Source organism: Schistocerca gregaria, chromosome 1 (genome assembly GCF_023897955.1).
Source record: "Schistocerca gregaria isolate iqSchGreg1 chromosome 1, iqSchGreg1.2, whole genome shotgun sequence".
Lineage (NCBI taxonomy): Eukaryota > Metazoa > Arthropoda > Insecta > Orthoptera > Acrididae > Schistocerca > Schistocerca gregaria.
This window is the reverse complement of record NC_064920.1, coordinates 399,902,549-400,190,906: the sequence shown is the minus strand read 5'-3', so window position 1 is coordinate 400,190,906 and position 288,358 is coordinate 399,902,549. Positions and strand designations below refer to the sequence as shown.

At 42.2% G+C, this 288,358-nt stretch overlaps 1 protein-coding gene across 1 annotated transcript; it reads left to right on the top strand.

Moving 5' to 3' along the window:
- Positions 1–52,265: 52,265 nt before the first annotated feature.
- Positions 52,266–287,579, top strand: LOC126350317 (uncharacterized). Its single transcript, XM_050002508.1, has 3 exons — positions 52,266–52,330; positions 52,905–53,241; positions 284,793–287,579. Exons 1-3 carry the CDS (start codon positions 52,266–52,268, stop codon positions 284,961–284,963), a joined length of 573 nt encoding a protein of 190 aa, XP_049858465.1. The 3' UTR covers positions 284,964–287,579.
- Positions 287,580–288,358: the final 779 nt, after the last annotated feature.

Genomic DNA, 288,358 nt, shown 5'->3' with positions numbered 1-288,358 from the left:
CTCTTAACAGATACCCCTCCGTTGTGGTTGCACCTACGGTACGGCTATCTGTATCGCTGAGGCACGCAAGCTTCCCCACCAACGGCAAGGTCCATGGTTCATGGGGGGGGGGGATGTTTTACATATGAAGGATCAATGAGGCGATCCGCAGTCATCCCGTACCAGAATGTCAATTTTGGCCAACTTTGTGACTTTTAAGTTGTCATTCGTGGATTTGTTTCTGCTCAATAATGGCAGTTGTGTCGACTGACGAATCTCCCAACGTGAAATACTGATTATCGCTCGAAATAATGTTCTCGAAGAAATTCAGCGAATCGTTATGCCATAATAGAATAATTTCCCCGCACTTCATCTGCCTGTCTCAGTCCTCCAACGATAATTTCTGAACATAATGGGGTTTCCAAATCAGAGCTTTTTTAACACAATACCACTCTTACGAGCTGCCTGGCATGTTGATTCACTGTCGCTACGTTTCCTGGAGATCGCGACACCGAAGGTCGTCCTCGTATTGGTTTAACCACAACTGCCTGTTTCAGTTATCGTTAGCTTGGTGTGAGAATTCCTAGTGGTTTTAGCATAAAGTACGACATTAGGGCCATGAACACCCCCAATTATCGATGAAAATAGGGGTAAAGATGGCCACACTTCAAACCGTGAAGCTACCTGGGGGCGCTCTTGTAATCTCAACTTTCCTGCTCTCTCGTCGTTTACCATAAGAAGATGCTACAGTCAGTCAAGCCCCACTGAGACTCTACCTCCCCCCCCCCCCCCCCCAACCACTATTTTCATGTTCTAAACGTGAATGGTGCGCGGGAAGAACGCATTTTGATAAACATTCGTATGAGCAGAAATCTCCATAATTTTGCTTTCATGATTTTTCTTGAAACACACGCAGAAATAACAAATATATTCCAGAATGAGATTTTCACTGTGCAGCGGAGTGTGCGCTGATACGAAACTTCGTGGCAGATTAAAACTGTGTGCCCGCCCGAGCCTCGAACTCGGGACCTTTACCTTCCGCTGGCAAGTGCTTTACCATCTGAGTTACCGAAGCACAACTCACTCCCGGTACTCACAGCTTTACTTCTGCCAGTATCTCGTCTCCTACCTTCCAAACTTTACAGAAGCTCTCCTGCGAACCTTGCAGAACTAGCACTCCTGAAAGAAAGGATAGTGCAGAGACATGGCTTAGCCACAGCCTGGGGGATGTTTCCAGAATGAGATTTTCACTCTGCAGCGGAGTGTGCGCTGATACGAAACTTCCTGGCAGATTAAAACTGTGTGCCCCACCGAGACTCGAACTCGGGACCAGGAAGTAACAAATATATTATTTGACTCTTCTAGGAACGTTTGCTTGCAGAATTTTGACAGTAAACCACACCACAATACACAACGCTTCGCTCGTTGCATCTGCCAATGGAACTTAACGAACATCTCAAGACACTTCCACGCTTCATAAATGAGGTTTCAACCAAACGCGCTGCCCTTCCTTGGATCTTCTCTCCTTCTTCCACTATCCCTTCCTGGTACTGGTCCCAGACTGGCGTGCAATATTCAAGAACCGATCGAACGGGAGTTTTGTATTCATGACTGGACTGCACTTAGTGAAGATTATTTCAGTGAATCCCAGTTTTATAGCTGTCTTTCTTGTCATTAGTGTTATGTAGTAGATCAACTTTAAATCGGTCAGCGTGCGTAGTCGTATATTTACTTAACGTGTGTGACTGGTTTCATAATTGTTCGGCAAGTGTGTTATTAAAACAATAAACTGGAGCCAAGATCGCAGGAATTCTTTCTATTCCATGATTACCGGTTTCGGCGAAACTAAAGCCGCCATCATCGGATCTTAGGACACATACAGACTACAACAACAAGGCAAACAATGGTGATATTAATAGTTGCCTATAATACACAGGCCTTACAAAACTGTCGTAAGTAGCACATAGGCGCCCAAGAGAGATGACATAATAAATGTTGTAGTACCTAGCTAGCGCTTGTGTGTGATGGAGACACTTAACATTTATAATGTCATCTCTCTTGGACGTCTATGTGCTACTTACGACAATTTTGTAAGGCCTGCGTGTTACAGTCAACTATTAATATCACCATTGTTTGCCTTGATGTTGTAACCTGTGTGTGTCCAAAGATCCGATGATGGCGGTTTCAGTTTCGCCGAAACCGGTAATCATGGAATAAAAGGAATTCCTGCGATCTTGGCCACCAGTTTATTAACCATCTAGATCGCTCCCACATGAGCACAGTGTGCTCCCTACAAAATTGTGTTATTATACAATAACAGCTCTTTCCGCCTGTTTATCCTCCGTACGTTAGACTTGTTCAAGCTGAAAGCCAGCTGCCAATCCGTGCACCAAGTGTCGACCCTTTACAGGTCTTTCTGCAGTTACGTACAAGTAGCTAGCGTTGCTGTTCCACTGTATTTAACATCGTCCGAAACCAACCTCATGTAGCATCTGACGTCGTCATTCGTTTCAATTGTGCGTAGTTATGCTCCTATAACACTCCCTTGATGTATGCCGAGGTTACGGCTACATCTGAACATTTCTCCCCCTTAAGAATGAGATGCTCTGTACTGAGAAAAAGATGAAATTTCAACGAAAGTATTTTTTCTTGCAAGCCTCACAAAGGTAGAGGCATTAGAACATCTGAAAATGGAGACGCGAAGGCTGTTTGAAGATGTAAGAGGGCGTGCAGAAACGCCTCTGAATTTTTTGTGAGAAAACCCTTAAAGCTTTTTGAATGAAAGAAACATTATTAACATTCTAAATCTTTATTCTTCATGTCTACATATTTATTTCTCAACATAGTCACCCTGGCGAAGAACACATTCCTCTGATCGACATTTCAGTTTGTCGATACCATTAGTGTAGACTGACTTTCTTGGCATAGCCACATCCTCAGCTCTGCTTGTTCTACTTCATCACTTTCAAAATGAAGGGGTTCTGTGAGTTCTGTATACAAATGAAAACCGTATGGGCCCAAGTTAGGGCTGTATGGAGGATGGTCAATGACAGTGCGTGGTGTGGCATTGTCTTGCTGAAGGACAGGGAGCTCCAAGTGTGGCCTGTACGTGTGAGGACGGTATAGGAACTCAGGTGGGCATCCGGGGTATGTATCCTTCACGTAAAATGAGAAATGCTAGGATTTAGAAAGAAATTGTTTTTTTCCCCAAGAACTACTACTGAGGGTACAATATTCACGAAAACTGGCCACGGCCGCGGAGTGAACTGCACGGAAAGAGCAAGCCGCCCTCAGTAGGCAGGAATGGTGCACACCTCCAGTGGGCGGCACGCTAAGTGGCCGCTACCTCGCCGATCCTCTTGCGTACCTGACGTGGTGGCAGTTAGCCCTCCCATTGGCGGGATTATGGCAGAAAGTTGGCGTCTGCCATTCAGCCATACCGTAGTGGAGCCCCTAGCTCAGCGTAATAGCTTGGGAGCCGGTCGCAAGTATTGCAGAGTAGTTTACGTAACTGGTCACGCCACCGTCTGACGCTAAGGAGAATGATGGAAGTAGAATATAATAAAACTTCTTACCATTACTACCCGTTACCATGTATAGACGAACTCTTCGAATTCGAAACTCGATTACAGCACGCTGTTCCTCCCGCACTGATATACACGTAGTTACGTTACACACCGCTATGTCACTCGCTGCAATTCTCAGCGTTCTAGCGGCAGAGGGCTGTAAGTAAAAGTAGTAAAAGTTCTATAATAGGAACTGACAGCAAATCAAAGAAAGGCGATGAGACGGGTGTTACGATTAACCAAAACAAAAACAAAAAAATTGGGAAACGGGGCCAAAATTAGTTGGTTACTGTCGAGTTGCAATTTACAGTTTCTTTATTGATTACTTCAACCATTAAAAGTCATTTCTTTGCCACTTGGCCAGGAACAGATCCAAAAATATAGCAGGCATGAGTGCCTTTTCAAAGCAATTTACTTTACAGTTAACGACCAAGCCATTTTACTTAAAACCGGCTTTGATAAAACATTTGATTACAAATCAAAATTTTCCAAGTATTGAAATTAAAACCTTGCTTTACCATTAATAGCCAAGCCATTTTACTTAAAACACACTTTGATAAAGCATTTAATAACAAAATTAAAAACTTTCCAAGTAATGAAACAAAAACACCAATTTGCATACAATTTCGCTACCGAACATGTAGGGAGCCACTTCTTTTAAATTTTGCCACAACAAGATATTAAGAGGGAGGCAGAACTAGCATTTTCAAAGAATGCCAAGCAGATTAAAACAATCAAAGTAAAGTCACAGCCATTCACCTTTTACAATAACTAACAATTTTAAAGCCACGTCATTTTAAAAAACCCACCAATGAAAGGCAAACTTAACCTTTTTAAACAGTGGCCAAAAACAAAGTAAAATACAACCATTTAATATTTTACAATAACTAACAACTTGAATACCATATCCTGCCACCGAAATGTCCTAGGATAGAAATAATTAACCGACCGGGTGTAATGGCGGCCACAATTGTCTCCAGAAGGATGCTCAGGCTAGAAGCGGACTAACAGACCCACAACACCTCACATTCAGCAATCACATCGGCCTCACGCGAGGCCAGCGGAGGAGGAGGAATCAAATCAGGAACCATAATCCCTGCCCAAAAATTAACTTCCTCCCAGGGAGTACTAATATGAAGTCAAAAGATCACTGTCTATAAATACACCGGCGAGAGGGACAGGAAACCCGAACGCAGGAGGCCACTAGACTGAAAAAATGTAATCTAGAACAATAATCCCTGTCCAAGAATACGCTTCCTACCGGGCGGTACTAATAAGAAGCGGAAAACATCACTGTCTATAAATATACCGGCAACAGGGACAGGGAACCCAAACGCAGGAGGCCACAAGGCAGAAAAGACACTGGTTGTAGAAACCAAAAGTCTTCAATTAACATCTAAACCTTTAACCAACTTAACTTGCAGTTTATCAGAGAAACAGCAGGTGAACTCGGATGCAAAGGTTCCTCACACCCGACCGTGTCCACGTCGCCAGCGTACCCAACAGGGCACAGTCACGCAGCCACGCGCTCTGTCACCGGAGCCCTCGTCTTCCCTGCACCCACGGCAGCGAAATACCACTCCTCAGGTTACGCAGTTACTAGTCCATCATTCTCGCCTCCAGACGGAAAATTTAAAGACATCCGTTGCCGCTCACACCAAGTAGTGACTCGCAACCTCAGCCGTGGCCCCCGGGCCTTCACAGCAAGAGCGTACAGCCTTTTCCCGTCAACTCGTCCCACAGGTCTCGCATCGCCAGGATAGACCACGCGGCTTCTCGAAACAACAGCCAACTCCCTACTGCCACGCCACGCCGCGGTCTCTTTGTGCGACATTCTCTAATTCCCGATTTTAAAAACCGACCGACCGACTCGTCACCGCTAGGCAACCAACCGGCCATCCCCCTAAAGATCTTATTCCCTTACACAAGGCTAACAGGAAGCAACGACTCGAAGATCGGTAAGACCAGACACGCCGCCAGAGGGGAATATCAACAGAATCGTACGCGACATAACTATAAATATGAAAGAATCAGTTAACGATGGAACTTGCATTTGGTGGTAACATACAACGGGAACTCCATACTCAACGGCTGCCAAGCCAAGACTGAGCGCCTCAGCGCGGAGTTCGAATGTTTGCACACAGCGCGTGAAGCAGTCTTCATATCAGTGTGGCTAACTGCCACACAAACAGAGTTCTGTACTTATAAAAAAAAGGATACCTTACTTTTCAGATGACCCTCGTACTGACGGCAATGATCACTTTATACAGCATTATGTACTGCGTACAGGGGAGGAACGGATCGAAGACGACGATTTGTCGTGTTGTATGACAGCACACCATTATCGTAAACAGCATGTCTGAATCAATGGTTTCTGAACAATAATTTTTGGTCGGGATGAGTTGGAACGTCTAGTTTGCTCTAGTCTCCAATATTCAGCATTTTCTCTGATTTTGGCTCTTGGGGAAAAAATGGGCTGCCATTCCTCCATAAACAAGCAGTGATCCCTGCAGAGATCACGCCATCATAAAGGCGAAGGATTGACGCATCCCATGTTAAGGACCACTGACAGATTTTCGGACACTTTTGATCAGACAGAGTAGATTATATCTACAGAGACAAGTTACACCCTTCAGAAGATGTCGCTGATTTTGGAAAGTAGAAAAATCGCACAAAAATGGTTCAAATGGCTCTGAGTGCTATGGGACTTAACATAGGAGATTATCAGTCCCCTAGAACTTAGAACTACTTAAACCTAACTAACCTAAGGACATCACACACATCCATGCCCGAGGCAGGATTCGAACCTGCAACCGTAGCAGTCGCACGGTTCCGGACTGCGCGTCTAGAACCGCGAGACCACCGCGGCCGGCGAAAGTGTCTAGGAAGAGCACAAATACAACGACAAAATTAAAATAAAAAAGGGAAATCAAGCAATGAAATTCTATAATCTTGTATAAAAAATAACACATGAGGAATGGCGCAAGAAAGATATGAGAAGCAAACTTGAACAGACAAAGAGGGCATTTCACATTAAGAACAACTATTGTAGTATCAAACACAGGAAGCAATATGAGAAAGTAATTTCGGAGAATGTGTGTTTGTTGCACAACAGCGTGTGGACGAAGAGAATAGACATGTTTGAATTGTGGTACTACAAAATTATACATAGTATTAAGGTGACTAATGAGGAGGTCCTTCTTAATATTTGCTAGGAAAGAAATAAGAAGAAAGCACGAACTAGGGTAATGGACGGGGGACATTAGATACGTTAAGAGATGAGGGAATAGATTCCATGGTGCTATTAGACGGCACTGATGATATCAAGGAATTCACAATCAAAGAATTAATTTTATATTGTTTGGCACAGCTGTGGACTATCAGCAATGTCTGCTCCTCCAGACATGCATGCATGTGTGAAGGAAAAGACATTGCAAAATAGACAGCCAAAAAGATGCTAATAAAGTAATCCCATTTTGCCTGTTGTGGGAATCCTTGTAATGTTGGGAGTATTAGGGCTTATAGACAGTGTGGCAGATGAAGGTATGGGTCAGTCTGGAGAGAAGGTGCGAATCTCTGAAGCGTGAGTCTGCCTTCGGCAGCATAGTGGCACAAACGTCTCGTTTATGTCCACATCATGCACAGTGTTGCTTACGTGATTCAGCAGTCTCAGTATGCTACATTTTCTTGGGAGGTGAATGGCTTATATCTACCGCAAATGGACAAAGAAGATCAACTTTTCGGCTGATTATGGGCGACCGAATGTACTTAAAATCGAACAGTTTATCAGAGATGAAGCAGAGATTGATTATAACGATCTTGTTGGCGTCCATCTGTCTATAACAAGCAGTGTGGTGTATGTCAAACTGATTAACAAGGAAGTATGTGATAGGATTCTATGTGGAACTGGAAGTGGTCTTACATTCCCTCACTCTAATGGACACATCGGTGACATAACTGTGGAACATGCAGAACTTGGACTGCATACAGTCTGTGTATTTGAGCCTCCTTTTGAGGTCTCTTCTGAGATGGTGGTATCTGCATTCTGAACATATGGGGAGGTATTAGCCATTCAGCTGAAAAGTTAGCTAAATTTACCACATACCCAGTTGCTAAGAGATTACAACGGATATGTACCGAGCTAACTAAAGATGTACCGTCCTATTCATACATTGGCAGATGCCGTGCCATTATAGTGATGCTTACCTTCAAAGCAGACCACTTAATTTCGATTACGTGTTGGGTCCTGTATGACGTTATTACTGTGAGTGATAGGCCTCGTGCTGAATGTCCAAAATTAAAGCAACAAACCGCTGTTTCCCCGTTCTGTATCTAAGCCAGACTATAATCATACCAACTGAACATGGCCGTTCGATCGTGTTTTGCACGGAAGATGGAATTCCGGTCAACGGACAACCACGCCAGCTGTGTCGTCAGGGCACCCATCAACCGGGGTAGTGTGTGCTAGATAGTCATCCATCCACAGTCGCTGTTTATACAGTCACAGCCGGTGTAGTATGGCACATAGAAGACGCCTGCCACACTCTCTGCAGTGGGGAGGCGTAGGAGGAATGGAAGCAGGACAGTCGCAAAACTGATGTGACCCGATGGCCTCAAGTGAATCGTTCTGTTGTTTCTCGGATGTGGCGACTGTTTCCAGAGACCGAAACTATATCCTAAAGACCAGGGCAGATCCGACTATGTTTGATATCAGAAAGAGGAGACCTATTTGGCTGTAAGGGTACAACAGTAGCGCCTTAGTACTGCACAGCAATTGGCCTCTGACCCAGGAGCATCCACTTGACTTGTATCGAGGGAAACAGCGTACAGAAGACTCCGGCAGAGTGGCCTTTATTGTCGGAGACTTGCTGCATGTCTACCTCTGACGCGTCTTTGCAGAACAGAACTTCTAGAGTGGAGTCGTCAACAAGTCACCTGGCCGATCAAACAGTGGGCCAACGTTCTTTTCACTAATGAGTCCCGAATTTGTCTGGAGAGTGAGTCTCGACGAATTCGCATCTGGAGGGAACGTGGAATACGACTTCGGGACCCAAAAATTGTGGAAAGAGATCGATATCGAGAAGGATCCACAATGATGTGGTCAAGGGATTATGCTGACCACTCGAACAGCTCTCCATGAAATTGTACGGGTGAGATCTTGGGATCTCATGCGCGGTTGTTGGGAGATGATGTGGGCCCAGATTTCGTACTAATGGACAATAATGTCCGACCACATAGAGTGCGGGTGGTTAATGTTTTCTAGGAAACAGAAGATGTAGCACACATGACGTGGCTTGCTCGCTCTTCCGATTTGAATCTCATACAGCATGTCTGGGATGCACTATGCAGACGGATTTTGCATCACATCAGTATCCATCAACCACTCCTCGACAACTGCGAGCAGTTCTGCAGGAAGAATGGGCGTTATTGCCTCAAAATGAGATTGATGACATCATCCACAGCGTGCCCAGTCATTGACAGGCCTGTATTGCTGCAAGAGATGGTCACAACCCTTACTGAGCACAATTATCACTTGTCAGAATGTGTGTGCAAATCCGCTAAGTTGTAAAAAACGAAGAACGATTTTGTCTACCATTATACATATTATAGTTGCTTAAGTTCTCTGTTTTTTACATTGTTTATACTTTAATGTCATCTGATTATACTGTTTTGAGGCGAAATAAACGCAACCTTGCAAAATTTCCGTTTGTTGCTTTACTTTTGGGCACCAGTGTACTAGCAGTGTCTTTTGCACCAGCGACCATGTCAGCCGTGTCGGAGACGATTATACCTATTCATATTCCTTGGTCACTGCTGGGCTGCCACAGTGTGTTCACAGCTATACGCCAAGTGTCGGCTTTTGATATGTGCTCAGTCTTGCAAGTGACAAGGTGGGGGTGGAGGGGTGGGGGTGGGTTGATTGGAGGTACTGGCCAGTTCTCGAGGTGCATATTTTGTAGCACTGTGCTAATTCTTAAACACATATAACGTATCTTTGGTTGGAAATCTGTAGACCTCAGAATTTTGCTATGATGTGGTAATTCTTATACATACAGTATCTTTGCTTGGAAACCGGTTAAACTGCTGTGCTTGTAGCTTTTGCTACGATGTCGTTAATTTTTTGGAATATGTTGTGATATCTTATTTGTACCAACAGGGGACCGTTTTCGTTTTTTAGTAAATACATCTCTCTCTCTCTCTCTCTCTCTCCCTCTCTCTCTCTGTCTGTCTGTCTGTCTGTCTGTCTGTCTCTCTCTCACTCACTCACACACACACACACACACACACACACACACATACACACACACGCACACTATTATTGTAGGTATGGCTTAACAATGATAAATAAAATTTTCACGACATTCTGCATTGTGATGACATTGTGACATGACGAGACGTGACTTCACGTGACGTAGGAAAATAATATGACTCGATGCCACATGACATAAGGAGATGGGGGGCAAAATTCGTGTAACTGGATTACATATGTAAATAAGAAAGTTGTGGCAAATACAAAAACATTCGTAAAATTAGCACAAATTTTAATTCATTACTTCAGCTTCTACAGTTATCGAAGACAAAGTTGAGACTCAATAACATATCTCCAGACAATTGCTTACATCAGAGCAATAGAGTATCTACACCTGAGGTACAGGCAGAATATCCTCATTACGTACAACGCTGGGGAGCATCACACTGAAGAGCCTGGGCAATAGTCACCATTGAAGAAGGAAAAAATTAGAAATAGGCCGAGGTGTGAATTGAAGTTTGTATTACAGAGGTCATTGGACTACGGTATCCCATGTTAGTGGTGTGGTGGAGAGCATAACTGCCTAGTAAGCAAGAGACCAGTGTTCAAGTTCCAGGTTTGGCATACATTTTAAAACATTACTTTATCTTCCAGCTTTATTGAGGATAAAGGTGACATGCAATATCTCTACAAAAAACATACTTACATCAGAGCAATTTACATATCTGCCTTGGTGATGTCTTTGCTGGTCCCTCGAATCACAAAAATCGTGTAATACTTAAGGCAATTTTTTATTTACAAATGCTCACACAACAGACTTCGAGTGAGCTTGCTTAATGTCATGACAATAACATTAATTCGTTATTCACCAATAGCCACACTCCGATCCTCTCCCTACTGTGCACAACTCCAGAATGACGTCATCCACTCAAGCACTTCAGCAAGATGAGGAGGATGAAAGGTTGCTTGTATCTTATTGGTCCGGGGAGAGATTGAGGGGAAACTTGATCAGTTGTCAGTGGTTTCCCAGGGAGAGAGAGGTCTGGGAGATGAGTTTCATTATAGGTATCCCAAGTGTGTAACCACACACCAAAAGCGTAACCTGATACCGCCCTTTCATCAGTGGATTAAACCAGATATAATCGGCTATAACTGGAGTGTGGGTAGAGCTCACCCTGATTATCTACTAACATGTTTGAAAGAAACATATTCCCTGAAAGAGCCAACAGTGATACACGTTAGGAAAAAAATAGATATTCTGAAGGCAACAAAAGTTGAAACTCTAAAGAGGGCAGCAGAAAACACACTGATCAAAAGTATACTGATAAAAAGTATATAAACAGCCTTATCTAATGGGCATTTGACCACCAGAAGACACAAGAGGTAGCTCCGCCTGTATAAACCGAGGCTGTGAGTGTTGTGGTAACAGTAGAGAGGCGATAACATCCGATTGGGCCATCAGGAGAGCCCTGAGATTTCCAACGTGGAATAATGATTGGATGTCTTCTGAGTAACAAATCCATGATTTCAACCATTATAAAACTGCCCAGGTCGTGTGTTGGTGATGTGACTGTGAAGTAGGAAAGCCAAGTGACAGCCACGACTATATCAAGACAAGGCAGAAAACAAATGACGGACAGGGACCGTCGAGGTTTGCGGACGTTGGTCGTAAATAAAATCTGTGAAAGAACCACTAGTGAATTCAAACGTGCTAGCAACACAATGAACACGTAGGAACTTAAAAAGAATTAGGTGCAATTTTCGAGCAGCTCCTTATAAACCACAGATTTCTGTAATCAGTGCTAACTGTCGCTCCAGATGGTGTAAACAGAGCCGCGACTGGACTGCAGGGACTTTGAGTGATGAACCACGCTACAAGCTGTGGCTGTCCGATGGAAAGCTTTGGGTGTGGCGAATGCCTGGAGAACGCTATCTGCCATCATGTGTAGCGCCAACAGCGAAGTACGGGAAAGGTGGTGTTACGATATGGGGGTGGTTTCCGTGGTTAGGGTGTGGTCCTCTTATTTCGCTTGAGAAAACGCTTAATACGAGGGTAATCCCAAAAGTAAGGTCTCCTACTTTTTACCTGTTTATTTCTACAATGGTTCACATCAGTTTACAGCTTGAACATTTAGCTATTTTTCGACTTAGTCACCATTTCTGTCGATGCATTTTTGTAGACGCTGTGGCAGTTTTTTTATGTCCATGTCATACCAGCTCGCCGCCATGCTGTTCAGAAAGCTCTTCTTTCACCTCGTCGTCGGAGCTGAACCGCTTTCCGGCCAAATGTTATTTTAACCTGTGGAACAGATGATAGTCACTGGGCGCCAAGTCAGGACTATAGGGTGGGTGGGTGATTACGTTCTACTGAAACTGTTGCAGGAGAGCAACGGTTTTCCGAGCGATGTGTGGGCGAGCGTTGTCATGAAGAATGTGTACGGCCTTGCTCAACATTCCTCTTCTCCAGTTCTGAATTGCCCATTTGAGTTTTTTCAGAGTCTCACAGTACCTGTCGGCGTTAATTATGGTTCCAGTGGGCATATAGTTGACCAACAATATTCCTTTCCGATCCCAAAAAACGGTTGTCATGACTATGCCGGCAGACTGTGTTTATTTGAGTTTCCGCGGCTTTGGCGAAGATGGATGCCGCCACGGGCGTGATTGTTGCTTGGTCTCAGGTGTAAAGTGGTATGCCCAGGTTTCGTCACCCGTGACAATTGAGTCCAGAAAGTTGTCCTGTTCGGCTGCAAGGCGGTGAAGAAATGCGCGGGAAGTATCAACTCGTTGCCGCATGTGGTCCTCAGTCAGCATGCGTGGCACCCATCTTGCGCATACCTTCCGGTAGTTCAGTATTTCTGTTAAAATTCTGTGAGCAGTGCTTCGGGAAACCTCAGGAATCAACGTGCAGAGATCACCCATGGTGATCCACCGATCTTCACGCATGCTTTGCTCAACCTTCAATACTGTCTCCTCAGAAATTGACGGTCTCCCGCTCCTTTGTTCGTCGTGAATTTCGGTCCGACCAGCTGCAAACTCTCTACACCTCTTACGAACATTTTTGACATCCATGCACGACTCACCACACACTTCCGTCAATTAGCGATGGATTTCAATAGGTGCAATGCCCTTTGCATTCAAAAACCGCATAACTGCGCGCAACTTGCATTTGGTGGTAACATACAACGGGAACTCCATACTCAACGGCTGCCAAGCCAAGACTGAGCGCCTCAGCGCGGAGTTCGAATGTTTGCACACAGCGCGTGAAGCAGTCTTCATAACAGTGTGGCTAACTGCCACACAAACAGAGTTCTGTACTTATAAAAAAAAAAGGATACCTTACTTTTCGGATGACCCTCGTACTGACGGCAATGATCACTTTATACAGCATTATGTCCTGCGTACAGGGGAGGAACGGATCGAAGACGACGATTTGTCGTGTCGTATGACAGCACACCATTATCGTAAACAGCATGTCTGAATCAATGATTTGTGAACAATAATTTTTGGTCGGGATGAGTTGGAACGTCTAGTTTGCTCTAATCTCCAATATTCAGCGTTTTCTCTGATTTTGGCTCTTGGGGAAAAAATGGGCTGCCATTCCTCCATAAACAAGCAGTGATCCCTGCAGAGTTCACGTCATCATAAAGGCGAAGGATTGACGCATCCCATGTTAAGGACCACTGACAGATTTCCGGACACTTTTGATCAGACAGAGTAGATTATATCTACAGAGACAAGTTACACCCTTCAGAAGATGTCGCTGATTTTGGAAAGTAGAAAAATCGCACAAAAAAAGTTCAAATGGCTCTGAGTGCTATGGGACTTAACATCGGAGATTATCAGTCGTCTAGAACTTAGAACTACTTAAACCTAACTAACCTACGGACATGACACACATCCATGCCCGAGGCAGGATTTGAAACCGCGACCAGAGCGGTCGCGCGGGTCCAGACTGAAGCGCCTAGAACCGCTCGGCCACACTGGTCGGCAAAATTGCACATAAATAAAAATAAAGGTTTAGAACACAACCTTAAGTTGTGTATGTACGAAGGTTTAAAGAATAATATGCTACAAAATTTTCACCGTGAGGATCAAGTCAACGTCATTTTATACTGATCAAGTCAACGTCATTTTACCCTATTTCTCTCATTTTCCTGTCGTGTAACGATTCCGCCGGTAGAACATTTGACTTTTACCGACGGTTTAAGTCTCTCGCCACGACATTCGGTACTTTATCTGTAGGACACGGTGCAAATGCGACATAAGCTGTCGTTTAAAGTACAGCCGCCAGAGATGTTTCCTCAGCAAACACGACATGTATGCTTTTCACATCGTTAGAAGTACCACTGAGCAGTCTCCCTGTGCTTTTATTAAGGACGAGACTCCGTGGCACACCTCCGGTTCTTAAATGCTTTTGTCAGATAAGAGCCTCAATGTATGAGGAGACACACAACTGATGAATCCGTGACAATGACTGAAGCTCAGGAACAAAGTGTTTGTAACAAGGTGGAGCCAAAAATTCCATAACATGGAGCTATTCTTTTTTCTCACCTTTATTCTACTATATGACTTCTTTTCATTCATTTCGTTCTTGGTGTGGATCTCAGGAAGGATCTATGATAGATTATACTGATTATCGCTTCCATGTATAATATAAAAAAGTAGCAAATTTTAATGGGGTGCAATCAAGTACATCTAAAGCGATAAAAATCATATAGAAATAGTTTTCATAGATACATTTCGTGCCTTTGGCTGCACATGTCTGCATTACTGTACGAATTAACAGAGAAGGAATGTTGTCCTGCTATTACTGATGATTTAATGGTAATGACGTTTGTGAAATTGACGGTCAATAGATTCTTCCCTCTCCGTTCGCCCCTGAAGTGTGCTGAAAAGCGACCGCTACGGTCGCAGGTTCGAATCCTGCCTCGGGCATGGATGTGTGTGATGTCCTTAGGTTAGTTAGGTTTAAGTAGTTCTAAGTTCTAGGGGGCTGATGAACTCAGACGCTAAGTTCCATAGTGCTCAGAGCCATTTTGTGCTGAAAACGATTAGGTATGCATTTAGATGAAGTGAGGCGTTCAGTGGTTAAGGCACTGGACTTACTTTTCGGAGGAGTGGGTATAAAATCAACCTAGGCACCCATATTTAGGTTATCCATTGATTTCCCTAAATAGCGAAGGTAAATGCCGGCATAGTTGCCTAGAAAAAGACCACGGAATATTATACGTTATACCAGTGTCTAGTCTGAGCTTGTGCCCTGTCTCTAATTACCTGAATGACGACAGGAAGATAAAGCCCAACCTACCTTCCTTCTGTCTGAAAGGCTTATTTCGTAATACATCCTCCATTTGTACTCAAAAAACTGTAATTTTCATTTACACTTTTTAGGTTTAAACATCGACGTATCGCAATTACCTATCGACAACGAAATTTCTAAAAACATTACATTCGCACTGAACGATAACATTGTACTCTAATAGCTGTCACCGCCTGGTGTAAACATATTTTTATTTCTTTGTTATTATGCACAGTTTTGGCTGTCAAGCCGTTTTCGAAGATTTGTGTATTATAACCCACCAAAGTGGACATACGTGGCTTAGAGTTCAAAAACGTATGATAAATATTCAATCCTGATCAGCAAGTAATGTTTACGCTATAACTGGCCACTAAAATACTTAACTGAAACAATTCATTATTACCCACAGGATACTACAACATGCTATAATTTAAGTAACAATTAACTCTGGAAGGTTGCCCTGTTAGCATGCAAGATAACCTGCAGCGTGTAACCTAACCGGTACATCAGAAACAAGGTACACCAGTTTCTGTGGAACTAAAACAGTATAATCACTGGAGGTAAGTGAGAACAGAATTAGCAAACCATCAGCTTACAGCACGTCATGGGAGCGCTACCTTTCTAGGCACATGCTAAATAGTGTACTTGTGGGACTCACAATAAGGTAACTTGTCCAACATGTGAGAAATCACGGTCACAACTGTCCCCACAACACCAGCGAGCCTCACATTCTAAGCTCCTAGTCTGTACTACGACCGGAAGGACACGAGGATATCTCTATTAATGACGCCCGTTGCCCCTCGGATTCAGCAGTCAACAACACTACTCGGCTCACAGCAAAGTACTATTGTCACCGCCCGCAGGCGCGATATAACACCGTTTTCAACAAATGGTGTAAACACCATCTCTGCTCAGTGACTCAGTGAACCGCAGTGATACCAACCTTATTACCAAAACAAAAATCGTGCCGCCATTGACATAACCTGAAATGAAAACTGGATCAATAGCGTTGGGTTCTCTTCATCGACAATTGAAGTATTTGCCTGAGGCTTGTTGATCGTTGTGGAAGGTGGCCAGATAGCGTAAAGCCCAATGTATTCAGCAGAGAAATGTGGTGATTTTTGGAAGTCATCAGTCATCATAAGATAAAAATCAACAAAAGTAAAACAAAAGTAATGTTGTACAGCCTACTCATACTGTATTAAAAGAGGCGGTACTGAGAACTAATGGGTGGGAAAATAGCAGACAATGGTCAAAGTAGAGAAGTTATAAACTAGAGTCCGGGAAAAGCAAAATAACCATTTATAAAAAAAGGACATATATTAACAATGAATAAGAATTTAAGTAATATTTTATTTAAATTTCTGTTACAGTTGCGTGTACTTTATACTGCCAACTAGTTTCGAACGTAGCCGTTCATTTTCAAACCAGAACTGCAGTAACAGTGCTTATCAAAGCAAAACTCCACCTGCACCACAAATGCCTAGCGAAGGAAAATTGCACCGACACTGATAAGCACTTACAGTACAGGTCTCGTCTGATAATGAACGGTTCCGTAGTAGCGTAGATTTGCTTGAGTGTAAAATTCTCAAGTGAGGCGACCAGTTTATTGTAACGAAACCTGACAGTACTGAAATTCTTCAGCAAAAAAGTCAGCCATCGCCAGAGAGAGCAACACATCACTTAGATGGTGGGTATGTAGCCTTAATACCGCACCTCTGTTGGGCTTGGTATGACCACATTGTGCGCTCAGTTAAAGTGTAAGTACTGTAACGTAACAGGCTAAATTGGGTCATTTAGAGTACCCGTTACAGCAGACTTCGTAGTATGCGATACACGCTTAAACAGAGGTGGGTAGTATATAAGGACACCTAATTAATAAGGTCACTTAGTGCAACAGTGTGAAGTAGTTGTAACGAAACTGTTAAACTGTATCACAGACCAATTAATGTATGTTCTTAATCAGGTATACTAATGTACAGATTGGATAAGTCATTATAAATTTAATATGAATTTCGGGATGTTTTGAAGAGAACTAACAAGTTCTGGAATCAGGGAAAATAGTGTATAAATGTTAGTAACCTTTTTCATTCAGTTTTGTAATTATAATTCAATTAGTAAAATTCATTGTTTACCATAACGCAGATTAACTGTGTAAACCATTAATTTTGGAAAAGTTTAACATTTTTGTACCTTTACAAGTCAGGACAACATATTCTTACGGAAATCACCAACTAAAAATTTGTAATTAAACTCGTAATTAATGTTTGTGGAATATTCTATAGAGAAATTCAGTGCAATGTCCACACATTTCGAAAACTAGAGAATATTCATTTAAACGGGAGACATAACCTGATTCAGAAAGGCAATTTGTATCATAAATAATGTTAGAAGAACGATATGTTAATTTTTTATAACATAAGTTAAAAATTTTGTGATGTACGTAGTTATTCCGCATTTTAGCCTTCAAATGTTGTAAAAAATTTTCAACTTTTGAATTGTAATTTTGATGTTGTAGAAATACTACCAGCTCAAAATTGTTTCATAAAATCGCATAATTAATAAAATTACGTAAAGGTGTTTGAGAATGTTCTGGACTGAATAATAGGAGCCCGCATCTCGTGGTCGTTCGGTAGCGTTCTCGCTTCACACGCCCGGGTTCGATTCCCGGCGGGGTCAGGGATTTTCTTTGCCTCGTGATGGCTGGGTGTTGTGTGACGTCCTTAGGTTAGTTAGTTTTAAGTAGTTCTAAGTTCTAGAAGACTGATGACCATAGATGTTAAGTCCCATAGTGCTCAGAGCCATTTGAATTTGAACCATTTGAATAATAGGAACTTAGTTGTTAACTGTATATATGTTTCAACATTGCACTTGTGAAAGATCGTTCATTTCGGAAACATGCATTATCATTTGTACTCGTTTTAATTTCTACTAAAACTCTGTAATGTCAGTTTTTGTTGGATTTACTTATTAAATTTGTAACATCAAACATGAAATAACATAATAATGTCAAAGAACGTAATTGTGAAAAGATGTGTAAGTACACCTGGTCCAAGGCCTTCGGGTTGTGCGGGGGGCGGTTGGAGTACTACCTGGTGTTTTACGGTGCCTGAAAAGTCGTGACAAATAAGTGTTGTCAGCAGATTAATTGGTGTACGTCTGGTACTGACCCAAGACTTTCTGCAGCGAAGTTATCACCTCCAAAAATGTAAAACATGGTACGATCAGCTTTACTATGTTAAACCTGAATTGATAGGATTGCTACGTTAGATTTGATGAATGGAACTGGTATGAGAAGTTACGTTAGATTTGACGTTGGAGCTGGGCTGCTGGACCTGGTTAGGTTTTAGTATGTTACTAACAAATACCTGAGACAGTTTTCAGCAGCCCCCATCAGTCAATACAATTTAGCGGCGTCTGTATCCGACGGGGTCGAAGCCCGACAGCATCATGGATCAGAGACGAATGACAGCACCATTCGCAATAATTTCTTGCACGAAATAAGCGCAAGAAATGTCAAAACAATTGGCATCTAATCTCAGGGCCGAAATTCGCTATGAGCAATGACAAATTAATGATTCAGTGCGATGCATGCTCTGTCAGTATGTCTGTGCGTAACGAACTGGCCGGCGGGTGTGGCCTAGCGGTTCTAGGCGCTTCAGTCTGGAACCGCGGTACCGTTACGGTCGCAGGTTCGAATCCTTCCTCGGCATGGATGTGTGTGATGTCCTTAGGTTAGTTAGGTTTAAGTAGTTCTAAGTTCTATGGGACACATGACCTCAGATGTTAAGTCCCATAGTGCTCAGAGGGATTTGAACCATTTTTTTGCAATGAACTGCCGACTTCACTGTCTCAGCTAAAGCAATCTGAGACTGTGCTAATTAGTATATAAACATGTAAATATCCACACCAGGAGAATTTTTTTTACATTTCCTCAGTTGGCAAAAATGGAAACGGAACCTATATAAGATAATTTTGTTGTCCGGTTGTCTGTCCGTCTGTTAAGACACGTTTTTTCTCAGGAAGAGGTGGAGGCGTAAAACTGTAATTTATGTCAAATACTAAGATCAATGTTCCCTTGACGGTTTTTAAAAATTTAAACTTCTGTCTCAATGCATTAAAAAGATACGGCCATTTGTGTAATGTATTTTGATCTGTCTACATCAATTTGTACAGAGCCCTCAGAGCGCATAACTGCTCTCACTTGTTCAGTGTATTATAACACAGTAAAGTAATTTTTTACACTGAAGCGCCAAAGAAACTGGTATAGACATGCGTATTCAGATACACAGATATGTAAACAGGCGGAATACGGCGCTGCGGTCGGCAACGCCCATATGCGACAGCAAGTGTCTGGCGCAGTTGTTGATCGATTACTGCTGCTATAATGGTAGGTTATCAACAGGTAAGTGAGTCTGAACATGGTGTAAACTCGGCGCACGAGCGACGGACACAGCATCTCCGAGGTAGCGATTAAGTACGGATTTTACCGAACGACCATTCACGAGTATATCGTAAATACCAGGAATCCGGTAAAACATCAAATCTCCAACATCGCTGAAGCCGGAAAAAGATCCTCTAAGAAGACTGAAGAGAATCGTTCAACGTGACAGAAGAGCAACTCTTAAGCAAATTGCTGCAGATTTCATTGCTCAGCTATCAAGTGTCAGCGTGCGAATCATTCAAAGAAACATAATCAATAAGGGCTTTCGAAGCCGAAGCCCCACTGGTTTACCCTTCATGACCGCACGACACATAGATTCATGCTTCGCTTGGACCCGTTAACGGCTTTCGAAGCCGAAGCCCCACTGGTTTACCCTTCATGACCGCACGACACATAGATTCATGCTTCGCTTGGACCCGTTAACAACGACATTGGACTGTTGATGACTGGAAACATGTTGCCTGGTCGGATGAGTTTCGTTTCAAATAGCATCGAGAGGATGGTCGTGTACTATTACAGAGACAACCCCATGAAGCCGTGGACTCTGCATGTCAGCAGGGGACTGTTAATGGTGGTGCAGGCTCTGGAATTGAGTGGGGCTTGTGCAGTTGGAGTGATATGGGACCCTGAAGCGTCTAGATACGATTCTGACAGGCGACACACACGTAAGCATCCTGTCTGATCACCTGCATCCATTCATGTCCATTGTGCACTCCGACGGACTTGGACAATTCCAGCAAAACAATGCGACACCCCACACATCCAGAATTGCTACAGAGTGGCTCAGGGAACACTCTTCTGAGTTTAAACACTCCCGCTGGCCACCAAACTCCCCAGACATGAACATTATTGAGCACATCTGAGATGCCTTGCAACTTTCTGTTCGGAAGATATATCCACCCCCTCGTACTCTTACGGCTTTGTGGACAACCCTGCAGTATTCATGATGTCAATTACCTACAGGATGGAGAAAGAGGATGACCTATGTGAGGAATATCTATCCTACTGTAACCCTGGATGATGCCCACCAAGAAAATTGTATGCTAGTAGAAGCAGCAAACATAAATATAATTGCAGACTATTTTAAACCGCACACAAATGCTGTAGAAATAATTGACGAAATAGTCACACTCATCAGACAATGCGACAGCAAACTCACCATTATTGCAGGCGATCCCAGCTGCAGAATAGACACGGGGAACTATTAAAGAAAATTAGTCATTGAAACCCTATAAGAAGTTGGTTTCAACCTACTGAACCATTGATATCACATTAACAAGAGGAGAAATAGAAGGAAGTATTCAACCGATGTGGCATGACTCCACTACTCCTATTTGAAAGCACGTTCCAATGAAAATAAAAATAAATATTGTCACGTCACCACCAGCAAGAAAGACCCACCAAATCACACAAAGAGAAATTGATATAGGGAAAGTAACAAACCAGCAAGAACAATTAACACAAATGGAAACTTTAATAGAGGGAGGAGACCTTGAAAAAGCAACAGACCAAATAGAAGACCTCCTAAAAAATTCAGTGATACAAACAAACCCAAAAACAAGGACGGCAAAAAGATGGTGCGATCTGAATGCTACAGCAAAAGGGACACTGTTCTAAGAACTCTCCACAGATTAAGAAACCAGCACGACGGGGAAACATACAAACTGCACGCAGAAGAAAGGAGAATCTACAAGAAACTAATAGAAGAAAGAGAGGCAAAAAGAGAAGCGGATGAAGCAGAGAAAGACCCATACACAGCAGAAAGACCAAGAAAACTGGCTCATACACCAAATACAGACATGAAGGAATGGGAAGACCACTTCAGTAAGATACTGAACAAACGAGGAATCAAAAAACCCCAAAGAAAGAGAAACAACATCAAACTAAGAAAAAGACAATATATGGGAACCTCTAAATAAAGAAGATGTAAAAGAAGTAATAAAAGCACTGAAGAACAAGAAAGCAGCAGGACCCGATAATATACACAATGAAGATATAAAACATGCAAAAAAGGCCTCCAACACGTATGGATCAAACTATTTAACAAATGCCTGGAACTTGGAAGAATTCCTACACAATGGAAACACTCGTCAATAAAAGTTCTCTACAAAGGTAGAGGAGAGCCAACGGACACAAACAAGTACAGAGGCACAGCTCTGGAAAAAGCTCAGTTCAAGATGTTTTCGAAGATAATTACACAAAAAATCAAAGCCTCTGTGGACAGTCATCTTCCAGAACGACAAATGGGTTTCAGATCTGGAAGATCAACACTTACGGCAGTCAGGCTTCTTCTAAACAACATCGACGAAGCGCTACAAAGGAAACAAATGTTCTACACAGTGTTCGTAGACTTTTCCAATGCCTTTGACCTACTGGAAAGAGATCTCATAGTCCGAAAACTGGAAAACACAATGAGAGAAGATAGCGTATGGGCAAGAATAATCAAGTCAATCCTCGAATACATCACAATATCAAACAACTTCTCTTTTTCGAACCTCGTTCTGCAATCTAACTAAGTCTTACAGGGTAACCCAATGAGCCCTTTGCTGTACATTCTTGCCACTGAATAAGTACTCCAAATTGGAGAAAATGAAGAAGATGTATATGTTTATGCATACGCTGAAGACATAGCCGTAGGTTCATCAGATATACAGAAGCTGCAGAAAATCATTGAGAAAATAGACAAATGGTGCAGTGAACTCAAGCTAAACTTAAACATAACAAAGACAGCATCAGAGGACAAAAAATAAAAATCTCATCAGACTTTAAATACCTAGGGGTGACATTGTAACCAACAGCCAACTTCACAAAACATACAACAGAACGTGCAGCCCAAGCAATAATAGCTCAGACAGGACATCAAACACATCCGCCTACTCAGTCTAGAAGCAGCCATGTAATTATTCAACTAAAACATCTTGCCAATCCTGAGCTATGGGATGGAGGTTATATGGGACCACCTGACAGAAATAAATCTAGAAACACTAGGAAAGGCAAAATCGACTTATCTAAAAACAGCACTAGGTCTCTCAAAGACAAGGTCTAAATTAGTGTACCTGCTAGCGAGAGAGACATTCCTAATTGAAGACATCAAACTTCGATATATGATTCAACACACCAGGGCTTCCAGAAAGCAACTGAAGATCACGGAGGACAAACGAGAAAAAATATGGCCGGAGTTCTACTGCACCGAAACAATGACGAACCGCTCATGGAGAGCATCAAACTCCGAGCTGCGACATGTCGTAACTAGACTTTCTATTCACGGCTTTCATCATTGAATCTGCAAAAACAAAGCTTATCACTACCAAACCACAACATGTGTATGTGAACTGTGTAGCGAAGGCTGTGAACGATATCACAAAGAACTGTGCAGTAAAAGAGTGATATCGATAAATGAATATGCAAAAATGTAAAATGTACATGTAAATGTAAAATGTTAAGCAAATTAACTGTACATGGCTATCTGGCAGCAATTTATTAAATAAAAAAATTATCTCCAGCACTACTTCAGACGTTACTCGATTCCATGCCACGTCCTCTAGCGGCACTTCTACGCGCTAGCGGGGGCCCTACACAATATTAGGTAGTGTACCAGTTTCTTTGGCTCTTCATTGTAGTTTAATACGATTTTTTTCTTTCCTTTCCGTTCGCACATGTATCCTGTTGTCCCACACTCTTTTGAGTTCTCTGTATGAATGGCAGTTTAGATCATCACAGTCAGACTTTCTGCTGCGCTCCAGGAGCAACCGCTAGCAGAGGGAGACAAGCAGACTCTCCCAGAGTTTGCAAAATAGATTATACACGGTGTTCAGACGAGAGATCTGCTGGGGAGGTTTCAGAGGTAGTTACAGCAGTTGAAACCGTTGTGAAGTTCAACTGTCTGCAACCGAGACACTAGCGGCTTCGTAGCCCACCTGAATTTCGGCTGTCTTGATAGTTGTTCATCATTAACTCTGATTAAATCACACCTAGTAAATCAGCAGTTGACGTTCTTGAGTTGGCGGGGTCTACTGTCGGATAGCGTCGCCTCCGTTGCATCATACTTCGGTGACGTGACTCGCCGCGTTCATTAGAAGCTACCTGAGACTGATAGACGGATGTAACGTGTCCATAATCAGTCCCCTCCGTCTTTCCGCCCCATCTCCAGGCACCGCCCTCAAGTGTTCTGTTTTCGGTTGAAGCCTGTCGATCGCGTCCTGTTTGCGGTCCGTACTTGTTTGGGTCGCAGATGGAGTGGGAAGGCAGAGAGCAAAAATTACGGTCAAGATCCATCCGACAGCCTCAGGTAGCATCTGACGAGCGGGGTGAGTCACGTTACCGAATTACAGTGTAAGGAAGACGACGATATGCGGCAGTCCACACGATAATTCAAGAACGTCGGGAAACGGCAGAGTAAGCCTCAATATTTACACTCAACAGTTGTCAAAATTCCTCTTTTTAGTCCTGATTCCCGACTACTTCGTTTTCTAGAGGTAGTGTGAGTACTATGAAGCATCCATAAAACTCGAATCCAAGACATGCACAAGACGGTCTTTTCTCTCTAGTGCGACTGAATTTTGTCAAAGTTTCATCTAGCTCGATAGATAAGTTTTAATCAGCACCTCGACAAAATGAAATTTATTTCGTGCAGGTGCGTCTCTATACTCGTGGTATATACTGAAATCATCGCATCACAGTACCGTAGCACTTATAAAAGTGAAAACGATATCGGCGCAGCCTACTGATATACTGGAGTACCCTGCGGTGACAGTTTTCCTGCATTTGAATGGGAGCAACGCTTTAACAATCCCTGCTGAGTTGCTGGTAGTGTATTTGGCAACAGCATATTGATAGTGTCTAGGTGATGCAGACGCAGTCACTTTGTTGAAACATGTCTGAATGACGAAGAGCAAAGTAACAGACTGTCTAACTGATAAAAATCGAGAATTTCAACAAAAGCGAAGACCGCAATGAAGAAAGACCATGGTATCACAATGGAGGTGATAGCGGATCAGTTTACAGCATCTTGCACTACATTCTAACAACGGAAGTCGCCATCCGTTGGATTCCCCGACTACTCACTCGCATTCAAAAAGCCAAACGAACAGAGGCGGCAGTGGAAATATTGCAGCTATCTCAGACAACAGCAGATGACTTCTTTGGCCGCTTCATCGCTAGTGATTTTTTCTGGGTGTATTTTTATGACTATGAGACAAAGCAAGAAGTGGGACCATTTGAGCACACCACCGCTGAAAAAGGTGAAGACACAATCAAGGTTAAGCTGAGCGTTTTTTTTTTTTTTGTGTGTGTAGTGCCACGGTGTGCTGTTGCAAAATTATGCTTGTAAGTGGAAAAGCGTCACAGGAGCGTATTAACGACTTCCAGTGTTACGGGAGGAGGTCAAAACTGTGAGTCGCTCCAGTCTGTCCAAGGAGGTGCCTTTTATCCACGATATTGCCCCAGTTCATCCTCTGCAGCACATCATAACACACTCACACTTGCTGCTTGTATCAGGTATCACATTTTGTCCCAAACCCATATCCATCGCGATACTCTTCTCACATGAGACCCATTAATGTCTTCCTTTCTCCTCGGTTGAAGAAATCACTGCATGATGGACCTTTCGGAAATGATTTCGTACCTGGAAACGTGAGAATGTAGAGAAGGAGTAATACCAAGTTTAATAGTTGCAACTTTTTTGAGACGGCAAGCAAAGATGCGGAAGATGACAGATGGAGAGAGTGTGTAGAGTGTTTATACAAGGGAAGTTAAGTTGAAGTCAATGTTATAGAAACGGAACAGAGTGTAGGTGAAAATAGATACAGGATATAACAGTGCGAGAAGAATTCGACGGAGCATTGAAAGACCTAAGTCAAAACAACGCCCAGGGATTCGATAAAATTCCGTCAGAGCTTATGCTTTGGAGAGGCAACCATAACAAACGTATACCACCTAGCGTGCAAAATCTATGAGACAGGAGAAATAACCCCAGACTTCAATGAGAATATAATAATTCCAATTCCAACGAAAGCCGGTGATAAAAATGTGATTATTATCGAATTATCAGTTTACCAAATCGTGGTTGCAAAATACTAACACAAATTATTACAGAAAATAGGAAAAAAACATAAATTATTAGAGAAAATGGAAAAAGTGGTAAAAGTTGACTTCGAAGAAATGTAGGAACGTGTGAGGCAGTATTGAGCCAACGACTTTTCATTGAAGATAAGTTAAGAAAAGGTAAACCTACGTTTATAGCTTTCGTAGGTTTGGAAAAAGCTTGTAACAATGTGACTGGAACACACACTGAAACTCTGAAGATAGCGGGGGTAAAATTCAGGGGACGAAGGCTATTTACAACTTGTACACAAACAAGGTGGCATTTATAAGAGTCGAAGGGCTTGAAATGGAAGCGGTAGTTCGGAAGGAAATGAGGCAGGGTTGTTGTCTGCCCCCTATGTTATTCAGTCTGTATAATGAGCAAGCAGCTTAGGAAACTAACGGAAAATATGGACAAAGAATTAAAGTTCAGGGAGAAGCATGACGATAATACTGTAATTCTGCCAGAGACAGCAAAGGACTTGGAAGAGCAGTTGAACGGAATGGACAGTGTCTTGATAGGAAAATATAATATGAATATAAGCAAAACCAAAACAAGTGCAATGCTTTGCAGTAGACGTAAATCAGTCGATGCTGAGGGAATTAGATTAGGAAATGAGACACTGAAAGTAGTAGATGAGTTCTGATATTTGGGCAATAAAACAACTGATGTTGTCTGAAGTAGAGATGATATAAAATGTTGGTTGGCAAAGGCAAGAAAAGCGTCCAAGAAGAAGAGAAATTTGTTAAGATAGAGTAAAGATTTAAGTGTTAGGAATTCTTTTTTGTAGGTATTTGTCTTGTATGTAGCCTTGTACGGAAGGAAATGTCTACGGCAAACAGTTTAGACAAGAAGAGAATAGATGCTTCTGAAATATTGTGCTACGAAGAGTGCTGAAGGTTAGATAGACAAATCGTGCTACAATGGGGAGGCAATGAATAAGAAAATTAATTTGTAGCGTAACATGGATAAAGGAAGAAATCTTTTCGTCGGACGCATTCTGAGACATCAAAGGATGGGAAGTTTAGTATTGGAGGGATGTGCCGGGGGAGAAATGTGTAGAGGGAGACCAAGAGATGAATACAGGAAGCAGGTTCAGAAGGATGTAGGTTGCATTAATTATTCATAGATGATGATGCCTGCACAGGATAGAGGAGCGTGGTGCTAGCTGCATCAAACTAGTCTTGATACTGACGACCACAACAACACAAACAACAACCATTCCAACTTTATGAGTACCGCTCGTAAATGCTTAGCGATCCTTCCGCTAGCGAAGTATTGTCGCCCTGTTGCAGGGCTGGACCCGCAAGACAAGACGCCGTGTCCACCTGGGCCTCCCGCTCCTGCCCCCTCTCCCCTCCCCACCCCCTTCCTCGACGCTGCTTCGCTCGATAGCCGCCACCCTCGCAGCCCCCTGCGGCCGACGCCTCCGCGGTCTCCCTCGCACTTGACGCTCCGATCAATCCCGACAAGGAGCCACAGCAGGAGCCCAAGACGCGCTCCCCCTCTTCCATCCCCCTGCTCTTCCCTCAGCCTCACCACCAGAAGGGAAGGGTTCTCATGTCCGCCCCGAAACTTGTGTAATGAAGCGCCAGCTCACTGCGTCCGCACAGCATTCTGAGTTGTCTGAGATCCGCTCCTATTAGACACAATAGCGTAACAGTATTACTACAAGAAGCAAAGAACTGTAATGTAATTTAAACAGTTGCGTGATGACAGTCTCACTCCGCATAAATGAAATCACCTTTGGTTCAGTAGCATGTCATTCATTATAAGCTTTAGTAACAGCTATGATCACGATTTTGTGGACTGTAAATTCCTAATGATACAAATGATTTTACTGTCAACCTATTCTTGTAGGACGCCTAGAGCATGTCGGCCAGTTTTATAGGAGTGTCTTCTCTACTTACAGCACGTCGTTCCCAGATCTCCTTGAAGTCTTCATTGGGGTTACGACCCGATCAAAATCTATCGCACGTGTGAGTGCTTTAATTATCGTCGTTAACATACTGCGGCGACCTGAGAATTTCCTCTGTGTATATCCACAAAAAAAAAAAAAAATAGGCCAGAAATGGACTTAAGTGATTGCTGTAATAGTGTCCCAGGTGGACAGAGTTTACCCTGGCACCTACAGCGTTGTATCATCGTGACATTAAACCTCGCCGGCCCCTGTGGCCGAGCGGTGCTAGGCGCATCAGTCTGGAACCGCGCTGCTGTAACGGTCGCAGGTTCGAATCATGCCTCGGGCATGGATGTGTGTGATGTCCTTAGGTTAGTTAGGTTTAAGTAGTTCTAAGTCTAAGGGATTGATGACCTCAGACGTTAAGTCCCATAGTATTCAGAGCCATTAAACCTCAACGTATGTGGATTCAAACCTGCTGTACGATAGTTGGTTTCTTTCATGACGAAGGAAATGGAGGAAATTGTAGAAAGCTAGGATTTTTCTTTTGTCAATACATGGTGCCTCAAACTTTGGCCCACAGCCGTTTATATGGAGATAGGGAACCAATGGTCGAAAAGGTATATTTATTGTGTTATGAACATACACAGCGAGCGCTTCATCATACCAACGTAGCTCAGAGTAATTGTTCAAAGTGAGGACCGCCACTCTCAATGGATGCACGGCAACTGCGCAGGCAGTTTTGCTGCACCCTCTCAAAGATCACGATTATCTACTGTACCGGAAGACAGGCCAGCGTGGACCCTGGCAAGCAGGTCTTTATACGTTTCGACGGCGGTTTCATGTACCAACGTCTTTAAGCAATCCCAGAGGAAAAAGTTCAGAGGTGTGAGATACGGAGATAGCGCTAGTCATGGGGCAGGAGCTTCCTTTCCAATTCAGCGATGAGGGTACGTGTTGTTAAGACCCTTGCGATCGTTAACATCGAAATGGCTTGGTGCACGGTCGTGTTGAAACCACACCATTTCGCGAACAACAACAACTGTGGTCGTCACATGGCACATGTGCTATGAGCTAATTGTGTGGTCAGGTTGTACTCTGTCTATCACGAAAATTACCCGACAGGAAGAAGATGGTGGGATATTCAAATGATTAGTTTTTCAGAGCATTCACACAAGGTTGGCGTCGGTGGCGATACCTACAACGTGCTGACATGAGGAAAGTTTCCAACCGATTTCTCATACACGAACAGCAGTTGACCGGCTTTGCCTGGTCAAACGTCGTGATGACTCGTGTAAGGAAGAGAAGTGGGTACCATCACGTTTCCGATTTTGATAAAGGTCGGATTGTAGCCTATCGCGATTGCGGGTTATCGTATCGCGACATTGCTGCTCGCGTTGGTCGAGATTCAATTACTGTTAGCAGAATATGGAATTGCTGGGTTGAGGAGGGTAATACGGAACGCCGTGCGGGATCCCAACGGCATCGTATCAGTAGCAGTCGAGATGACAGGCATCTTATCCGCACGGCTGAAACGGATCGTGCAGCCACGTCTCGATCCCTGAATCTACAGATGGGGACGTTTGCAAGACAACAACCATCTGCACGAACAGTTCGACGACGTTTGCAGCAGAGTGGACTATCAGCTCGGAGACCATGGCTGCGGTTACCCTCGACGCTACGTCACAGACAGGAGCACCTGCGATAGTGTACTCAACGACGAACCTGGATGCATGAATGACAAAATGTCATTTTTTCGGACGAATCCAGGTTCTGTTTAGAGCATCATGATGGTCGCAGCAGTGTTTGGCGACATCGCGGTGAACGCACACTGGAAGCGTGTATTTGTCATCGCCATACTGGCTTATCACGCGGCATGATGGTTTGGGGTGCAATTGGTTAAACGTCTCGGTCACCTCTTATTCGCACTGACGCACTTTGCCAGTGCACGTTACATTTCAGATTTGTTACGACCCGTGGCTCTACCTTTCATTTGATGCCTTTGAAACCCTACATTTCAGCAGGATAATGCACGACCGCACGTTGCAGGTCCGGTGTGGGCCTTTTGGATACAGAAAATGTTCGACTGCTGGCCTGGCCAGCACATTCTCCAGATCTCTCACCAATTGAAAACGTCTGGTCAATGGTGGCCGGGCAATTAGCTCGTCACAATGCGCCAGTCACTACTCCTGATGAACTGTGGTATCGTGTTGAAGCTGCATGGGCAGCCGTACCTGTACACGCCATCCAAGCTCTGTTTGACTCAATGCCCAGGCATATCAAGGCCGTTATACGGCCAGAGGTGGTTGTTCTGTACTGATTTCTCAAGATCTATGCACCCAAATTGCGTGAACGTTTAATCACATGTGAGTTCTAGTATAATACATTTGTCCAATGAATACCGGTTTACCATCTGCATTTCTTCTTGGTGTAGCAATTTTAATGGCCAGTAATGTATTTGGCGACATAAGCTTTTACATGCTAATCGACAGCCAGATAGGTACAATTTTCGAACGTAACAGTACTAGAACAATGGTGTAAATAGCTACGCCGATGTCGCATCCAGCGGTGGTGTGTATCAGAGGGTCGACTGGACTAGGCGCAGTTCCAGGTGCAGGGCGACAGGCTGGCGGCAGGGACAGGGTGTCAGCAGGGCAGCTGCGTGCGTGCGTGCGTGGCCGCAGCGCTAATTGCGGCCTGATCGATGCGGCGCTGCGTCGCGTAGCAGCGGGCTGCGAGCGCGCGCGCGGGGGTCGAACCGGGGCCCGCAGCTCGGCAGCCCTGTCGCACGAGCAGTGCGGCCGCGGACGCAAGGCCGGCTGGGCCGGGCCGCGACCGGTCTGGAGCCGGCTGGATGCTGGCCGCGCCGCGCGGGACGTCCCGCGCCCGGCCTCCGGGTCACCGTCTGGGACTGGTCCCATTCCCACACGGGACATCTTCGGGTCAGCGGCGGGGTCAGCGCTTCTGCGTCCGATCTCCCGGTGCGGGAAGTGACTGGAGCCAGTAATCCTTGCAAGTGCGTCGCGGCCAGTCGGTGCGGCTGCTCCAGAGGGGCTCGTCCTACACGACGGGGACAACCGCAGCATCCACCTCGTACACAGCGCGAACATGTCGATGGCTGCAACTACCAACGTTATCGGGATATATCTCGCCATTTTCCTGAGGGTGACTAGAGCGGGCGTATCGGCAGCGACAACTGCACACCCTCTGGAATGCGTCCAGAGGTACAGCACTTCATTTTCACGTCCAGCGCTCCTCCGGGCTGGTGTGGCAGTAGTCATCGCCGGTCGAAAGCTGCTGCAGTTCCGGAGTTCCACGAGCGCTGGGAGTAAGAGTAGCAACGGAGTAGGTATCTGCACTGAGCATCGTTACCTTGGCACTACCGAAATCTGTCTGAAACAAGTACATTACATCGGCTGTACTTTGCTCAAAAAGTTTGCCTACTTTATCGATATAAGGTGCTATTTCTTCGACTCATTGATACCATTCTTAATGTGTGTGTTCAATAATCTTTGTAAGCCGCTTAGTAAGATATTACGGACGTCGTGAATTCTGACGAACGATAGGCCGGTGACATGTAGAAAATTTGTAGCTACCGATTGCAACTGAAATATTAGTGTTGCTTTCGATCGCATGTACGAAGAACATATAAAACTATTTTACTGCAGTTTTCCCGGATATCTTAACTTTCTCAGTTATTTCGGCGAGCCGGCCGGTGTGGCCGTGCGGTTCTAGGTGCTTCACTCTGGAACCGCGTGACCACTACGGTCGCAAGTTCGAATCCTGCCTCGGGAATGGATGTGTGTGCTGTCCTTAGGTTAGTTACGTTTAAGTAGTTTTAAGTTCTAGGGGGCTGATGACCACAGATGTTAAGTCCCGTAGTGCTCAGAGCCATTTGAACCATTTTTTTATCTCGGCGAACATCAGTCATCTCTTGGAACAAGTTCACCAGCATTTCGCAGTTGATATTAAGCAGTGAAAATATGTGGATTTCTGGATAATTAGCTTCGTTGTTTTGCCGAAACCTTTCGATAAGAATCATATCGTCCGTCTTGTATTGCACTCGTCATTTCTGCATTAGAAGGAAATCCAAAATTACAAAGGTTTCTCTGTAATTTCTCCTTACAGCACGACCGAAACATGTCCACACTTACCTGAATCTTTACCTGATTTTATTTTTCCTTGTTTGATGTAGTTGATGTATAGGAAATAAAGTCATGTTCCTCTTCATTTCTCCAAGTTTGTCGATGAATAGATTTGCGTACGTGCTATCGTTAATGAAACAGTGCCAGGCAGTGGTTACTTCACCGACACATTTCTTAGATGGGTGGGTTCAATTTCCAGTCCTGTTATCCTTGAGTTTTCAATGCATCTTTGTAAAACACTTTAGGTGGACTGGCTCTTCAAGCTTTGTAACTATCCTTTTGTCGGATAACTATCTTCAAGGGTCTGAAAGTTCATGTCTATGGACATTTCCGTGACGCTCGCTCTTGTGTCACACAAACCTGTGATTTCGCTAAATCGCTGAAGACGGATGCCAGGTTGATTCCTTTCAAAGGGGACAACGGACTTCCTGCCGTGTCCTTCCATAGCACGACCTTGTGCTCCATCTCCAAGACTTCGTCGGCGGTGGGATGTTACTCTTTAATCTCCTTTCTTCGTTCCATAATGACAACATTGTCGTAGCCGGCCGCTGTGGCCGAGCAGTTCTGGGCGCTTCAGTCCAGAACTGCGCTCTTGCTACGGACGCAGGTTCGAATCCTGCCTCAGGCATGGATGTGTGTGATACCATGACGTTAGTTAGGTTTAAGTAGTTCTAAGTCTAGGGGACTGATGACCTCAGATGTTGAGTCCGATATTGCTCTGAGGCATTCGAACCATTTGAACCATTGTCGTCAAAAAGTTTACTTAACACTTACTTCTTAATGAAATATACTAATGTGGTTACTATTACAGGTTACGGTTGTGATTTAATTTGCCATCAGCTTTTACATAATTAAACAAAGATCACGAGCTAGGAATGCACACTGATGGGAAATGCAACCGCCTTGTTTAAGTAACCATTCCGTCATTCACACAGGTGGTTTAGAAAACCGCGGTAACCTAAATCAGTACGGCCCAATAGGGAAATAAATGTCGTTCGTCTTGAAACTGGGTTCAGTGTTTAAGAGCTGAGCTAAATGTACCGGTTCTTCTTTTCAGCCAATATCATACGCACCGAGCAGTGGCGCAGTAATCGCGCATTCGACAAGGGCGACCACCCAGATTCACGTTCTTATGTGGTTGTACTAAATAAAAAAAAAATGGCTCTAAGCACTATGGGACTTAACATATGAGGTCATCAGTCCCCTAGACTTAGAACCACGGTTCCAAACTGAAGCGCCTAGAACCGCTCGTCCAGAGCGGCCGACTCTACTGAATCAGTTACGGTGAATCTCGAGACGATTGAAAAGAGCAAGGTCGATTTCCCTAGCCACCCTTGCCCTATCCGGGCATGTACACTGCATGTAACGATCTTATTATCCAAGACAATTTCGTCATTATCCGTTCTAGCGCATGCTGTGCATAGAAATGTTTACACGTTTCGGTTGATCGTTACATCATCTACCTTTGCTGGCCTTTCTCCAGTACCTTCACAGATGGGTTTGTTAATATTGGATTTGGCAATGTGAGGGTTAATGGATGTCCTGATGCCCTTCTTTCAAACCCCGCCCCCCTCCCCTCCGCCCCTCCACCGGGTCAGGAGCTGTGTAATCCAGTTCTTTGCTCCGTAATGTTATTCCATGTAAAAGCATGCGAACGTTTTCTAGATGCTTGCGAATCTAGGTGCGGGACGATATGAGTACCAGCCCGGTGTTGACCTAGTCGGATGTGGTAAACTGCCTAAAAACAATATCTCGACTGTCCGGCACACCGGAACTCGTCATTGTTCCGTCGGACGCGCTTTCCCGAATCCTGGAAGCGGTGTGATAACGAGGGCGGCTGTTTGGCCAGTTCGTTAGTCTCTACACCGCCAGTGTGGATGAGCAGAGGTCGTTTCGCTCTCTTTCTCTGCCGTCTTCTTCAGTCCTGAGATATTTCGCTGTTGTGGCGTGGGAAGCGGGGTGCAGCGGTAAGTTGCCGCGCACAGCCCAGTAGAGAGGCCAGCCGGCCGGCAGCTGCCATTGGCAGAGCGCAGCAGAGGCTACGGCTGGGTATCGGCGAGGCGCTGCTCGGTATGCCGCGGGCGTCGCGGCCCGCCGCTACGTGACGCCACGGGAGTTGCGCAGCTCCTCACAAAGCCCACGGTGCGCCGGACTCGCGACGAGAATTGCAGAGGCGCGCCGAATAGCGATGCCCGCCCCCCAAGTTGGCCAGCCTGCCCGCCGCCTGATTATACTCGCCTGAGAGGCGGCCGTCCCAATGACGTGCAAAACGCTCCTCTCTTACACCCAATTCACATGTCTCCCCCGTTCTTATACATAGGCATGCTACTGAACCGTGTACATCAATTTTTACTTTCTGCAGCAGTATCGTAACTACACCGTTTAAGTAACGTTGTCGATAGTGGTCCAGCTGTGGTGTAAGGCTTCTGTTCCTACGGGACAGCAAACCAACGAAATAGCAGAAATACTGAGGCTGCACCGACACAAAATTTATCTTGAAGCTTCCCAGCAGATATGCTGGACCGGAACTCGAACCGGGAAACGTACCTTTAGCGGGCAATGCTCTTACCGAACGAGGTATCCAGGCATCATAACCCCACCCGTCTCTCCTCACAGCTTTAAGTCTTTCGTACTTCCAAATCCTCTCGGCTAAGCCTAAGTCATTTGTTAATAATATTCCTTGTTTCAGGTGTGCTAGTCTTGCAAGATATGCAGAAAATTTTTTGTTAATTTTGGGATGCAGGAGAGAGTTAATGGCGGAAATAATGCGGCGAGGAGAAATCGTCAGCCGATGCTTGGGCAGCGCAGCCGCTAAGGGCATCACCCGCGAATGGCGAGGTTCCGAAGTCGAATGCCTGTCAGATACACAGTTTTCATATGCTGGGAACTTTCAGAATAGCGCAGAATCCGAGGAGGAGAGAAATATTCCTAATGAAAGCCCATCTTATACATATAAAGTACGAAGCAGTGCTTAGCATTCTAGATATGTGAACGAATCGTTCGTAATCACCTTTTAATACTGCTCCTATAACGAGGCAACTACGATCAGACCACTAGGTAGATGTCAACGAGTATCTGAAAGCCTGCGGCCAGCCGATGTGGCCGAGCGGTACTGGGACCGCGCGACCGCTACCGTCGCAGGTTTGAATCCTGCCTCGGGCATGGATGTGTGTGTGATGTCCTCAGGTTAGTTAGGTATAAGTAGTTCTAAGTTCTAGGGGACTGATGATCTCAGATGCTAAGTCCCGTAGTGCTCAGAGCCATTTGAACCATTTTTAAAAGACTGCGTTCTGTAGTTCCGAAGGAATCAGTCCACGGAGTGGACGACGATACACAACCGTGGAGACCGTAAATCTGAATATGTTCCTTCTGATTACGAATTAACAGCTTCACTCACTGTACCATTTCCTTTTTGCACAGCCTCCGTGAACGTTTAAGTGGTAAAAATTTTAATATCGTCCCGATTTGAACTCTAGCAAATGTAGGTCGATTGTAATTATTTAGCCACTTGCCTGAAATTGCAGAGAAGGTGAAAATGAGATGTAAATGTCAGGCATTAGTCTGCTTGTTTTCTAATCTTTTGCTGAAGATATACTCTGATATACAAGGGCATTGGTAATAATGATGATTCTTGTGATATGCAAGTATGCCACGCCAGAAGCGAAATTCATTGCTATAGTCCCGTGCAATATCATTTCCAGTGCAATGGTGGAAAAACAGTTGCGAACTCTGCAAGATAGTTTGTACATCAATGAATTGACTAAACATTCAATAAAACTTTTTCATTTATCCTTCGTATTTGCTACCGTTATTTAAATAATTCTCGGCACTACTTAGCTGCGGTCAAGGAAATATGTATTAATGCAAAGAGAAATGAATCGTATGCTCCATGACTTTCACACACTTTTTCTGCCCTGCAGGTGACGAGGCGATACGTGTGGGTGATGTAGCAGAAGAGTAGCGGACGCTGCAGCTCTAAGGCGCGTCCAGTGCTGGGGAGAAGCTGTGCAGATAATGCTGGCTCCACAAGGCCAGAAACTAAGGTACGGCGGCTAGCCTTGGCTGCAGATTTATCTAAATTGATGACAGAATGATAGAAACTTTTTGTCAGTCGTGTGCTCTGTGATTAGGATAGGGAATTTTCTGTTATTCATTGGTATCCTACAAGTTTCCTTGGTTTTATTACGTCAGTTTTAATGTATATTTAATATTTTATCGCATTCAGTGGAAGCAATGACGGATGTAGATGTGTAGTAGCTTCCTTGACGTTTTCAGCTCCTTGTTCCACCACGGGACTAAAGTTCTTTTCTAATCAACATGGCCCAGTAAGAGGGGAGGCACAGATGTTGGTGTCACCAAAACCATGTTTTTGAACCACGCTTTAAGGAAGTTACTAGTTTAAGTGTAGACGGAAACAAAGACTTCTTTAGCACCATTTATTCGTATGAACGTAGTAAATCAATTTATATAACAGAGCTGTCAATCGATGCGGAGTAACTATGCGAACACTAAAAGAAATTGATTATTAGTCTCTTAAATTCGCTGAGTAATTCCATGCAATAGTAATGGCACCACTCGTACTACTCACTGGCGCGTCTCACAGTATAGCAAGTTGTACTCATTGTGACAGGGAGTCGTATATGTCACGAATAGCTCAAAAGGCAGTGCCTTATACCTTCGCGGCTACTATGAAATAAGGATGCTCTGGACGCTACTTCTCAGAGCAGACTAGTTGTACGAGGGCGGAAAAGGAAATCGGCCGTCACCATATTCAGGCAAGGAGCTCAGCGTTGGGCTGAGGCGATTTATGGGTAAACCACTAAAACGCAGATCACTTTGAGAGGTCGGTAATTTGTAGAACGGTAGTCCTACCGAATATAAAGCTAGTGAATTTACCTTCGTGCCGCATCTTGAGAGAGGGGTATTGGTTTGGCCGACGGATGTGATCAGACTCCCAGTGACGCTATTCAGTATATTAAGAAATCTCTGCTAACAAATTCTTATCGCGAAACTCTTATATTTGCCAGAAAACAATGCTTTCCTAAGCTAAGGTCCTATGATTATTTACTTCTTATAAATACATTGTCTTTTAAGTAGAGCAGTATGAGCTATATAGTAACAGGTCACTGAAACTTGCAAAATTCCGCTTTTAGCCTCATTCCGGCCCACAGTTTAAACCCGCCAGCAGGTTTCAGAAACAGCACGAACTGCACTGCAGGGTGAAAGATTCACTGTGGTACCACAACATCGTTTCACCCATCTCTAACTACTTCGTCGCGACGGGACGTTAAACGCTAGACGCCCTTCAGTGTTACCTCAGCGATCACATATATTCTCCCACACTGTACAGTGGAAATACTAAAGAACACGACAGTCTTCGTAACAAATAATTCACGCAAAGACGCCCCGGTAGCCTGCGCTCTGTGTTATATTCGCCATTTCGTAGGAGACTTATTGTGCGTCACGATTTTAACTGATCAACATCAGATTTTGCACAGTGAAGCTAATATACATTTTCTGGAAGTATCTGCATAGCTTCAAGAAACTTTGATGGCAAATATTTGGTGGGTACAATGGACAACTTATGAAGAAGTAATGAATACACAATTCAGTAAGAACTTCCCATACTAGGTTTATCACCACTTGTGCAAATTACGAACTGGTCTTCAAAGGCCGACAATAGAAATTGACTTCAGTCGCTTAGCAAAGATGCCAATAGTCTCGCTGGTACATAACCTCGATGACAATGTAATTCTGTCAGAGACGCCAAAGGACATGCAAGAGGAACTGAATGGAATGGTTAGTGTCTTGAAAAGATGTTGTAAGATTAACGGCAACAACGGTATAACAACAGTAATGGAATGTAGTCGAGTTAAATAAGGTGATGCTGATAGAGTTGGACTAGTGAGTGAGACATTCAAAGTACTAGATGAGTTTTGTTGCTGGCCGGTGTGGCCGAGAGGTTCTAGGCGCTACAGTCTGGAACCGCGCGACCGCTACGGTCGCAGGTTCGAATCCTGCCTCGAGCATGGATGTGTGTGATGTCCTTAGATTAGTTAGGTTTAAGTAGTTCTACGTTGTAGGGGACTGATGGATGACCTCAGAAGTTAAGTTCCATAGTGCTCAGAACCATTTGAACTAGATGAGTTTTGCTGTTTGGACGGTACCGTAACTTACATGACTGGAGAGGATATAAAATGCAGACTGGCAACAACAAGAACTGCGTTACTGAAAAAGAGAAATTTGAAGGTTTAGGGAATCAATTTTGAAGGCACTTGTCCGGGCTGTAGCCTTGTACGGAAGTGAAACGTGGACGATAAGCAATTGAAACAACAGGAGACTATAAGTTTTAGAAATGTGGTATTACGGGAAAATGCTGCAAATTAGATGGGTAGGTACAATAACGGATGAGGAGGTAGTGAATGGAAGCGGGGAGTAAGGAAATGTGCGGCCCAACTTGACTAAAAGAAGAGCTCAGTTGCTGCGACACATTCTTAGGTATAAAGTAATCATCAATTTGGTACTGCAAGGAAATGTATGGAGTAAAAACTGCAGAGGGAGTCAAGGCATGAATACGGCAGACAGGTTCAAATTGATGAAGTTTGCAATAGTTATTTAGAGATGCAGAGGGTAACCAGCGTGTAAAGTTGCATCAAATCAGTCTGCGGACTGGGGAATATTCTAACAACAAATTTGTAAGACATCACGGCAGCAAAAACTTATCGCAATAAAAGCTCGTTCCGAAGTATGAGATGAAAAGAAAGTTTCTTTCGCCACTAACGCCATGTTTCCATTATTTAGACCATCCTCCGTGCATCCTAAGAGAAAACCGAAAGTGTTTTGTTTCGTGGGATGGGGCGACCTGCGGGCCGGGAGGAGGGGGCGGCGGTCTGGCTCGGTAACGGTGCCGTTTATCAGCGCCGACCCGGGGGGCCCAGAGAGGCGAATCGGAATTCCCAGCAGGGCGGGGAGGGATTTGAACCGGGCAGCATTACCGGCCACCGCCGCCGCCGCCGCTGAATTATTCAGCAGCGGGTGTGCAGGCGGGGGCGGCGGGCTGCTGCAGGGCGCCGCTCAGTTAAGTACCAAGTTGGCCGCCCCCGCCGCCGGCACCTGCGCAGCTCTTGGGTCTCGAACTCGGACCCGCCGCCGCGCTGTGCCGCCCTCCGGCCGAGGCGCTTCCCTCCGCGTGAGTCACTTGCCGCCCCCGCAGCGCCCCCCCCCCCCCCGCGCCATCCAACTACCTCACTCCCCCCCCCCCCCCCCCCCCCGCGCCGGCCACGCTTCGCGGTATACATCTTATTTCAGTCCTCCTCTCCCCATCTTCGGCTTCTCCTCCTGCGGCGCGCTCCCTCCGTTTCCCCTCTCCCCGCTCCACCACTACCCGCTTCCCGAGGCGTCGCTCTCTGTCTTTGTCGCCCGCTTACTCTCCGTCCTCCGCTGCTGGTCTGCGCGTCTACTTACCACGCTATCTCTCTCTCTGTCGTCTCGCGCTTACTCCTTTCATCCCATCTGTTTTTTATGGTTTTGTTTGCTCCCACAAGTAGTCTAATTTTATATTACGTCTCGCATTCTCCTATCTGATTCTTCGGTGAATTCCCTTTCGTCTTCAGGAAGTGTGTACGGCCTTAATGAAAGTGCTTTAAAGAGTTTTATTCTTTCTGGTTCATCGCTCCACCACGGTAGAACACATTTTCATTTGCCGTTACATAACAGCCCACGGTGTTTTACTTTCCTAGAATAACTTTTGGGGCTTTCTTACGGCCCAGTACAGCAGTTTCATACTAGATTCGCCGGTCGCGAATGCCCGGAGGTGGAAGGGAGGAAGTTAGGAAGATAGTGTTTAACGATCCGTCGACATCGAAGTCGTTAGAGGCGGAAAACAAGCTGGGATGATTACAGAGATAGGGAAGGTAATCGGCGGTGCCCTTTCAAAGGAAACTCTCAGCATCTGTCTGGATTGATTTAGGGAAATCACGGAAAACGTAAATCTGCATGTCGACGCCGGGGTTTGAACCGTCGTCTGCCCGACTTCGAATCAAGCGGGCTAACCACTTCACCACCTGGCTCGTTCGCCAGCCCGATACGACAGCCAGTCAGTGAGTGTAGTCTTCGATGGGTTTAATCAGCATTCTGCTACGTACTTTTCCGAGACGCCTCTGTACGCGGCAGACATCAGCAAAGGAATTCTCAGTTTGTCATTTTGTAGCGGCAAACGACTGAATGACGTTCAGCATCCTGAAGCTGTCATTTTAATATCCTCTAGTCTTCTCCAACCCTCATTCTTATAGAAACAATACAGCACATTGAAAAATAGGACACATGTATTAGCAGACTGAATAGTTCCACTAACAAAGAGGCGTTATCGGATCCTTCAGCTAAAAAGAACATTGTCCGCAAATGTCCAAATTATATTTACGACTCGCCACTTGTTTTCACCAGTCTGGAGGTGCCGATATTTCACTTTCCTTTGGTGTAGCTATTTTATATTACTATTCCGCTTCAGGCTTTAAGAGAAGGAGTGACTATTTTAGCCTATATCTTCTCCACCGAGAGGACAATAATTATTGAATGACTTTCGATGCATCTTCAAAGGTTAACAGAATTTTTGTGATGTTAATGTTATCCGTAGAAGAATATTGGAGTTATTACTCACGAAACCGATATAATACGATTCCTAAGACGCAGCAATGTTGCAGTAACACGTTTGTGAAACTATGACATTGAAGGACGAAAACGGTGCAGAACTCAAAAAAGAAGCATTTAAAGTAAAGAAAAGGAGGTGATATATTATGTAATGTCGAAGCGCAGTTCTCGGGATAACTTTCAGAGGTATTGCCTGAGAGTGCCATACGAAGAATCCATTGCTTCCGTTCATGTGTTACTGAACTGCCGATTATCTTCACGTATGTGAATTTAAAGTATCGCGTAGGTGATACACATAGCTCATAGAGGAGAACTACTGGAAGCAGCGTTTACATAGTGATGTTTTGGTAACTGTTAGCAAATACGAAGCTGACGCAGCTCCGCTGGTCAGCTCGTGGCAACCGCATAATCTACCAGACAGGAGTCGTCGCTCTTGTGGACGTGTATTCTGGGCCTGTTGTAGCCAATTAAGTTGCCAGCCAGTCTTACTGAACGTGGAACGTTTTCAACATTCCAAATTGCGCCTGACGTGATCAAAAGAGTTGACGATTTGTGTAGCTCTGGTAAGAATGCAATAAGCACTATACAGTAAAATATAAAGCGAATACATGTGTTACAGGAGGTTCCGTAAATACTCAAAAACTGTTTTGTATTTTTCGTTGTATGCTCTCTAGTATCGTTGTATCAGCCATAATTCTACTGTGTGTATGTCGGAAAATGATAAGCATATCTTTAACTTCTCTTTTATAACCATCAGCGTCTCGTGGACGTCTAGCGGTTAGATTCTTAACGGCCGCTGTGGCCGAGCGGTTCTAGGCGCTTCAGTCAGGAGCCGCGCTGCTGCTGCGATCGGAGGTTCGAATCCTGCCTCCAGCATGGATGTGTGTGCTGTCTTTAGGGTAGTTAGGTTTAAGTAGTTCTAAGTTTAGGGAACTGATCACCTCAGACGTTGGGTCTCATAGTGCTTAGAGTCATTTAAACCATTTTTTTCCTTGTTTGAGTCCATATTACCCTGTACCAAAACATGGGAGGCAAAGAGCTTTCAGTGGAATATATTTGTTTCACAGTGTCGAGGGAAAGTGCTCATAGCTATTAAGATACGCATTTTGGGATCATCTTTACTACACTTTTTTGCTTCGAATGATCGTTCCTCTCGTATTTGTCAATACTGACCATTCATCCTGGGATGCCCTTTGCCCCAATCAAAGTAGCTGATGTATTTTTGGAAGCCTGGTGTTTCATTTAATTTAGTGAATGCATATGCTTCTAATACTAACGATAGTGAACAGAGCAATGAGTTTCGTCATGAAGTTACATCATTACATGTGGAACATTTGGAAATTTTGCTTAGAGAAGGGCTAGAAGCGAAACAATCACAAGTGTGAGGTAACCAAGATTCCTCTGGGCGGAGAACTAGCTTTCAGTAAAGGAAATCAACTGCCGCGAGAGCTGCAACGCGTGAGGAGAATTTGTGGATAATTCCTTTGATCGGGCAGTGCCGATTTTCTTCCCTACCCTTCTCTATAACGGGATTGTCTCTAAACATCTCGTTGTTGATGAGACACTAAAGCTTACTCTTTCAAAGGTGCAGTCTGCCAGAGTACTTACTTTTTGTTGCGGTAAAGTGCACTCCACTCTTCCAATGAATGTTAGTATAGAAAATACCGAAGAGCATCGTGAATCGGAGTACACGTGAAACTATACGTCATTCTATTACTGGTTCAAAAGTGGTTCAAATGGTCTGAGCACTATGGGACTTAACGTCTGAGATCATCAGTCCCCTAGACTTAGAACTACTTAAACCTAACTAGCGTAAAGGCAGCACATACATCCATGCCCGAGGCAGGATTCGAACCTGCGACCGTAGCGGTCGCGCGGTTCCAGACTGTAGCGCCTAGAATCGCACGGCCAGTCTGGCAGGCTGGTTCAAAAATGGTTGAAATGGGACTTAACATCTGAGGTCATCAGTCCCCTACACTTAGAACTACTTAAACCTAACCTAATCTAAAGACAGCACACACATCCTTGCCCGAGGCAGGATTCGAACCTGCGACCGTAGCAGCCGCGTGGTTCCGGAATGAAGCGCCTAGAACCGTTGGTAAATACGGGCTCTAAAATGCTTCAGCTATGAGCACTTGTTCGGTAGAAAAGAAGTGTTTCACAGAAGCGAAAAGAAACGAGTGCTCACAGCTGTTAAGGTATGCAGAACCCATTTTTACTGGACTTTTTTTACCTGGAGTTACCGTTTCTCTTATATCTCTGAATATTGACCATTCTTCTTGGGACACCGGACACCCTGTATAGTAACGAGAGACTGAGCACTTACGAGCAGAAAAATGAAAGATTAGTAACAGCGCTCCGGAAGTGAAAGATGAAGAGATCGATTATTTGTTCTGTGATCGGAACGACAAATAATCACAGCAGCCCAAAAGCCAACCTATGATGAAGCACTCTCGTGCTTCCCAGGGGAGCCGTAGGCGCTGCTGTGGAAGACGGGCGGAACGCGCCAAGTCGGCGCTGCCTGATGATCCCCGCGCATGCGCAGCGCTGAGCGACTGTCTTGTGTTTATGAAGCGCGGTTGCGGCTGCGTGGGGCGCGCCACGCCGTCCGATAATTGCATTACAGCCAAGGATACGGCGTGGCGTGGCGCGACCGCCGGCAACGTAATTCCAGATACGGGCGCACATAAATTGCGTCCCGGGGCCATCTCTGGCCGCCGGCACTTGCATGGCAAACACTTTTTTGTGCTCTGCTTGGCGGGAGCGGAGAGATGGCCGGACGACAGGTTCGCGCCTGGACCGGCCGCGCAGGTCCATTTTCTCACGGCCCGAGATGTGTAGCAGGGCTGCTGCGACCGGTGCTCCGGAACCGGTCCGCTCTGTCCAGTGGTCCACAAAGAGCGGGGAAGACGTTCCTGGAACTGCAGCTGCGCAGCAGCGTGTGGCACACAGAGATGCGACTCGTTATGAGATACACTTCCGTTTGCTCTGACCTGGCGAGTAGCCGAAAACAGACCTCATTAGAGACGGAGCACAAGCTCAAGTTCGCAGCCAGGTACTTTTCAAAGCAAAACAAAAGATTTAGGGAAACCAGGGATGTGATGGGCAAACATGAATCAGGCGCACTACGAATGTAGTGGTGTGGACATGTTGGAAATGTGGGTCTCACGGGGAGCGTGCAAAGGATAAGACCCTGCAGGCGCACCTTCCTCTATGCCCTCGGTGGCTCACATGGATGCCGCGCGGTAGCTCAGTGTGTTCGGTCAGAGGGTTATCTGCCCTTTATAATAAAAAAACTGAGTTAATCGATCAACAACGAGCTTAAACGGATGTCTTACGACGTCTGCCCCGAGCAGATTCAAAGAACAATAAAAGCGAACAAAATGAGATAAAAAATATGGGTAGAGCGTCTGCCATGTAAGTAGGAGGTCCTGAGTTCGAGTCCCGGTCGGGGCACACATTTTCAACATGTCCCCACTGATGTATATCAACGCCTGTTTGCAGCTAGGGTGTCGATTTAATTATCATTTCAAGCCAAGGAAAACGTAAATGTCTGGACAGGCACCTGAGTCTAGTGCCTTAACGCTGCGTCATCTAGACTGGATGGGAAAGTGCCATTTTAAAGAGACGGGCTACATAGTGCCATTAAAAAGAGAAAAATGTCACCGAGATGAGGGGGATATTCACGTTGACTCTGAATCAATCGAAGAAAGAGATTTGCTTATTTATTAACACTACGGAGAGACTTACCATCTCGGTAACTATGGCAGTTCGTTTGCTCCTAAAAAGTAGAAACAAAGCCACCAACATGGTCTATGGTCTTTTTGTGCAGCTTTTCTCAGATTTTATCCTCCCTTTGTTTGCATAGTTGCTGTTAGTTAGAAACACATATGATGCACAACGTAAGTTTTGGAAAGGGATGCCAAATGGTACTACGTTGTAAGAAGAAAGTAATATATAGGAAAGATTTAGACAGAAACAGGTGTCTGCATACCAGGCTATTTCATTTGGGAGGACTTCGGTAAACACGTCAAGCCCGTATAGCCTGAGAGCACTAGAGAAGAGCGTCCCCCGACTGACTGCTCTAATATTAGACACAACAAATTGCGTTACTTTCTCTAATTATGTACAAAATGTTACAGGAATTTCAAAATATTCTAAATTTCCATGCCTGAGCAGTTATCTCTGGTTTCTATGCTGGCTATGAACGACAGACTTATCACGCTTACTGTGGCATTGTGTTTTTCGGATCCAAGAAATACTTTGCTCCGGTTGACGCTCCAGTAATTTTATTTTTTTAATAAGTGATCTTTTACTGTACAGTAAATATAATTCACTAACGAATTGCTGATTTGAATATTATTAACACTAAAGATATGCTTCAGTAATGTTCTTATAGAAACTGTACGCTGATTGTTTGGATAACGTCATACAAGATAATTCTTAGAATTAGATGCGAATCGGGTTAAAGCTACTGCGCACATACGTCACGTGATAAGCATTTTTTTTGTTGATGCGTCATTCTTGGAGTCCCACGCAATAGCGTCTAACATTGTCGCCTGTAACTGCGTGTGTAGTAAATGCGGACGTCATCGCACATCTGACTACGATAAACGGATCGGCTGATGTGAACGAGAGTGAAGAACTCTCGTCATCTGAGCAACAAAAGAGTGAGAAACGCAGATAGGAGTTGCAGTGTTTTGAAATGCTAATACTTTTCCGTCGAACGTTGATAGCGGTACAGTAGCCTACAATGAGGATTCACCTGCTATATACGTATGAGAGAAACGTTTATAACCGATGCTTTTAGAAGTACTTGACTGATTAACGGGATCTGAAACTGACTGGAAAGATACCTCGTCAGATACTTTAAGCTGGGGTACATGTTGAATACCAGCGAGACGACTTACAATTTTGCCATACCTGAGATCTAGGACGTTGGCCTATTAACTGCACTGCATTGTTCTTATACCCATTTTTTACGGACGCTTCTGTCTAAGCTGGTGTGTGGTCAACGTTTCCACCTCTCTCTCTTTCTCCCCTGCGTGTATCTCGTCGTAACTATGGGTAGTTGAAATGGCTCTAAGCGCTATTGGACTTAACTTCTGAGGTCATCAGTCCTCTAGACTTAGAACTACTTAAACCCAACTAACCTAAAGACATCACACACATCAATGCCCGAGGCAGGATTCGAACCTGCGACCGTAGCAGTCGCACGGTTCCGGACTGCGCGCCTAGAACCGCGAGACCAACACGGCCGGCTTGCTTAGTTGTGCTCCACAAAAATGCGAGAAAATGGCTGGTTACAAGAGCTCTTACCACTGGTGTTTTTGTGGGCAGGGTGGAAGTGATGCTTAGGACCATAAAGTTAGCTAATACTATGGCAACTCAACGAACATGAAGTGCTGTTGTGCTATGTGTCTCTAAAAAATACTACTTTCGGTGAATGACTGAAAGCTTTTGGGTGCAGTTTCAGAGTTTACGGTGGCTCATTTGGGGATTGTGCATCTATACAATCTGTTGTCGTCTTACTATAGCGTTGAAAGCTATCCGCGTCTAGGCAATAACGCCGGGCTGTAGCTAAGAGACGCGAGACTGTCCCATCGATATATTCACAATGACTTTCGTGGTTAATCTCGGCACTAAACAAATAGTTTAGTCGAGCACACTTCAGGACTACGCTAGCGTCTTTATGCACCTCAGTGTCCACCTGTAATTTGCTATCAACCGCACTTCTGAGATGCAACAGGTGTCTAGTATTTTAAAAATAATAGTAATAAAATATGTGAAAATACTTTAATAAAATCATATTAATAATTTGTTTATATGAGTCCTTAGTACATCGCTTTAGCATAACTTCAATGAAACTGCATTTCAGAGAAAGAATTTGTACGAAAAATTGAGAAGTACATGTATCATGTAACTGATTGACTACATCATAATTATACGGCACAAAAGTGCATTCACCACTGTTTCGCTTAGCTCTACGATTGCGAACCCAATTCCAGCAGACTAGAGATGTGCGAGCGTGTAGACAGGGGATACTGTTTCTTTCGGCCGCTTCTTCCTACGTTCCGAAAGTCAGTCTTCCTGTTTCTATATTACTAGCGGAAAGTCTTTCCTTTTCGTAGTTCCTAACTAAACTTCGTATAATACACTCACGAATCGTGTCTGATTTGTTGTTGGGCAGCCTTTCACTGATAGCCTTTTCCCATAAGGGATGTTTCCTGCAGCCGGAAAGGCCGCAAGCCCATCATCGTGAGCTAGCCTTGAGACAAACAGCCGAAAAGTATTTTGTGTTAAACGCCGGGTGTAATTTTCCGAGACTACTTTCCCGTCTGGAAGTTAGCAGCGAAATATGGAAATTAGTACGTATAAAAATATGAACGCATTTGGTAAAATGTTCTTTGGCGGGCGGGAGGACTGAGGTTGTAGCCCGCGTGACACTCCTGCCCCTTTTCGAATCTGCGTGTACTATGTATTGAAAGATTACGCCCAGCATTTTCTTGGAGTGACTCAAATAAATCACGGAAAATGTTCAGTAAAAGCCTCTCGCTGAACATTCCTCTTGAATGTTATTCTGGCGTCTCGTTCCACTGCGCCAGCCCGCTAGGGTGCAGATATTGATCCCAAGCCGGGGACAGCGTCCCTCAATTAGCGCCCAGAAATCAGATGTTTCATTCCCAAGCTATAGGACGAACAGCGCGTGACACGAGCGCAACAATGCTCTAGCGACATCGCGAGTAGAAGCGCGGGCAGGCTGTGTTATCGCAGGAGAAGGCGCATCATTTATGGCGCATCGTCAGTTTTTGTCTCAAAGAAGTTTGTTGGCCGCAAAGGCTGCGAACTAATGCTGCTGAAGGGAAACTTTACTCGGGTAAGCGACCCACCCCCTCCTCGAGCGACCCACGGTCTGCCACCGAAATCGTCGCCACCGCGTGGAAAACTCGTGGCGCGCAAAAAGCCGTGCCGCAGTGCGCAGGCGGGCGCGCATGCGCAGAGCGCGCGCGGTCCGCTGGGAGACGGAGCCGCCTCGACCAACTTTGCGCCACGGCGGCGGCGGCGCCGACCAAATTTTCGAGGGAACTCGCAATTACCGGCAGCTGCCAGGGGGAAGACCGGCTCTCCGGCGGGAGTGCCGCGGACGGGGGAAAGAAAAAACTTCCAACTTGTGTTTAGAGTTTTCCTCGTGTAATTTATCTTGCGCAGGGAAAGGGATAATCTTTACTGAAATGGATGTCGGGAGGGAGGGAGGGAGGGGGGGGGGGGGCGCTTTTCGCGGCTGGTGGGAGGTGCCGGGGACGGGGCTGAAGCGGGCGGCGTCCTGTCTATCGCCAACTTCAGAACTTCCACACATATTTTACTTCACGCCTGTTTAGAAAGGCGAGGGAAGGCCCAGGCCGCGCGCCGCGCGCGCCAGCTGCTGCGGAGGGGATAAGAATGAAACAGAGCGCGCGCAAATCGCATTTGTCCCCCCCGCTTCCTTCTGTTTGGTTTAATTACGCGTCTCCTTAACAGGTGGGAGCAGCAGTCGCTCCGAATATTAATTGCGGGAGGGACAGCAACTTTCTGTTCCTCCCCCCCCCCCCCCCCCCCCCCGACGTACTTACTTTGCGAATCGATTGTTGTGATTATGTTGCAGCAAGGACAGTACACGGTTGTTCTTGTCGGTGTGACAGTGCTGGTTTCACGGTCAGATGGCGATACCTCGTTTTCAAATTTCATTATAAGTACTATTCTACTGTTTTATGGGTATCTTGTAATAAACAGTCGACTTCTGCAACTCAAAGTGTGAATCCTATAGTACCTGGAACTAAAGTAGAAACCTCTTACTTAGCTGCTGTTTCTTTTCGCAAAGGTACCTACGACTGCCTCCAATACATACAATCAGGAATTAATAATAAGTATTTACGACGTAACAAGAGTTCACTGATAAGCCCTAGTCCATATATTTGCGTCAATAAAACGAGTAAGGCTCTGAGCACTATGGCACTTAACATCTGAGGTCATCACTCCGCTAGAACTTAGAACTACTTAAACCTAACTAACCTAAAGACATCACACACATCCATGCTCGAGGCAGGATTAGAACCTGCGACCGTGGCAGTCCTGCGGTTCCGAACTGCTGCGCCTAGAACCACACGGCCACCGCGGCCGGCTTCAACATTACATTCTTAGAAGTTTCTTCCTGATATAATGGCCGGTGTTTGATACTAGCAGACTTCTCTTGCTGATTTTCTTTTCACGTCGTCCTTGATTCGTGCATCAAGCGTTGTTTTGGCCAGGATAACACAATCCCGTTAGCTGAGTCTATTTCGCGGTCCCCATTTCTGCTATTCCTCATTACTTTCGTCTGTTTTCGGTGTACTCCCAGCACATATTATGTATTGACTACATTGTTCATTGCTCCCAACAGGCCCTTCCTGTTCTTCACTTTCACTGAGGATACCAATGTGGACATCGATTCTTATCACTGATACCTCTCAGCATCCTTTTATTTCTGCCGTTGCTTCTTCGCTGTGTAGATTGAACAAAACACTACAGCCTTGTCTTACATCCTTCGTAATGTGACCACTTCGTTCTTGCACGTAAATTGTCTGTCCTTCCTTAAACCCTCTGACTATTTTTCTCAGAATTTCGAATATCATGCATCGTTTTACATAGTCAACTCTTTTCCAAGTCGACAAATCCTATGAATATGTGCCGTTTTTCCTAACTATTCCTTTCATTATCGATTTGAACATCATAACTGGCGCTATGGTGACCTCACCTTTCCGAAAAACGGACCTGATCGTCATCTAACAGATCTTAAATGTTATTTCATTATTAGTTAAATGTATAAGGGTAACTGAGACTATTTTCACCATTCTGATTCTTACATTTTATGTCCGTTGTTTTCTGACTGGCTCCTGAACGTGAGAGGATAATAATGAAAAATCGGAGACCAAAAGAGGCCAGATAACCGTACTTTCGAGAAGTTATACAGGCAGTTTATTTTAAAGAGCAGATTTTCTTATTTGTGATAGTCGGTAGTAGGGTGTACGTTTAGACATATAAAACAGCATAAAAAATGTATTAAAATACGTCAGAACTCGAATTGGTATGTCAAGCGCAAATCATTTCAGTGGAAACATTTACTAATCATCTAGTTTCTGGCGACTTGAAACTAACTCGCCAGCTGTTGCGTTGCACCGTGTGTAATCACTGCATAATTTACTATAACTAAGCGTTATGTTTTATTGTGCATGCACAGTTTCCATCAGCTGCCATTCTATAATAAAATCACTTGTATTATTTCGGCGTATTGGGTAATGCGTTAACGCAAATTGGCAAATACCTATATTACGAAGTTGCTACTAGGAACATACGAAAGATTTCCAGTTCCGCTGGCCATTACATCAACTATGTCGTGTCAGCCCTTTGCAGCTCATGTGTATCCTCCTTGTGAAATGCACACAGTACGAAGCATCTAAACGTACATTTTGGACGCAGATTTCAGATATGCAAAGATTTTTTTTACTAATTTACTGCCCACATCATTGTGACTATAGATTGTAAGACCTGAAAATGCGGGGAAAAATACAATGAAATAGTATTACGTCTATTACAGGCAGCATCTGTTTAACTTCAATTTATCCGTTACCATCAGTCGAACAGTACTTATTAACTGACTTATAAATAAACCGGAAACTTAGGTATTGTTGTTTTGTGTTGATGTTTTTATTCTGCTCCTAGGAGTCGAAACTAAATTCCTGAGTGTCTACCCTGTCCGTTCACCCGTGCCATAAGCGAAGAATAGAGTGACCTTAAACTAAGATAGAGTTAGTGTGCTGTAGAATCTACCCATTCTTCCACTCGAAGAAGGGGATCATACAGTACATTTAAATTGGCAGTCAGCGAACTTGTGTAGTAAATAAGGCTATTATGATATTTTATGTACTTACCTATAGAATGTCAGGCATCCAAATGTAGCTTTCGCTATTGCAGTGATCTGGAGGGCATGGTCGTGGTCGACGCAATGGTCCATCATATCCATCCGGTCGTAGGGAAGCCTACACTTTCACGCAGAAAGCTTACAAGCTCGCAAGAACTGTATAACAAGGTACGTATCATCGAACTTATGTTACTACCAGTATGGTTAATTAATTTAATACCGAAGACACTAATCACACAGCTTATCGTGAAATTGAAGGAAACAGTCCGATGGAGGCTTAAGATGTCCAAGACTGAACTGGAGTAATGTCAGTAAACTGCAGACACGCTGATACGGTGTGAACTGCGAAGCACTATGTACCAGCGTCAAAAGAACGAGTCATAAACATATTTCAGGGTTTTCTTCTCTCTTTATCATATTTTTGCGACAGTCTGCCGTTGGCAGTACAATAAGAGAAAGCGTCACATATTTCTTTTAAAAATGCCGACTGAAATCCTAAAAATACAACTAGATCATCATTACTGTTAGGCGGTCTCCATTGTCTTTTTTTGAGATACCCAATGTACTCAAAGAATACCCGATATTTTATATTAAGATTTAATGCTTTGTGTGAGTTAAGTTTTGATGTATACAAGGAGTAAACCACAACGGTTTACAACGTGTTATAGTGGTGTAGGTGAAGTCTAATCGAGTTGATCAGTCACATTATGTCTACATTTCTGCCGGCCGAAGTAGCCGAGTGGTTCTAGGCGCTCCACTGTCGAATCGCGCGACCGCTGTGGTCGCAGGTTCGAATCATGCCTCGGGCATGGATGTGTGTGATGTCCTTAGGTTAGTTAGGTTTAAGTAGTTAGAAGTTCTAGGGGACTGATGACCTCAGAAGTTAAGTCCCATAGTACTCAGAGCCATTTGAATCATATCTACATTTGTAAAACGTATGACTTTTGGTAGGATATAATGGGAGTTTTGAAGCTACAATATGAAACAGGGTAAATAAGGAACTGAATAAATGTGTGATTGTTGCCTAGCAGGCATGCGTAATTTCAGTACGTAGTTGCGATGTGTATTTGAATTGCACGTGTAACGCTGTGAACTGACAGAGCTGTCCCTCCTCTCTGGAAAAAAATAATCTGCGCGTACCGACTCTCGTCCTACCCACACCAAGGCTGACATTCAGACTCATATTGGAAAAAGGTAGAACGTATATACTAGTAGCAAACGAACCCAGAGACATTTATCAAGAAATCTGAAAAGTATTTTGTCATTACTACTGTGTTTTTACGATGTACCCTGCTAAAAACGCAGGCACTGCACAAAGGTAGCTCATACCAAGACAAAGCCGCGGCAGTAGTCGAAAGTCTGTCAGTGGGCGTGAATCGCAGTAATTGTGCGAGTACGTGACATAGACACACGGTGATACATGGAAGTTTGAGCCGCTCCTGGAGGTCTGCTCGGATTCCCACGTAAAGCTGGGGACCAGGGTTCGAGTCGTGGTATATTGTGCAGCTAGATACTGATCATATTCGCAACTGCGAATACATTTCTTATACTTCCTCAACCCCCGCCCCCCCCCCCCCCTCCCACGTTCCTAACCCCCACCGACGTCTCACCAGGACATATCATGTGTACGATCTTGCATCACATGCTGGCAATCAGCTGACGCGGCGTAAAAACTGGGTCAGTGGGCCAGCCGTTCTGTGCGATGTCCCCCAGACAGGGACTGCGGCGTCGTGTCGCTTTGAGCACTTGCGCGGCGCTACGGTGGGAGGCTGCTAGGTGTGGTAAGAAGCGTGGCCCGTGGCGCGCCTCTGATTAATCCATTTCCGTTTAATTATCCGCGGCCAGCGACGGCTGTTTTGCCGGCGGAACACTTGGCTGTCATTAGCAAGATGCGCCGCCTTGAGCCCGGCGTTTCTTACCGGCCTTCCCTCCCACCGGACCGCATTTCGCGCCGCGCTGTAAATCAAGTTTTAGCACTACATTACTGCGAAGCAGGAGGAAGGAAGTCTGGCGAGCGCGAATGCACAATGGGAAGAAGGCGGCGGCGGCGGCGGCGGTGGTGGTGGAGGAGGACGTGGCAACAGCGCCGGGCGGATTTTGCTGGTCTAAGAAATATTCACTCCCCCCATTTCTCCTGGTTATACCTCCATCGCACGCCCTCGCACCGATAAAATTTTCTTGCGGGAGAACTGTCATCTCCTCCTTCTTCTTCTTTTCCTCCTTTTGTTTTATAATACGCGCTCGCGTCTTGGCGTCGCGTAGGTGGCGAGCGAAGGGGTAGCGGCGGCTGCCGAAACGCTATGCAACGCTCGCCGCCATTGGCCGGCTGGCCGGCGGGTGGGCGTAGCCGGCGCAGTTCGAGGGACAGAGGAGGGGAAATTGCGTCACTGGCAGCTCTCCGGGCTGCCTCTAAAAATTCCCCCTCCCTCCCGCGGCCAACAGCCAGAATTCCCCCCCACGCGCTCGAAAAATCTCCCCTTTTTCTCCCCGATCCCCACCCCGCGTGGAGCGCTCCACGCTGCCGTAATGGCAGGACATGGCGAGGAGATAAAATTGAAAAAAAAGGGGCGAAAAATTGGCGAAACAGAGGGAAAAAGGAAAAAGGCGCGTAAAAACTTGCGCATTGAAGGTATCGGCGGCGGCGTTTTTACGCACCCAGTCGGGCGGCGGAGCGCGCGCCGTCCCGTGCGCCGGTGGCGCCCGCTTTTTCCACCCCTTTTTTCCGGCGGCAGGTGTGGGCGGCCCGACTGGAGGGCGGCCGCGGGGGTGTGGGGGCGGCGCGGGGGTGCCCGGCGCGCCGCCGCGCGGCTGAAAAATGTAAAAAGCTCCGTCGAGCCGCGGCCGCCGTCCGAAGCGCAAGCCACCAGGGAATGAGGCGCCGTCTCCCGCTTTTTGAAAAGCGCACGGCCAGCGCACCGCACTGCGGCCGTTTCTTCCGCATTCGGCGCGGCCTGACGTCGCCGGAGAGCCGGCCTCCGCGGCGCGACTCCCGCAAGGTAAGCCACGACGTGCGCGCCGCCAGCCCGTGCTCCAGAGCCGGGGCCGCTTCGCCCCGTAGCTGCCGTAGTCCGCCCGCTGCGACCGACGTCTTGCTCCGCGGCCCTGCGCTCTCCTTAGTCGCGAGACGCCGCAGCCCCGCAGGGCGAGGCAAGATGGCCGCCGTCTGCAGCGGGCAGTGTCTTGGATCGATACGGCGCGCCCGGCCGGCTCCCCCTTGCGGAAATGCGAAGGAGAGGCGCAAGGCGAGGCAAGGAAATGCGAGCGCTGCCGAGGTGGCGGGCCTTCTTCTTCTCCATCTGCAGATTTGTGCCGTAAGGGGGTGCCGGGAGAGGGGAGGGAGGGGCGGGGGGAGGCAGGCGTCGGTATTGATCCGCACGTCGTCACACTTGGGAGGAAGAGGGCGGAAGGGAGTGGGAGGGGGGGGGGGGGGGAGTCTTTTCTTGGTAACCCCGCCATGACACTTCTTGGAGGAAGCTGTGTACATCGATCCCTTGCATTCATATTTAGCAACGTTACAACTTACGAGGCTTTCTCTCCGCAACTAACCAACTTCCTTATTTTTCTTGAGACTCTGAGAATTTCTCAATTTGCAAAGTCTTGCTTACATACGGAATTTATTTCGCTTATAGGTGCAGGTAATCTTCTTTCTGTTTATTCACCGATTTAATTCCGTATTCACTTCACATTCTGTCCACGTCATGTTATCCTGGAAGATCTCTACACTGTCGTATTGATGCGTGTTTCTTTTTTCGTGAGCCTTTTTGCTTTCCGTAAATGGCGAGACTATCACTTCCGCTCATATTTCTTTCCTTTCCCGAAACACGTATTTTAAGTTCATTTTCAGTAGTCCTCCAGATACTGCAGTTCTTTTCTGTGATTGCAAGGAAAATTTATCTTCAAATTTCTTATTATTTATTATATCCTATTTGTTGTTCTTTCTTATTAGTTACTCCTTATTAATTTTTTCTAAACTTGTTCATGGACTAAATGCATAATTTTCATTTATTTGCTGACTTGTGTGTAAATTGGTTACATATATACATACACCTTGTTAGGATTTTCGGTGCCACATGATATTTTTGTGTTAAATATTTTCTTCTTAAATATAGAATTATTTAGAATGTTGCAATTATATGCCTTGCAACGATGCAATTCTGTCCCTATGCTTACGGAAACGATTTTTGGTCGCTACAACGGCAATTACATTCGTGTACTCAGGGTTTATTTTTAGTAAAACAGTATTTCTATCGCTCAAAGATTACTTGTGGAATTACATAAAGTTAGGATTTTAAGTATTTTAAAATGTAAACATCTCCAGCGCATTTTCATCAATATTTTTACCTTCACACAGTACCACAGCTATGTATTTTTACAATAATTAACAGATGGCAACGCAGCTAACCAAACGTAATCTAATTTGCCCTTAGTTCCTCTGCTGGGCTCTTTATTTGTTTACGATTTTTTTCTTAAAGTTAAATAACGCAAATCGGAATTTTAGATATAGGTTCCATATTCTCGCTACCACTTTATTGTTGAAAGATACCTCTACATCTTGTAAGAATGTGAACGAGAGTGGCACACATCTTTGACCTGTTCCAAATCTCCAACTAAAGTAATCTGATACCTCAAAAGAACAGCAGAAACGCATTCAATTCTAGTTGAGTTTTCGTTGCTACTCGTGTAACTGACAAGTTGTGAGTGCCTTGCAACGTTGTACCATGTGGTGTAAGAGGCGTAGGGATATGTAAATAGAACAGTCATAAATATTTCGCTTTAGGCGCATTTTAGCGACATCAATTTTTTTCTCTGTAAAATGGGAGCATGTTCTGTCTATTATTTATTGATTAAATTTCTTAGAGAAGAAATAAGCTTTTCGCGTACCTTATGAGAAAATAACTAACTATTCGGGTACTCTCGATAAGAAGTGCAAGACACGGCCACTGCGGAAACCGGTATATCTGGTCTGCTACCGGAACAGGATTCTCACTCGCATTTCCCTTTACGGCCTGTGGCGCTCAATCCGTTACTAAATATACTTTACAAAGTATTGCCAGCCATACAAATTTTCCACTGCTAAAATACTAACTTAAATGTTCTTACTTAAGAATAAGATGTGAAAATGAAGAGTTATTCATGGGGGGAGCGCTGCCTACGCAGTTGTGTGTGTCTGTGTGTATACATGTGGGCACCTTACTGCGCATGCGCCGTAGCTGCGTAGTGCGATGCGCATGCGTGGCATCTGTTTTTAATTGTGTGCTATCCTTTCTTCCCAGTTTTTCACCAATTTCAGAAAGAAGAAACTGCTCTTCACACAAAAGACATTCTTTTTCAGGACAGAAGTAATTAAGACACCGTAAAGCTCACTCATTAACATGTGCAGACATAAACATACCTCACATCTTCTCATCATTTAAGTCTATTCTTTGATAGCTGAGCCATTACGGAAGCACCACTCAGAAATAGAACTGTACAGAACTCGCACCTTCCTTTTTAGGGGATTTCTTGTAGCGTTAAAAAATATAGCAACTTGACCAATATCCCCATTAAACTAACCAGATTTGGGAGGTCTGCGTTTTTCGAAATCCACTGTAAGTGAGTCCCAGAAAGGTTTCATTGTACTGATCGCAGCCCCTGCCGCCCTTTTCTAATCCGGGCTTGTGGTCGGTTTTATAATGATCTCGTTGGCGATGAGAAGTCCAAAACTGATTTTTTTTTCGCCTTCGGACATCCTGTTGCGCAATAAAGCGAAGCTATCCGTTACAAATTTCTGAGACCATTTCTCAGTGAAGTGAAACTTTGGGAAGTATGTAAAGAGAATGCTTATGCAACGGAGAAGGGCAAAGCTGGACCTTACCAAACGGGTTCTGAGCATGCGCACAACAGCATGACACTATCGGCAGACTGGTTGGGGGCAGTAAGCTACAGGTAGTTCCACTACTGCTTTTCCTGAGTGAATGAAGGCTCCCTCAGTGACGTAACATGTGTGGAAAGCTTCAACTAACCTGCACCGAACCGAACCACTACTTCGTTCTCCCCACTTGGGTGAAGGAACTGTTAATGTAAATGCTTCAAGAAGTCAGTTTTTCATGGTGATACTGAAATCAGAAGATCGAAATGCCCCTCCTGTTACATCGAAGAATGAAAGCGATCTGGTTTTAAAAATATTTCCAAACGACTCTGTCCAAAATTGCAGGACGATTTCTGTTTTGGTCTTATTTTCAATCTCTTCCACCACATCGACTGGCTTAGAAGGAAATTTATCAAATTACCTGCCATGCGTGTCTGATTACTAGGAATAACCTGACAGTCAGACGAGATCCATTTATCGAATGACACTGGATATACAGTTTATTTGAATTTTTATGCACTGTGCGCATTATTATTCCAAGTACTGCATCGCTCGTCTGTCTGTCTCCTTTTTAGACTAAGAGACTTCGGATTAGAAGCTGAGGTCAACGAAAGGTGTAGGCACACTCGGTCCGCATATTTTAAAACAGTCAACGACTCAGCATCGTAACTTTCATATTGTATGACACACCATCGGTATCTTCCTCAGGACGCCTTTGTCATTCGCTTCGCACCTGGCGGTTTATAGGCTGTATTCCAGACACATAAAAGTGAAATTTCTGTGATTTATTTGGGTCTTAACCCCTGAAAGCCTGAATTATACTGTTTCAACATTCTGTGACCATGGCAAGGCAGTGGATAAACCACCAAATTGGGAATGGCCAGGAACTGAATCCCAACTCCACGCTGGTTATCCAGAACTAGATTGTCTGTCGTTTCCTAAAATCACTGAGAGTATGCTGCGACAAAAGCCTCTTTCTTTTACAGATTACCTACATTACCCCTCTGTTACTGGCACTGCGGATGGGGTATTCTACTCTACCAACTACATCTATTACTAGAATTGGGAGTTTTAAGATATTAGCTTGACAATTAAATAGAGAGGTCGGGTATAAAGAGAAAAAAAATCTTCAGTCAGAATGAGTATAAACCTGGAGCACCATGCAAAAAAAAAAAAAAAAAACTGCAAGTTCCATCTCGTCAGTGCAGCAATAATTTGAGATACAAAGCAGCCAACGCGAACATATGAGAGACCTAGCTCAAAAATAAGCAGTAAAATGTAAAGTGCCTACACAATGAGCTGTGTAGCCAATTAATCAGATTATCGTACCGTCTCAGGCAGTAAATAAAGAATATCGAAGACACTTTAATAATGGGAGTCGTTGCTTGGCTGCAATCAGTCACAATATTCTGCATTGTGAAGTTATGAAACAACTGATTGGTACACATATAAAATACGCAACAGAACTTACATCAGCAACAGAAAAATTATGAGTGAATGGTTTGCAGTTGCTTTTCAGCTTTCGTATCTGACGTGAAAATCTGTTATCGTAGCTTAATATGTTTGTAGTAAGATTTTATTAGCTGCTTTCTTCATTCCTTTTAGATCACAACTTCTATGGGATGGTGAAAGAAGCACCAAAAAGAATCTACGCTGAGTTAATCAAACTTTCTTTTGATTTCTCTCTACGGAAAAGCCTAGATTCGCAAATGAAAATAAGAATTAACCCTTGAATCACATTGATTTCTCGGAGTCTGGAACAATCAGATTGACTGTTGTCTAGTTAGTGGAATGGTCTGTAAAGCAGCAATAGCAGAAATGGAGGAATCCAACACAGACCCGGCTGGATGCCAAGTATGAAAAAGATTCTGATCTAATCCATGCTCTGAATCAGCTACCCGAGCCAGATTTGCTAGGGTTCTTTCGACGTTTTATATATTCATATTAGGTTGATACCCTTTTCATGCCTCACGAACATAGTTTGCGAACAATTAAAATGATCTAAATAGAGGATATCGTAGATGAAGGCAACGTCCATGTTCAGTGTTGGTCAGTGGGATAATTAGTGAGGAATAACATTCGAATACAGAAGACATTGTCACAGTTAAAGGTAACCAACAATATCGAATTAAAGCGGACGCCGTTAAGTAACAAACACATAGGTAAAATGAAAGGTGTTTGGACATGTTAGGTAGGGTTGTCTTCACATTACAACTTACGGCTTTTTCTCGACCTCTCTACTATACTGATATAGCTACTGCTTAAAACATTGTTACACAGTTATTGAAATTTTCGAGCAACCAGCAAAAGTATGTGTGTAGCTTGCTAAGCATCTCACTACTAAAACCAAATCAGCCAATAACAAACAACATTACACCATTAACAAACCTTCTGAAAATTTGTTTTTTCATACTTCCTCTCAGTGACATTTATATCAACCAAAACATTGAGTCAATAATATATTTTGGGAATAAAATTTCTTCTTTTCACTGCTTTATTGAATGGGTGGCATTGTAAACAGCAACCATAGCAGCGACAGAGGTTTACAAGCTGTGAAATATATATACCTGCAGATATTCCACTGTGCATTAAATATCATCTGTATGCTAATAAATATTTATTTACCCGCAATGTTTCAATTGATAGCAATGGTGACTTTTCTTTACAGATTTAAATGCAAGTATCTGCACATAAACTGCTACCATTGATCCGAGTATTTAATTTCTTTTGGATAACCTAATTCTGTAAATATCTACTGGCTAATTTTCGATGGAAATCAATTGACTGGACTGAACTATTTAAAGTAAATAACTGAATATTTAAATAGTGAATTATTTGGTTGGAATAGTTTAGGCAAAACAGTTGATCTCCCACAGCAACTTATTCAGGGTATTTTTGTCTGAACTAAGTACTCCAGAAGAAAATAAATACTGAAAGCACAGATGACAGTATGTCTGTAGATGTTTACATTTGAATCTGTAAAGAAAATACACATTCTAGAAGACGCATTGTCCTATTCTGGAGCTGTAAAATGAGACCGAAAGCCTACAGTGCTGTTTCCAAGGATCGTAGCTAAATTTATTCATGAATCCTGAAGCTACTGGTGCGACGGACTAGTGCAATGTACAAAAAAGGCTTAAGACTAGCAATACTAGTCACAAACAGACCTTCGCAAAATTTTCAGGTATTATTACGTGACCCTTGGATCTACCCTTGTATCCTTTCAGCCGCTAGTGGAAGTAGTGAAACTGATACCCTTGGTCGCAATTTCTGTTGTTGTTTGGAACCTTACGGACAGCTTGAACTACCGCTTCCGTCGATTCTGTGACAATCTTGAACTCAGCGTTTCGTTTGTCTGCTCTATGGGCTGGATTACTGTGGATCGCTTTGAACATGTCTGGCGTGCTCTTCATTCAAGGTACAGTTAATGGATAGGCGGAGCATGCGAGGCAAGAACGCGAGGAGTTTGCAAGGTAGAAAAATACTTCAGTAAGGCTAACAAACAGTTATGTGAAGTACTCTACACACCTGACATCGGGTCACGTGTATTGGTGTAATGGGGAATGAACGTCCCTGTAAATAAGAAAAATAATTCAGAACTAAATGTTAGTTAACTGTAGAATGTGCGAGGGAGGATTTAGATTCACTCTTACTTGTTAAAGGTAGTGCCGCAATCATATCTTAAATTTCTAATGCATTACATATCTGCAAGACAGTCTCGATACCAATGGTAGCGGCGTACTCTCTGCCATGGAAATCTCAGCTATGTCTAATAAAATACACGCACATAAAGTCAGGATGAGACAGTCTCTGCATGAATATAAGTGTCACAGGCGAAGTAATTTTTCATTATCGTTCCATCAATTTCAGAGTGGCAGGTGTGAACAAAACTTCTTACATCAATGCCTTACACGTGTTTCCTCGAGGAGTTCTTGAAACAAAGTAATAGATCTAATGATTGCAAACGTGCCTGAACTAAAATCAATTTTTTTACAGGTATGATTCATGGTCTAAAAATCTAAAACACAATCACAGATCGCTAGTATTGAGCATAAAGTTGAGAAATGTAGAAAACATACCTGCTATCGAGGTTGAATAGACGATGGACAGCAACAAACAGCAAACAGTACTGCTACGATAGCAGAGAGAGTTGCATATAAACATTAAAGGAAATAACTGATGATAAATAAAAGCTGAATGAAGTCGAAGTGTGTGTAAGGACTGCAATTAGACAAACTTTAAAAGTATTCAGAAACAAGATCTTACCTCACGAGTTGTCAGAAATGCTAAAAAATGTCGGATGTGAGTAAAATCAGTGTGTGGACCGTAGTGGTCTATTCATGTTCGTGATGACACCAAAACCAAAGGTGATAAACTGAAGACAGATACATTATAGGTTATCATCCACGGCTGTTTCACAGAAAAAACACTAGCGTTTACGACCGTTGCTTGGATACGAAAATGAGTCTGGGACTGAAAAACAAAGGAAGCCCTTTGAATCTAATGGGATACCAGTCATATTAGGACCTACGTGTCGAATATGCGGCATCGAATATGCGGGTCAGCAGACACTACATCAATCAAAAATCTGTTGCACGTCGCTGGAGCAACTGGGTATCTGTTTGATTGTAATGCGCTTTGGTTTTCCCAGCATTTGAAAACTATCGCAAACAAATGCGCTGAACACAGGCCTAGGGAACTGTCGATCTGTTACAGAATTAAGGAACATATTTCGATAAATAAATCCCACGCCTGGGTTCCCGGGTACGATTCCCGGCGGGTCAGGGATTTTCTCTTCCTCGTGATGACTGGGTGTTGTGTGATGTCCTTAGGTTAGTTAGGTTTAAGTAGTTCTAAGTTCTAGGGGACTAATGACCATAGATGTCAAGTCCCATAGTACTCAGAGCTATTTGAACCAATATATTTCGAGCTCATGCATGAATACAGTTTTGGAGCCTGAAAAACTACTCTATGGGAACCAACATTCACTCACCAACTTCTGATGTAGTGACACAGTTTGCCACTTTCGGTTACGATACCACGAAGACCATAGCCAATAGTAATGTCTTTCTTGAATCTCCGGGGGATTTCGATACAGTTTCGGATAGATGTGCAGGAAACAAAATACGTGATTAGGCCAAATGTGAATAATTATGCGATTTAATTGAAGGCTTAGTAGCAGGCAGAAGTCAGAACACTTGGTAACGAGTAGGTATCGTCAGAAGCGAAAGAACGCCCTATGTACACTACCTGATCAAAAGTATCTGGACATCCCTATATAATGCGGAATTTACCACTGTATGTTACTAAAAGTGAACCCGCTAGTATAAAATATGCCGGGGAGTACTGGATTGTCAATAGAGAAGCAGTAACGAACAGCAGAATGGGTCGGTCACGAGAGCGTCAGAGGACTGTTCACTGGACGTCACCTGAGGGACAAATCTATCAGGGACATTTCAATCCTTCTACAGCTTTTCCAGTCAGCTGTTGGTTACATGAGTGAGAAACAGAAACGTGAGGAAACAATCACAGTTAAACCATGACCATGCGAACGTCATGTAGCGCTTATGATGGACAGGGACCGTCTAGCTTTGCGAAGGGTGGTAGAAATAGCCTGAAATCAGGGAAGGAATCACGAGTGAGTTCCATGGTGCTATCATCGATCCAGCTAGCACAATGACTGTGTCTAGGTGTTTAAAGGGGTGGGGTCAAATGGTCGAGCAGCGAATCAAAAGCCACGCATTTTTGTAGCCAGTGCTAAGCGAAGTTTGAGACGTTGAAACTAGCGGCGGCACTGAACAGTGGATGACTAAAAACGAGTGATTCAGAGTGATGAATCACGCTGTATCCTGTGGCGACTGTCACTCAAGGTAATCCAACGAGTTTGGCTTAAACGGACATAAAGAACCTATACGGTTTTTCTACACGATCGACGATCAATCACTGCGGTCAGTCACAAATGCTCAAATGTGTGTGAAATCTTATGGGAGTTAACTGCTAAGGTCATCAGTCCCTAAGGTTACACACTATTTAACCTAAATTATCCTAAGGATAAACACATACACCCATGCCCGAGGGAGGACTCGAACCTCCGCGGTCAAAAAAATGGTTCAAATGCCTCTGAGCACTATGGGACTTAACAGCTGTGGTCATCAGTCCCTTAGAACTTAGAACTACTTAAACCTAACTAACCTAAAGACATCACACACATCCATGCCCGAGGCAGGATTCGAACCTGCGACCGTAGCAGTCGCGCGGTTCCGGACTGCGCGCCTAGAGCCGCGAGACCACAGCGGCCGGCCCTCCGCGGTCAGTGACAGTCTTTGAGTATATATAAGTAGCTGTATGGATCGATACAGACTATATAATCAAAAGTATCTGGGCACCTGGCTGAAAATGATTTACACGTTAGTGGCGCCCTCTATCGGTAATGCTCGAATTCAATATGGTGTTGGCCACCCTTGGCCTTGATGACAGCTTCCACTCTCGCAGGCAAACGTTCAATCAGGACCTGGAAGGTTTCTTGGGGACTGGCAGACCAATCATCACGGAGTGCTACATTGAGGAGAGGTTTCGATGTCGGTCGGTGAGGCCTGGCACGAAGTCGGCGTTCCAAAACATTCCGAAGGTGTTCTGTAGGTTTCAGGGCAGGACTCTGTGCTGGCCAGTCCATTACGGGGATGTTATTGTCGTGTAACTGCTCCGCCACAGGCCGTGCATTATGAACAGGTGCTCGATCGTGTTGATAGATGCTGTCGCCATCGTCAAATTGCTCTTCAGCTGTGGGAAGCAAGAAGGTGCTTAAAACATCAGTGTAGACCTGTGCTGTGACAGTGCCACGAAAAACAACAAGGGGTGCAAGCCGCCTCCATGAAAAATACGACCACACCATAACACCACCGCCTCTGAATTTTACTGTCGGCACTACACACGATGATAGATGTCGTTCACCGGGCATTCGCCATAACCACACCCTGTCATCGGATCGCCGCATTGTGTACCGTGATTCGTCACTCCACACAGCGTTTTCCACTGTTCAATCGTCCAATGTTCACGCTCCTTACACTATGCGAGGCGTCGTTTGGCAGTTACCGCCGTGACATGTGGACGTTCGACCATGAAATCCAAGATTTGTCATCTCCCTCCTAACTGGCATAGTACTTGCAGTGAATCATGATGCACTTTGGAATTCCTGTGAGACGGTCTGGGTAGACGTCTGTCTAATACACATTACGACCCTCTTCAACTGTCGGCGGTCTCTGTCAGTCAACAGACGAGGTCGGCCTGTACGCTTTTGTGTTGTACGTGTCCCTTCACATTCCCACGTCACTATCACATCGGAAATAGTGAGTCTAGGGATGTTTATGAGTGTGGAAACCTCGCGTACAGACGTATGACACAAGTGGCACCCAATCACCTGATCACGTTCGAAGTCCGGGAGTTCCGCGGAGCGTCCCATTTGGTCTCTCATGATGTCTAATGACTACTGAGGTAGCTGATATGGAGTACCTGGCAATAGATGGGAGCACAATGTACTTATATTTTTGCGGGTGTCCGGATACTTTTGATCACATAGTGTAGGCCTGAGATAGAATAATATAACCGTGGGATGAGAGTACGTGCTTCATGACTGATAAACACAGCGATTATTATCTGGGGCGAGAAATACTTCATTGTATCACATCTTAGTGATTTTTGAAGATGATGTGACAAATAATTTTGACTTTGGCCAGCGACATAGGCAAATGCTACAATTCTTATGGTTAGTTGTTTCAGAAATTGAAATTTTGTTGAGGGAAAAGTGTGACTGTTATCGTTTGAGATTTTAGCCTTATAGTTTTGGTATTTACTGTTCCATAAAATTTAACCATTACGCTTGGTTTCTTTACCTTTCTAATTTCCACATGGAGCCCCATGCCAAGAAAGGAAGTAGTAATACTATGGTTGTGCTAAAGGAGTAGATATGTTTGAATTTAATATTGTCCTCAATTAGAAGATTGATAAATATCTACTTAGTAATTCAGAAATACAACTAAATGTAGAGATAGCATCTGTAAGTCATATAGTTGAGAAATGAGACTGAATAAAACCACAGATGGAAATACAACATTAAGAAATATCGGAAAAGTGTGTTTGTGGTTATTTCACACAACTACTTAGTGATTAATGGCATTCCTGTTTTCAAAACATGATATTGAAAAAGAACTGAATACCATCAGAACAAAAAATAAGATTCAAGATGAGGAAAGTTTTTGAAGCGCCTAATTACAAGAATGAGTAACGACGGGTTAGCTCTGAAAATCAGAAGCTATAATCTGAGAGTCAGTGTAATACAAGAATGAGCAATGATGATAACGACAAAAGTGTGCAAATGCCTGGACAAATAAAACAATCGATAGGTTGTTATACACAGATCTGCCTATAATCTAGCGAAGACGCTCACCTAGTATTTCATAAAGGCAGGAGTAAAACTGCGTCTGTGTGACGAAAATATATTCGCTCAAAAGCATAAAGAGAGATGTTCTATGGGCATCGTAAAAGAACGACACACCAAATTAAATTGTTTGGTTCAGTTGTCACTGCATCGAAGGGTAGGTTTAATGTTCCTTAGTTCATAGCACTTTAACTGCTCGAGAAGCAGAAAACAGAGATCGGCAGAAATAAGCCAGCCAAGTAATGGAGAAACTTACCAAAACCAAGATGATAAAGTGAATTATTGCATACCTCCAGTGGTATCTAAATCCAGGAACTATTGTGAATTTGTGGATATAAACATTTATATAATACAAGATTTCACTTCCACTGCGTTTTCCTGTAGGACTAACTAACTGTTGTTGTTGCCTGCAGAGGTGTAAATTGTTAAGGAGATAGTATATAGAGAATTCAAGTATTTTCACGCCGTACTTCATGCAAGATGACTGAAATAGTACGAAGCAGTCTAAGGAAAAAAGGCTTCTACATCAAAGCAAACAGACTGAATAGTTTATTCAAATGGTTCAAATGGCTCTGAGCACTATGGGACTTAACATCTGTGGTCATCAGTCCCCTAGAACTTAGAAGTAATTAAACCTAACTAACCTAAGGACATCACACACATCCATGCCCGAGGCAGAATTCGAACCTGCGACCTTAGCAGTCGCGCGGTTCCGGACTGAGCGCCTGAAGAATACTTTATTGGTTACCAATATTTCTTCCTTTTTTCTGTAGGAAGAACTTAGATATAAGGAGCGCGTCCCATCACTTCCTTGCACAATTCCGAGTATCATTGAAATGTCGAAATTTGGGCTATAGGCAGCACGGAACAAGGTAATGACTCAGTTGATTCAGTATCACACCAACACTTACTAACGAAACTACGATCATAAGGAGAGTCAAACAAAATTTGTTACTTGACTGAGGATTTCTTGGTACAGAGAACCTAGCACATTATCTGGAGGGTCATCGACAGATGAAGAAGCAGCTTTAGCCGGACCCCAGGGAAGTTTGCTGTTGATGGTGTACATCAACGAAGTGGCAACCAGTTGCATTAGACTCCGCAGATGATGCAGTTGTCAATAATGAAGTAGGGCTACTGACTGAAAGAAGCTGCACAAATATTCTTTAGGCTCTTGACACTGTTTCATGACGGTGTGAAGATTGGCTAGTGGCTTTAAATGTACAGAAATGCAAAACTATGCACCAAAAATAAGCAAAAGCGTAGTACCAATGACTAACCGGATCAATGTTGGAAACAGTCAAGTCATACAAAAAACTGGGTGTAATCTTCTATAGTGATCTGAAACGGAAGGATCACATACGCTAAGTTGTAGGTAGAGCAGATGGCAGACATCGATGTATTGGTAGGATACGGGGAAACAACGATTGGTATACAAGCGATATCGCTTACAAAATATTAGTGCGACCGATCGTATACTACTGGTCAATTGCGTGGGACTCGCATCAACTAGGGCTAACATCGGGGATTTAACGTAGACTGTACAAAGAATGGTGGCACAATTGGTCATAGTTCTGTTTGCCATGTGGGAGAGCATCACAGAAATAGTAGCAAATCTGCACTGGCAGATCTTGAGAACAGACACCAACTACCCCGGGAAAGTCTACTGTCGGAGTTTTCAAAACGAAATGAGGAATATAGAAATGTACTGCAATCTCCTATGCATTGGTCCCTACGGGACCAAGAGGAGAGGTTACAGCACTCACAGAGACATTTAACCACTCATTCTTTCCACATTCCTTACGCGAATGGAATTGGAATGAACCTTAAAACGCGGTATAATGGGAAGTACCCTCTGCCATGCACTTCACAATGATTTAAAGATTTCTAATGGCGACGTACAAGTATGGAAACAAGATTGTAATCACACCATCGCTCTTAAGAGGGTTGCATAGAAGATTTTGCTGAATTAGAATACTTGGTAGTAGCTTCTGCAAATACTATGGAATGTTCATTTGAAGACAGCTATATTATTTTAAGCATAAATTTTAATATTCTGTAGAACTTGTGGAAGGGAATGACATGTTTTTACTCGAAAGAGTAGTTACTCAGTCAATAAGTATACCTACCTTTAGATGTACCCAAAATTCAGACATGGCTAGGGCATTGGCAGGTTTATGATATTAATAACTAATATTCAACAATTGCAGAAAATATGTTGCAAATAATTGTTTTAAATTATTGTTTGTGAAATCTTAGGAATCGGGGCTTATTATGAAAACTTTTCTCTCTCTTAAAACGAGTAATTTCGGATATTTACATCTCAGATAATCTTGGTAGCACAAAACGATAAGGAAGTGGTTGCTGATAATTATCTACAACTTATACAAGAGTTATGCAACTTATACTACAGTTATAAGAGTCGAAAGAGATGAAAGGGAAGCCGCAGTTGAGAAGGAAGTGAGACAGGATTTAGTATCTCTCTGACACTATTCAATCTGCACATTAAGCAAGCTGTGAATGAAATAAAGGAGAAATTGGAAAGGGAATTAAAGTTCATGGAGAAGAAATAAAAACTTTAAGGTTTACCCTGACATCGTAATTCCTGCAGAGACGGCAGTGGGCTTGGGAGAGCAGTTTAACGTGATAGACATTGTCCTGAAAAGAGGTAAGATGCTTACTAACAAAAGTAAAAAAAGGGAAATGGAACGTATTCCAATTAAATCGGTCGATACTGATGGAATTAGGTTAGGAAACTAGACACTAAAAGTGGCTAATGAGTTTGGTAGCTGGGCCGAAGTTGAGAGAATACGTATAAAATACAAATTGCTGGTAGCAAGAAAGTATATCTGTAAAAGAGAAATTTGTTAACACTTAATATCAATTTGATTGTTTGGACCTCTTTTCAGGAGGTGTTTGTCTGGAGTGTAGGCTTGTATGGAAATGAAACATGGACGATAAACAGTTCAGCCAAGAAGAGAATAGAAGCATTTGAAATGTGATACTACAGTAGAGTGCTGGAGATTGGATGGGTGGATCGAATAACAACTGAATAGGTATTGAATCGAATTGGGGGAAAAAGAAATTTGGCTATAAGAAGGAATCGGAGTTTTAAATTTGGTATTGACAGGAAGTGACGAGTGTAAAAATTGAAGAGGGTTACCAAGACTTGGAATATTGTAAGTAGCTTCAATGGATGTAGGTAGAGATAGATACTCAGAGATGAAAGCCACAAAGACAACAGTTATTTCAGTTTACTGTCAGAATATGTAATACAGGTGACAGTATACTTAACCACTTTTGATGTTCATTTACTGTTTGTAAGACAATCACTGAACGCTGTAAAAGCTAAAATTCTCATCTTTATTAAATAATTGTAATGAAAAATAATTATTTTAATTGCTTCATTTCCACTATTTCTTCTTAAGAGAGACGATTTGTCTGTTTCGTTTCAGACAGTTGAAGACTGACAGAAAGCACATTCTTTGTACAACAACCGAAAAATTTTTGTAGGTCTCTTCGCTGGCGCACGTAGCTCACACGTCACAACGCTCTGGTACTGTGCAAGCAAGCTATGAAAACCGTTTCCGAAGCTCTTAAAGTTATAAACCATAACCGCTTTGAATTTCGTTTCCACACTGAGCAACAGACTTCAAGCTACATCTTTTCAAACGTATAGGTAAAAAATATTTCTAGAGTTCTTCTAAGAATGTCATTTCAATTTGTTCAAGTCTCTAATAGCAATTTCCACTCGACACTTCAGTAATTTATACTTGGCCAGAAATTACGTTGATCACGCTGCAATATACGTGGAAGTAGTTTTCAAACAGGGTACACCGCTGCAGTTGAACAAATAGTGAAATTGACGCCAGTTATGTTAACATGAACCGTGCTATTCTATATGCTCACTAAAATTCTTATTCGGTTGTTTCTATTAGTTACAGCGCATTTTATCAACTGTGAAGCATATGTCTTACAATGATATTGCTGCCATACGAATTAGAGACTGCTCTTTATATGATGTACTGTAGTACATTATGAACAATTCTGGGGATAATATCCTAGCCAACTACCCCACAATCCGACTGCATTCAAGTGTTTCCGATCTCATGGTACTTGGGAAGGGAAGCACCTACATTTGTCTGCAACCTGTCGCCTTCTTCAGACCTAAAATTATTACTGAAATTGCTTTAGTTTCCCACAACCCTCCGAAAAGTCTCGAAAACTGATAGTACCTTTCAGTCACATCAGTCCTTACGTTGTAAGTACTGGTTATCTGTTTCACTGTTGCCTCCATATTTCTGCCCGGAAAGGAACACTGTACTTATATTTTTTAGGTTGCTAAGTTCATACTCGCAGGATCTTTTCAAAACAGCTTCCAAGTATGTAAGAGATACAGGTACACTGCGTCTTTGTTTAATCATAATTCATCTAAAATCAGCACTCTCACACATACGCGATATTATTTATCCCATATCAGAATTTGGCAACGCATTATAAAGTAAAACAAATTCCCGGATGCGCATTCTCAGTGAACAAGCTGCTGCGTCGCAAAGTAAATTAAATAAATCCTATAAACAACATTGCATGAGTGAAAATATTTCGAGAACCGAGATCCTAGTTTGTAAGAGAAATGTCGTATTCGAGATTTCTTACAAGACAGACGTATAGAAAAAAAGTTCTAGAATCTTAAATGTCGGTCACTGAGCATACCTCGCATTTGTGAAGAAACGAAATCCGCTACATATGACTGAGAGATACTTTTTCCCCCGTTAAGAATGGCGATTTTGCTCCAACTTACATTCACCACTGATAATGTTGATAAAAAAAAAAAACGTTCAAACGTGTGTGAAATCTTATGAGACTTAACTGATAAGGTCATCAGTCCCTAAGCTTACACACTACTGAACCTAAACTATCCTAAGGAGAAACACACACACCCATGCCCGAGGGAGGATTCGAACCTCCGTCGGGACCAGCTGAAAATGTTGAATCATAGCAGAAACTGTTTCGCAGAAGCTTGTCATTTTTGAGGCGAAAGGAAACCAATTACACAAACATTATACTGAAACCGCTGGTGGTAGCCATTAATCTGTCAATCTCTGTCAAGGTAACCTTCCCTACGGGTACCTTTACCCTGGCAGGAAGGTAACTGACAAATTCACGGAAAGTATTTGAAGACAATATTAAAGTCTTACGTTGAAAAACCACACATGCACATTCTGCAGATTAAACTGTTGAAGCTGTTCAAAACCATTTGACAAGGAAAAATTCTGCCCTTCCGTGTTTCTAAGCGGCCATTGGTTTGTACATTCTTCAATAAGTGGAAGGCAGTTATAAAATAACACCAACATCCTATCCAATATAAAACTTCAGAAAGAAAGTAAATTTTTTTGATCAGAAATGATTCATAAACTGCTACACATTTCCTTCCATTATCTGTTCAATCCCTGACACACCAAACAATTATTTGCTCCTGTAATTCTTTGAAAAACTGTGTACGTAATATTCTCAAGATATTGCAATAATCAGTCCTGTTTAAAAATTTCAAACAAAGCTTGAAGGACAAAGCTGTCGTCTTGAAAGCACAGATGAGGTGGTATTCTACACACTACATGCATATTTGTACCTGGAAAGGGAATATAATGTTTAAAAATATAGCAAACAACTCCGTACGGCACAAAAGCAATACTCTTCATCGGAATAGGCCTATACTCCTTCAGTTCAAAACTTGTAAATTATTGAGTCTCAGTTAGATAACAAGCGAAATATCTGCAACTGCAGACTCGTTATATAGTGGATGAAGCATCTACGTTCATCAGGTCACAGATCGGCAAGTAAACTGCATGATGGTACGTTGCGGGATAGCGAAGTCTGTAGTTTTAATGAAAACAGAAGCAAAATTATAACAAGCAAAGGGTTTTTTCAAGACTGTGTGTATGGATTGGCACTAAGAAGATGTAATACAGAGTAAGGCATTAAGATGAATTTGCATGAGTTTTAAATTACTCTTGAAGAATATGAAATTTTCATGAGTTTCGAATTACTCTTGAAGAATATAAAAACAATTCGTGAAGCTTCCTAGAAAAATTGCACAATGACTCCAACTCCGAACTGTCATGACCTATGCTCCCAGAAATCGTTTCAATAAGCATATAACGATTTCTGACATGTGTAGTGTAACCACAGATTACAACACAAGACATGATGACAATGAAGAGTCTTGAAACATATTTCTGGATCTGTTTACCAGCAGCATAGAATAAAATACTTTTCTGCTTCAAGTTCTGAACCATTCTTGAAAGAACTCTGACGCTATTTTTATTGTATAAACTGGGTGCAATTTTTTTCCGTTCTGTTCACAATAAGTTTTTAAATTGATTACCAGTAGTTTTACCGGCCACCATAATTTTTTTCCTTCCTTTTGATGAATGTTGATCCTGATATTGTTATACAGTTCGTATGTAGCAGTACATATGTCATTTAGCTAGAAAATAAAATGTTCTTACAACTGCAATTATTTAATTTTTTATGGCGGTATTCCATACAGTTTGGATTGGCCCGGGAAACGCTTAATCTTCTCTTACTATTCATACTGCTCCTCTTGATGGTGTCACTTCTTAGTTCATTCTACAATATTAAGCAGTGATAGCCAAATATCACTGAGATAACTTGACAAGGAGATTGGTATTTTGCACAGACGTTTCCGTATTTATAATCTTACTACAAACGCGCCCAATGTGGAAAATCAGGTAAAACGTACTTTGACTACAATTGATCAGTTCCGAGTGAGTCATACTACACCTAAAGACTGTACAAAACACGAAAATAATTTCCACGTCGAATTTAAATCCTTATCTAACGGAATAGCGTTGCGTATCTTTTTGCTACAACTATTTTACGTATGGAGTTATTGTCGTGGTCTTAAGTGCGACGACTGCTCTGTTGCAGCTCTACACGATAGTTTGTCTGGAGTAAGTCACCTCATTTGAGAGTAACGGCTCCAACTTAGGCCCATTTGAACCTGCTTGCTCTTCTTTCTCTTTTTTCGCCTCTCCAAAATTTTAGTTTCCCACACTTCCTTCCACTACCAAACTAACTATTCGTTGATGCCTCACGATGAACCCTGTAAGCCTACCCCTTCTTTTAGCCAATTTGTCCCACGTAGTTATTTTCTCCCCATTCAGTGCAGTGCCTCTTCCTTAACTACGAGATCTACCTATCCAATTATTCTTTAACGTCTCCCATTTTCCTCTTGTCTGTGTTATTTATCTATTACGTTCCACTTGCTCATAAGGCTAAACTCCAGACAAACGTATTCAAAAAAATGTTTTCTCACATTTAAATTTACATTCATTGTTAACAAATTTCATTTTATGGAAAAAAATCATTGTACTGTTGCATGTATGTATTTTATATACTTTTTTCTTCGACGATCGACAGCGATTTTGCTAAGTAAAATACAAATCTTGCACTTTTAGTGTCTCGTTCCCTAATAAAATTTCTTCAACTTCGCCTGTCTCAATTTAACTCCATTCCTCTACCATTGTTTTTCTTTTGTCGGCTTAAATCTTATAACCTCTATTCAAAACATATGCCATTCCATACAACTGATCTTGCAACTGCTTAGCCGTCTCTGATAGGATTACAATGCTTCGACAAACCTTAAAGTTGTTATTGCCTCTCCCTGACCTTTGAGTAAGATAGGATACAGAAAAGATATAAAAATAAAAGAACAAATTAACAGTAATTGTACATTTCTTTCGTGCTAGTAATTAAATTAATATACACAGCAGATATTCATGAAAATAATTTGGAAGCGGTCTCATACTTTTTATTTCTGGAAATGACTTCTTCGTTTGAAGTGTTGGAACAAAAATTTCACAGCTTGTTAAAAAGTCGTAGCTGAGACAGTTTGGCCTTTAGTATTACGAACTTGTTTAAGCGAATGTCTGGAGTCTGTAATTAGAAATCCCAACTGGTACCACTTGCGATTATTTTTGTAAAAAGAATGCCATTATTATTGGATATCTGTTTTCCTTTGACAAACATCCAAATGCATATGCGCAAACTTATGGCCTACAGAACCAAAATTCTTTTCACCGGTTTCTTCAAAGTAGAGACTTGATGCATACTGACGACGCATAAACAGATCTACGTATTCATTCGTGCATTTTACAATTTAAGTGGTTCGTTTCTGTGGAGGCAACACTAACACACTATGACTTCTGCAGCTGCGGAGCAGTAAAGCTGGTTGAGTCAAACATATATTGTTCTTTCAGCCACGTCTAATGAATACGTCTGACACGGTTTGCATAGCTACAACAGAATTCATTAAAGAAAGATTTTCAGATTTCATGTTCCTTTTAACACCATTTAAATTTGTTTTAAATTAGTTATGCGTAATCACGTGAAATCATCTGTATCAGGTTGTTTTCATCGCAAGAACACAACTTTTATACTCAGAACACACGTATCTTGAGCCCGGTATGTTTCGAACGTTACCTTGCTATGAAGCGCGACGATTAGGGCTTAATGTTTTTACCATTCTTTGGGAGTTCGGAGTGTGACGCTTCCTAGAATATGATCAAATAATTTTTATTCAGCGCGGGCGGCAAATTTTGAGCAGTAACTGTCAACCTGTTGATGTTAACCATCGGGGAAGAGAATTTGTTGAAGTTATGTCTGTGTGCAACGTAAAGCAGTTTGCAAGAACTGCTTGGTTCAGAAATGTACTGCCAATGCTCACTTTAATCACGTCATTCTTGAAATAACACTCTCAACCACAAGCAATGAGCATTTATCTGATGCGAACTCCGTAAGTCATAGTTGCCGTACACAATTTAAGAAACTTGCACAGTGCTTTACCCTAATATAGTCTGTGATATTGTGACCTATCCCTTATTTTTATCCCAGATAATCGTTTTGATATGTCTGAAACGCATAGCTGAAGTTCTGGCCTACACTTTCACAACAATATATTACGACCGCTTCGTGTTTGACTGACATCTCTGTATTTCATGGGCGCTCTAACAGTGGATAACGCTCGCCTGTTACTGAGTGGGTGTAACGTATTTGCTATTAATGTTGGGATAAGACTGGACAAAGAAACAGAGAGGCGTGTCGGCTGTACGGCACGCGCGCATCGGTCTGCGCAAGCCGGCATCCGAGGCCTCGGCCGCCGCCATCTCGACTGCGCAAACTGCGGGCCTCCCAATGGCGCGACAACGCGCCTAACAGAGCCGCCAGCTGTTACAGCAACTGTTACGTACAATGCTTGCACGCAAAATTCAACTTCTTCGAATTATGAATGACCTAGCAGTCTCTCTGAACAAGCGAACAACAAGCTGTTGAAAAGAAATTAAATTGAGAAATTAAAAAAAAAATAGTCTGTCAAAAGAACTACAGTTTCGAACTAGAATATTGAAACATGATGATGAAAATTGAGGAATCATACTTCTTTCAAAACAGCAAAAGGATCTAAAGTACAGTTTCAAACGTGAAAAGATTAGCGCAAGACAAGGAACGATAGATGACAACTACACACGATTCGAAAGGCTGGTGATGTAAAAGGGAATAAATGAGAACCTTTCAAGACAGTTGACAATCTAATGTTAGACAACTTTCAACGTTTTCAGTACTTTAATTTCGGAAGTGTTGCCCCTCTGCGCATACCAAAATAGATTATTTGGAACTTCCCTATAACTCTCTAAATATAAACGACTTTGACTAAATTATTACGATTGTCGTACCTGTGACATCAATTTGCAGCTACTTCCCAATTCCCTACTCTAATGCATTCAGTGCAAGCTTTATAAATTTACGAAGTGTAATCCTTATAATGACTGCGCTCAAAACTGATATTTATGGACGGTAACTGGATGTGGTTTTAAACTGTATTGCTGCTGTTGTAACGGTACTCCACATGGGCCGTAGAAGTCCGTGTTAAGGCCGTGTTAACGCGATTTTCATACGAAACACTTACTGTAGGTCTACTATTTAGGACTCAAACTACAATCTTGACGTACGTTTTAAAGAAGATAATGCTTCAAAATACTTTAACTAGCAATCTGTCACTAAATTGTTTCCGAATTCCAATCGCTGGCAGTAAAACAGCCATTGCGAAGTGAGTGCGTGGTATTCGAAGTTACAAACGTACCCAAAAATAAGAACGCTTTCATATTCACGCTTCAAGCAGTAGGAAAAGTGAAGCACAATGACTGAAAAACGTTTTGAAATTTGTTTTGCAAATACAAAAATAAGAACGCTTTCATATTCACACTTCAGGCAGTAGGAAAAGTGAAGCACAATGACTGAAAAACGTTTTGAAATTTGTTTTGCAAATACAACGGCCTTTTCTTGCTGCAACTTAATTTATTTTTCCCAGACGCGTTTTGCCTTTTTCTTACTCTAAGGCATCTTCAGTGGGATAGTTTGTTGGCATCTGTGTTCCCTTGCAGCTGGTCCAGAGGACGCACTACCACTTTATTTCCGAAACATAAGCACAATTTTGCATTATGAATCTTTTCTTTCACACTGCTCGTCGTGTTTCACCTTCTTCTTGCGGTGCACTATTGTTCTTTTGCCACAAGGTACAGCTATTTGTTCGAACACTGTGCTTTTAACAACGTAAATATTGTTACAGGAGGAAACACATAATGAAGGGACAATATTTACGTTGTTAAAAGCGCAGTGTTGGAACTAATAGCTGTACCGTGTGGCGAAAGAACAACAGCACATCACAAAGAAAAAGGTGAAACATTGTGAACTTGTGAAAGAGAAGGTTCGGAATACAAAATTCTGCTTATGTTTCGGAAATAAAGTGGTAGTGTGACCTCCAGACCAGGTGGAAGGAAACGGATATGCCAAAAACTAAATTACTGAAGATGCGTTGGAGTAAGAGAAAGGCGAAACTAAATCAAGTTTCAGCATGAAGAGGCGGTTTTATTTACAAAACAAGTATTTCTGTGCTTGCTTCGGAGGATGGCAACCTAAACAAACGTGTTTTGAAAGTTGTCTTGTAGACACAATAAAATAAAAGTCTGAATAACTATTTATATGTCACACCATTTCGATTATCAGTTTGATGTGCAACACAAATGTAATCCAATGGTGTCAATTCGTTATCAGTTAATGACTCTACTTCTTGCAGACGTAAGAGGACTGTAAATAAATGGGAATTATACATTCCTGCACTTACAACAACATTGTACCACCGAAAGTTTGCCAAAATCACTGGTTCTATACGGAGAGAGGGAAAAGCACGGCTCTATAAATCTGTAAGCCAGGTTACCAGTCGTGACCAGAAGTTCACATTCGCTACTGCAGTTTTCTTTTATTAGCAACTGTTTCACTGCTTAGCCTCACCATGGACTTTTTGCCGCCTTTGCGGAAGCGTAATTGTTATTCTGTCTCACAGCCCCTGTTTCATTACTGTCTTTGAAGCGCAGTCTATTCTGCCTGTATCGCTATATTACCCATTAAACAGAAATTAGGTTGTCGTGAACTTATGTTTTGGAAAATAAAAAATCGTTTCATTTCCTCACTTTAAGCTCGTTTTCCTTCTTACAGGTCCGCAGATTTTACAAGGTGATATGACTGGTATTAATTAAAAAAAAAAAAAAAGGTTCAAATGGCTCTGAGCACTATGGGACTTAACAGCTGTGGTCATCAGTCCCCTAGAACTTAGAACTACTTAAACGTAACTAACCTAAGGACATCACACACATCCATGATCGAGGCAGGATTCGAACCTGCGACCGTAGTAGTCGCACGGTTCCGGACTGCGCGCCTAGAACCGCGATACCACCGTGGCCGGCCAGGCATTAATTTAAACACCGACTATCTGTTTCACTTACTTTCAAGGGATGCTATTACATTAATCTTTTGCGACCAGCACTTAAGTTCGTATGTTAAGAAAAACACAAAGAACTGACAGAACGCCCCTACAATGAGTAACTACTCCATCGAGGCGAAAACTGTTACAAGCACAAGAGCCTATCGTTTATTATAATGCCTGAAACAGAACATTATTAGTAAGTAGCACTAATTCTCGTGCGATGAAACGTTGTAATAAGCACTAGAATGCCAGTTAATACGAAAGTATCACAATAAAGAACGAGTAAGTACAGAACAACTGTAATATCCTTGCAAGGGATATTCTGCAGTTCTACAGACGATCCCCCACTCCCCCATTTCACTGCTCCTGTTTAGGTTTCCGTCGAGTGGCAGTTGTTAGAAGGCATGTGTTATTGTTGAATGTTATTCGCTTACTTGCACTTTAACATTCTATTAAACGGGTTGTTTTTTCCGAAAAGTCGCAGGTTGAGTCGGTGCAGTTTAAAAATATCCTGCTGCCCTAAATCCAGAAGTTACAGCGCTCTTTACTCAGTAATTAATGTCGGCAATTGCGTTTCCCTCTTGAAATCCTGAGCTTAGATTTACATGAATGAAAAGTTTATACGCCTATTGCACTGTTCTTGGACGAGATAAGATTAAAACACTAAATTCAAAAAACTGGTGCGCTTCTAAAAATTTTAGAACACTTTTAAACTGAATATGTTAATGTTAGAAAGTGAAGAAGTCTTATTCTCATAAAAGATAATATTAAAAATTAAGAAAACAGTACCAATGGAATGTGAAAGTATAGCTCGTTGCCGAATGCAGTCGCAGTGTTCTATAGAAAAAAAATGTCGCTGGTTGCTGAGATGGAATAAACACTTACTCAATATTGCAGGGTATATTAGCATATTACAGCAGTTCGAAAATTACTTAAAACGAACAGAAATTGCCTTTGTTTAAGCCATGCAGACACTACAATAAACAGCTTTCTTTTAGCAGGTGTTGCCACCTCCTGGGAAGATGCAGATACGAAAACAAATGATGCACTGAACGCACATGGTGTAAGGTATACGCTACAGTCAGACACAGAGTGTTTATTCCATGAGTTGGAAAAACAAAATTGGATGTAGCATTTATGCTACGTACTGTCTGAGGGGATTGTAGGAAGTACTGAGATAGACTGCTTTCCTCTGTGGCGGGTACAATCGACAATGTAGCGACATTTGACTGGAGAGACAGCAACGCGCCTGGAGATGGTGCGGCTACACGCGGCTTCGGCACTCGGCCGCCCCAGGCGACGTGCGGGCCAAACGCACGTCCGAGCCGCCGCACCCCTTTCTCGGAAGCCCGCACCTTCGCTCAATGTTCTGTCTCCTCTGTACAGTCTTCGCTGTCTCAGTCTTATAGACATAAAAGCGTCTGACGTGACTGTTGGCAACTCAAGTATCTCGTTATTGTTGCCATTTTGATGTTTACAATAACAATGTGAACTATAAATGACTACCAATTCGGAATAGCGTTTTCGGCTTGATGAAGCACTAGTACTCGGCTGAGCCCTTTTCCATCCTACGGCAGTCCTTGAGGCGAACCTTCGTTGCAATTTATGTTATGTATCTTCAGTAGGCAAATGAAGATCGTATTAAATTCGTGTCTACGATTTCGAGTTAGGCCTCTTCCTTTAATTTTGAAGAGATTATAATGGCTGGTCTCTGAAAAAAATAAAAGAACCATTTGTCATCGTCAGAGACCGGATTTTTGTGTACTTTGCAGATTCCTTTCCTTAGCATGTGAAAATTGTAAATTTTGACGAATCATGTTGGCAGCGTTGATATATTTAATGTTATCGTTCCATATACTTTCACATTTCACTATAACTGCATGTTTTTACATATTACAACTTTATTCTGCACATAATTACACGTTGTTGCTTTTTTAACCTCGGTAGGAGGCTCCCTCAAAAAAACTATCCGAATCCGACATGTCTCAAAAGTAGATTTTTTTATGTTCAGGATTTAAAACCCATGATGTCAAGATTGCACATGAAATCTTCTTTATCTGGACTGATTACTAGTTTCGGCTAACAATCTAGCCATCTTCAGATCTAAAATATAAAACAGATTTTTTTCTCATGTGAACATAATACAACAGCTTACTGAAATGCAGATGACATGGCATAATTGAAAACAGCTTTTCGTCGTTCGTGTAACCGAACGACAGTCGATAAACTGGAAATATACGTCAATATAGAGAAGAGGCATTGTTATGTAGTCTGTTATTAATTCGTGTAAATACTCTTGAACCCTGCTACAATGTTATCTGCAGTCCTGTGAGCTGTTTTTTGTTGCTGATATGATATATATCCGGTTTTTTTTATCTCAGATCGACAAATGGGTAGATTCCTAGCCAAAACAAGTAATAATGAATCAAAATAAAGAAGATTTCATGTGTGATCTTAATTTCATGACTCTTTAAAATTAGTACAGCCATTAGATTCTTGTTTATTTGCAGTGTTACATTTACACTTACAAAATCATGATTTCGGCTTCGAAGTGCCATTATCAAGTGTTTTAGGTGTTATAAATTGCCTAAGATGGCTATACGACAGTATATCTTAGTCAATTTATACCACTTAAAACACTTGATAATGGCAATTTGCAGCCGAAATGATGATTTTGTAAGTGTAAATGTAACAGTGCAAATAAACAAGAATCTAATCGCTGTACTAGATTTTAAAGAAATATATTATGACTGTGGCTCCGCATTATGAAAAAATTATTAATTTCATGGGTTTTCAATCCCTAACAGAAATAAAAAAAATTTACAATAGATAGCTTACGTCCTGGTTGACAATGTCGACAAACGTATTAAAAGTTGAAGACAGGGAGTGCCTTATCTCCAAAAACCACAGTCTACTGCAATAAAACGAACTTAATTTCATTTAGAGTTGGATTATGAGGGACGTGCTTCTGCTTACCATACTAATATTTGGAATTTCAGTCCACAATTGTAAAGCAGATAGAACAAAATTGTGGGTAGCACTGCAGCAACAATTAATGTGTGTAGTGAAATACGTCGCGTGCAGACGATATTGCCAGCTGGGCCATTAAATAACTAGCGGCCCAAGGTGTTCCAACTACTAGCGACTTCTATCGATCCAGAATTTGGAAATGCGTGCGTGCGCCTTTACAATTTTGCCAAAGTGTTCTTCTTAAAAGCTCACTACTGATTGCGTTCATCATGCCTCCTCTCGCACTGAAATTATCATTTAAACTAACATCATGGTTTAGTAATTGTTGAGAACCTCACACCAAGACTGACTGATACAGAGGGTGGACAAAAATATGGAAACACCAGAACACGACATGTTACCATTACGTTACCACGACACGTTACGTTGTAACAAAAACGTTGGCGTTCAAAACAACTTCCAGTCACTCGGAATCGATAAGTACAGGTCGTGTAAGATGTTCACGGGTGTCTTGTATCATTCTTCCAGCAAAACAGTGGGAATTTCACGTAACGATGATGACGGAGGTGGATAGCGTTCACACACCTTTCCCTCCAGACCAAACCACAAAGGCTCAACAGTATTGAGATCTGGTAATGATGATGGCCGAGGGAGATGCGACAGTTCATCCTGTTGCTCACAAAACCAGTCTTGGACGATGTGAGCTGTGAGAATAGGAACCCTGCCGCTTTGGAGGACAGCGTTACCACTGGGGAAGAAGCACTGTACCACGGGACAGACTCGATCAGCCGAAATGGTCAAATAATCCCTGACAATATAGCGATCTTACGGAGTAACCGTACGGCCCACAGACGAGATGTCTTACTGACTGGGTTCGCTAGTGCAGCATCTAGCTACGCAATGACTTGTGCTGTTGTCGTCCCCTTATTTTCGTTACAATCCTCTTCGTCCGCGTTGTGGCTCAGTGAGTGATGTCTATCCGCTTTTCCTGTATGCGGCACGAATCTTCAGTACGGTGCATTTATATTCAAGAATGCATTTTTTACTGTTTTCCCATATTTTTGTCCAGCCCCTGTAGCGGAGGTGATACTGGGCTAAACGCAGTGAATAAGTTTGACACTGAAGGTAAGAAATCCAAAGTACTCTACTTTTGCCGCTATATGCAATATCCTCAATGATGGCGAATAGCTACAGTGGACATTTCTTCAACAACATTTAATTTCTTAAAATTTGATCCATCAGCGTTGTGTGATGTGGTGAGGTAGTTTTCGACCTATAAAAATCTCTTTCCTCTCGGTGACATTGTATGATGCTAGAGAATTTTGAGAAATAAGTTACCTGGTTGTTCACTGCGATTTAAAATTTATAGTACTGTAACACCAGGCAGTTTGAGTGAAGAAGGAAATTTTAGATAACAGATGTGACAGGATATAATTTTCAGCTTTTCGTGTTTATGATTTGTTGCGATCCATAGTAAGATAAGGTAGAAGCATGTTGAGTAATCCAAAGTTGATTTCAGTTGAAATCTGTGACACCCCTCGGAAATATTGTAAAACAGTAAGAAGGTGTAATGAATCCTGCTTTCCAGCATTTCGTACGTTACTGCAACCAGCTCCATATGTGTGTGAATTATGCAGTTCAGCAGAAAGATGTAGCAATATCTGTGTAAGGGACTCCGAAAATGACAACAGACTAATACATTACCATCGATAATTATAAAACTCAGTAACATTTATACAGGTCTGTTGAAAATACCTGCATGATCGGTTTTAGAAACACATGGTCCTCATGGAGCTATGTTTGAGAACATGTGATATGCACGCAAGTTTATTTAAGGCATCAAACAATGAAGAATTCTTCGATTGTATGTATAATAGCCGACAAGCGCGGCGTTACCCGGGTATCCACTTTCGCAATTTTCTATTGGAAACGAAACCTTGTATGTGCTTCTGCAGTAGAATCGGTATGACATGACCCCGGACCGTTACCGTACGCTGGGCACAGCTGCTTCACTTGTCTACAATGCGATTTTACAAACGTCTCTATGGTAACGCCTCTTCATATCTCAGTAGATGGGTTTTGTTTTCGCCTGCAGTCGTTCGCACTTCTCAGTTGAAAGCTGTCAAAAGCGCTGCCAGGTGCCAAGGATTTCCCTGTGTTAACTCGATTGTGCAAGTGTGATAGTAGTAAAGAATAAATGTTTGGAAACTTCATTCATAATGTGGCATTTTTTCACGCATCTCATTGTTTATGACGTCATAGCCCTTGAACTATGTGTCGTACTTTGATATTTTTGTGTAGGTATATTCAGCGGCATATGTGGATACCGTCTGCTAAATATATTGCGAATAGAGTTAGTAGCAAAGAAGTAATAAATTTAAATGTCGTGCACAATACAGCAGTTTTTCACGCATCTCAATATTTACGACGTCATCTCCCCTGAACTATGGTGTGTAGGTGGTTATTACTCCTAGAACCATTGTTGCCTGACTGTAATGAATAGGTAAGTGTACCAAATTTGGTTGAAATCGGTCCATTAGTTTAGGAGCAGATGTGGAACAAACATACATATATCAAACTATATAATATGTACGTGTGTTTTGCAAAAAAAAAAATAAAAAAAAATAAATAAATTATTTACAGTGTTTGTCGAATTTTATTTCTCCCCGAGACAGTAGTAAAGGATTATGAGCAACGAAGAAAACAACTTGAAACTCTTCGTATATTCGTAAAGGCAGTAATATACACAATCGCACATGTGCAGCAGACGCTGAGCGGCAGATCTCTATAGAAGAAACGCCACCTGGTGGGCTGAACGCAGCAGAACATCAGCGAACAGCGGCACTCTCTGCCGGAGGCGTAGAGGCAGGACAGAGGCTGCGTGAAGGGAACAGGGCGGGGCAGGGCAGCGGCGTGTTCTATCGGAAAGAAATTAAAGCGCGCCGCTCGCCGGAATATTACTTTCCCCGCATTCAACAGGTTGCCCTCACCTTGTGTGGGAAAAAAAGCGGCCACGGCGCGAGTTTTCCTGCGCGGGGCGCGCGCGCCGGCGGCCACACACGTACACCGCAGGCGCGATCGTTAAGAGCCCGCAGCACCACGCTCTTCCACGTGGCCCCACAAAAAGGCACGAGTCGCATTCCTCAAGGTATTCCGTCTCCACTCGCCGGCCATACCACTTGCTCTAACCTTACATCTTAACTGCAGCGCCATGAACGAAATTACGTGTCCCTTTATTTCAAACTGCTTACTACGTCATAGACGGAATTAATTTTATGTTATTTAAGTCCGCCTCCGTATCTGAGCGATCAGCGCGGCTGATAGCTATGAAGAAGATCTGGGTACGTTTCGCGGTGCTGCTAGGGGCTTTTCGTTGGTGAGACCAACTAAGGAGCTATCCGACCGATTAGTTGCCGTTCCAAGGTTTAAGAACTCATAGCATACGCCCTAAACCGCATCCAATGACGCCATTGGCATAGGATGACATGGCGGTCGGTCGTCCTACTGACCCGTCTAGGGCAGGAACAATAAAGTTTACCATACTTTTGCTGGATGTTTGTAACTTAATTATACAAAAGTAATGTTTAATTCTGAAAAGGGTAAACAGCTTACAGAATTTTTTGATGGAGCACTGAATTCAACATAACTTTTAGGTCAATTCCCACCTAGCACTGCTAGTTCCCGACATTACCGCCTGGTGGCATGCGCAAATGAGTTATTCCAACAGTCATCATGCAGTCGCGGCTCCGGCCCTTGTAGCTGAGTGGTCAGCGCGACGGAATGTCATACCTGACGGCCCGTGTTCGATTCCCGGCTTGGTCGGAGATTTTCTCCGCTCAGGGACTGGGTGTTGTGTTGTCCTTATCATCACCACTTCATCCCCATCGACACGCAAGTCGCCGAAGTGGCGTCAACTCGAAAGACTTGCGCCAGGCGAACGGTCTACTCGACGGGAGGCCCCAGTCACACGGCAAGCAAGCAATGGAGTCGCATAACGGTGTAGAGCGTGTTCAATGTTTTTCGTCGTTTCATGACTGCAAACCCCCTGCGGTACTACAGTTCAGAGACAATTCAGGACTGCATAACGTAAGTCACCACCTCAGAGACAAGGTGGTATTAACTGTTATAATCGTTTCACCGAAACTGGCTGTGGTTCACACAGGACGCTGAATCGAGGTCTGCCAACAGTCACTGACGCAGCAACTGAACAAGTTCGGCAGTCTGACGTACGTAGTTCGCACATTCAATTGTAAGCTGGCACGTCTCGTTGATTTTCAGCGACTACGAATGTAACACTGCCAGATTTGTTCAATTGCTGCTTCAGAGACTGTTGGCCGACCTCAACCTGCGTTCCTACATGAAACATTTACACCAATTGATAACAGTTTGTCTTTGAGGTGGTGGCTTGTGACATTTAGTCCTGAATTGCCTCTCAGCTGTAGTAGCGGATTTGGAGTCATGAAGCCTGCGGACGCCCTGCACCATTATACGCCTCCACAATGACTGTTGGACTAACTCATTCGTGCATGCCACCTAGCGCGAGCGCCGGGAATTAACAGAGTTAGGCGCGAATGGAAGTCGAAGATACAGTGCATTCCGTGCTGTATTAGGCCTTACTGTACGTGATTTACCCTTTTCACAATTAAAGGTTACTCTTGTATAAATAACTTACAAACACCCTGTACTGAAATGAAGTTCCATTGAAGCGCATGTGATCAAGTTTTCTGGCAACAGACAAGGAAACTGTTTCCTCGGAAGAACAAAATAATAACTTATTTATTTATCACGTTCTGTGGGTCCATGCTGGCCAGGGCAAACGAGTCGTTACTCAATTTACAGGATGTTGAACAATGAATGTTGATACAAAATTACAAATTTAATAAAAAACAAGAAATTGTTACGAAGAAATGTACGGACAGACGCCACGTCACAGAGGAGTGTTTCCAACTGCGAGGAACTCTTGCCCAAGCTTTCATCTTAGGTTTTAATACTTGAGTTTATTACGGGGTATATGTACAGAGGTAGCAGAGGTATGATTCCGTGAAACATGAACAATGGCCTGTACGGAGTTTGCCAATTGACACCAAACATCTGCCTGATCGTTCTTTTCTCGCTAAGAATGTTTTGATGAGTGCCCACACTTGCCCCAAAATGTGATACATTGGACAGAATGCGGTGAAAGCAAGCAAAGTAAACAAATCTTCGCATTTAGTTGTCAGAATCGTTTGCTGTCTTCCATACGAGCCTGTATGGAAGTCTGATATCCTTTTAGGTTACAATCCGCGTCTTCCTGTCAGCTTCCTGAATTATCGTCGACGCATTGCCTCTTCACTGCTTAAGTCACCTGCACCGTCCGATTTTGTTGTAAGAATGTACAAATACTTCTGCTAAATACTATAGAGCTAAAGAATATAGAACTCACTTATTTGTACTTTAAAACTGGGCACAATGTTAGTTGAAACTGTAAGAAGCGCAGGACGCTCTCCACGAATCAGTCAGATCGTTAGTACTGTCATTTATTGAAAAAAATAAAGATACAACTTTCTATGTGGAAAATTTATTACACTGTTACAAATATTGAAAACTTCTTTTCATTTACTTTAGACACACGCACGAAATATCTTTTTGTTTATTTTCAGTAAAGCTTTAATTTCTCCTTTTGCATTTCCAATCAGTGATTTTGACGTATTATACACTGACTACTAATTCCTTAAGACACAATCAAAGATAAGTCCTGTGATTGTATATAAAGGACATAAAAACATGTATACTACCATTTATAATACACTTAACGTTCAACTCGAAGTGAAATTAGTGCTAACCCCGAAACTATTTCTGCTGTCAAGTATCCCATAAAGCGAGTAACAAGTACAGAAAAACAGGAGCTTTGATAAATCAAGAAAGCGATATAGACAAAAACTTGGCTTCTTCGGTTAGAAATTCACATTTCGCATTAATAATGGTCGTCACAGCAACGCAAAATCATTCTTCATTAAAATGTGATGTACGTTATTTTAAAAGTCATACCACTATCGGTTCTGTAAGTTATTTACCACTATGATGTCTTTTCCGCTTACTACGACAGTAGTAAAAAGATGTGGCATTTTATTCATATTACCCGTTCGATCAGACATCAGTGCATGAAGTTTATTTTTGCTTAGCTGGCCATTACTCAGCGAATCAGCTGTTAACAAACACATGACACGAAAGCTTTTAAGGATCAACAAATTGTCAGTATGAACGTGCTTGAAGGTTAATAATCATCTGCTCATATTTGCCGAATTGGATATGTTCGTATCTGACAATAAAGACAAAGTATCGTCTTGGATAGTTCAATGAATGGGAAGAGGATGTGGCACGGGGTTTTAGTCGAAACTCTCACAGCATTCGCATTGAGAAAACCCTACGAAACCAAATTCAGGACAGCTGAACGGGATTTAAAGTCTAGTCTTCCTAAATATGAGTCCACTCTCTAGCCACTGCGCCACGTCGCTCTTTACAACTCTCATTAGACAGAGAGTATTTCATTTTACTTTGGTTTTGAAGCTGTGTACAATCCATATGATCGTGAAACTTGTTTGTTAGTTACTAGAGTTTGGATCAAAGTTAATTTCTTTCAAAGTGAATTTTAAGTGCTATTAACCGCTATGCTACATTGCCCTTTTTTTCTAACTTAGGCTAATTTTCTAGCTTTCAGTGCCACCAGAAGCACCGAAGAGTTTTGATTAGCTGTACGTGTACCATATCTCACTACGGGTGTCGTTATAAATATATCTGGCGTTAGTAGTTCGCAGTGTAATTCTTAGCGCGGAGGAGTACAAACGCTGTAAGAAGGGTTGTACTACTTCCTAATGTGTCTGCCTTAAGGGGAATTTGGTCCCATTGTTATGAATTCTGTTAAATTCCGCCGTCTTTGGCGCCAGGCAGGGGTGTAATTTCGCACAAGGCACAACCCCTTGGCCCGAGTGGAGGAAGTCCCCGCGGCTGACTGCTGTATGAGAAGCCAACCAGGGGGCAGGCGACACAGCACGTTATGTTCCCCGTGCCCTGCTCCTTGGATTTATAGCCACACCGTCAACAGCCGCTGCGCGCTCAACTAATTAGAAGCCGTTATTAACGCAATGGCAATATACTGCAGCGCGGATTTCATGCATAACTCAATTACTGCCGCTGTATTACTTCTCCACCAGTACTATAACAGCACTCATTCCTCTCAACCGTATCTTTATGTCATTTTATTTACTTAATCTCGCATAATGCAGACTATCAGAACCTACTGCAATGGCAAAGGGTAGTTGCGCAGTCTATTGATGCCGGCAGGAGACAGCAAGTTTTCTCACGTTACTAAAGAGCAATCTGTATGCTTTACACGAGGGAGCGAGTTTGTTACAAAATGTGTTGAGGGGAGAGAGGGCATGGCTCCAAATATAATGCCCGTAGACTATGCTTCCATGCCCTTATTTGGCAGGCGAACTATGACAGAATTTATATCATACTTCTATGGTAAGGAGTAAAAAGATCACGACATTCAAAGCACAAAAATACATTAAATGTTTCAAAAAATGAGTATTTTTAGATTCTGAAATACTTTGTTACATGGGAACGAGCTGTGAGTAAATAGTGCAAGGCATTCAATAGAATGAACAATAATCTTTGTGCTCTTACATTCAGTTCAAAATGGCTCTGAGCACTATCTGAGGTCATCAGTCGCCTAGAACTTAGAACTACTTAAACCTAACTAACCTAAGGACATCACACACATCCATGCCCGAGGCAGGATTCGAACCTGTGACCATAGCGGTCGTGCGGTTCCAGACTGAAGCACCTAAACCGTTCAGCCACACCGGCCGGCTTACATTCAGTGTTTGGCACTGGAGCTAACCTGTCTTTAGTCCGTCTTGGTAGCAGCTCAGTCAACGAGGCATATAGGTTAGCGAAGAGGCAGGGCTTCGATTGCTGGCGGGATCCCAGATTTTCTCCGCTCGAGGACTGGGTGTTGTGTTGTCCTTACGTCCATATCGTCACAAGTGACGCTCCACAGGTGAGATGGCTGTATGGGCATGTACCGAAGGCCGTTAAACTGAAAACAAACTTATATTTAATTACCACACTGCTACTATTCCTGATTTGTAGGTATTCCGAGCAGTTTCGTAACTGACCCTTTAATAATCTATACTGGAACATGGTTTCCTTTACTAGTAAAGGAAGAAACTTTTGAGTTAGGAGCTCAAGTTGATGGAGAAGAAATAAAAACTTTGAGGTCTGTCGATGGCATTGTAATTCAGTCAGACAGCAAAGTATTTGCGACAGCAGTTGAACGGAATGGACAATGTCTTGAAAAGAGGATATAAGGTGAACATCAACAAAAGAAAAAGAAAGATAATGGATTGTAGTCAGATTAAATGAGGTGACGCTAAGGGAATTAGATTAGGAAATGAGACACTTAAAGTAGAAGATGAGTTTTGCTATTGGGCAGCAAAAAACTGATGATGCCCGAAGTGGAGAGGACATAAAATGTAGACTGGCAATGACGAAAAAAGCATTTCTGAAGAAGAGAATTTGTTAACGTCGAATATAAATTTAAGTGTTAGGAAGTCTTGTCGGAATGTTTTTGTCTGGGGTGTAGCCACGTATGGAAGTGAAACATCGACGATAAGTGGTTTTGATAAAAAGGAAATAGAAGCTTTCGAAATGTGGTGCTGCAGAACAATGTTGAAGATTAGATGGTGGAAGCAGCAAAATTGTTGCACAGTCTGCATCGAATAACGGGTCTCTAAGGATAATAGGGTTTTACAGAACCGTATCTCTTTTCTACCGAGGATTCCCATTTAACTTACCTTAATATCTTTACTACACTTTCATATGGGCTGTTCGGATCCTAACAAGTGTCTGGGATTGCCTTCTATATCTGTGACCTGTTCCACCTTGAAACACAAGAGAAGTTCTCTAGATAGGTCACAAAACATGTAGTTGTCCTTAATCATCGTAAAAGTACTGCCCTCTTCAAGAATCATTACAAATATATCTAAGCCTCCCCTTTGCTTTAATTTGGCACTGATTCTTCCCATTCCTTTCAATCCACTTGTATCACTCCTTGATACTTAAATCATGTGGCAGACTCCAGAAGTTTCTTTCATTTGTACAGGAAAATATCCATTTTTAAATAAATTTGGTATTCAGTAACCTAAGAGAAAATACTTTCTAAAGTCATTCTGCTTTTACATATGATCATCCAAAAACCCTTCTTTCCCAAGGATGACAGCATTGCCTCTGACTAACATAGAGTGCTACTAATTTACGAGATAAGTCATTTACATACATTGAAAAATTCAGGAGCACAGTTACGCTTCCCTGGGTCAATTCTAATGTTACTTTTGTTTCAAATGAATGTTTTCTGCCTAGTAATAACATGTTGGGCTACATGTGCCAAAACATCCATTTTTGACTCAGCAACATATTTTAATTATTGTCTTCGTTATCGATCAAAATGTGGGACTCTCATGAACGAGTTACGATGATCTAGGGAGATTATATCTCTGTGTAATATATGCAAGATATAGTCACTGAAAAGTGATATTTGTAGTGTGCGTACGGGTGGCGTTTTGTGAACATGAGATGACTCTTTTGCGGGAAACATTCATAAACCATAAACGTCACAAAGCAGGATCTTATATGGAACCCAGCATCAGTCGGTTGTTAGGGATATCGGTTCGTAACACTGCAGAAAAGTTGAAACGTTATTTATAAACTAACGTTAAACATATACTTGAGGGATACTCGAAGATGCAATATCAATTATCACTGTCTCGAGGTCTTCTGTAGCTTTTATTTGGGAAACAATGAGTGGGTGTACTAATTTAGGTTCCTTAAAGTAGTCCGGGCCAGCTTTCAGTAGATGAATGAGTGGGTGACCGCATGTCGACAATATCCGTGGAATGCCGGCTGGTCAGTAAGCATAAAGAGCCTTTTCCGTATGCGTACGTCCTCAGTCTTTAATGACTCGAACGTCGAAGGTATTACACTCTTATTTTTTTTGGTGTTGCGTAGCTACGATCATCGAAATAAAAACACATACAAGGAATATATATATATATATATATATATATATATATATATATATATATATATTCCCATTACGCTGAGAATGTGGGTGTCACGCGAAGCGTTCAAGAGATAAATCCCTGCAGTCGCATTATCCTCTGTGCCTTCTGTGGCTCAGATGGAGAGAGCGTCTGCCATATAAGCAGGAGATCACGGGTTCGAGTCCCGGTCGGGGCACACACTTTTAACTGTCCTCGTTGACGTATATCAACGCCTGTCGACAGCTTAGGGTTTTGATTTAATTATCACATACAACGAAGGTTATATTGCCACGATATTCTTGTGTAAAACATTCTAGGATTTCTTACCCTGTAAAATCTCTGTTAAATATCGAACTTTCAACAATTACCAGCATCATCTCCTCATGCTTCTGACGAAGACGGTGCTCTTAATCACCTAAATTTTGAGGTTTTACTCGGAATTGACATTACAAGAACTCTGAGAATCTCTGTTCATGAAATCACGGAATTCACCAACTATCTTCGTGAATGGTTGTTTTCACGTCTTTTTCTGTCGAACTGGAATACGCAGACAACTTAAACACTGCCCAGATTAGCCGAGCGAGGTGGCGTAGTGGTTAGACGCTGGACTCGGATTCGGGAGGACGACGGTTTAATCCCGCGTCCGGCCATCATGATTTAGGTTTTCCGTGATTTGCCTAAATCGCTGCAGGCAAATGCCGGGATGGTTCCTTTGAAAGGGCACGGCCGACTTCCTTGCCCGTCCTTCCCTAATCCGATGAGACCGATGACCTCGCTGTCTAGTCTCCTTCCCCAAAACAACCCAACCCCAACTGCCCAGATTTTAGTGAACAAGGCACAGGTTTGCCTGTTAAATACAGTGATACAGAAAATGTTTGATGACAGCTTTAAATCTCAAAATAACCTCACACGAAACGGAGAGGAGCAGTCACCGCCGTCGCCGTTGTCACGTGGAAAGTTAAAGAACGAATGGCCTCGAGTTGACTTCCCGTTTGCCGAAGCTCGTAGGAGCTCCGCTCGCGAAATGCAATTTATCAGGAATTTCTATTTAGCGCACGGGGACGAAATTTGCATGGCGTGTCTTACAACCGGAATAACAGAATGATATGCATGCTAATGAGCCGGGATGCCTCCGTATAGAACGGAACAGAACAGGTAGTGAGAAGGCTGTTGGGCGGAGGGGCGCGGGGGAGACGGAGGAATTTATGGGGGTGCCGCGGGGGCGGCGGGGGCGGGGGGTTGGATGGGGGGAGGCGCCGGCAGGCGGCAGCACGTGCGCCGGGGCGCCATTCCTCAGCGCGCCGCCAGGAAGCGAAGCCGGCGCGGCGGGCCGGCCGCCTTGTGAAGATGATGTAGCGTCCGCCCCCGCACGCCGGAGAAGAAAGTAAATTGGATTCTCCAGGAACCGGGCGCAGTGCATCACGGCGCGGCGCGGCTCGCCGCTGGAATAGTAATACGGCGCTGGCGGCTCTTTGTCCGCCAGGGCGGGCCTAATTGAGCGCGCAGCGCCGGTGCAGGCCTCTGGCGGAACCTTTTGAAAATTACCGACGCCGCGGCGCCCGCAATAGCGAGGAGGGCGACGCCGCCCCCACGCCTGCGCGCCGACTAATCCGGGGCGGCGTCTGCCGGCCTCCTTGCGCTCAGGCGGCCACTGTCTGAAGTGCCTCCCGAAACTTTGGCGGCGTGTCCAGCAAGGGTGGACCGCTGACGACTCGATTAACGAACCCGCACTCTCTACGAAAACAAACTGCGGGATCCCTGTTGTACCCGCAGGTCAACTACTATTAACAAGCTATGAAAAGCAAACAATGTGAGTGACGTGTCCTTCCTTGGAGAATTGTGTTTTGTGGGAGTTGGGCCGTGGTACAAGGCTTCTTTCCGTGACTTACGTTTTGTAATGCTGCAGATGTCGTCATACGTTATGAAAGCTCAAGTAGCAGTTTCACACTTGAACAAGCCCAGCAAGCCGTACTGTTCATACGTCTCCTCGCAGACATCAGACCGATGCTTAAGATGGCTGAGTCGCGTCGATGTAAGGTATAGAGCTTTAGTACGCAAGAGCTGTCGCAGAATCGTTATCACCTCTGATGATACCTCTCTCTGAATTAAGACTTAGACCCCAGCCTAAAGCCCATAAAACAAAATACCCAGTTGACACAAACACCGGCCATAAAGGCCTGTTTTGTGCGATCGGTTCATCTACGGCTGCATGATTACTTTCCGATTCACAATTAACTGCTTTGTAGAGGGTTCATGGAATCACCTTCAGCTATTTCTCTACCGTTGCACTGTCGAACGGCGGGGAGATGAAATGAGGGCTTAAATATTTCCTTGCGAGCTGTGATTTCTCTTATTTTCTTATGGTGATCATTTCTCGCTATGTAGGTGAGCACCAACAGAATATTTTCTCGATAGGAGGAGAAAGTTGGTTAGTGGAATTTCATGAGATGATGGTGTTGCAATGGAAAGCACCTTTGCCGGCCGGTGTGGCGGTTCTAGGCCCTTCAGTCGCAGGTTCGAATCCTGCCTCGGGCATGCATGTGCGTGATGTTCTTAGGTTACTTACGTTTCAGTAGTTCTAAGTTCTAGGGGACGGGTGACCTCAGATGTTAAGTCCCCTAGTGGTCAGAGCCATTGGAACCATTTTTTTAAAAAGCACCTTTGTTTTCGAATTCACGTATCATATCCATGCACTGTCTCCTCTATTTCTCAATAAATGAAGACGACGTGCCAATCTTTGCACTTTTTAGACGTCTTCTGTCAGTCCCGTCGAATGTGGATCCCACACCACACAATAATACTCCATAAGAGGGTGGACAACCGTCGTGTCACCCGGCCGGTGTGGCCGAGCGGTTATAGGCGCTACAGTCTAGAGCTGCGCGACCGCAACGGTCGTAGGTTCGAATCCTGCATCAGGCTTGGATGTGTGTGATGTTCCTAGGTTAGTTAGGTTTAAGTAGTTCTATGTTCTAGGAGACTGATGACCTCAGAAGTTAAGTCCCATTTCGCTCAGATGCATTTGAACCGTGGTGTCACCAGTTTTTTTTAGTAGCACAGTGATGGTTTGGGTGTGAATCTCTGTTTAATGGAGGAGACGCAATACCTTAAGGACACTGAATGACGAGTGCATGGAAGGAGATGAGGAATAGTATACACGCACATAAAATTCTAATGCAAACCCCCATAGCACCTGAAAGTGGGAACCAATTTTTGAAACGAGTCGTGATACAGTATGGGAAAACGTAACAGGTTCATTACATTATTATTTAAATCACTAACGCCATAGTTTCCCGGTTTCGAAAAACAAAGTTTATGATGGCGAAAGGTAAGGAGTAAATACAAATGAGTCACTTAAGAATAACACCATTTTTATTTGGTGGACGACATCAAGGTATCAAAACGATTTATGTCGAATGAAAAACAGTCAGCATCACTTTTCCTTTTTTAATTCATGATGACTAGTTTCTGTCACACAAGCACATCATGTAACATAAGACTTACTTTTATTTAATTCTTACCACTACTGACAAACTGCAGTTTTCAGTAGTAGATCTGAGAATGATCTGCTAGCCAGATGGAAACCGGTCATCATTAATTAAAGATAATACAGTGGCAGAAAAGCTATGGAAGATAGAGCGTTGAAAATCACTAGGAAGAAACCTGATAACTTGTGCATAGGAGGAGGCCAAATGGAAGAAACAGACCAGTTGAATGGACAGAACTTGAAGAAAAAATTCGATAGTTTAAACTACTTTAATCAATAGACGACAATTCAGACGTATTAAAAGACTGTAGAATGGTTGTATGAACTGAAATAGCCGTCATGTGTTTTTCACGATAAAAGAATAAGTCTGTACACTAAAACAATGATTTATAAGCTAGCAGTAAGGTCTGCAATGCTGCATGGAGCAGAGCCGCGGGCCCCAACTAAGGAACATTGCAATTCAATGTATGTGGCTGAAATGAGAAGGTTAAGAATAATCTGTGGCGTCGCCAGATTCCATAGGATCAAAAATAAGAGAATTAGTGGCAGCATTTAAATGGCATGTTGGCAACAGAATAGTAGAAATGGTAGTGGAAGGTGACAGTTGTAGTGGAAGATCTAGAAGAAGATGGATGAACTGTGTACATGATGGACCCACGTTGCAGACTGTACTTTAATAACTTAAATTTAAAAAAATATTCCGAACCCGCGACTGTTTTTAACTAGTTTGCTGCGTCAGATATTAAGGAAGATGGCTGATTAGCAGAAGTTGAAAGCACGAAAGCAAGTATTAAGAAAGAGTGTATAAAACGCCAATGACGCTTTTCGATACTTTTATTACAGTAACGTACGTGTCTGTTCAAGACGTGTGATGTGTATCTAAGTAAAATTAATATTACGACGATGAAATATTTACGTATGAAAATAACGCTGACGTGCAAAACTGTAACAGTACCAATGGCGACCTAGAATCTCTGGAGTTAGAGAACATAAAAACGTTCGAAAACGAAATTACTTTATAGGTTTTTATATGCTGCCTTAACAATGAAATTGCGTGCATTGCGTTTTACATAACCGTGGAAATAAGGAATATATATTAGTGGTTAGATGCAACTCGATTTATAAAAGATGTAATAATTTCCGGGTATTTGTTACGTTGGAGAAAAACCTTTGTACAGAGGAAAGTCTGAATAAATAAATAAATAAATTTACATCTCACTGTCCACCTCACTTCCTCTTTATTTAGATACGTTCCCTGTAGGAGATAACATGGAACTATGACTACTATCTTTAAAATATTGCATGTACTGTTCAGATTCAAGCAGCACAAAACAAGTATATTTATTTAACTCGCCTTTTCATAAACTCACATGCACAGAGGCACCACAAATTTTATCGTAGAGTTCGTCTGCTGGTGTAGAGTGACTCAAATTGGTGCATCGGGAATCGTTGTAATGTAGTTAATACCAATGCACGATATATTGTTACAACATGAACGACTTGTGTAACATTTCTCTTTGTTCGTTACTTCCATTTCGACAAAATTTGAACTATACTGCTTATCATTTTCCTTTCTTTATTAATTTTACGTATTTGTGACAGTTTATTTTCTTCATTATATATAAAGCTTTTGCATTGTGTGTATATTTAGTATCGGGTGTACCATATGTAATAGCGAAGACTCACACAGGTGAAAGCATACGGTAATAGGAGCACAAATGTTTCAGTGAACAGGGCTCCGAGCCGATTGCAAGACAACTGTGGATTCCTGGTTACGAGTCGCCATTGACATGATTACGAAATTTGTGATGATTGGTACAAATGTGTTTGAAATTTAAAAGATAAACTGCCAGTCTGTTTGTACTCAAACTTTGTCTGTGTGAACCTTGGCACGAACTACAATGCTGCTTCAGCAACTGAAAAAATAAGATTTTAGGGATTACTCCTATCTATTAAAGAGGGTACAGCACGTTTCAGTCTTGCATTTGGATCCAATTATTGTTAATATCGTAAATATTAACAATTCTGTACAATTCGCAGGTCCAATTTTTCAAAGGTAGTGCTGTACTGTTCATACTGTTCACCTCTGAGGCAGAACCTACCAGTGGACTGAGCTCAGGTGATCTTGTAGGCCAATGTATAAGCCCTGCAAAGCCTGTCCATCTCAGACCATACTGGAGGGTTAGATACCCTCTTCGAACACTGAATGTGCCGCGGGCCCAGCATATGTGTACTAGTTTTTCAGTCATTTGGCTCATAGAATAGTTGGATGTCCTCTTGAGGACCTGGTCATCGGGGCTCAGTTCAAAGCAGAACTCGTCGCTGAAGATAATTCTACTCCAGTCAATGAGATTTCAGGCTGAAGACGTGTCTGGAGGCTTCTCGGACAGCGGCGCAGACAGCAACATGACCGTCGTCCGTCATGCGGTCCAGCAACCAAGGGTGGTGGCCAGGAGTGCCATTTCCTTTCATGCAGGACCCATTTGGTTTTCATCCGCAGCACCCTTACACCACAGTGTTATGTGGGCAGTATTCGACGCTCAGTTTTGTTGCCCTTTAAGGCAAGCTTTCCTGGGCTTACGTTTCAGTAAGATAGTGCCCAGACGCACAAGGCGAGAGTATCTACTGATCGTCTGCCTGGTCGCCAAACCTTGTCCAGCAATGATGCCGGATCTCTCTCCATCTAAGAACGTTTGGATCAATAAGGGAAGGACCCCCCAACCACCTCGGGACTTTGACGATCTAATGCGCCTTTTGGACAGAACTGGACAAAATATCCATCAGGAGAACATCCAGCAAACCTACACTACTGGCCTTTCAAACTGCTGCACGAAGAAGAAATGCAGATGACAAACGGGTATTCATTGGACAAATATATTATACTAGAACTGACATGTGATTACCATTTTCACGCAGTTTGGGTGCATACATCCTGAGAAATCAGTACCCAGCACAACCACTTCTGACCGTAATAACGGCCTTGATACGCCTGGGCATAAAGTCAAACAGAGCTTGCATGGCGTGTACAGTTACAGCTGCCCATGCAGCTTCAACACGATACCACAGTGCATCAAGTGTAGTGACTGGCGTAATGTGACGAGCCAGTTGCTCGGCCACCATTGACCAGACGTTTTCAATTGGTGAGAGGTTTGGAGAATAAGCTGGCTACGACAGCAGTCGAACTTTTTCTGTATTCCGAAAGGCCCATACAGGACCTGCAACATGCGGTCGTGCCTTATCCTGCTGAAATGTAGGGTTTCGCAGGGATCGCATGAAGGGTAGAGCCATCGGTCGTAACACATCTGAAATGTAACGTCCACTGTTCAAAGTGCCGTCAATGCGAACAAGAGGTGACCGAGACGTGTAACTAGTGGCACCCCATACCGTCACGCTGGTTGACACGCCAGTATGGCGATGACGAATACACGCTTCCAATGTGCCATCGCCGCGATGTCGCCAAACACGGATGCGACCATCATGATGCTGTAAACAGAACCTGGATTCATCCCAAAAAATTACGTTTTGCCATTCGTGCACCCAGGATTGTCGTTGAGTACACCATCGCAGGCGCTCCTGTCTGTGATGCAGCGTCAAGGGTAACCGCAGCTATGGTCTCCGAGCTGATAGTCGATGCTGCTGCAAACGTCGTCGAACTGTTAGTGCAGGTGGTTGTTGTCTTGCAAACTTCCCAAGCTGTTGACTTAGGAGTCGATACGTGGCTGCACGGTTGGCTACAGCCATGCGTATAAGATGCCTGTCATCTCGACTGCTGGTGATACAAGGCCGTTGGAATCCAGCACGGCGTTTGTATTACCCTCCTGAACCCACCGATTTCATATTCTGCTAACATTCATTGGACCTCGACCAACGTGAGCGGCAATGTCGCGATACGATAAACCGCAATCGCGATAGACAACAATCCGCCCTTTATCAAAGTCGGAAACGTCATGGTTCGCATTTATTCATCTTACACGAGGTACCGCAACAACGTTTCACCAGGAAACGCCGGTCAACTGCTGTTTGTGTATGGAAACTTTCCTCATGTCAGCACGTTGTAAGTGTCGCCACCGGTGCTAACCTTGTGTGAATGCTCTGAAAAGCTAATCATTTGCATATCAGAGCATCTTCTTCCTGTCGGTTAAATTTCGCGTCAGTAGCACGTCATCTTCGTGACGTAGCAATTTTAATGGCCAGTAGTGTATAATCAATGGCAAGCCGAATAACCTCTTCCGTAAGGGCCAGAGGTGGAACAATGCATTATTGACCTGCCCAGTTTGGGAAGATCTTTCTCTTGAATAAATCATCTAATGTTTGACAAACTGTGATTATTTTTTGTCTTTACATGTACAGTCGTGGACAAAACGAGTGAGACCCCTCCCCTTTTCATTATGCTGATCCGTACAGCTTGAAAGTCTGCTACACAGCATAACAGGCAAGGCGACGAAGTGCTACCAACATACTATGCACAGGCGTGAAATTGACAAACTATCCGAATTTTCTCAGACTGTTTTCAATCATGTGTATGAGTATATTAATGCCGATTAGTGTGTTAAACACAACAAGTAAATATAAGATGTAAATGAAAGAAGAAAAGCTAATTAGTATAAACTGTACTATTAAACATGAATTTCAACTTATCGAGATAATATATCTGTTATAGTAAGACAAAGTACCCCAGATAGTTACGAATTAGCAGAACATTATGCGCATTCGGCCGCGAAACGGTCTGTGTCAACGTTCAGACCAGTCATTCTGGATTACTGTTGCTGACCTGCCATGAAAGTGTGCATATTTCGGAATGCGTGAGGATTCATAACGAAATTCAGTTAAAAATCATTCAGTGCCACACATAAGTCAAATTGGTTGAAGCGGAAAAAGTAATCAGTAACAAGTATAAAATTCTACAAGATCTTCGTATTTACGTCCACAGGGCGCCGGTACAGAATAAAGGTAGCTATAAAACGTATTGGGGGTGCGAGAATTTCCTAAAATTGCTTTACTGACAATCTCCATCGAGATTAGAACCAAAAACAAACCAGACCTGCCTTGCAGTAGCAAACACCTTTCACTACGCTACCAGACAACCCAAGCAAACATCGCTCTATTATTACCCCAGACTTGAATAAGCCGTTAATTTCGCAGTGAAAATGGCAAAATGATCTGCAATTTCTCTTGCATAGAGCTTTCTGGACTCAAAAACAAGAATTTTCCACCTTTATGTCACCGCGTATGTGACAACCATTCAGAATGTGTATCGAAATAACAAAATACTGTTATTAAGCGAGTAAATTTAGTAGGATAATTCTGTACCACCCCAGGAAATAAACAGCTACATAGCTGCCAAACGTATTCTACAATGTTTTGAATTCTCCATTAGACTCGTCACAGCCCGAAAGCGTTCATTAGCCGAAGTGTTTTTAAGCTACCTAGCAAAGGGAATGCATGCACTTCTACAACGCGGTGACATTAATACTGGGATCTGAATTATCACGTGTATAGGCAAATTGATTTTATTTGCATTCCTGTAAACGTGATTTGGATCGAAAGCATATCTAAGAGTAATATGCTGATGTATCGACTGAAACTAGAACATTTCCAATAAAGAGTAGGTGGAATTATTTATGCGGCCCTTATCTTCAGTAACTGTAACAGCTGTTTTCGTTTTAGGATTCAGCATTAATGTAGTCATACACATGACTGAAAACAGTCTGAGAAAATTCGGATAGTTTGTCAGTTTCACGCCTGTGCATAGTATGTTGGTAGCGCTTCGTCGCCTTGCGTGTTATGCTGTGTAGCAGACTTTCAAGCTGTACGGATCAGCATAACGAAAAGGCGAGGGGTCTTGGTCATTTTGTCCACGACTGTACATCACCTCCACCAATTTTCGTGCTATTCGAATAATTCCTTCGTCAAGCGCTTTCTTGTTTTATAGTGTACATTCGTACAAACAAAGTCTGTATTTCAAACTGAGGCCAGTATGGCTTGTAATCATACATTCACAGTTACCTTACAAACAACTCGTTTGCGGATGCCTGTTTACTGGTACCTTCTTGCTCCTATTATGGTACATGCCCACCCCTTTCTGTTTTCACTGTTAATTATAATACACTCTCGTTTCCCCATTTTAGCGAGTAAACGTCTGTCCTCGGGAACCTCTTTAAGTCTTTTCTTAGTAGATGACAGCTTCGGAATGTTTTAAAGGCGTTTTAATGCCCAAGCACTCAACTGACACACATCTGCGCTTTGTATGCGCTCGCGGCGCGCTTAATGCGAGTTTTACGAGCCTCGCCTTGGGAGGCGCCGGCGACGTCTGCGTCTTGGGCGCGAGCCGCCCCACGACCGCCGGCGGCATTGTGTGCGGCGTGGGCGGCCGGCCTCGCAGCGACAATAGGGCCAATCACTTGTGCCCCTAACGAGGTCCATTACACAAGCGTAATTGTTGTGCCCGTCTGCCGCACCAGTGGCTCAGAATTAACGCCAATTACCCATCATTACGGCATTTTCCGTTACTATCGCTATTCATGGCCGGGGTGCTGTGCCCATCCTCAGATACTTTCCTCCTTGCCGAAGACGCGTTTCACTGAGATGAATGGAAATTTGGCAGAGAAGGACGAGAGTGTATATCGAAGTAAGCAATTACGACTGAGTTGTTATTCATTCATTTATAGCGGAAACCAGTTCGAGGTACAGTGAATTTCAAGTTACCTCCGGCTGGCATCTGACGAATAAAAAATCTGGAGAAATCGCAGAAGAAATCGATTGTGACATTTCTTCACCTTTAATCTAAAATTACAACAACATGGCCAAAAGCAAAATATCAGTCTGACTTCTGTTCAAAAAATAATTTTTTCAAAGATGCAAATTGTGTTTCGAGCCCACCAGGCTCATCATAAGTTGGTTATGTCAGATTTTCTTTAAGTAATTGTATGCACTTTTTACCTGGTCCTATTACAGAAAGATATAATTATGTTACAAAGGTAAGAATTTATGTTACTTCAGCGGGTTTCTGTCTCTAGTACTGTTTGCCCAGAAGTAAGGGAAAAATAATTCGCCTCGCACAGCAATGAGTCGTGGTAAGTAACTATGACACAAACCCGTTAATACGGTGTTTTTCGTGTAATAAAGGTTATTTCTCGGTTAGGTTTAAACGTTAATTACTTTTTACTATCTTTGGGTTTATCAGACGGCGTTATTGTAAGATTTTTTTGTTTACGTCAAGTTTATTTGAAATGTATAATTGCTTATTTGTTTTGTTTGTTTTTGCACTGACTTTCTAAGCACCTCACCAGAAAAAACTACAATGAATGAGTGATCATATGGTGTTATTGGCCTGGAGACACTGTCTGGGGTTGCGTGTAAAATTATTGCACTGCATTGTCAATAAAATTTTCCGACGTCCCGGCCACTGTTGCGAACCCCGTCTGGGGGTGTCCGGTCTATCCGACACCTCTTCGGTGACTTGCGTATCGGCAAAAATGAAATCAAATGACTAGGATTACATAAACAACCAGCCCCCAAGCGAAGACAATGTACGAAGCGCTCGCGAACCGAACTCGGAATTCCGTGGTACAGAGGCAGCGACACTAACTACTAGACCATGAGCTTCGGACTGGAGGCGACAGACAAACATGGATAAAAAATTAATATACTTTTTATATTACACCTGCGTTAACTTCTGTTTCTCATGAGTACTTTCTATGCCGGTTACACACACTTTCTCGATAAGAATAGGAAATACATATATATATATATAATACTAATTTCTGACAAATGACCCAAAGTCAGTACTAGATATACTGATCACCGCGTCAAAAATCTCTTACGCTCTGTGCAGTGTTGTTACAACCGAATTCGATGTTCAAATGCATCATTTACTAAACTACTGGGTAGTAGTCGCGTTAATCTAGAAAGACAAAGATATCCTTCAGGCCACAAAACAGAAACACAGCGAATAGGAGACGTGATATAATTTCTAGAAAAATACCTCATTCAGCACTGGATGCCGGTCTAGTAGAGAATTTTGCGTTTGGATTGAACTGTTTTTCGTGTCATAGGTGGAAGCAACATATTAGGATGATAATTCTTCTGTGCACAATATTGTGTTTAGGAAAAGGATTCGACATCTTATGAAAGGTTGAATGAGACACTTAGGCAGCAGTATAACATAAGTATGAAGGGTGTTCATAAGCCAAACTATGAAACAACACTGTGGGTATAACTGAAGTGTTTATTTAAAAGTAATCACCAGAGGCGTGAGCACACGTATGCCACTTTTATTCAAGCCGAAGGGTTACCGTTCCCCAGAATTCCTGAGGCTGTGACAGGAGTCAGTCCTCTAATGTGTCCTTCAGTTCGTCGTCAGAGTTGAAGCGCTTCCCTTTGAGATGCTGTTTAGCGGAGCAAACACGTGGAAGTTGCAGATCAATATGTCCGGACTGCAGCCTAGGTCTTTGCTCTTGATGGACTTGGTTACGCCACAGAGTGTCTCATAGTACACGTCCCAGTTAATGGGTTTTCCATGCTCGAGGTATTCGGCGATTATGGGACCCCAGGCGTCGTAAAAGGCGCCGAGCGTCTCTTGCATCCTGATGGCACATCTTTGAATTTTGTAGAGGGCGGTAACACATGTGCACAACCACGCTGGACACCACTCACACATACTTGGATGTCTCACTATGTTATCTCAAATCGAAGCGGCATATGTAAGTTTCATTCGGTTTGATAGTTAGGCCTTTTTGCCCCTTTTCATTTGAACTCTCCGTATACTATGAAAGTGATACAGCACGGAATGTACATGGAAGCATGATTACTGTTTAGCCTGACTTACACCACAAGGTCACCAGAGAAGGAGCAGTCAACACTTGACTCAGTGTTTATATACTCTGCCCAACCATAAGATTCCTTAATAAAGGTAAAGAATCTGAATTTACAAGTTTACGATTCAAACTTCACGGCAACCTGTTGCTACGTAATCAAACGTATTACAACTGTAAATTAAAAGAGGTTGAAAAAAAAAAGATCAGCCATCCAGTTGCAAACCAAAGGATATTTAGCTGTTGACCTAGATTTTGATATTTACAAAAATATCTTCTCCAGAAGGAGCGGGCCTTGTTATTTCACATGGTGGTAAATTATATTAGTTGAAACAGAGCGGCTCTTGTCATATACAAAATTGAATTAAAAACCAGAAACATCACATGCCATAGCTGACAGCAGCCACATTATACATGGCGTACGCCAGAATAAATGTACGGATGTATTCGCCCATTGGTAAACGCTCTTCTCTAAATGTTTCGGGTTTTTATACCAATTTTATGTATGACAAGAGCAGCTTGGCTTCAGCATAATGTAATTTACCACCATGTAATGCAACAAGGTCCCCTCCTTCCGAAGAAGATATTTTTATAAATATCGAAACCTACGTCAAGAGCTAAATAAACCTTAGGTTTGCAACTGGTTGGCTGATTTTCTCAACTTCTTCAAATTTATAAAGTTGCTAAATCGCAGCCACGTTTACAATTCTGACCATAAATTAAAGTTATAGGAATATTAAAAACAGTATCCGTTTATGGACAAACGTTCGCTAGATTACAGATTACGACAAGAAAGTCTGAATTCAGCTGAAACCCGATGACAGGAGCGGAAGAGTAAATGGTAGGGTACAGGTGGCATCGAAATACTGGCTGCCGCAATCCGTGCTAAAGCTATTTTCATTGTGATACTGGTGGTTCCAGTAAAAACAAAATAAAATATTTGTATTCGGGCTCTACGTTCAAGCGTGGCCCAGGCTTTGAAAACTTAGAGTTATGGCTCTTCTTTCGAGGTTGTAATTTCTACGTACTGAAACGCCATAGTGTTGAGAATCCTATAGAGAGATTCACGTAAACATGTATCCCCTTCTGACATACTTAACGACCAAACAAAGTTACCAAACCGAATATATCTGAAAAACTTCCACACTCTACTTATCAAACCACTTACTAGGCACAATCAAGAAATAACATAATCTAATATAAACCCAACAAATGCACGTAATAATATACAACACAAAAATCTTAATTCTATCTTTGTTATATTGTAAATGTATGAATTACTGATTTGTATAAATGTATTACGTTAGTTTATTATCTTCAAGACTGCCTAAGTAACCAAAAAATTGTATACATCCTACTTAGAATACTTCTATCACCCAAATCAATGTTTAGTAAACAGTAGCTTATCTAGAACCTAAAAACTTTCGTACAATATAACTCTGTCCATAGATAAACTGCTTGTATGTGAACAAAAACTGTCAATCGACAACATGACGGATAACGCAGTGCGCCTGCGTAAAATACATGACAAAAAGTGTTTGTGCTGTTACAAAAAAAGAAGAGAAGGCAAGAAAAAACAAGGAGAGGAGAATGTAATTAAAATGAACAACAGATAGTGCGTAACTTTAAACTCGCGAAATTGAAGTAAATGATTGGAATCGTTGCTTTTGCACAGGCCAGATGCAGCTTCCAAACTGCTGTCGATATTGTACCACTGTAGAAACTGAAGATACACGTAATTTGCCAGCTGAAGATGGGTGCAAACCCGAAACGCATATTGGCATAAATAAAACGCATTAAAAAAAGTGGCTGGTCGCTGTATTTTTATAGTAAAATACGTATAGAGAGAGTAGTCGAGAGGTAAGGACAGCCCTGAGCTAACGTACCTGGGTTAATCACAAAACGGTGTAACCGACAGCAAGTCAACCGCCATGCTGGTTCACGTACTTCATAGCGAGTTCCCCGTTTGGGATGCAGGCTAAAACAAATAAGGTAGTGCATATTTCGGCACCACTTCATCTCTCCATTTTAGAATCGCTGCAAAAGAATGCTGAGTAATTATTCTGGTGAGGTGCTATCTTAAAAGGTAGTGAGTACGAGTTGAGCAGGCGCAGCGGTAGTAATAAGTGAAGTGCGTGCTGATTAGACGGAATTAGAGCGACGTGGTGGGGCGGCGAGGACGCCCCGCGCCTGTGCCATTTCCCAATCGGTGAGCCGCACGCACGTTACACAGACAGGCAGACGGCGCGCCCCCCTGGGACCTGCGGCTGAGTGATTAATGCCCAGCAGAGTAGTACCTGGTTCGAGTCCCGCCGGGGCCGGTGGGCACTAGCTCCTCATTAGGAATTGCCCCGGGGAGCGCGCGTGTGTGCCGAATAAATCCTCAGGCTGCCGCCGGACCGGCTAACACGGCCGGCGAGAGGGAAGCGTTTTAAGAGTGCGCAGAGCCGGGCCGCACGGCGCGAAGGAAGCAACAAGTGGCCAGTTTGGGCTTTTATCACGGCGACGCTGGCGCCGCCGCAGCTTTATTAAAAACCCTATCGCCTCGCCTCGACTTGCCTCCGTGCGGTTTAAAGAGAACAGGTTGTTAACCCGCGCTGCGGACAAGATGACTCCAGCGGTGTGGCATTTCCACTCGAATCCGAAAACGCTCCCATATGTAGTCCAGGTTGTTGCAGCTGATTCTGTGGCTCCTTGATAACTCAAATTTCTCGAAAGAATTCGAAATTCGTCACTGGGGTAACATTCTTCCATGGTTATCGCTGACAAAACGGTTAGGTTGGGATATTTTACTATAAAAATACAGCGACCAGCCACTTTTTTAAATGCGTTTATTTATGCCAATATGCGTTTCGGGTTTGCACCCATCTTCAGCTGGCAAATCACATGTATCTTCAGTTTCTACAGTGGTAGAATATCGACAGCAGTTTGGATGCTGCAGCTGGCCTGTGCAAAAGCAACGATTCCAATTATTTACTTCAATTTCGCGAGTTTTAAATTACGCACTATAAGTTGTTAATTTTACTTACATTCTCCTCTCCTTGTTTTTTGTTGGCCTTTCCTCTTTCTTGTAACAGCACAAACACTTTTTTTTGGTCACGTATTTTACGGGCGCACTGCGTTATCCGCCATGTCGACTGGCAGTTTTTTTTTTTTTTTTTTTTTTTTTTTAGACAAGCTGTTTATCTATGGACAGATTTACATTTTACGAAATTTTTGAGGTACTACTTAAGCTGCTGTTTACTAAACATTGCCATGGGTATTCTAAGTACGATGTATACTAAGTTTTTTTTTTTTACTTAGGCAGTATTGAAGATAATAACTAACATAACACGTTTATACAAAGCAGTAATTCATACATTTACAAATATCAAAGATATTTTATGTTGTATTTTATTACATGCATTTGTTGGGCTTATATTAAATTATGTTATTTCTTGACTGTGCTTAGTAAGTGGTTTGATAAGTAGATTGTGGACGTCTTTCAGAAATATTCGGTTTGGTAACTCTTTTTGGTCGTTAAGTATGTCAGAAGGGGATGCATGTTTATGGGACATACGATGGCACTTCAGTTCTACCCTATTCCATCGTCCCAACGTATTTGCGGTACAAAGTTTTAGAATTCTGAATTATTTCCTGCTCAAGGGCGTTAAAGACTACACACTCAACAACTGAGTCAGTGCACTGTTGTAGCTTCGAAACGGTGCTCGAAGGGAACAACTGAAGCTTTACGTTATCCTGATGAGGTGGGTTATTGTTAACTGCGCAGATGGACATAAGAAATAGGATTTGCTTCTCTTCTATATCGACTCACTGAATTCTGTTATTACAGGCACATTTTTGTGGGAACACAGGAGATAATGTCATACCACTGAAACTTCTAAGATTAGCAGACTGCGCTAGCGAAAGAGATTTTAGTTTCTGAGAATCTTCCATCTTGTCTGCACATTGTTACGCTCTCTTTGCTATGCTTTCCACCAAGAAATTTTTGTCTTTTTAAATGTTATAGCACTGTCGGGAGAACATTTGAGAAACAGTCCCGTGTGGTCAGTATGGAATATCTCGCGTTGAACGCAATTTACCAACAGGCTTCCCGGTTCATTTTTCCATTCCGAACAAAGTCTCTTACTAACGCTCGCGCTTTCTCCACAAAACTTCTTAAAGGCAATATTTTGTCTCTTTTTAAAGTCAGCGAACCACTCTCCACTAGAGGCGAACCCCTCAGTGACGAGACTAACAACGAATGACTTCTCTTTTTCTTGAAGCATATAACCTTCGTCAAGTATCTCACCGGAGCCATTTCAGTAAGCATTCTTACAGACGCGGAAATTCTCTTTGTCGCGTACGCTCCCCCCCCCCCCCCCCCCCCCCTCCATATGATACGTGTTCAACAATCCGATCTTTCTGTTTCAAGAATATCGACAGCGTATGAGCCAAATGTCAAAAGTTCCCGCTACATACATTTTTCTTACTCCACAATGAGTGACAGGACACTTACAAAATGCAACAGTTATACTTAGGAGACTGCCTACACCACGCTTGTCCGTCCTCTTTTAGAAAACTGTTACGCGGTGTAGGATCATTACCAGATAGAACTGACGGAGTACATGGAAAAAAGTTCAAAGAAGGACAGCACGTTTTGTATTATCGCGTAATATGGGAGAGAATGTCACTGAAATGATACAGGATTTGGGCTGGACATCAGTAAAAGAAAGATGTTTATCGTTGCGATGGAATCTTCTCACGAAATTCCAATCATCAACTTTCTCCTCTGAATGCGACAATATGTTGTTGATACCGACCTACATAAGGAGAAACGATCACCACGATAAAATAAGGGAAATCAGAGCTCGCACGAAGATATATATAGGTGTTCATTCTTTCCGCGCGCTATACGAGATTGGAATAATATAGAATTGTAAAGGTGGTTCGATGAACCCTCTGCCAGGCACTTAAATGTGATATGCAGAGTATCCATGTAGATGTAGATGAAATAACGTGCTTCTTTTCCGCGAAAAACTAAAACTCTTATATCCTGGAAATCAGTTTTGCACCTGATTTATCTTCTAGAAAACAATATGCCCTGTTAAATAAACAAAGATCAATTGAGGAGTTGAAAGACGAACTATGTTCGAATCAGTTGTCTAAGTAATTCAAATTACCTATTGTCAAAATCTAGCTTCTAATTGCGTTTCTAGGCATCCTGTTACGACAATCACTTTCATTTATCAAGTGTACCAAAGATTTCTTCGATTTACCGAAGTTTTCTCAAGGTGCTGGACAGCTATTTCAGTTTATCTAGAAACTCGACTTATCGACGTTCGAATGAGTAAGATGCGACTGCATACACACACAAATACAGCCGACTTCACGTACCATCAGACCGGTGTTCCAGAGTGGTAAGACACTGAACCCGCATTCCGGAAGAAGGCGACTGAAATATCCTCTTGTGGCAGACCAACTTTATATTTTCCGTGGTTTCCCTAAACCGCTTAAAGCAAATGAGGGGATGGTTCTTTTGAAAATAATACGACCGATTAATTTCCCCATTCTTCCCCAATTCTAGCTTTGTTTTTAATGACATCATGAAGGAATGCCAAATCGTAATCTTCGTTTTTTCTCGTATGTATTGGATGATGACTGCTCTGTGTAGCTACTAGACTCAAAGAAAACAAGATATGCGCTTGAGTGCGTTTAATATTTAAAAAAATCCCATTTAGACATCACATGTTAGTAACGGATAGGACTGATTCAGCTCAACTTACTCCACGGCTCTTATGCCCTTCCTTCACTCTCAACCCTCTCCATATTCTTAATTTATTGTATTGTTTATTGTTTATCTTCGTGGTTCTCTAACCATTTGCATTAATGCGAAACATCAATTTCAGTGGTGGTGCATAGTTCACATTATTTCAGGCTTTTAGTTTCATTACTGTAGCGGTATTGGTTAACATATAACGGTAAACCCAGAACTTAAGTTAGAAAAAATTTGGGTTAAATAGATTCTAGACAAATAGTGATAACAGGGGCTTCACAGTTCTCGATATTAACAGAACTTCAGTACCAATAAAGACATTTACGTGTGCCTGTCTACACAGAATGTATTAAGAATGCTTTTACAATAGGGGCAGATGTCACATTCAAACGCAATTTGTAGCACATGCAAACAAGGAAAACAGTCTATTTACACTTTTGTCTGAAAAATCCTTTGCTTTTGTGTTGTTGTTTACAGAATATTTTACAAAGCTCCGAACTCAGAAACTCGTAATCAATGTTGAAGACGCACTCCACTTCAATTAAGCACACGTGCTCTCGTCCGATCATTCCATTCAAATACTGCCAGACCGTCTCGAATGATTTCGCAGTCTTCCACGCTACACCGATGAAAAGTTTGTAGACTACAAATAAATCCTGCATAGACGAATTGTTTTTGGCGGCCACGTAGATTCCAAAATAATTCTGCAGGTCATAGTATTAGTGCTTCCGTACCAATCTATTTGCCATAGTAGAGACCATCCACGAACAACATAAACGAAATGAGCTGAAACCGCAACAGGCATAAACGACAGGCTGCTTCTTATTTTCGCTATAGTTCTGGACAACAGATCCCAATAAAGACCTTTAAAATGTGTTGCCAGAACACATGGGCCTTTCAGACACTCGCATTCAGCACCAACGCACATAGTAATTTTAAACAGATTCTGCTTTCTGTTCTCCATTACGCGACGAAGAGTTTCGTAGTCATGCATATTTTAGTAGCGAAAATGTATTCTTCCATCTTTTACAGATGATGTAATTCGATCCATTTTATTTCAAATCCTTGTGAATTACTCCACACTTCGTATGTCCGAAAATCTCTTCGTTTTGAGATGTTGCAGTTCTCTTTCTCTTTGCAGAGTCACAGTGGATAATTAGATTCTGTAACGCGATTACACTGCGACGTTGTTTTACGTAGTGAAAAGTTTCACATTATACCGCGAGTACGTCACAGCATAATATTTAATGACATGCTTCTTATCTTCTGTGTGTATTACCTAATTTAAGACGATGATTCTCATTTATATACAAGTTCTGATACTCTATCACCGCACCTTACTGCAATCGTTTTAGAGAAGAAAAGCAGAAACTTCCGAATGTGCCTTCATTACGTAGCAGTTCACCACCGTATTTTGTTGGTTATTAAAACGTATTTATAAAATAAGTGTCCCTAGATGACGAATAAAATAATTTACAGTGTTTCTAGACAACCAAACATTTCAGTTACAGTAGCAACTTGTCAAAATTTTTCAGATTACACCACGTCTAAATGAATTGGGAGATGGAACTGCGGCGCCAACCGGTTCTGAGCAGCATTGTTCAACATAAAGGTTTACGAAGGAATCCTAATGGCCTCAAATCTGAGAATTCATGCTCCACAGCGCAGATGCCTGCGAGAGCGGAGAGCGGAAGCCATTCTGAAGACAACTGTCGCCATTGCGGACTGTTACTTGAGAACATATATGTTCGGTTCCTAAACGGAATCAAATGCTGTTCAGAAAAATATTTGAATAATTTCTCTAGTAAATTCGAGAGAATTTTGGGATGATTTGAAGAAAAAAGCTTAAGAACACGAGTTTCTTATGAAATTTTCAGCTCTGCTGAAAGGATTAATTATTTCCTGAAACTTGAAAATGTTTTAACTGAACCGTATGTCCCACCAAATGAAAATAAAAGTTTTGTTACTCATTCATCTCATTGTCTTTCAAATATGTTAAATAATGTTGCTCCATACTTCCTTACATACTTTACGATTTCTAAATAATTCTCATTCTACAGATAAAACATAAATATCTGTATGATATCGCACCAGATATAACTGATAAAGAGCTGTAGTAAAACAAATGATAAAAATGAAACATTCAATAGGTGTTTGTCAACACTCACAAGCTATGTCACTGAATATTATAAACATCCTTTGTAACACGCAACAGGCAAATCATAGCCTGTTTCCTGCACTAAGAGTAAATTTAGGTACTGGTATTTCGCAATGCAGTTCATATATTTCGGAACAACAGGTAAACAATTAATACAAATTTTCCACTGTTGCACTTATAGTTAAAATAAACAATCTTGCGGTTGTAAGCTGAAGAAATAGAAGAAAGTGTTACGAGAGACTATGGGCTTGGTAGTAGCGGTGAGGGAGGAGAAAGACTAATTCGATTCCGCAATAATTTTCAAGTAGTAATAGCTGATACTCTGTTCAAGAATCACAAGAGGAGGAGATATAATGGGAGAAGGCCCGGAGACACGGGAAGATTCCAGCTTGCTTACGTCATGGTTAGAGATTGCCAAATCAGATATTGGATTGAATGGCTACTCAGGAGCAGATAGAGACACAAATAACAATTTAGGAGCGTATATACACACAGAACACAATTTAGTAATAATGAATGGTAGACTGAAGTTTAACAGAATCTTCCGGTACAGTCAGTGTGGAAAAAGGTGGGATACTGAAGTACTGAGGAATGATAAGAGGCATTTGAAGTTTGCTAAGCAAGCAAAATAATCCATGACGGACGAAACCATGAGAAATAAAAATCAGACGATAAGAGGCAAAGAGAGCATTCATGGCTAAATAAACTCTTCCAGTATCCCACATAGAGCTTAATATGAGGAATAAATCTCTGAAAATGTACGAATGGAACACAGAATTGTATGGTAGTGAACCATGGATTGTGGGAAAACCGGAACACAACAGAATCTAAAATATCGTGCTGTAGAAGAAAAATTAGGTGGACTGACAAAGTAAGAAATAAGGAGGTTTCTCGAAGAATCGGCAAAGGAAGGAGCACATAGAAAACACTGACCAGAAGAAGGGACATGATGACAGGAAATGTGTTAATACATCTAGGAACAACTTCTTAGTACTTGCTGGAGCTGTAGACGGTAAAGACTGAAGAAGAAGATGACAAAGTTTGTGATATATACAGCAAATAATTGAGGATGTATGTTGCAAGTGCTAATCTGAGATGAAAAGTTCGGCACAGAAAAGGAATTCGTGGCGGACCGCATCAATTCAGTCAGAAGATGGACGGCACAAAGCAAATGGTTCAGATAGTGCGATAAGGAATATTTCAGTAGACAATTCAGCTAAAGAGTAGTGGACATGTCTAAAAAGGGCAGTCATACATGTTGAACAAAGAAACATAGGTACGAAGCAGTAAATGCGAAGAAATCTTGGATAACAAAAGAAATACTTCAACCGATCAACGAAAAAGTAAAGTACAAAAATGTTCAGGGAAAAGCAGCGTTATACATACAGGAATGAAGTGGTCCAAAAGTGCAGAGTAGCCTTTTAGAACATTTATTAACTAACCAAGTAGTGAAATAAAAATTAAATACAAACTAAAATTTCAGCATTTCTTTGAACCATCAATCATATGATTCCTTCATAATTAGTGTTTAAGTACACAGCACATTACTTGAATTAACGTTGTAATCCTCCCTGGTCATCTGCGTCCACCGCTAAAGTGCAAGTGCAAGCGGGCACCTAAGTTGTACACAATGTTACGGTCTACTGACACAACCGGAATGCGGCTGACACAATTAATACAAGTGGTATCACAACAGACTGATCTGAAAGGGAAAGTACATTAAAAACTGATCACATGAACATTCAATGACAACTCCGTTTGCTTATAGTAACGGTACTTTCCTCTTTAACACTCGTACCTTAAAAAACGAGATTATAGACCCCTTAGTTAAGAATCACAGTATAACACTGTAAAGCTGAAATGCGACCACTGAACCAGATACCACTGAAAAAATCAGTAACTCAAAACGTAATCTATACTAACGGCTACAACAGTTAAAACAGTCACGACAATCACATAACACAATCTTAAGAAGTAGTTTGGTTAAAATAACAGTCTAGATAGCAATGATATTACGATCGTAGCTAGAACAGCCGATGAGCTGCCAGCACCAGTCACAGGGGGCTCACATCTGAAATTAAAGTCGACACTGGTCATAATAAATAAATAATATTCCTATATAGACTGTTATTTTAACCAAATTGAAGCAGCAGACCCCTGTTCTCCTACCGACAGTATTGTCTAAATTGATGCAATTTTGCATATGATGACATGGTTGGTGACCGTGGCTGTTATCGTAAGACAAATGTTGATGGCGTTGAGACAGCAACCAGCCACAAATTTATTTTCAGTTCCTTTATTCAAAGGGTACCGTACCCGGGTTCGAATCGTTATGATTCATTTTCAGACGGTTTTCATGCTTTCATTACAACATTCGAAACAGAGATTTCGAACACCAGGCAATCGAGTGAAGGCAGGTTTGCCACAGCGACGTTACATCGCATGAATCTCACTCGAGAAAGAAAGATCGTTAACGTTGCTGAAGGTCTCACGCAATAGTAATTGCACGCCATACAACGCATAACGCATCCCTTTTCCAAAAACTAGCATTTGCAGTTCATTATGAATGAAGATACATTACAGAAATTTCACCGAAAAGAATTTCAAGTATTTTTTCGTTAACTTATTGTATCTTTCTTCTGTTTTAATTCATTCAATAGACATATTATTGGTAGGCGAATAAGGACAACATTATTTCAACATACATTAGAAAGCATTCGTGCAGAAATATTCTACGGACATGGACAGGTAAATAAGAAAAAAAAAATTGGTCTTAGAATAGGGGCACAAAAGTGTGAAGCAGTGATGCTAACCAATGTGCCATCGCTTCGGTTTGGCTGTTTACTCGTTAAAAGTCTCGATAACTTTGACCATCGTTTTCTCTATAACAGTCGATTACCTAGGGATAAATCGAGACACGTGTTCGCTTATTTCGACCCCTCTTGAAATGAGCCAAGTTTCTGGGAAATCGTGTTATGGCGTTTGCGGCGTTCTCCCCGTCACAGATTTCCTACGTAAGCAGACGTTTACGGCGCCGGTCGTGTTGTGTGTAACGGACGGTGGTAAGCGCCGCAAACCTCGGCGTGATGTGCCGGCCTCCCACGCCGTGTTAAAACAGCGTGCAGGGCAGACGCAGAGGCAGAGCCGCTATTCAGCGGCGGCAGTGATTAATCGGCCAGGGAGGCGCGAGCCGCAGGCCGCAGGCCGCTGCAGCGGCAGGAGCAGAGCCACCGGAGTCCAGCCCAGGCGGCAGCTGGCGGCGCGACCGGTCCTGCAGAGCCTCTGCTGCGGCTGCAGCTGCCGCTGCGCGCCCAGCCACCGACCCCTCGCACCTCACCCTGCTGACCGCTGCCATTCTGCCACTGTTGGCATCCCTATCTGGCGTCTGCGAGGATGCTCACCTTCCACGTTACTGTCGTATTTCTCAGACCATTACATACATTATCTGATCAAAAGTATCCTATTTAATTCCAAATTGACCACTAGATGTCACGATAGGCGGATAACAGCAAAATTGGTTGGTCAGGGGAACGCAGTGACTTCCAAAGCGGATTAGTTATTGGCTGTCACATCACTAAAAAATCCATAAGGGACGTTTCAAGCCTTCTAAAGTTGCCAAAGTCGACTGTTGGTGAGGAGTTTGTGAAGTGAAAACGCGTAGGAACAACCACTGACAAACCAAGACCAAGCAGACATCATGTACCGATGGAGAGGGACCGTCGAGCTTTGCGGAGAATGGATGTCAAAAACCTACATCAGGTCAACGGGAGGCCTCAGTCGTGAGTTCCACAGTGCTAGCAGCAGTCCAGCTAGCACAGTGACTATGCTTAGGGAGTTAAACAGCACGAGGTGCAGTGGTCGAGCTACTCCTCGTGTGCCAAGCATTTCTGCAATCAGTGCTAACTGACGCTTGAAATGCTGTAAAGAGAGACAAACATTCTACAGTGGATGACTGGAAACCAGTTACACTACTGGCCATTAAAATTGCTACACAAAGAAGAAATGCAGATCATAAACCGGTATTCATTGGACAAATATATTATACTAGAACTGACATGTGATTACATTTTCACGCAATTTGGGTGCATAGACCCTGAGAAATCAGTACCCAGGAGAACCACCTCTGGCCGTAATAACGGCCTTGATGCGCCTGGGCATTGAGTCAAACAGAGCTTGCATGGCGTGTACAGTTACAGCTGCCCATGCAGCTTCAACACGATGCCACAGTTCATCAAGTATAGTGACTGGCGTAATGTGACGAGCCAGTTGCTCGTCCACCATTGACCAAACGTTTTCAGTTCGTGAGAGATCTGGAGAATGTGCTGGCCAGAGCAGCAGTCGAACATTTTCTGTATCCAGAAACGCCCGTACAGGACCTGCAACATGCGGTCGTGCATTATCCTGCTGAAATGTAGGGTTTCGCAAGGATCGAATGAAGGGTACAGCCACGGGTCGTAACACATCTAAAATGTAACGTCCACTGTTCAAAGTGCCGTCAATGCGAACTAGAGGTGACCGAGACGTGCAACCAATGGCACCCCATACCATCACGCCGGGTGATACGCCAGTATGGCGATGACGAATACACACTTCCAATGTGCGGTCACCGCGATGTCGCCAAAAACGGACGCGGCCATCATGATGCTGTAAACAGAACCTCGATTTATCCGAAAAAATGACGTTTTGCCATTCGTGCACCCACGTTCGTCGTTGAATACACCATCGCAGGTGCTCCTGTCTGTGATGCAGCGTCAAGGGTAACGGCAGCCATCATCTCCGAGCTGATAGTCCATGCTGCTGGAAACGTTGTCGATCTGTTCGTCCAGATGGTTGTTGTCTTGCAAACGTCCCCACCTGTTAACTCAGGGATCCAGACGTGGCTGCACCATCCGTTACAGCCATGCAGGTAAGATGCCTGTCATCTCGACTGCTTGTGATACGAGGCCGTTGGGATCCAGCACGGCACTCTGTATTACCCTCCTTAACCCACCGTTTCCATATTCTGCTAACAGTCATTGGATCTCGACCAACGCGAGCAGCGATGTCGCGATACGATAAACCGCAATCGCGATAGGCAACAATCCGACCTTTATCAAAGTCGGAAACGTGATGGTATGCATTTCTCCTCCTTACACGAGGCATCACAACAACGTTTCACCAGGCAACAACGGTCAACTGTTGTTTGTATATGGGAAATCGGTTGGAAACTCTCCTCATGTCAGCACGTTGTAGGTGTCGCCACCGGCACTATCGTTGTGTGATTGCTCTGAAAAGCTAATCATTTGCATATCAGAGCATCTTCTTCCTGTCGGTAAAAATTTCGCGTCTGTAGCACTTCATTTTTGTGGTGTTGTAATTTTAATTGCCAGTAGTGTATTTGGAGTGATGAATTGCACTGTACCCTGTGCCAATCCCATGAAAGTGTTTGGGTTGGAGAATGCCTGGAGAACATTCTTGTCGTCATGTGTACTGCCAACAGTGAAGAAGGTTAAGCCTAAATACCTGTCACATCAGACAGAAAGCTGACATCCCTTTAACACCTTTCCAACACAGCTGAGAAAGCTACGAACACCAGTGAAGCTTGTGAAGAAACTTGCTGGTACTACATGGGGAGCAAATACATCAGTTCGCGGCAGAATATGCTCTACAGCAGAATAATGGACACCACTTTGGTTCCGCAGCACGCGTGTGAGTAAAGCTGATGTTCACGTGAATGAAGCAACGAAAACCATTAGTGGCAGAGTCAACTCTAGCACAGTCACCTCTACACTTACCAGTACTTCCGAACATCTCTATTGCCCACTTCCGTCGAAATGCGGCTCTCTACAGCGTTCGCCAGCCAGCAGCAAAGGGTACAGCTGTCAGTCACATATGTCGTCAAGGATTCGGTCACTGCGTGACCATAACAAAACATTTGATGTATCACAGTAAGGTGACATGCATGCCTTATTAAATGTAGAGATGCATAAGCTTTATATCTACGTCAGTCATAAATACATACCAGTAAATGTAAGTTAACACATTAAAAACACTTTTATATGCACTTGGTAACAACTGGTCATGTCAGAGGCTGAGTGCACACTAAGCCCATACTTACAATTACAATACAACACATTCGGCTTCAGTGTACGTCATAATAAACTACAGCGCCCTGCTTACATACGTGATACATTGACAAATGTATTAACTGTAGTTTACAGTTCGTAAGTTTTATCATTTTATTTATTATTTTATGTTTTCTAAAACTTTTGTACATAAAATAAAAAAGATCGCTGTAACTAAACCCAGTGACCAATATTCTATGTTTTCTAAAACTTTTGTACATAAAAAAAAGAACGTTGTAACTAAACCCAGTGACCAATATTCTATAGTTACACAAGATGGTAACTGTGTGGACTGAACAGTGGCGTCAGTTACTGCTGCACATTTTACAACTCAACATAGCTTAAAAATGGTAAACATCGTGTTCAAATACCAAAGTCAATAAAATTTGTTTTAGAATCCTGCAATATACTAAGTACAGTTAAAGGTATTGGAACAGACATGGATGGTGCTACAAGTCATCCTACTATCAGCAGTACGTCGAATCTTTCTGCTTTAAAATGTCCGCTCTTGTGAGTTTCGTAGACATATACATTATAATTTACACAGTCTGGTGTCAAACCTTATAAACTGTCAACTATATCCTGTAATAATATGGGAAATGCATTACATTTGTCTCCAGAAAAATTATGCTCAAATGCCATCTGGGAGGAGTGTAATCATAAATAGATTTTGACTCTCAGATCAGTGCGTCCCTTGCGATCGGTATATACAACCAGAATCCCTATGATTTTCAAACCATTCTCAAAACTGGAGCTTCTTGTGGCCACCTATACATTAAGCTGTGTTACACGAGACGACGCATGATTCCAAAAGATTTCAATCTCCTGCAACAATCTATGCTTCTTCCCTCGTCGGATAGATAGAGCATTCACATATGTAAGGAGAAAATTTATCCAAGCTTACATATAATAAGGGATGGACATTACCTTACTGTAACTGGTCCTTCACATGATTTTTAGCACAGAAGATGGCCGCAGGGTGTCCGAAATAGGATTGTTTTTGTGATTGTATGTGGTTCCCTTATTGTACTTAAGAAAATGCTAATTGCGGGAGAATGTGAACGCATCTTACAGAATAGTGTACTATGTACAGTAGAGGAACATTTGGAAACCACTCATTGATTGTGTGGGCGAACAGCCTTGCCGCAGTTGTAACACCAGTTCGTGTCAGATCACCAAATTTAAGCGATATCGGGCTTGGCTAACACTTCAATGGGTGACCGCTCCGGTCTGCCGATAGTTGTAAGCAAACGGAGCGGATGTAGTCTTTGTGAGGGCAATTGAGGAGCTTCTTGACGGAGGAGGAGCGGCTCTGGTCACGAAAGCTGACAACTGTCGGGAGAGTGGTGTGCTGACCACACGCCCTCTATATCCGCATCCAGTGACGCCTAAATACTGAGGGTGACATGACGGTCGGTCGGCACAGACGGGCCTTCCAAGACCCGTTGATGATATCAGCATGAAAACGTACGTTGTCATACAGCTGCATCTGAGAGGCGATGGTTTGCGGACAATAACTTTCCCTAAAACGACTGGCGAGCCTAGAGGAACGACTTTAAACCAATAGAACACTTTCTCGATGAGTTACAATGTCGACTTCGCTCCAGACTCCAGCAACCAATATCATTTACCTCCTCTGATTTGGCCCCTTGAAGAAGAATTGGCTGCCGTGTCTCAACAGACATTCAGACACCTCATTCAAAATGTCCCTAGTACAGCATTCAAAATGTCCCAAGCACAGTTCAAGACGTCATACACGCGAACCGTGGACACACGCTATATTAATGTCCACTAATAGGTGTTCGTTGGTTCTGATCATAGAGTATACTTTTAGATCGCGCACAGCCGTATCTCAGCCGTGACAGAGGGCAAACCGCTGAGTTGTTGCCATCACGTACAATGCTCTCTAGAGTCAATAGTTACAGTTTTTTGAGTTATAGTTGAGGCCAAGCATTGCTTCTACCAACTGTCGTACGTGTTGTATTAGTATTACATATGCAGAAGTGCCGTTAACGTAATTTTCCCGAAATGCCTAAAATTAATACGACAGTTGCCGTTTTCAGATTTGGCCACCTAAAACGGTAACAAACAGGATGAAACACAGTACTGCCAGTTCTTTCTTTTTGCAAATGACAGAACATTGGCAAAAGTACCATTTCGTTTTCTGACGATTGCTCAACAGTATTAGTGCAATCTTTTAGTACGTTTTTCATAAGAAATGATTTCCAATTCTATCCATAACACAGAAAATGAGTATTTATGTTTTATGATTTTGGCTTAGTGCAATAAAGATACTTCCAGTTGCCTACTCAAAGGTAACGCACTGTTCTGTTGCATTCTTGTATTCTTGACCGTGGGTGGCCACTAAAATGCGTTTCAAAGCTTTGTATCTCGCTATAGTGGTTGAAGTTACAAATAACATTTCAGTACTGAACACCAGTCTGGCGGCCAATTTCTCCTGCTGAAAACGCAGTGGCAGTGCATGCAGGGTCTAAGGTTGGAATGACCATTCTAGGCATACCAACTAACTGAACGGTGTACCCTCATAAAACTGATTTTGGCAGTTTTTGCATTAATCTCGACATCAAAGACTGTCATAACAACAGTTACTGATCACAAATAATTAGGATCTGAATTGACAATTGAAATTTTGTGCCCCGACCAGGAGTCTAATCTCGCCAGGTGTCGCTTTATCTTTACGCTACCTTAGCCCACAAATCCCGTCCCTTTCAACGGTCCTATTCCCGTGTTGGGAGAACCGCTGTGTTTAAATGTTCAGCGTGAAGAAGGACACACAGAGGCACTGACAATACCACTCTTATACCCTACACGTATAAATGATCTGGCGGATAGAGTAAGAAGCAGTCTGAATTGTTTGATGAGGACGCTTAAGCGTACGGGAAAGTGTCGTCATTGAGTGACTGTAGGAAGAAACAGACTGAATCAGACGGAATATCTATTTGACTTGTTGCAAATATTAAGAAACATAAGTCAGTATAGATGAATAGGAAAAACCATCCCGTAATATTCGAATACAGTATTAGAGTGAGCTGTTTACACAGTCACTTCGGTGAAGTATCTAGGCGCACCGTTGGGTAGCAGTATGAAATGGAACGAGCTAAGTTTGTTACTGGTAGGTTTGATCAAAAGCGAGTACTGCGGAGCTCGTTCCTAAACTCAAATGAGAATGACGAGGTTCTTTTCGCGAAATCCTATTGAGAAAATTTATAGAAAAATGATTTGCGGCTCACTGCAGAACGATTCTACTGCTGGCAACGTACATTTTGCAAAAGGACCTCCAAGACAAGATAAATTATGGTTCGTACGGAAGCTTGTTTGCAGTCGCTTTCCTATAGCGCCACTTACGAGTGGAACTGGAATGAGAATGACTAGCAGCGGTATAAGGTACCCTCCGCCATGCACGTGGTGGTTTGTGGACTAAGTATGTAGTTGTAGACTCGGAGCTTAGGCGTTCTTGGACAGCTTAATGGTACGCCCGTTGCTCCTGTAAAACAATACGTATAAATGATGAAAGCCGCCATAAGGGCACTAAAATAAGTCAGTGGTGACAGAAGAAGGTTTGAGGCTAACTAGGACTCAAACCCAGATTTTCCGCTTTACGCATGCGGTATCCTTAATTATCACGTACTGAATCATATGCAGGATAGGTACTCACTACTGACAAAAACACATTTACAATTATTAATTTCATATATATTCATCAAAATTCTATTATTACTACAGGTAATTGTATCAGTTTCAGACCGTGAACAATTAGCTCATTCTTCTTGTACAAAGGGACAAAGATAATAATCCAGAATGAGATTTTCACTCTGCAGCGGAGTGTGCGCTGATATGAAACTTCCTGGCAGATTAAAACTGTGTGCCCGACCGAGACTCGAACTCGGGACCTTCGCCTTTCGCGGGCAAGTGCTCTACCAATTGAGCTATCGAAGCACGACACGCGGCCGGTACTCACAGTTTTACTTCTGCCAGTATCTCGTCTCCTACCTTCCAAACTTTACAGAAGCCCTCCCGCGAACCTTGCAGAACTAGCACTCCTGAAAGAAAGGATATAGTGGAGACATGGCTTAGCCACAGCCTGGGGGGTAGAGCACTTGCCCGCGAAAGGCAAAGGTCCCGAGTTCGAGTCTCGGTCGTTCACACAGTTTTAATCTGCCAGGAAGTTTCAAAGATAATAATAATTGCGATTCTAAGAGCGCAGATAGCGCTTCTCCATTGTTGAGTATCGACGACTGAGTTATACTCCTTTTTAGAGGAGGCTATGCCATAGCTTCCCACATAATCTTCTGCAGCGTAGCTGAAACAACCTTGACAACATGTGGGCGGACATATACTGCCATTGAATGATGCCGTCCGTCAACATTCTTGGGCGTTTGGACTTGATGACGCACTTCAGTTTTTGCGAAGTGTCCTCCGCGTACCGCAGTAAGTTAGTTGCGACACCTTGCTGCAGTAGGTCAATGGAGCAGAAGGCCCTTGCAGGTCGTAATGACTTTTCCGGAGCGTGCGTGCATGTTGTTTCGAGTACGCTGCAGAACTTTCTTTGAGAAGCCCTTACACGTTCTCCATAAAACCCTGATCTTTACATATTTTTGGAGCCCTGAAGAAATATATTCGTGACCCCCCCTCCCCACAATTTGCTTCGGACGAAGATGTGCACGAATGGCGTCTTTCGAGGTGCCGTTGGTAACCGCATAAATCCAGCATTGCGCAATACACATTGGTATATGTCTATGGCTCAGCACGAGTACCTCGAAAATAATACGAGCTGCGTTCCGATGGCAACAAGGCGGCGTTCAGACATGTGGTGTATGTACAGATTGTCGCACTCAAATCTCTCTGATTTCAAAGACCCAGGAAAAAAACCACAGTAGATACGACAACGAAAAATGCACCACACTCTAGAGCATCTCAAATAATTTATTCCTTTATCATCAAAACACCTTTGCATGTGAACAATTTGTAGCGGGAAGAATATAGAGTCTATATTCAATTTCTTGCCAAGTTCTTTGTAACAACTGCTCTGTTATTGTTACAATCGCATTAGCGATACGATGTCGCAACGTAGCAGTATCGTTCACTATGGTTGCATAAGCGCGGTACTTCACGAATCCCCACATGAACAAATGAAGCGGCGTAGTGTCGGGTAAACGTGGTGGCCTAAGCAATGGGTCCTCCTCATCCGATCCAACGACTGGGAAATTTCCTATCCAGGAATTTGCGAACAGCCGCTGACCAATGTGGCGGAGCTCCATCTCGTTGAAAAATGATGTGGGGTTGCAAATCTTGTATCTAAGGGTACACAAACTGCTCCAACAAGTCCGGATACAGTGATCCATTCACTGTTTGTTCCGCAAAGAAGAACGGTCCAACAATACTGCCGTGCATTAGCCCGCACCAGGCGTTTAGGTTAGGGCTATCACGAACATGCTCAATGACAACGTGCGGATTTTGCGAACCCCAAATCCGAACATTATGCCTATTAACCCTTCCTGATAGATAAAAGGTTGCCTCATCTGAGAATAAACATCTTTCCAGGAAGCTAGCATCCGTATCAACGCAGCATATCCGCAGCAAATCGTTGTGGGCGTGGTTTGTCCCTCGGCTTCAGGTGTTGCAGAATTTGCACTTCGTAAGCACACATACGAAGACGCTGGTAAATTACACGATGCAATGTTGATCGAGGTTGCCTAGATGCTTGACGAATTGACTTACATGGGCTTCTGCGAAACGTTTGTCTGATGCCCTCCACTGTCGCACCTGTAATTCTGTAATGTGCACCGCCAGAATGTTTCAGAACACTTCCTGTTGCCAGAAACTTCCTACAACATTCCTTAATTGCTCTCACATCAGGTATATCACATTCACACACACGACGATAATTTCTTTGCACAGTAATCGGCGATTTTGTTTCTGCAAACCACACTACAACTTGCACGCGCTGCTGTGGAGCCACCATTTTCACTTCATGCGACCTTTATGCACTCTGGAGACGATACTTGGCACTTCTGACACCGGAATATAATTTTTTGTAGATGCTCTACAATGTGGAGCACTTTTCATTGTCGTATCTACTTTGGTTTTTCTCTCCTGGATCCTTGAAATCAGGAAGGTATGACTGGGACACCATGTATTACCGTGTGGGGAGTTTTAAGAGGGACGAAATGGGTCCCACAATACATCTGCCGGCGTTTCCCACTGGTAATGTTAGAATTTAGAACACATCCTGTGCACCATTTAATTCATCTGTAGCATCCTGCAGATGGCTTTTACCTTTTACACTGCGCAACAAAATTAAAGAATCGCTCTCGGTGTCACCCACACACCTTTCTGAGCACATTAAAAATGTACCAGTCAGAAACTTCGACTCCAATGCAGCCACGAGGCTACTCTAGCGCTCATTCGACACCAACAGGTGAAGTTTGCCTACTTCAGGCGCTAGAACAGCCGCACCGAGAGCCAGGTTGCTGCTTGGTGCTGTTGCTGGCGTGTAATGCGGTATGGAAAGAACACCGATGAGCCAAAACGTTATGACTACCTGTTAATAGCGTGTTGTTCCACTTTTCAAACGCAGTGCAACAGAGATTCTGCTTGGCATGGATTCTAGAAGTCCTTGACAAGATTCCAGAAGTATGTAGCACCTAATATCGACGCACAAGTCAAGCAATTCCTGCAAATTATGGGATGGCGGTTTAATTGCACGCATCTGCCACCTGAGTGGGGTTCCAGTGGGTACAGATAAGGCACATTTTTTTGGGTAAGACCACGGATAGTTATACTGCTAGAAGATGTATTCGCTGTAGGGGAGACTTCAAGCATGAAGCGATGTAGATGGTCCGCAGTTATGTTCATGTAGTTCACCGCTCTTATGCCTTCAATTACCTCCTCAAATTCCATGGAAGCCCAACTCAATATACCCTACAGCATAATTATGCACTCATCGGCCTGCATCTGTGTCACGGTGCCTGTTTCATGCAGCCATTCCCCTGGATGACTGCGTCTAAGGACTCAGCCAGAGACCTCGTGCAACAAGAAATGCCATCCATTCGGTAGACGACACGTTTGTATTGATCCACGGTGAAAACTCCGTGATGCTGTGTCCACTACAATCATAGCTGACAATATCCTTGGGCCAACATAAGAACACGTAGGGGTCGTGTGATATGGAGCTCCACGTTCGACCATGGTCTCTGAGCGGTATGTGCCGACACACTAGTGCCTTCACCAGCAGTGTACTCTGTCGTCAGAACTTTGTGGTAAGTTCCTATGGGACCAAACAACTGTTGTCATTGGTCCCTAGGCCTACACACTACTTAGTCTAACTTAAACTAACTTACGCTAAGGACACAGACACAACCATGCTCAAGGGAGGACTCGAACCTCCGACGGGGAGAGCCGAGCGAACCGTGACAAGACAAGCCCCACGCGGCTCTGTCTTCAGATCTGTCACAAATCGCTGCTTGTTTTGGATTATACAACAGGGGATCCTCTGACGTCTACATTTTGTGATGAGAGGTGGTCTTCCAGTACCATAGGGCCTATTTGTTATTTCACCATCCTTCAATCGTTTTCTATAAGTGATCATGATTATAGTACCCCAGCCGGCCGCGGTGGTCTAGCGGTTCTAGGCGCTCAGTCCGGAGCCGCGTGACTGCTACGGTCGCAGGTTCAAATCCTGCCTCGGGCATGGATGTGTGTGATGTTCTTAGGTTAGTTAGGTTTAAGTAGTTCTAAGTTCTAGGGGACTTATGACCTCAGCAGTTGAGTCCCATAGTGCTCAGACCCATTTGCACCATTTGAACCATAGTACACCAACAGGCGACCAGCTTTTCCGTTTTAGATGTTCTCGTTTCCACCCGCAGCGTCACAACAATCTGCCCTTTGTCAAAACCGCTTATATCAGTGGATCTCCGCCTTTGCGGCCCGTATCTTAGCTACAATGACTGCCCGTTCGTCTCTCTTACGCTTACGTTCTATCCTTACTGCATCAAATGCCTGTAACATTACCTGGAGGCATTCAACCTCGCGGTGGTCAGGAATCATAACGTTTTGGTTCGTTAATGTATATAAACCGACCAGAGACGAATGGGGAATCACTCTAGCGACGATACGACTCGTAGTTGGGGAAATCCACTTGTATATCAGAGTATGACAAAGGGCCGATTTTATGGCCCGCGCAACTGTGGAAGAGACGTGTACTATGTTTTGAAATAGCGAAGCTTGTCGGCTGTTAGCGGGCTATTGTCTCGCGTCGCTATGTAAAGTGGTTGAAGGACTGTGAGACCATGAGTAGTCGACAAGGTTTGGACGTTCACACCTCAACACAAAACGAGGAGGTCGGAAGGTTACCCACTCCAGCAGGATAGGTGGCCGTCTGTGGTGGATCTACGACGGAGTGCTGTGCTGATGCATGCTAATTTTGTAGCACACCGTTTAGCGCACATCGTTGAAAATGGAGCTATGCAGCAGATGACACCACATGTTGGCTCAACGAAGTCGTCCGTTACGATTGTAGTGCACACAGTTTAATCGAGATTATACAATTTCTCAATGGAAACGTGTCATCTGATCGGACAAATCAAATATCTCTTTACACTATGCCGACTGTCCTATTCAGATATCGTCCGGCTTTCAGCCAGCAGGAGTTGTATTATGCTATGGGAGACCTCCACTGGAAAATCCATGGGGCTTGTGGTAGTAGTCAAAGACACAATGGCAACTGTGTACTATGTGAACATTATTAATGGGCACTTCTACGTTCCTTCCTACTTATATGCCTTCTCCGTGCCCGTGTCACAAAATCAAGGCTCTGTTACAATAGACGGTGGTGCATGATAGTGAGAAGTATGTCTGGCCCAGTCTGTACTTAAATCCAAGATGGCGGCCACTTAGCGCTACCAAACTACTTTGAAAACATGATGTCACAAGTTTCGTCCGTTTGTCAATGACATCATATATTTTCTTGCAAAGTCGGCAGAGGTTGAAAGCACCAGACATTAAAACGAAACCCATCACTTCGCAGTAATTTTCTGGGTATTAAAAGGAAACAAAGTCACAGCGCAGCCTTAGAGTAACCGTCTTTGTGATGTTCAAAAGAATCCAAATGATATGAAACCTTTAGATCATGTTTAAAAGTGTTAATCAACAAAGTTACGAGAAGAGTGAAACCTGCAGTATTTCCATGTATGTGTGAGCTTCACAGCCAGCGCGTTTCGTCACAGGGTTATTTGGTAAGCGTGATGACGTTACGGAGATGTATAACAAACTCATGTGGCAGACTCTGCAAGAGAGGCGCTCTGCATCGCGGTGTAGCTTGCTGTCCAGGTTTCGAGAGGGTGCACTTCTGGATGCGGTATCGAATATATTGCTTCCTCCTACTTATACCTCCCGAGGCGATCACGAATGTAAAATTAGAGAGATTCGAGCGCGCACGGAGGCTTTCCGGCAGTCGTTCTTACCGCGAACCATACGTGAGTGGAACAGGAAAGGGAGGTAATGACAGTGGCACGTAAAGTGCCCTCCGCCACACACCGTTGGGTGGCTTGCGGAGTATAAATGTAGATGTAGAGACGGACTCTCGCTGGTAGAAGCTCAGACCGGTGATTGCCGCAGCGAGACAAAGGCTGGGACACGGAGGCAGGCAACGTGGTCGATGGGTGAACTGGCCGAGAGGAGGACGGCGGCGAATTGTTGCGGTGCGGTTGGCCGGCTGCGCCCTGATGGATGAGATCGCTCAGGACCCGAGCCGCCGCCACCTGCACGCCGTCGCTATCCGCGCCAGTAACAAGTTCATCCTCCCTATTATGGACTTCAGCATCAATCAAGCTCCTGTACGCCCATAGGTATGGAAGTATAGTGGGAGACACTCTTACGTTACGTAGAACACAGCTCCTAAATTCCTTACTCGAAGCTGGAAATCGGTACTGGAGGAAATTTATTTTACCCATTCGCTAAAGGAGATTGTGAGGAAACGCCATCTCAAAAAAATATATGTGTACTAGTCTTATGACTTTCGAATATACAGTTTGTGTTTCTTTCATTGGAGACTTCCTTCTCGGTACTCATTTGGTCACAGAAAACCGCTTTGTAGAGCGCAGGGGAGGGAAATGTAAGAATGCGAGCTTACAAGGAAACTTGACAACCACACCTGACATTTTACGACCAGAAAAGCACACTTGGGATATGTCAGCCCCAGCAATCGACCCCCGAATAAATTTGGACCATAATTCAGGTCGTATGCAGTTCTGACCTACTGAAATCATAGTCTTTAAACTTTCGCCCACAGTGGTTGTTTGTCACTCGCTCCGTCCCATTGCAGACGTCCAATGACCGAGTGCTAACGAGGAGAACACGACAAGTGCCACAACCCGATTTTGCAGAAACTTCGATCAGTGGAAGAGGATCAAAATAAGCTTATCTGTAGGACTCGGCCGTTTCTGAATACTACGATTATCATAGTTTTCGAGGTATTTTATGTGCCTTCTACCGCGCAGTACCGGAAGATGATGGGGTGGCACAGTGATGCCTCGCTTTCGAATATCGATAATTATTTATATTTCTGTTTCTCATCCATACACCATTCTCTGTAGAAATTACTACATCAATGTTTTTCAGTGTATATTGATATAGCGTTGTCCTTCTGCGTCTACTAATTGTATGTCAGATGAATCAAAATTCAATAGAAATTGAGAAAATTATCGAAATTGTTTTTGGTGAAATTTCTACAGTGTGTCTTGATTCATAATCAACTGCTAGCGCAAGTGTTCGGAAAGGTGATGATCGAAGGGTACAGTCACTGAATTTTGGCCCCTATTTTAACTGCACCAAAGTTGTGATTCTTCCTGCACATCGGTCAGGGGCCTGAAGATGGCGTAATGTAGCGCCAAAACTGGTTTCTCAATAAAGTAACAACTGGAAATTTAGACGGCTGAAGGTATTTTGATTCAGAATTTTGTATATTCAACTGCCGAGGTCTTGCAACCATATGTATATACACAGACTTACAGACATATGATTAAATAATTCACTTGAAAAAAGAAAAGCATATCTTAAAAATGTGATAGTATAAATTTTTGAGCAACTGGAAGTAGCATCACCATTTCTCTCTAAAATTAACAAAATTATAAAAATTCTGAAAAACTAAGGCTCATATGTTGTTATTTTAACTTAAATCCTTAATGAGATATGTAATGCATCTCTGGGACAAGGAATTTTTCCGAGCAGATTAAAATATGTCGTTGTTGCAGCTCTTTATAAGAAAGTTAACAAGATAAATTTAAATAAATATTATCCAGTTTCTGTACATATGTCTTTTTCCAAAACGTTGAAAAGTAATGCACTGAAGAGTGGTCTGAAATTTGAGTAGAAACAATTTACTTAGTGAATCACAGATTGAATGCCAGAAGTATTGTTCGACTGAGGATGCTGTTGATACATTCGCTCACCAAATTTTATCATCCCTAAACAACCAAAGTCACCAGTTAGTGTTTTTTGTTATTTGTACAGAGCGTTTGATTACATTAATCATGTTACCCTCTCTTTACAAAACGTAAGTTTTATGGAATAGATGGCTAAAACGCAGCTGGCTTGAAAAAACAACAGAACGCAAAAAGTTATGTTCCATAACTCAAACAAAGGTGGAAAGGGAGAAAGATTTTAGTGACTTGGGAGAAGGCACGAAGGAAGTACCACGAGGTCCAAATTTGGGTCCGCTCCTATTTATTATACTGTATACTGATAAGGTAAGGAATGAGGAGGTTCTACGCAGAATCGGAGAGAAAAGGAATATATGGAAAACACTGATAAGGACAAGTGTCAGGATGATAGAACATCTGTTAAGACATAAGGGAAGGACTTCCGCGGTACTAGAGGGAGCTGTATAGGGCGAAAACTGTATAGGAAAACAGATATTGGAATACATCCAGCAAATAACTGAGGAAGTAGGTTGCAAGTGCTACTGTGGGATGAAGTGGTTAGCACAGGAGAGGAATTCGTGGCGGGCGGCGTCAAACCTGTCAGAAGAATGGTTCAAATGGCTCTGAGCACTATGGCACTTAACTTCTGAAGTCATCACCCCTAGAACTTAGAACTACTAAAATCTACCTAACCTAAGGACATCACACACATCCATGCCCGAGGCAGGATTCGAACCTGCGACCGTAGCGGTCGCGCGATTCCAGACTGTAGCGCCTAGAACCACTCGGCCACTCCGCCCGACAGTCAGAAGATTGATGACGAAAAATAAAAATAAAAAATGTGAATAACCTTCCGCTTAACATTCATCAGAACTGGTACATTTTGCAAACGATATCAATGCTACAAAAATGTCTAGTATGGATTGTTAATGATTTTTTTAACAATTATAAAGTGGTTCTCTAAAACAGACTGTCTCAAAATTTTGAGGAAACACACTATATTTAGTTCTGTACAACTAATAGAGTCATACCAAAACCTAATGTAAATGGCTGATTTCGATTGCATTGGACAGTGCTAGAGAACGTAGTCTGTCTAAAAAGGTGATTTGTTACAAAATATTCGTAGAGGATACTAATAGAGGATATCGATCATACATAAAGAATGACTGCACAAAATGCATTAAGTCTGCACCATGGCAGGACGTCACGGAGATGCTGAAGGAACTGAACTGGGAAATGTTCGTAAACAGGCGCAAAATAACCTGTGCAAGCCTATTTATAAAATTCCTAGAACGAACACTAAGTGATGGATCTAGGATTATACTACCATCTACATATCACACACACAGGGATCCCGGAGACACGTTCAAACTAATTACAATGCACACAGTGCAGTTTAAGCAACCATTCTTCACGTGCTCGGTACATGAATGGAATGGAAATGCAAATAACAGCAGCTTGAAAGAAGCAGCTAGAAGCAGGGGCGGGAGGCAGGGAACACCTACTAAGAAACCTGAGTCATTGACGTCGGATTTTAGCTGATTTAGCAGCCTATACAAGGAATATCAGCTGTCGAATGCTTCGTAAACATGTGTGTCAATCTGTGAAAGAACCTGTGTTAGTTTACTTCGTGTCTAGGTCTTGGCCAATGTTGCAAGTACCAAATTTTAACGAAAAGATAGATGTCTAACTACGGGCTTCATTAACCTGGACGTCACTTAGGCACACGACGTCCTCGCGAGGAGGGTAACCCTCGCATGTTCGCCCAGTCTAATATACCTCGCTGGACAAATACCTGTTACTTACTGTTATCCGATTTATATTGTTTTACAGACTAATCAATTGTTCTATCGTATGCACCTTCCCTCTTTGATAGAGTACAATTGTTTTAGTTACAAAATTACACCAACAATTTATGTAGTAATTATAATAGGTACAAATTTAGATTTACATGAAGTAAGATCTCACACTACTAACATTGTCCCCCCGTACTTTTGCCTCGTCATCTTAAAGTTAAACTACTTTCTCGGTTTATAATCGTAATGTTTTTTGCGTGGTTTCCTTCAAATTTATCTAATGTACACCGTAAATATTCTCGATTATGTTTCAGTTTCACTCTTAATGACATTTACTCTTTCTTGCACCTTAGTCTCCATGTGTAATATGTTTTTCAAAGCTGCTCACCAGTGATTTAAATAATGAAGCAGTAACGCTTCTACATGCATAACACGACGCCTTTCATGAACATACACTCATTTTAAGTGATTTAAAGAGTTTACATTGGTGTTCTATGCGACGTATCCATGCACGCTGTTCTGCTTCTGTCGCATTCTAATCTTCTTTTTACGGTTTTAAGATAAGCGTAAGAGAAGCAAATGTCATTGGTGTTCGTGAGGGCTTACACGGAGTTAGTTAGATGCGCACGTTGGTTTGTCCAAAGTCAATACTTCACCTGACCGCATCACACAATATACAGGATGTTCAGCAATTCCTATAAAGACTTCTGCGGGTTGTAGAGAGGACTTAACAAACAAAATCTGGTAAGGAAGCCACAACCGAAAATGTACCATTTTGGTATAAAATAAGTTTGAAGATCGAATCGCTTTCTAATTCCCACTTCAAGGTGCGGCGGGTAGTGGCAGAGATGCAGAACAGATTTATCGGGAACGTTTAACGGATCACGTTTATCCACCACATACCATTTTCATCCGACTACAACAACGGCTGCGAGGAACTGGTGCGTTCATAACTGAAGGGTTCATGTTTGTGCGTCATGTACGCGCGCCAGGGTCTGTGAACGGTAGGTATGAAAGCTTGTATCGCAGTTAGACCTTGTACAACCAACATCGCAATCGGCACCTGGAGCAGCTCCTGCAGAACACACATGTCTGAGCTTATTTGTCTTCTCTGTACGCGGACCATGGAGCAAGAAATTTGAAACTGATTTCAAACTTAATTTACAGCCAAACTTCACATTCCGCGCATACATTCCTTTTCAAGACACCGTCTACTATGTCCCCGCTACAATTTTTAGAAGTCTGTAATAGTTATTGTGAAACGCTCTGTACATTTTTAAATAGGCACTGTAAACATTTTTTCCGAAGAGTCATGATGTATACTTTTCGACAGTGTGTGTGACTGATCAGAAAAACACTTCTTTGCTACTATGTTTCGCTTGCTTGTTCCCCGAAATTCTGGGAGAACTACCGGATATCAGTGGCATGCTGCCACTATATTTCGGCGCAGCTCTTTGGTCAGGTTCTGATGTATATTGGCTAAGGTCTACCCACTATGTGTCACCCCTTAGTTTGATACAGAATTCGGATACTATCAGACTGGGTCTATGAGAGACCGGTTTTATGGACAACAGATTAACAATGTCAAGGTAATGCTGCAACTGGCTGAGAGAGCAATTCTGTTCGTTAATACATTTTGAAAGGGTTCTGTGTCTGTAGTCTGAGCGAGCTTGCTCAAAATTTTACAGCATAACATTAGAATAGACATTTACAAGCAAAAATACAAAATCTGAAGTAAAATTAATGATGGATGTCTCTGATATAACTGAAAAGAAAAGAAAGGGAAAAGGGAACGTTCGGAACACAGCTGGATTATTGAATTGAAGAGTTCCCAGCAAACAGAACGCAACATGTCATTCTCAAAGGAGAGTCTTGAGGCGTGAATGTTATGTCGGGCGAATCCCGAGTCAGTGTTATAGGTTCATTACTTTTCACAGCATACATGAATGACATGATGGACAACGTCGGAAGTTCCACGAGCCTTTCCGCGGATTATGCTGCTGTACAGAGAGAAGTAATTTGTAGCGAACTACAGGAAGGCTTGCAGAAGGTCAACACTTGGTGTAGGGAGTGCCGATTGATTCTTAACGTAAACAAGTTTGACGTATTGCATATGCATAGACAGACAGAGTCACTGTTGTACGAGTACACGATTGCAGAACCATAACTAGTCGCAATTGCTGTCATGAAATATCGAAGAGTACGCACATGGAACAATTTAAAGTGGAACGTCTACATAAAACTAATGGCAGGAAATTCAGGTTCCAAGCAGATTCATTGGAAGAAGTCTCAGTAAATTTAGTCCCTCAATAAAGGATGTAGCTTACAAAGTCATCGTTCAACCTGTACTTGAATACTGCTCTTTGCCATGGGCTTTGTATCAGATAGTATTGTTAGGGGAAATACAGAAGATCCAAATAAGAGCAGCGCATTTCATTACTGATTCATTTAATATGCACAAAAGAGTCACGGAAATGATCAGCCAATACCAGTTATAGAAGCACGAGAGAGGTATACTGCATGACGGTGTGGTTTACTGTTTAAGTTCCGAAAATGTACATTGCCAAAAGAGTCAAAACATACATTGCTCCCTCCTACTTATATCTCGCTTAAAGTCCATGAAGATAGAATTAAATATATTCTAGCGTACACGAAGAAATGCCGGCAGTCGTTCTTCCCGCGAACCATTCCAGACTGTAATACGAATGAGAGGAGGTGGAAGTGGTACACAAAGTACCGTCTGCTACATACCACAACATGGTTTCCGGAGTGTAGATGTAGAAACACAGGTGCTAGATAACACGACATTTTGCAAGTTATTTTAATGCGAACCTGAAAATTAACAGGACAATGTACGACTGAAGGGGACATAATTTAACACCAGGCATGGGATGCAGGTTTGTTGGGAAAAAGAATAAATATAAAACTGTCTGCTAACCAATTGCAGACAGTTAAATATTTTTAGCTGACAGTGATACACTGTATCAAAGAGATAGGAGTATTTAAACAACTGTAATTTATATACAGCTGCTGCGAAAAAGTCCATTACACGAAACGAGAAATATTTAAAGACAGTGACAGAAATGAAACTTGTTACAATTCTCTGACCGGACTCCACCAACTTAATAGTAACGTATATTTGTTCCTGTGGGATAAGTTGATTAAAGTTTCATTGGTGTGCGAACTTATCTACAGCACAGGAAAAAGCCATTCTTAAAAGAAGAGGAATGTTATGGGAACAAGATGGCTGCTGGAGTGTCTAACGTTAATGGAACCTTTCAGCTGGGGTCGCAGTACGGTATCGCTACAGGGCACGCATGTACAGCTTAATGCCATAGTTCTGACTTTGATAAAGGTCGAACCAGTGTGAGAGACATGGTATCATCATACCGACAGATCACAGACACAGTTGGCAATGACTGCAGAAAGAGTCGTTACAGGACGAAATGAGGGCAACAGTGTGGCGACAGGAGTAGGCACAGGTCCTTCCAGAAGGACTACATCACGAGGAGCTAGTTCGACTGGCTCTGAAAGTTGGGAAGAAGTTACAGGCACAGTGACTGTACGAACTGCTGTGAGCAGATTAATAGGGTGAGATCTCGAGCTGCCATGCGTCGTTTTCACCAATTAGAGCAGACACTTGTTTGATGTAGAATCCGAGTCTACTGCGATACTTAATAGGGTTCTACAGTACTCAGTGATTCCATTTGCAGCTGTCAGATCGAAGCTAACGTGTCTGAAGTCGATCTGGTGGAAGGCCGCAAGAAGCAGCGATTCTAGTGAACCATTCCTACCCAACTACCCAACTCCTGGAAGATGGTGGAGCGAGAGGGCCGACTGATTTGTGAACTGTTGAAGAGAACCTGAAACAGAGGTGGTGCAATGTCTGTATGTGACAGTATCTGTGTATTTCGATGCGAAAGTCCTTCAACATGCATGCATGCTGCAGTGTCTGTATTTGAAATGCACATCTGCAGGGTATCTGCATCGAACTATATACACTGTGAAATACACTGCGCTAACTGTAGTTTATTATACTGAGTGAAGAGTTTGACAGAGCACTGAAAGACCTGAGTCGAAACAAGGCCCCCGGAGTAGACAACATTCCATTGGAACTACTGACGGCCTTGGGAGAGTCAGTCCTGACAAAACTCTACCATCTGGTGAGCAAGATGTATGAAATAGGCGAAATACCCTCAGACTTCAAAAAGAATATAATAATTCCAATCCCAAAGAAAGCAGGTGTTGACAGATGTGAAGATTACTAAACAATCAGTTTAATAAGCCACAGTTGCAAAATACTAACACCAATTCTTTACAGACGAATGGAAAAACTAGTAGAAGCCTACCTCGGGGAAGATCAATTTGGATTCCGTAGAAATAATGGAACACGTGAGGCAATACTGACCTCACGACTTATCTTAGAAGAAAGATTAAGGAAAGGCAAACCTACATTTCTAGCATTTGTAGACTTAGAGAAAGCTTTTGACAATGTTGACTGGAATACTCTCTTTCAAATTCTAAAGGTGGCAGGGGTAAAATAGAGGGAGCGAAAGGCTATTTACAATTTGTACAGAAACCAGATGGCAGTTATAAGAGTCGAGGGACATGAAAGGGAAGCAGTGGTTGGGAAGGGAGTGAGACAGGGTTGTAGACTCTCCCCGATGTTATTCAATCTGTATATTGAGCAAGCAGTGAAGGAAACAAAAGAAAAATTTGGAGTAGGTATTAAAATCCATGGAGAAGAAATAAAAACTTTCAGGTTCGCCAATGACATTGTCTCTATCAGAGACAGCAAAGGACTTGGAAGAGCAGTTGAATGGAATGGACAGTGTCTTGAGAGGAGTATATAAGATGAACATCAACAAAAGCAAAACGAGGATAATGGAATGTAGTTGAATTAAGTCGGGTGATGCTGAGGGAATTAGATTAGGAAATGAGACACTTAAAGTAGTAAAGAAGTTTTGCTATTTGGGAAGCAAAATAACTTATGATGGTCGAAGTAGAGAGGATATAAAATGTAGACTGGCAATGGCAAGGAAAGCGTTTCTGAAGAAGAGATATTTGTTAACATTGAGTATAGATCTAAGTGTCAGGAAGTCTTTCCTGAAAGTATTTGTACGGAGTGTAGCCATGTATGGAATTGAAACATGGACGATAAATAGTTTGGACAACAAGAGAATAGAAGCTTTCTAAATGCGGTGCTACAGAAGAATGCTGAAGATTAGATGGGTAGATCACATAACTAATGAGGAAGTATTGAATAGTATTGGGGAGAAGAGAAGTGGCACAACTTGACCAGAAGAAGGGATCGGTTGGTAGAACATGTTCTGAGGCATCAAAGGATCACCAATTTAGTATTGGAGGGCAGCGTAGAGGGTAAAAATCGTAGAGGGAGACCAAGAGATGAATACACTAAGCAGATTCAGAAGGATGTAGGTTGCAGTAGGTACTGGGAGATGAAGAAGCTTGACAGGATAGAGTAGCATGGAGAGCTGCATCAAACCAGTCTCAGGACTGAAGACCACAACAACAACAACAACAACAACTGTACTTCATGCTAAAGCAAGGCAAACTGCGGAGAAATGCATTGTCTCTCCTTATGCGAGAATCACAGGAACAGTGTGCGACCGGTCTGTGTGGCCGAGCGGTTCTAGGCGCTTCAGTCTGGAACCGCGCAACCGCTACTCTCGCAGGTTCGAATCCTGCCTCGGGCATGGATGTGTGTGATGTCCTTAGGTTAGTTAGGTTTAAGTAGTTCTAAGTTATAGTGGACTGATGACCTCCGATGTTAAGTCCCATAGTGCTCAGAGCCATTTGAACCATTTGAACAGTGTGCGTGCATTGTGGAACGTAGGGACTGCGACGTATGAAGGTTTGTCTCGATCCGGGAGTGGTGCGCTGATAGTCGAAGTGGTTAATACGACCGCTCTCGATAAGCGCAAACTCTGGTTACGAGTCCCGGTCTGGCTCAAATTTTCCTGTGTCTATAGAACATCATAAAGCTAACGTAATGCCGTATTCGCAAATTTCGAGTACATTTCAGAGTTCAGTACCTACATTCTCGCCATTATATGGCAAGAATGTAAAGCTTGTCACCCTTCATGACCAATATATCAAATGGCATATTCCATCAAGACAATGCAACGGCCCACCCCAAAACGCCTTTTGGAATATATTATCAATGACGGTCAGGTACAGTTCCCTGATCTGTCAGTCACGGAAGGCAATGAGAAACGTATACTTTCATTCCGGCTTCCAGACAGCATTCTTCCTGAAACGACACAGCTTGCTTTTCAGGCGGGAAACTGCTTAAGATGACATTCGGAAGCTGCTTACTTCCATGCACAGCAAACAAAAGAGTGTATTCACTGCACGTAGGAAATCTTTTGCCCCTACCGTTCTTTCTATAGCTCGAAGAAGCACTTACGGAACTAATAGAAAGCTTCAGCAATGCGATTGAGGGTGAAAGGATATGGAAGATAAGATTTAGTGGTGACATTGCTGCCCTGAGTGAATGTGAATGCAATGAACAGTCTAATAATCACACACTATGGAATGTGAGTAAGCCGAAGAAAGACGGAAGTAATGAGAAGTAGGTGCAATGTAACTAGCGGTAAACTTAATATCAAAATGATTGACCAAGGAGAGGATGAAGTAAAGGACGATTAAATAACAAGTGACGGATGAAACAAGGAAGATATAAAACCAAAATAACACAGAGAAAGTGGAATTTCCTGACCAAAATAAGTGTACTAGTATCAATTTGAGGAACATATTTCTGAAAATGTACAATGAGTATTCAAACGCAACAACCAGACGGGTTGAAGTTTGCATATGCCGTTTTCGGATAACGTAGTGAGACATCCTGTTGTTGTTGTTGTGGTCTCTAGTCCTGAGACTGGTTTGATGCAGCTCTCCATGCTACTCTATCCTGTGCAAGCTTCTTCGTCTCCCAATATGTACTGCAGCCTGCATACTTCTGAATCTGTTTAGTGTATTCATCTCTTGGTTTCCCTCTACGATTTTTACCCTCCACGCTGCCCTCCAATACTAAATTGGTGATCCCTTGATGCCTCAGAACATGCCCTACCAACCGATCCCTTCTTCTTGTCAAGTTGTGCCACAAACTCCTCTTCTCCCCAATCCTGTTCAGTACTTCCTCATTAGTTACGTGATCTACCCATCTAATCTTCAGAATTCTTCTGTAGCACCACATCTAGGGGAGCGAATTTAGTGTCAGGTGTCGTTGTGCGCATGTGCTGGCACATGGTACAGGAGAAAAGGAGGAAGTTGTGTGTTCCGTCAGTGTGAGGATATCGTGACGTTGACATTGCAAGATTTGTCGTTTGATAAGCATCGAGGTAATATTTGATTTCTGACTGCGAAATGGGTTAATCCGGCCGCTATTCATCGACGACTCGTGGCCTTATACGGAGGAGACAGTGTGTCAGAGAAGTCAGCGAGACAATGGAGTGCCCGTTTTCATGATGGTCGGGAGATTGAGTGATGACCGGCAACTAGGCAAGGCAAACACGACAACTACGGCCGAACTCTTCGACAAGGTGAACGAGATAGTGAGAAGTGTTCGGTGTGTCACAATGCGGGTGTTGGCAGTGATGGTGGAGGCCAGTATAGAAACAGTGTGGACAACAGTGCACGACAGGTGTCTCCTGGAAGGTGGGCGCGTGGTGGGGTCCGAGGAAGCGCAGTGAACCGCAAAAGAAACTGCGTATGGGGCTAGAACTGCAGTACCAATTCCGGTATCATGAAGACCCCGCTTTTCTGGAGCGGATCGTCACCAGTGAGAAGAGCTGGTGCCATCACGTCGAGCCAGTGAGAAAGCGGGACAGCATGCATGAGACATACCTCCACCTAAAATGCTGAATGCTGTGCCCTCAGCAGGCAACGAGATGCTAAACGTCTTTCTGGACGTCTGAGGTTCGGTACGTTCGGTACATTTGGAATTCCCGTGCAAGGAAAAACTATTAACACTGGCGTGTACTGCGAGACACTCGGTAGCCTACGCAAGTCCATCAAGAGCAAGACTGCCGGGGCTGCTCAAAGAGGGAACGATTCTGCTCCACAATAAGGCGCATCCACATGCCTCAGTGGTCAAACTCAGTATAAACGCCAAGTTCAAGAATTAACAGTTTGAGCATCTTCCTTACAACCCGGACATGTCGCCTTGCGACTTCCATGTGTTTAGTCCTTTAACAAAATTATCTCAAAGGAAAACACTTCCACGAGGATGGCGAGCTGAAAGATACTGGCTCCTGTCACAATCACAGCAGTTCCGGTCCCAGAAAATCCTTCTGGGCCTCGCAGGATTAGCCGAACAGTCTAAGGTGCTGCAGTCATGGATTGTGCGGCTGGTCCCGGCGGAGGTTCGAGTCCTCCCTGGGGTATGGGTGTTTTTGAAACTTCCTGGCAGACTAAAACTGTGTGCCAGACCGAGACTCGAACTCGGGACCTTTTCCTTTCGCGTGCAAGGTTCGCAGGAGAGCTTCTGTAAAGTTTGGAAGGTAGGACACGAGATACTGGCAGAAATAAAGCTGTGAGGACGGGGCGTGAGTCGTGCTTGGGTAGCTCAGTTGGTGTCGGCACGGTAGCTCAGCGTGTCCGGTCAGAGGGTTAGCTTACCTCTGTAATAAAAAAACTGAGTTAATCGATCAACTATGAACTTAACCGGATATCTTACGACGTCCGCCCCGAGCAGATGAAACGAACACAAGCGAACAAAATGAAATTAAAAAAAAGGTTGGTAGAGCACTTGCCAGCGAAAGGCAAAGGTCCGGAGTTCGACTCTCGGTCCAGCACACAGTTTTAATCTGCCAGGAAGTTTCATAGCAGCGCACACTCCGCTGCAGAGTTAAAATCTCATTATGGGTGTGTGTGTTTGTCCTTAGGGTAATTTAGGTTAAGTGGTGTGTAAGCTTAGGGACTGATGAACTTAGCAGTTAAGTCCCATAAGATTTCACACACATATGAACATTTTTTGAATCCTTCTGGTCGTGGTTCTGTGGGACCAAACTGCTGATGTCGTCGGTCCCTACGCTTACACGCTACTTAATCTAACTTAAATTAACCTACGCTAAGAACAAGACACAGACTCATGTCCGAGGGAGGACTCGAAACTACGTCCGGGGGGTCAGACGAACCATGGCAAGATACCAAGACCGTGCGGCTACCCCGCGCGGCCTCGTCGTAAAACATATGGGTAGTTGCGATCAGTCATCTGGTGATTTCTTTTGTATAAAGACTTTAATTATACTCACAGCTCTGTTTCGTACCTTTTCTTTTGGATATTCTTCACACGTTTAGAGCACATCATATTAAGGATATGAATCATGGACTTTTGGATGAAACCGGGAAAGCTGAATACGTCTGATATGTGGTGCTGCACAAGGATTGAAAAAGTAAGGAAGGAGAAGATTCTCAGATAACTCAATAACGAGAGGAATGTCAGGAAAACACTGACAAAAGGCAGGGACAGACTGACATGATACTTGTTGAGACGTCCAAGGGTAACTTGTGGGCGCACGGTTAGAGGCGCCATGTCATTACCTGCGCGGCCCCTCGCGCCGGAGGTCGAGTCCTCCCTCGGGCATGGGTGTGTGTGTGTTGTTCTTAACATAGGTTAGTTTAAGTAGTGTGTAAGTTTTGGGGCCGATGACCTCTGCAGTTTGGTCCCTGAAGAACTCACACACATTTGATAACTTCCGTGATAGTAATACCTGTATGTGAAGACAGAGACTGGAGTATATCCAACAATCAGCTGTGGACGTTGGGTGCGGGTGCTACATGGAGATGAAGAAGATAGGATAGTAATACGTCAGAGCAGTGATGGGAAAAATGGAGGAACACATCTAATACTGATATTTATGATTGACATTAGTTGCCGGCCGAAGTGGCCGAGCGGTTCTAGGCGCTACAGTCTGGAACCGCGCTACCGCTACGGTCATAGGTTCGAATCCTGCCTCGGGCATGGATGTGTGTGATGTTCTTAGGTTAGTTAGGTTTAAGTAGTTCTAGGTTCTAGGGGATTGATGACTTCAGCAGCAAGTCCAATAATGCTCAGAGTCATTTGAACCATTTTTTTTGACATCAGTTAAAAATAGAATTACAGTCTAATCGTTCAATACCCATCATTAACCTCATCAAAATTTGATGACTATTGGACTGGTGCTTCATCCTTTAACAGTTTACATTTCCGTCGGTGTATACATCTGAAAATGCCTTAACAGTTTACGTTACCATCAGTGTATACACGTGCAAGTGCAAAACTAAATTCAGGTGTTGGGCAAAAATGAGAAATGCACGTTTGAACATAAATGCAGATACTAGCAAGGCCTGCACGTTGGGCTGTTGTATCTGACCACGAACGGCACCAGTGCGATGTCCTCAGCACTTTGCAAGTGCCAGTCATGGTCAGAACAGTGTTAGATGTAGTTCCGAGTGCATTATGTTGGCTCTACTTGAATGTGAACGAGGGAAAATTATTGGTGCTCGTACGTTTAACCCTTCCGTAACGAAGGTAGCCAAAGTGTCCTACGTTTCAAGAGGCAACGTTATCATTGCATACAGGTGAAACGTATAAGCATAATGCACTAGGTCCCGATGCAAACGAAAGTGTGCGTCGAGTGATCGTGGCAGACGGTCAGTGAAGAGGCCGGTCGCAAAAAGTAAAAGGGCGGCTGCTGCAAAATTAGCTGTGGAACTGAAGGTCGCACTCGTAAAGAGCAACAGGAGATCAACTCCATAAGCAGGGTATTGCAGAGCGATCTGGAATCCCAAAACTACGCATCAGTGACGCAACAGGAGAATTTGGTGTAATGGAACATGAAATATGAGACAATGGAAGTATGTCATCTGGTTCTACGAGCTTTGCTTGACATTGTTCCCAACTTCTGGCCAAGTTTACTTCATAAGAGTACAACATTTTTTGGGTGCAATGACGATTTGGGCAGCCATATCGAGGCATTCCATGGGTTCTGTGGTTACACTGAAAGGTCGCATTACTGCCAAGGATTATGTGGCGATTTTCGCTGATCAGGTCCATCTCATGGTACAATATTGGTTCACAGTGGTGATGCTATGTTCGAAGATGACGGGGCTGTTCCACAAAGCTAGTACGGTCTGGACTGGTTTTGTGAGCTCGAGGATGAATTTTCACATCTACCCTGGTCACCACAGTCATCAGATCTCGATGGTGCACTTTGGAGAGAAGGGTGCGTGATCACTAACCACCTCCGTCATCCTTACCTGAACTTGCGGTAGTTTTTCTAGGTAGAACGGTACAAGATTCGACTGAGAAGCAGTAAGCAATGTAACACTTTTTTTTCTAAGGGCTGGTTGACATTATTCAGGATTCCAATACGCCTTATTATTCCTCACTCTTCTGGCTACAAAAGAATCTCCGTTACATTACTGGGAGGGCCTGTATGATTGCATGGCATTGCTCTACTTGTCTATTCGGAGCCAGCACCTTGCTGCATCAATAACCTCCCCATCATCACGTATTGCTTCCCATGGAGACCATCCTCCACTGAGCGAAACAGATGGAGATCTGAAGATGCGAGATCCGGGTTGTAAGGTGGATGAGGAAAATGAATCCAAAGAAGTTTTGTGAGCTCCTCTCGGATGCGGAGACTTGTATCAGGCCTTGATACTTTTGTGAGACGAACACTCGGAAGCCGTTTCTTCAGTTTGCTAAGGGGCGAGGTCGTGAAGTGGTTAACACACTGGACTCACATTCGGGAGGACGACGGTTCAAACCCATGTCCGGCCATCCATATATAGGTTTTCCGCGATTTCCTTTCAAAGCGTACGGCCGATTTCTTCCGTACCTTTGACACAATCCAAGCTTGTATGACGTCTCTAACAACCTCGACGTCGACTGGACATTAAACCCAATGTTCCTTCCTTATCTCTGAGAGTAGCAAAAACCAAATTAGAGTTGGTCGCCTGTGACAGTGTCCGACAACAGTCACGATCAGCCACATACCACGCAAGCAATTCCGGACATATGGTTTTCCATTGCTCTTTATGGTGTTGTTAGGCGACGAGGAATCCAGCGGTCACACATCTTTCAGTACCCCAACTGGTGGACGAGTGTGTCAGCTTTACAAAACAGGGACGTCCAGTTGAGCTATGATGTATCTGATTGTGATTAGTCGATCACCTCTTATGAGAGCGTCCGCGCGCTACAATACTGCAGCAGTCACACCTGTGTGCCGGGGGCCGACAGTAGGGAGATCGGATAGGTTTGAGTGACCTCGTTGCGATGATGACAGATGATTCGCCCTACTACTCACCGTGCTTTTGTTCACTACAGGCGCTTTTGAACATGTACGATGCTCTGACTTCCCTCAAAAAGGTACTGAATTTATCCACTCCGAGAGGACAGGAAACTGTTTTGAATGACAACAGGTTTTCTACAGTGTATTATCTATGGTAATATGTGGTGTTTTTTGTGTTTCCATATTTTAGTCCACCCTATACACACTCTGAAAAATTAGAGATGATATTTAGCCACAAAACTGATTCATTAAAACAATGAAGAAGAAGAAGGAAACTATTACAGCTGCCCCTAAACCAATTTACGGTGGTTTTTTGACGACTGCAGATAGAAGGAGAGCGTCGTGAAGGATGTCGCCCCCTTTGTGACTCGGCGGAGAAATGCAAATACAGGCGGGCTGTGGCTGCCGCGCTCCCGGCTGTCGGCGGACAAGTGCCGGCGACCGCAGCGGCGTTTTTTGCCGGCTCGTTGTGCCTCCGCTCCGTAATAAAGGAGCCGGCTCTGCATTATGGCGGCGCAGGCCGCTCTCAGACAATGAGCATTGTGCCGGTATTTATACGCAACATTTGTGCGGCGCGCGCCGCTAGCGAGGCGCGATTTACAACGGGGAGGGTGCCGGCCTCCAAAAACTCGCCTCCTCTTCCGGCCCAGGGGGTTCCTTCCAGCGCCGCCCTCGCCTTTTCCTCCCACGCCACATCCGCGACAGCTCGCCAGAATTAGTGAACTCGACGAAATGTATTAATCGCGGCGGCGGTCCCCGGGCACGGCGCAGCCTGCTGCGTGATGAGCATTCTTTTCGACTCTCCGGAGGACAATTTGGAAGTTCCTCCTCTCGCTGGAGCCACAGCTCACACAGTACCCGCCGCCGTACATTTCAGAGTTAGTCGTAGTCGGGAGAAGAATTCGCGGTGGGCGCTCGTGATGTTGGTCAGCAGCATTTGCGACACATTATCAAAGCAGTGGTTCGTGCGTATCACCAAAAGCTTCTCGGCGCAGCTCAACTGGCATCTGTCTGACGCGGAAGGTTTCTGTTTTGAACAACGTCAAGAATAATGGAATGTAGTCGTGTTATATTAGGTAATGCTGAGGGAATCAGATTAGAAAACGAGATACTTAAAGGGGGTAGGAAGTCAAACGGGCCGGCTTGGAGCAGGAGAGGCACCACAGGATATTTTAATTTCCACTGTCTATACTTTTACAAGTAAATTCATAAAACTTTGTCAGCATGACCAGGAAGGATTCAGGATTCACACTCGTAACAGCGGAAGTTCAAAAACATAACAAAATAATTTTTTTACATGTGAAATTTCATCATTTTTTCACTTACTATTGGCTGTCTCCAGTGCTGTATGGTTACCGCGAAGCGGCATGCTAATCCTCAATTTCTTCTACACGAACGATCTCCCTGTTGCATTTTCAGGTGCTGACGGTTAGCTGAAGATTTTGAAGGACCATTTTCACGTTCACTCATATGGGGATTTTCCCATTCTTATGATGAAGAAATGGGGTTATTGGAAAAAAATTTCTGGCTACTATTGGTTGGCCGTTATCATTAAATACAAAGAAAAACACATGGAGCCCGAGAGGGGAGGTGTGTATAACCATATAACTCTAATTCCCGCAGACGTGGCATTCCGTTCATTTTGGATTCCTCTAGTACCGTGGCTGCGCATTTACTTCACTGATGGCTGGAAGCCACGGAGGTAGAAGCCTAAATCCGTCTTGTTTGTTGAAGTTACATTCATTTCTGAATATCTCAGTCGCTACTATTGATTAACTCCCATAAACGGTTTCCTTCGCTAGCACACGCACGTTGTAGAAATAGGTTAGTTGGTATCAGTTCTCATGATATTTCGGTATCGCACATTTCACACTTTGTCTTAACCGTTAGTGGCGTTCGTGTTCTTTAATAAGTTCTTCTACAGTCCTTTCCGTTTCACGTATCTACACTTTACCACAGCCACAAGTTGTTCTATAGATATCGCTTCTTGACACTGTTGAACTAATCACGAACACCCGAAGAACCTGAAAAGGATCCTTGACTAGGGATCTGAACGTTAATCGTGTAGATGAAACTGAAGAATAACGTGACGCGGCCTAACATCCTAAAAGGTTTTCTCTTCGAATTATTGTTTGGCTTGTTTATGTATGTTATTTCTGTGCAACACTATTCTGCTAACAGGATACCAAAGTGTCACTTCCGCGATACTGCTCCTAGCAAATGTTCACAATTTTTTCCGTTCCAATGTGGTAACATACATATTTAGCTTTCGTATAGGAGTCATTGTTGTATTTTGTGAACTTTTTCGTCGCATTATTGTACAAGGATCTTATTATTATCAACCAAATGAACAGAAGGCAGGTTACACTTTAACGTTACGGCCCACGGAAATGGACAAAAAAAGAAAAGATTATGATAGTCAACTGGCTGAAGAAACCGTCTTGGAATTGAAGTAATTTAGCGAAAGCTTAACAAACATATAAGAGAATTATTGGACAAGAAATTGAGCCCCATTCATCCGAAATACGGATATACTGTGTCAACCACTCTCTCGGGCTTTCGCCAATGTCAATAGCGAGTCATCCACTCTATACACCGTCCAGTCACACTGATGTGGACACCTGTCAAAATCTTGAATGACCACCTTCTGCATCGTGGACCGTCTAGGCTACGAGATGTGCTGGAAGAGGGTCAACGAAGTTCTGGAAAGTACCGACAGAGATGTAGAGCCGTGCCGTCTCCAGATGCGCTATTTCCCGATTGAGCATCCTTAGAACAAACAGTGGCATCGAGGTCGCCCTCAGGTTCTCCATTGGGATGGCCAAGGAGTACATTAAGTTCATACTCGTGCTCTTTGAGACACGCACGTATACTGCGAGCTGCGTTCACGTTGAATTGTCCTGCTGACAGATGCCATCGTATCGAGATAAGAAAAGGAAAGAAAAAGAAAACTGCATGTAGGGATGAACATGATCGCCAAGCGTAGATAAATAGTCGGGTCGAACCACTGCGCCTTCCAGAATGACGAAATCATCCAGGGAATGCCGCAAAACATTCCCCAGAGCATAACGCTCCCTTCTACGGCTTAAACCTTTCCGACGATTGTTGAGGGAGTTTGCCTTCAAACGTTTCATGCCGTGCGCGCCAACGGAATTCTGTAAATAGAGCATAAAACGTGATTCGGCTGGAAGAGCCACTGTCGCACTCAGAGGACGTCCTACTGAGGTATTGCCTTGAAAATTCCAGCCTTCGTCGCCGATGAACAGCAGTCATCATGGGTGCAAGAACACGGTGCCTGCTACAGAGGACGATAACCAGCAACATTCGCTGAACGGTCGCTAAGGAGACCATGTCGGTAGCCCCTTGATTCATCTGGGCGGTCACTCGCTCAACAGTTGCATGTCTATTCGCCAGTACACATCTCCCCTGCCGTCATTCACTCCTGTCATCTATGACTCGTGTTGCACCACAGTTGTCTCGGCACCGGTTTTGAATAGCGCCAGTTTGACATGCACGGTATACGAGGGCTATTCGGAAAGTAAGGAACGGTAGGTTCAAATGGCTCTAAGAAATATGGGATTTAACATCTGAGGTCATTAGTCCCGTAGACGTAGAACTACTTAAACCTAACTAACCTAAAGACATCACACACATCCATGCCCGAGGCAGCATTCGAACCTGCGACCGTAGCAGCGGCGCGGCTCCGGACTGAAGCGCATAGAACAGCTCGGCTACAGTGGCCAGCGAACGATGGATCGCGAAATGGAAACCACAGTGAAAATCAAAACTGTTTTATTTGCAACAGTTAGCTACAACTTCTAGCAACTTATCTCCATAGTTGCCAATCCGACTTAGACGTTTGTCGTAGCGTTGTACCAATTTTCCAACACCTTCGTTATAGAAGGCAGCCGTCAGTGCTCTCTACCAATTCTCTACGCTGGCCGACAGCTCGTTGTCTGTGCCAAAATGTTGTTGTCGTAGCCAGCGGTTCATGTGAGCAGAGATGAAACTCAGAGGGAGATAATTACGGGCTGTCTTGTGGGTAATCAAACATTTCCAATTGAAAACGATACAGGAGCATCTTCATAGCCCCTGCAGAATGTGGCTGAGAATTGTCTTGAGGAAGAAAACGCACGACAGTTATGTAATGTTGGCTGCCTAGCTTCAGCCCAAATTTCTCACCAGACCCTCGTACTTGGCGGGAGATACTATTGTTCTAGGTAGCCTTATGTGCTCCCTGTGTGCTCAGAACTAAAAGAAACGACGTAACGCGATCGACGGGCGTACTAGAGACACTGCCCAACACACCTGTGCAAAACTTCAACGGATTTTCACTATGGTTTCCATTTCGCGACTGATCGTTCCATACTTTCAGAATAGCCCTCGTACATTAACGACAGCAACACTGGACAACTTCAAAACTTCGGTAATTATTCTATCGTTGGCAATGTTCATGCCCCTTTGGACGTCAGCTAAATCGGGCATCGTGACTGCACTGTTGTCTGCATTCTCCCTTTACGTTTCGTTTACTCTCTACTGCTGGTGCTGCCACCTGTTGTCTATGAGTGGTAATTGCATACTGACGTCGAACTTAGGCGGTGGTCACGACTGGAGCGTGTGTTAAACAGCACATGTCAGAGGGTGATATATTTCATTTACCTGCCTCCTTAGTTAAGTGTCTGCGTATATGGCCACCATGTGGAGAACCCGGGTTCGATTACTGGTACTGCCAAGGATTTTTCATTGGAGGGAAGACGGGTACTACGTACACTTATCCTCGTGAAGTCAACTGAGGAGCTACTTGAACGAGTAGCAGCGGCTCCATGGTCTGGACAGTACAAAACTGCCGGGAGAGCGGGGTGCTGACTACTTCCCCCTCCATACTGCATCCGCATGACAGAGGGTGACACGGCTGCCAGCAGACATCCATTAGGCCTCCACAGCCTGGACGAGGAGCTAGTTATACATTCTATTTCTTTTTTCCGCTTTCTCATCTACATCTCCCTTCATTAATAGCATTTTGTCTTCCCATTAAATGCTCTCTGCTCATTGATCCATTACTACTTTTTTTTATTCCCTTGATAGTTTCGTGATCAGAGTCTGTGCAGCCTTACAAATTAATTAAAAGGCATGGAGTTGCGACACTTACGTTTTGTACTTCTGGCATTATAGTCGCTACCACTAGCTGCTACTACCGTCGAGTTATTTATAATCGAATTTATCTCTGTGCCTTACTACCTGTTCTCTTGAACATAGATTCGGTACCATTTCTCCCCAACGTCACACTTATCAAGATCCCTCTGTCAACTATCGTTCTGAAAGTGCGACAACGAAGTGATAAAGACAGAAATTTCTCTCAGATTCTCACCGAAAATTCTGAAGCTGCTACTTTAGGCGGCGAGAAGAATCGTCCGCATGGAAGACTCTTGCGTCTCACAAATAAGGCTCCGCACTGTAGAGTCTACGAGAATCAACTACTTACCAAGCTCTAAACAAAATAAGCAAAAGTAAGTAAAACGAGGCGTGTTTTTAAGTAAGTATCGTTTTGAAATTAAAAAAGACGTGCTAACATATCTCAATAATTTTAATTTTACATGAAAGCCTGTGCCTTAATCTACATTTCTACATAATTTCCGTCAATACTGAGGCACTTGTCATAACGTTGTACCTCCTCATAGAAGTCTGCCGCCTGACCTGTTAACCACTGCATCACCATTGTTTTGACTTCGTCATCGCCTTGAAGACGCTGACCGCCCAGGTGTTTCTTCAAGTGCAGGAACAGGGATGCAAGAAAGAGGCTGTACGGAGGATGATGTAGAGTTTCCCATTGAAAAGATGTGATGAGATCTTTGGTCTGATTCGCCACATGCGGACGGGCATTGTCTTGCAGCAAAACGATGCCCTTGCTCAACTTCCATGGACTGTAGGTTTGATTCTGGTGTGACGTAGGCCACCCATGTTTGATAGCCCGTAACAATTTGGCTTAAGAAATCATCACCGTCGTTGTGGTAGCGCTCAAGGAAAGTCAATGCACTCTCTAAACGTGTGGTTTTGTGCGCATCCATCAACATTTTCGGTAACCAACGTGCGCACAATATTCGGTAATTCAAGTGCTCAGTCACAATGCCATACAAAACACTACGAGTAACATTAGGAAAGTCATCCAGCAGGGAGGAAGCCGTAAAGCGTCTCTTTTCTGTCACCTTATTGTCCATTTGCTGCACCAAATTTTCATTAACGACCGAAGGACGCCCACTCCGTTGTTCATCATGCACATTTGTGCGGCCATCTTTAAATGCTCTCACCCACTTTCTTACCATTCCATCACTCATAATGTTTTCTCCGTAAACTGCAGAGATCTCACTATGAATATCGATCGCTTTTAGGCCTTTAGCACTAAGAAATCTTATAACAGCCCTTACTTCACAGTCAGAGGGACTACGATTATCGGAGGCATCTTCAACACTCAGTACACAACGTAAACAAGGAAGAATCAGCCTGAAATGGCGTCAGTGCGTAGATTCAGATACACGCTTTCATGTAAAAATAAAATTACTGAGATATCTTAGCATTTCTTTTTTTAATTTCGAAACGGTACTTACTTAAGAAACACGCCTCGTAATACAGGTGCAGTTACCTCCCAGGAAAAACGATGTTCTAAGCGAGTGACATACTCAAACGGTACAGATAACAGTGCAAGTGGTGTCACATATATTTTGAAACCAAATTTTCTCTTACGGAGGCTTTCCTCGGCTCAGTTGAGGGATCTGTATTACGAAGATTGTACTGTATTGGGTAGGAACAATTATATTTTCGATTTATTAGTGGTGACTGACCAGTACATATAGAAAATTAAGTAATGGTGGGAGACCAGATTACTTATCACTAATCCAAAGTATGAAATCTTTGGCGTGGAAAGACTGCATTGTCCTTATGATGACTGTAGAATTCATACCTGCATATGTGATTCGTTGGGAGAGCTCAAATATCCGGATAACAACATCACGTCACTGGCTGAACTGTACACAGTAACGTTATCTCTCTCTTTGAAAGCACCCACAGCACCGAGTGAGGCGTACTAATTACTATTATGAAGCACTGTAATCGTGTTTGGGAGCAACGGTGTTGTAATCCACTTTTGGCCCTAGAGATTTAAGATTATCCTGCATAAGTGTTGGACTGGGTACTTTGAAGTAGAGATAGTAAAAGTGTCTCTCCTAGGCTTAACGTACGCCGGGCACGTGTTCTACATCTCGTGCCGTCGTGGTCTTAAAGGGCGAGGAGTCCATGTATGCCCGTGGTTCAGTGCCCAATCCTGCCTGCTGCTAATACTGACCTGATCCAGAACGGATAGGCAAAGGCTCATTAGGATGGTCAGCTTCGAAGTTCACCACAAAATCTCATTTCAACCTAACTGTTGGACACTGAATAGGAATATGTCTCTTTCTCCAAGGAACCATTCGTAACTTAACGCTAACGACACTGGCGAAAAATATTAATACACTCCTGGAAATTGAAATAAGAACACCGTGAATTCATTGTCCCAGGAAGGGGAAACTTTATTGACACATTCCTGGGGTCAGATACATCACATGATCACACTGACAGAACCACAGGCACATAGACACAGGCAACAGAGCATGCACAATGTCGGCACTAGTGCAGTGTATATCCACCTTTCGCAGCAATGCAGGCTGCTATTCTCCCATGGAGACGATCGTAGAGATGCTGGATGTAGTCCTGTGGAACAGCTTGCCATGCCATTTCCACCTGGCGCCTCAGTTGGACAAGCGTTCGTGCTGGACGTGCAGACCGCGTGAGACGACGCTTCATCCAGTCCCAAACATGCTCAATGGGGGACAGATCCGGAGATCTTGCTGGCCAGGGTAGTTGACTTACACCTTCTAGAGCACTTTGGGTGGCACGGGATACATGCGGACGTGCATTGTCCTGTTGGAACAGCAAGTTCCCTTGCCGGTCTAGGAATGGTAGAACGATGGGTTCGATGACGGTTTGGATGCACCGTGCACTATTCAGTGTCCCCTCGACGATCACCAGAGGTGTACGGCCAGTGTAGGAGATCGCTCCCCACACCATGATGCCGTGCGTTGGCCCTGTGTGCCTCGGTCGTATGCAGTCCTGATTGTGGCGCTCACCTGCACGGCGCCAAACACGCATACGACCATCATTGGCACCAAGGCAGAAGCGACTCTCATCGCTGAAGACGACACGTCTCCATTCGTCCCTCCATTCACGCCTGTCGCGACACCACTGGAGGCGGGCTGCACGATGTTGGGGCGTGAGCGGAAGACGGCCTAACGGTGTGCGGGACCGTAGCCCAGCTTCATAGAGACGGTTGCGAATGGTCCTCGCCGATACCCCAGGAGCAACAGTGTCCCTAATTTGCTGGGAAGTGGCGGTGCGGTCCCCTACGGCACTGCGTAGGATCCTACGGTCTTGGCGTGCATCCGTGCGTCGCTGCGGTCCGGTCCCAGGTCGACGGGCACGTGCACCTTCCGCCGACCACTGGCGACAACATCGATGTACTGTGGAGACCTCTCGCCCCACGTGTTGAGCAATTCGGCGGTACGTCCACCCGGCCTCCCGCATGTCCACTATACACCCTCGCTCAAAGTCCGTCAACTGCACATACGGTTCACGTCCACGCTGTCGCGGCATGCTACCAGTGTTAAAGACTGCGATGGAGCTCCGTATGCCACGGCAAACTGGCTGACACTGACGGCGGCGGTGCACAAATGCTGCGCAGCTAGCGCCATTCGACGGCCAACACCGCGGTTCCTGGTGTGTCCGCTGTGCCGTGCGTGTGATCATTGCTTGTACAGCCCTCTCGCAGTGTCCGGAGCAAGTATGGTGGGTCTGACACACCGGTGTCAATGTGTTCTTTTTTCCATTTCCAGGAGTGTAGCTCCATGAACATACTTCTATGCCGATTTTGGATTTGTGTCTGATTACTTTGATATTAAAATGCATTAACTATCCGAAAGGAGGCATACTTTGTGTTAGTTCGTTACTGAATAGTCAAAATACCATTGCATATTGTACCTTAAATCATTCGTAGTGTTTACATGCGAAGCACGAAACACAACACATAAGAAGAAAACAGTTAATTATAACGTAGTGTATTAACTGATCAACCTGCACACAACAAGCAGCACCCGACAGTGGGAAACTGTGCCATGTTGCTTCGTTATGGGGTGTTATAGACGACTGCTAAATTGCACCTCCTAATAAAGCTAGAAATGTACGAGGTTTCTTTGTCCGGGAAAAAGCTAAATCGAATAACGAGTGTGATTTATCCGCCACAAAGTCTACCACCTTGTCATCATCACTCTGTACACATTACATGATCGCTTAGTTTTCCGGATGTGAGATGTTTGTCAGTGATGAAACGAGATTAAAATATAATCTGGTGACACCTTAACGAATCGCAGGAAGGTAAAATTCATTATAAAACCAAAGTAATAAAATAAATGCTACGTAGAATGATGTTTTCGGTTTTCCTGCATTTCCTATCAAGTGAGGCAAATATGCATAACAGTGACGCTTCCATTCAACTAAGATATCAGTAGCTTCTTCTCGACTTTGAGAATTGTCCTACTGCAGTTCCTCTAAACTCTGTTTATCCTCCAGTGCGTCAGGATCATCCGTCTAAGACAGGGTTCTTACAACGTTTATAGGCAAAGTGCTTGAACTGTACTGTTGCGTCGATTCGTTATTAGTAGAGGCCGGTATAAGATGCGCCCGTAGTTCACTGAAAAGGCGGTAGTCACCGAGATGCTCGCTTCCGACAACTTCCTGCTTGTGCTGTGTAAGGTTCACGTTCCATGCAAGTTGGGAGCCACGAGAGTATCAAAAATTCAGCGCGAAATATACGACGATCTTCGTCTTATCGCAGGGACAAGTGCACTCTATACATCACAGCCGACGAACGAGTCACAGCCTCCACGGTGTTCCGATGATCAATTAATTTAAGAGGACAGCCCACAGCTTTAGAGACGCGTACTGTAGAAACCACAGGTCCCTGCTCCAAGTGTGAACGCTTTATGCTACTCCCGGTCGGGCTGTCTCCTGAATGTATACTGTCACGATGGTCTACGTGATTCTATAGAAGGAGTAATCAAGTTGACGAAAAAGTCGTTAGATAGCCCTGTGGTCCAAACACGATACACCTGAGTTGACTGGAATCGTAACTGTCAATTGCAATAGACAAACATGGACAGCTGGTTCAGTCGTCTTCAACAGAGACATATGCAAGTACGGCGATTCAAGATGTTCATCGTAGGAAATCTGGCTTCTACATGCATTGCACCGGCGAGATCCAAACCTCTACAGGAGACACCTTTTTTTATTGAAGTAGTGTGATACATTTAACAAAAGAATTACGATAGTAAATTGTCTCTTCTAGAGGCATTGTTCGCTTTTCATTTAGTTTTTCTAATCTTCCACTAACTTTCGGGATGTGTGGAGACTGTTTTGTATCTAACACGTCACTGAACCCATTACATGCCTCTAGGTAACCTACATGATTTTCCTTAACTCTCCGTGAATCTTTGATGTCATGGACCTCCGGAACGGAAAAAAGATGGCAGTTTAACGTGTAATCGATTATGAAGTCATTGGAGATGGAGCACTGGTTCATGAAGCGGTCGTGCCCCACTGAAGAAACAACCAAGAACATAGGATTTAGGGAAATCACGGAAAACCATTAACAGATTGACTTACAAAATGTAAGACAGATGTGTCTTAATACGGCTGTCTTAACAACTGCGATCGATCGACCTCTGCTCACATTCCAAGGAATGGAACAATCTTTCCAACCACGAAATACTAAGTTTCTCTCGTCAAAGATGAAGTACGCAGTAATGTGAGTGGTTTAGATGTACTCCTCAGTGAAATAGGTCCATTAATTCAGTATTATCTAATATGCGAAAGTTGGAACTTAAATAGTGGCAACTATTTATTCACAACCGATACAAAAGAGTTACATGTTTGCACCTGTTACTGTCCTTCAAAGTAGTCACCAGCTTTGTGTAGAACCCGTTACCAGCGATGTGGATGGCGTAGTATAACGTTAGCAGAGCCTGGAGCGGTGAGAATGGAGAGCTCTAAAGTCATGGTGATTCTGGTGTGCGACTGTGATGGTGTTATCCTAACGCATTACGTTCCTTCACAGCTGACCGTCAATGTACCGTATTACTGTTCGTTTTTGGAGCATCACCTGCTGCCAGCTTTGCGAAAGAAGCGGCAACACTTTCTGCGCAACCCACGCATCATTTTTTGCGCAAGCTGTGGCTGCTCTGTTTGGTCAATGGGACTGGGAAGTACTGTACCATCCACCATGCTCCCAGGACTTAAGTCCTCGTGACTTTGATTTGAATCCGAAGATGAAGGAACCACTTCGCGGCATTCGCTTCAGAACAGTTCCAGAGATTCGACAGGCAGTAGACCGCTCCATTCGCACCATCAACAGAACAGGCTCTGCTAACGGTATACTACTCCTTCCACATGCTGGAACGGGTTCTACACAACGCTGGTGAATAATTTCAAGGTCAGTAACAGGTGCAAACATGCAACTCTTTTGTATCGCTTGTGAATAAGCAGTTGCCACTATTTGAGTTACAAACCCTTTTAGTAAACTTTTTTACTGACTTCAGTTTTCTTCTTTTAGTCTTGTTTACATAATGAGTGGTTATCTTCAGTTAAAACCACGACAGGGCATTCACCATACAGTAGCGCAAGTGGACAGTAACAGAAACACTAAAAAAAGACAAACGGAGTGTCAGGTTTTTTCAACGTTCAACGTAACTGCGGAGTTATAATTCCTATTGTTGTTTATGGTGATGTTGTAGTAATCAGAGAGAACTGCACTGTTACCCTGTTAGCTGGTTATTTATGCTTTTAAAACTCGTAACTTCCCCATCGGCCACGACATTTGCCAACAGTTTACTTGTCCGTACCATAAAGTGACGATCGATACGGACTTTGAGGGGAATGTGTCGCTGAATTTCTGGTACTGTTGTCGGTCCAAAATTGCAGAGAATATGAGCCTTGTGCAGCACAGCTTGGGAGTTATAGACAACCAGCGCAGAGCTGATTACCAGCTTTCCCGAAAACTAAGGCATCGCCTCCCCCGGCTTCTACTAAAGACAAGTAGAATCGTTGCAACAATGCAGTTCATGAATCACCTGTGAAACGTGAAGCATCCAATAATGTTGGACAAATACAGCAGTTAATGAATCATCTGTGAAACTTGAAGCATTCATTATTGTTGGACAAATACAAAATTGGATAAATGATTCTGGTGTATTGGTGGATAAAGAGAGTTTCCAGGAAGACACAGCACGACGTCGTTTATACATTGGCACCAGATTGCTATGGTATTACTTATACCCTAACGGGAAAAAACCACACCACGCAGGACTTATCTGAATGGGATGGAAATTGGTCCAGCCCATACTGGACCTATGTGAGTACCTGAACTTAAATTAAAACCACCGGGTACTTCGTGAGACAGGTGGAAAATACGTCACCATTTGTCTGGTAATTTTAGTGTGAACTCTGCTATAGTTAACACTATATTATTGGTTCGTACAGCCTATATGGACGGCAAAATGTGATGATATAACTCAGGGGAGGGTAGATACAAGGCCTCATAAGGAGCGCACGTACAGCGCCCGGCGATAAGATCTCTTTCTTGTTTGCGAGTGTGGCTCGCCTTAGCATAGTAGTTTCTCGATAATTAACGTACCCGGCCACCGCAGCAGATCTCGGAGGCCACCACTTGCTCGGCAGGTCATACTGTAGGCACAGGTAACGGCAGGTCGCACTTAGAACGGCCTTGGGGCGCTTAGCGCTGCAGGCAGATGTGGTCGCGTAACACGTACTGTTTACGGCCGCCACGTGCGCCAGCGTGCTGCTGAAGATGGCTCGGGAGGCGCCAGGGGTCTGCACTCGCCGGGCACTCGGCGATTCACGCAGCCGTGCGCCTGAGTTACCGACCAGAACTCCAGGGGCTGCGGTCCGTAAAAATGTGCCCGCTGGGGACCCGGCTGTCCAACTGCGCTGTCTTACTTTCTCTGTGTACCATTTCCAAGGACCACAGACAACACGAATGCGCAACTTTTATGAAGTTGTTACCTCCGTTTAAAGAGAAAAGTTAGCAAATTTATTACTCATGTGCACCACTTCTCTGACTGCATTCGAAAACGAAAAACTAGTTTCTTATAAGCGAGTGAGTATTTGTACGCTGCTTTTACTGAGCAAGGGCGCAGTCCTTGATTCACTGCCCCATATTACTTCTTTGTGGGATGATGCAAACGCCAATTACACTGCGCCTACTTGTAAGGGTGGACATGTGCGTGGTTTCTCTGTCTGATCAAAGCTAAAAATGGCTTTAAGCACTATGGGACTTAATACCTGAGGTCATCAGTCCCCTAGACTTAGAACTACTTAAACCCAAGGACATCACACACATCCATGCCCGAAGCAGGATTCGAAACTACAAACGTAGCAGCAACGCGGTTCCGGGCTACATAGGTAGGTATGATCATCAAAATAAAATAAGAGAAATCAGAGCTGTAACAGAAAGATTTAGGTGTTCGTTTTTCCCGCGTGCTGTTCGGGAGTGGAATGGTAGGTAGATAGTATGATTGTGGTTCGATGAACCCTCTGCCAAGCACTTAAATGTGAATTGCAGAGTAATCATGTAGATGTAGATGTAGATGTAGACTGAACCGCCTAGAACCTCTCGGCAACAACGGCTGGCTGAGAAAGGTAAATCATTTCCCAAACGCGGACCACATGTTCCAATACTACTCTGTGTACATTACTTTTTTAAGTTCCTAGAGTTTTCCAAACAAGAAACGAGAATAAACCAGAAGTTAGTACGAGGAGCACTCTAGTATCAGGGACTTATTTCCAGTAGATGAATACTGATTATGCCTATGCTCCTTTACTGAAGCAGCTCTTTATCTTGCCTCGCAAGAGCTGAGTAACCCACGTACCAGACCTCTCTACCTAAGAAAATATTCTGAGGGGGTACCGGAAATCGAACCTGGATGTTTTGGCACCAAAGATAGGATCGCAAACCACATTTCTCTTAGAATGTCGAATCCAAACACCTTCAGCTGTCTAAATTTCTTGTTGTTATTTTATTTAAGCAACCTGTTTCAGCGTTACGTTACACCACCGTTTTTATTTCCATTTTTATTTCTATTTTTTTATTGGACATCCCATCTCTCCTTGTAGCCCATTCACTCGCCTGTCTTGATAGTCTTCTTCGGCTAGCTTCAAAAGCTTGTCGTATATTTCAAGAAAGATTAAATAAAGGCGAAAGTAAAACTGTGCAACGGACACGGAAGAAACTCTGGGATAGTTACACTTACCATTCAGCTTCGGAGTAACGAATCTTAATAAGGCGACATTTTTTACCAAGGAAGTCTAGGACAATTAAAAGCAACATTCAGCGCGTTGTTTAGTTTATAATAGTCATACAGTTCAGGATTTCACGACCGGTTCTTGCGTCCTTGCTGAATTTTGTTTTATGGACATTAGTCCGTGGTCTAAGACTTTGCCTAGTATTTCGTCTCCTAATGCTGGACGTATCATCAGAGGCTGGAAATACTCAGAAAGCAGTTTGATGTTGCAAATAATCCCGACAAGTAGAACTTTGTGTACAGTGTAACACAAACAAGCGACCTATCACGAAAAGAATTATCTGAATGGTACGGAAAGCGGTAGACGTAATATACATGTACAGACAGTTTCAGAAAACCTGGATGCTTTATTCATAGAAAGAGCTTCGGCCTGGAATCTCACTGGCTCGTGTAGAACTGTCTTTAGCATTGAGTCCCGCTGTGAACTGATAATAGTTCTCCATGTATTTGGCAACTTTCGGTCGGTCACCGCCTCTACTGCATCTCGTATTTGCACCGTAAGATTTCTCGTGTCAGGAAATGCTGAACCGAACGTTTTTTCGGTAGATGTAACATACACGTACAGGCAAACAAACGATTACAGTTCCAGAAAAACTGGATGCTTTATTCAAGAGAATTTCACTGACTAAAGTAGAACTGCATTAGGCGTTGAGTCTCGCTTAGATCTGAGCCCCGATGATCCAGACATGTCTGGAGACGTCCAAGACTGAGATGGGATACCAACGTGACTGTTGCCCGCCATTCGCCCGACAACCAGGAATGATGGTTTGGAATGCCCTTCGGTTATCATACACGGCAATCTAACAGCTCAGCGGTACGTCGCCGATGTTCAGCGCCCCGTTTTGTTGTCCTTAATGGCAAGCCATCCCCGGTTTAATATTTCAGCAAGATAATGCCCGCCTGCATACGGCGATAGTTTCTACTGCTCATCTTCGAGCTTTCCTATCCCTGCCTTGATCAGAAAGGTCGCCGGATGTCTCCCCAGTTGAAAAAGATTGGGGCATTATGGTCAGGGCCCTCCAACGTGCTCGGGATTTTGACGATCTAACGCGCCAGTAGGACAGAATTTGGCGTGATAACCCTCAGAAGGGTAATGGATTAGGAAGGGGACGTGGACAGAAAAGGTCAAACAAGTGTGAGAGGCATAATGTCGATGTTAATATTAACTGCCTCTTACACAGTTAATTCAATATCAGCACCGGAGACGTCCACAGGATGCTGTACAGCGCCAGATTTACACCCGGTGAACAAAATTGGAACTACTTTTCTCCAGCGGAAATCGGTTCCGCATTAACGCAAGCTTCGCTGTCATACGATAATTACAGCCCACACTGAGCCTCTGCGAGTAGCTGCACTTAAATTATAACCAACCAGTACCTTCAGACTTCTTCGCACAAGGACTGGATGAAATTAGTTTTGAGCTGAAAAAGGAAATTTAGACATTTGTTTTAACACCGTTCCTAATATCCCAGCGATATGGAAACCGATTCAAAGAGTGGCGGCGATAGTAGCTGTTTAGCAGGTAACTAGTCCGCTACAGTATATAAATACTCACACCATCGACTGAATCGGCAGTTCGTTTCTTATTGTTGCAGTTTCAATATGCCAATCGTCAAATACAGGGTGAGCAGAAACTCTCATTGATAACAGACATTTATTTCTAAGGTACTTTGCTACATACAGCTATGCGATTTGTTGCTGATGCTCACTTAACTCATTAATATTTTGTATGGATATACATCCACACGTCCTCCGTTTGTTGCTCGTAGAACGTCTACGCGACACAAAATTTTTCTTCATGTCTTTGGCAACATTTCTTCCGTCACCATCTCTGCAGCAGCTCTTATTTGCAGCTTAAGTGTCTCCACACCACGAAATGCCAAATGGAACATTTTATCCTTTACATAGCCCCCCAAGGGACTATGTCTGGTGAACGTAGTGCCATGATGTTGAACCGTCCTTACCAATCCATCTGTACACAGATGTTTCTTCCAAGATCTGGCGAACAAATACCCCCATTGTTTGGGGTGTATCGTCTTGTTGAAACACCATCTCTGGTTGAAATTCCCGTAACTGAGGTGTAACGTGGAGCAATAAAAATTTTCATGAGCTAAGTAACCATTTGTAAATAAACTGCATAGGCGTGTGACATAACAAACTTAATTACGCTATCTTTTGCAAAAAACTGCATAGCTGTATCGAGCATAGTTCCTTAGAAATAATCTTTTGTAATCAGGGAGAGACGTTACACTCATCACGTATGCTGATTTGCCTTGTTTTCTGGACCTGGACTTTGGTTTGGTACTCAGTGTTTGTGTTGTGCATAAGACGATTTTCGCTTTATTTTTTGCTAAGGATTTGAGCTCAAGTTACTTGCAGTCGTAACGTTCGCTCCCACTGTCTTTATAGCGATAAATTTCGAAATCTTCAGTAACACATACACACACATACAATACACGTAATTTTAATTTTTGTCTCGGTTTTTATTGGGTGTCCATTAAATACGGGAACTGATAACCAACTTCTGTTCATTCAGATTGGGAATTGGCTGTGAAGAAGCGCGAATATATACTGGTTCGAACCTAAAACAGCCCGTTCTACTGTTTGGAATGGAGAATAAAACGCGAAAGAAGGCGTCAATTTAGGTTTCCACATGGTACGCGGTTCCGGTAGTAGTATGCATAGTTAGTATGAGAGTTATGACGCACAACTGAGTGTCTGTCTAAAATCTTTCTCTCTCTTTCCTTTCGCTATTACTGTTCTTTATTAGTATCTATCTTTGCATTATTGACCTTATCGTGGTGGAAACACAGTAGACATTGACCCTTTCTGTGTTTATTATTTGCTGCTGCACGGCGTATTTCTTGTCGTCACAAGATCTATCATATTACGAAGGGGCTAATCGTGATTCGTTTGCATAATATTCTGTAGTTGTTTCTGTGTGATTTCATTTGTAACTCTTTGTGTCTAAAATTCATGAGATGGAAAACAGAAACATATCCTCAATAAGCGAAGTCGAGCATAAGAAATGGCTAAGAAGCCCGAACTCTAGTAATTTTATAGCAACAGAACAGTTGTTAACTAGAAGTGTACTTTAGAACGGGGCTGGCTGATCTCCCTAATTTGCAAGCTAAAGCGATAAGGTTTATGTTTACACCTGTAAAAGTACCGACTTATATAAACCGCAAGTTTTCGGTACTGTCGAGTCTTCTACCCGTTACAAAATCTTCATTTATCGTTACTAATCACATTTGTCTGCAGACACACTATTTCTGGGCAAATGCCTGAAAAAAATTCTAGGTTTCGGTCCCCAGTATTTTCGAAAATTTTTACTTATCACTTACTGCTTCTTTCACTTCTTCCAGTCTTCAGATAACAGCTTTACCCTCTACATGCAGTTTCCAATGACGCGTGGTTTTGGACTGAAGCGTCTAGTACCGCTCGAGCTCTGCATGCAGTACACCTTATAACTTAATATATCAGTACAGTTATTACTACGGCTATTGGTAAGTGACAACACTGATAGATGGAGAACAGACGAAAACACGTCATGTTTCATTTCACAGTCCTTGAGGTAAGGAGTAGTATTTGATGGTTTTTGTAGGATAGCTTATTTGCAGTAACAAAATTCTGTTTCCTATTTTTATCTATCACTTCTTACTTCTTTCACCCATTCTGGTCTTTTGTCGACAGCTTGAACCTCTATAGGCAGTACCCTTCATAATTTAAAATATCAATATGATATATGCTGAAGTGTACTATGACCTCAGCTGACTAGCTTTCCAATATCTCTCGTTTTCACTTTTTTCAGAAGCAAAGGCCGCCTGTAAAAATTACTATTGTATTTAAAAAACGCATCAATGAAACCACCAAGTTTAACTTTCATACTCATCGCTTAATTGTCTATTGTTTTCATCCAAGATTTCTCGCTATTTGTGTATGCTGCGTATCTTATTTGTTGAATCAAACAGGTAGAGCTACATCAAAACCTGTAATTTTAAAACCATATTATCATTACTCATCAGTACTGAAGATGTTTACAGGACACAGCAAAGAAATGAGCTGCAAGTTTCTAATAATTCTTTCTCATATGAAATGCATACGTTATTCTACACTACTGGAAATTGAAATAAGAACACCGTGAATGCATTGTCCCAGGAAGGGGAAACTTTATTGACACATTCCTGGGGTCAGATACATCACATGATCACACTGACAGAACCACAGGCACATAGACACAGGCAACAGAGCATGCACAATGTCGGCACTAGTACAGTGTATATCCACCTTTCGCAGCGATGCAGGCTGCTATTCTCCCATGGAGACGATCGTAGGGATGCTGGATGTAGTCCTGTGGAACGGCTTGCCATGCCATTTCCACCTGGCGCCTCTGTTGGACCAGCGTTCGTGCTGGACGTGCAGACAGCGTGAGACGACGCTTCATCCAGTCCCAAACATGCTCAATGGGGGACAGATCCGGAGATCTTGCTGGCCAGGGTAGTTGACTTACACCTTCTAGAGCACGTTGGGTGGCACGGGATACATGCGGACGTGCATTGTCCTGTTGGAACAGCAAGTTCCCTTGCCGGTCTAGGAATGGTAGAACGATGGGTTCGATGACGGTTTGGATGTACCGTGCACTATTCAGTGTCCCCTCGACGATCACCAGAGGTGTACGGCCAGTGTAGGAGATCGCTCCCCACACCATGATGCCGGGTGTTGGACCTGTGTGCCTCGGTCGTATGCAGTCCTGATTGTAGCGCTCACCTGAACGGCGCCAAACACGCATACGACCATCATTGGCACCAAGGTAGAAGCGACTCTCATCGCTGAAGACGACACGTCTCCATTCGTCCCTCCATTCACGCCTGTCGCGACACCACTGGAGGCGGGCTGCACAATGTTGGGGCGTGAGCGGAAGACGGCCTAACGGTGTGCGGGACCGTAGCCCAGCTTCATAGAGACGGTTGCGAATGGTCCTCGCCGATACCCCAGGAGCAACAGTGTCCCTAATTTGCTGGGAAGTGGCGGTGCGGTCCCCTACGGCACTGCGTAGGATCCTACGGTCTTGGCGTGCATCCGTGCGTCGCTGCGGTCCGGTCCCAGGTCGACGGGCATGTGCACATTCCGCCGACCACTGGGGACAACATCGATGTACTGTGGAGACCTCACGCCCCACGTGTTGAGCAATTCGGCGGTACGTCCACCCGGCCTCCCGCATGCCCACTATACGCCCTCGCTCAAAGTCCGTCAACTGCACATACGGTTCACGTCCACGCTGTCGCGGCATGCTACCAGTGTTAAAGACTGCGATGGAGCTCCGTATGCCACGGCAAAATGGCTGACACTGACGGCGGCGGTGCACAAATGCTGCGCAGCTAGCGCCATTCGACGGCCAACACCGCGGTTCCTGCTGTGTCCGCTGTGCCATGCGTGTGATCATTGCTTGTACAGCCCTCTCGCAGTGTCCGGAGCAAGTATAGTGGGTCTGGCACACCGGTGTCAATGTGTTCTTTTTTACATTTCCAGGAGTGTATATTACGACCTCTGCTAGATTGCCAGGTGAGCACGTAGAGATAAAGAACTCACAGTAGTAAGAAAATTGTATCAGAAGTAACAGAACTGAATTTCAAGATATGTCAAATATCCTTTTATCCTTTGTCTACCGACGAATAAAGCTACTACTTGTTCGTTACTACGTGTCGCTATCGATTCGCCCGAGAGAGGTATATGGCCGTGTGCCTTGTAATTCCCCGTTACCGACTCAGGGCCATATCAAGGATAATGTAATGGGGTACGTATTCGTTACTCTAAGCAGTTATCGAAAAGTACCGACTTGACCCTTGTTCGGTGAGACCACTGTGTGCTCTGTCGTTGCTCATTAGTCAATCATCGCATTGAGACTAACTGGTGGATTACGAATTACTTAAGACACAAATCTGCGCGTAACGATACGTTTCAGCCGGCCTAGTTACAACACACGAGCATGTCGCTGTATGTAATAACGCTTTTTCTGAGTTTATCAACTGAGAGCAAACGTCTATTTGTTAACGCTTTATGTCTAAGTTTACATACCTTCTGGTACATAGCCTGATGTCACACGCTGTGTGCAGTAGGCTCTCCAGAAATATTTTCAAACGTAGTGCATGTAGTTAAGGAATTGTGTTACGGGTGATTAGGTATTCGGGAACCAGCTGAGGAGGAAAAGAGTTGTATTGTATTTCGAGATGCGTTAGGCGTCAACAGCATTTTTGAAAAAGCTTTCCCGATATTCCTCTGAAGTGTTATGCAGAAACTGTAGAAAACCAAAGTCGTTACGTTCCGGCGGGAATAGGAGTAACACGTCACCTGAATATTAATTCAGGAAGTGGAATGAAATGATCGTATGCCACTATTGGCCTGGAGGTCCCATTCGGGGTTCGGGCGCCAAGTGCAAGTCTTATTTCATGCGGCGCCACATTGGGCGACTTGCAGCCGATGATGAGGTGAAACGGTGATGAGCACAACAGAACACCCAGTCCACTAGCGGAGAAAATCTCCAACCCGGCTGGGAATGGAACCTGGGGCCAGTGCATGGGAGGCAATCACGTTACCACTCTGCTAAGCAGGCGGACATTCAGTACGTTAAGTACTGGGTAAGTAATTGGTGACAAGCATGGGAAAGGAACCTTCGGAGGCAATACACTTCGGATTTCATCTGTTTTCAGGCGCTAATATTGACTGAGCTGCGAGACGTTTGCGCGCTGCTGGCTGGTATTCAGTATGCTGGAGTGGGCACTGTTGCGGAGTGAGGAACTATGTGTTGCATTCCGGGGCTTACAGTGGCAGCGTAGTTCCGTGTTCGAGAGCCGTCCAGTGCACTGTGCGTTCTCCACGGCTACCTCTATTAATTCGACCCCTAGCGCACTTGGAGAGATATTCACCCACCTAGCTAACAGGTCACTGACCACTGTCAGATAGCTATGGGGAATTCGTCCACCCGTATTGAGCTGCACACCATCAGTATTGATGCTTTGTACACTGATCTACAATACTTAGGGACGGAAGTGACTTTCGCACGACGTGTGACATAGATCGACGAAACGTAGCCCATAGATAGAAACAACTGCTACAGTATAGTACAATAAATAGATAACTGAAATACATATGCAATGGGACTGAGAGAAATGAGACTTTTATTAAAAGACACAATTATACTGTAGTCTCTGCGAATTATGATGCTCCTACTGATGTTAAGAAAGGTGGAACATGTTTCCTAACAGTGTACGTGGTCACTGTGGACGGCAGTGTACGTGCTCCCTTGCTGGCCACAAGATTGGTTACGAGTTCTTGTGGACAGGTGTTCCTGGTCTCCGCCAGTGCGGTAGAGAATTGCAGGATGGTCGTCAGCACATGTAGACGTGCTACAATACTCCGTAACACATCTCACCGTTGCTTGTCATACAAACTGAAAAGGCAGTATTTTAATCAGACCATGAGGTGATCACACATACATAAAACTGTTATTGAAATGGACTCCGCTCGCGGTGGCATACGCTCATGCAATAGATTTCATTCATCATTCTCCGACTAAGCGACTGCTGTTTCAGCTGACTCCGATGTTGACATGCATTAAATTCTGAATGTTCATACCCTATCCAGTCATAACATTAATGCGTTGGAATCAAGATGCTTGCAAATGCTGATTCTGTTCGAGACTAATGCTCGACAGAGAGCATTTTAAATGTATCGGCTTCTTATAAAGGCCAGAGCTGGTGAGGAAATACACTCATGCTCATAAATTAAGGATAACTGCAGAATGTGGTGGCACACAACGTGGCACTCCACAAAACTGGTGCTGATAGCATAGGCACATTGGGAACACACACGACACAGATCACAGTATTGGTCATAAGTTGAGAAAACCGTCCCGAAACACATGTGCTACAAAGCGCCACTGTTTCCTGCGCATGTACCCCGACTTTAAATGGGATGTGACCGCCTTACACACGTACACAGGCCGCACAACGGGCTGACATACTCAGGATCAGGTGGTCGAGCAACTCGTCGGGTATAGCCTCCCATTCTCGTACCAGTGCCTGTCGGAGCTCCGGAAGTGTCGTAGGGGTTTGAAGACGAGCAGCGATACGTCGACCGAGAGCATTCCAGACTTACTCGACGGCGTTTAGGTCTGGAGAACAGGCAGGTCACTTAATTGGCCTGATATCTTCAGTCTCAAGGTACTCCTCCACAGGGGCAGCTCCGTGAGGCTGTTCTTTATCATCCATCAGGAGGAAGGTGGGACCCACTGCACCCCTGAAAAGGTGGACATGCTGGTGCAAAATGATATCCCGATACGCCGGACCTGTTACAGTTCCTCTGTCAAAGACATGCAGGGGCTTACGTGCACCAATCATAATCCCACCCCACACCATCAAATCACGACTTCCATACAGGTTGCTTTCAAGGACATTAAGGGGTTGGTATCTGGTTCCTGGTTCACGCCAGATGAAAACCCGGCGAGATAAACTGTTCACAGCATGCCTGGACTTGTCCGTGACCAAAACTTGGGACCACTGTTCCAATGACCATATACTGTGTTCTTGACACCAGGTTATACGGGTTCTCCTGTGACCAGGGATCAGTGGAATGTATCTTTCAGGTCTCCGGTTGAATAAACCATGTCTGTTCCGTCGTCTGTAAACTGTGTGTCTGGAGACCTGGAGACAACTGTTCCAGTGGCTGCGGTATGGTCCCGAGCAAAGCTACCTGCAGTACTCCGTGGCCGTCTGTAGGCACTGATGGTCAGATATCGGTCCTATTGTGGTGTTGTTCACTGTGGACGTTCATACTGTAGCGCCTGGACGCGTTTCCTGTCTGCTGGAATCGTTGCCATACTCTGGAGATCACACTTTGTGGCACACGCAGGGCCCGTGCTACGACCTGCTGTGTTTGACCAGCCTCCAGTCGCCCTAGTGTTCTACCCATCGTAATGGCTTCAGTGTGTGTCCTTAGAGCCATTTTCAACATACAGTCACAATTAGCACATCTGAAAACGTCTGCACACTTACTCGCTGCACCGTACTCTGACATGCACCAACACACCTCTGCGTATGTGGACTGCTGCCAGCGCCATTGTGCGACGACCGCAGCTGAAATGCATCGCATGATCATACCCCGAGGTGATTTAAACCTGAAATCTCCCCACCAGAGAGTTTTTTCACCATGTATCAGCATTATCTTTAATTTATGAGCATGAATGTAGTTTGGGGCGTTTCTGAAGATTTAATAGCGTTTTCCAGCTCAACACTGGAAAAGCAAGGGGGAACGAGGGAAAACAAGGAAAACACATGCTATCAGTACCCCCTTCTCAAAATGTCAACCAAACAAAGGAAAAGTCGTATTTCTTTTCTGATGTTCACCAGGCTTTGCACTCAACAGCATCTGAGAGCACTGCAGTACCACATGAGGTGGCGCCATGGCTACGGACAAGCATTCGGTAGGAACGCACCTTAAGTTCCCCTTCCGGCCTTACAGATTTAGGTATTCCCAAACTTCAGGCGAATGCTCGGATGCTTCCTTTGAAAAAGATAACTATTTAGTTTCCCATTCTTTTCTATGCACAATTTTCAGCTCCAGTAACTATGTCGTCGACGGCGTATTGCACCCTGAGGAGGACAGGTACTCGTATAAGCGCCCAGAATGTCGGCTGTATGCGTTAACCGGCACGGTGGAAAGGTATGAGGATTATGGGTGAATATACGGACCTTCACGCCTTTTCAGGAAGAACTACAATTATGCAAATCTGTATGAATGACATCATTGATACTTCCGGTATTAAGCTCTAAACACATACCACCACACAAAAGCTTGTATGGCCGCATCTTTTTCTGTGATGTTGGTGGATGAGAAAAGTCTTCTTCTGCTCACGAAATCAAAATATACTTTGCCATCAGCTCGTAGGATAAACTATAATTTATCTGCCAAGAAAATGTTACTCTATTGCTCTGCAAAAGAGTTTACTTATTGGCAAGTATCTATGTACTTTCGTTTCTGTGACGACGAGAGAGCAAGACAAGAAGAGCTGATGTCATCGAATAGATACTAGATTCATGAAGCACAAAGAACTCGGTTGTATAATCCTTCCACTGGCTGCAGCAACAGCGGACATAATGGGTTAAGGCTACGTCCTGCTACTTCAAGGACATACATGCAAATATTGTACATCGTCGCCCATTACAGGTCCTTGGTTGAAGCCTGTGGCTTTCGAGCCTGTGATTACAACTCGTTACCACGGCAATACGCAGTTTATAAGGAATTCTTCACTTCTGTTTGCGTTTGAATACTCTTCAAGCTGACAGTGATCTCCTTTTGGTGTTGTAAATGTTGCCTCGAAATAATTACACCAATTGTCGTGGAGAAAGCTACTACCCTTTTATCAAACATAGAGATGTTTGCCATGTCCAAACCTCACGAACGGACGGTAATGCCATTGATTTGCCCGTGACACTTAGAAGAGACACGGCTGCAGTAATAAAAACTCTTATTTCGCGAATAATTAGTTTAAGTTTTCCAAAATTACTGCTGTTTTGCGATTTATTGTGTCAGTGAAAAGTAACGACGTAGAACTTTTGACACGTTAAACTAAACGAAACTTCGTCCGAACAGGCCTTGGTAGGCTCACCGGAACCGGCCGGCTGCCGTGTCATCCTCAGCCCACTGGCCTCGTGGATACGGATGAGGAGGGGCATGTGGTCAGCACACCGCTTTCCCAGCCGTATGTCAGTTTACGAGGCCGGAGCCGCTACTTCTCAATGAGCTTCTCAGTTTGCCTCACAAGGGCAACAGCGCTCAGCAAATCGGATGGTCACCCATCCAAGTGCTAACCCATCCCGACATCGCTTAACTTCGGTAATCTGACGGTGTTACCACTGCGGCAAGGCCGTTGACACTCTACTTATAACAAATACGAAACATTCTTGAAGAACAGTGACACGTGTCGGAAGGCGAATGCAGTACGGTATTACGTATTTCTGCCAAATGTAAAGACGAGATAGATATAATAACACGACATATAAACAACTAGTTGGAAATTAATAAATATGCTGGAGCCTGTTGACGTAGATCTCCTAGCCATGCACAGAAAATGACGCTGCAAGGCTCTAGGTCAGAATGACTATGGCGCCAAATGGGGCTAGCTCACAACACGAGGCAGTTCAAAGAACGGGAGAAGACAGTGTGTGTCAATAAGAGAGTGAGGTACATTGCACTGTTCTTCATTACAATATGACCCGAAGACAACGTTTGGATGACTCCACATAGGGAAGACTCAACGGGAAATGGAAGAGAGTTGCCAATGAGGCTTCGGTATTGCTCACAGCATTGTTCTCGTTCGTTGGGAGCGTTCCAAACCACAGTCGCTGCTGTCCGAAGGAGAGGAGGTGGCCAGCCACGGTCATCTACAGCTAATTGTGGACGACTAGTGCATTTTCGAACGTGCCGGCCGCGGTGGTCGATCGGTTCTAGGCGATTTAGCCCGGATTCGCGCGACTGCTACAGTCGCAGGTTTGAATCCTGCCTCGGGCATGGATGTGTGTGATGTCCTTAGGTTACTTAGGTTTCAGTAGTTCTATGTTCTAGGGGACTGATGACCTCAGATGTTAAGTCCCATAGTGCTCAGAGCCATTTAAACCATTGTCGAACGTTGTCATTTTGGTGGTCCAGGTGTTATTGCTTTGGGGGTGGGAATATTGTTGCATGGACGTACTGACCTCCAGATCTTTGAGTACGGTACACTGAACTGTCAACGTTATTATGACAATGTACTCTTTCCCCAAGTACGGCTGTTAAGAGGTTCATTCTGCTCTGACTCCTTTTTTAAGGATGAAAACACACGGCAGCATTGAACAGCGCAGGTGGTGGAGCTTTTGGAACGAGAGATATTCGGCGAATAGGCTGGCTGCGAGTTCCTCAGTATGAAATCGCATCGGGAACGTGTGGGATGCACTGAAGAGGTGTATTGCAGCACGTTCACATTTACTAATGTCCGTACAGCAGTTGTCAACCGTGCTGGTGGACGAATGGAACGCCCTACCATAATACATTCTTACCAACATTGCTGCCAACATGGGAGCACAATGCAGAGCATGCACTGCTATCCTTGGTGATAACACACCCTATTAAGACCCATGTGCCGCTTTTTGTAATATCCAGGGGATCATCATAAATCGGCATGATTTAAGAGCAATTCTTGTCTTTGAAAGTGTCATTTCTGTTCGTACTTATTTCGGTTACTTATTGTAGTACACAGTAGCAGTTAGTTCTATGAATGTTCCAAATTTCATAAAGTAATATTCTTGGCAGTAATACACCATACGGAAGTTACTTTCGTCCTTAAGTCTTGCACACCAGGGTAAATATCTGTCTGACAATAGACCGTAACTCTTAAAAAGATTGCGACGATGAAATACGCTTGCGTTTGCTGCAGCTGTCTCCATACAAAAGGAAAATACTGCTGTTGCTCCTTTTCGAAGTCAGTAACTTTCTCTATTCTCGGTAACTACAATGGAAACAAACTGGGGAAGCAGATGACTCTTTAGGCAGAGTTCTCTCCACTGTGCTGTTATTATGGTGCTTACAATCTCCTGCAGGGAGTTGTCTTCCAAGTTCTCAACAGAGAAGCCATTAAAATCTGGTTCAAATCGCGCTGAGCACTATGAGACTTAACATCTGAGGTCATCCGTCCCCTAGAACTTAGAACTACTTAAACCTAACTAACGTAAGGACATCACACACATCCATGCCCGAGGCAGGATTCGAACCTGCGACCGCAGCAGTCGCACGGCTCCGGGCTGAAGCGCCTAGAACCGCTCGACCAATGCGGCCGGCGCTTAAAATCTGGAGTGTGAAAGAATTAGTTAAACCACAGCGTAACTTGGTCATTTTATACGCTGCATAGCAAAAAAATTAAAGCATCCAAAAAACGTGGTCGGATGTCAATGTAATTTCGTACACGTACACGCCATCGGCAGATTCTCAATTATGGGAGCTGGACTGCGTTGTGACAGGTACAACAATCACCAGAGTGAATTATTGTTGTTACCAGGACTGGAAAGGAACACGAACAGCGTCAGTTGTCGAGTGATTACTGTGAATGAGACGGAGGCGACGTGCACTCATAAGGGATAGCATTTTCAGCACCTGATAAGAGTTTCATAGGAGCCTCATTGTGGGTCTCCATTTGGCCGGCTGGTTGAATCGCACAGTATCAACATTTGTGGGGAATTTTGTTGTGACAGTGCCCTGACGCTGGGCTGCATGGGAACGTGAGGACAGATACTATCATCCACAAGGTTCTGGTCGACCACTATATGGAACGTTGGCCGTATTGCCCTCCAAGCGCCTTATAATCCTTTCACTCTGAACCTGACATTCGAGAACAAGTAATGTACTCCCTGCAAATTCTGTGTCACTCTGCGCCACTGGTCAGAGACCAGGAACATTCTGCCGTTATCACAACACAGTCGGCTGCATTTGGGGTTGTTTTATGACCAGGAAGCATGGACTGCTGATGAATGGTATCGCATCGTGTTCAGTAATGAGTCACCTTTGTATGCTATCCTGAATGACCTCTTCGCTGAGAATGGCAGCTACGTGAGGTGCTATACTTCCGATACTTTCTAGGGGCACAGCGGTGTTACTCCTGGCGTCAGGATGAGGGGAACCATCCGGTATGATTTCAGGTCACGGGCGATAGTATTTGAGGGAACCCTGATGGCAGAAGATATGTCACAGACATCCTGCATCTTCACGCGCTATTTTTCATGTGACGGTATTGCGGTGCCATTTTCCAACAGGACAATGCCCGTCCAGAGACGGCACGTATCTGCGTGATGCTCAGGTACTCCTATGGTCAGTATAACCTCCAGATTTGTCCCTGATAGAACATAAGTGATCCAGCGAGGACGTCGACACAATCCCAGTCCCAGTATCCAATATATCAAGGATCGTTTACAACAGTTGCGACATTACACAACTCTTCCTAATCGAATAGTAGCATGTTTCCAAGCCAGAGGCGGTGAAACTTCATTCTGGTGAGAGACCTCATACTGCCAAGTTCTTTTTTAAAATTGAATCGATTTTGTAATCACTGAAATATCATCACATCCACTCTCAACCTATGAACTTACATTTCAGTTAATTTAGGGAGATCCGCTTCAGTTGTACTAATTATTTATTCAAACCACGATTGGTTTTGGGGTTTTAAAATCCTATCTTCAGAAGTACGAAATTACTGTATCTGATAACACATAACATGCGGTCGGGTCAGTCAGTGCAAGAGCTCCGGTCACTGCAAGTTGGCGGAAACTGTTTGCCGCCGGGCAGCCGCACGGTAGAAATGCCAGCTACTGCCAAAAGTACATAGTAGCTGGCGTTCCTAACGCGTGGGTGCCCGGCGGCAAACAGTTTCCGCCAACTTGCAGTGACTGAAGCTCTTGCACTAACTGGCCCGACCGCATGTTATTTGTTGCCAAATACTATAATTTCGTACACCTGAAGATTGGGTTTTACAACCACGAAGCCAGTCGTGGCCTGAATAAATAATGAGTACAACTGAATCGGATCTCTCTAAATTGATCATCATGTATCTCTGCTGCGGACGTCCTACGTGCCAAATCTCGTGCAACTTTCATTTCGTTTCCTCCTTTCCTTCCGAATGCTTCACTTGTTTTGTCAGTCAGTGTAATTTGAAAGGCAAAACATGTTTCTAGAAGACATGATCCGATTGTCAAGTTCTACAAACAAAACAACATGCGTTATTTTACATATTAACATATACTTTTTGGATAATTATCAATAATGTTCATGTACAATATACTACCTGATCAAAAGTATCTGGACATCTGTTAGTGATATTTAGTGTATGGGGTGTGTTCGTGCTTCACCTTTATGACGGCTTGAGTTCTGCTTGGGACACTTAGTCTTTATGTTTGTGGAGAAATGGCAGCCGGTTTTTTTTTTTTTTTTTTTCAGGAGCCGAAACCAGAGAGGGCATTAAAATGTGACACTGGGGTCTGGAGCGAAGTCTACTTTCTGACACTTCCCAAAGCTGTTCCGCTGGACGCAGTCCTGGACTCTCGCCATGCCAGTCCATTTAAGGAATGTTATTGTCCACTTAAAATTGTGCCACAGACTATGCTTCATGACAGGTCATTGTCGAGGTAATATATACAGTCATACTCTCCGAACTGTTCCTCTACTGCATGTTGCACACAATGCTGGAAAATGTGTTCAGATTCTTCAGCATTTGGCGTTTTCTTAAGCGCAATAAAGGAACCACACCCTGACTACGTAAAACACTCCCAAACCGTAACACCAGTTCCTCCGTACTTCACTGTTGGCACTGCACACGTCAGGTAAAGTTCCCCAGTAATCTACCAGCCCTTCCATCCTATTACCGTAGGTCATAGCGTGATTCATCATCCCAAATCACTTGCTTCCACTCATCCACTGTCCAATGGTGTCACTCTTTACACCTTCTTAAGTATAGCTTAGCTCTGACTAAAGAAATGTGTGGCTTATTAGGAACTGCTTGACCTGTGTATCACATTATTTTATCTCCATATGCTACGCCCAGTAATTGAGCCGGTTGGACTTTGGAGCCCACGAGTGATTTGTTCTATGAATCATGATTTACTACAACAACCCTCCACAATGCTCGACGTTCCCTCTTACTTCTGCCTGGTCTTGGTTTGACAATGGTTGTTTCTTCGCACTTCCATTTCAGAATGATATGACCAATACTCGACTTAGGCTGGTTTTTGGCAGGGTTGAAATATCCCTGATGGATGTGTTACTCAGGTGACATCCAGAGACTAGGCCATGTTCGAAGACACTGACCTCTCGTTACCGACCCACTCTGCTGTTATTGCTTCTCTACTGAGAACACAATACCAGCCGCCTCATTTTATTCTGACGGGTCCCCTTCTGGTGACATCTAGTGAATAGTTCCGTATTACACAGGGGTGTCTGCACAATTTTGATCAGATAGTCTGTGTACCTTTACAGTATTGCGGTCTTAGGTGTTCTCAAAAATTTGCAAGCTGCTAAAATACGCTGTCGGTTGTATACAATACTTGTTACATGTAAGATGATATAGCGATCCGTATTACTGTTATCACTTAACAGTATTCTAAATCTCCATCTACACACATACTCCGCAACCCACCATACGGTGCGTGACGGAGGGTACCTCGTACCACAACTAGCATCTTCTCTCCCTGTTCCACTCCCAAACAGAATGAGGGAAAAATGACTGCCTGTACACATCTGTAAGAGCCCTAATCTCTCTTATCTTATCTTTGTGGTCTTTCCGCGAAATATAAGTTGGCGGCAGTAAAATTGTACTGCAGTCAGCCTCAAATGCAGGTTCTCTAAATTTCCTCAGTAGCGATTCACGAAAAGAACGCCTCCTTTCCTCCACAGACTCCCACCCGAGTTCCGGAAGCATTTGCGTAACAGTCGCGTGATGATCAAACCTACGAGTAACAAATCTAGCAGCCCGCCTTTGAATTGCTTCTATGCCCTCCCTCAATCCGACCTGACAGGGATCCCAAACGCTCGAGCAGTACTTAAGAATAGGCCGTATTAGTGCATTATAAGCGGTCTCCTTTACAGATGAACCACATCTTCACAAAATTACACCAATGAACCGAAGACGACTGTCCGCCTTTCCCACCACTGCCATTACATGCTTGTCTCACTTCATATCGCTCTGCAATGTTACGCCCAAATATTTAATCGCATGTCTGTGTCAAGCGCTACACTACTAATGGAGTATTCAAACATTACGGGATTCTTTTTCTTATTCATCTGCATTAATTTACATTTATCTATATTTAGAGTTAGCTGCCATTTTTTACACCAATCGCAAAGCCTGTCCAAGTCATCTTGTATCCTCCTACAGTCACTCAACGACGACACCTTCCCGTGTATCACAGCATCATCAGCAAACAGCCGCGCATTGCTATCCACCCGATCCAAAATATCATTTATGTGGATAGAAAACAACAGCGGACCTACCACACTTCCCTGGAGCACTCCTGATGATATCCTCACCTCCGATGAACACTCTCTTCGCATCTATCGAGATCGGAAAGAAGATTACATATCATCAAATATACAATGCCAGAAAAAGTTAGTACACATAGAAACACAATGTCGATTTTAATGCGATGACGGCATTTGCCACCTAGAGGATAGTAAATGAACTGATAACGGTTTCAGCGTCATCTGCCAACAGATAGAGTATTGGCTTAGTTACCAGAGTGCCATCTGTGCCTATCTTTTAATACAGAATGCTCACAGCCAGAACCCTCAATATGGTACAAACGCGTGAAGCAAGCAGGCAACCAAGCCACGGAGAAGCAGTCGTGCTTTCTACAGACATCTGAGCGAGTTTATAAGGGGCCAAACTGTGGCCTTCCGAGTGGTAGAATGGCCCTTTCGGTGAATTCCCAGACAATTTTCCTGTGGTGCGTCAATTGTGCAAATATACGTCGTCCGAACGAGCAAACAAGGTCGTCCACACTCGAGCCATGTGTGTCGGGCGAGTCTTGGCTGTCCGGACCTCACTGCAACTCCATCCCGACTCAGCTCCATGTCCGTTCGCAACTCGGAGACACGGCGCCCCGTGATCACTGGCTCGGACCCAACCGTGCAGAGGTAACACTTGCCCATTGGCCACCCGACATCTCTGCACAAGGAAGGTACCGACCCATGTCCGGCAAGATGACCAACTGACGAGGCCCAGAAACGGTCAAAAGACCAACCAACGGTCGTTCCCGCTCCAGTCTTCTTCCGTCGGACAGTGTAGGTGTCGCCAGCAGACGGAGAGTACTGGCTGTTCGGACCTCACTGACGCCGCGTCCCGACTGAACTCCCACAGATGACGACCCGGAAATACTAGCGGCCGCTCCAGAGATAGTACGACAGTGCACTTAGCGAAAAGCGCTGCTCCTGCCACTCACTGGTAAGCAAACCAGCAAATTAGTGACGCCAGTAAATCGATTAAAAGAAAAATAAATAAAAAAACTGGGCGACAGATCCATAAAGAAAAGATGACGAGCAATAAACGGCACGAATGCGAGTCGCTCACGGTTCAGCCATACTGCTTTGATGATGAACGATGGGACTTTCTAGCATCACCTGATGATGCATTTTAAGAGTGCGGAATCGGCCGTGACCTTTCAATAAAGGACTTTAACAACCTGTCCGGAAGACCTTTTATTCAAAATCGCTAGCTGTAGCTTATTAGTTCTGATTCTGATGGGGCTTCAGCTGTTAAACTGAACCCGCCCCACTATGTGCTGGCTTCAAGCATCGGAACCCTTACCACGAACGCTGTAACCATAGCCACCAAGCGATCTGCGCAGGTAGGGCAGAGATATTTTGTACGTCCTGTGCTATCACAAGATTCTTGGGACATGATGTGAGATTAAGAGGGGGGGAAGAGGATCGTTTAATGTCCTGTAGTCGACGAGGTCACCAGAGAAGTGGCACACGCTCGAAATGGGAAATGAAATCAACTATGTCCTTTCGAAGGACCGACATTACTATTTATTTCGGTAATTATGAAGAATGCTTACATCCGACATATATCGAAGGTGCGACTGTCATGGAGCTAGATATCAACTGTTAGAATCGCCGCCGGCCGAAGTGGCCGAGCGGTTCTAGGCGCCACAAAATGGTTCAAATGGCTCTGACCACAATGGACTTAACTTCTTTGGTCATCAGTCCCCTAGTACTTAGATATACTTAAACCTAATGAACCAAAGGACATCACACACATCCATGCCCGAGGCAGGATGCGAACCTGCGACCGTAGCGGTCGCGCGGTTCCAGACTGTAGTGCCTACAACCGCTCGGTCACACCGGCCGGCCTTAGGTTAGTTAGGTTTACGTAGTTTAAAGTTCTAGGGGACTGATGACCCCAGTAGTTAAGTCCCATAGTAATCAGAGCCATTTTTGAGAAACGCCACGGAATGTGCGTCGAAGCTAGCGACTTTTCCAACACGACGTGTAACTAATATCTATGTTAATATCAAAATACAATGACAAATGCGTCGATCTGATATATTTCCAAACAGATACGGCTTTTATAATTTCGGAAGTATTTTTATTACTTCTACAAAATATGGTAGCGTAGTTAACTCTGAAAGACGTCCCTATCTACGTTTGATATAAGCTTCAGTACTCCATGCATACAATTAAGACGAAACGGATGTCATGCGAGGAAAGCACCATTTAAAATGATGTGTTTAAAATGATTTTTTAAAATTAAATAGTGAGGTTAGGTAGGTGGATGGATGAAGGTAAGTGGATAAAACATTAAGAACAGAACCAAGACTGTACATATCACTTCTTCTCGATTCAGTCGCAGCTATAAGTCATGATTTTCGAGGATGCGGCTAGGCAGGTACCTAATTACACAGTCTTAATTGCCCTAATTGAATAGCGCCGCAGTCTTGCTTCTCCTCTGAATGTGTTATTACCGTTGACAATAAAACTTACCCTCTTATCTTTATCCATCCTCCCATGACTTAAAAGCAAATAAAAATAAATCATTTGAAAGAGCGATCATCTGAAATGGAAACTGTTTGGCAGGTTCTACACAAAATGAATATCGTTCATTTTCTGTCATGGTACTTGTCACCGCAGTAAGCAAAGTCGATACCTGACGCACCTTCGATACACATCGCTTGGATGCGTTCTACAAATTACCTCTACTTCAAGTGAATTAGGGAGATCAGAGAAAAGTTATGGCTAGATGTTCGGAAAAAGTTTTGAACCAATGCCTTCCAAATATGAGTCCGATGTCTTCACTACGCCATCTTGCTCAGCCGGGTAGGCGCAACCATCATGCTGGAAGGGCTTGCCGTGCTTCACTACGTCCGCCTGTTGTGCTGTTGTGGAAGAGGTCACATCAAGAATAGGGGCCTACGCTCTCGTCTCAGAATGCTGCTAAACGTTTGGGTGTTCGTGCATACACGGCAACACAGATAGAACAGCCACTCTTAACAGTTGCCCCTGGCTTTGCGGACGGGCGACCTAGGAAAGTGAAGCTCCTGCGACATGAGCCCGCCTCCTTGGCAGGCCGCTGATAATTGCGGCCCGTTGTTGGCGCAGCCGGTAATAACAGAGCGCCGGCCCTGTAACTAGCACCTTGATTGCAAACTGCCACCGTGGCGCGCTAACAACTTCATCCGGGCCGCCTCCGCCTCTGCCGCCGCCTCTGCCGCCACTACTGCAGCTCCAGCCAGCACAGCGGCGCCAAAAACCGCCGGACTAGCGGCTGGCCGCTCGTTTTAAACTCTGCTGCCTCTGCAGATGTGATTATGACAACTGCGACTGTTGTCCTTGTGTGCTCCTGCTCAGTTTTCTAACTTCTGCTTGTGGGAGGATGGGCCGCGAGGCGATCCAGTTATAGCTGTGAGAAGCTGTGTATCATCTCTGATCCACCTGGCGTGGCTACTGTTTTAACTATGGCATTGTGTGGATGGTAACGCGCAGACAAATATTGTCCTTCCTTGTAATTCGCGTAGTCTTTGCCTTTCGAACACCTCAGTTATATCCTTGTTGCCACTTACACGGAGGGAAGTAACATGGAATTAAAAGATCGTGTACGGGAAGAACAGAGTCAATTTTTTTGTATATATATATTTATAGGGTGTTACAAAAAGTCACGGCCAAACTTTCAGGAAACATTCCTCACACACAAATAAAGAAAAGATGTTATGTGGACATGTGTCCGGAAACGCTTAATTTCCATGTTAGAGCTCATTTTAGTTTCGTTCTTCCACTTACGCTCAATGGAACACGATATCATGATTTCATACGGGATACTCTACCTGTGCTGCTGGAACATGTGCCTTTACAAGTCCAACACAACATGTGGTTCATGCACGATGGAGCTCCTGCACATTTCAGTCGAAGTGTTCGTACGCTTCTCAGCAACAGATTCAGTGACCGATGGATTGGTAGAGGCGGACCAATTCCATGGCCTACATGCTCTCCTGACCTCAACCCTCTTGACTTTCATTTATTGGGGCATTTGAAACATCTTGTCTAAGCAACCCCGGTACCAAATGTAGAGACTCTTCGTGCTCGTATTGTGGACGGCCGTGATACAATAGCCGGCAGCAGTGACCGAGCGGTTCTAGGCACTGCAGTCGGGAAACGCGCGTCCACTACGGTCGCAGGTTCGAATCCTGCCTCGGGCATGGATGTGTGTGATGTCCTTAGGTTCGTTAGGTTTAAGTAGTTCTAAGTTCTAGGGGACTGATGACCACAGAAGTTAAGTCCCATAGTGCTCAGAGCCATTTTGTTTGTGATACAATACGTCATTCTCCAGGGCTGCTTCAGGGCATCAGGGATTCCATGCGACGGAGGGTGGATGCATGTATCCTCGCTAACGGAGGACATTTTGAACATTTTCTGTAACGAAGTGTTTGAAGTCACGCTGGTACGTTCTGTTGCTGTGTGTTTCCATTCCATGATTAATGTGATTTGAAGAGAAGTAATAAAATGAGCTCCAACATGGAAAGTAAGCGCTTCCGGACACATGTCCACATAACATATTTTCTTTCTTAGTGTTCAGATTCCGTAAAACACTTTAATACAAAATACTGAACTTCGGGTAACATCCATGTCCGCATGAGAGACGATGTGCAATGGATACAATAGCGCAACGTAATGATAACCATTTATTACTTTGAACAATAATGTAAGGTCACAACTGCTCAAATGGCTCTGAGCACTATGGGACTCAACTGCTGTGGTCATCAGTCACCTAGAACTTAGAACTACTCAAACCTAACTAACCTAAGGACATCACACACACCCATGCCCGAGGCAGCATTCGAACCTGCAACCGTAGCAGTAGCAGTCGCGCGGTTCTGGACTGCGCGCCTAGAACCGCTAGACCACCGCGGCCGGCGGTCACAACTGTAATTATTTTTGCACTGAACGGTAGTAAAATAGCACACTACATTAACTATGAAGTTCAGTACACATTTCTGACTAACAACATTAGCTCGCTCTTTGATATGAACTACGACGATGTTACTATCGAAATGGGCAATCAAAGAATGGGTCGAGCTGCACTGTGCTCTGCAGTAAGCAGTCTGGCGTTAGCAGGCTTCCAGCAGTGGCGTACCGAAATTCTTGGCAGAATGCATTCGTTGACGTCTCTTATTTGAGACATAGACTGTTTTTTCGTTCTGTCGTGAGCTACCGACCTTCAGATAGAGTCTCAACTCTTCGAACGACAGATTCTTTTCTCTCAGATCTCTGCACCATCGTCTTGCAGTGCTGGCACGTGAAAAGTGGTGGTGGTGGTGGGGGGGATGAGATCTGAATGCGGACGTAGATGAGGTGACGGCCAATGGCAGCTTACTGACCATACCACGGTGTCCACCGTGAAATTGTCCGATGACTTTAGTCGCAAAAACAGGCCATAGGGTGCACACCCACGTCCAGTGACGAGGACCTTGTGATTGGGAGGTAATCAAGGTACTTCAAGGGCATTGTGGTGGCTGGCGGAAGGAGGCGTCTCCACAGACATCGGCTCTGGCTGCAGTGACTTCGGTGGTAGCGGTGCGACCTCGATCTCCAATGACACTATTCTGTACGACGGTGAACGCGATAAGTAGAAAGGGGGAGATAAATGCGGCGGCGGGCTCCAGCTGCCTACTCGTTTTGTGAGCAAAAATTCTGCAGAAAAACTGCTGACAGGAGAACGCTGCACCTTATTCTGGTGACTCACTTGCAGCCCAGGGGAAAGAACGACCCAGTATTTGTGTGATGACATAATGCTTCCTATGCTGCTTCTTGCCAGAAGCTTTGAAGAATACTTTCTCCTGCGATTGAAACTCTGTGTGACATGGAGGAACGAATTTTTCTCCGAGGCAGCCACAGAAGATGCAAAAGGGTAGACGACCATTTAATAATTCTGCTGGTGGCTTTGCCATCACGTGGAAGGGAGTGGTGGGAGGAAAGAAAAATCTTTAAGGCTTGCTCCCATGTCTGGGAGAGGGGAGATTTCTCAATGTTACTTTTGAGCACTCGAAAAAATCGTACAACTTCAACACTAGATTGAGGATAAAACGGAGCAATAGTGATACACTGTACGCCATTTTCAGCACAGAACTGTTGAAAATTCAAGACGGATGTGGTTCCTAAAAGAAGTGGTGCGGCGGAACCGACTGAAGATAAGCACAAGCATTGGAGTGAGAGGTCATTTGCAGAATTTGGGCGTCCAGGTGTTGGCAAGTACAATGACGTTGGACAAGTTGCTTTGCGTGAACTAGGCCCCAGTGACTTTGGTGTAAGAGTGACAAAACTTCCCGCTGGAGGAAGTGAGGAGTCACAATCTGTGCAGTGTCATTCTCTGAATATAGCAGAAGAGCACCTGACCATGTAGACATCATGTTAAGATGTGGAAAGCAGCGATGCACCATTTGGCGGGGAATGCCTTCCAAACCACGTGGCCATCCACTACGCATGTATTTCAGAAATAGCCAAAGCACAGTTTCTCCAGCTACACATCGAAAGTCAAGAGGAAGATTTTGAATGATTCTAAAATCTTGAATGTCAATTTGGTAAAACAATATCTCAGACAAATCAAACGCTGTGTGGGTACTGACTGTAACTGAGACAAAAAATCAGCACTGAATGTTGTGCAGTGCACTTGTATGACAACTCGTACTGATGATTAGACAACAGAGCCCAATGTTGCAATTTTTGTGCTGTCCATGGAGGGACAGGTTTGGAAAGGTTGAACAAAGCCGTTAAAGGCGGATGATGTGCAGTCAAATAGAAATTCTGATCGCACAAGTATTGGTGAAACTTGGGAGGTCCCTAGACAATGGCGAGTCCCTACAACTGCACTGCACTTGGTAGAGAATTTTCGAGGCAGCCCTATCAGGTGAACCAATTCTATGGGAGACCACAGCTCCAATCCCACAAGAAGTTGCATCCATGACTAACACAACAGACTTAGCTGAATCAAAATGACTTAGACCACGGCGACTTAAAAATGTGTCCTTAAACTGCTGAAATGCTTCCTGACATTCTTGGCACAACGCAAAGAGAGCACCCTTCCGATGCAGCTGATTCAGTGGAGGAGCAATCTGTACAGTGTTTACAGTAAACTTAACGGTATGTCAGGTGAGAACTGATGATCAAATATTGCTTGGACTGCTCGCTCAATGGTAACTGTAAACATGGCTCTGGAAAGAGTCTGCCGTGTCCCAATCAGTACATTAATTCCTCGAGTCGTGGAAGAGAAAGAGAATCCATGACAGTTTGTGGGTTTACCGTGGCTTTGACATTAGCACAAAGATGTAAACCTCCTGACGACTTCTTGATTACTGTCATGGAGGATATCCAGTGGCTTGCAGAAACAGGATATGTCACCACTTTGAAACCTGCTGATGTTTAGCCTGGAGAAGGGCTAGCATGATGAAATCGCAGCTGCGTATTTTCATCAAGAGTAATGTTCACTTTAAAATCTTTATTTCTTCCTAAATCTGGTTCAAACAGTTCATCGAACAAGTCATGAACATAATTAGAAGACACTGAAACAGCGAATTGTAACAGGCTGCTTTTTATGTTCATGTTTAACAGAATACACGACTCTAAACCCAAAATGTTTCTAGAACACATCACAAGGAATGAAACACACCTCATAAAATAATGAAAAGTTGCTGGCCAACTGAATATTTCATGTATTGATATTTTGCGCATGTTATAAGCGGACAGAGTAGAAGTAGGCTTTCGTAGCAGTGGGCTACCGATCATATGATAGGTGTCTTTGTTGATTAGGGACAGGCGAAGCCGCGCGGGAGTAGCCGAGCGGTCTGGCGCTGCAGTCACGGACTGTGCGGCTGGGCCCGGCGGAGGTTCGAGTCCTCCCTCGGGCATGGGTGTGCGTGTTTGTCCTTAGGATAATTTAGGTTAAGTAGTGTGTAAGCTTAGGGACTGATGACCTTAGCAGTTAAGTCCCATAAGATTTCACACACATTTGAACATTTTGGACAGGCGCATCTGTGTCTAATTTAAATTTGACTGTCTTTTGAGCAACTCTTAAACCGGACAAGAAGTTTATTTTTCTGTCTGTGGACTACAGCAGAAGGCTTCTACAAAGCGGAAAAGCGAGACTTTATTTGCCTCTCTCACACCGGTTTGACCATGACAACATGCACTTGCTGAGAACTACGCTGTAATTATACAGTAGATTGGCGCCCGAAATGGGACCATTGCAAACAGACGGTCAGGATATGACCTCTCTTATCACACTTGAAGAACTGTGCATAATGATAAGGACATGTTTTCTATAATGAGTAGAAAAACTCTGTGGACGAGACTTCCTCATTTTATTCTCAAATACAACTTGTTTATAATGTGACCGAAAGGTTTTACCTTTACCTTTAATCTGGGTCCTGTATTCTTTCACATTAACATTATCTTTAGAATGAGTGCCCTGTGCATTACGAACAAGAAATAGACGGAGTAAGTCCATAATACGTTGATAGTCTATAAAGGACAGAACTGTTTTCACGTTCGAGTCTGACAGTTTTTGGATGGCAGCGAACATTCGTGCATCTGTCACGTTAAGCGTGATTCCATCACGTAGCTTAACATCACCATAATTTTGTCCGCAAGAATACTTGAGCCCGCAATGTCTTGTTAGCACTTAAAGTTCAGCAATCCATTGTTTAAATGACTTTTTCGGGTGCTTCTTGACGTGAAAAAATTTAAATCTCGTCACAACGAAGTCTTTGCCTTGTAATGCTCCTCGATTTTCGTAATGAGTTACACTTGACACCTACCGGACCAGATTCAGGAAACATTTTCTGACGCAGACGATAGACGTCGGTTCTGACAGTGGACAGAAAGACTGCATGTCGCTATCCCATTAATACTGCACGTGGAGAAGAATGCTTGTACTTGAGTGCGATGTTTGGATCAATTTTCTTTCTTGCATTTAAAATGACAAAACTTGAGCGCAGTAATCGGCTGTGGTGCTGCTTGTTACGATAGTGAGTTCGTCGTTTGTTGAAAACTGAACAGCAGAAGCCCAATATGCTGCGCCTGAAACTTACAGCTTCGTTTAGTTCACATGGGGCTCAGACACGGCTAAACACGATTAGAAACAAGGATACAATACACAGAAATATTATTGGCGCTGTAATAAGCGGAACATCACGCGCATCCGAACAGGCATGTGAGGACAGAGGTCTAATCAAGAGTATTCGAACCTCGGTAACACATAGATCAGCCAGAACATTATGACCACTGACCTGTCGATATAAGGCCGATCATGCGATAGCAGCGTCGCCTGTCAAGGAATAACTACTAATCGGACACACGCCCAACGCTTGTAGTATCAGTTAGCGTGCTGTCCGATTGTAGAATGGGTAATGTGCACGATGTATCTGAGCTTGACTGAGGGCAGATTTTGATGGCCCGGAGATTGTGGTGTCCTCAACACATGACGAATCCGAGGTAAAGACGTGTCCGGCCGTCGTGGTTTGGGCGGCCAGACTGGTAGAGCAGCGAACTGTGGCGTTACTAACATCAGACTTTGATGCTGGACAGAGTAAAAGTGTGTCTGAGATGACAGTGCACGGAACACTCCTAATGATGGGCCTCCGCAGACTACGGCCCATGCATGTGTCCACGTTAAAACCACGATACCGGGAACTGCCACTGAAATGTACCCATCACTATCGGCACTGGACGCTGGTGCAGTCAAAGAGTGTTACATGGCGTGATGAACGCTGGTTGCTGACCACGTACACCCCTTCATGCCGATCATGTTTCCCGGCGGCAGTGACATTTTTCAACAAGATAATGCTCAATGTCACAACGCCAGGAGCGTGTTGGAGTGATATGAGGAACACAGTGGCGGCTTGCAATTGATGTGCTGGCCCCCCAACTCCCAAGATCTGAACCAGGTCGAACACAACTAGGATGTGACTGAACGTGGCATCAAAGCTCATCGCCCCCCCCCCTCCCCACCGTGGAATAAACGGGAATTTGGTGACTTGTTTGTAGAGATGTGATGCTCACACCCTCCAGCGACCTACCAAGGCGATAACGCGTCGCCGCTGTTGTGCCAAAGGTGATCATGCCGGCTATTAGGTACGTGGTAATCTCAATGTTCTGGCAGATGTGAGAACATAATCGTCGCCAGGAAGCCTAGATAATAGTTCAATACGTTTGACGTCCGGAGGGGGCCGAGTGTGTGCTACATCACAAAAGAATTAGTCTAGTTTCAATCAAATAGCAGGCCGCTGTGGCCTAGCTGTTTTAGGCGCTTCAGTCTCGAACCGCGAGACCGCTACGGTCGCAGGTTCGAATCCTGCCTCGGGCATGGATGTGTGTGATGTCCTTAGGTTAGTTACGTTTAAGTAGTTCTAAGTTCTAGTGGACTGATGACCTCCGATGTTAAGCCCCATAGTGCACAGAGCCACATTTCAATCAAACACTTTAATACAAAATATTTAACTTCGAGTACCATCAATGTCCATAAAGGACGCTATACAACTTATTTCCTATCATTGAGATCATAGTTCGTAGTAATTCAAGGAAAGTCATCAAGTAAAACTGAAGTGATTTCTGGCGTTCCCCAACGTAGTATTATAGGCACTTCGCTATTCTTTATCTATATAAACAATTTGGGAGACAATCTGAGCAGCCGTCTTGGGTTGTTTACAGGTGACGCTGTCGTTTATCGACTAAAAAAGTCGTCATAAGACCAAAACAAGTTGCAAAACGATTTAGAAGGGATATCTGAATGGTGAGAAAATTGGCAATGGACCCTAAATAACGAAAAGTGTGAGGTCATCCACATGAGTTCTAAAAGGAATTCGTTAAACTTCGGTTACACGATAAATCAGTCTAATCTAAAAGCCGTAAATTCAACTAAATACCTAGGTATTACAATTAGGAACAACTTAAATTGGAAGGAACGCATAGAAAATGTTGTGGTAAGGCTAACCAAAGACTGCATTTTACTGGCAGGACACTTAGAAAATGTAACAGATCTACTAAGGAGACTGTCTGCACTACGCTTGTCCGTCCCCTTTTAGAACACTGCTTCGCGGTGCGGGATCCTTACCAGATAGGACTGACGGAGTACATCGAAAAAGTTCAAAGAAGGGCAGTACGTTTTGTACTATAGCGAAATATTGGAGAGGGTGTCACAGAAATGATACTTGATTTGGGCTGGACATCATTAAAAGAAAGGCGTTTTTCGTTGCGATGGAATCTTCTCACGAAATTCTAATCTCCAGCTTTCTCCTCCGAATGCGAAAATATGTGTCATCCCATACCACTGGTCGGAGACTAGAAGGAGTCGGACTGGGAAATTACCGTCCCGTGCGCTGGCTGCCGTTAACACTGCACCACAAATGGCGTTGTTTGGAATAGTGCCGCGACTGGGAAGCATGGACTGCTGATAACTGCGTCACATTGTGTTCAGTGACGAACGGCGGGTCGGTACAACCCAGGATGACCATCTTTGGCAAGTACTGTGGCCACCTGGGCAGACATTCCATTCTTCTAATGTTTTGGAGAGGCACGGTGGTGTTAGTTGTAGCGCCACGGTACGGGGACCCATCGACTATGACTTTATGTCACGTCTGGTAGTGACTGAGGAAACTACACTATGTGATCAAGAGTATCCCGAAACCCCAAGAAACATACGTTTTTCGTATTGGTGCATTGTGCTGCCACCTACTCCCAGGTACTCCATATCAGCGACCCCAGTAGTCATTAGACACCGTGAGAGAGCAGAATGGGGCGCTCCACAGAGCTCACGGACTTCGAACGTGATCAGATGATTGGGTGTCAATTGTGTCATACATTTGTACGCAAGATTTCCACACTCCTAAGCACTCCTAAGTCCACTGTTTCCGATGTGCTAGTGAAGTGGAAATGTGAAGGGACACTTACAGCTCATAAGAGTACAGGCTGACTTCGTCTGTTGACTGACAGAGACTCCAACAGTTGAAGAGTCGTAATGTGTAATAGGTTGACATCTGTCCAGACCATCACACAGGAATTCCAAACTGTATCTGGATCCACAGCAAGTATTGTGACAGTTAGGCGGGAGGTGAGGAAACTTGGAATTCATGGTCGGACGGCTGCTCATAAGCCACACATCACACCGATAAATGTTAAACGACGTCTCGCTTGGTGCAAGGAACTTAAACATTGGTCGACTGAACAGTGGAAAGAAATTGTGTGGCATGGCGAATCACGGTGCACAATGCGGCTCTCCGATGGCAGAGTTTGGGTATGGCGAATGCCCGGTAAACGTCATCTGTCAGCGTGTGTAGTGCAAGCAGTAAAATTCAGAGGTGCTGGTGTTATGGTGTGGTTATGTTTTTCATGGAGGGGGCTTGTACCCCTTGTTGTTTTGCGAGGCACTATCACAGCACAGGCCTACATTGATGTTTTAAGCACCTTATTGCTTCCCACTGTCGAAGACCAATTTGGGGATGGCGATTGCATCTTACATCACGACCGAGCATCTGTTTATAATGCACGGTCTGTGGCGGAGTGGGTCCCTGTGATGGACTGGTCTGCTCAGAGTCCTGACCTGAATCTATAGAACAACTTTGGGATGTTGTGGAACGCTGACTTCGTTCCAGGCCTCAAGGACCCACATCGATACCTCTCCTGAGTGCAGCACTCCGTGAAGAATGGGCTACCATTCGCCAAGAAACCTTCCAGCACCTGATTGAACGTATGCCTGCGAGACTGGAAGCTGTCATAAACGCTAAGAGTCGGTCAACATCAATTGAGTTTCAGCATTACCTATGGAGGGCGCCACGAACTTGTAAGTCATTGTCAGCAATGTGTCCGAATACATTTAATCACATAGTGTATGATGCCGCGACGATACGTCATGTACATGTACATAGACCCTGTGTTACGCGTCTTGTAAATATGGCTCGAGTTTGTAATGATCGAAATAACATTAGGTAGCCTCTCAGTACGTGAAACTTCTTTTCAATTACTCTTCACCTTCTGGATGCTGCGTTTTCTTTTTTTCTTTTCTTTTCTTTTTTTTTTTTTTTTGCAGATACTGTACTATTTAGTGGCTAGTCCGGTTATTGGTATCTACAAATAAAATATGGACCTTCTTGAAACAGCCACGATGGCATATGGTATAAAGTTTAACCAGTGTTCTGTGTCTCTTAGGTACAGACCAGCACAAGATACTTCCATTATTACAAAACTGTGAAACCTGTGAAACCTGATACTCTTTCTCCATTATGCCCTTTACGTTGGCGCTGCCCACCTAAATATGAGTAAAGTAACAAAAGTTAACCAAGATCGTAGTCAATGTTGAGCTCAGAGTGCGCCCGTTGCGGTCTACATCTGGGAAGTGAGTTGGCTCTGCAGAAGGAAGAGAGCGTACCGCAGACCACAGGAGAAGCGATGCGCTGCAGAAAGTAGGTATTTATTTTGAGACTTTAGTTGGGTGTACGGTAACCACGAGCTACCGGGCCGGCGTGATAAACGTGCGCGGGTGGTGTGGGAGGGCGCTGTTGTCTCATTACCTGCGGGGCAGCCTGCGCTGCCCGGTAGGCGGCCTGCCGCATCTGCTTACGTGACTTCATTATACAGGAGCGGCGAGACCGCCTCTCCCCAGCCCAGGCCTATACTCCGGGCTGTTCTTGCCCTTACGAAATTACAGTCGCCATGCCCACACACTCTTCCTGAAACAACAGTCAATTCTCTGATTTAAAAATGGGGACGTCTAAGATACTCTTAAGACAGTCAGTCTTAAGAGATATTACTACCAAGATCTTTACATAAATCATGCTACAGATTTTTTTTTTTTCAAATGGCTCTAAGCACTATGGTACTTAAGTGCTGTGGTCATCAGTCTCCTAGAATTTAGAACTGCTAAAACCTAACTAACTTAAGGACATCACACAAATCCACGCCCGAGGCAGGATTCGAACCTTCGAACGTAGCGGTCGCGCGGTTCCAGACTGTAGCGCCTAGAACTGCTCGGCTACTACGGCCAGCAATTTATTTATTTATTTTTTACTGCCGTTCTTGTAAGGGATGTTTGTTTTCACTTGAGACAAGTAAATAGGTCGAAAACGCGGCAACTACGAAAAAAATGTTCTATGTCAAAAGTTAATGCTAGTAAATGGGACATTCGTCTGTACTACAACTATTCACTTTCGACCCATCCCAAGCCTTTGAACCTTGACTTTGCTGAGTGAGGAATGTGCATTAATCCCTGAACTTCCTTCTGTCTGGTTTGTAAAAATAGCTTAAAGGAGCAGAAGCTACACTGTGCCGCCAGATTTGAACCTCCGGATAGCACATTTTCCCAATTTTTTTGTCGTTGTTGCCTACAGTAACAAGAGGTATACGTCTGTATTCTTCTTTTCATTAGCTGCAAAACGCATGTAGAGAGGGTGCACAATTTCTTAAACAACTATCATAGTAGCTTCTAAACCCAGTCTCGTTGAAAAGTTATGAGTATTGTCCTCTCAACGAATTACTTACCTCTTTGAGGACTATAGAGTAATGAACTTCCTTTCGATATATTGAATCGTTTATGAAATACTAGCTGCGGTTCCCGGTTTCGCTCAGGGAATTGATATGAGGTCGTGTGGTAGTTGAAATAAAAGGATTGAATTTAAATCATAAAAGGTAAAGTATTTGTATTGAAAAGTATTCTAACTATTTACAATACTTGTGAAAGTATAAGAGGTACTTTACACACTTACTTACTTCTACGTGGCTTTGGACTTAGTGACCATACACCTGCTCCACACTCCTCTTCCGTCGTTCCCGATTGCGAGCTTCCTGTCCCTCTCGCCCGCTCCTTGCCACATGTCCTCGGTGTCCTTGTCAATATTGCCCTATATAAGAGTATAAGAGGTAACATATTTTATTAAAAACATATCCTATTTACAATACTTGTTTATAAGCAGTATTTTTAATTTTGTTATCCAAGGTATGCATGTTCAAATGTTTCAAATTTGCTACGTGTAGTTGACCGTGAGAGAAGCAGGAATCTTTGAGGATGACGCCGCAATATTTTAAAATTTTGTTCATGCGCTTTGTTAACCGTAACACTGTAAGCTAATTTGATTGGAAACTACAGTCTTTTAAGTTGGAATGACGCTCAAGTAGAGATCAGTGGTATTCTGGGGATAAATAGTGTGTCTGGTCCCGGCGGAGGTTCGAGTCCTTCCTCGGGCATGGATGTATGTGTTTGTCCTTAGGATAATTTAGGTTAAGCAGTGTGTAAGGGACTGATGACCTTAGCAGTTAAGTCCCATAAGATTCCACACACATTTGAACATTTGATAAATAGTGTGTGTTCTTTGTACTTTCCAGTTATAAGTTTGGCTTCGATGTAGTTATTCGATAGCTATTTGCCCGTCATCCTTGTTCCTTTACATAGTTTTAGTGAGTTGAAATTTCTGAGTAGTGTGATCGGAGATTCAATTTCAAGTCGAAGGTCATTTACTGGCAATCCTGGTACTCGCAAAGCGCTCAGAAATTTTTTAGGGAAGTTCACACTTTCTTCAACGTTTACCGTCACGTCGATCGATTTGTATATTCTCCCTTCACCAGGTATTTTCTTTTGAATATCAAACTTTATATCGTCGACAATATTATTTTTAGATGCTAAAATTGCCCCCTCAAATACCCAATCCGTTTTTTTATAGTTGTGAACAATGTCTGGATAAATTAGGTCGATGAGTTCCTTTTCAGCAGTGGCTGTGTAGCAGAAATCTGTTTTGAGTTTAATGAGGCCGGTCGTCTGGTCAGTAGGATATGTGCCTTTACCTATTTGTAAAAATTGTTGAACAAAATATGCTGTGGTTTCATCTTTCGATAGTTCAACTCTTATATTTTTTGTTAGTCGCAATATATATATTTGTGGCAAGTGATGTGATTTTTTTGTCTGCATTGTTCTCGTCTGCTGGTGTTGACTTAGGATAACTGGAAGTGTTTGTCAAAAATCTCCTGAGAGTACGAGTAGAGCTCCTCCCATTACTTTGAGTTTCCTCACAAGTCTTGTAATGTTCTGTCAAATGCTCGGAATCATATTTTATGGATCTTTGTGCACTCGTCTCAGAAGATAATTTTTGTTTGCTTTAGAAGTTTACGCCGTTCATATGCTCTTGAGATTTTACACAACCGGAATTATTCTTCGGCTATATCCAACGGTAGTTGTACGGCGAAATGGGCAGTTTCTCCTCCTTCCGTAAGTGTGTCTAGAGTAATGGATGATGCCAGTGAAAGTGCGATCCGTTGTTTAGCACGTATTTCCACCAGCAATAGATTTACTAGAAACGTTTTGCAGGTGCCGCCTGGTGCTTCCAAGTAAATAATTCCGCCAGAATTGTTGTCGATCAGGTCCATGATAACTATGTAAATTTCCTTTTGATTGTCACTGAGGAGATTTGTTGTGAGCAATGTATTGATGTAGTTCCTTGATGATAATTTCGAAGGTTAGCACACTGATAGCATCTTTGCGTGGTGCTTACATCCCAAGTTGTACTAAGGTCTGGTTGTTTGTTGCTAAATCTTTATCCTCTAGGGCCGGCCGTTGTGGCCAAGCTTCACTCTGGAACCGCGCTACTGCTACGGTTGCAGGTTCGAATCCTGCCTCGGGCATGGATGTGTGTGATGTCCTTAGGTTAGTTAGGTTTAAGTAGTTCTAAGTTCTAGGGGACTGATGACCTTAGATGTTAAGTCCCATAATGCTCAGAGCCATTTGAACCATTTTATCCTCTAGGCAAATGAGCATTGTCTAAAACATAAATCAAATCAATTTTTTAGAAACAGATACACTAAACACACATTGCACTCTTTTCACACTTTATTTTCGATTTCACTGCACCACTTTGACAACTCACACTTCACTATTAGTTTTTATTCGCTCACAGAACTACTTTTCCGGTTTCTCCCTTCGTCACGGATAAAAAAAAGAAACTGACGTTCCAACCCACGACGGGTCTGACTTTATTTACCCCCACCAATGAGTAGTCATAACAGTGGTGAATTTCAGAACATAGCAAAAAAGCTTCGAATGGTTCACAATATTCGAGAAACTTCCACATTATTCGAGACTGTTCTGGAATGTTCAACAATGATCTGGGATGTTTCGGGAGGTTCCTGAATATTCTGGAACCTTCCTGAATGTTCCAGACTATTCCCAAACATTCCAGAACATCCCAGATCATTTTGGAATATTCCGGAACATTCTGAACGTTGTGGAATGCTCTCGAACACTCTCGAATGTTCTGGATTGTTCTCGAATACTTTCCAATGTTCTGGAACGTTCTAGAAATTTCTAGGGGCCGAAATTTCGCAGACCTTGTATCTTCGAAAGCACGCCATTAGGCTAAAAATGCGAACCTCCTTCATAGATGGGATATTAGAGGGCTACCACAACATACAACTCCCTTGATCGTACCGGGACTCGTTTCTGGGCTTCAGCGGCACGCACATTGTTCATTTACTTTTATGATATATATTAACATATTGATTAGGAACAATATGCATATACAGGGTGTCCCACGAGAAATCGTCAGAATTCGGGGATATGTGAGGAACTATAGTTTGAAGCAAAAAACTTTGTATATAGACATAGCCCCAATTCGGAGAGGTTTCCGAGGTAGAACACATTTAATGTATATAGATATTTATTGTCTGTACTATTCACTATGTTGTCATCGTTCACAATGCACCACAATAGCGTAGAGAAGGTCGAGACGAACAGCTTGATATAAAACATTTGTGGTCCACCACGTCTAGATATTTTCACAAATTGGCCCACAAAATCTACTTAAGCTACGTCGTATGCGTTTCATGCGAGATTTTAACCATTCTCTTGCTCCCTTCGAGCAAACCATCAGTCCTGCAGAAAGAAATAAATAGGACGTTCTTTGTAGGAAATGTTACGTAATTTAATTTTACATATCGACAAGTTTTCGATAGACGCAGCAGTTTTCGAGTTATTCAAGAAAAACGTACAAAAGTAACATTAAATGTATTCTGTTTTGGAAATAATTCGGCATAGTGCTTATTTCCGTATGAAGCGTTGTGATTCAAAGGAGCGTTCCTGTCACTTCCCTGAATACTGACCGTTCGTCCTGGGACACGCTGTATAATTTTTACCCAGTTCTGAAACTCGCGAACTGTGGTAAGGTGGTAACTGAAATTTATTAACAGAAATAAAAATTAATATTGTACAGAAGGCACGGCTGTTGTCACTTACTGTTTACTTTATTAAAAATGCACGTTGTTGTGTAATATTGTCGAACGTCACTGTATATGGTTTCGAATATGACAAAAGGTTTTAAATAAACTGTCACTTTATTTTGAGATCTTTATCTCTGTAAAGAGCATTATCTCATTATCCATAAAAGCCACGAGCAATGTTACATATACTCCTAACATGCGATAGCAGTAGGTTGTCATATCAGACAATTTCCACAGTACAGACATGCTTGCAAATTTACCGAGGAGCACGCCTGAGTAACAGCAGTGAAAATGGTTCTCCAGGAAGAACCTGCTACTTTTTCACTTTTGTGAAGATGGCATTTGTTCTTTCAGACATGTCCGAAAGAACAGATGCGATCTTCATATCGTTAAAGCTAAACGGGTGATGACCTTCTTCAGTATGGATGCACACGAATTGCCTGACCTTCTATGGAACTCGGTGGATTGTCTTGGATATAGTGGCAGGAGCACTACGAATGTAGTGTGTGGACTATAAGTTGAGAATGTGGGTCTCACGGGGACCGTATCGGTGATAAGTCCCTGCAGCTGCAGTATCCTTTGTGCCCTCGGCGGGTCAGATGCCGGCACGGTTGCTCAGCGTATTCGGTCAGAGCGTTACCTATCCTCTGTAATAAAAGAAAAACTCAGTGAACGGATCAACGAAGAACCTAAACGGGTGTCATTGGACGTCCGCCCCGAACAAATTCCACGAACAATGTAGAACAAAATGAGATCAACAACAAAAACAAAAGATGGATATCGCTTCTACCATGTAAACAGGAGGTCCTGAGTTCGAGACCCTGTCAGGGCACACATTTTCAACTGTTCCCGTTGATGTATATCAATGCCCGTTAGCAGCTAATGGTATTAATTGTAATTTCATTTTTCACTTTCGGTTAGACATCACATGATGGAACTTCACGGTGCCCTTGCTCGCCCGTCTTGCTCGTACAGGCACTGGATATTCCTCCTTCCTGTAACTCTCTCCATGATCGTGAAATGACATCCAACTGCTCACTACGACATCCAATCTCCATTTAGCAATCTAAGAATAACCTACCATATAGATCAAATGTTTCCGAATTTCCCTACCACAGATTTAATAAGTGCGGTCTCCCATGAAAGGATAGTTTTTCAGGAACTTAGACATTCCTTTACTTTACATACGTAGCTGCCCTGCAGCAGATTTTGTTCTACAGCATTATGATAAAAATCAACATGGATTCTGTAAAGGGAGATCTTGTGAAAAACAACTCACTCTGTTGGTCTATGAAACCAAGAGCAAGGTTGACAAAGGCGCAGTGGTTGATGCCACGTTCATTGACTTCCGGGAGGCATTCGACAGAGTTCCGCCCCTTTGTTTACTGAACAATATACGAACTTACCGAGTATCGGAGCAGATTCTTGTGCACTGTTCTGCAGTGAGGGCCACTTACCAGATATGATAAATGAAAGAGAGGGAGTGGCAGATTGAGGGAGAAAGTGAAAGATAGAAAGAGAGAGTTAAATCAACGAAGAGCGACACGGGTTGTCATGGGATACTAGAGCTAACGAACATGCTCAACAACCTCAACAAGCTTCAGTCGCAGATGCTACAAGAAAAGCGTTGGGTACCACGGAGAGGTTCAGTTTTGAAATTCAAATAGCGTACGCTCGACGAAGAGTCCAGCAATGTATTACTTCCTTCCATGTACGTCTCGTAAAAAGGCCAAATTGAGAAAATCAGGGACATTAAAACTTTTAACGAAGTGTGTGGTCTGTTCTCAAAATGCATTACTCGCGAATTAATCAGGAAAGGGGAGAAATGATAGTCTGCTAGCAGTTCCCTCCGCCATACACCATAAGGTGGCACCGAACGAGGTGGCACAGTGGTTACTACACTGGATTCGCGTTCGGGAGGACGAAGGTTCAAACCAGCGTCCGCCCATCCAGATTTAGGTTTCCCTTGATTTCCCTAAATGGCTAGAGGCAAATACCGGGATGGTTTCTTACAAAGGACACAGCCGATTTCCTTCCCTGTCCTTGATGCAATCCTAATGACCTCGATGTCGCCGGGATATTAAAACCAAACTTCTTTCCTTCTTAATGTGGCTAAGGAGTATGGGTGAATATATAGAGGTAGTGCATTTCGTATTGGGGAATATTACGATGGGGAAAAAAAAGGAAGTATCAAGAATTTTTGCTACCTGTGATCCACTTTATAAAGAGAAGTAAAATCAGATGACGAATTTAATAAAAGAATTGGTAAGGGCTCATTCGTCACTGAGATGTTCAAAACCAAACTATTGATAGAATGCAAAGATATTCAAGTCAATATTAGAGAATGTAGTCTTGTATGGGGCAGAGGCCTTGTAACTTCTGAGTGAAACTGAAACTACTGAGTGAAACTGCTGTCTCTTTACTTATTTCTATCATTTCGACACTGACTTACACAATTTTCCCTGCCAAAGACAACTCAAACTAAACCTATTCATTTATTACCCACAATACACAAGCTCAACGCAATCCGATTGCTGTACAGTCACAATATGGCTTCAAATAATCAACACATAAGAATGGCCCTGAATTGCAAGAAATTCTAAAAATTATCCATACTCTTTCATAAGTCACTTACCTCACAGAAAATCTTCACAACACGAGCCACAGATATTTCATCAAGCAGCAACTACATCTAGCTAAATAAAAATATTCTAACTACTATAGACTCTAACTATTAGGAGGCATATGGTTAACAAAAGAAAGATTTTTATTGAAGAGCAAACAATGCATTTAGAAGATTTTACCTTATTCATGTGACATCATATAGCTGTCAATAATTCCACTACCGAAACCTTACCAACTACATCTATCGTCATTTTAAAATGTATGTCCCACCAACACTGAGTCTCCACTAAGACATCATGTCCAAACCGTTCACTTTCTGCTCGCTAACTGCTAGTCCGTCCAACCACAGAGTCTCTCGCCAAGGGCGCAGAGCGGTGTCAGCGACTTGTATGTCTATAGCGCTGACAACACACAAACAGACTACTTACAGCCTATATAACTAGTCAGTAACACATTAGCACGGTGGACTTTTGGGGAAGATCAGCATAAATTTCAGAAGAAGGCAAAGTAAGGAGCAATGTAGTGTTAAAGAAAATGCATGCAAGTGAAAGAAGAAATACATTACGTGTTGGAAAGAAGGAAATTATAATGATTTGGAGATGTAAGAATGGAGCAAAGAAGAATACCAAAATGCATGCTCGGAACTGAAAGAAGAATGACAAGGGACTAAGGCAGCGGTATCCAGTTTGGATCCATAAGTTGTGTGGATCCTGTCCTACCGCGGAACCAGCCCGTTTCGAAAACACGGACGTCTGTTTCTGTTTTTAATTTGTATTATGAACCTACCTTTGTAAACGGCGCTGTTGTCCAGCTTTTAATTATAAGTTGCTCTGCATGTCATTCTCCTCAATGACCGGCCCGGCTTGCACTCTGGGTTGTAATACTGCGTTTTCTAATTTAGATAGCGAACTTATATTTTTACTTCACAATCTTATCATTGTTCTACAGTGAAAAGTGCACTGATGTTAACTTAGCACTGTTGTGGCCAATGCTGGATGTCTGGTGTTCGTCTCTCAGTGTTTTTATTTTGCATTAAGAACTTATGTTTGTACATCGAACTCTTTTTATTGTTCTACTGTGGAAAAGTCAGTTACGTTAATATGGTACTTTTGTACCTACTGTTGGCTGTATGATCTTTGATGCTCGAAGCCAAAAATAATAAAGAAGAGGAAAAGAGAAGGAGCCATGACGACTTGTCTCCAAAGCGTACAGTCAGTAGCTCGTGGTCTCGCGGTCGCGTTCTCGCTTCTCGAGCACGGGTCCCGGGTTCGATTCCCGACGGGGTCAGGGATTTCCACCTGCCTCGACATGACTGGGTTTTTGTATTGTCCTCATCATTTAATCATAATTCCTGAAAGCGACGAGATTGGTCTGAGCACAGGCAGGGAATTTGCACGGGCGCTGATAAACGCTTAGTTGAGCGCCCCAAAAACCAAACATCATCATCATAATCCAAAGTGTAGAGCTGATAATGAGAAGACTTGGGAAAAGAAGAGGTTACACAAAACTGAAATACACGAAGGAACATCTTGAAGAGACACTATAAAACACTTGTGTGCTAATACGTTAAAATTTCTGAGTTATTGTTAAGTCGAAGGAAAAAAAATCTCTTTGTTGAGGAAATATCAGCAAATAATATTAATGAAAATGTCTAGGGATTTTCGAAAGGATACATAAAAAAACGAACATTTTCTGTTGTACATGTTACTGAGTACTGGGGGTTGCTCGCGGTACATTGGATTTCCACCTGCCATAAACGAAGAATATTAATGGCTGCACTCTCATAATTAACTTTCCAGTGAGAATGAAGTGGAGTCGACGGAGTTCATCCTCAGTAAAACATCTTCATCCACAATGGTCAACGGGTGACGGTGGGGGATGTGGGGTGCGGGTTGGCTAGATGCGTCACAGCTCGATCGAAGGAAGCGTTTCGCGGACCGGCGACGCCCGACACTTGATTGAGCAACAATTTTCCGTGTGTCGCTTAGGCGCGACAACAGGGCAATTGGGGGCGATAAGTGAGTTAATGGCGGCGCGAGGGGCCGACCGCGGCGCCGGGCCCCGGGGCCCATCAAGTCGCACTTCCGCCCCCGCCGCCGCCGCCGCCTCCGCCTCCTCCCTGCCCTGGCGCTGCCGCCGCCTCCCTGCACCTGCCACCGCTGTTTCATCTCAGGCGCTTCCAAATGTATTTCTGTGGAAGCTGAATTTCTCTCTGTCTCTCGTCGTCGATAGCAACTGATTCGTGAAACTTGTGTTTTAACTCGCTCGTTTTCTTTCACGATTCTATGTTTAGTCAACTGCTGATCACGTATTAGCGAGTAGATTTGACATTCACATGTAATGTCGTTCTTAACAGTCAGTGAATCTTTGAGACAGCAGAGAAAATGTGTCAGTGCTACGATGACTGTGTATACTGAGGTAGTAAATTATCTGTTTCTGATATTTACAGCCCGTGATTGGTTTTTCGCCAAGAAAAGTAACCAGCATTTTATTAGGAAATAATTATTGTTTATCTCGTTTAACATATGCTGCGCGTTTTGCGATAACTTATCAACGTAGTAGCCGCATTAATACAACGCAGATTGACAAAAATTAAAGCCAGAGAAACATGCCGATGATCTCTAATAGGAATTTTCTTCCTAGTATTAAGGAAGTAGAAGTTCTTCATTCTAATACACATCTACGTCCATCATGTGAGTTCAGATTTTTATATTTAACTAGCGTCACCTGTGGTCGAAATTCGACCAATTATTCGCACTGATACAGTTCTTTGATTTAGGTTTAATTCACAACTAATATAAATTTTACGATTATATTTAACTGAGCGATCATTTGGAATGAACGCTTGATACAGTGCTTTGCGAAATAAAACTTGTGTTAACGACTGGCAAATTAACTGACTGTTCCCTTGTGACATCCAATGTGAATGCCATTGTATTACGTAAAGTAACCTCAGATACTAAATATTTTGCATTACAAAATCTACGCTCTCTATTCATCAAACCGCAATTATAACTCTAAAAATTATATGGAATTAGGTTCAGTGCAAATGTGAATGTACCTTTCAAAACAACAACAGAATTATTAGTATCAATGTCCACATTATTGCTGTTATTTCGTATACGAAAAAGTTTTGATTCTCTACCTCTCTGTTATTCAGTCCAATCCACTAGTCTTCTTATTCGAGGCACAGTCTAAAACAAATAAGTAAGGGAAGTCGTTAAGGCGGTTTTCCATCTGCCTCGGCGAATGCGTGGTGGTTCGCCTTATTCCGCCTCAGTTACACTAGATCCGCGATTGCTGCGCAAACATTTTCTCCACGTATGCGTACATCGTAATTACTCTACCAAGCAAACATTGGGGTTACATTCGTCCGGTGTGAGAAGTTGTCCACTGGGGGGTGTCCACTGGGGGCCGAACTGCATAGTAACCCTGGGTTCGATGTGGGGCGGCGGTGGATTGCTGTAACCTGATGTGGGGTTGAGAACCACTGAGCGTTTCTAGGTCCCCAGTTCCACACAATACAATAAAAAAGGGAATTCGTAGCTATTCAAAACGAAAAAATCCAAATTTAGGGACTTACCTCAAATTTTGTGGTAACGGCAGCAAATAATTCTTAGACAAAAGTAAGCGACAAAATGACACCCATAAAAGCGTTATACACAGTATATTTGGCACCCAAAGACTTTGTTACTACGATGTTCTGTTTTACTCTGCTGAAAACATCAAGGGCCAGCAGTCATGGCATTGTATGCGTGTGTTACAGCAAGTGAACGACTCGCCACATTTAAACATGAACGTCCCTAGAATGTGGTTTCACGAGACGTTATTTTTGTCTGTCATTTCTACCACAGAAACTGGCGGGTACGCAGAGCAGAAGTTGGTAGCAGTGTGAGAGACAGGGGAAAACTTTTCTCATATGCGTATGGCCACATCCTTATACCTCTCTTAACGGCTACGTACACGCATTATTTTTTGTGTATATCTATGTCAAAGTACTTTTCGAAGTACATAAGTTTCACTGGGCTCCCTGTATAATTAATATTAAAAAGCAATACTTCAGTTTCCGGTGATTTCTAAAGTTCTCTAATATCCAGAAGCAGAAAAAATAGGCAACAGTAATGACAGGACCGCTTGAAGAATCTCATGACTGCTTGGAATTCAAGATGTGAGATCGCTTCGAAGATGCCTTGTTAATTTCATAGATACCTCTACAAACTCATCTTTAATAAATATTAGCGGTTGCTCTTTCACGACATTCTACTGGTTTTGAAATTTCGAGTCAGTAAATGCAGTGAGACCTGTATTTGAGAGATATCGTCCAGTTTACAAATTCATGTAAATACGAGCTTGTTTGGAGCTTATTGAAGACGCATACATAATAAATGCTTTGAAATTAAACTCTCCACTCTCTTGGTTCCACTCAAAGTATCATTAGCCATCGTGCTCTGCCTCGTCTCTGTCACAGTCAGTCAACAACGCAAGCCAAACAGTACGCTCTCTCCTGCACAAACACACACACACACACACACACACACACACACACATCATAGTCAGCTTACGAAACACGCACACTTAAGCTGTAATACTTCGCGAAAGAAAGTGCAGCTGCTCGTAAAAGAAAAAAATAGGCTTTAAGACAAAAAAGGACATGCTGCACGAAGGGATTATGCGAATGGAACAGAAATCAGTAGATGTGACTTAAATGTACCGTCAAAAAAAAAAAAAATTACAATTTCAGAGAAAATGGGCGATTTGTTCAGGAGAAAAACCTTCACAAACTGAGCAAGTCAATAACGCGTTGGTCCACATCTGACAATAATGCATGCAGTTATTCGGTTTGGCACTGATTGAAAGGCTTGTTTGATGCCCTGCTGAAGGATATCGTTCTAAATCTTGTCCAACTGACGCATTATATCGTCAAAATCCGGAGATGGTTGGAAGGCCCTGACCATGAGGCTCCAAACGTTTTTAATTGAGGAGAGACCTGGCAACCTTTCTGGACAAGGTACTGATTGACAAGCAGAAGGACAAGAGTTAGAAACTCTCGCCGTGTGCGGGCGGGCGTTATCTTGCTGAAATGTGAGCTCCGGTTGGCTTGTTCTGGAGGGCAACACAACGGGACGTAGAATATCGTCGACGTACCGCTGTGGGGTAAGGTTGCCACGGATGATAACGGAAGGGGTCCTGCTAAGAGAAGAAGTGACTCCCCAGACGATCACCCCTGGTTGTTGGGCCGTGTGGCGGACGACTCTTAGGTTGGTATCCCAATGTCACCCGGAGCATCACCAAACACTACTCCGGCTTGGAATCGTATTGACTGGAGTACAGTTTTCTTCAGTGGTGAGTCCCGTTTCGAATTGAGCCCCAATGACCACGATGTTCTTCATAACATATCCCGGAGACAACACTTGGATGGTTTCACATGAGGAAAAATAATCGGGAAACTGACAGGACTAACTGTGGCGAGAGTAGCCCAGAGTAAGATATTGCTCAGAGCACTATTCCACCTCCATGAGAGTCGTTCATACACACAGAAACTGCTCCCTGAAGGAGAGAAGGTGGTCAAATACAACAAACTGCAGCAGCAGATGGCAACTACCTGGTGCAACAGGGAAGAAGGGACCCACGTCAAAAAGTCGGTGTATTTGCAACCACATACATTTTAACTGCAAGTAATGCAGTGTCACGCCCCGCAATGGCACGGTGACTGCACCAGGGGAATCTGGTTACCCGAGCTGTATGTTGCGTTCCGTTGACACCCAAACACCGACGGCATCGTTTACGGTGATGCCAAGAGCATAGTGACTGGACAGTCGAAGAGTGTAGTGGCTGGACCAGCGAGGAGCTGGGTCGCGTGCCCATCTTGGATGGGAGCAGATTCGGTTTGAGCAGCGATTCTGAAAGTGTCCTCATACGGCAAGAGGAGGAAACACGTGATGCACCAAGGAAAGCTGTCGAACGTGGTAATTGTTGTGAGCCAGGTATTATGATGTGGGGAAGCATATTCTTGCAACGGCTTACTGACCTCGGATTCTTTGAACACGGTGTGGTCACCCGTCAACATTATTGTTACAATGTACTCATTCCCTCTCTGCGTCTTACCAGGCGTGTATTCAGACCTGACTTCGTTTTTATGGTTGACGGTGCACGAACGCATCTAACAGCGCAGGTGGAAGAACTCATCGAACCTGAGGATATTCGGAGAATGGGCTGGTCTGCCTGCATCCCCGACTTAAGTCCAGTCGAGCACATTTGGGATGCGTTGGGGAGACATACTGCAGCGCGTCCACAGTGCGACCAGAAGTCTTTAAAAGCACTGAAGTAGGAATAGAACGCCCTACGAAAAGAGAGCCTTACGAACATTGTGTTCAGCATGCGAACATGTTGCACAGTATGAATTACCTTCCTTTTAAGAACCACGTCCCACAGTTTGTAATGTACTGGGGACCATATCAACTCGCTGCGACGTCATAGTAATTGTTGTATGAACTGTCTAAACATAGGATGGACAAATGATAGGAGATGTGGAGGGGCGAACCAAGGCTGAGCACATTTTTCCTCAAAAAATTACACATTTATTTCAAATAATCAGAATGATAATTAAAACCACAATCTTCTCTTGCAACTCATACACAATAATGAACAGCGAGTTCCTCTTACATAGACAATCTTTAGACAAGAGAAATATCAATTTAAACCCAAGCAAATTTAAAAGGGAGGAACAACAACAACGGAAATAACTACAATTTGTCAAAAGTAGGGCGAAGCCACCCTTACCCCCGCAGAGCCACTCTTAAAATTCAGTTGACAACAAGTTAAAGTCACACAAAATTTTATACGGCCACAAGGCCCTTAAATAACAGCCACGAAAGTATAACAGTATAATTAAGTAAATGTTCCTGAATTAAATCGCACAACAACCAAGAATGAGAATCAGTGCTCCGAAAATGTGGGCAAATTCTCATGGTACCAGAATGAGAATTTCAGCCTGCAGCGGAGTGTACGCTGATATGAAACTTTCTGGCAGATTAAAACTGTGTGCCGGATCGAGACTCCCTTTCGCGGTCAATCGCTCTACTATCTGAGCTACCCAAGCATGACCCAGGCCCCGTCCTCAAAGCCTAATTTCTCCCAATAACTCGTCTCCTACCTTCCAAACTTTACAGAAGCTCTCCTGCGAACCTGTTTTAAGTAGGGTAATATTGGAATGTGTTGCAAGAAGTGTGTAACCAGGTTAGGCCAATCTATCAAGAACAGTGGATTACATATGGAATTCAATGTTCGAAACTTCAGTAACGTACCGCAAAATGAAGTACAGAAAATAGGTTTTTCGCTTCATTACGTTAGATCGCAAGACACGGCAAGCTCGAAAAGGCAGTGACTTAAAACCACCCAACAATTAGAATAACCGGAAAACTTAATTTGTTTAGCAGCAGCAGCTGGAATTAAAACTCCAGTGAGAGCAAACGGCTACCGGAGACGCTGTTCGGTTACATGCACAGACAGAAACACAGGAGGACGCTCAAGCGGGAAAGAGCCGCATCATTTACCACGTCGCGGTTCATAAGCCAAGACTATCAACAAATATCATACACTTCACGATACTAAAGTCAAGAGCTCCGGTAGTAACGTGGTCAGACTTTTGAAGATTAATAAAGCCCATAAAGTAACTTAACGTTCGCTATGCAACTGTTTAACTCTATGTTAAGCGAATAATCATAAAAGCTCTTAATTATGAGCAGAAATTTCAATAACTGTTAGCCAAGCGACCGCTACGGTCGGAGGTTCGGATCCTGCCTCGGGCATGGATGTGTGTGATGTCCTTATGTTAGTTAGGTTTAAGTAGTTCTAAGCCTAGGTTATTGATGGCCTCAGATGCTAAGTCCCATAGAGCTCAGAACCATTTGAACCTTTTTGAACTTAAAGCTAAAGAACAACAAATGCAAACACCAGTGCAGGTCAAGAACCGCCGGAAGACTCTGAACAGAGCAGTTCAAAGACAATTTCACCCCTTCAGCCAGTGGCCCATCTACGTAAGCATTCACGTAACCTGAGACTAGCTCGGAGATCAGCTGCCCGTACGAGATTTCTCATACACACGTGAATAGAAATCACTGAACAACTCTGCAAACTTACACTCAAAGCTTTAAATAGGTCACAGTAATTGCAAAAAAAACCTCATCTTTCAAAATCCACAGGCGAAGTTCACTGAGGGAATAAAGACAATACGCCTCATAACTTCTTTATAACTCCATTTGCCATCATTAGAGTCGCTATTCCGGCCACAGCATCCAAACTGCATACGGCGAGAACATTCCAGGAGGCAAATTGCTGGTCAATCTCTCTCCAAGATCCAGAAATTAGACTCAATGGATGATATCGTGCATACGGCTCCGAAACAGCAAGAGCCCCAACATCCACAGTGTCAACAGACTGGCCCCTCAGTCCGTACTTCCTGAGCTTCGTACCAACACACCCCCCCCCCCCCCCCCCCACTGCCTCACCCCACCGCGGCATGGGTACCGCCTTTTTCCTCACTCCCAATCAGCGATAAGCCGAGGGAATCAGTCCGGTACTCGTGTCTCCTATCGAGACTCTAGTCAATGAAAGGAGCGAAGATAGCATAACGCCACCACGGCTCGTTGTTTTTGAATGGAAGTGTCATTTCTGTTTGCCTTTCAATTACCTTCTGTTCTATACTGTAGCAGTTCTTTCCATGTATAGTCGAAGTTTGAAGGCGCTATCTTAGTAGACGTCACACGACATGAGAAAGCTACTTTAGTCTTAAGTTTTACACACCAGTGTGCTTTCACGAATTTTTGTGAACTGGTTACTTATATGAAAACAAGAAAAGAAGTTTTACTTCTCGAGTAATTAATGAAACTTCACGTTCAACAGCTTTCGAGGTAAATGCAAGAACTTCAGTGAAGTCATTCAAAGAAGGCATCGAGTCATTCCATCCGTTGAATCGCTAGCTGGTAACGAGTTGTACTCATTCATGGAAGTTTTTGACTCATTGTACCCACTGTAACCTAAAAGAATATGTGGTACTATGGGTACTTGCTTATATCTGTGGTTAATCTGTCTTCATCATGGCAGTTTTGTACATGTAGTGAGTTAACAGAAAGTGTTCCGTTCATCTATGGCAGGATATTCATCTCGTGAGTAGAAAGACGTGGTTCATTTTGATGCACTGGCTGGTATCCAAATGACTTATGGGTAAGGAGAACCAGTTTTGTGATCTGCACATTCTCCCACCCTCAGCCCTTTCGGTCGCTAGGCTCACACACTACTTAATCTAACTTAAAGTAACTTACTCTTGGCACAACACACAGACCTATGCCCGAGGAAGGACTCGAAGATCCAACGGGGGGGGGGGGGGGGGGGGGGGAGGGGGGGAGGGAGGGGGGAGCCGCATGAACTGTAACGTGTTATGGAAGTCTATGCAATCATTCGACACATCAGGAAGTACGTGAAAGGGCGCAACAGTCCGTCGTTCGCCTAGTGCATGCTTGTGTGGAAGCAAGACGATTTTTCAACGTTTGTTACTAGTTTCTGACACTTCTCCGCTGATAATGTGGAAGTGACTTGTTGATCAGAAATACCATAAATAAATTATAGGTTATTGCGCATATGTTTACTTGAATTTTTTTCTAGTATTGATGTAAACAAGTTTTTTGTAAAAGTACAAAGGGTGTTGAGTAAGTAATGCAAAACTTCTTCTGAAAGCAAGTTGGTTCAATTCAAGATATCAATTCTGGGGATGCCCCACCGATCAGTGTGGGGAGCACTTCTGTTCTTTATATAAATTATATGCCTTCTAGTATTACGGGTAATCTAAAATATTACTGCTAGCTTGGTAACAAGGGGTGTTGTGTGCAACGTTGGCTCGGTTTCAAATAGTGCAGTCCATGACCTAAGCTCATGGCTTGTAGAAAATAAAATAACGCTTAATCATAGTAAGACTTTTTACGGCTTCTAACACACAATTTAACAAAACCAGACGTTTTAATTTCACTGAATAGGCATATGATTAGTGAAACTGAGTAGTTCAAATTTCTAGTTATTCAGATAATTATTCAGATAAACAGTAAACTGTCGTAGAAAGCCCACGTTCAGAATCTCGTTCAAAGACTTAATGCTGCCATTTTTACTATTCGAGCGGTATGTGAGGTAAGTGATGGTTCGACACGAAAATTAGTGTACTTTGCTTATTTTCATTCGCTTATGTCGTATGGTATGGTATTTTGGGGTAACTATTCCCATTCTGGTTCAGAAACTGGCGGTTCGGGCAATAAGTGGTATTGGTTCATATATATATATATATATATATATATATATATATATATATATATATATATATATATTCCCAAGAATAAGCAGCTTTCACTCAGTTAATACTCGACAGAAATCCAACCAAATCGTGCTTCCCAATCTCTTGTGCAGAAAGGTGTTCAGTGTACTACTGCATTCATTTTCAGTAAGCTACCACAAGAATTCAAAAATCTTAGCAGTAATGCATGGGTCACTTCTTCTATTCTGTTCAGTAGTTCCTTGACAAATTAAGCTGATTCTTATATTTTATTTTTGAGTGCGTGTACTTTAACTTTGGCTTGACATTTTGGATTCATAAACATTTTATTTTTATCTGTCATTATTTTTATGTTGTAATGTCACGTACAGACACGCTCCATGGCCTTGGAGAATTGCTCCTGAATTTGGTACTGCGGAACTTGACGTATAGATAAAAATTATAAAAGTTAAAAAAAGTCATATTCCCTGCTCTTTTGGCTACAAAAACTTATTTTTGAATAGAATCTCCGTCCAAACCGACGGCCTTAAGCCACATAACTGGGATGGGTTGTACGCCCGCATGGTACCAATCCACTGATCAACGTCGGAGCCAACGTCTTGCTGCATCAATAACCTCCGCATAACCACAATACTTCTTTCCGCAGAGTGCATCCTTCACAGGGCCAAACATCTGGAACACGGAAGCTGTGAGATCCGGGCTGTAGAGTGGATGAGGAAGAACAGTCCAATGAAGTTTTGTGAAAGCTTCTCGTGTACGTAGACTTGTGTGACGAGTCGTACTGTCATGGAGAAAGGGAAGATCGTTTGCACCTTTGTGAGCACGAAGTCGTCGAAGTCGTTTCTTCAGTTGCCTGAGGGTGTTTACGGCCGGCCGCCGCGGGAGATCATATTTTTGTTCTCTTCCAGGTCTCCGCAGACATCCCACAAGCATCTTTGAACATCTGCGATGCTCTGGTTTTCACCGAAACGTACCTCCGTTACTGACGCCATTTTGAAGTCTTCGTACAGCGACGATAGCTATCGGAAGTTCATGAAACTATCGGGGTTGAAGAGGGGATATTCCACGATGTCCCACAGCACGTTTGCATTTTTTCATCCGAATCTGGCCAGAAAAAGAAAAGGTGCTGCATTGCTTAATCAATGCACCTCGTATTTCGGATTCGTCCTTTTCTATGTAGGACCTCTTTCCACTCTCGTCTTATTGTCTGATATAGGTGCACTGAGAGCGTGTTGTGCTGTCATTTCTTTACATTGCGGTTTAACTTCCAATGAACTAATTACAGGAAAAGGTGAATCCTCACAACGTAAGGACGCCGGAAACGAAAATGTACCGGTAAGAGTGACCGGCCTGTGATGCAATATCTTCTCTCACAGAAATTAAGGCCATAAATTAGTAACGTTGACGGCAGAGACTCCTGATTGAGACCGCCGTCGGGACGAGAGGAGTTAAGTGTGGCGGCGGAACAAAGACGGGCGCGGCGCCCGCGTCTTGCTGGGCGTCGGCTGCGGCTTGGGCGGGCTCGGCCGTTGCCTGCTCCTCTCGTGCTTCCTCCGCCTCCCGTGTCCTCCCTCTGTGCTTCGCTTCCCTCCCGGGAGGTAATACCCAAGGCCGGCCCCGGCCCGTAGCTGCTGCTGCTGCTGCTGCTGCGGCGGCGGCGGCCAACAGAAGCGTGTCCCTGGGGGCAGGCGGCGCTCCGGCCAACACAGCCCGGCCGACCCTCGCGCAGCCGTGGCCACAATTACGTTATTGCCTCATACGGCCGGCTACAGCTACACTGGCCGCTTCTTGCCGGAGCCAAGATTAGCATATTAGCCTAGCGCCGCCGCCCGCCGTCTCAAACGCGCCGCGCCGGCACCCCGCTAAGCGCTAACTACTTCGCCGCCGGCGGACTACACGCACTTTTTAATTTGTTTGTGTTGATATTGCCTCTATAACAGCTCCGACTGACCGCAGAGGACTAGTCGCTAAGCTGCGCCCCCAGTCGCCGGCCAGGATTTGGTCTAGGTGCTCTTGGGAGAACGTCCGGCAGACGTTGGTGTTAACGCGAGGCAGTGTTCCCTCGAGATCGTTTTCACATATGTTATCCAAAGAACTCCTACCTTTAGGTATCTCCTCCACAAAATCATTGCAACTCTCTAACTAATGCTATAAGTACCCTACGATTCTATAGGTTCCATCTGCGAGATTTCACGTACTGTACTCTTTTACAATCTACTTCCAGAAAAACGATGTATTATCCTCAAATTCAAAGCTGCTGAAGTCTAATCGAGTAATGGTATTGTTCCCCATCCTATCTTCACGTAACTTAAGGCGAATTTTTGTATATCAATCCATTCACAAACAATCAGTTTTTAATTAAATTTTTGTACTAAAGTGCAACTTTATGATACTGACATTACTGTAGATAAGATATAAAGGACCGAATAATTCGATAAAGTACGAATAAAGGAATACGTCGAAGTATCTAAGCCGGCCAGGGTGGCCGAGCGGTTCTAGGCGCTTCAGTCTGGAACCGCGCGACCGCTACGGTTACAGAATCGAATCCTGCCTCGGGCATGGATGTGTGTGATGTACTTAGGTTAGTTAGCTTTAAGTAGTTCTAAGTTCTAGGGGACTGATGACTTCAGATGTTACGTCCCATAGTGCTCAGAGACATATATATAAGATGTCGATAAAATAGAGATTTTGCGGTTTCTAGTATAAATGCTATACACTAAAAAATGTAACGTTGCGGCTCAGGAAAACAGTTAACCTTTTCTCAGTACGTCAATGATAACCCGAGAACTGAAGGCTTCACACAAAATCGCTCGCCCCGTCCGAATAGGCCTCGGAAGATTCAACGACAGCGAACGACCGCCGTGTAACGCTCAGCCGATAGGTGTCACTGGATGCGAATACGGAGGGGTCATGTTATGAGCACACCGCTCTCTCAGCGGTTGCCAAGTTTTCGACACCGGAGCCACTACTTCTCAATGAAATATCGCCTCAGTTGGCACCACAAGGGTTCAGTGATCACACTTGCCAAACATAACATTACACTTTACAGCGCCGTATTGAAAGCTACACTTACATATTTCACACCGAAGGAGCACAGGAGGTGACAACTGGGCAGTCAGTATATCAGGACGGTCACCCATCCAAGTTCTAGCCAGGCCCGACAGCGCTTAAGTTCGCTGATCTGATCGGCACCGGTATTACCACTGCTGCAAAGACGTTTTCCCACAAAAACTCTAAAACTCATAAACTCCTAGATTGTTCGACTAGGAAAATTACCTTTTACTAACTGTGTTTTCTGTTTCTTGATTTGTAAAATTAGTCTGCATTGCATCTAATGCACAACATGACGAAACAAATTACACTGCTACATTTACATCGAAGATGAGTACGCCTACACACGCCTTTGCGTCACCCTATGCTGTGAATGGAATAGATGACGGAAAGTGGTTAAAAGAATGAAATAAATACATCAAATTTAAACGCCAAAACTCATTGTTTTGTAAAGGAATGTGTACACACTAGATGCATTTTAAGAATAAGAACGATGGCGAATGGAAGACGTATACGACAGAAGTAGAGTGTCCCTTCCTTGTATTGAAGTAAAGCAATTTGAGGTGGTGGTGGTAAGTTCCTATGAGACCAAACATCTGAGGTCACCGGTCCCTAGGCTTACACACTGCTTAATCTGTCTTAAACTTATTTAAGGTAAAGACAACACACACACCCATGCTCGAGGGAGGACTAGAACCTCCGACGGGGTTAGGTAATTTGAGGACGGAAAATCTAGATATAAGTAACTGGACGAGGATTAAAACCCGTCTCTTCCATAATACTAGGCCAGTGGATTAACTATTGTTCGTCTTCATTTCATTCCAAATGCTTAACACAGCTTCAAATTGCACGACAGGCATTCCGTCGAGAACCACCGCCTACTTTTCGCCAACCACTACCTGAAATACGTTGCCTCAATCATATATATGAAAGTAAAATAAATGATCCCTGTAAAGAAACCTCCTCCTGGAGGAGTAAGGAGTTGGATATTTCTAGATCCTACATTACCTGTCATTAAAGGGTTAGTGTCTTTTTATGCGATGTAGATAGAAGGCTCGAGGCGTGTTTATGAGAACGGTTAAAGACGGTAAGTCAGACGATAGAAGAGCGACAGTAACAGGTATTCTGTTAAGTAACTAGTATCTTGGATATGAAGAGTTCGCCATATGGAGAGTTAATTCGTCTGCATCGAAAGAAGAATGGCATGTTCATTCCTATTATGAAGTGGAAGTATTTTCCAGTCGTGAACTTTCTACAGGAGAACAGCGGAAGCAAGGGTGCTGCCCGCTGGGGTCTAACCACTAGACTTGAGCGCGGCCCGCCTCCGGTCACGATTTACTGCCGTCGTTTTTGCGTGCGTAGATCACACCGTGGCAACACCTGCGTAGCTGACGACCACAGCACACCCGCTGCTTTGTAACTCGTCACGGCTCCACCCTCTTGCATCGCATAAGCCGTTGGATGTCTTCCGTCCTAACTGCGGTAACTTACTTTACCTGTTCAAAATGTTATGGTACTAATTAGATTCACATATTTGGTAAAAGGAAAAATTGTTGCATCAAAACTTACGCCTAGCTGTAAAATTGCACCTAGTGTGTACACATTCCTTTACAAAACAATGGGTTTTAGCGTTAAAATTTGATGAATTTATAGCATTCTCTTAACCACTTTCCGTCATCCTTTTCTTTCACAGCATAGGGTGACGCAAAGGCGTCTGTAGGCGTACTCATCTTCGATATAAATATAGCAATGTAATTTCTTTAGTCATATTGTGCGTTAGATGCGATGCAGTCTAATTTTACAAATCAAAAAACAGAATACACAGTTAGTTAAAGGTAATTTTCGTAGTCGAACGATGTAGGAGTTTATGAGTTTTAGATCTTTGGTGGGAAAACGTCTTTGCAACCGTGGTAATACCGGTGCCGATCAGATCAGCGAACTTAAGCGCTGTCGGGGCTGGCTAGAACTTGGATGGGTGACCGTCTTGATATACTGCCTGCAAGTTGTCACCTCCTGTGCTCCTTCGGTGTGAAATATGTAAGTGTAGCTTTCAATAGGGCGCTGTAAAGTGTAATGCTCTGTTTGCGATGCTGAATGGTGATGATGAGTAAAGGGAGAGTGTGAAGCATTCGAACAGACAGTTTCGTCGTAGTGTACATATTAATGATGCTTTTAAGGTCCCTGTCCTCATCCTTCCATATTCGTTAGGCCAATTTTCTTCAGTCGATAAGTCTAAATTTTCTACTGTAATAACTTAGGTACATAATCAGTTCTGAAAGCTTCACTTTGCATGTAATCAGTTCTGATCTTTATTGATGGTTTGGTAAGTCTTGTAACGAAACAATTTATTACGAATTGCCATCTTGCATTGGTTCTCACGCTATCACGGCTGACGCTGGCTACTGTGCCGAGGTAGTTGTGTACTCGATCTTCACTGACGATTCGTGCAATACGTAACACATTATGCCTATGAATCTAAAGAAGTACTATTAAATATTAACAGATCTTTTTGATACTTATATATCAAATTCTATGGACAACACAATCATACTGTTAAAAGTTCAAATCAATAAATTCGGTACTTTTGGAGATATAAATTTTACCCTAAACTCATAATAACCGCGCTGACCATGTGAAACCGAGTTAGGGATTGTATTGAATTCACCTATAGTATCAACTGAAACTACATAATCTAACTTTCTGGAATTTTCTCTAGTTTCATTACCACAGATTCTTGACGTAATTAAAATTACTTTGAAAAATTATTATTTCATCGTGTTTTGGTTGTGCTAGTGTTTAGGAGAAACAATATAAATGCTTAAAATAAGGATGTGATATGTTATTCAGACTATGTAAATACAGGGTGTTACAAACTTTCAGGAGACATTCCTCGCACACAAAGAAAGAAAATATGTTATGTGGACACGTGTCCGGAAACGCTTACTTTCCATGTTACAGCTCATTTTATTACTTCTCTTCAAATCACATTAATCGTGGAATGGAAACACACAGCAACAGAACGTACCAGCGTGACTTCAAACACTTTGTTATAGAAAATGTTCAAAATGTCCTCCGTTAACGAGGATACATGCATCCACCCTCCGTCGCACGGAGTCCCTGATGCGCTGATGCAGCCCTGGAGAATGGCGTATTGTATCACAGCTGTCAACAATACGAGCACGAAGAGTCTCTACATTTGGTACCGGGGTTCCGTAGACAAGAGCCTTCAAATGTCCCCATAAATGAAAGTCAAAAGGGTTGAGGTCAGGAGAGCGTGGAGGCCATGGAATTGGTCCGCCTCTAACAATCCATCGGTCACCGAATCTGTTGTTGAGAAGCGTACGAACACTTCGACTGAAATGTGCAGGAGCTCCATCTTGCATGAACCACATGTTGTGTCGTACTTGTAAAGGCACATCTTCTAGTAGCACAGGTAGAATATCCCGTATGAAATCATGATAACGTGCTCCATTGAGCGTAGGTGGAAGAACATGGGGTCCAATCAAGACATCACCAACAATGCCTGCCCAAACGTTCACAGAAAATCTGTGGTGATGACGTGATTCCACAATTGCGTGCGGATTCTCGTCAGCCCACACATGTTGATTGTGAGTCGAGGAAGTACAGTACATTTTGACGAAACTAAAATGAGCTCTAACATGAAATTTAAGCGTTTCCGGACACTTGTTCATATAACATCTTTTCTTTATTTGTGTGTGAGGAATGTTTCCTGAAAGTTTGGCCGTACCTTTTTGTAATACTCTGTATACGCGTAAGGAAGTTGTTGTGCAATTGAGGAATTGTTGATGTACGTTCGAGTGAACTTCATTTTGTAAAAGGCAGCCAGAAGTGGCGTTGAGGGTTAAATTGGTAAGTAATTTATTTTTTGGAAAAGAGTCGTATTTTGTTTTCATATAATTTTATTTAGTTTTTGAATTACGAAATTTCTAGACTAAATTACTTGGTAATCTCATTGGCTGACATAAGAAATGCCGTGAGTATAGAAGTGCTCGCCATGATGCTTAACATACTATCCATTAGGAATTCAGCGTTTGCCGTTCGTTTCAGTAGAACTTTGTGCCTCAGTTCTATGAGACGAGAGACAGTCGCTTGGTAGTCGTCTTCTGGTAACCAGCTATTTTAAACTGCGCTGATGAAATTTATACCAAAATGAAGAACCTTACGTGTTTGGTCGGTTCTCGTCTCGTTGACGAAAGGCAACTACAGTGTTGAGTATTTTGAGAAAGTCTGAGCGTTGTGAGAGGAGATATTCGCGTCTGAACATTTCGTGTCGTCCATAAACTTCGCATGACTTATTTCGTGCAGATACGCTGCATTATGGTGATCCCTTTTTTACATGAAGCCTACTGAACGACTCAATGCTTTACCTTGCAAGTAGTTGTGGCCCAATGACAGTTATCAGTTTAGAATATCAGATCGGACTAAATATCATTTGCAGTTTTTGGATGTGGATTGTTACAAAGGCAGTCAGTAATGTTGCATAATTGATGTCGGAATATTAAATACGGACTTACTAGCCATTTTATTTGTTTTAAAGATAGTAAACCAATTAAAAGGATTTTTTTGACATTTTTTCAAGCGACTCATGCAAGACTCAGTATCTACCATTGCAGAGTGAAGGAGCAGACAACCTGATTGTTTAAAGGATAGTGAAGAGATCAACCCGCCCCGCCGCTGGTTAGTGAAAAGGAAGAAGAATGTTTCTTTCGTAAAAAACTCACTTTACTCCTCGACAGTATCCTTTGTGGTATACACACTTGGTCCAGTGATTCTCCAGCTTTTCATACCATCGGAAAAATTAATTCTGCCAAATTCTGCAAAATACTCGTTGACGGCAACTATTGCTTCTCCATTTGATGAAAATTTCTTCCTGAAAAGACAAAGTTTCAAATAAGTGAACAGGAAGGCGTCGCTTGGGGCTAAGACTCGTGAAAAGGGTGGATGAGGAATCTGTTCAATGCCAAATTTATGCATTTTCGGCATCGTTATCCCTGATGGGTGGTATGGTCATTATCCTGGTGAAAGAGCCCTTTTTTGCTTGCCAGCTAGTTATTTTCTCAGGCAACACAAGTTTCAGACGATCCAACAATGGATAATGGGATCCAATTATGCTTCTGCATTCTTATAAGTAATCTATGAGGATCATTCCAGGTAAATCGTAATACACGGTGACCATCATCTTACCAGCTGACAAAATGGTCTTTGTTTTATTGGGTGCAATTTGACCAGCCTTCGTCCATCGTTTTGGCTGCCGTTTTGACTCTGGTATGTAACGATGATTCCAGGATTCATCAAGAGCCACAAATAGAATCAAAAAGTCTTGCGGATTGCGAATAAACATCGCAAGATACTGTGTTTTGATCGGCTGTGGAAATGGAAATGAGCGTTTGGCGTCACTGACCGAGAGGCTCCTTACGGGGGAGGTCCGGCCGCCTTGTTGCATGTCTTAGTACATTCGACGCCATAATGGGCGACCTGCGCACCGGGTGGGGATGAAATGATGATGAAGACGACACAACACCCAGTCCCTGAGTGGAGAAAATACCCGACCCAGACGGGAATCGAACCCGGGCCCCTTAGGATGGCAGTCCGTCAATCTGACCATTTCATTTTATTTTAACGATTTCGTTGCGTTTGGTCTGGGCGGACGTCACAAGACATCCGTTCAAGTTAATCGTTGACACCTTGACTCAGCTTTTATATATATATGAACGCGCTGAGTTACCGTGCCGGCCGTCCATTCAGCTATCGGGGCGGACTTTTTCGGCTGTGAGCAATCACGACACCCACTTCACACACAGCCTCTTCATAGCCAAATCCCCCTGCAGGAGAGCTGAGATGCCAACAGTCTCAGAAATCCCATTGATTTTTATTCGGTGTTATTGCATTACCAGATCATAGATTTTGTCATTGGTTTCTTTTGTGGTGATTTCAACTGGACGGCCAGAGACCGCTTCGTCTTCAGAGCTTGACGGCCACCTTTAAATTCATTAATACAAAAATAAATAGTCTTCAAAGACGGAGCAGAATCCAAGAAAACCTCATCCAGTCTTTTTTTTTTTCGGCAGTCCAACTCTTCTAACAAACTGTTTCTTAATAGCTCGCAATTCGGGTTTCTCCATTTTTAATCACAATCGGCACACTGACCAATTCAGAAAGCTGTCAACAATGAATTGTACGCTGCATATTGTTGAAATTCTTTACACGATCCTTGGAATACTGTAGCTTAGCAACCATGAGGGTTCAATAAAATTGTACCACTCTTTCTTGGGAATTTACCATACTTACCAAACGACCCTCGTAAAATTTTTATCCCATGTCTCAAGCATACATTGAAATGACTAGTCTTCTTACCTACCTCATACCTCCAACACTCATTTTCTGAACATTTTCACGTAAAATGAAGTCCAGAGCATGGCTTCAATCCAGCGGAAACTGAGCAGCGTTTCGCTGCCACGTGGTCAGACCGGCAGAGTCAGGGAGAGCCACGAAGTGCGCCTTCGTGTAACGAGGAGGTCCTCCGGCGGTAATGAGGGATTACACGGTGTCGCGTATTGATTGCAGCAACATTGTCGCAGGCGGCGCCGGCCACCTCAATCAATCACGGAGCGAGCCGGCCAGCAGGCGGCAGGCAGTAGCCGCCGTAATCCGGCCACGTCTCCCCTCGCTGGAGGCCTCCCCAGCACGCCGCTATCGTCTCGGCACAGCTCTGGTTGCCGTGGGTATTACTCCTCAGGACTGCTCCATGCAAATAGAAATCCCTCTCAATTGCGTTAGAATCCTTTCAACTCCTTTTTCTCCACTTCTCGTGTGCCACATCTTCGTAACGTTATCTTATGAGCCGTTGTTCACTGGTGCATTTTAATGTACAATAATCGCAGCTTTAGAACAGACTTTGTATATACTTTTTTGGTTATATGCTGTAGTAGGTCGTCCACATTTTATTGAACCCTCTTCAGTAATACAGTTACTGTGACGTGACAAAATTCATAGGGTAGCGATTTGCACGCATATAGATTGCGGAAGTATCCCATACACAAGGTATAGACAGTACAGTGACGGAGCTGTCTTTTGTACACAGGTGATTCATGTTGGAAGATGTCCGACATGATTATGGCCGCACGACGGGAATTAATAGACTGAAAGCGGAATGGAAGTTGGAGCTAGACGCAGGGGACATACCAGTTCGGAAATAATTAGGGTATTCAATATTTCGAGATAAACGGTGCTAAGAGTGTGCCAATAATGCCAAATTTCAGGCACTTCCTCTCACCAAGGACAACGCCGTGGCCGATGGCCTTCAGTTAACGACAGAGAACGGCGGCGTCAGTGCTAACAGACAAGTAATACTGCGTGAAATAACCGCACAAATGAATGTAAGATGTACGACTAACGTATCCGTTAGGACAGTGCGGCGAAAGTCGGTGTTAATGGGCTATGGCAGCAGACGACCGATGCGAGGGCCCATACTAACAGCGCGGCAATGCCTGCAGCGCTTCTCCTGGGCTCGCGACCATATCGGCTTGGACACTAGACGAGTCGAGCACCGTGGTCTGCCCAGATGAGTTCCGATTTCACCTGTGCAAGCTGGTGATGGCTCCATAATTGTGTGAGCTGTGTTTACAGGGAATGGACTGGGTCCAGATGAACCGATCACTGACTAGAAATAGTTATGTTCGTCTACTTGTACATTCTAAGCGATTCATGGATTTGATGTTCCCAAACAGCGATCGAATTTTTATGGATGACAATGTGCCATATCACCGGGTCACAATTGTTCGTGATTGGTTTCAAGAACTTTCTGCACAATTCTAGCGAATGATTTGGCCACCAAGATCACGTGACGTGAATTCTTTCAGTGGCAAAAATTTCTAAACTATGGACGGCTATAGAGGCAACGAGGCAACATGGCTCAATATTTCTGCAGGGGACTTCCAACGATTTGTTGAGTCCATGCCACGTCCCCCCCCCCTCCCCCCCACTCCCCCATGAACCATGGACCTTGCCGTTGGTGAGGAGGCTTGCGTGCCACAGCGATACAGATGGCCGTACCGTAGGTGCAACCACAACGGAGGGGTATCTGTTGAGAGGCCAGACAAACGTGTGGTTCCTGACGAGGGGCAGCAGCCTTTTCAGTAGTTGCAGGGGCAACACTCTGGATGATTGACTGATCTGGCCTTGTAACACTAACCAAACTGGCCTTGCTGCTCTGGTACTGGGAACGGCTAAAAGCAAGGGGAAATTGCAGCCGTAATTTTTCCCGAGGGCATGCAGCTTTATTGTATAGTTAAATGATGATGGCGTCCTCTTGGGTAAAATATTCCGGAGGTAAAATAGTCCCCCATTCAGATTTCCGGGCGGGGACTACTCATGAGGACGTCGTTATCACGAAAAAGAAAACTGGCGTTCTACGGATCGGAGCGTGGAATGTCAGATTCCTTAATCGGGCAGGTAGGTTAGAAAATTTAAAAAGGGAAATGGGTAGGTTAAAGTTAGATATAGTGGGAATTAGTGAAGTTCGGTGGCAGGAGGAACAAGACTTTTGGTCAGATGAATACAGGGTTATAAATACAAAATCAAATAGGGGTAATGCAGGAGTAGGTTTAAAAATGAATAAAAAAGTAGGACTGCGGGTAAGCTACTACAAACAGCATAGTGAACGCATTATTGTGGCCAAGATAGACACGAAGCCCACGTCTACTACAGTAGTAGAAGCTTATATGCCAACTAGCTCTGCAGATGACGAAGAAATTGATGAAATGTATGATGAGATAAAAGAAATTATTATAGTGATGGTAGACAAAAATTTAATAGTGATGGGTGACTGGAATTCGAGAACACGAAAAGGGAGAGAAGGAAACATAGTAGGTGAATATGGATTGGGACTAAGAAATTAAAGAGGAAGCCGCCTGGTAGAATTTTGGGCAGAGCAAGGGGAAACTACAGCCGTAATTTTTCCCGAGGGCATGCAGCTTTACTGTATGGCTAAATGACAATGGCGTCCTCTTGGGTAAGGAGAGCTGCCACACTTGAATCGCCATCGTTAGAAAACGGGCACCTATTTAAACATGGCTGTGCGCCTCTGTTTTGCTAAAGCGCCATTCCGAGTCATGTACTCATGACACCTAGGTTGCACAAGTGGGCCCCTTCCACCTGTAACTTGTGCCTTGCAAACCACTTCATTTACTCTTTTCAGCAGTTCGATGGCCCTGTGGCCTCCATTCTACTCTACAACCGCTGGTCAGCGTAACTTATTGTCAACAGACCTGCTTCTGGCTGTAACTTGTGTGCTCAGAAATGTTGCACTGAATCTAATTTTCCTTTCTTAAACGATGGTGCCGCTGCAAGCGGGTAAGAGCAAGGCAGGAAGGTTTAAGGATTCAGCCAATGAATGATTGGAAGGAAGGTTGTGAATACAACAAACTGTAAACGAAAGCAATGGACAGCAAGGAGCAGACACAGTAAGGACTTTCTCTCAGTGCTGAGAACATACGTTGATAGTGAATTGCAATGATTACATTGCTTGGATTATTATTATGTGTTGTTTTAAATCGTATGCGAGGGAATAGTTAGATAGGTCAAAACACACATTGTATTGTGGTAAAAGTCCTATAGAGTTCATCGGAGAGAAGCGATGCCTATCTGGAGTCAAACAAGAGTCTAATCTGCTCCACCGACAAGCGTGGAGAGTTCCCCTTTGTTGGGATGCTATTTCCCATGGTTGTAAATTTAGTTTGGAGAATCCTTATGATTCTTACAGCTTAAGACCCCTGGTCTAGGCATGTGAAGCAAGTATGCCGCTCACACCTTCGGGATTCACCTCGCAGACACCCCGTCGTATGCCGCCTGTGACGTTTTAGACACGGACGAGCATCGTCTGGTGTGCGGATCCGCGAGAGATGTTTGGGTCTTGGAGCGACAGAAGCTGGCTCTGATTAACAGTACGACTCCTCATCAGATACCTGCTCACCTTTTCGAACTATGTGAAGTGGATTTGTGGACACGCAGTTCACTACTTGTCTGTTGATGTCGAGAAAAATATCCTTGATTTTTGGCACTAATTTAATGAACGCTATTGTGCAGTTGTCGTTAGTGTCAAATACGGACAATTTTTCTCCAGTTTCCTTTGTGGTTTCATTCTTAACCCACCCCAGGGTTGGGGTGTTACTGCACTGAGGAGTTGAGCCAAACCTTTTCCACTCTTAGAACCGGTTATTCTCGGCGTTGATAGTCTCAACGAATCTGGCAACTTGTCGCGCCTACTTCCTCGCGACGCCGGTTTCCTAGTGTTCTTGGTGGTATCAATTATAACTGAAAAAGGAAATAAATAAATCATAGATGTTCTTGTACCTTTTCTCCACGTTCTCTACACTTTTCTTTGTTGCTCAGCAGGGGGTAGTGGACACGGAGGCCAGGCCTCGAGTTTCGACCCCTGCCCACTTTTCCCCTACCATTCCCTTTGGGCGCCAGGAAGATAAGATTCGTTAAAAAAGAATGGGGTAGCGTTTTGGATTAGTAATCAAAACGTCCTCGGTGTCGGTTTCGAACCATGCAACCGCTTATATTTTGAATAAAAATCATCAGTTTTGGAGGCCGAAGACTACCGGTGTAAGAAGTCATCCTCATTCTGCCAACGGCCTTGTCAAAGAGGGCGGAGGACCGGACAGAGGGCACTCTCTTGTCCTTGGGGTGGGAAACTGCCACTACAGGCGGAAGAATCAGTAATGATCAACGACACGAGGATGCAGAAGACAATGGAAACCACTGCATTAAGGACGTATAATACGTATTCACAGGACATATGGCCTGTAATTCAAAAGTGTCATGATAATCTCTCCATTGTCTTCCACTCGGATCTCCGGGAGGGGACTGCCAAGGAGGAAGCCACTTTGAGGAAAAGATTATATAACCAACAAAAGGGTAACGTTCTACGAGTGGGGGCGTGGAATGTTAGAAGTCTGAACGTGATGGTGAAATTAGAAAAATTGAAAAGGTAAATGCAAAGGTTAGATCTATATATAGGGGGGTAAGACAATTTAAATGGAAAGAAGACAAGGGTATCTGGTCAGATGAGTATGGAGTAATATCACCATCAGCAGCAAACGGTTTAACGGGAATAAGGTTCTTTATTAATGTGAAAGTAGAACAAAGTGTTACTGTGAATAGTTCAGTGATACGGTTGCGCTCATCAGAATCGACAGCAAACCAACATCGACAACGATAGTTCAGGTATACATGCGGGCATCGCAAGCTGAAGACGAAGAGTTAGTATATGAGCATATTGAAAGGGTAACACATTTCGTAAATGGAGATGAAAATGTAATAATCTTGGGGGACTTGAATCCGGTCATAGGGAATGAATCAGAAGAAAGGTTTACGGGAGAATCGGTATCTTGGTATTAGGAATGAGAGAGAAGAAAATCTAAATCAGTTCTGGAACACATTTCAGCTAGTAATAGTGACTAGTCTGTTCAAGAATTACGGCGGAAGGGGATATACTTGGCAAAAGCCTGGAGATACGGGGAGATTTCAGTTAGATTACATCATGGTTAGGGACAGACTCCGAAATCAGGTACTGGATTGAAGAAGTGTCGAGGGAATAATGGACTCGGATCACAATTTAGTAGTGACGAGGAAAAGGCTAAAGTGTAAGAAACTAGTCAGGAAGAAGCAATACGAAAAGAAGTGGGATTCGGCGAATCCCTTGATTCCTTAAATGAAGAGATATGCTTGAAGTTCTGTGAGGCTGTAGATACTGCGACAAGAGATAGTTCAGATGCTAGTTCAGTTGAGTAGGAATGGACATCTCTAAAAAGAGCAATCACTAAAGTTGGAAAGAAAAACATAGATGAAAAGAAGGTAACTGCAAAGAAAGTATGGGTAACAGAAGAAATACTTCAGTTCCTCAACGAAAGAAGGAAATACGAAAATATTCAGGGAAAATGAAGCGTACAAAAATAAGACTCGCTTAGGAATAAAATAAATAGGAAGTGCAGGGGAGCTAAGATGAAACGGCTCCATGAAAAATAGGAAGAAATAGAAAAAGAAATGATTGGTCGAAAGCACTGACTCAGGATACAGAAAAGTCTAATAGTCTTTGGTGAAATTAAGAGAAAGAGTGAAAAAATTAAGAGTGCAGTGGAAATTCCACTGTTAAATGCAGGGGAGGGAGAGGATAGGTGGAAAGAGTACATTGAAGTCTTCTATGAGGAGGAATACTTGTCTGCTGTGACAGAAGAAGGAATCGGAGTCGATAGGGAAGAGATTGGAGATCTAGTACTAGAATCAGAATCTTAAAGGGCTTTGGAAGGTTTAAGGTCAAATAAAGCAGAAGGGATAGATAACTTCCCATTAGAATTTCTAAAATAGTTGGGAGCAGTGGCAATAAAATGACTATTCACGTTGGTGTGTAGAATGTACGAGTCTGGTGATGTACCATCTGACTTTCGGAAAAACATCGTCTACACGAGTCCGAAGATTGCAAGAGCTGACAAGTGCGACAATTATCATACAATCAGTTTAACAGCTCATTTCTGACAAGAATAATTTAAAGAAGAATGGAAAAGATAATTGAAGATGTGTTAGATGACGATCAGTTCGGCTTCAGGAAAAGTAAGGATACCAAAGAGTCACTTCTAACTTTGCCGTTGATAGTGGAAGCAAGACCAAAGAAAAATCAAGACACTTTCATAGGATTTGTGGACCTTGAAAAAGCGTTCGAAAATGTCAAATGGTGCAAGCTATAGGGAAAGTCGAGTAATATAAAACATGTACAACACCCAAGAGAGAATGATAAGAGTGGAATACCAAAACAAAGTGTTCGGATTAGAAAGGGTGCAAGACAGGTCTTTCGTAACTACTGTTCGACCTATACATCGAAGGAGCAATAACGGAAATAAAAGAAAGGTTCAAGAGTCGAATTAAAATTCGAGGTAAAAGGATATGAATATTAAATTCACTGACGACATTGGTGTCATCAATAGAAGTGCAAGATAATTACGGGATATGCTGAATGGAATGCATAGTCTAATTTTAAGTAGGCTGTTTCAGTTCTTTTATTGGTAACGCTTTGTATGAAAATCACTGGCTGTGCTGTGTGCAGTCTGTGGCTAGTTTGCTTTGTTGTCTGCCATTGTAGTATTGGGCAGTTGGCTGTTAACAGCGCGTAGCGTTGCGCAGTTGGAGGTGAGCCGCCAGCAGTGGTGGATTTGGGGAGAGAAATGGTGGAGTTTGGAAATTTGTAAGACTGGATGTCATGAACTGCTATATATATTATGACTATTAAGGTAAATACATTGCTTGTTCTCTGTTAAAATCTTTCATTTGCTAACTATGCCTATCAGTAGTTAGTGCCTTCCGTAGTTTGAATCTTTTATTTAGCTGGCAGTAGTGGCGCTCGCTGTATTGCAGTAGTTCGAGTAACGAAGATTTTTGTGACGTAAGTAATTTGTGAAACGTATAGGTTAATATTAGTCAGGGCCATTCTTTTGTAGGGATTTTTGAAAGTCAGATAGCGTTGCGCTAAAAATATTGTGTATGAGTTTAAGCACACTCATGTATAATTGTTCAAAGGGGTCGTTGCATAATGAGTAATTCGAATAAGGGCGAAAGTAATGAGAAATATCAAAAATGAGAACAGCGAGAAAATTAACATCAGGATTAATGGTGACGAAGTAGTTGAAGTTAAGGAATCCTGCTATCTCGGCAGCAAAATAACTCATGACGGACGGAACAAGGAGGACATTAAAAGCAAACTAACACTGGCAAAAAGACCATTCCCGGTCAAGGTAAGTGTACTCATACTAAACATAAGCCTTAATCTGAGGCAGAAATTTTTGAGAATGTACATTCGGTGCACAACATTTTATAGTAGTTATATATGGACTGTAGGAAAACCGGAGCAGAAGTGACTCAAAGCATTTGAGATATGGTGCTACAGATGAATGCTGCAAATTAGGGGAACTGGTAAGGTAAGGAATGAGGATGTTCTGAGTGGAATTGGAGTGGAGAGGAATATATGGAAAACACTGACAAGAAGGTACAAGAAGGGCACCATGATAGGACATCTGTTAAGACAGCAGGGAATGACTTCACGGTAGTAGAGGGAAATGCAGAGGGCAAAAACTGTAGAGGAAGAAAGAGATTGGAATAAATTTAGTAAATAATTGAAGACGAACGTTGAAAGTGCTACTCTGAGATGAAGAGGTTTGCACAGCACAGACATTCGTGGATGTCCACATCAAACGAGTTGGAAGACTGAAAAGAAATTCTTACGGGCAACAGTCGGTTTCTTGTAGTGACCTTAAAAGCATCCTTACTATTGACAGTTCCACGGAAAGTGTAGTTCAAATTTGCATTCGGTCGACCGGATTAAAATTTCCCACCCTATACCAATACGGTGGATACACCGGTTCCCGTGAGATCACCGAAGTTAAGAGCTGTCGGGCGTGGTCGGCACTTGGATGGGTGACTATCTGGGCCGCCATTCGCTGTTGTCATTGTTCGGGGGGTGCACTCAGCCTCGTGATGCCAATTGAGGAGCTACTCGACCGAATAGTAGCGGCTTCGGTCAAGAATACCGTCATAACGACGGGGAGAGTGGTGTGCTGATCCCACGCCCCTCCTATCTGCATCCTCCCCTGAGGATGACGCGGCGGTCGGATGGTCCCGGTAGGCCATTCGTGGCCTGAAAAGGGCGTGTGCACCCTATACCAATATCGTTTCAGTTTAATACCAGTATGGTCCTAAAAATACTTGTTCCTTCTTTTTTCAGCTGTGCTACATTTCCAATGACCAGAACTTGGACTGAATATTAAATAATAGCCTTCCCTCCGCCATCGTTTCTTCCTTCTTTCTGAAGGAGATCTCCGATTTCCTTGAAATTCTTATGAGTATACCTTTAAAAGGAAGAAAGGGGGTATTCCGTGGAGCAAGTTAGAATGAATGTCTAGAACGACAGCACTACAAGACATTTTTGCGTGTCGTATTTCCCTTACGCGGTACCATTAGTGTGTTGTGTCTTCTAGATGAACATGCAAAACATTTGCTTCAGGGTATGTCGGTTGCCACTATGAGAAATTGTACCCTGCGCACGTTTACAAATTGAGTTGGTGAAGTTAGTGTGATAGCTGTCCCAATGGCGAACAACAAGGATGCGCCTCAGCATTTCTGTACAGGATTTTAGGATTTTTATGCAGGTATTCAACAATTAATTGCTAAACCATCACTTTCCAAACAAAAAACATGTTCATATATAAGTACAACAAATTTTTAAACTAAATGCGAAGGAATTTAATAAAGAAAACCTCTAGAACAAGCTCAATGAAATAAAGTGTTCATTTCACTTTCTAGTCACAAAGCTTAGTTTAAATATCGTATATTTTGTTTGAATCGTCTTCTGAACGCTCATGTTTAAGTATTTGCCTGTTGTCCTTTTTGATGTTATTATAACATTACTATAAAACGCTGGTGTATTAAACAATGGAAACTCATTGTGCAAACTTACTTCAGCCCAAAGATGTTGCCTACATATGATGTTAAACAGCAGGTGGATGCTTCGATGATTGTGACAATGGCATAATACTGGGGAGGGGAGGAAACTATCTTAAATCCCTGTTTGGTAATATGAATAAAGTTTTTCATGGTTTTCTTAAATCACTTCAGATGAATGGCGCGATGGCTCTACCGAATAAATTATGATCTTTTTATTCTCCAGTCCACGCCCAACTGCGCTAATGTCGTCTCGTCTTAGTTTGCCTTCCTACCCTTAATCACTGAATTTGGCAACATAAGATTATTGAGAAACAGTTGGTAGGATTTATGCGATTGCAGTCTTTCTCTGCGCATTCCACTGATGAATTCTTCTCGAGTTATCAGCCCAGTGGTGGCGTCGTCTTGTGACAACGTTTCAATGAGTTTTGTACCCTTCATCTTCTGGCCAGAGGATGATGGGTACGAAACTCATTGAAACGTTGATACAAGACGACGCCACCACTCGGCTGATATCCCTAGAAGAATTGATCAGTTGGTAGGATTGGTGTAAGCGATGACCGGAGCCATTGAAAGGGAGGTGAGGGAGAAGGCGGTGACGACAGCGAGAGAGGTGAAGAGGTCAGGTGAGGGTCGAGTTGTGCTTCTGCAGCGGTGCGTCGCCAGCTCAGCAGCGCAGCTCGTGGGCTGCAGCTCTACCGTGGGAACTGGTCCAGCACTTTGCAGCGCGCCTCGTCACCTTGCATACTAACGCGCACCATCCTGTTTTCATCCCCTCTTATTATCCTGAAAGGTAACCCTCTCAAATTTACGTCCAATGGTCTCTCAGTCATACTTGAAGTAGAAAGTTAAGAATTCTGTTGAGCAGAGGTTTTTAAGAGATAGATATTCGTTTTGACGGATCAACTTCTGTCTTGGTGATAAACCGATTCTGGTACGTAACTGTGGTAGTAGCGGGGGAAAATGTAATCAATGAATAAGATTATTGCGCTGTATTTTAAAACTTTCAACAAAGAGTCGTGTAGCGTTTACAACAAAATAGTGTCACTCCCTAAATCTACATCAATACTCCGCAAGCTACCTTACAGTGAGTGGTGGAAATCTAGTGCCACTGTAACTTCACCAGTTTGCTGCTACAGTCGCGAATGTTGTGCGGCAAGAATAGCTGTTGGTCAGCTTCCGTCAGAGATGGAATATATCTAATTTTATTTTCATGGACTTTTAGCGAGATATATGTAGGAAAATGCAATATGTTTGTTGAGTCTCCTAGAAACACACGCTCTCGGAATTTTAACAGTAACTTAATGATTAAAAGAATCTGCCTCAATTGCAAATAGAAACCGGATGTGGGCCTAGGTTTCGGCAAGAATAACCACGCTTTCTTCGGAACACACTAAAACTACAAACTGCCTAAAGATGCATGGTCCAACATTAATACAGAACGCCCATGCCTCCTTAGGCAATTTTTGGTTTTAGTGTGTTCCGAAGAAGCCGTGGTTATCCGCGCCGAACCCTAGGTAAACATCCGATTTCTTTTTGCAATCGAGGCGCATTCTTTATAATCATTAAAGTATTCACGATTGTTGACGCGCTGCAATTTTAAAAGTTCTTAACAGTATCTCAAATCTTGATTCACGACGCCTTTCCTGTAGCTTTTGCCACTGGAGTTCGTGCTTACTAAGCGAATCCGGACAAAACACCTTGATCTTATTATATCATCTCTGTTCTCTCTATAAATCCTAGCTGGTGGAAGTCATGGACCCAGTAACAATATCTCTTTATCATTGAATCGAGGCTTCTATAAGCTATCTCACTGGTGTAGGCACTACAATTCCTAAGGTTTCTCCCCATGAAACTCTGTCTACTATCTTCCTTCCATAAAATTAATTTTTGTGCTCATTCCATTTTAAATTATACCGTACGAATATTCCCAGATATTCAATGAAAGTGCGACTGTTTCCAGCGATTATTTAGCAATCATGTAAACAAGTAGTAACATGTCTTTTCGCCTTCTGACGTGCAATACTTTACATTAGTTCGTATTAACGATCAAATGTCAATCCCTGCACCAAGTGTCGAACCTCCGCAAGTCTTCATGCATCTAGCCGGAGCTTCCTAGCGTCGCTACGTCTCTAAACATGATGCTTCCAAACGAGTGTGCAAAAATTTAACAAGACCAAGAGGATGCTCCACTGAGCAATTTGAGGTAGGGAACCTAGGGTCGGAGAAGCCAGCTAAAGGAGATATGGAAGTAGACTTGTCTACTGGTTCGTCTAGCATTATTGTTTTCCAGCTTATTTACAACAAGCAAGCGTACAGTTTTATACGTTCTGTGCTGTTTATTTGTATGTACATCCTTATTTCCTGCAAGGAATGGCCGTCTGTACTTGAAGTTCGTACAAAGAGTTCTACCTGAGTCGTTGGAGAAGGTAGCCTCGGCTGTTCGTGAGAGGATGCGGTTACGTGATAGTGCACAGCCTCACTTCAATGTGTATGTCCGCAACCATCTCAGAGCTGTATTTGAAGGGGATGTCCAATTCTATGGCCTGCGAGGTCACCTGACCTGAATCGTCTTGATTATTACCTATGGGATATCTAAGCTTACTTGTGTATGAGACCCCAGTGGATACGGAGATGGAATTAGTTGCCTGAATTGTCGGTGCCTGTGATGTGATTCTAAACACTCCAGTGATGTTTGTCAGGTTGCGTCATAATTCTGTTCGCCGATATCATGCTTGCACTGATGTTCTTCGTTTGGGGCTGTACTATTCTCAGATTTATTTGCCACTGACCAGTTTCGACTTTTTAGCTAATACCAAGCACTCCATAAAACATACCCAAATACAGATAAAATAAAATATTTGTGGGAAGTTTGAAGGAATGATCTGTTTCCTCATGTTGAGAAATTAGAAGGAGCGATCTGTTTGACCTGGTTAAAAATTTTCAACATCCAAGATCCCATACATTCGTCTTTATTTTTGACAACCTGTTTCGGCGTATACAAGCCTCATCTTCTGGTCTTCAAAATCTTTTTGTTATCAAACGCGATCATTGTGAGTTAGAACGTCATGCCATTTTGTCATTACGGTGGATAAAACGTAGTGTTTCAAACAAAGATTAAATGTTTTACTTCTGACAAGCCTTTATATGAAGTGCTACATATTATCCACCAGAACGAGAAAATGTTATCAGGCTCTAACTAACAATGAACACGTTAAGTAAACGAAAGGTTTTGAAGACCATAAGGTGACAGTTACATCTGTAAAAACGATGGTCAAAAATGAAGACGAATTTATGCGACCTTGGCTAATGAAAGTTTTTTTTACCAAGTAGTCCTAAATGGGAAACACCAAATGGCAGCAATGTGAGCATACCAAAGGACAGATACTATTACTTACATTCAGATAAGCTCTGTGTAACATGCAAATCTGTCCATCAGCCTGCATGTGAAGCGATTTATAAATGGTAAGACCATTTATATTATATCGAGACAGAATATTTGTTTAGGTATGTTTATTTAATCATGTTTTTGTGACCAATGTTACGTGCATCGTATTTCCGTAATGAAATATGTGGTTATTCAACCATATGAACAGAGAGCTATGTTAAATGCATGCCATCTGCGAGGTACACAGTATAAATAAAAACGTGTACTGCAACAAAATCTTTGATGAAGTCTTTGCTATGTATTGCAATAGCCGATTTTTATTTCAGTCCGCATGTGGGCATTCCACATGAAAAAGGTTGATATTAATGCACAAAATGATGTGGATAATCAGTGATTTATTGTTCAGTACGTATTTAAATCACGTTACATGTAGTTCTTCGCTATTCTTTGCAAACATTATGTGTCTACGTGATGTAGTTCATGTTAGTATTTATAAGTGGCCCCACATCTAGGCTGTTGTGTTGATTTGCATACTATATATGTGGCGTTATGTTCCACGGAGATAATCTGGATGTAAGTATATGTTAAACTGACATCACTGCCATCTGGTATTGTTTATGTACGTTACACACGCTGTAAGATAAAAAAAAAGACGCACCACGAAGCATTATCCGAATGTGGCGGAAGTCGGTAGATGCGATATACATATACAGACAAATAAAAGGTTACAATTTCAGAAAACATTGGATGGTTTATTCAAAAGAAAGAGCTTCATAAATTGAACAAGTGAATAACGTGCTGATCCATCTGTGGCCGTTATTCAAACAGTTATTTGGCTTGGCATTGATTGATAGAGTAGTTGGAAGTCCTCCTGAAGGATAATGTGCCTATTCTGTATAACTGGCGCTCTAATCGTCAAAACCCCTAGCTGGTAGGAGGGCACTGCCTGTAATTCCCCAAATGTTCTCAGTTCCGGAGAGATACGGCAACCTTGCTAGCAAAGGTAGGGTTTGACAAGCACGAAGACAAGCAGAGGAAACTTTCGCCATACGCGGAAGGGTACTATCTTGCTGAAACATATTGTAAGCCAAAGATGGCTTCCAGTGAATGACAACAAACGGGGAGTAGAATATCGTCGACGTATCGCTGTGGTGTAAGGGTACCGCGGATGACAACCAAAGAGTTCCTGCTATGAAAACAAATGACACCCTAGGCCATCACTTCGGGTCGCCGGGCCTTATAGCTCGTGACAGACAGGTTGGTATCCCACCGCAACGTCGTCTGATCTCTTCCCAATTGAGAACGTTTGGAGCATTATAGAAAGGGCCGTCCAATCATCTTGGCCATTTGACGACGCAACGCGCCAATTGGACAGAATATGGTACGATATCCCTCAGGAGAACATCCAACAATCCTATCAATCAATGCCGAACCGAATAAGTGCTTGCATAACGTCCAGCAGTGCGTTATTAAGTTGCTCAATATATGAAGCTCTTTCTTTTGAATAAATCATCTAATTTTTCTGGAAATATAATCATTAGTTTGTCTGTACTCGTACATCACATCTACTAGTGTCCGCGGCTCGTGGTCTTGCGGCAGCGTTCTCGCTTCCCGCGCACTGGGTCCCGGGTTCGATTCCCGGCGGGGTCTGAGATTTTCTCTGCCTCGAGATGACTGGGTGTCGGTAGCTCAGCGAGTTCGGTCAGAGGGTTTAGTTACCCTCTGTACTAAAAAAAAACTGAGTGAACGGATCATGAGACGTACGCCCCGAACATATACAACGAACAAAATAGAACATAAAAAGGTGTTGCGTGTCTTTCATCATCATTTTATCTTCATTCACTTGGAAGTCACCGTAGTGGCGTTAAAGAACTTGTGAAGCTGCGGCCGAACCGCCCCGTGAGGGCTCTCCCGGCCACCAATGCCAAACGCTCATTCATTCATACATCTGTTGATTTCCGTCCCATTCAGGTAATTCCTTGTGATGCGCTCTTTTTTATGTGTTGTAGGTTGCTTGGCAATACGAAGTCGAATTGGCGAATTGCCAATACACTTGAAAACTGTACAGCGCTTAATGAATAACGTCTTCATGTGGAAAATGCGTCGTGGTGTGGACCCATGTACAAACAAAACTGTAAGGTTTAGACTCACTTTTATAGCTGGGTATAGTGTTTGGGCCGTAGGGTTCGTGATGTTTCGCGTACCTACATCCAACGAAAGACAAGAAACTCTGCTAAGGACGCGAGCGTCAACAAGTGCAGCAGTGGTGTATGCGCAGTCAGGTCAGGTGCGGCGAGGCACTCATTACTCGGGTTCGGGCGGCGTGCGGCCATAAATAGCGAGGTTATCTGGCGCAGTCATTGCCACCGCGGATTCCGCGCTGCCCTCCCAGGGGATATACATAATTACAACGGGCAATCTCTCCTCGGCCGCAGGGGCGCCGCCGGCCCGCAATTTGCAAGGGACAACCGAAGCGGCATTTTTGGCGGCAATGCTGTGAATTATCCCCACTGCAATTACCTGCCAATGCCCTTTCAGCGGCTCGGGCTAATTGTGCCTAACGTAATAGTATGCAGGGAGCAAGCGAAACGTCCAAATTTGACGAGCATTGACGGTAACTCACTCAGAAACAAATACTGTCACCATGTGAAGCTAAAGAAGTTCAGGAAACGCCACCAAAAGGTAGCCACTCATTAATTCCTTAAGGGTCTCTATTTCCTTAATCTGCTCACTTCGCGTCATCGTCAAAAGCGAAAACGGAGAGAATACTGTACTGTAAAGCATTAGGTCGTTACTGTGACGGAACAATAAACTATAGAACCTTTCTTTACTGCCAATGTTTAAAAGACTTGCCTAGACGTTTAAACATAAACCATTAAACCATCCAGAAGCGCCCACAGTAACTATAGCAGAATTTAACATTTTAGGCCTAAAATGACAAATAATAATAACGCGTGGCTTCCATCTTGAGAAGGGAAGACGGTGTTTACCATTACCAGATTTTCCAGGGACTTCGCTCAGTAGAATAGGAGACAACAGGAATCAAACTTAGCGAACACGTCTCGGTCTCTCTGCACATCCACCGTTCCTGAAAAAATAACTAACAAAATTTTCGAGGTTTTTCCAGGTACTTTGTGTCTTTTACAGGGGCTATCATCACACGGAAGCTTGGCTCCTTGATTATCGCCGCGGCTTCGTAACTTTTTCTCTCATGTTCGAAACCCTCATATTGTTTTTATTTATTTTATTTCTATTGTTTTCATTTGTCTATCCATGCCCTTAAATATTACTACACAAATGTTTCTTATCAGGTTAATGGATACAAGGGCGTTATATAAATTGTTAAAATAGAAATGGATTTCAAAATAAGTGTCATACATTTATTACATAATATTCGTGTCTCTGTTATGTTGAAGGACTACAGCTATTTAAATTTTTATATTCTGATATTTCATTCACATAACAAATTTTACATTAAATCTTATATTTTATTCATTTGTTTGTTCTTTAGGAAGATTTGGTGCATTCCCTTGGATGAAACTGATCCTAGAAACATTCGAAACATAGATATTCCGAACACTACGAGCATCGCCCAAAGACAGCTTTGCCACAGTGAAATTTCTTCGTATGAATCTCACTTGCCAAAGAAACGTCGTTAGTACTAGCGCACATTTCGAACGTTGGCAATAATTTCCCTTCAAACAATGCATAAAGGATCACTTTTCCAGAAACTGACGCTTTTAATTGATTGTGAATAAAGATACGCCACAGGAATTCCGCCGAAAACAATTGCAAATGATTTTCATATTTCTTTTTTAGTGTCTCCACGTGAAATACAATTGATAGACTAATAAAGAGAATGTCATATCGATGCACAATGGGAAACTTTCGCATACTAATCTTCTACAGTAATGGATATATAAATGAAAAACAAAAGTAATAGTAATAATCGAATTTCGAAGACAGGGAGCACAATTTAAGAAAGACGTGATGCCAACCATTGTTGCATCATTTCATTTGAAGATGTTGCACGGTATTAAGCTGAGACGCGTGTTCTCATATTTTGGCCCCTCTCCTACCGAGCGAAATTTCTGGAAAATTGGGTTATGACACTTGCCGTATTCTCCTCACTAGTGCATGCCTTTCGATGTGACACCGCTTGATCGGCTTTCGTATCAATTATTTGCTTACATTATCAATCAGTTCATTTGACCTCACGAGGCTTAGATGACCGCATTCCAGATCATTGCAAAATAGTAAATTCCGACGTGGTTACCAAGAAAGAACCTGGTACTTGTACGTTAGTAGCCAGCAAAGCTAAGCTTCTTTTCTAATGTAAGCTCCTGGCTTGAGAGTAAGAAATGGCTTCTCCGAAATTAAAAGCAAAATAAATCTCTTGCGAGCTACAATTCTTCTTGACGCCTAAAATATTCTTGAAAACTAAAATTATTCATACACTGCAAAAATCTTTTGTTAACAATGATTTCTTCCCCAACAATAAAATAATCTGGTAAGCAAATTATTCTTGCCAATTAAAATGTTTATGGACACTAAAATCTCCTTCTAAACTAAAACTCCCCCTGGGAAACAAAATCATCTTAGAAACAGAAGTTATTTTAATCTAAAATTCTCCTGGAAAATATTCTCAGAGATAGAAGTCACCCAGTTTCGCAAGGGACTTTAAATGGATAATTAAAATACATTCGATTCCTAGTGTTAAGGGTCCGATGACCAAGCAGTTTGGTCCCTTCCCCTCCCCCTTAAACCAACCAACCTAGTGTTACACAAAGAACACACTTTTCCTTCATACTTACCTGAAGGAAACCTATTAGCCAACCGATCAGTGTACAGAACCATGTCCTTGTCGGCGTTGGGCATGGCACTCTATTTCACGATCAAGGCACCAGCCGGGAATTTGGACTGAACGGGTTTCAAATATAGCTCCACTCACTCTTCGTTAGTTATCATTAGTTTCCGTAAGTCGTAAAAGGCGATTTCCAAGATGCTTCTCATTAAGGAAATTAGCAGTTCCTTCCTCTCCGAATTTTTGATTGTACATCGTTTCTAATGACGTCAACGAGAAGTCAAATTCTAGAGGTCTCTCATTTCCTCCAAATGTATTGCATACATTTCAAATATGCGAATATACAAATAAAATTGGGATAATATAAATACTTCCAGGAGTGCTTTTCGTCCCCTCATTAAGTGTACACAGAGAAATTTACTCAATCATTGTTATGTTTCTTATTGACTGAAGTGTGCTCCAGGAGTTCTTCCCGTATTTATTACTTAGTGTATGGTCGTGATCGTTATTTTTTCGCATAGAGAATTCTAGATGGTTTAGATGTGCAATGTCTGCATGTTTCATAATCAGTAAGATGGCTTGTCATCAAGATCTTATCCCCAGACTACCACTTTGGGTATTTTCACACTCATCTGTGAAAGGTATACACACGAAATAAGACTTCCTGCATAAAACAAACTGGAACTTTGAAGTTTGTTCTGAATACTAGTGTCTTCTGCTTCTGTCCCGAAAGTAGCAGGCAATGTAAACGTAGATTTTCTTTACTTTTCATTCGTATTGACCCATTAAAACCTTATAAAAGATGACTGTGCAAATACAATCACTTAAAGGTCTTACTGTCTTAACGGATGTGGATGTCAGTGCTAGTACGTTCTCCCCAATGCTTAAAAGGTGTCACGTCATACCTTAGACTAGACATTAAAATTAGGTCACGCCATAACATTCTGGCCGAATTACTTAACACATTCCGACCAAAGTAGGGCTCTGTGACCTCCTAAAGCTCCATGGCTTCAAAAGCAATTATGTACACACTTACAAAAGGAAATCTGCTCTATTCTATTGTATTTATTGTGTCATTTAATGCGATTGTTCTTTTAATATTACATGATTTTCATTTGCTAGTTCTGTCCAGTCACGTTAATGTGATCACCAGTCAAAAGCTTCAGTAACCACCTTTTTGCGGCGCAGACCGCTGCAAGCCGTGCGTGGAGAAAGTCACTGAGGTTCTGGAAGGTACCGACAGAGATGTGGAGCCATGTCGAATCCAGTGCCGTGGGCAGCTACCTAGGTATCTCCGTTGAGGATCCATGGTGCGAACAGCCCGATCGGGGTGGTGAGCCATATTTTAGATTAGGCTTCAATCCCCAAAGTTTGGTGACCATGGAAGTACGGTGAAATCATCTTGGAGCTCTTCAAACGACGCACGTACACTGCTAGCTGGGTGGCACATTTCATAGTCCTGCTGGAAGATGCTGTCGTGCCGAAAAAAAACAGACTGCATGTAGGATAGGTGCACATTTGTGTTGATCCAGTGTGCCTTCCAAAATGATAAGATAATCTATGGAATGCCACGAATACATTCCCCAGACCACAGTGCATGCTGGGTGTTTGCTTTAAAACGTTTTAAGGCACACACGCCAACAGGTATCTGTCCGATGCGGTATAAAACGTGATTCATCCGATACGCCCACCTGATGCCACTCAGTGGACTTCCAGCTGGCGTGGAGAGTCCAACCTTCGTCAGCGACGAACGGCAGTCAGCGCGGTTACACGAACCAGGCGATTGCTGCGGAGTCCCATATGCAGCACCCTTCACTGAGCAGTCGGTACGGAGAGGCTGTTTGTTGGTGGCCGTTTGTTTCTTCTGGGCGGTCAGCTGGTCAACAGCTGCACGTCTATTCGGCGTACACATCTCTACAGCCATCGTTACCCCCGTCATCTATGGCCCTTGATGCATCACAGTTATCTTGGTGCCAATTTTGGATAGTGCCATGCACACTTGGCCCGAAAGTCAGTGATCATAGCCTTTTAGAATTCAGATAAATCGCTCCGTTTCCGTATTGCGACAGGGACTGCATTTTTTTCCGCTTCCCCCAAAACGTGTCAACGATAAAATTTTTGATTTTTAAAACTGAAAATGTTTTAGAAACGTAATGCGTTCATACGTCTGATAAAATACTTTTGACTGCAGATAATAGTTTCTATAATAAATAAAAAATAATTATACCAGAATATGAAAGCAAACTTAACGACTGAGAAACGAAGTACGCGGAATTTTTAGGAAGTCGCTGAACGCCATAGTTTATGAAAGGTTCGCCCGCTTAATATCGTATCGTGGTTAACGTGCTTCCATAATCCCTGAGATTGTGGCTTTCCTAACCGTTCGGAACTTTATAATGAGCGATATACAGCAGTGTTTGATAATAACATGGCAATAAAGGTGTCAATCAGATTTTGTCGACGAGCTAATTAAAGTTTACGCCCTCAACTACATAACTGAAAGGTTACTTTCGACTGCCTCGCAGAATAGGAAGCGGTCCAGATAACAATAATATAAAAAAACAGGCGCCACAAAGAGATAGTAAGCAACTGTTGGTCATTTATCGAAAGAATTATATGGTTTCAAATAACATCGAGAACAAGAAATATATTCCTGGCATGGTCATTCTGGGGGTGATCTGCAATGTATAGTAAGTGAGAGAAATTTCACAAGCCAAGATCGCTAAAAGAGCATTTTATTGGGTGATCGGTTCCGACAGAACTATGCTGTCGTAAGATCTGATTATGACGGAATAGCTTTGCCAAAAACGGTCAGCCAATAAACTACTCTTTTAGTGATCTTGGCTTGCGAAATTTGGACAAACTGTTGTGCTCCATGGCCAGCGAAAGACTAACATCATACAAAGCCTTGATTTTTGAGTTGTTATAATGGTAGATGTAATACAGGTAGTTACGCAAACTGAGACACTGGCTTTTTCTTGTTTTAAACAATTTTATTTGTCATTCGATTATCTTTTAGAACCTAGAGGAGCACACTATATGCATCTTATGCATGTACGGACAACATTATCTCATGGTCCTGTTTACGACAAGCCAACGATATCGATTACGCAACCCTTCAACCAACCCGCACCCAAGCAGAATTCTAATGCATTACATACTGGCTTGGTAGAAATAAACTGCAGCTCTTCGCGGAGGTCCGCTGAGGGGCGTGGGCGATAATTTGCCTTTAAGACCGTTATGTGAATGCGGAACCATTTTACACTGGGAAGAAAAATTTCTACCAAATTTGGCCACCAGGTACAAATCTGGCACTATAGAGGACTACGTCGACTTCTCATACAGAAAAAATTGAGTAAGCGCCGGTTAATAATCTCATCAACATTGTGCCTTTCCCCCTTGTTCGATCTTTTCTGCGCACGTCCCATTCCTAATCCATTACACATAGGAACATTTCTGTCCGTATCTCTTGAATTCACAGCGCCAGATTGGCACCTGGTGGCCAAAATGGGTACTACTTAATTTTTTCCAGCGTAAATCGGTTCCGTGAAAACACATTAGAATATTTACGAATTTTCGCTGCAATTTGATGATTAGAGCCCACAGTATACCTTCGTGACTAGCTCCACTTTAACTGTAACAGCCCTGTATTTCAAATATGTTTCTGAGAACCACATTTCATTTAAAAAGATGTCAAGACGATGTAAATAAGCAACTACCTTAGTATGTTATGTGAGACAAGCAAAAAAGTATGAGCGCAACAAGTACATAATGTGGGGACAGACGAGCAAATGTTCTGATATGTTCAATATTGACATCTCGACCGAGAAAGAGAATTCGTTAAACACATTCGCAGTTGTGAATATTGACAACCCTCAGCTGTGTAACGGAATGACGACAGTGAAAATTTCTGCCTGAGCGGGGCTAGAACCCAGAATTTTCGCTTAACGCGAGCAGTAGCCTTACCATCATTCTTTCTTCTATTTTTTAAAATCTCCTTTTGTTCGTTATTGTTCATTACTTTTGTTCGAGGTGGACGTCCCATGAAGCCTATTCAAGTTCATCGATTCACTCAGTTTTTTAGTGCAAAAGACAGCTGATCCTCTGACCGAACGCGCCTCTGTGCCGGCATATTTTGGCTATGCGAGCACGACTCACAGGCGGGCACAAAAGTCTGTATGTCGTCAACCATGTGTCTACAATCTGTACTCGTATATCCATTATATATCTTCCCGTACAGGGGAGACATTTTACTTGAAAATCGTTTGCCTGATCTCAGCGGATAGATACGATATTGCAGTGCCTGTGTTATTCCGAAGTACGAAGAAATGTGCCTAGGGATATGTATGCACCGTAGTTAGTACTAACACAGGCACTGCAATATCGTAAGGAAAAAAATTATCCCTTGCGATATTGTGAGATAAGATGATTACTTCACTCTAAATTGTCGTTATTGACGTAGGTTTATGATAACTATATTTACGTACTACAAAGTGTGCACAACGAAAGCAGTTTAAAATTTTTGATACGTTCGATGGTCGACAAATCCTCAAACTATGGGATGAGATAGATGGGGGGAGGGGGTAGGGCGGGCGAGAGGAGAGAGAAAAACTATTCAAATTCAGAGTGTATCACGAGGCAGGGGCGCGGCCCCTGGAAAAGAATGAGCCCTCCCCACCTCCCCACCACGGCGCAGCTCTGCAGAATCTGGACTCGGCGTGCAGAGGTCGAGGAGCTGCAGCGACCAGCGGCAGCTGGGTCACCTCAGTCGGCAACTGGACTCCGTCTTGAGGCGCAAGGTGCTGGCGGCCGCCGCAGGTCTTCCCACCAGTTCCGTCAGGTGATTATGCTTTAGCCAGGCAACAGAATAGAGTCAAGATCGACTGCATCGATTGACAAAACTGAACATTTACGTAGTTTCTCAGGCAGAGGTGTCACTATTCCAAATGGTGCTGTCGTAGCTGTAGAAAAAAGTATTCAGTGCAACTTTTTCGGTCTTAACTGTATGCCACTTTGGGAAATCTACTAGAGCCGACACGTGTACAACCTTGATGTAAAATGCTATCCGTACACTATTTTATTGTGGAATTCAGTAATTAATCTCAGTTTATGTCCGCAGAGCATATGCCAGTAATTGGAAGGATAGGACCAGACTGAATTGTATGTAGATCCTTGAGAGACCTGACGGAGTAAGGAATTTACGAAACTATGTCACTCAGGAATAGCTGAACTTGTCTCTTTGCGGTATTATTCAAACCAAAACAAGTAATTTCTCGTAAGGCCGTTGAGGTTTCTTGACAAATCTTTCGTAGAAGTTTCGACCACGTTCCAGCTTTCAAAAAAGTTATCCTAGAAGAACCCCAATACACCATCGAAGATTTTGTAAACCGTGTTTATAAAAATATATTTGACGAAGTTTTTTTTTATAGTGAAATAGGCGGCTAAGAAAGTGAAATAACTCTCAAATGGCAGGTTGGCTTCCCCGTGATCAACAGATATAGTTATAATTTCTTTATATAATTTTGAACAGTGGAGTACTCATGTAACAATTTTGCCTGTTATTTATTCAACTTGTTGGTCAAGATCGTATTTGTAAAACCTGGTTTGTAAAAACTGGTTTCGGTAAACAGAGCTGACATCATCCGATACGTGAATAGCGCGCAGATGAAATGATGGTGCTCTGTTCGACACCAGTTATCGTAAATAAATATTTTAAAAATGAGATCTTGGCTGACGAGTTGCCTCTCTTCAAACTGAATATTTACAAATCCCCCCTTATCACTCAGAATGAACTAGTTAGCTTATTATTTATTATGGTACGCATTCCAAAATGATTCCCACATTCAAGTGTTAACATTCATGCATAAAACGTTTATATTTGTAGTTGGACTAGTATCATAATTGTTAGTAAAAGAAAAATATCTCTCTTCAAGGGAAGCAATGGTTTTAAATGTTGGAACTAGAGAAACAACGTGATTTCGAAGATTCTAGCTTTGATTGTTAATTATAGGTTATAGTATTTGAATGTCTGAAGGGGGTTGGCGGGGTAGCAGTCCCGAAACGTGTGTCATAATAAAAAATATCAAAACTATGCTGTGTCAGATAAACTGAATTTTAAAGAAATTTCTTGTTGTTAGGTGCACGGTGCATTTCGTGTCGCTTCTGCTTGGTCAGCGTGAAAATGCAAATTTCACCCCTGCTATGAAAACCGGACGCCACGAACACTATTATTGTCTCAAGAATACTAGAATGGCAACAAATTAAGATCATGTGCTGTTGAGTACTTTCATATTTTCTTACGCTGACGAATATCAACTTCTCTTAGCAGTGTGAATGTTTTGGCTCAGATTCCTATACTATAATGTGACTCGGCTAAAATTAACTACAGCAATTCACTACGTTTCTACTGTGACATTCGAAGTATTGATTTTGATATAATTTTCACAGCATGTCACATTTTTCATTAGAAAACTTTGAAAAATAACAAGTACTTCTAGAGAGTACGATCACGATTTTTGTCAGTTTAAATTTAAAGTATCATTTCTGACTTGCACCAGCATTTAAAATACAGAGTATTAATATACTGTATTAGATAGGTATGATTAAAACTCTTTACTAATTGAAAATGCTAGAGCAGCAGCAGTCTTTCAGGAAATGGTGAATATTATGTTGTTGTATTTACAGTCTCTGAAACCTTAATAAACTTGATAATTTTTTCGCATATACGGTCCAGTATCGCTCTGGGTGCATGCATGAAAAACTGGTTACTTAAAAATGGACTAAAGATCATAAATAACTACCATTTCCGTTTAATATATCTGTATCATAGTCTGTAAGGTCCGCGAAATGGAATCAGCGCAAGTATCGCTCACTGAGGCCATAAACGTAATCTTGTCTGTAGTGCTGATTAAGAAAGCAAGGAAACGGACTGTTTTTACTCGTATCGTGCTAAACAGTCTACATTACAATTTGTGTGCATGAGGATCTAACAACAAAGATTTGATTCAGAGCTATCAGGATCAGTGCCAAGGACTACGTCCTCTGCTGTTTGCCCTTAAGTTCCATTGACGCAAAGTCGGTTGTAGTGCCATTCTCAGCAGCTGTTGAAAAGGAATATTTGTTGTAGTCTGATTGACAATGCAGAAGACGTAGCAATAATGATCAAGGAATACTCCACATTATTATGTTTTTGCAGTACATGAACTTATGTTTAGCTACCTTTTCTGGTTGTTATAAACGTAGCTCAACGTGCACATATTTATCGCACTGAGAGCGATGGCGCTGCTACTCCAGGATAGTGACAGTTTCGACAATTATGACAGCCAAAGGGTCCCGATAAGTAACTATTAATAAGACAGGCGGAATGTCTTCTCAAGAAGAGAATGGAAGAAACAATAAGCATGTTGATAATACGTCATTCTCCATACAGTCCTGAGATATTTAACATCATTGTCGAATTACAGTTACAATTGTAGATCGGCAGCGTTCCTATTATGGTTGTATCTCGCACGCTCTGGGTATACTGATGTAGTAACTTTCAATGGTGATTATCAACAAAACAAAAAGCTTTCTCCCTCATTCTTCTAAAGTTCATTCTGAGAAAAAAATTTTACAATTGCTACACGGGATTGGGGAATCAAATGGGACACGCCCAATCAAACTGCCCATCCCGCCATTTATCTAACGATTTACGTGAATCATGGAAACCTAAATCTGGACGGCTGGACGGGAATTTAAATGGAAACTTCTCGGTTCTCCAGTGCTACAGCTGACGGCAGCGCTCAGTTTCGTACCGCTAATTGATGAAATACGAACTGATTTTATAAGGGGATTCTTTACTGAAGAACCATTCTGATGTCAGAGTTTACAGTTTTTGAAGAACGTGATGGTACAAACACGTGAAGAACACTGTCTGAAATCTTGTATTTGCTGCTGGTATTGGACTTCGGCATTAACAGTAAACTATTCCAGTAAAACGGTTGAAGTCCCGCTGTATTAACCGGTATAAAGCAAGCTAATATTCCGGTCATGCAACTCCAGGATTAGGTGCTGAGTCTAACCGAGTACGGTACGTCGTGTCCCAGCCTTTGTTGTGTTTCACTCGTTCAAGTACTTTTCATTGCTTTGTACGAATTTCTCTTTCTGTCTCTATCTCTTTCTCTCAATATTAGCGAAACGAATATGAATGTGTGTTGCACTGCGTCAAGCATATTTGAGACCCCGCTATTGCAAGACAGTGATGAAAAATTTCTAAATGCTGACGTCTTTATATAACCAATCATGTCTGACATACCAACCTACACCCACACTGCAACTGACTGTGCGTATATTTAATAGGGGGTTAATGCTATGATAAATAGCAGTGAATGTTAATAGAAAATGTACGAGATTTTGCTTCATGAGCTGCACTTTTTACACTGACACAATAATCACACTCAGTAACTGGTGAAGTTATCTAATGTCAAATGATTGAAAGCTTTTTCTGCAGTCATTGGAGAAATGTAAGTCTTAATCGTCTAGTCAGCACCAAGAGAATTAAAACAGAGCCCTAACTTAGTAGGATAGGAGCAGAGCAGGAAATCGGCCATTTTGGTGACAGGAGCCCTCTTAGTATTCATTTTAACAATTTCGGGAATCTGTCATAATGTAATCAGGATTTCAGGACAGCAGTTAAAACTTGTATGTGATAGTATTCCTTTGCCAGTAATCTTGATTTTCGTGACATAATGCTCTTCCACACTGGCCATGTCTGTTCCGCGTTAAATACGCGTTATTATGAAGAAACTGAATCCCACTATGTGAATGGTTCAGACATTCCTGTTTTACACATAAACTGTCGTTGTCAATATTATTCCCACATTCAACACATTCATTTGAAAACAACTAAAATCGCAGAATAAATTTAAATATTTATGGACATATACTGTACACCAGCCACGAAAAATATTAATATGATCAAAGAATAACTATTATCGCTCTCTGAATCCTGTTTCTCCGAAATACGGGTGAAGCGTCTGAATCAGGGGGAGCTAATTTGGGAGAAGATGCGTTTATGTTTAGAATTTTAAGCTCCTAAGACACCTTCCTAACTAAAGCGTCCTGATCATAAAAAACAATGTTATTTCTTCGGAAAAATTGTTTCACGAATATACTGCGCGATTAAGTGGCACGAAGCTACCAGTGGCCACAGTTTTACATCATATTTCAAGAATTTTACAGAATTATGTTACGAAAATCCCAATATTGTTATTTCCTCGTTTTCTCTGCAGTCGATGTTGTTTAAAGTATTTTCTGCATACACGTCAATCAAAAACTGATATCAACTCAACTGATTTATCTTTCACTTCAATCGTTACTTTCGATTTAAACAGAGGATATTAAAAGGTTTCGAAAACGGTCAGAAAGAATTATGCTGTCACTCTGAACTTATGAGAAAGCCAAACAATCAACCTGCTTAAAAATTTGTATACTGCGAACTAAGAGACATTACCTCATTAGAAATGGTGCTTGTTAGAACAGCCGAATACAGAATTTAAAATAGTGTTTTCCTGCTTTGCAGCTGACGGTTCCGCAATCAATTTTTGATGAATAGTTTTTATTGTACAAGATATATTTTGCGTCCCGTGTGACGGAAGTTGTCATTACCTTAGAAAGGAGCACGGTTCCAATTATGTTCTATACATATAAGAAAAGTATTCCAGGGCTTGACTCGCAGTATATTGAAAAGAAAAAAAACAAAAAAGTAAAAAAAAAAAAAACAAATAACTGATAGTTAAACCTCACTTTAAAAGTGCTTCATATCCATCTCCACACCCAGACTATTTCTGCTGCAATAGCAATAACAGCACGAGTTGTATGTACAACAGCAGAAACAGTGATAATTTTGGAAATGGCTTACTGCTGATAATGAAAACAGCAATCACAACAGTGGACAGTGACTGGGAATGTAATTCGGAACCACTTTCTAGCTAAAATAACTATGTCGGTCACTCCCAACGAGAAGGTGTAAAAACGAGCACAGGTGTAAAATCCACGGGTACTTCTTCCCAATGGGATATGGGATGTCCTACATACAGGTGCCCGGGGATGAAAGCGGTCTGACTTGCTGATAGAAGGTACCAGAGAGCAGCTGTAAATTTCTTTCAAGTAGTGTGGATGCAACGTCGGTTATATTATGCAATTATGTGAAAACGTTTTCTTTTCATAGCATTATGGATAGTTTAAAATAATTTCACAGGGATATCCGGAAAGCTGAATCCTAAGTAACTTCTAGATACACGTTTTAGCAGTCCATTTCATTAGGTTACATGTGATGGGGACGGTTTCTCTTAGGTGGGTTTGGTGCAAATTCAGGACCTTATTTGAACACCGAAATATTCCATGGGTACGTCAAATGCAGTTTCTCTGTTCGACACATCCCTTGGTCCCAGCATTAAGAAGAGAACCACCACACAGGCACCAGCTTCATTCGCAGGAAGCCATACCCGCATCACTTGACAAAATAGTTTGGCAAAAGTGCTGACAACAAGAGGTTTTAAGTTTTTCCGGAGCTGAAGACTCGCTAACTGGCTGGGGCGGGAAGACCTCCACAAAAATAAAATTCAACTCACGAAAAACTCCAATTTTTCATATGATTCGTGAGACCTTCTCCTTGTGGACAACGATAATGACTTGGATATCAACACTGGGGATACATAGACTGGAGCAGTCTTCACCTTTCTTTGGTGATGAGAGGCTCATCCCATACACTTGTAGCAAAGTGTATGTTGTATGCTCTATGTGCCATACGTGGGCACACGTAGATTACTCCTCGGCTGTAGGAGCCGTTTAAGTTCGGGATTTGTGTAAATAATTTTTGATTTGATGAAAATTACCTGGCTTAAATAAACAAGTTAATCGTTATAGAATGGTCTGTTTCATAATGTCTTATCCACCTTTAATGAAACATTTTAAAAGATTTTTTATGTATTTTGTCTGTAGGATTCATATTTGCATACTATTTTTGGTGCTGTTTGGTAAGACTTTCTTGAATCTTAGTTTTCGAACGGAAATGATTGCGTTAATCATCGTTTCATAATCTGTCATTTAATAAATTTGTTATAGTTACTGATGAATAACAAAATCTAGAATTTTTCCAAAAGCGTGTAACCTTAAGTTAAAAAAAAAGAAGGGTGCCCACATTTACATCCTACCGTCTAATCAGTCAAACATCGGTAGAATTCATTTGTTTATAGTAACATTTATAACGACTGGAGGAAGTAAAGTATCGGATAGATACTATAACAAGGCATCATTGTGTGCCATCCCTGTCTTTATCTGAGTTACCCTCTTATGAGAGATCTGCAACTATAGTTTTGTGAAATAAAAAATTATCTGTGAGAGTGATATCATAATGAGGTGCCGTAAAAGTTAGTAATGCAATTCACAACTACCTTGGCTTGAATACCGCAATGCTGTAAAAGATATGGCCATAATGAAAGTGGTATGATCTTTTCTTTCCCAAAAAGTAGCTGGTGAATAACGTACAGTATAGTGTACTCGTTTTAAAATGCACTTTTAGGTAAACTCACATACTGGAATGAGAGTGAAAAAAACTAAATTTCAAACTTGGTTGCTATTTGTTTCATACACGGCACTTAAAAAAATGGCTCTCAGCACTATGGGACTTAACTTGTGAGGTCATCAGTCCCCTAGAACTTAGAACTACTTAAACCTAACTAACCTAAGCACATCACACACATCCAAGCCCGAAGCAGGATTCGAACCTGCGACCGTAGCCGTCGCGCGGTTCCAGACTGGAGCGCCTAGAACCGCTTGGCCACCTCAGCCGGCCACGGCAGTTAACACAGTAACTTGCCTGGAAAGTCATTACAACGTCAATCCTCCATCATCCAGCAGCTGTAACGCTATTGCTTTGGACAATATCACGCTAGATTTTCCATCGTAAGTCTTAATACGTTCACACAACAGTAAATACAGCAGTGATCCTATTCGTAGTTGCAAAGACTCTGAGCACATTGTTGTTAATTCTTTTGCACATGAATTGTTGAACAAAAACAACAAAACAAATTACTTGTCAGCAGTGTTCTATCAAAAAATACCATACTTATTTAATCGTCAAACGCAGATGATAATTCTTATTGATATCCACACAGAACAGTACATTATTTATTAGTGCACAGCACTACAAGTTAAGTGATGTTTTATGATTTGTTTCCTTTCTTAGCATGTGATACACCTATAACTGTCACAAATCGTAGGCTAGCAGAATACAAAAAACTGACATTTTGGAACACTGGCCATCGCGTAGTTTAATCCTGGGTGTAAGTCTGTGGATTCCGTTTAGCTTTGTCCATCGTATGCTATCGCTCTAATTACAGCGCAACATTCAAACTGAGTACACATAAAAGTGGCTACTCTTGTACAACGACTTAACTCTAATGATCCTAGCGGGAGTAATAGAACCTATTACAAGATAGCTGAAAAATATGGTTCAAATGGCTCTGAGCTCTATGGGACCTAACTTGTGAAGTCATCAGTCCCTTAGAACTTAGAACTACTTAAACCGAACTAACTTAAGGGCGTCACACACATCCATGCCCGAGGCAGGATTCGAACCTACTACCGTAGCGGTCGCGCGGTTCCACACTGTAGCGCCTAGAACCACTCGTCCACTCTGGCCGACGATAGCTGTTAACTCTTACTAGTTCTTCATAAGGAAATACTTTCATACTGCTATAACGCGCCGGTGTATCTTTTGATTGGTAGCGAAATTATCTGCGGAGATACCAGAATTTATATTTAACTTCGTTTCCTTTTTTGAATTTTTCAATTTAATGTCCTACAAGAAACTCAAATCCGACTTTCATTCTTCGAACATCTGTGGGGATAGATCAGATAATCCAAGTTGTATACTAAGATTTCTTCCGTTTAAATACAAACGTGCCACATACGAATGGCTGATTTCAATAGTGGTACAAGTCTATTTTCTTTCATACTAAGATACAGAGTCCTAAAGTTAAATGAGCCCTGAAAAATCTGTAGTTGAGATACCAGAAATTTTGAAGCATATGGCTTCTTGCTAGAGATGAACCTATCTTTCTCTTTGTTTGGCTAATTTACTTCTGAAGCATTATAAACAGAAAAGTGGAGGTGACGGGCTTGTAGCACCTTTGAATTAAGCCCTCCATTTAACGTCAACACAACAAACCTCCGCTATCTGATGACCATTACCAATCAGAAGATATCGAGTAGCAAATGAAAATGCTCGATCACATTACAATGTCGGTATCATAAATCTCCTGTAAGATTAGAAGACACTAACTGCCATGCGTCTGTCTATGAAAGTGTAAACAATTTTGTTCCCTTGCCATCATGACACCTTAAGTAAGACAGTTTGCTAGTTAAGCAGTGGGCAGCGGCTTGATTCAGTGGTTGCTGTCGTATCGGCAACCGATACTTTCTCACCTACAGAGAACCTCTGTTTGCCGTGGGACGCAGTAGTAGTGGGCTCACAGGTTTGGTTTTTATCGCTGGAACTGAGCTGTGCATAGCCATTCGCGTTAATTAATTCATTGCAATGTTCCTTGAGGCAAGAGAGAGAGAGAGAGAGAAAGAGAGATAATGTGTGTGTGTGTGTGTGTGTGTGTGTGTGTGTGTGTGTGTGAGCGAGAGAGAGAGAGAGAGAGAGAGAGAGGGAATTATTGCAGCTCTCGCTTGGAGTAGCCGCAACGGTATTTTTCCTCGGTTACGAAAACTCGCTTGGGTATTGTTGGGAGAACTCGAATTTCTACATTTAATTTATTCGCGATGCCTCTATGAATTATTGAACACTGGTATTAACTTGCCTTGGATGTACAATTGGAAGAATAAATGCAAATTCCGACCTCTCTGTTATTCCAGAACAGTTCAGCGTTGCCACGAACATAAATAACTTTTAATTACGTCACAATACACTATTTAGCTAATTGCTCGATCACACTGTATCTGCTGTTCCAAGTAAATGCTAATAATGTTCCACTCCCTTGTCCTTTATATGGGCTACGAAGTACAGCTTGAAAACGTGCCGTTAGTTCCAAGAAACGCGAAGTTCTGTTCGTAGTTCGAAACAAAATTATGTTATATGCAACGTCACATGGTTGTACTTTTCATTTGTGTTCAAGATGTCACAAAACTCAAAGAGCATAATAATGTATGTTCAGTCCGTGTCTGATTCATTTTACCCAACAAAAGTGCGGAACAGGATTATTTTGCTTCTGTATTCCTATTCTGAATTGACAGCTACATCCACATTTTGCATGTGTAAACTTAAAAGCACTTTAGGGAGCCCAGCGGAGAAAAACAGATGTCATTTCTTTCGTAGAGTCCCTTACATTCCCGATCGGAAAGCAGGGAGAATGGATGCAATATGGTACGAAGTGTAATTCAACTCTCTGTATGCTACTCATCAAAAAGTGGTGTTTTACAAGATTTACACTGTTAAAGACTTCTACAAATGTTGGAAATTGTTTTAAATGAAGTTTACTACACATTCATTTATCGATATGTCAGTGTAGGTGTTAACATTATTGGGAGAACTCGAATTTATACATTTAATTTATTCGGGATGCGTCTAACGTATCTGTAACTCTGCCATATACGTCAAAAAAGCCTCCGAAAATTCCCATTGCTTTTTTTCTGTACAGACTGAAAAAATACACTTGCACATTGTAACAATGTTTGGTACTAATAGTGAAAGCGTTCTGTTAGGCATTCGGCATCTCTTGTATCTCTCAGTGAGACAAAGTAACTATAATATTCCTAACTTCAAGAAAAATGAAACGCACCGTAGTATATATTATTGCAATCCAATGTCCAAGGGATTGTTGGGTCCACTGTTAACTTCTGTGTCCTTTCTAACTAGAGGGCCACAATTAAGTAATCCGCGTGCCTGTCAAAACGTGTTCAGCATATGTTAAGGAAACATTGTAGTTACCGTTAAAAACTACTAGCATCTCATGTTTTGATCTACACTTCTTTTAATGGACGAGAATATACGCATCACGTCTTTGTGTGCTCTCACGAAGTTCGTGTTGTTTACTGTTTCAGATTAAGTATTTGTTCTGGACATGTATGTTCATAAACTTCAAGTTCGTTAACATATTCCTTACATGTACGAAAATAAGTGACAGTAAATGCTTTCCGATAACTTTGTGAACCTGTCAGATGTACGTTACTTTTTTGTAGATAGCCGATCAACTTATCGATTATTTTACAAATTAACCACGACTTTACATTTCACCAAATGCGACCTAAGCTACGAACGCGGCTGTTTAGATGAATACAACAAGATACGGTGGTAGCAAGATACCCGTCCCGCCTAGAAACTGTAACAATTTAAAATTGCCGAGAAATCCACAATTCTCGAAGCGTAGTGAGCCTGTTGTTAAATATGTCACCCCCTCAAACAGGAAGGTGCTCACATTAACAGTAATTATTACACATGCGTACTTGGACGTAGCAACTTAATTAAACCGGTAGGATTTACCTTTCGTGAACAGCTGTTTCTTTCGATGCAGCATCAGGCAGTCTTGAAAAGAAACACCGAATATAATTCACAGAACTTTCTGTGGAGCCAAAGTAATATACAGTTCGACAGATGTAACAGCGTATTCATTTTTTTCAAAGACATTACGCGCAATGCACTCTGTTCGCTGTTTTCTCTCAACAACTGTTTTTTCTCTATGGTTCGCACACGTTTTCACTAATTCTTCGGCTCGGAGGGGACCTTACAGACTAACGTTAAACAATGATCACCTACAAATCCCTTTCATTAAATAAAATGAACGTAGATTCGTAGCCAGTAGGGTATTTCTGTTTTCGTATGCCGCCTTTCCTTCAACCGTATTTATTTCACGCAAACGGCCCTTACGCGGGTCAAAAATTTCGTCACTGTTATTTACACTGACAATGCTGTGAATCAATATTAAGACCCAAATACGTAAAACAGCTTCAGAGCAACATTTCCGAACGAACAGAGAATGTGATAAGTTTCCTTCTCGTATTAAAATTGCGCTTCCCACCTACAAGAGACAAAATGGCCCAGAGTGCATATTGCCTCGTTTTTTGGTAAAGGAAATATCTCACGGTCGTTCTCTGATATATTTGAAAACAATCTTTGAGCTGATACTCATTGTTTTATCACATATTTCACTATAATAACTGATTATAACTATAATAATAATTATATATGTCCAACATATAATTTTAAATTGGCAGGATATTTCATATGTATACTTAAGTTTATCAAGAACTTTGGTAATTAAAGAAGCACTCATAATTTGATACTTGAACTAGCTTCCTCAGAAAAATTGCTTTGCAATGAATTGATCCTTAATTATCGAAGTAAAGGCAGTTGTAAGAAGTTACAGAGAAGACAGCCAACGTAGTCAAAGAAAAGTGTAAATGTCATCTGTAGAAATATAGTGACTCTGTATTCCGAACATCGTTGGCATAATTCCTACATACAAAATGATTTTCAATGCCCTTAATAGAGCTGTACATGTGTGTGGAACTAGCGATGTATTTAATCTGAGGTAATGTGTGTATATTCCTCTAGTTGACCCAAGTATATTCAAATTACAGAAAGCAGAAATCATTAAGCGCTTGTATAGTAATTTGAGACAATAATATTGTAGATGACTTGAAAATTGTGAAATATAATTTTACTTTGTGGTAGAAAATATGTTCTTTTGCTGAAGACGATGTAAACTTTAGGCGGCTCCTATTCTTAAAAATGAGGCTCAAATTTATGTAAAAGTATCTTAAATCTTACCTCTTACCCCAACGCAATGTTCAGCAAAATTTAAGTTATTATATGTTGTCTTAGGGAAACAGCCTCTATAAGAGGCGTAAAATGAAAGCAAAATTTAGGTTACCTGCCAAAAAATCGTAACTGGGGCCCTATAATTCGCATCTGACTGCCTTCACTAACATTCTGCTCACCAAACATCACATAACCAAGTAATATGTCAAAATGTAAAATACTGTTTCGAATTCATTCATCAGTTTAAAAAAACTGCACACTCCACTAAATTACTGAGAACACAAAAGGAATATCATTTCCGTTGTGTCACTGAAGGTTTTCTTCTCTTCTTACAATACCTAAAGGTTACTTCATATTCAAGTGTAAGATGTTAAGATTATTCGTAAGGAAGTTTTCATCTCAGAGTGACTCCACATTGTACACTGGCTGTCGCGCCGCGGTTATTGTCACAGTTCAAGGCGATTTTCTTAAGATGTGCGTGAAATGAGCGCACCTTCCCTATAGGACTGTAGCTACTTTTACTGCTGTTTGATGCTGATGAAACTCGGAAAAACGTGTTTGTATGACGTTCTAATGTTCTTGATGAGTGTGATACCTCTGAAACACACGCCTTTGTGTAATCGCACTCGCAGCAGTATCTTGCTTCACTTATTGTACGTTGCGTTGCACTATATATATAATTTTCATTCCTTGATTTATAGCTTGTATACTTGGTATGCATTAAACAAAACACAGTTTATTAGAAACATAACTATTTTCTTTATCCATTTATTAGTTTTCCGCATTATCGCAAAGACGAAAGATATTGGTCAACTCTATCGAAATCTTTCATAAATTTATTGTTCATCACAATACATTTCGTTTTTGTATGATTTCCCCTGGTCGTGCTTTTTCTAATAATTGTCTTGATAAATGTAGTGTCACATGACAAGGTGAGGAGAAAGTGCAGAGAGAATAGTGCCTTCCCCAGTGTATAGTTCTAGATTCGGGTTATCAGATTACACTTTCGCAAACCATATGAATAAATAAACAATATCTGATAATTTTTCCAGCATAGTATTATTGTTTCATCAAAAGAAAGCTCATGTTCAGGTTTGTGTAGAGTGTTAAATTTATTTAGGAAATAGCTTAGCACACGTCCAATTTTGTACAGTCTGTTTTGTTGATGCACTGTAAGGAATTGTCATTGAAATTCCACGATTTCTATATCTGGTCAGATTCATTTCTGCTCATTAGCTTGCCAAAAAGCCATAATGTTGTTGTCCTTCTCCAGCCAAATTTCACTGCCAAAAGCTTTGGCATCTAATACTCATACTTTGGTTGATTATAGCTGCGTTGTTTTCTTCTTCACTCCCATTACCACTATCAGTAAGATCATTTGAATCACTAGACCATCAGAACATTTGTTCGCAAACAGTTCAACAAGACTCTCGCTTTCCCTCAATTGTTTTCGCGCCGTATCGCATACGCCATTGCCTGTCGCACAAGCAACTATCTGTTTTGTGGTTCTGATTGTTGGGGGTAAAACGAAATATTAAAATGAGTCCATACCGTAGATCACTGCGCTGAACCCTCCAGTTCATATATAACCTTTTGTTAGATAGAAATTGTTCCTGGCATGAGCCACAGGCCTCAGAAATAGAGCGCAAAACGAAAAATGTTAATTTACGTGTTCTGTCCACTACAGTTGGACGTGGAAACACGTAAATCTATGTGAACTGTACACAATGAGTTATATTCAAACCTAAAACGTTAAGACTATTCCTAAGAAAGTTTTTATCTCAGAGGGAGTTTGAAAACGTAATTTTTGATGTTTTACTTTTCAGATTTAATTGTAAATAAAGTTGCTTGTGTTGGCACAATGTAGTAGGTACTTACATCGTGCGCGTAACTGTAAATTTCATAGGGCATATATGATGAAACACCTGTCATGTATTTATGCGTTTGATATTTGGTAGAGCCATAAGAAACCATAATATACTTGATGTCAAAGTAACTAAAACCTAAATTTCAGTGTTATAGCCATCCACTATTACAACTGCATAAAATAAGAATGCTTTAATTAGCACTCTTACAATTCACCTATTGATATGAAAATTAGAGTATTCTAACTCCTTTAATTTTTTTAATATACAACATTTCTGTTTTAAATGTGATCCACAAATGTGAAAATAAGCAAGAAATTGCAGCTCCATAAATATTTATAGTGTTTCATCTGACTTCACTAACAAATTCTTGCTAATATCTGAGACAGTCAACATAATTATTTAAGCAGTATATATTACTGGCCTGTTCTTCCTACTATCTTATCATAGCCATATGAACGCTGCAGGAGCAAACGTCCAGACATTTGGCATGAAAATGGACACTATATGTTGCCAACCTTTGTGCTGAGAATTACATTATTTGTGTGAATTTTCATGTTATTCCAGTTGCTGTAGCAGTCACCGTTTCACAAAATTGGCAGTGTGATATAAACATGAACCACTTATGTCAAACAAAACTCGGTTAATAACTTTCTATGCTGATTTCTTATTCCTTTGCACATGCATATAGAATCTACTGTTGCAAACTTTCTTTCCATAAAAATAATATTCTTAACTATAACTAAGAAAATCAAGTAAACTGCACATCTCATTAAAAATGAGATGAAACATCTCTGTTGGTAAAGTGTTCACATATGTCATATAACCGTTGTGATTTCTATAGCACTTTTGTATTCATTCTATTAATTACTTAATAATTCGAAAACTATGAAAATTTAAAAACTGTTTCCTTTGATAAAGTTTTTGTGCTATTTTTAAAGCATACTACATGTTTCTGAGGCTATTTTATTCATGCAATTATTCCATCTGTAATATTGTTGTTTATTAAAACGATCCAATAACAGGCACACTGGCAAAAGAGTATGAACAAAATACTGTAAATGGATAAATTAAATACCAGTACTACATAACATTCTGAGGCTATTTTATTCATGCAATTATTCCATCTGTAATATTGTTGTTTATTAAAACGATCCAATAACAGGCACACTGGCAAAAGAGTATGAACAAAATACTGTAAATGGATAAATTAAATACCAGTACTACATAACAATAATCTCATATGCTTTCATGCATCAAATGAAGTTGTCAGATGTCACTTATCCAGAAATAGTACCTCATCAGAGGAAAATAATATCCAAACAATAAATTAAAAAATTAACCGATATTTCTTCATTATACTCATACTTTGTATAGCCAGTTTATCTTAAACTTGCCTTCATAGTGAAATTATGAATTTCATACACTTACATCTACATCTAGATACTTACTCCGAAATCCACCATACGGTGTGTGGTGGAGGGTACCTTGTACCACAACTAGCATCTTCTCTCCCTGTTCCACTCCCAAACAGCTTCTAAGTCTTAACTGACAGTTGTTGGTGTTGCAAATATACAGTCACTTAGAAAACAATAATAATTAATGCATCTGTAGAGTCTTATAATTCGTAGTGATGTATGATTCAATGAGATATTCAGTTTGTGAAAATTTATTATCACTGAATACGAACCACTGGAGTCTCTAAAGGTTTGCCCACCATCATTCTTAATGATGTGTTGTTAATACAAAATTGCCATTTACTGCCTGTTTTCATATGTGATTCATATTACTTAAACTGAATGAAAAATACGTAATTTTAAGAAGCCTATGCAATGAAATACATGAACCGTCTTATTTATTGTGTCAAAAAACTTTCAGTCCCACTCTTTTACTTACAATATTTCTTAAGTCAATTTATCAGTCCATAGATGCAATGAAGTGGTGTGACTCATCACTGCCACATGATATATATAAGTGTTGGAGCATTTCTGTATTCCACTTATGGGGGTAAAGAAAAAAATCTTTTGAGAAATATTAGAGTGTTACATTAATTCTTCTGCATTAAAAATATGTTGAATACCTACAGAATGAGGAAATGACAAACATATAATATGTAATTATGCCAGAGATTGCCGTATGGAGATACTATCTCTGAAACAAAATCAGGCGATTCACATAATTTTGCTGATTAGAAGTCGTAGTAGAGGGCTATCAATGCTGTGAAAACTGGTGCAATCATTAGTTTCACAGTACTAGGATATAGTTATGTACAGCTTATACAGATTTTTGGACAGAGGGGAAATATATATCAAAGAAGAACAAGCGTTTTTGTCAACCGATTGCTTCAATAAATTAAAAAAATTAGACAAATTCTTGTATTTTGATATAGTGTGATTTCCTGGTGATAGGAAGAACTCTTCTATGGGACGTATGAAGTCCAAAGTTGATTCTAATAAAAGAGCACAATAAGCATTTAAGATCTTCCAATATGTTACCTCACACTATTAAAATATCCGTAATGTTGGTCTTAAATCAAATAGGGAAACTTTGCACCTTTTGTATAGGAAAGAGAGAGAAAAATAATCATACCAATACAACTGTTTATTTTAAATATTTTCGAAAACTGATGATATTAGAGGTTCAGTATTATACATTAGACCTTATGGTTGTTATACATGACAATAATTTGTCAAGATCTATCTAAAGTACTTCTTTTTCTTTTTAAATGCTTTTTTAGTTCACCATCTCAAAGATTTGAGACATTGAAGAAAAACCTCTTCTGTAAGCAAATGGTAACAATTTCATCATTTCTAGAATGCTGCACAAACTATAATAATTTTCTTATAATGAACGAATTTGATACAAAAGCTGATACAGATTAAGCTGTTGTACCTACTCAGCATAACAGAGAAATAAATTATTAGAAACACCTGAAAATATAGTCAATAACAAAAAGTAAAACCTGGAATAGTGAACTGATAAACAAAGCAACCATTCTCTGGTATGTATAGGGGCACCTAAGAATGTACGCTTTGTATTGGTTTTCAGTATATGTTATTAAACTGATCGTTCTCAACATATATATTTCACATCTTTACAGAGTTCCATCATAACATATATTTGATTTTGCATCTATAATTTTATAATTATTGCATTTATAATTTATAATTATCATCATTCGTCACAACAATCGTTAGCACTAAGCAATTCTCTTCTCAGTATTGGAAAATACGAAAGTTATTCTTAAATCTGTTAGATCAAAAGGTATTTAGAGATGGAGCACAAGCTCTGGTAGGACAAAAACGGTGGAGGAAATCTGATGTATCCTCTGCAATGGAATAATTTTAATATTTATCAACTGGGATAGGCACTGAAAACTTAAATGTAGATGGGCAAGTTAGTATTGGAATCTGTAGCTCTTGAATACAAATCCATGTACTACAAATTTCACCATCCCCCTCCTTATGCCACTTTCATCCACTGGTAATGTGATTTAGGTCAAAAATTTGTTAACAATAAGACTGAAAATAAATTTTTGTTGTGTATTACTTTAAGAAAATACATCATTATCATTTCTGAGAAACTCATACAGTTCTAAGAAATTAATGGAACTCCAAACACTTTCTGTACATTATTAGTAGTCATTGTCACGTCAGCTATACTTTAGGTTAAATTTTGGTTTTCATCAGGACACCAAAATATAAAGAAATTAGCAGCTGACACTTGGAAAAACGCTGGTGATTTATCACATATTTGAGAATGAGTCAATGAAGTTCACATAAAGCTCATGAGTAAAATACCTCTAGTGCCTTCTTTCCATCTCCTACTCGTAACACTGGAAAAAGTTCAAATCCCTCATAATTCAAACATACAGGGTGATTACAATTAAAGTTACACTTATATGTCCTGTCTTTATGTCTTGTGACTGCAGATTTGAGCTTATTCAAAGTAACATAAAATCATGATGATGTAAAGTTTACATCAAGTTCATAATAAAGTGAGAATATTGATATATAGATACTTAACGTTCTGAAAGGTGAAAAAGTGTGTGCAATGTCATAATGATATACCTGGAATCTCAGAGAAATAACAGAAGTACTAAAGTTACAGGAAAGATAAGTCACTTGTAAGGGATAGGGAAATAACTAAAGAATATATCACATGTTTTCATAAATATCACAAATCGCATTACATATTGTAGGACTGGATTAAAACTGTGGAAATATTTGTGTGATAGAAGTTGTACATTGGTATCAGGAAGCACATCCATCTTGATGAGATCTATAATTTCTATGAATTATTGAGTAAACTGTACCAAATAATTGCAGCAGATTATATATGTAAACAATCCTTAGACATTGAGCATGTAGTGGAGGGTCCTTTGTTTGCTCTCCTTCCTGTACTCATTAGCAATAAATTTTAGACCCAGGGAAAACTCTCATTAAACACAATACACTGAAATTTTGCCAGTACACTTTTTTGAGAGCTATTTCTTTTGTATTTCACATTTTTCCATACACAGTTTACAATTTCTTGGTTTTTCCTTTGTTAAATATTTGTGAAATTGGTAGTATGGTAATTCAAGTATATAAATTCTGGCACTTTTCCTGAGGAGATAAAGCTCGGTTATGTGAGCCCAATAGTCGTGTTTTTCCCCACAAACACGAATGTACATGAATTAGGTCAATATGAACAATACCCCATAGAATAATACTGAATCTGAAAACAAATGGCTATGTATCGTATGATATCTGTAGCTAGATAAGTTAATAGAAAGCATTGTAACTGTCCCAGAGTTATACTAACATATGTTTGATATAATTAGGGGTGCCACCTTTGGCAGGTCAGAGATCGTGACACTGCCACTTTCAGCAAACCAAAAGACAGGACAATTTTGGCAAGTCAAAAGTTGGTACACTTCAAATAGAAGGTAGCAATTAATATATTAAATTTGCTTACTAATGTTTGTAGTTTTTATTCTCACACCAAAATTAAACTACAGACACCATACTTGAAACGTAAAACACTTTGCAATTCCTTCATCATCACCTGTCGCTAAAGAATTTTTGAAATGCTTACCTAAGCATTTATTAAAAAGGGAGCACGAGTTGGGATGGAAGTCATTACAACATAGACGTTTTTCGTCGCAGCGAGACCTTTTTACCAAATTTCAGTCACCAACTTTCTCTGCCGAATGCGACAATATTTTGTTGAGGCCAACCTACATAGGTGGGAATGATCATGAATATAAAATAAGAGAAATCAGAGCTCGAACAGAAAGGTTTAGGTGTTCGTTTTTCCCGCTCGCTGTTCGGGAGTGGAATAGTAGAGAGATAGTATGATTGTGGTTCGATGAACCCTCTGCCAAGCACATAAGTGTGAATTGCAGAGTATTCATGTAGATGTAGATGTAGATGTAGATTCTTTTAACGTCTTTTCTGTGGTTTCCATTCTAACTACCAAAAATGTCGTGAGTCCACTCACTCCCACAGCTGTTTGTATTTCTGTTTAATGTACTAAACTTTTGTAGTGTATAGAACCACAGAAAACCCTAACACTACTGTAACATTAATAATGTCTTGGTCTTATGTAAATGTGGAAGTATGAAACACCTCAATACTTCTCCACTCAGTCACTCCATAAATACAACTGTCTTCTCAACACTATTATGAAAACAATGTGGCAAAACAATTGGCTTTAAGTCGATTGTTTTGTGCTGTTTCATACATTTTACACAAATTGGCTTTGGCTAACAAGGATAACGTGATAAACGTAAGAATATGAAATCACAAAACTATGCAATATGATATGAAAAAAGTAAAATTGGGTAAGAAAACCAAAAAAGTAGGCACTTTAGGATTCTGGCCATACTGTTGTTGGGACATGGGACAGTCACAGAAAGGTATGGACGATACCTACAAAATAGGGACATATGGGAACCCTAGACTCAGTATTAGAAAGATGAGAATGGTAAGTGAGAAAGCATCATACCAATGACACATCAAACATTACTTTGTTGTGGAGCAAGAAGATATTAGTTAACTGGCTACAAATGGAATGATTGCAACGAATGCAGTAAATTATTGTGTCATCCAACCAGCAGACACAAGGGGGCTGAAGACATTTTTTATCTATCTGCTCCTTTACATAGGATATTACACATTTATAGTTTATAATCAAATAATTGTTTATACAGAATCCACTACATTCCCTAGTCATCTGTAAGAAGAACTCCAGAACACTGATGATCTGCATGCTTGATTTTGTTGTTTGTGAATGCATCAGTAAATTCTTCTGGGTGTGTAATAATTTGATCAGTGTAAAATAATATAGTGATGAACCATTCATTTACTTTGCAGACAACATTAATCAGAATGACCTCTTGTGGTGTGTTTGTAACATGTATTTATACTAAAGGGCCCATATGACTGCAGTTATTACATTATAGGGATGATTTTCTCATTTTTGACAGCCTATTTGATGATTAGATACGAAGATTAGAGAAATGACAGTTCATGTACTTTGTGGCGAAATATTTTTCTTCCTCTTCTCCCATCCTATCAATTCATTGTTGATCATTTTACCATATTATACTGATTTTAATCCTGCCAGATTTCTTTGGGGATGCTTCATTTTTAACAAATTATCTTTAGCAGTCAAGCTCTCTTTGACGAAATCGAAATATCAGATTTTCGTTTTGTGCAGCACATTTTTTCTTTCAGTCTTTCTGTTTTTAAACTAATCTTCCGAAACACATTGATTTCAGTACTAAGTGAAACATGTTGAGATAACACTTATTTATCTCGAAAAATTATCATCAAATTCCATCTCCTCAAGTCCTATTAATGTCCCAACCTTCTTTTAAAGTTTTGTTGGTGCCACATCCCTGTCTGAGTTTGAGTTGATAGCCGTTATGGTCAGCCATTGGGTATATTACAGTTTGTATCTTGGTAAATGGTGCTGTACTTTCATTTTTTTGGTTATTGTACATCCAAATAGGGGCAATACGGCACTGCAAGACTCATAATTCACCAAAATGTCCTTTAAGAAGGTTGAGTGCGTGGTATTCATTGTAAAATTTAGCAGTTTACATGGGCGATAAATGTAGATAATACCGCTTGTGAACGAAAATTCACATAAATTTGTTTCTCTCAACAATTTTCTGAGAGTAGTAGTACTATGTCACATTCCACGACGCCCTAATTTTAACGAATTTGCCTTTTACTTTGCAATTCTATGATTCTGCCTAAAATATAGGTTAGATTAGATAGTTTTTCTTAAACCATACATCGGAAATGAGGAGGTGCTCAAAACTGTAAATTGTATTATGAAGCAAGAATGTATAACAGATATCTAGGAAAAAAGTCCTTAACTTTGTTAATTTTCCTTCAATACATCCTAAGTGAAAGACTCATCATGACTAAAATAAGTTAAGCATCTTAAATATGTTCACACCAAACTTGCCATAAGACATTTAAATATTGGGATATTAAATACGGAACTACTGAATAGATTTTCAGAAAACAGCTATATAGTACGAAAATCACTTTCTTAAATGTATTCTGTTCTTCCACCCATGTTGCCTGTTACTTATACCGCCATATATGTAAATTACTTAATCATTCTGTTGTTATCTTGTTAAATAAATAGCCGTACCTTGCTGTTGCGGGGAAAAGGAGTTTTTCATAAATGTTTTTTCATGTCTGAAGTATTTCTCGAAGATTTCAAATGTTAGAAATAGATTTTGCACCTCTCTTTATCATTATATGTTTATTAAAATACTGCCAAATTTCAGTTCGATACGTGTCACTGTGCCTGCTGAATCACTCATTCTACCAATTAAACTGTTTTGAATTACAATAGAAAAGGGAATGCCATATGAACGAACCACAAACAGAACATTGCCAATGTGGGTAAGTGTCAGAGATATATTTCTACAATTTGTCAGTCGTTTGCAGGCACATCACATGTTCAATTGTTGGCCTGTTGGAACGAGTCATCTCACACTTGTTTTGGGTGAATTATAAAAATGTAATATATAATTACTAAGATAATTCCTGTTATAAAGTAAACTATTTGATGAAAAATATCGACTGTAAAGTACCAAGTAAAAACAGTATCCTTACCAAGGTGAAAGTCCTCAACAACAAGAAGTATGGTTACTTTTTTCTGTGCCTGGTTGTGGGTAACAGCCGGTATGGCTTTAAATTTCTTGAACATGTCTCTGTATGATGTTCATGAGTTGCACAACACATGATTCTTTTTCCACGCTACTTGACTGCGAAAATTTTAGTTTCACTTCGTGATTTATCCCAAAAAATGAATCCATATGCCACTAAGGGACAGTAAGGACAACTGTAGCGATATATCATTTTGTGACCACACTTCCTGAAGAATTTCAATGAACAATAGAAAAATTATGGCTGTTCGAGGTTCTCAGTAATTCGAGATCAAGGGACCTCCGAAGCATATCATTTGATTGAGAATTATATTTATCGAAAGTGTGACTGATCATGAATGCATGAAGATAAAAATTAGAAGTAATTGTATTTGCAATAAAAATAAAGCAAAATGTAGTTTTTACTTACAAAGAAACAATTAGAGCTCCAAAAATGTAACTTTCTCATTTGGTTAATTTTCATTTATTTTAACATTTAAAATGAAATAGAGATACAAACTTCTCAAAGCACATAATAAAATTTCGATTTTATTTTGTAATGAAATCAATGAGTTTTTTCTGCTGCTGTGACTTACAGTGTGTTTGGTCAAGCACATTCTGTATGTGAAGACAGCCTACAACACAGCATTACTGTAGTACATTATGCATTGTTGAGTAAACAAAACGGGATCACAAAGAGTAAAATGGCGAAACAAATACAAACACAACTGAGGAAACGATTCATATTAGACAGCGGCTGTCTTCGGATTGCAGAGTGTTTCTGAATGGTATATCATTACTATTAAGAAAGCACATATGAAGAGTGGAAATGTCAAACATTCTGAGTGCCAAATATCACCTTTGTCGGTAGAATCACAAACCAATACACTGCTTTCTTTATATAACCTACTTCTTGTATCCAGAAAGTTGAGAAGGCGTTCTGATACCACAGAATTGTGCTCCTTGCCTCATGACTGTACAGACTAATTACACAAACTTCTGGATCTAAATGTCAATAAGAAAAGTTACTAATACTGTGGCGCTACGTTTTATTTGCGATAAGACAAGTGCAGAAATATGGCAGTAGAGTTTTAACTAGTAGAACTTTAGTCAACCAAGACCACTTCTCGTATGTTTTAAATGTTTTACAAGAGAATGACAACACTGAAATAGCAGAATATCTCTCCATATTGACTTCTGTTTCTTACACAACTCCATTGTTGGGATCAGATGTTGTGGAAGAAACCGCAACATCGATAACAGATTTCTTCTGTTATGCAACAGTCAAACGTGGCTGTTCATAGAGAAGAAGTAAGCCATATCGTCCATCAGCAATGGTATTTGCTTTTTTGAATACATTGACCTTCTCCGGTTATTATTTTTCAGAATAAGAATTTTTAATCACTGTTTGAGGTGGATGAATATAAGTCACATTGATAATACTGTATTTAGAGATCTTAGACGGCTTCATGTCTATTAGCGTCATTAAAAATTAACGAAGTCACTTACACACTTTTAAATAGCGTTATAGCAAGCTTTAGTAGGCATAGAATGTTCTGTAAATCTTGTGAAACAAATGGCTTGCTGGTCTTTTTTCGTTTCTCTATAACTGCAAAATCTCTGTCTTCTGTGGAAAAAGCTGTGCCCATTCACCAATATTGTGTGTGTTATCTGTTCATACCATACCAGGTATGTATCAGGTAAATAGAGGCGACTTGGATGCAGTAAGTAGTGCAGAGGAAAGTACTACTTGGAACAAAGACTGTACGCCATATAGTAATGAATATTTGAAATATATTCTTCGTGATTTGCAAAACAATGGCACTTAGAATGTTTAATGCTCCCAGTCTTCATATGAGGGGCTATCAATAATTAAAGAGACAAACTGATACAGAAATGAAGCAGTTTTTAGAAGGATTTTTATACTTTCAGGGCTTTAGGTTGGCTATACTGAGATGAGCTAAGAACATCTGGCAGAAAAGAACTGTTTCTTTTATAACCTCAATATCGCAGTCAATGATGGTGTACCCAACTGAAATTTCCTCATTCGTCGAAAACCTTTCAGTGATTTATTTTTCAGTGATTCTGAAGGTGCAAAATTGGCAAAATGTTTTTCTTGAATGAGGTTACAATGTGGTGACAGTTGTCTGAACCGCCAAAATTTTTGTAAGTGGGGAGAACAGATCAGAAACCACCTAATCTCAGTGATGGCCAAGCAACGTAATGGTCAGATGGAGTTTTAGCTCCTTTATTCATGAACACCGACGTATTACATTTAAAGAAATAATAAAAGTATTTGCAGTAAGTGTTGGCACAGATTATAACCTTGTCAGTAAGAAGCCTAAGTACATCAGAACAATTGCAATTTGGATACTGAAAGAGTTATCGCAACAACACAAGGAAACTAAACTCAAAATGTGTACAGACTAGAAAGAATGCCATGAAAGGGAAGGTGACCCATTTCTAAACTGGATTTTAACATCTGATGAAAATTGGATTTACAATTTCGATATCGAGTTCAAAGGACAATGCATGGAATGGAAGCACAACAGCTGACTTGTTCGAAAGAAAATTATGACCGCAAGCACCAGCACGAAAAGTCATGTTCAAAGTCTTTTGGGATGCCTAAGGTGTCGTCTTTTGTGACTATTTATAAGATCATGAAACAATAAACAATGTATACTATTCGGACACGCTGATGAAAATAAAGCCAGCAATGAGGATATCAAAGTAAAGGCGTGGTATTGGTATGCGAGAATGCTAGCCATCACATAGCTCAGCTGGCCCGAAAAACTTTTGTAAAAATGGTTTACGAGATACTATCTCAGCCTCCCTAGAATCCAGATTTGGTCCCTTCGGATTTTTATAGGTTTGCTGCATTCATGGAGACATTACGTGATTACACGTAAAAAATTGGAAACAATGAGGAGGTCAAAGAATTTGTGGGAAAGTGGCTGTAATAACAAGACAAAGATTTCTTTAGAATAGAATAGAGGAGAATAGAATATTTATTCACTTTACAATTATCCTTGCCTAATTATGTAGCAAGGAGGCTTTTACATAAGTAACTATTCCAGAAAAATACATTGTAACAGAACTGATCACTTTTGGCAAACCAAATTCAAGATGCCACAAAGAATCAGCAATCATGTTAGTCGCTTTATATGTAAATAACCTGTGTACAGTTATAATACTGATAAATTTTTTCTCTTTATTGCCTTATAGAATATGGCCCAGCGAATCAACATACCACACTGGCAGCTTCATAAAATCTTACAATTCATAATTTAATATAGTCTCATCTCAAAACTCCAAATCATCTATTACATATTCTTCAAATTCTTTCACTGTATAGAAGGCTTTGCTTTTTACCGACTTTTGTTATTACGCTTTTGACTTTATTCAGAGGCACTGAGTGGGCATTTTTAGATAAATATGTGACACCAAGATATTTATAGCTATTGTGGATGTTTGCTAGTCTGGCTTGTCAACTGCATGTCTCTGTCTAGTGTTATGATGGTGTACTAACATCCAAGGTCTATATTATCCAGGTTTTCCTTCATGTATACTGAGCAAATATATATATATATATATATATATATATATATATATATATATATATATATATATTAACTAAGTACAGTCATCATATTCATTGCCTTGAAGTAGTGTCTACATGATTCTCATGGTGTGAGTTTCTTAGGGCATGGCCTTCTTTTCCATTTAAACGCAGTCTTAGATTCAGGCGAGTTTCTCCGTAGCAAAATTCCATACATCAGAAGGGAATTGAAGAAAACAAAGTATGCACAGAGCAGCAGAGTTTGACTTACACAGCCTGTCAACTTATACAGTAGATAAATCACATGTGTGCCTGGAGTATAACTTATCTGTATGTGTATTCCAACTTAAACTTTGATCATTATGGATTCCAAGAACGTTCACTGATTTATTCTCCTTCTTCAGGGCATTCAGATTAAATACAATGTTCTCTGTTTTTCTGTTATTTATATGTAGTGGTTTAGCCTGAAACCAGGAGGTACACCCATCCAATGCTATTGCAACATTCAGCTGTAACTCATCCATGTTAGTATTCTGAGTTATTAATGTGGTGTGTTCTGCACTTAGTACAGTGTCACAGGGCAAATATGGTCAAGAGAAAGAGACCAAGCACGGAGGACTGCAGCACTCCTTTTTAAGAGGTAAAAGATCTGATTTTTGATTACTCACAAACACTAATTATTTTCTATTACTTAGATATGACTGCAGTAGGAGGAAGTCCCTCTCCACAATTCTATAGTACTGTAGCTTTCTTATTAGGATAATATGGGACACTATATAAAAGTCCAGTAGTGGCACACGACTTACTGACTTATTTCCAAAATAGTCATATACTTTTGTTATAATGCCATCAGCTACTTTCACAGTAGAGAGAGAGTAGATCTAAAGCCATACTGAGCAGGACAGATTAAGTTAATATGTTTATCTGCTGGTACACACAGTGCTCTGTTATTTTGGAAATAATTTGGATTAGTGAAATCGGTCAGTAATTGTTAGGTGATGCTGTGCTACCTTTCTTATGGACTTGCTTGATTATAGATATTTTTAGACATTATGGGTACACTCCCTCTTTTAATATTTCGTTTATTAATTTTGGTAAGGGCATTATTATCTCCTTTCTTATTTGTTTAGTAATAAAATTAGAAAATCCACTCTAATTTTCTGTGTGGGAATTATTAAGTTTAGCTATTGCTTTGATGACATGTCGGCAAGTTATATGACTCCATCAAAACATTCAGGTGGTTTATTGTATAATGGTTGCAGCAGTGTTTCAGCCTCGCTTACATTGTCCTTGATGTCGGTTTCTGGTATTGGGTTAGCAAAGTACTGATTTGTGGCTAGTATAAGAAAATCAGTTCAGTGTATGGATTAGCATATTAAGAACTAATCCTTCCACATAATTATATCACTTTTAACAACAAAATTTACATAAAAGGATATGGAATTAACAATGGGAATCAGTTTCGCAAGAATCATTGGAGATACATTAATGACATGGAAAATGATTTCTTCAGGTCAGAATGTTTATTTAGATATAAACTAATTTATTACAGAAGATATGTTGCTGATACCGTTATCCTGTATACTGGTGCTACTGAAGAGACTGAAAACCTTACAAACGCTCTCAGCAGCATGTACAACAACATTAACTTTGATGTTGCCATATGCAACTCTTCCCATCACCCAATACAACACAGAATGGCATTCTTCAGATCTGAGCTTAACTGTATACACAAAGAGCCAGTCAGTCCTCTTGATTTACAAAAAGAAATTAGCAATATCGAAGGAATTTCATACAGGAATAGATATAACGCAGATGTTATTGATAAACTGTGTGTTTCTATAATCAATCAATAATTTCATTTTCATAATTTTTAATATCTGTTATCTTTTTGTACTTATAACATCTCTGCCCATCTTTCTCCTAAGCTCTTTGACCATAACCTCAGTTTTCCAATGTAAAAACGTTAAATGTTGTGAGTGCATGTGATTCAGAAGTTACTAACATCTAAGATGCCACAAATTTACCAAATGCAGTTTATTAGTATGGTGACTGCTATACAGTTAAAGCGTAAAAAAAGAAATGTTCTTGTAAGAATTGATATAAATAATGTATGGGTATGGGTACACCAGCTATATGTAAGTTCTATAATATTTTACAACTGATGCCGCTTAGTGGCTTCCAAATGTTTCATGTTTGCCTATTTGTTTCATCACATGTTTTGTTTTCGATTTAAAAAGTGATCTCAACACTGAGTATGGAAGCATGTAGACGAATGTAAACCACCTGAAGATGGACACAATGCCGGTACTAATCGTGTGTTCTGTTTTGACGGGTAGCGGTTATTATTCTACACCACATGCGAAAACAGTTACGGAGTTGAACTGTATCCTGAAATGTAGCAGGGCGTAACAGTTAATTAGCAAATGCTCATCTTTGTTTCTCGGCGATCTCCAATGCTGCAGCAGCTATAAAAGAATTTTGCGAGTATGTGTTCCACCAAAGACTGCTGCATCTTGCTGAGTTCTTGACAGTGTATTTAATGATTTGGTACTCGCGAGAGAAATTTCAAGAGATTGAGGTTGACGCGATGTCCTCTTTCAGAATCATATATTTATTGCGTAAGACTAACAAAACTCAAAGAAAAATCTGTTGGACAACTGAGGTCCTGACTGCTGAGTCGCCACTGCCTTCACATTTTTCTGGTAATCACTGCTTACGTCCTCCATTATTAGAAACAGAAAATATATATAATGTAGTCAGAAACTTGCTGGTGTATACCGACTGTCGTCATTGAAATTTTTATTATTCGTTCCTCTCACATTGCAGGATGAAGGATTTTACCTTTTAGTATAGAAATTCATTAAATATGTGCGATAACAAAGCTTGATATGAAACTGCTTATATAACGAAGATTATTGGTTGAAAAATGTTCCTGACACTTGCATGACTTTATTCCATAAATACCAACGAAAAACAGGTTTTATGTCTTCTAAAAACTATTCTGGAATCAGAAAACTATTTATGTTAAGTATCGGTTAGTAACAGTCCAATCGGTGCAGAGATATTTATATGCTTGCTAATGTCGAAACGAAATTAATGTCAGAATATGAATTGGTATGATAAATTGAGTTCTAAAATTACCATATGCCGGCCGCGGTGGCTGAGCGGTTCTAGGCGGTTCAGTCCGGAACCGCGCGACTGCTACGATCGCAGGTTCGAATTCTGCCTCTGGCATGGATGTGTGTGGTGTCCTTGGGTTAGTTAGGTTTAAGTAGTTCTAAGTTCTAGAGACTGAGGACCTCAGATGTTAAGTCCTATAGTGCTCAGAGCCATTTGAACCATTTTTTGGATGACCACATATATATATATATATATATATATATATATATATATATATATATATATATATATATATATATATATAAAAGCCCGTAACTGTGGCAACAGATTTAATAAAGAGACTGCATACACTACGCATGTCCGTCCTCTTTTGGAGTCCTGTTGCGCGGTCTGAGATCCTTACCAGATAGGATTAACGGAGAAAATCGAGAAAATTCAAAGAAGGGCAACACGCTTTGTATTATCGGGAAATAGAAGAGAGAATGTCAGTGACACGACACAGGATTTGTGGCGGGCACCATTAAAGCAAAGGCGTTTTTCCTTGCGGCTGAATCAGGTCTGAAATTTCAATCACCAACTTTCTCCTCCGAAAGCCAAAATATTTTGTTGACACCGACTTACATAGGTAGAAACGATCATCACAATATAAGGGAAATCAGAGCTCGTACGGAATGGTATAGGTGTTCGTTTCTTCCACGCGCTGCTCGGGATTGGAAACACAGAGAATTATTGTGAAGGTGGTTCTACCAGGGGCTTTAAGTGCGATATGCGGAGTATCGATGTAGGTCTGGATGTAGATATAAAACCTGACACCTGAGGTCAACACCTCATGTCATACTGATCCTAACGATCATATATTGGCACGTTTCACTCCAGTATGGATAAAATACAGTTAGGTTTATAATATATTGACTAGCAATCAAGGGTCATTTTGTAAACATAGACTGTTATTTTCAAGGTTAGTTTGTCTGCTTAATTACGAGGGCTATCCACAAAGTACATTACGTTTTGGAATGAAAAATAGATAAAGTAATGGAAATTTTTTTTATTATGTACAGATGAAAGCCACACTTAAATACTACTATTCTACATAGTTGCCATTTAAATTAAGGTACTTATCGCAGCAGTGGACGAGCATGGAAATTCCTTCGTCGTAAAATTCGGCCGCCTGCGCCTTCAACCACGTGGTTACCTCTTCTTGAAGCTGCGCGTCGTCATCAAAACGCTGCATAGCAAACCACTTCTTCATTGCTGGGAATAAGTGGAAGACGCTCGGTTCCAGGTCGGGACTGTACGGCGGATGAAGAAACAACTCCCACTTAAAAGATTCGAGAACTTCACGAATGGCATTTGCCGTGTGGGCCCGGGCGTTGTCGTCAATCAGCAAGATCTTTGAGCACAACTTTCCCCTGCGGTTGTTTTGTATTGCTCCTCTGAGGTTGTGCAGAATTTGGCAATACCTTTGATTGTTTATTTTAGTGCCTCTTTCCAGGAAATCCACAAAAATCACACCTTTTCTGTCCCAAAAGAGGTAACCACGTGGTTGAAGGCGCAGGCGGCCTAATTTTACGACGAAGGAATTTCCAAGCTCGTCCATCGCTACGATAAGTACCTTAATTTAAATGGCAACTATGTAGAAAAGTAGTATTTAAGTGTGGCTTTCATCTGTATATAATTAAAAAAAATTCCAGTACTTTATTTATTTTTAATTCCAAAACGTAGCCCTCGTATTTGATGTTCATTGTTTGATTTCTTCGAATTACAGAGTTTTTTCAAGATCAAGGCAGCAATTTCGATTTATTGAGATTTTTAGATTTATCGAGGTTCGAGTTAGTGAGAGGCGTCTGTAACTGAGATCAGACGTCTGCGTTATCTGGTGCGAGCGCAGGGGCTTCCTACAGCGGCGCGGGGGTGCGTCGGCCGCGGTCCCCGCCGGCTGCAGCGCGGCGCCCGCCGTGTTTTGCCGCCGATCGGCGCAGACCGGAGCAGAGGTTAGGGCGTCCGATAAGGCGGGGCGGGCAGCCACGCAGCCCGAATTATTGGCCCACTTAGTCGCGGCCACACGTGCAGATGGCTCGCCAGATAGCACCCCTTGTTACGAATTTGCCGGACCGCCCGCACTTGGCAGAAGTCGTCTCTCCTGTTTTTTTCCTGCGGCTCCGTACGCGCCTTTGTTGGCGGTCGCTGTCGTCGTGGCGGTGGATAATGGAATAGATAAGGCGTCCCGCTATTAGTTTTATCGGGGCGCCCGGCGCCAGCCAACGGGCTAATCGCCGCAACGCGCGACTCCCGAGCGGGCCGTTCTGCCGGCCGGCGAATCCCTGAGAGCAAGCGCGGGAGGCGTCTTCACGCGCTTCTCGGCACCGCGGACTCGTCGCGCTCGTATGGAAGAGCCAGCGCTCTGCGTATCTCTAGCACTTGCCCGTCGGCGAGCGCCTCACAGCATTCCGCTGCCATTGTTCCTCCGTGGTCGCCGTTCTCCTCTACCATCCCTCTCTCCACCTCCGCTCTTCTCCCCCAAATGCTAGCTGACAGTGTAACTTAACCTCTTGCCTGATTCTCTCTATCTGACTGAATCATCCAAAAATTGTGTACAGAAATTAATCGAAAATGGCTACCAAACAAGCTAGTTTCTAACTTAAGGGGGGGGGGGGGGGGGGAGAACGGGCCGACGTGGAGCAGGAGAGCACCACAGGACATTTTATTTTCTACTGTCTATACTTTTACAAATAAATTCATAAAACTTTGTGAGCATGACCAGGAAGGATTCAAGATTCACACTCATAGCAGTGGAAGTGCCAAAACATAACAAAATAATTGTTTTTTAGGTATGAAATTTCATCATTTTTTTCACTTACTGTTGGCTGCATTTGTTGCTATAAGTACATTTTTCTTCACAACTAAGAAAGATTATTTGATGAATTTTGCACAGCATACAAACCATACGTACAGGTGTATGAAACTCTAGAATTTTCCAAATATATAAAAAACTTTGGTAAAAATTGAGATAATTAACTACAAAATTTGATTTTTTTCTAAGGATAAAGCTTAAAACGTAACAACCCATTCATTTTTTGATAAATTGAATAGATTCTAGAGTTTCAGACACCTGCAAGTATGATTTGTATGCTGTGAAAAACTCCTCGAACTGTCTCTCTTACTTAGGAATAAAAGTGTACCTATACCAACAAATGCAGCCAATAGTAAGTGAAAAAATGATGAAATTTCATATGTAAAAAAATTATTTTGTTATGTTTTTGAACTTCCGTTGCTACGAGTGTGAATCCTGAATCCTTCCTGGTCATGCTGACAAAGTTTTATGAATTTATTTGTAGAAGTATAGACAGTGGAAATTAAAATGTGCTGTGGTACCTCTCCTGCTCCAAGACGGCCAGTTTGACGTCCTACCCCTCTTAAACTCATTTACTATACAAAACACTGACTATATCGAATTACACAAATACTTAAATATTATTTGCTGAACAGTTTCTACAAATTGAAGCTAAATGTTTCTATAACGATGCAATGCAACACTGAATGTAACCTGACTTGTGAAATAAGAGCGCAATTGAACGTTCAAAGAATTTCCTGCCTCTAAACTGCATTTTCACTTAACTCGTGCCTTGAAAAACGTTTTTTTCAGATTTCTCGAAAGCAGCGCACAGCATACAGCAGCAAAGCGACATTGAAAACGACGACTAAAAATTCCGTACCACAAAGTGCAACGTGCATACGTACATAATGAACTGAAGGAAGGGTGGGAACTATAACTAGTGACAAATGACTGCTAAAAAAGTGAAATGAAACTCTGTATTCAAAAGCACTGCTTCAAAAATCAATTGGACGTTCACAACAGTATTTACATATCTGGACTTTAAGAAACAACTTTAAGCAAAAGGCAACTCATCCTCATATCAGAGCAACCCTTATTACAATCCTACGATCTACGCTTTCTTTCCTACGATCTCAGAACAATGATGTGCACTTGTGTGCTTACTCCAGTCTCTTGAAAAGCTACGATAGCTTCAGTTTCGTTTACTGGATGACAGGTTTCACCACTCTGAAGGTGCCATCATCGGATCTGAAACGTATATTAACATTTATAAAACCGTATGGACATCATCGCACATGAGGCAGACCATCTGATAAAAATCATTGTCACAACCAATAAAAAATAATAAAAAACTGCTCTCATGGTCGTTCTTTCCATAAAATATAAAACTGAAGTCACCAGATAAAGCTACCACTGTTCGCCTAACACCGGTTGGCATCATCACTGGCCTCCTTAGCTTCTCTCTCCATAATTGGGTCAAAAATGTTCACACTCCAATTACATCAATCTCATATCACACTTATAAAGAAAATTTCCTGACCATTCTTCAAAGCACGTCTGCTACTCAACACTCATCAACTTAGAATGCGTGTAACTTTGCTAGCGCTCTCGGGTTTAGGCGATGCAGTAACACAAAACTCTTGTAACATCGACATTTACGTAAGAAACAGAATTTAGAGAGAAAGCTCTCACGTTGTTAAATCTGCGACTGGTTCGAATCAGTTCATCGACAGCCTGGACATCGTCGTCCGTGGTCGTTGTCGATGGCCTTTCTTTCCGATAACCATCACCCCTGTCTGTGGAGCAATATCGAAGGAACCACTCAGGCAAGGAATCGTCTAGGATGACGAAAGGTGTCACACAGGTAGCAGATTATGAGTGATATGGGATGTGCTACGTGTGTGAAAATGAAGGCACGCTGGAGCGTAGATTGACGCACAGCTGCAAACTAACCTGAGAGTTGAGCGCTAAATAAGAAAGAATAATTTACTGCATGCTGGCACACTGGCAAAATATGACTAAGGGTTGTTCTTTTCACTTTTATCTATGGACTTCACCTTTGGGATTGTTACCTCCGTAACGATTTTGCAACACACTTATTATGTCACACGCTGCTTCCCCAACACTAATGTGTGGACTGTATCATGCAATGCACATAGGTTTTACCGTGATAAACTAGCTAGTTACTAAGTTATGAAATAAAGAGTTGATTTCGAAATAAAAGGACAGCCGACAGAGGAAAACGACTTACTTCAAGATTTTCAGCTACGTTCATTAACGAGTGTGTACTGTTCATTGGATGTTTTGTAAGAGGCTCAGTACCAACGGAGAACGCTCCGTTTGGTTCTCACAACAAATAAAATATTATAGAGAAGATATTTAATTAATCAAATAGACACAACTACTGACACTTAGTATTGAATAACATACCATCCACGAATTTCATAGACGATTTTAGATAAATAACGATCAGTGCTTCCAGACGCAAACGAGTAAGTTTCTTGTATCATGGCTGCGAAACTTAACGCAGCGTGGCTCACATATTATGCAAATTTTGTTGGAAATATGAATTATCACGCTTGTTTTGCCATCAGTATCAATAACTACCCTTGAATATCACATGAGGTTTCTTCCAGGTCACTATACAGATCTCTTATGTAAAACTGTACAAGAAAAGTATTTCGCTTGTAATAGGAATGAAAACGAAATTTTCCCTTCACACCGGGTGTCATAAAAAATATCTGTTAAGCAGTCACGAGTAAATGTGAATGACACAGTTTACAAGCCATAGGAATGGAATTAAACTGATGCATGCTCGAACCGTAGCTAAAAAGCGGTTTCGCCTGTGTTTGTTACTGGAGTCTAATCAGTGATAGGTTTCTTGAAGTCGTAAGTTGCAAGCCGTGCACAACGTACAGGAAGCTGTATCTCTCGGTATCGAAATGGTCGTGATCTAACAGATGATGGTGACAATATGTGATACGAAGTTATATTTGCTTCTTGTAGGATGCCACGTCCAAACATTTTGTTACTTTACCGCCTTAAACATTTTCATATGAGCTTGTGAAATGGCAGTTACCTTGTTTAATTTATATTGGCATATTTATAACAGTAATTTAATTAACCACTACATGTGCCATGTAAAAGACCAACTGATAAGAAAACTATGATCACAATAAAGTAATACCTTGAGAAGAGCTACTTAAAATGTTTCACCAAATTATAATTTAACTACTATAAGAAAGTATTACTATGGATAATGTTTACTAGGGTACGCAAAAGAGTATATTCAGTCACTTCCCTAGAAAGGCAGTGCAACGTTTGAAACGCTGTATTCGACTGAAATACCTGCCATCCAGCTTACGGTTTCTGCTGTCATTCAGCACAATTCTCTTGGTACAAGGAGCCAGCACAAAGGTATGACGGACGCTGATGGAATCATCTACTCACCATCAGCCTCTCTAAAACATAGATCTGTTAGTTTTCAAAACTTCCGAGTGTTTCGCAAAATTTTCTTCATATATAAAAGATCCACATGTGGACTCTGAACAGAGGACAAAAACAAAGATGATAAACTGAATGACTTTTTGAAATCAATACTGAATAGGAACACTCGTCAATGAAATATTTATTCGTTCTTTAAGTAACAATTCTGATTGGTGTAACGTTCATATTTTACCCTCTACATAGTTAATATATAGGTTAACACCCAGTTGATATATATGGAAAAAGATATCGGGTTTCGAAGAATCGCTTGTGATAAGAAAAATAAAGGAAGTCGAAGAAGACCTCAATGAGAATGATTAGACAGGGACATAAGACACAGACCCGCCATAAACGACTTCAACGGCTTAACTACAACTTATATATATTTAAACATGTAACAGTCTTATACAACATCGGGTATAAGTATTATCTATGAAAATCCATTAGCATCTTAACACAATAACTGTTAGCCGAAATATTTAACCACCACGTATTCGCTCCTCCTACGGTCATTCTTTTGCACACCGCACCAAATTCACCAAAGTGAATGAAAAACAAATATATATTAATTTCTCGATAAAGGATATTTCATATTAAATCGATCAGTTTCGCTTAACCACGAACAGTGTGCTGCAAGGTCAGAAACGCAACGAGAATCGCTATTGAAGGAAAACAGCGAAGAAAATTTCTGGTGATGGGAAAATAGGTGTAATGAATATCAGTAAAAACACATTTTCTATAAGTGGCGTCTGCTGTTTCCCAGCTGGAAATTGTTGTGCGAGTTTATTACCTTACGAAGTATTGAGAAAAACATAATTTCTCAAAAGCACGCCTAACTGCAATGAAGCTGAGTCAGCCTTAGGGACGTATTACTGGCATACATTGACCGCTCTACTATAAGATAGGATTTCTGCGTATTTTCGCTATAGGGCAAAACTTGACATACATCCATTGCTGCCTAGCCTATAGCCTTCTACACTAGTCGAGTTCATCGCACACAAACGGTACCACGAAACTTTTTTGTGTGGATAAATAGCCCAGTGTGTGGAAGGAAAATAAATGGGAACGATTATTTTAAGAATTGTTCTCCAGCCTCGAAGTTTACAACAACATTCATAGAAGAGTTACAAGCTATACTGAAAAGAGGGCTAAATGCTATACTCAATTCACTGTACTGATTTTCAAAATTTAGGGTTTATACCCGTGTAATTTTTTGATGAAGATGTGCATCAATGACGTTCTTAAATTGTGTGAATCTGGGCATTTATTGTGCGTTTTCTATGATGAAGAGGGTTCAAACAGCCGTAACTCTACAAATACTTAAAATGAATACGTGTTTGTGCGAAAAACTCTTCTTGGTTTTCTATGGTTCCTAAACCGCTGAAGATTAACGAGACTTACAATCGTAATCTATTTCCCTCCATTTCTTTGCCTTATATAACTACACAACGAGTGAGCATTGCATGTCCATAACACAGTGTGCACTCTGTAAGAAATTTTGTTATTTTCTGTCGTAGTTATACAGGAATGAAATACGAGCAACAGTCAATGAGTATGTACCAGTGACTAAACGTGGTTAAGATGCAGCGCAGGGAGTGGTGCGAGCACGAAACTTGTGCAATTGGTGCAGGAACGTTTGTGGGCACAGTGCTCATTTGCGAGCTTACTAACCCACTCACACTATTCTGTTTGTCTTACCAAATGAGAAAATGGTAGTGTGTGACTGCTGCAGTAGTTGATGTTTAACGAAAAAGATTCTTCTATAATCGGTGGAAAGCTACAACAATACACATTCTAGCAGAATTTTTTTTATTTTATGGAAAAAAATAATTTCGTTAATTTATCATTAACATGGAGTATTTCCCTGTAGCTACATGAGAAACTAAACAGGTTACAAAACAATTGTTTTAGAAATACTTACAAGTCACGAAGTTGTCTCTCTGTTTCTATTGTTCATACCGTCGTATGGTGTCGTTAGCTTTCATAATTGTAAAATTCACTTTTTTAAAAAAATTTTGGCCAAATTCTCTTCCTGGCCATACAGTTGAAGTTAATGTAATGGAGGGACGTCCTCCGCGCTATCTGAATGTGAATCGCGAAAATTGTTCCATGAGTTAATGTGTTTTAGCTGTCTATGTATCGTATCAGAGATTGGTGTTATTAACTAACCTATGTTGTGAACATTAACAGAGTGTGACAATAACAGAGTTGCGAACAATACGTTTCTCTAAATCTGATGTTCATCTAAACTGTCTATTCAAAATGCGGAAGGGAAATGGTAGTTCTCTCGAGAAAAATGACTGGCAAAATTTTAAAATTTATGTTCCGGATAGGCAGTGAGACATTTCTCTGGCTTCTAATTTCTTTATCACAAATGCATAAGGAAAAAGTACAGGGTACTCTCCATCATACATTCTGTGTTTGAAGATTATGTTTGTGTAAATGTCCACTGAAACAGTTAAGTGAAGGTTATTCCAGGATTTATCGATGTGTGATAATTTTAGTCCTCAAAATTATCTGTAGGCTGGATCATATTCAAATTTACAGTTCAGTGATATCAAACAAAAATATTTATCTGATTCTAGCACAGCTTCACAATACACGAGATTCCGCCTGGCCCATTCCAAATTAGCCCGTAGAAACTATTGAAAATTTGGTTTTCACGTTGGCTGCTGTACCAGAATGGTGATAATCATTTCACACCAAGATTCGATCTATGTATGGATTACTCCTCAGTCTTTCAAGCTAGCGCGTGGAGCGCTGAGCTATATGGGCAAGTTATCAGAAAATTATACCAATTCCAGGTATCTGGAAAATCTAAATGAAAATACTGTACTGGGAGAAAATGTTTACGTAACAGTAAAACATGTATAATCATGTATTGTGATATTAAATATCGATTGTTTATTGTTCTGTTAAAGCAGAAAGCAATTCCTTCAGGTAATGTGGGTAATATACATTACAGAAATCATGCTTTAATTCGACGCTGTAGCTTCTTGGATATTTTGAGAATCACAGAAGAAATTCATTTCAAACAAAGAATAAAACTGAATGAATGAAAAAAGGCATACATCAAGCAGTGATGATTTACAAATCATTTACACACGTTAACTAAGAGAATTATACGTGAACAGCAGGGTGTGATGTGTTGACATAATATTAGGACAGCCAAACGCAAAACTTAAGAAAGTGCAGTTTAAGTTACCACTGGTTTTATACAGATTCTATTTGCTGCAACTTTGCATAGGTACTGGACGAGTTTACGTTAAATGCCTGTAGCTTACAACCGTCACGTTCGTTACTCGTAAGGTATAAACGCAAATAATCTGAAGTCACTAAGCTACTGTTCCGGTAATAGCCCTGCTATGATATCCGACGAATATTTCATACCTGACTTCATACTAGTTCTAACACAAGCCTTGCTGAACTTTTTGTATATTGACTTGTCCATAGTAACCACTGAAACAAGCTATTATTTCGCTGGAACTGCTTCGCAGACGAACCACTTTCATCGGTTTTCGATAATCTTGGAACACCCAAACAATTAACGTTATAATTTTTCTAGCGTAAAGCGTGCACGTCCATTATAACAACAGAGATAAGCGATTATTTTCCTTAAAATGTTTCGCGAATTAATCACTTTTGTTGATTTCGGATAATCTTAGAAATAGCAAACAGTTGATTGATACTCTCTGGGTTCTACAAATATGTCCAAGTTTCGTCTATTGTTCCGATGTTATACACAATTTTTTATATTTACTCGGCCTGACGTTTGGGAATTTTGTCGTGTCAACCGACCCTGCGTCCTTTCTTCAAACTATGCAAAAGCCGCCGGTAACAGACATTTTTCACAACTAAATGTTAATGCAAATAAGAATGTTTTCCAGTCTTCTTTAGGCCTAAGAAACCGTCTCTCTTACGGCTAGTCACTTGTCGATCGAACAGAAGCCGATCCTGGAACAGTTTCACGAAGCATGATTCCAACGAAATTCTAGAAACCAATTGTAAACAGACTTCTCTGTGGGAGTTGAGCGAAGTGATCTGAAACATGATTGTCGAATTAGGACTTAAGAACAAATCGTAAGGTGTCACTCAGACGAAAGTATTCACAATAATTGCCATTATTTTTCATAACACCATTTCTTAAATTGCTGACTGTAAAGAAACTATTAGGTCAATAACAAGAATATATAAGAAATTTTAGAACAATGGTAATGTCACATTTCAGACGCTCCATGCAGTGACCGCTTGGAAAAACTGAGGTGGTCTTTGTACGATTTTGGTTTATATGTAAGAGAAAACTGTTTATATCACGAAAATTAAATAATCATTGTGTGGAAGACTGTGTTTCGGGTTTCTTCCACCCTTATAATTTTAATGTTAATGTTTTGGGATACCTCGTATATTCTAAGGATATACATGTTATATAAATGTTGCTGTTTCATGTACGTAGGAAGTAAAGGTATAAAACGTGAATCAGAATTCCATCAACAGAGTTTCGGAGGTTGTTCGGGGATACGTATTTTCAAAGTATTTAGGAATAAAGGACCCTTGGTCTTCGGGTATTTACATTTAGTTTGCTTTCTTACCCTTTGTATCAGTACTGCGCGAAAAGTATCTGTACAACAGTGCCAGTGTCGGCTTTACGCACTGTGTGTCTTATTTAGAGAAAACTTGCTCCATTCACTCGGGGTATTTGCTGTTGACAGCAGTAAGGCCTACTTTACTCTTGCTCCTCAAGTCTGCATTCAGCATTACTGGATCAGTATCGGGTTTGTTTCACAGCCAGCGTTCATTGTACGTCAACAGTGACGCACAGCAATATGGACCAGCATACTATTTAAGAATCGACTGACAAGCATTCCGTCTGTGGGTTCACTGAATGCAACGGGAAGGCGGCAGGACGATACTTTGCCCAGCTATTGCCGCAACGACGGCAACTGCGTCACACTAACTTTGCATCTGAGCATAGGAGATTTACTACTTTTCGTTGATTGCGTATTACCGTCTATTTCTCCGTTGTGAAAATATTTTTACAGAAACAAAAAGAATTCCAGTAACAAAAAGCCATAAATATCATAACTGCATCATTTCCTGTAATGAACCACCGGAGGCCACCGGTATCTTTTTCTAAAGTATCAAAGTAAAACCCCTAAGAACCTCAGAAATGTTGTTGGTGGTATTCTAGTTCACGCTCTTTAGTCTCCACTTTGTCTAAGAAAGAGAAAAGTAATTTAAAATTTATTTGAATAACCCTTTAGTTATCATATATCGTAAAAAATATTACATATCCGTGAACAGTCACAAAAGCTGTGTTATTTTCATGAAATGCACAGGAAGCATTACAGCCGCTGATATAGTCCGTTTCTCACCTTTTGAATATTGTGTGAAAAACAGCAGGAGGCCCTGAATGTTGCTACCATCATTCAGTGCAAATTCTTTGCAAAAAACATGTGATCTAATGCTGTTCCGCAATTCTATCTCACCATCCATATTATCGTTAGTTCCTGAAAAATAATAGTCCTTGGTAACTGTTGATTCATTAACTGCTGTCTTACTCATCAATCCCTGCCGTTTAGATTTCTCTCTTCTCAAACTGACGAAGATACGCGAAGTGAGTTGATCTATGGGTCCCGAATGATAGCTTCTTTGTTTTAACTTAACACGTTGTGAAATGCCGAGACAGAAATATTTACATCTGATTCGTTATTGGTATCCAGTACGAATGCCGCCATTCTTTCCTTCCGAGAGCATGGCATCAATGCAGAAATAAGGGGAATCGTTATCGCAGATACAACACATTTTTAATTGATGTACTTTTATGGCAGAGGATAAATTTTAAAGTAGATAACAGTCAGTATTCTGAAATCTAATTAGATTCGGAACACATATCGTTTAAGATGAAGTATGGTTCAGTTCATTTATTGCTTGAGAAAGAGGAATTTATTATGTTTTCAGCTGAGTGAATGTGTGTTCATTCTTGCATATATGTGCTGCAGTAAGACCGCTTGAAACTGAAATCGATTAACAGAAACAAATAAGGTAAATAAAAAATGGCTAATGTCAGAGAACAAGTTTTGATGCGCTAAAAATTATTATTAAAAGCAGTACAAAAACGAGCGACTAAAACTACATTGTTATTAAAAGATACACATATAATGACCACATTCTTTAATTGTTTTTTAAATTATAGTTAATTCAAACAGCATATAAAACATTTTGAACCTTTAGATGCAGAACACAGAAAGGTGCCATTGCTTTCTATAAATTTCTCACAGATTCGAGAATCAATGGATTGTGAAAACTGTTTAAAAACTCTCAATAACTGTTTGTTACTCGTTCAGATTTTGGAAATGCCTAATGTATGGCTTAGTGTTTTCTTTGAGAAGTTCTCTTTGCGAAGTTTTCAGGACATGTATGACATAATTAACTATCAGAGTTTAGGCATTATGAACTGGTTTTTGTTCATTGTACATGAATACATGTTGCACTCAGAGTGATAGTACATAATGATTGTGGTAGAAGAAGAATCGAAATTTTCTGTTAATTGTTTATACAGTGACTTGAAAAATTAGCAAATAATATTGCACATTTCCACTATTTAAACCGCAGGTGTGGTTTGCAGATTATTTCAACGATCTTCGTTAATGCTATTATCGAGAAATATGTGTAACTACTAAAACAAATTTTATTCAGAGGATAGATGAGGTTAGGAACTTCAACTTTCCTAAAGATATACATAGTTAATTACTGTTGTATTTTCATCATTTAATACCAGAAACAATATTTTCTTTCCTGACGCAGTTTTACAAATTCCACTAAGAAAACGTTATTATAGAACATATAAGATGAAGGACACTTGCAAATAATATGTTGACACAAGTTTTCTGAGCAAAGGCCTGAAGCTACCATTCTTGTTGAAAAACTTTATATTGGGAAAATATAGTTGCAGATCTTCAAATGGCGTGTAATAGTAGAAAATATGAGAGGTAACTTTTATATTGTTGAATGAAGGCTTGGAACTGGCAACTACTGTAATATTGTGCTTTAAGTACTAAGCAGAAAGTAATGGTACATTATGACTATTGCATCTCAAGCTGTATATATAATTTCAGGATTAAAATGAACCAACAATATTATGATATATTTAGAAACTTGCATCAGTGACGAAATTCGTTACTTCTGTGATATTGGAAAGTAATAATGGACTGGTACCACACTCACAGGGAAGGATACATGATGTAAGGTCATACCCCGTGTATTATATATAGAAATTCAATTCATGAGGCAGATAATATTCCTGAAAAAAGCGTTTCAAGTAAAAACGTTTTTGGGAAGAAAGGCACACTGAGCAACAAAGAAAGTAGATGGTGTTTCATCTAACACTTCAGGATAAAAGGTACTGCAGTGAGCCAAATATTAATTTTGTGCATCATCAGCTTTGGGAATCAGTAATGTAGTTGAAAATCGGCTTATAATCCCAAACGTAGGTTGTACAGTAATGTTAACAATAAAATTGTGAAACAAGATAGAAAACCATGTTTGTGTAGTTAAATATTAATTTGTAATTTTTTTTCACACAAAGGAAAGGAATGTAGATTAAACTTTTAATATCTTAGTACTCTGAGGAGTTGATATGAACATTTTTTCTTTGAAAATCAGTTGAAGAGTCTTGATTGTTTTAGCTTAAATATTCATACATATTTTCTGTATTTTTGTTACACTTCATTTCCACAGTCAGAGCTATGCATGTAATATAGGTTATATGCCGATATCTGCAACTGTAATAAATGTCTCACTTAGCCATACACATTATACTTCGTTTCCAAACATCTTTAGTAGGCAGATGTCGTCATACATCCAGTGTCAGTGAAAGTATAGTGTAATAAAATGGAATGCCTATTTGTAGTAGCACATTAGGAGTGAAGCCGGGAATAAAGTAGTCCAATCAGTGAAGATGTTTTGAAATAAAGTGGAAGACATGTGGTCTAAATAAGACTATTAGTACAGTCACAAAAGACAGTATATAATCAGTGTGACTTCTGTCGCTGTTTAATGTTTACTTTCTCTTGATATGCCAGTATGTTTCCACTATCATGTAAAATTCTCACCAGACAAACAGTAATTAAAATCTGGAACAAAGCTGTAGCTTCCAGATGTGGATGTAGGACAAGAATGGCTTTTCTCAAGGGACTGACAAACAAGGATTTTCAGTGTACTCATAATGAATATGATACCATTTTCTTATTCATTGTGCAACTACACTGTATTTTATCACTTGATCAACAATAATTTCAAATGACATAGGTCACTTCAGTACACAAACAAAAATGGTAAGGGACTGTAGAAACATAGTTGCAAGTTGAAATTGGAGATACTGTTGTTAACTTAAAACAATACAGAATGAAATTTAAAAAGAATAATAAGAACAAAGTGTTTAAAAATGGTGCATCGTTATTTAATAAAACATTAGTGTTTGTGTCTTCTTAAAATGAACTCACATTTAGGTCAAAAAGTAATTGGAAAACAGCATGTATATAGTAATTCAGAAGAAGAGTGTTAGAACTGTCAAATAAATGATGACCAACATTTCATTCTGTTGTTTACATTACTCTCCATTTCTTCAGTGAAGTAACCATATCTCAAACTTGTATCCAAAACTTCCATATTATGATTCAGTTTCTTAATCAAATACAATTGAATATCGTAGGGAATTTCTAATACTTTCAAGAAACTTTTTGTGGTTAAGCCTTTTTGATGTATGCACTGATACTAAACAAAAACGTTTAAATTCTGAAGGACAGCTGTTTAGATAAAAATTACATCTGTATGACATAGCGATCATTTATGTACAACTGAACTCCTGAAAAATTAAAATATATCACAGGAATAAAACTTATTTTTGATGCAACAGTTATCAGTCACACTTATCATTAGGCCGAATTGTCTCACTCATTTATAAAATCAGAAAGCTATCTTTTGCTGATAATTTTCATAGTAATGTTAATTATAAAAGCAGATTATCCACATATAACATTATAAATATTGCTCAAGTTAGGCATGTTCCTTCAGGGGGATCCAGTGGCAATCATACAAATGACTTTTTAAAATTTATATTTCAGTTCCAGATGTTGTTCTGTTGAAAATTAATTAGCGATTTTCAAGCCCCTGATTAGGCGAATATAGTTCATTGGCCAAATAGTGTATATTATTTTAAATTTTGAAGACAGTTTATTTCAAATCTTTAAATCAGCAAAGAATTAAATAAAAATGCAGTTGAGTTCATTTTAAAGCCCCGCATTTGTCTGAAAACAAATAAATCAACAAATGTGACTATTTTAACAGTTTTCAACTACTTTTATAATGTAAAATAAAGTGAACATAATCTCATTCCTTAAACAAGAGTTCAAAAGGTTACTGACAACACTTAACTATTAGCTCTCTGGTCTGTTAAAATTTGTTTAATATTAACTAAAATAAAATGAAATGGTTAACAGTTCAGTCTACTGGCAGTAGAACTGATGACCATAGATGTTAAGTCCCATAGTGCTCAGAGCCATTTTTCTACTGCCAGAAGCTGAATACACAATTGATTCATAACCATAATTAAATTGTTTCTAAATATAATATCAACTTCATTAAGCCATGAAATGCTCACCAGTACTCTAGAGATATGGTAACAGATGAACTATGCACCAATTTTGGGGCTTAGAACTACCATATGTAACTGTAAAACACATCGCTAAACTGAACCCAAGATTGACCAAGCCATGTGGCACAGAGGCGAGACACTGATTTCATAGTGGGGATGATAGGGGTTCCAATCTTCACTTTGCCATTTAGGCTTACCTTTTCTGTGATTTTCCTAAATAGCTTAAGACAAATCCTTGGATGGTTCATTTGAAAACGATATGGCTGATTTCATTTCCCATCCTTACTCAATCTGAGCTCGTGCTCTGTCCCCAATGAATTCTTTTTTGAAGTTGAATTAAATTGTAAACTTCCTTCCTTTTCAAACCCAAGACCGAAACCTAAAAATTGGCTTAAGCCTACATATAATTTCTCTCATGATGAATTTGTTTCCTTTGCCATTTTCATCATTTAGTTTAGAGGTACATAGTTATTTACAAAGTGTGAGCTTTTTATCTAACGTCTTTACAGTTTAATTTTTTTTCAATTATCTTTCTTAAAACCTTTTGAATCAGAGAGATTTTCTAGAATACAAATAAGGCATCCCAGTAATGGTAAGGTATTATTTGGCTAATAAAGGATTAGTAATTTATCTGGAGCTCATTCTCAGTTTTTAATGTTCAGTCTGGGTACAAAATGTTGTTCTGGTTCATAGATTATATACTAACATTGTCTTGTCTGCCTTCATCAGTAGTGTACTAATCATAACTTAAACTATCCTTTCAAAACTACATACATTTCAAACAAATCATTAAGTTAAAATATCCAGTTCACAAGTTAACTGTTTAATTGCTGTGCTTACTCAATACATTTTTGTCACTCTATAATCGTTTCTTATTTTTTTACAGAAAATAACCGACAGTAAACGGAACAGATTGGTCAAAAAGGATTTCTATGATCTGTACCTTTATAATGACATTATCATTTACTTTCCGTTTCTGTTCTTGTCACCAAAGTATGTGGCGTTATTGAATGTCGGTTTCGAACCATACTTTGTCCAATCCAACCAGTCCTACATATAGAATCAAGTTTCAATTTGATTTGTGTGCATGTGCATGTAAAGCAGTGCAATGCATGCTGATCTGCAGCATTAGAGCGGTTTGGACGAATCTTCAACAAATGGTTCACCAATAGTTCTGTGTTCAGCACGAAACGAGTTTCACTCGTGTTGTAGGCAAGGTTACGTGCGAAAAGGTAAGAAAAGAAAGGAAAAAAGATTGCAGAAAATTACGCTTATTGGGAAAAGAACAGCAAAAGAGATTCGAGTAACCTTCCCTTTCACCTACCAGAGTAATCAAATATTGCAAAGTGTGACAGAAAGAGTTTCATTCAATGTCATTTAATTTCTTATGTTTCAGAAGTTATTATTTCATAGCTACCATCAGCTACTATTACAAGCTATTTTCCTTTGTTGACATTAATTTCAAGTAATTTTCTGTTGTTGTAGAGCCTTGTTATAATAAGCATTTTAACTTCGCTTTTCGTTACTGTATTAATGCTATACGTGTGTTATGAAAATGTATATCACCACTTGGAAAAAAAAAGAAAAAAAACATAGTACGTCCATAAACATTTTTGGGAGTAAAATCAAGTTTTACATAATGAAAAGTCGGGTGTATGTTATTTCCCTGATTACATTAAAAATTTCTTAAATAGATATCACTATTATCATAATTCTCTATGATACTATCTTTGCAAGAATATTAATATTATAGAATAAATTACCAGCATAACATATCTAAACTATAGCGAACATGAAATTCTTCACATGAGCCCACAAAAGGTATTCTGAGGCTGTGAAATACGGTCATATCGATGGCGACAGGGGTGATAACCCAATTATCTGCAATCGCCACGTAATGCAGTTGGGTTGTCCGCATCATGTGTTGTTAAGGAATTGGAATTCCGCCGCTCAGGATCGTTGTGTTTTCTTCGAGACAGATGTCACCCGGTAAAAGCAGATCATAATACGTCTTTAGTTCTCTCCAAAGCAGTGCGCCTCGAGATTGATTATGTAAAAAAGAACAGTTATTGTTCTGTCAGGAGATGTAACTGTCACTGAACTTGGATCAGACAATCAAGTGCTCTGTCCCACTGTAGGTGCCGTCTTCAATAGTAGTGACTAAATGGTATAGGGTGCACTTATCTAATGATACGCCTACTACATCCATGACGAAATCTGCAACACATATATACCAACAAAGGAAGACGCTGAGAATTGAAGCAAGCACTTGCAGTTACTTTAACACTTTTTCCAGTCCAGGTCGTTTCTTTGATAAGGACGTAGCTTATTTTCTTTTCCTTCTTATCTAAACCAAGCATATGCTTCTTGTCTTACGACCTCTTTGTTTACTTGGTGTGAAACGTAATCTTCCCTCATTTCCCAAATGTTGTAAGTCTGTGTCCAATCTTTGTTGTTGTTCGTTAATTCATGTTGCAAACTATGTAAGAAAAATTGGAAAAAAATTAGTTTCTTCAAACAGATTATTTGGTAAGTGATAAATTATATACAGTTTACCTCGGAATTTGGTAAAGCTGTGGAGCGTTTGTGAACTGGGGCCACAGAAACGATGACAGCAGGTAGTCATCAACTGTTGTTACAGTATTATGACTTACAGTTCTTTAGCGGATACGATTTGGAATGTATGAGGTACGATAGTGGATCGGGATCGGATGCAAAAATTTAATACTACTTAAGTGGGGTTTGCTTCTCCCTGAAGGTGCGCTCGGTACATTAAAAAATACATCCAGACTGTCCTTTATAATCTGTACTTTCAGCATTGTGAAGCAATTATTGGTGAAGTTATTTATGAAGGAGCAATCCATACTGCGATTATAGTAACGAAGTTATATAATAATTATAATACAGTGTAGATATGAAGATGTTAAGTGTAACAAATATGAAAGGGTTGAAGAATGAAGTCGGGAAAATACTCATTGCTGGCTGCTTACTGAATGCAGTAGACTTGCACTTGCAGGTGAATCTAGGGAGAGAGTAGAGGAAAACTGGCATAAAACTAAAATTCTTATTAGGGACAGTAACAGCCTAGATGTATTTGAAATTTCCAGTAGCTTTGGTGTAATATATACTTTTAGAAAAAAATCGGGTATGTACTTTATGTCGTCTAAGACAATGTGTAGCTATTGGAAGAGAATTATCAATACGCGTGTATCGAAACAGTATGCAGAACACGCATGTAGAAATGATAAGGAATGTAGTTTCAAATGATCTCCCCAGCAGCCTGTCATTGGAAAGGGACGCACTTTGATAATCAGTGTTATGTACCATGAAAGGTCAGTTGCGTTCCTATAGGATGAGTGTGGTTGCTGCACCATATTTACCGAAACAAAATTTTCTACTGTCGCATTGCTAGACTACTTGTTTTCTACTGCGAGTAAATTGTCGCAAAAAAAAATGGTTCAAGTGGCTCTGAACACTATGGAACAACATCTGAGATCATCAGTGCGCTAGAATTTAGAACTACTTAAGCCTAACTAACATAGGGACATCAGACATATCCATGCCCAAGGCAGGATTCGACCCTGCGACTGTGGCAGTCGCGCGGTTCCGGACTGAAGCGCCTAGTACCGCTCGCCCACCGCGGCCGGCCTTCAAAGAAACCTTTCTTAGGAAGCACTACTAACTAAAGGGAACAGAATAGTTAGTAAACATAAAATATACACTCAGAAGCAATTCTATTAACGCGTAGTACCGCCTTCTTTCTATGTATACCCAGTAAAGCGCATCCTGTAATTGACTGTGTGTTCCAGCGTCTACGACACCCCACCCAAATCAGGCTGCTTATTCAAAGAGGCCGTGGAAGCTTTTCTCCCACATACTTCCCCTACGAGGGTTTCTGTCTCCAGTGACCTTTACATTAACTAGACGTTCGGCTTTAACATCTTTTTTCGTGCGTTGTCTGAAGTTCTTTACCTCGGAAAAAAAGGAATAGCTCGAAACTAAGATACAATTGTTTGATTTGTTTCTAGTTCTTAGTTGTGCAATGACGACCTCAAACAAGACCGTCTCCTTCTATGATGTCTTAAGGCACTGTAGTCGATTTTGTGCTGCACATCTTGAGGTTATCGGTGAACACCGTACGTTTCTGGTAGCGTTCGCACTGCATACTGTTGCTGTTCAGCTACATGACTCACAGACTGCTGAGGAAGCTCCTTTCAGTCGTCGTTAATAACGAACGTGAAGTAGCCCCGGTAAAGAATACGCTCTGTACACAGTGGGAGCTATCTTAAGGCACAGGTGTCGGCGTAATAAGATGCTTAAATTGTAACAGAAAAGGGATTTAAAATATTCTGTCCGTCTGGCTCGCGCTGTCCCACGACGGTCAAAGTCCGTAAGTAGGTGTGCTATTGCGGTCCAAATAACAGCATTGACATCTTCTAGCGTAGCGCGACTGCTGAGACAGCGTTCTCGGCATTTCTTCACCATTACCTCTCCCACTAAGTTTTTCTCTCTGTGAACCGCTGGGGGCCTGTGGAGTCTACGGTGCGGAGCAAAAGTCTGGCTAACGTCGCTGGGTGCTGGCCTGTTTCAGCTGCGCGGCCTTGCCGGGGCTGGAACGCGCGTCGCAGACGTCGACGCCCTGCCAACGCCTCCCCGCCGGGCAGCAAGGTCGGGACCCGGCGTGAGCGTCCCTCCACAATGGTGCGAGACAGCTTCACGAAACAGATGTCTCAGCTGCTGCAGCATTCCAGCTTCATTTTGACAGCTCCGGGCAGCCGACGATGCTCCTCAAAATGCTGCCGATGTTCTCCATTTTGAAACTGACTGCTGGGTGCCAGGCTTGGAGACCGCCTCCACATGATCTCTCCAGATCTGCACTTCAGCAGCGACATTGTTTGGACGATAGTTTTTCGTCTGAATGCAATTCAACAGCTTCATAACAAATGCCAAAACGACAAATTCTTTTAGCCCGAGGACAACACAGAAATCTGTTTACAGTGAGAGTGCATGATAAACGAGAAGTTATAGGTATTCAACATTTAAAACGGTACAGAAACAGTTTAATCAGAACAGAACCAACTTTTTTGTAAAAATGATTCGTTGGCATATTCACCCACGTCACCGTGCCTTAAAAATGCGTTTTACAGCGCGTCGTAATGGTGATTACGTGCAAAAGAACACTCAATACTTTTTTCTGGAAGTACAAAGAGAAGTTGCCATTTTAAAGACAGATCGCAGTTTACTTGACTGCCTTGTGTAATTTCTGTAAATTGATCCTTATCTTCTAGTAACAGTCTCACAAGAATCTTGGTCATTGCAAAATTTAGTTTGAAACAGCTTTTGAGAAAAATGTTCTGCAAGAATCCTGTAGGTTTCAGCTCATTCCCGAGCAGTAAATTTGATCTCCTCAAAATGATTTTGTTCATCTGAATCTGAATTGTTCTATACCGAGCATTCAGACAAAAAATTGCAAGATTATAAATTATATTTTCCTGCTATTACTGGCCCCTTCAAGTACAGGAAAAGCTCTTCATCCATCTCAAAATACAAATTAAATCTCAGGTTTTAGGAAGTCGACTTTCGTCGAAGGGAAAGGACACTTCGTTGTGCCCAAATTTTGCTTTCAAAATATTATAATACCTCCACTTCATACATTGAAATTTATGGTGACTCGGTTTAATTCGAGGTAATATGTTTGAATTCTTCCAAAAATCTGTGCGTAATAATACACACATAACATAACGGTTTTCTGGGTATCGAGCCACATTTTGTAAAACAAAGGTCACTGGATAAAAATCAGCTTTTCTGCCACAGCTATAGTGATCGAAATGTCGGTTTTATTCAGTGCTGGTCTCTTAAGCTCCATCGCAAAAAAAAACTCAAGTTAACTGACTTTGGCCGTTATAGGAATTAATACAAAATATAATTTACTAAAGTATTAATTGAAGTGTTTGCTAAATTATCACTCATTACGACTGTTACAACAGTTGTTTTACGTACAGTACTTAATTGTCGAAAAATAACGATTAAAATAATTCCTCCAATTTCAGCATTAATATGTGGTTTAAAATGTAAGAAACGACAGGCAGGAATAGTTAATCATAACTCACACATTGGGAAGAGACTTAATTAAGACGTCTGGACTACAGTCACATCAATCATGGCCCAGTAACAGAATGTTTTACTTCTTTGTTCTGCAAGTTCCATACAATAGTGTATAGTGGATTATAAAAGTAGGGCGAACTAGTAGTTATTACAGGGCAACTGTTTCACTCTGGGGTGACGTTAAAGAGTGGATCGGCGAACAACTTTTATAACAGTGTAGGACTGATCGTGCTCAGAATTTTTCATAGCGAAGTATGCAGATTACGAGTCGTGTTTGAAATTGATTTCACTGAAGCTATTATTTATGTTGCAGTAATTTTTGTCCATCCCTTCCATTGATGGACTGCCTTCGTGCAACAGTTTCTGTAAATGAAGTGTTTAAGCGGATATGAAACGTTTAGGTTAGGGGCTACAGTAGATTCCGCTACAGTTACAGTTCATTCAGTTCAGAAAAGTGGATGCATTCTCCAATGAGAGTCTCCGTATCACCTGTAAAATGAGACGTATTCCAATTTTTATTTAATACTGAAAATTTTATCTTTGATTAATGCTTCCTTATAATACTCTACAGAGAATTGAAAATAATTACCCTGGATAGCTGTCTCTTAAGGGTCAATTCTCCTTAGTCATCCTGTAAAATAAGCGATATTTACGAGCTTTATGGTAAAACTAAACAAGCAATCGACGTAAATCTTTTTGCACATTAAATATAGACTCTTGGGCAACAGTTCTTTTCATTTTTTAAGAAACTGAGTCGTCATTCGAGTGAGCAACCTATTTGAGGAGTTAAAGTTGCTCTCTCCAAATTAAAGTGTGTCAATGACGGAAGTCGTTTGCAGTCCGCAAATCTTCTGTGAAATAAAAAAAAAAGCAAAGCATTTTCCTAATCTACAGAACACTGCGCACAGCTTAACAGAGCAGTTTATTTTGTAAATTTGACAAAATAATGAAATGGAGAAACAAAGGTGTAGTTTTGTCGTGTGGCTTGCCGTAATGTTTTTTGCAATAACCAGTAAATAAGTTAAAATATTAAAAATTAGCTTATTACTGCTTGTGATATGGCCGAGGAGTAATTCAGCCACATTTAAGAAAAGTATCTATACTAGTACACACAGTCAATTCCGTCAGTCTTAAATATACTGCATTTGCAGAACTTCCGTCATGAGCAAGCTTCATTTTAGACAGAACAACATAAATTCCTCGGGGAGAGGGGGGGGGGGGAGAGTTAGCAATGACTGAGCTCCATTCAAAGCAAAAAAATAAAAATAAAAAAGTTCTCCTAGAATCAATAAGTCATGTGCAAATATATTTACGTTTATTGCTTCATTAGTTTAATAAAATCGTAAAAATTGCTTACATTGTAGGCCAGCTGATGAGAAGCGACCCTCACTGGAGCAACATCAAAGAATTTAATAGCAATATTTCTCGAATTCTGTGAATTATCATGTTTAGACTCTAATGCATTGAGGAGATTTTTTTTTCCATGTAACTGTCACTTTCCCTCCATTTCTCCGTCTCGCCACTGTAGTAACACTTTTTACTATTGCAAGATTCCTGGTCAACGGTAATTGCCCACTATATAGTTATCACCTGAACAACAAGTGTGCCTTGATGCGACGCATCTGGTAATATGACGAGTGGAAAACGTGTCGAAATGCGGCATCTGGACGCGTTCGTCCAGTCGTCCGACAATCAGTGAACGTTTCGCCGTAAGGCTTGCTGAAGAATCGGCCATAGACTGCACAATAAATTTTATTACAAGGCTACAGTACATCCGAGCTGCGATTAGAATTGCAGGTTGTCGACCCGAGTGTTAATCGCGCTTGGGAGCAGCCGCTGGCGACAGCCCGGCGCACCGCGCCGCCTGTCACGTGAGACGCAGCCGAGGCGCCGGCCAGGCCCCGACCGGCGAGCCGGTTCCGCGGCGCGTCTCCGGGAATTAATTTATAACCTGCCAAAACTCGAACAAGGTATCTGCATTAATGCTAATTTCATTAGGCGCGTCCCGGGCGAGCATGCAAGCAAACAGCCCTGATTAGGTGCGCGTCCTCG

Bases quoted from the DNA above. Each gene is read 5' to 3' on its own strand.
- LOC126350317 (XM_050002508.1), top strand. From the start codon at position 52,266: ATGCACAATGGGAAGAAGGCGGCGGCGGCGGCGGCGGTGGTGGTGGAG. The intron at 52,331-52,904 runs GCCGGGCGGATT...TTACGCACCCAG, and splicing joins GAGGAGGACGTGGCAACAGC to TCGGGCGGCGGAGCGCGCGC. The intron at 53,242-284,792 runs GTAAGCCACGAC...GGCCTGTTTCAG, and splicing joins CGCGGCGCGACTCCCGCAAG to CTGCGCGGCCTTGCCGGGGC.